Source organism: Harpia harpyja, chromosome 1 (genome assembly GCF_026419915.1).
Source record: "Harpia harpyja isolate bHarHar1 chromosome 1, bHarHar1 primary haplotype, whole genome shotgun sequence".
Lineage (NCBI taxonomy): Eukaryota > Metazoa > Chordata > Aves > Accipitriformes > Accipitridae > Harpia > Harpia harpyja.
Window position 1 is genome coordinate 68,468,708 of NC_068940.1, and position 230,827 is coordinate 68,699,534.

Sequence of the window (230,827 nt, forward strand, 5' to 3'; positions counted from 1 at the left end):
TATGAATTCATGCTTCTTGCACCTCCACCAGTGTATTCATCAAGTGCATTTTACTCAAAAAATGAACACACTCATGAATCTCAACAATTTCCTCTAAAAATTAAAGAACTCACACACAACCTATTTTTATGAGTAATAGATGCTTTCATGCAATGCCTCCTCTCTTTCACCTCCTGTCCAGTGAGCAGTCTAGCAGAGATCAGTTTGACTAATACCTTCATTTTGTGTTGAAATGCACATGCTTTAAAAAAAAAAAAAAAAGATGACAGTTATGACTTTTATGTTAGTTCATCATTTTATCATAGCAGCAAGCTGAGAAAAGTGCTGCTTAAAATGTTAAAGTTCTGGGGTAAGGAGAAAACCTAGAACACAGACACACACACAGAGCCACTTGTTTCCTTACTGAGTTGACATGACCTTCCACAGGAATAAGGACTGTGCACATGAGCAAAAGTGAGGAAGGACAGAGCAAGTATAGCTCTTTTAAAATAAAGAATAGGTTTCTACTATAGCTGATGTTCCCAATCTTCTTACAAGGATAAAAAATTATATTTCAATCCCATCTCTATTTAATTTTCCTCTCCATTTGGAGGACTAAATGTGATATTGTTTTTTATCCTTACTAATTATTCTCTTTTTTTTTTTCCTAGCTCCAAATCAATTGAAGCATCATAGCAGTTTTCAAATTAATTATTAGATTTTTTTCCCCTGACTCATTTCAGACACTTTTATTAGAAAAGTGATTGATATATTAACACCATTAATTACTTATTTGACCCATTAATTTTGCGTATCTGCACAGACCTAATTGAAACAGCCTACACTGAATCTAAGATCTCATTTTACCAATCGAAAATTAATTTTTGGATACTGTTGACTGCTGAGTCTGTGTGATGGTGAAGAACACTGTTCCCACCTCACACATCTGTTTAATATTCCCACTCCTCTTTCTCAGTCCCAAAAAGACCTTCAGACTCTGCCCCTGAAAGATTCCTATGAGCTTCGTTTTCTTCCCTCAATAAAAAAGACTATCTCAATAGGCCTCCATAAACGACAGTTCCCGTTCATTTGACATAATTTGCCTTTCCACCATCAAGCTAAATTTCTTCAATAGACTCTTAATTATTCTAAACCCATTATCTAATGCTATTATAAATGTTTAAATAATATTTGATATAATCCTGGTCCCACTGAAGTTAATGGGAATATTGCTGTTGCCTTAATTAAGATCAAGATAAAATTTATATTGTTTAATTTGTCACATATTACTGTTGGGTAAAAACAACCTAGTTAGTATTCAGAGGTACTAAACAGACCCAGCTCCCAGACTAGAACTGGCAGGGCTTCAACACTTCTCGGGAGAAGTCCAGGAGGCTGTGCTGCACAGTGGGTGGGTGGAGAAGGGAGCAGTCGCAGGTCCGTGCACTCTGCTGCATATCAGCAGCCCCAGAAGGCTTCCCGTGCTCTGGGATGCTCACAGCCTTTAAATGGAGTGCTCAAGTCAGGATTCATCAAAAGGACAGGAAAAACAGAGACGTGAGAAAAAAGGAGAAAAGCCTTCCCCAACGTGAGAACAACCTAGATAGGTTTTTCCAAATTATTTGATCAAAAATCTGGATAATTTTAAGCAAAAAGTTTTTAAAAATTTTGGCAAAAAAATTGTGTGAATTGATCAGATCTAGCTCAAAAATAAATACATATTTTAAAACAGAAATAAATAATATTAATATGAAGATTTTTGGCTGGTGACCATTTATCTTTCATTAAAATTTAGAAAATAAATTCCAAGCTTTTTCCAGACTACCAGCAAAAACCATCGTTATTCTTATACTGTGAATAAAGCCAATCATTAAAAAAAAGGGACAGATAAACTATAATTCAGATTTACTTACATTTTTTTTAATGTTTCCTACAGGTATAATATTATATTCTCTTCTCTCATACAATGCTAATTTTAGAAGACAAAACTAAGAAGCAGATGAATTTGTGACATCTTTGTTATGTTCATGGCCAACATGTGATCACACCTACATTATAAAATCTCACAGTGCGTTACTTCCAGACTTCTGTGAAGGTCTCTCACTGGCCGGCCTGCCTTACCAGAGCGACTCGTTCCATGGAGACATCCCAAATTCCTGCCAAGACCTTGGTTCTGTTTCCCCTCACTAAGGAAAGTCCCCCAGCCACTTCCCCATTTGCTCACAGCTGTACTCATCCTGGCAGGCTGCTGTCTTTTAGCACTATAATCAATAAAGGCTGCCCAGGGGGGCTGTTTCATGGGGAGAGAAAAGGAAAAGCAACACGTAATACACCACCGCTGCTTCAGAAGGCAGAGGGGCAGAATGGGCTATTGAAAGGAACCACAACTCCAACGGTTCCAAGTGCCGGGCATTTATTCCCAACTCCTCTCAGTTTCACCCTGTCCTCTTCTCACTGTTTGTAACCTATTTCTAACCCTGTCATTTCCTATGAGCCTGAAAGAAAGCTGAGCCCCAACTTCTTCCCAGGAGCCAAAAGGAGAAGGTATTGAGACACTGAACACAAGGTCCCTTATCACTGCAGCATGTCTGGATATGATGAGCACAGCAGCAAAGTCTGAAATGAAGGAAGAAAGGTCATAGGTGATTTCATTTTAAAATACATGTGCAAACAGAAAGGACCGAATTCCGTAGTGGGCTCATTTGCTGGGATTTCAACATGTATCTAGAGGTACCAGTTTGGAGCCCTGATAAAAAGTTTCTTGCTCTCAGAGCTGGGAATCCTAAAAATACAGTGCCTCAAATTGTTAAGCACTGTGTATTTTTTCTATTAAGGCTCTGATCCATCCAGCCCTTCAGCTCCTTATTAGTCTGCGCACATTGCCCTGCTCCCTCTTTCTAGATTGCTGGAAGTATCTCTCCAGTGAATTCCGAAGTAAGGTTGCTTTGTCACAGAGCTGAGACATAGGATGTCCTACCGATGGAGGCACTAAGGCTCCTTTCTGTCTCCTTTTCATTGATTCACAATATCCCATGATGCAAAGAAAGCATCTGGAAGCCTACCCTACGTTACTGAGGAAGATGCTTGGGAGCTCTCCAAGAGCTCCCAAACGATACTGCTGGCTTTTACTGCCCCTTGTTCAAGCCAAAGGTGAAATGTCTTCAAGCTGGTCCCTAGAAATAGATTTCAAGACCAATAACAGATTTCTGAATTATTGGTAGGATCTTCTAGTCTTAACTTCCTGCAGGCCCCCACTTTAAATCTGAGCTCCCATTTGTTTTTTACCTGGGAGGGTTCTGCCATACCATGTCACCCCATAGTATTCTATTCCACTGTAAACGTATACTCAGTAATTAACATTTGCCACCCAAATCAGTCTCCCTATTACAGTTGCTTACATTAGTCCTGAACATAAATGTAGCAAACAAATCAATGAGGAGTTTGTGTTCCTCTGCTAGACAACTGGGGGTTTTGACAGTAATTAATGACAATCCTACATTTTCATCATCTTCCCAATCTTGTGGTTATATAACTCTCCTTTAGCCTGGTATTTATTTCTGTTGGAAAAGAATAGCAAATACATACTACAAAGTGCCTACTACAAAGCAATACTTGTATATAAAAGCACTTTCAGGCATTTATAATATTTACTGTAGGTCATCAAATATATCCCCTGCTGTGAAAGAGCATCTTTGTTGTTCTTAGGCTCTTCTTCTACTTGTTTCATCTTCCACAAAGAGAAATACCCTTATCTGTGCTTACCCACTCTAAGACAAACTGTAATCTTCAGCTTTTATCTGTATTGTTCTTGGGGAAAAATACATCATTCCATATGAGCAGAGATAAATCTGAGTAAAATATGTTACAGATGCATTAAGCTACAGCAGTACAGCTCTTAAACATGTTTTGGACAGGTTTCAAATCTCTGCATTGTTTGTCAGAACCATAAACAGTGAGTGTATGGTACTGCAAAAATCTTGATATGGAATGGGGGTTTTATTTACTTCTTTAAAAAGAAGCACATAAATAGGTATGTTCTTAATGTTGTCAATTTTCTGCCATGGCACTTTAAAGAAAACTCTGAGTAAAGCAAGACCTGACTGAAAGAGAGCACTGCTTGGGTTCTCCGACTGCAAATGAGCATCCATAAAGCTCACATGCCTTGAAGCTACAAAAGATTATCCTTTACCCTTCATCTCTCTCTTTGGAAATGCTAACCTACTGTATATAAAAACTGTGCATATCTTGCCTGGTGGAAAGCATCACCAAACACCTCCAAACGGTTTTCCTCTGTGTTAATTTGCTTCTTGGCGGTCGCTATTTTTAAATGCTCTTGCATTACACTTCCACAGTTGAGCTCCTATGTAGGATCAGATTTTGCATTCAAATATTCAGCTCAAGAAAAAAAGAGATTAAAAAATGTGCCTGTTCTATGCATATTGATCTCAACTGCCACTTCACGACTCTTAACCTGAGAGCTAAACCAATCTCTCAATGACATTAACTCAGGTAGCTTTATGTTCAGCTGCTTGTCATCAGCCCACGTGGACAGCTGGGTGTCTTGGACAGAGGGATGTGCTGGCCATGAGCAGAGCTGCAGCAGTTCTCAGCACCAAGCAAGACTAGATCTGGTGGGATCCTTCAGTCTTGGCTTTGCTGGCCTACCACCATCAGACCACAGCCATGGACTGGGCTGCATGACAAATAAGTAAATAATATTTTATTTAATATTTTATTATTTAAAGGAATCAAGGATGCAAAGCCAAAAACAAGAGTATAGGAAGTTCTGCAACCTAAAGCTTCAACTGTCTTTATAGAGAAAAATGTACTTTTTAAAATTCTCAGGTTTTTGAAGGGTGTTCAAAGGACTGTTGAGCTCTTGTCAGAATTATTCAAATTGTGGATTGTGAATATTTTGCAAGTCTGGAAGTAAGGTCTTTATTTTAGGTGTCTATGATCTAGGAACACAGCTTAAAGTACCCACTTTTAAAAGTGTAGGTGTTTGAGAATGGGTGGGTTGGAGGGAGGAATGGAGGTTTCTTGACAGCTCTGTAGAAATGAGCTTTTCTTTGGGCATCTACCTGATTGTCAGTTCTCTGAACTTTCAAAAACTTTTCAAAACTTTTCAAAACTATTTTTGTCTTTTTTACTTGACCTTTAAAAAAAAAATCATACCAGATTATAAACAAACCAATAAGTTTGTACAGCGTTTGCATTATTAACAAAAGAAGCATCACCTCAGTGGCTGTTTGTCTAATCAAAACACAGGTACTATAAATAATGGAAAGAAGGACATCTCCTGACCTCAAACAAATAACACTTACTTTCTAGCTTGTGGAGACTACCGAAAGACAGGAAGATACATGCAGAGTTTACTCTCAAGAGTTTACTGTGGGTGATTAATCAATACCAGGGAAAGGGACTAATCTGAGAGGGGCTTCTTGTGCCATAGAAATCCATCACATCTTCCTTTCCTGAAAGGCCCAAAAAGATGGTGAAAGAGGAGGAAAGGGAGCCAGACCTGCCACTGGAAAAAGAGTCCAAAGTAGATAGGAGCTTACACAGCTGTAAAAGCAGGTCTGAGAAGAGACAACCTGGACCTACTTCACACATGCACTTTACCTGCACACATGCATGAAGTCTAACCCAGGATATCTCGTACACCACTGTGCAGGCATAGCTACCCCAGTGTATCCCAAACATGCCCCGCTCACTGCACACACAAAGACTGATCCACAAACTACTCAATGAGTCAGTTCAGCACATCTACCGTTCGTGATCTGTGTGAAGACTTAGCTAGTTTTCTGTCAGCCCACAACCTGAACCGAACCCCAGCAAAGTGAAGGGTCATCACCCAGGGCAGTAGGCAGTAGGTAACCACAGAAAGACAGGAGCTCTGCTGACAACACTGGTAGAGTTGATAGACCTGAATTCCTACCTGGATATTTGAAGCAGCACTATTTCAGCTATTACTGGAGTTATTACACTATGCGTTACTAAAACCAGAAACAACAAGGTGTGACTACGCGTAATCCTACAAGGTGCTGAGCCATCTAGTCTTAAATCAGATGTGACTTACACATTTAGTGGCCTATGAACAGGAATCTCTTTGTCTAAAAGGGTTAAACCCTTCCTTAACATCACAGCTAACTATGTTCAAAAAAGGCAAAGTTCACAGTAAGAGTTCTTTAATTAAAGAAGAGAGTATATTAGCAAATAAGGCAAGCTTTTCATTGCAATTTCACAAACATCTAATAATATAGAGTACTACATAGCAAAATAATAGTGCTGCCATGATACTATTAATCATTATGTTCATTTTTCTTGAAAAAGCACAGCATTCAGTCTCAGATTAGTTATCTTAGTATCCTAGTGATTGTAACCAATTCAAGTCATGTCCTTATTTTCATGGCTATGGAAGCACATCCGTTTTGCTAGAAAAGTGAAACATTAAGTTCTCCCAGTACTTTCTTTTTCTTTCTAAGTATACAATGGACTAAATTCTGACCTTGGTTACACCCGTATAACTTCAGAATTGTATGAATGAAACTAACAGCAAAATAGGGCCTACTTTGTGAGCCTATTTCTGCATGTGTTTAATTGAGCTAACCAAGCAGGACAAGGTTTTGTGTACAAAGGAATTTTGTGTTTGTTTTTTATTGTAAAAACACTTTTTTCCCATCTCTGCCTCACTCCTTTAAAAAAAAAAAAAAAAAGACGAAGCAAGCAGGAACAATGCTAATTACATTTTGTAAGCAGTTTAAGAATGGGCAGGAGGATGGGGAGGCATGGAAAACAGGCCCCTGCAGAAAATGTGTGGAGAGTGAAAACAAAGTTCTCCTGAGATGGATAGAAGTTTCTGTTTCACAGGCTTCCAAATGAATGGTTCAGATGTTGTGAACACAATGGATAGTAATGATGATTACTTTTGCCAATGCCTATGGTGATGTTATAAGCTAATTATATTAGTCATTTACGCAAAGGCAAGATGCCTTTGATAGCTACTATTTGGAGCAACAATTCAGCATGTTGAGTCACTGTTAAGTCACTCTTAGAGCCAGACTCCAATTCAACTTACACTGAAATGAGTCTTCAGCAACTTCATTGAACACAGCAGCTTTATTCTGCCTTTAAACCTCTATACAAAAATCCAGTTCTGGCTATTTTTTTCTATATACACTCCTTTTTATTTTTCACAGGTTGGTTTGAGTTAAATCACATAATCCACACTTTGTGGGATTACATTAGTGCACATGCTATATCTGAAGATACCTGATGTCCATAAAAGTGATTAGTCTCCATTTAGCTTTACCTATTTTGACATTTACTACTCTGATACTTTGGAGCCATTAATTTCTCAATAAATGATAGGGAATCCAGATGTATTACTCAGTGGGGAATATAAGCACCAAAACATCATTTGTATGAAAAAATTTCTGCTTTAAATCCCTCTTGAGAAATACAACTAAGCACCAATTTTTCATGAAAACCTAAAAGTACCGGTCTTATTAACAAACCAGGGTCATGCCCACAAACCTCGTCAAATTCCCACAGGGTACGAACAACATTTCAGGGAGAGGAAAAAGGAAAATTAAAGTTAATGCCTGATGATTTTAAAGGACTTGTCTCCAGGGTTTTCTAGACGTTCCTGTCCAGAACATCTCCTGTATCATTAGAGGAAGACAGATCTGGCAACCAGCAACCTATTTTAATATTCCAAGTTACATTCTCTTCTGTAGCTCAAGATGTGCTTGTTAAGAGTGAGACTGTGTGAACATTTGAGCCTCCGGCCTTTGGACCCATTGACCCCCAAATGGTCAAAACTGAGAGCAGCCAACTGGCTGTTTTATTGTGACTCCTTGCACAGATACTAATCAAGGCCTCTGCCAGAAAGCTCTGCTCTGCCATAGCATCCCAATAAACTGACCATGTCCCGCTATCCTAACACATCTCTGTTATCCCCAGTGCAATCTTTCTGTTGGGAAGTGGAGGGCAGCAAATGCAGGAGACATCCACCAGCTTTGTGCTAGCAATTAAATCTCCAGTACAGAAGTCAGTTCTTTTATGATGGTAGGGCATAAAAGGGCCCTTACTCAAGACAGGACCCTTTCTTCTAGGTCCATAAGTCCACAGGTCTACAGGTCCAGAAGTGTCACAAACATCTTCTGAATCTAACATAATTCATGGCTGCAATGGTAGTAAAGTGAGATTCCTGAGCCCTCCCAAGTTACTGCAGCTTAAAAGCCAATGAGATAAATTGCAATCTTTGTGCCCATTTCAAGAGCTGCACATACCATGCATTGCTCTGGTTTTGACTGATTGGTCTTCCTAAGGCTAAATGCTCCAGAGCCTGCCCAGCCAGGAGCTCAAAATTATCACTCCTTAACTTCTTAGCAAATAAAGCCTGATTTCTGCCCTCCAGGCCATCTGGGATTCTTTACATGTTCATGAATCTGTACAAGGATTTTCAGTTGCAGAGAAAATAAAATTGCATCCATGATGAATTGTCTTTGTTTTCAGTTTCTCTCCCCACCTTTGACATCTTAATCCATATTAATTCAAAGCTTTCAAACTTTGCATACATGACAACTATTGTGACTAGAATCCCATCAAGTTTTTATTAATAGCCACCAAATACTTAAATGTGATACTGTAGGGAAGATCACAGCTGTCATCATTGTTAATAGAAAGCAGGAAGCCTGTGGGATTTTCAGAGAATTGTGCCAGGACGTCCCCAGACTCAGGTCACTTGAGGCTTGCACTGCTGTGTATCAGGAAGGTCTCCAGTAAGAAGAAGTAGCAATTCACATCATAAGGATACAAGAAATAAAATTCAGAAATCATTCTTGGTCTCTGTTCACTTCTATGAGTCAGTAATTTTTACAAGTTAGCTTTATTGTATATTTCCACTTCATAAATCATTGAAATTGTTTTCAAGCACAAAATTGGAGGAGGCACTGTTATGGATACAATTTCTTCTAATTCTTGTATTAGTTAATTCCAAGCAACCTGCGAGTCTCATCAGCAAGAGAACACTTGTATTTATATATGCAATATGCACAATAAGTATATGAATTTTTATAATACAATTTATTTCTAACTTAGCAATTGTCAAGATCACTGGCCACACAATACCCTTTGCTTCACGTATCACTGTCCATTTTCCAGCATTCAGACCAGCCCTGGCACTGCTGTTACTTTTCTCCTCAAGGGGTCAGTTCATTGTTTGATTCCTTTGAACTCTGGCTGATGCCAGGTGTTTAGAGGTGGATGAACAGTGACAATAGCATAACACACATTTTGTGAAGAAATGACTTTTTGAAGGTCAGTTCCAGGAGCTTGAGTTTGAAATGCTTTCTGAGTGCATACGGATTATAGGAGAGGACTTGATTCTTGACCTATGGGCTTTTTGTGCTTGCTAATTTTGAAAGACACTTTAAAGCCTCTCCTGGAGGATCTTTCTTATTTGTAGTATCTTTTATCTAAAAAAGCATTTGATGTCACTTTTGCTTCAGAGAAATCACTTTTTGAGTTTGAAAGTGGGAAGAAGATTCCTCTGTTGGATTGCTTTGTTGCTGGGTCTTTGTGACTTCCTTAAATTTCAAACGCTGTTCATATTTATAAATCTTGTCTGCTAGACAAGAGTGTTAGGTATTTTTTGAGTAGCCATTATGCTGTGAAATCCTACCTGACACTTGCCCAGATAACACTGGCACCCAGCTGTGTAGCTGCAGTTTGAGATCCACCAACATTCAAAATTCAATCTTTTCAGTTTGTCAAGACTTTGGTTAGTTACAAACTGTTTCCTTCACAAATACTGTAGAGCCAGTGTAAAATTTACTCCTTGCAATATCTTGGTATTTCTGTTGTTTGGTTTTTGTCAAATCAGTAACGTAGAAATGGAAGAGAAAAAGTAAAACACAGAACAAAACGTAAAACCATATAAAATATTCCATTTTCATCCTCCCAGTTTGGCAGCAGGCAAAGGTAACATGCTAATTGGCACAAAGATGGAGTAATGAGAAATCACAAAGATTATCCATGTCATCCACTTCCTAATACAAATAGTTTATCATCTTAGGGCTTACTATTTTTGAGGTACATTATTCTGAAAGTAAAGTGTACAGAAACTCATGAGGGTCATGTTGTTCAGTCCTGCTCAAGGGGAGTTCAGGGTGCATAACTTTTTTGTTGTTGTTGTTAGGAAAGGGAGTCTACACGATTGTATTATCTTTCCTTCTCTCCTCCCAAGTAACTTCTAAACTCACTGTCCTATTTCAATCCAACCTGAAATGCCAAAGATAACTATGTTTCTAGATAACTCCTGAGAATCGGAAGTGGAAGGAGAGCAGGGATAAGGTTAGTGTCTCTACTAAGGGGAAGCGCAGTTCACTCTCTCACCCTCATGTTTTGCCGGCCAGGCAGCGTGCACCTTACCCTGCGGCTTCCCTGTACCTAGGGGATGATGTCACATGAGAAGGGAGAGAGATTAATTCAGTTTAGGGATTAAGAAACAAAAGCGTTAGATCTCATTAGCTCTGCTGCTCTTGGAACAACAAGTCCTCCTCCCCCCTGCCACCACTGTGCCAGTCAGCTTTTCTTTCAATATATAATAATATTAATCCTTTATAGTTCTCAGCTCTATCTGGCAAGTCCTAAATTCTCTGATATAGAGGACCAGTTTGTGATTTTTTTTTTCATTCTTGCTCTGATAAAGAGTCGCTCACTTAAGTAGTCTCATTAACCCCACTATTCATGTAAGCCACCTGCTGTTTGCTTGAGCAAAGAATGCATAAAAGTGAGCAAGAGCTTTGGGGAAAGTAAAATTTCTACTTATACAGTTCACACGCCCAGTGCTGCATATATTGTTAACAATGGCACTACAAACACTTCCCATAAAAGAACATTTGGGACCAGATCCGTAGCTTTTTAGCTCAATAAGAGTCTGATTTCAACAGAATTTTGGATCAGGGCCATAAAAAGCAAACTACTTACAGAATCCAGCCTTTTACAAAATGAACGATTGCTAGTAGGTGTATCACCAACCTTCAGTATTTTAACACCACACCCTGACATATGCGATTATTCATTATTCTGTGGGAAAAAGACCTTTATATGTAAATCCTGGGAATAGAGCAGATTAAAATCAGGTAGTGTACTTAAACACATTTGTAATAATTAATAAAAAATTACAAACAGGTGAGAGAGGATAACTGCCTCTGAAACATTTATTCTACTAGTAATTTTATTACCATTGAATTCTTGCCAGCCAGGAAACACCTAGAGGCTCATGTTTCACACCCAGTATTGCAGAGGTGAAAAGGTAGAACATTCTGCCTTAACAAGTATGTAAAGAGTAACTTCAAGCGGAAACAAGTTTAGCACCCAGCTCTTACTGGCTCAGCCACAGAGAAACTCTCCATAATAACTCGCTTGGTTGTGCAGCTTCTGCAAGGCTGTGAGCTTCTGCTTTGGACCTTGGCTGTGGGGAGGCATGCGGCATGCAAGCGTGTTCCCCAAATCCACTTGCCCTGTGAAGGTTTCCACTAACTGGCTAATTTTTCTGCCTGACTCCCTGTTATTAAAAAAAAAAAAAAGGCAAGCATATCACAAGTTTATATCTGAAGAGAGCTAGCTAAAGAGCTGCGTTATAATCATGCAGGGTACAAAGTACGTCTTTTCTAAACCAGCAACAAAATGCTGTAGTGGAATAATTATTCATCTCTTAAAGAATAAATCCTTCTGTTGTAATATACTATACAACCCAGAGGCATAGTGATCTCTCCAGATGACAGTAATTCTCACTATCCTTATCAAAAATGACAGTTGTTCCTTTGAAGCAGATTGCCATGGTAAGGCACTAGCTGAAAAGCCAGTTTTGTTCTGTCACGATAGGAACCTATCCCAACTTTGCGTACACTAACATCTTCCTTCTGTGAAAGCAAATAGAATAAATCTTTTCCATTTCTCCCTGAGACTTGTACTTCTGTTCATTGTGTGTGAAGTTGACTGGAAATCTAGATACACAGAATAGAGAAGACAAGGTTGATTTAAACAAAGGGAGCACTGAAATATTCACTCGGCTTCAGCCAGATCCCTCCTTCACCTGCAACTATAGGGTCTTAGACATGCCTTTATTTACTATCTAGAAGTATCCCCATTTAGCAGTTCCAAATAAGAACAGGTTAGGTATTTGTTCATTAATGTTGATACGTGCATTTCTTCAGTACATGTTCCGTAATGGCGATAGCAAAAAATGTGTACCAATAAACTCATTAAATGGCACTCAGAATATTTCTGTACTGTGCCTGACATCATCTCTGCCATGAGGAAGTACTGGGTTTTGGTTTTTGCTTTTTAAATACAGGGCCAAAGCATTGGCTTTAATGCAGATAAAAATATTGGCACCAGTATTGACATTACTGCAGCTAGTGCCACACAATCCTCCTGCCCAGAGTACTGGCACAGATGCAGGTAGATACACCTTGAAAGGAACTGGTTACAGACTGAAGTCTGTCCGATTTGGCCCAGGAAGAGCAAGGTTTAAAATAAGCGCTAGCAAAATGGCATTTTGAATGCCAGTCTGCATCATCTAGCTCTGCAAACTGCTCTTGTATTCTTTCCCTGGGCAAAATGAAAAAGTGGAAAATGAAAATGCTCTTGGGTATGATATATTCTCGTAATGATCACAGTCACAGCATAGGAACTCGACACAGTTAACAGGGAGAAGGAAAGCCTTCTATTAAACCTATGGTAGTATGGAAAAAACAGATGTTTTGGGCACACAAACCCCTCTTAAGATAGAAATAGAAGCTTTATATTTACATTATGCTTGCAATTGTTCAGGCAGAGACTGGGAGCAATACCGTGCTGCTGAGGTGATCAGTAACACCACAGTAAGCACAGCCCTGTTGTAATCCAAAGACTCACAGTCATTCTTCAGAAAGGTTGAATGAATCACACACAATTATGAATTAACATAAATAAATAAATAAATAAATCTATTCACAAATAATCCCTAGAACAGGGAAAAACAAACTAATAAAATTACTCTGTAAGCTATATACATGGGTGGGAGAGAGAGAATTCAGCTAGCTGCATGTGTATATACATTACGTCACTCAGATTTAATTTGTACCGGGAAGAAGGGAGGAGTCTTATCCCCTATCATCTTGCATATGATGAGATCATTTTCATCTGACCCCGAACATGGGGTCTTACTCCATCAGAATTCTGCATTCCCATTTAAGCATTTTACGTCTACCACACACTGGTCTAACTGACCAGACATATTATAACCTCAGGCATATTGTCAGCCTGCGTATGGAGCTAGCCATGATTAGCTAAAAGATATAGTTGAAATTATTTTTATAAATAGGAAATGCATAGCAGGGGTGTGGGGGGAGAATGGTGGCTTATGATAATAAAGGCAGTTTAGTATTATATATAGAGAGGGAGAATTTATACTTTGTTATAATTTGTTAGCACTCCGGACACATCATTTTTCATCATGTACTTTGAATGAGAGAAAGATACACTTTATAAGAATCCTCCATGCTTATATTATAGCATCATTCTCTCTTAATAGCCTTCTGGCTATCCACATGCTTCATAGTAGAAATTATCTGCCAAAATCACTTAATGTTGAAGATATCATGGGACTGCAGGAAAAAGTCCACATTATAGTTTGTCTTCATTTCTTCTTCAATTTCTTTATTTTTCCATCAATCACAATAGTTGATTCCTTAATAGTGCCCTTGAGAATCCCTACCAAGAAAGCAGAAAGTCCACAGACTCTCTCTCAGTCAGATGTTTCAAGTGTACTCTGAGGATCTTGTAAATCTTCTCTAATACAGAATGGATCATTCAGGTCTCAAAATGTTTAATATAATCTCTCCTCCAGTCAGCCTAAGGGACCACAATCCTCAGGGCTGCAGCCCTTCCCCTAATTTTCTGAGGTTTTGAAAATGTCAAGGCTAATCTTGGATTCATATAGGGTTTTTTAAATAAGTTGCTTGACCTTTGTGTTTCACGGCTATTCTGACTGATGCAAACCAATTACAAGGAAGGTTTGTCACCATTTTTTTTTTTCCTTGGGATATTCATGGTCTTTCCTGCTACTGTCATCCAGAAGCAGCTTTTAAGACTTGCGGAAATCTATAGCTATTGCTGATCTGACCTCAAACCATTCTGTAGCTACAGATTATCTGTAGCTACAGCAGCTACAAGTTCCCTCCTGGCTGCATGCTGGCAGAGGAAATTTCTTCTCTCATAACCTACAAGAATTGCCACAATAATAGGTCAGTAGTAAGAATAATACCCGACTTCTGTGAAATGTTTTTTATTAACTGCTTTCATGGAGTTTTACAAAGGTGAGGAAATATTACTGCCACTTTTAATGGGAAAACTCAAGCACTGGGCAATGCTATGTGTTCAAGGTCATCCAGTAGGTGAAGGGCAGAGCTAGAAATACAGACTTGGTTTTCTAAGGACACACATAGGATACTAATCTTATTAACACGAGTCAGTGTTGTTCAGTAGATTAACCAATCAATCACGTACTTTTTCCATTTTCCATTTTAATACTGGCTCTGACACCTAGTCCCTCTAATAGCCTTGGTTAAGCCACTGAGAGGAATCACTTTCAATAGGCTAATGTCAAGGGTTTTTTTATGCACACATGCAGTTTAGGCTTTCATAACTTGTTTCCTGATTCTTATACTTGCACAAGGATACACATATTTAATAATTGACTTTTTAAATTGTGTAACTTACACTGATTGATTGTGTAACTTACATTGATTGATGCAATCCATAGATTTGCACTCATAACAGGATTTAAGATGCAAAAACAAGTCTTCCACCTTTCCAGCTCTATATACGCATACACAGGAGAACAACCCTTCAGAAATATGACCCCAAATTATGCCAGATGATACATAATAGTTGCCCGTAAGTCTCTCAAACTTCATCTTATTTTAAATTGCCATTTAACTATCCTAAAATAGGAGCAAACATTCACAGACCACATTATGAATAATATAGTTCACCTAAACTTGCCAGGACATTGGAGGAATTATTTCATTGACCCACGATTCAAAACTGACACTCTATTTGCTGATTCTGCCTGAAAACCAGTCAGTTGCATCTACAAAGAATACAAATAAGTTTTTTAAGCATTTTGCAATATTAAGGCCTGAACAGGATCTTTCAACAGTTTTCAGTGTCACCTCAGTATTCTTCTCACACCATTGTGTTCTGTCAATGCGGATAGTTGTGCACATGGAGCACATGTGATGCAGCAAAGCATTTCCCTAGATTTCAGTGCAATCAGCCTTTGATGGAGATAGATATACCCTTGATTATGCATCCAGCAGCTGTGATACTGTCACACTACTGATCCTTAGGAAGCATGTCGGCAACATGTTATGAATTCCAGGAAGGGTCGCACAAGTAATTTTTTCCCTTTCCCGATACCTTGCTACAATAGGCAGAAGCAGAAAATAAGGGCTATTGGAAGACAATCTGTAACTTTGCCCAGCATTCACTCTACAAACCTTATCTGAAGGTGATGGGATAATCTAAAGACTCTCTCAATGAGAACAACTTTCCTACTCAAAGGTGTAAGAGCACCGCTAATATTTCCTGAAATTCTCATCAACTTTTCTCATTATTGTCCCTATTCTACTGTCATTATTGAGCTTGAAAGCTAAGAGACTGTCCTATCAACAGCTTTTCTAATGTGGCCATTACTGAGTATTTCTAGATATTAGGTAAGGTTTGGATCTTTCCTTACATTTCATGATTATATATGATGAAACTGATGGACTGACTGTAGGAAGCTTTGGAGATTTTGTCTTGATGAACATACCTTGGGACGCATTACTTTCAATGGATATATCTCCTTGATTTCCTGTTCTTAACATTCTCGGTGGAGTTACTTGAGAAGTAGCAGGTAGCCTCCCAAAATTTCAAATATAGTTTATCCCTTTTATAAGAAAGGTTGTAAATACAAATACAGAAATAAACACCTATGTGAAAAGCAGAGACTGTGAAAGGGGAAATATCTTTAGCAGGAGTAGATTTTGCAAGTGTTCCTAATTTTATTATATTACAGCCAAAGTTACTAAGCCATCATTCTGCAAAGGTGTAACACCTAGTGTGAGTGCCATGGAGAACTGTGAAGTTTCCTCATACAGTATAGCACCATTACAGAAACACCTGTGTTAAAAATAACTTCAAGCTTATCTACTCCGAAGTATTCCTTAACCTTTAAAATGTTTCCTTTCTTACCTGATGCTTTAATACTTGCATTATGTTCCAGACCACAGCTGTGACAGCAAAAGCATCATCTTTTTTTCCCTGTTCTTCTCTTTAGTGACAAATAATTGCATCTACAGCTGTAATAAACACACGCAGAAGTGTGGCAAGTTGGGATGAAAAAATCCACAGTGCAACATCTATTCATTTTGTGTCTGCCTCCCTGTCCTCATCGAAGGTGTGAATGCCATGACCCTCTCCCACAAGTGGCACCGTGTTGGTCTGTAGCAGTAAGGCTCCCCGGCTGGGGGGGCTCACCCTTCTCCATGGCACCCACTTCCACCCCAGTGTCCTACAAAACTGCTGGGGTGAACCAATTAGCCCAACCTAAGTCCCGGCATGCCCATGAATTGCCTCTAAAGAGGGGACTGAAGTGTTTCCCAAGAGGGGTGAGGAAGAGTGTGACAGAATTGAGCTGAATAAACTTAAAAATATCTGGCCATCAAACAGGTCCTCGGTGACGAGAATAGACTCGCTCTATCTGCTACAGCTCATGCAGGAGCACAAAAGAACAAGATTCTCCTTGCAATGGTCTTCATGAGAGTTTCCTCTTTTGGGAAGGAATTGTCAACCAGCAAAACTCTACATCTGACTTTTACATAGCCTTCTTCACCCAACTCGGTAAGGCAGACATTTGAGAGGTAAGAGCAGTGAAGAGTGTTGACAAAGAGTGGGGGCCTTCCACCTATTCGCAGCTGCAAAATGCAATGAGTTAGGGACAAGTAAGGCAGCAGGCTGAGGCAGCTTGACAACCACAAACCTTTTTGCTTTTCACCATTGTCCTAGGTGGTTGTTAACACAGAGTAGAGCCTGCCCTACAGAAGGTTTTCTTTGTGTATAATACAACATTTCTTTGTAGAATCGATAACATCTCAGACCAAAGAAAAACCACCAACAGTCTCCTTCCTAGGAATAGCACATTCTTGATTCTCATCCACATCATTCTCCAGCTGTTTTAACTGATTAGTCAAAGGCACACTCCTTGTTGACATCAAATGTGGCAAAAACAAGTGTATAAATGAATAATTATTTCCAACACTTGCAGTGAGATTAAGCGCTTATTGGATTAGGAAAATAACAGGATTTAATAGGGTCATTTATGCTGTAACTCTAGTATAAAAATGTACAGTGCATGCACACATATCAGATACCTATCTCTATGGTCCATCTAGCTATAACCATTTGAATATTTTATCTATCCAGCACTGATACATTTCTAGTCTCTTCCTTTTTAACACACTACAGGTGAGTGTCCTTGGGCATCTCGGTAGTGAACACGTGACACAGTCATTATTGCCGTTAGTGAACAAGCATTTTTCAATATGAGCTCATTTGGGTATCTTTCCTAGATCTGGGGAGCTTCTTTTTAAGCTTCAGGCACGTAGGACAAATGTATCTCTCACTGCTTCTCCCTCTGCATGTTGCTGGAGTCATTGCAAGCTCCACCACTCTTCATTGCAGTGTCCCTACAGCTTCCTGGAAAAAAGAAAGGAATAGGAAAGGATGATTTGGTGAACCCGCATATGCCCCATTGTACTGGTTGTGTTTGGCAAGGTTTTGGTGGCAGGAGGGCTGTAAGGGTGACCTCTGTGAGAAGAGGCTGGGGGCTGCCCCATTGTCATGGTTTAACCCCAGCCAGCAACTAAACACCACGCAGCCACTCACTCACTCCCCACCCCCCACAGTGGGATGGGGGAGAAAATCGGGAAAAGAAGCAAAACCCGTGGGTTGAGATAAGAACAGTTTAATAGAACAGAAAAGAAGAAACTAATAATGATAATGATAACACTAATAAAATGACAACAGTAATAATGAAAGGATTGGAATGTACAAATGATGCGCAGCACAATTGCTCACCACCTGCCGACCGACACCCAGCCAGTCCCCGACCGGCGATTCCCCTGCCCCCCCTTCCCAGTTCCTATACTAAATGGGACGTCACATGGTATGGAATACCCCGTTGGCCAGTTTGGGTCAGCTGCCCTGGCTGTGTCCTGTGCCAACTTCTTGTGCCCCTCCAGCTTTCTCACTGGCTGGGCATGAGAAGCTGAAAAAATCCTTGACTTTAGTCTAAACACTACTGAGCAACAAGTGAAAACATCAGTGTTATCAACATTCTTCTTATATTGAACTCAAAACATAGCACTGTACCAGCTACTAGGAAGACAGTTAACTCTATCCCAGCTGAAACCAGGACACCCATACTGGACACAGTCAGCTCCAGCAAGCTCCCCAATGGACACAGCAGAGGACACAGCTGAGCCCATCAGGGGAGTCTGTGGTGCCTCTGTGAAAACATACTTAGGAAAGGGTAGAAAACACTTGGACAGGCAGAAGAGCAGGGGGAAAAAAGAGTGAGAAACAACAGAGGAAACACCAAGGTCAGAGGAGGAGGAGGAAGAGGTTCTTCAGGCACCACAGCAGGTATTCCCCAGCAGCCTGATGAGAGGACCACGCCAGAGCAGATGGATCTTCTTGAAGGACTTGCAGCCCATGGACAGCCCACATTGGAGCAGGTTTTTTGCTGAAGGATTGCAGCCCATGGAGAGAGGAGTCAGGAATGAAGGAGTGAAGCTGAGCCTGGGAAAAGGGGAAGGAAAGGTGTTGTTTTAACGCTTGTATTCTTGTTTCTTACTACCCAAATCTATTTAAACTGGCAATAAATTAAATTAATTTTCCAAAGTCGAATCTGTTTTGCCAGTGATGGTAATTGGTAAGTGATCTCCCTGTCCTTACCTCGACCCACAAACTTTCTTATTCTTGGTTTTTTCTTGTTTTCTCCCCCTGTCCTGCTGAGGAGGGGGAGTACAGCTGGGTGGGCATTTGGCTGTTAGCCAAGATTAACCCATCACACCATTTGCAAATTCTAGGTTGATTTTTTCAGATGCTGTGAGCTACAGGTGGTTTCATGGTGTAGCGTGCATCTCTGTTCTCCAGGCTAATTTGAACAAGAATGATCCTGAGTAACTGTTCCTTGCTGAGATCAGTATGGACATCTGAATGGTGGAACAATAAGCTTCTTTTTTTCAGTCTAGGTTGCAGAGCAATGAACTTCGTGAAGGCAGCTTGATCTGGAGTTGATCAGGAGAGTCAAAAGCTAGACGGTGCTGGGAATTGTAGGAGGATCAGAATAAAAGGAGGTATCCACAAGAAAAGGTCTGCCTGAATCCAAAGAATACTCACAAACATAGAAGCAATCAAGACAGGGAATAGCGGTAGGTATTTCTCTATTTTGAATTACTATCTTTTGACTTGTCTAAACTGAAGGAAGCTTGGTTTACATGTCATCTGCACTCTGCCTTCTTGTATGCTTAATCTGCTATGTGTCCTTTAAAAAGATGTACCTGGCTGCTTCAATTCCTGGAAAACAAGCACTAGTATTGGCTGTAGAATTCTACTTATAAGTGACAGAAAAGTAGCCTTTTTTCCAGGAATACAGTTAAATTAAAGAGTCAGTAACTAAAGTTGTGTGATTGTTGATGCATCCATTCACAGGACATTCAGACAAAATTAAATATGTTGAGGAAATCTAAGTTTTTTTAACAACTTTTTTAACTGCATGAAATATTTAACTTAACCTGAAACAAATTTCATTGTGATTTTGAGAGTTTCTTTACTCTTTAAAAATACATTTCAAGGAAAATTGAACATGTATGGCATTTTCAAACCAGAAAATGATACTATTTAAAGTATTGCAGTAGGAAAAATAAAACTATGTTTTCCAATTTATTTTCAGGAGTTCAAGGAAAGTTATTTTTTATTTGGTTGGTTTCAACAAGTAACTTGATAAAATGAAATCAAATTCTCAGAGTTGTTTGGTACTGCTGAACCTGCCTTTTTCATGTATATGAAAAATACATACACTGTATCAGATGAAAAATATTGACAGACTCTACCTGGAGCCAGACGCACTCCACCTGGAGTGTTAAAGCTCTGGAGCCGCCATGAGAGAGAAGTCTGGGGAAGGTTGAGGGATGGATCAGTGCTTCTTATTGATCCCAGTCAAAGCTATAAAGCATATAACAAAACTAAATAAACAAAAGAACAAATATGCCCTTTGATGTCCTTTTATTTAGGTAAAGCTTCCAACAAACTCAAAAAGACTGTATCTTATCTCTTCGGAAAGTGAATGTATACTTTAATTAATATTTCTCATATTTTTTTAAGCTTTGTGAACAAAGCAAAAAGCCTGGCCAAGAGAGGCAGACAGCATAGCATGACAAACTGATCACCCCAAATCTGGATTCAACACGTATAGCCAATATTAAAGCGTAACCATATTTGCACCAAAACCATCTTCCCCTCTTATTGCTACAGATGACACACCACTCACATTTGAACTGTCACACAGCCTCAGGCTGTGTGAAGGCAACATGTAAAGACCGGACACTGCTCAGAAGCATATACTTAGCTTTAAGAAAGGGATGATCTTATAAAGTCTAGGAAATACTGTCATCCTGCAAGCTGAGCATGTATCTAAATACCTCACTGTGAGTTCCTAGCAAATTCCTGTCTCTCACATGTTTAATAAGTATCATGTCCACATGGTTAGACTGACCCAAGAGGTGGTCTACAAGAGGTACCCAACTCTCATCTGGCAGCCTGACTTTCTCACAGAGAGAATGGGAGCAGTTTTGGGGGTAGAAAGGCATGGCTCACTCGGATGCAGATGACTGCATTATTGCAAGGAAATGGGGGTGAAGGAGGAGGAAAGAAGGATGCACACCACTGTCCATACGCAACCCCTAAAACCTGCTGTCATATTTGAGGGAGGGAGGAAAACAGGCAGCAACACCTCTAACAGCTCACAGCCAGAATGGGTGGAGGAGGAAGGAGGTGGCAGAGATGGAGCTGCTTCCACGTTTTAGCAAAGAAGAAAGGGAGAGTAACCTTGCCACAGCCTGCTGTGTGGGGGACAGGGCAGGAAGGAAGCTGGGAAAGTGCGACACAGACCATCTGTTCTCCCAGCACGCAGAAATCCTGACCTTCAAGGTGGGAATCCTGCCCCTGAAGCGGGATCCTGCCCCTGAAGCTGCCAAGCTGAACTAGGACATGAGCTTCTTCAGGCTAGGCCTATGGGTCTACTTACTTCTCGTCATATCCCCTGCAGTGTGGGATTTGCTGGCACCGACTGCAGTCCGTGCTGAACCCCACACCTCATCTATGCTTGTGGTAACCATGACTGGATCAAGCCCAACTACTTCCGAAAGTTTTCTGTCTTTCCTTACCCAAATGCAAGAAGCTTCATTTTGTGAAAGCCCAGTATCTTTTTCCTTTGTGATTTTGCTGGTAAAACACTGTGTTTGTCACAAAACATCATGTAGCCAAAGTCAATAGGGATATTTCCCTCACTTTCATGCACTTCTCCTGTATAAAGCGATAAAAGGTATTCTGGCAATCAGTACATATTACAAAGCTGTATAAAGCCCACAATCAGTTTTCCTTAGGAAAGGAACACAGTTATGGAAACCAGTCTCCTACTGGTGGAAGCCAAAACTGCTGCCAAGGCAGGGCTCTCAGGACCAAGCAAAGCTACCAAGGTGTCAAGATCATGGAGCAGTGCAGGATATCCCGTGTCCGTGATGTGAAACACGTTCCCCCCTGCCCCAGACTCTCTCACTGTTAAACTCCCAACTCAGATTTGTGGACAAAGCCAGTCCTATGCTCTTTAGTGAGTTTTCCTGAGACCAAATAGATTCCATTGCTGCTGGGTTTTCTTAAGAACATTTTTTCTTTTTTTTTTTCCTACAAGAATGGTGTCTTGGAGTTTTTGTACTTGCTCAGGCACTCTGTATATGAAACAGATACAGATATGCGTATCTGCTCACTTATTCATCCCCCAAAATCTCACCACATCCACCTGGTCACTGACTGAATAAACTGACTGAATTTCCCCCATCTCAGGATCAAATCAGAAGGGGAATAGCTTATCTGATGCTCTGTTCCATGTCATCATATTGGACAGTACCCAGGTCCCACCCTCATAATTTTTTTTGAGGATAAAATCACTGTTGTCTAAAAGGAGGCAATGTGTTCTCAGTAGTGTGCAAACATTGGTTCAATTACTCTAGGTCTGTGATTTAGTCCAAATACATTCTTTAGATTGTATTGTCAAATCTTTTCCCTTTTCCTTTTTAAAATCAGGAATATAAAATGTTATGATAATGTGAATTGTTTTAACAAAGAAATTAGACTCATAGACAGAAGTTGGAAAATCCACAGTTGTGGTTTCTGCAACTAAACTACAGTGAGATATGTCATAAAAAACCCCTACATATCCAATGTTCAATATATAATGTTGTATGCTGTTTCAGTACATACATTCAAATAACAATTAAGCAAAATAACTTAAGGGATTTTTGTTCACTTTTAACCCTGTTCACATGTGCATTTGCTGTGCAAAGCTAGGTGACACAGCTTTCATGAAAACTTGTTGTAAATTCACTCAGTGCTATTCTACTTATGTACTCACCACACAAACGCACAAATGTGCACATACACTCACTCCTCTCTACATCACTGGCCAAAGCTGAAAATAAAACTCTTTTTCATGCTGTCTGTGCCTATATCACAGTGATGTTGCAAAGCTGGGACTTGAAACCACCTTCCCAGCTTGCACCTGTCTTATATATAGGGATTCCTGAGCTCAGCACAGAATTTCTACTTTTCAACTTTCTTTTTGTTCCAATAAATACATGAACACAAACAAACCATGCATGACTCAAAATAATTTGATCTAACTTTTACTTCTTCTGTAACTTTACTGTTTTCCTATTTGAAGACCTCTTGTCATATTTTCCTAGTTCTTTTCCCGCTATCCTCTTTACTGAGCTCCTCACATCTGTCCTCTCCCAAATGTTTCCTATGTTTTTAATCAGATCATCCATGCAGAAACATAGATGTGATCACATACTGCACTCCACATCAGAGGATTTTGAAGACATCACCATCACCCACACAACAGTGTCTCCATTTCCCAGAACATCTCCTCTCAGATCACTACAGATGGGCCCAGTCTCAGGCTTCCTTTGAACACCTCTCTCCTTGTACACAAGTCACACTTGTTTTCAAAAATGCTCTCTTTCCTCTGTGGGTAGGGGATGCATTTCCATTTACAGTAATCCATGTATATTTGGTGGCCAAAATTCACAAAGACCATTCAGGTATCCAGGCTTGAAACAGCTAATCTCAAGAAAGTTGACTTAGATCAGAGCAGCCTCTCTGCTGAAAAGACGTTATACTATCAGTTCATTTCCTCTGCTGGCTTCCTGTTGAAAACAAGGTCATATTCAAGATTTTAGCCTATATTTTCAAATCCACATATATGACTATTCTGAATGATGTGTGGGATTGCTTTGTCCTCTGTGATCATGACACTTTGCATTAGCTACTCTCCAGATGTGAAGAAAGTGTATCTCTCAGTGCAGAAACATGTTAGTGCAGGAGAGAGAACTTGGCCGGCAGCTGGTGCACATAGCTAGAAAGGAATTCACGTCTGGTATGCACAGGAGGACCACAGACTCATCACCTCAAACACACCATATATCCCACCACGTATCCCACAACATACATCCCACCGCATATCCCTAAAGCAACATTTCACAACAAAACAGTCTGAAACCAAAGCGAGCCAGAAGATGGATGGAGAAATAGATATCCTTACAAGTATAAGTGGCAGACTAAAAACATGAGTTGCTTTATTCATAAGGGATAAAGCTTTAACATATACACCCAATCATTAGATTGCTTAAACCAATGACCCAATATATTTGTCACGCATAAACTTTGTCATGCAGAGAGTGTCCACGCTACCCACACATGGGCACATACCTACAGGCCAACCAAAGATCAAACACATCAGTGTCACACTGAATGAATCCCCATCCTACTGTGCTCATTGAAAGTGCTTATTTATACATTGACTACTTCTGTGACTGAAAGCAGGTGGGATCTGGACATAGATTTGCACAGTTTGCTTAAAACCTCTTACACAGGTTTTAACTTGTGTCTTAATTCCTGGTTTCATATTCATTTTTCACTAGCTTGAACATAAGAGCAAAAAAATTATGAGTCAGTCAGTATGTTCCTTAACATAACTAGGAGCTCAGATTTCAGACACAGGACCTGCTTTGGCTTTTGTATAGCTTGAGCAAATTTACATTAAGTGACAAGTGATGTCATACAGCTGAAGGACATAAATGTCAGGATGTGATGTATGGTTGATATAGTCACAGACTCCAAAAAGAACTGTAGTAGGGAAAACGGAGTGATTATTTTTTCAATACCCCAAAGAATCTTCAGCCCCCATTTATCTCGGCAGGTGCTGCACATGCTCTGCACTTTCAGAATCAGGCCTCTATAGCCCTATTGCTGTAAGGACAGACACACAACCGGAACCATCTCCTTCTTCACATATGGGAGGATTTACTAGAAAAGTTTGTGAACAAACTGTCTTGTATATTTTCTGCCTTCAAGAAATGTACAAAGCAATCTGTAAGGATGTATAAATGACTCGCTTCTCATCAGCTGTGGGACTCTGTAGTATTCTTCATGGATTTAGAGGTTGGAAGCTGTTTGTGTTACCAGTTAAGCCCACCACAACCAAATCTGCACGGGGTCAGACCTGGAGGTTCAGTAACCATTGGGAAAATGAAGGTTTGCTGTTCATACTGGGCTGCGTTACCTTTATGGTATCATTTCCACCAATGTGTGTGAGGTGAGGTCTCCCTCAGCTCTTTGCAGCCTTTTCCACTCCAGCCCCCGGTTCCAGCCACACAGACAGTGGTTTGTGAGGCCCACAAGAGAGGAAATCAGTGTGATGATCGTGAGTCTTTCCACCTCCACGGGAAAGGGTGAACCTAAATGGAAAGTCTGTCTTTGCTGTCAATATGGTGTGTACAGTTTGTCCGTGAGATAAATTATGACTGAGGGCTCCCACTCACATAAGTGCCTCCAGCTTCAGCCTTCCACACTCACTGTTGCCCAGCAGGCTATTGCCCTTTGGGATCACCTCAGACAAAACATACCAACATAAAGCTGGTTTCTGCCCTGAATCGCATTACAACAGTTTCTCCAAACAATGATTTTGCCAAACTCCATCTAGAAAAAATGACCTTTCATTTTAAAGTGCATCCAGTGCCTTCCTTAATGTTGCATCCAGAGCAGGGGTTGTGTTACAGAGTGGGTAGCTGAAGACCATTTTCTGATTTCTCAGTTAAGTTAGCACTTTTAATACAAGCAGAGTAGCAATGTGGCAGTGGAAACCCTGTGTTTGTGCAGGGAAGGTAAGACTGTTATGAGAAAGTCCAAAAAATCCCCTAAATATCACCAGTATGCAAAATGGCATGAAACTATAATAAAAATATTTAAGGGAATAGGACATTAGTATGACTGGATGCATAAAGACAACTGATACACATGCATATCAATATGATGTTTAACCTCTTGGAAATCAGTTAAATCAACACAGTGGCTGAAACTATTAGTCTAAACCAAAGTGTTACCACTTCAAATGCACAAATAGGCAGATTCTGATAATGGAGCTGCTTCCCTGGTCCACAGTTTCCTGCCATACTCTATACTTCAGGGTTGCTTGAGCAAAGTGAACTGATACAGTGGGAATAGGAATGCTTAATCTCAAAGGCAGCTGTATTTTTAAATATATTTTTTAGCACTTCATGATGTATTTGCCTGTGTCAGGAGACTTAAATATTTAAACAGGGTGACAAAGTTCATTTCAACCTCAATGACAGTCAAACCCCCTGACATCCCCCTTTTGTAATGTGAGCAGAATTTTCTTCATAGAAATAGCCTACCTCAAAGGAGCAAGGGAAAAAAACAACTTCTGTTCCAACTTTTAAAGCCCTGAAAGTCTTCACAATGTCTCCCTCACCTTTACCTACATAGTCACCCCACCCATTTCCTACCCACCGCCATTTAATTTTTCAAACGGAGCCGCAAGCACACTCGCCGTGGAAAACCAGCCACCCGCTTCATCGCTTGACGTACAGGGGAGAGGAGGCGAGCAGCAGTTCGTGACCTCCCGGGGCACCGGCCGCTTTTCACCCTGATCTCAGGCCTCTCAACCTTCCCGGGGCAGCTGGGGCTGCCGCCTTCTCTCCCGAGCACAGCTTTCAGCTCTGCCGGAGGGGTGCGTCTGGCCTCCGGCAGACCCGGCGATGAGCAAGCGCCTTTAAAATGTGACAGAACAAGAAGCACGGATTTCTCTTCTCACCCGGCGCGGCCTGCGGGGTTGCAGCGGGTCACCCCGCGCGGAGCCATCTCGTGTCCGCTACCGGAACGGCAAGCGGCGGGGCCCGGCCGGCACCGCCGGCCTCCGGGCGCTCCCGCACTCCCCTGCTCGCCGCCCCCCCCACACCCCACCCCGCTCCTCTCCTTCGCGAGGAGACGGGCTAATCCGTGCCCATTTCGGCTTCCCTGCGCCCACACGCCTCCGCGTCCCCGCGCGGCGGTGCTCGCCGTTCTCCCGGCGTACGCCGCTCCCGGATGCCCACCGTGATTTTGGCCAGAGCCAGAGGCAACAGCGGGGTTGGCGCAAGTGAGTATTAGCTTTTCTAGCTGAAGCGCTGAGGGGAAGGCAGGGCAGCGTAGCAGAAAAAGCTTTTACTGGGGTGGGGAGAAGGTAACGGTTGTCCTCGGGTAAAGTGCTTGGCTCCTATTACGGCACTGGCACCACCAGCCTGAGAAGAGAGGCAGGACGGGGCTCTTCCAAGCCCCAGCCTTGCGCTGTCCCTTACTCTGAATTCCCTGTAGCACTCCCCAACGCCGCAGGGCTGAGCACCCGCGGCCCTCCCAGGTCCGCTGCGGGGGCACCACGCAGCTGCGGGCTGCACAAGCCAGGGGAAAGCCCCCCTCTGCCTTTCTGCCACTGTCGGGGATGGGGAGGGAAGGGAAGGATGAGCCTCGGCTTAGAAAAGACCATCCAGAGGAAAGGAAAAGGCATTTGCTAAGTGAAATAGGGTTTATGCTGAATAACACCAGGGTACGAAAAAGGTAGTGTATTTTGCACAGAGAGTTAGTAGCAACTATGCTGACAAATATTAACTGTAAGGGGAAATAACATCTCAAGAACGACTAGGTGAAAAAGTTTAATCTGCTGAAAGGGCTTGACTTTGGGGGTTTTTTGTTGTTTTTTTTTTTACCAGCAACAAGCAGTGGGTGTGTGGAGGAGCTGAGAGGAACGGGGCAGGAAGAGAAGCACCTCAAGCTCCCCTCTTGGTGTTTATCTCTCCTCAGAGTGGGGGCCAGCGTGCAAACCCCTGAGCAGTGTGCGGAAAAGAAACAGAAACCAACCCACTCCCAAGCACACCTGAGTGCTTGCAACCCCGTTCTTCACATAGTGAATCGAAAAGCATAAGGAAATGGGAAAATGGGAAAATCATGCCCCATGCTCTTCCAGAGCATGGCAGTCCAGTACCCTGCCAGACCTGTTTTTCCAGCACCAGGGTGTAAAAGGTGGCTTCCTACACACTGCAGGGCTAACACAGGAGTCCCCCAGACCCCATGTCTTCAAACAGGAGTATGACTGAAGCAGCTGATTACCCACGATTTTGACATTTATGTCCACCTTGGCCTCTTCTTCCTCCTTAGATCCTTCTTTCCGTAATCAGCCAAAATGGACATGGTCTTCCACCCAGTAGACAAGATTTTGGTTATGTCTAGCGGGAAATGAAACAGTCACTGCCTCCCTGCTGCACAGCCATGCCACTGGCCATGGGAATGAGGGGGGACCAGAAGCTGCCTACCGGGAACTTCAGCTTCCCGTGCAGGCAGCGAGAAGGTGAAGAAATTTTCTCCTTCGCCCTCCACTTCCAACTGCCCTATGCAACAGCCAGTGTGGCTAAACAAGAACAAAAGAATTTTGTTATTCCAACATATCACTCAGAAACAAAGCGTGTCTGACATGTTCCTACCTCTCCCATACTGCAGATGGTTTAAAGACCGTATCAGTCTCTGCCCCTCCACCGTTCTTGTGCAAGTGTTTGTGGAGCTGCTTAGCAAAGCAGCGACTGAAGCAGCCCAGCCTGAAGAAATGCTTCGAAAACAAAAAAAGAGTGACTGTCCACAAAACATTTGTACCCATTGCCTTGCCTCATGGAGCTGTTGGAATAAGCAGAAAGACAGCAGTCTTCAGCCAGCTTTCCCAAGATACTATGTCTGCTAGTCTCCACCATTGTTGAACTGTCAGAGTCATAGTAAATAGGAAAAATGTTCCTATCATTCCTGTGTGTGATACGGAGATGTGGGCTTCAAGTCCCTGCTTGGTGACTCTCAGGGAGTCCTGCAAGCCCCACAGAGCATCAGCCTACCACCTGCAAAAAGCAGCTTCCCTGCCTGAAACAGCAAGTCACGAAAAGACTGTGACACACTCTGATGTAGTCAAAATGGAGCCCATAAAAACACTGGAGCTAGAAATTCCTCTGCCACCCTCAGGCAAGGGGTTCTAGGGAGGATTTCTGTCTCTGAGGGATGGCGACCACCCAGGCTGGCACAGCAAGCTGGCACAGGGCAGCTACGTCAGTGTGGCACTGTGCCCAGTTCATCAGCCCTTCCAAGAGAGTTTCTGCACTGCCCTGGGTCATGTCTTTCTCACGAAGATTTTACAGGGATGTCATAACTATACATCCTCCCATATGCACGGTTAAGAATTAGAGCTTTCCTAACCCTGCATAATTATTGACATGAGAGCAATTAGATAGAAAGATCAAATAGCTTGTTATTAAAAGACCAATGAAGAGCATAAAAAACTACCAATTGGCATAAGAAATCTTGATTCCAGAATACTAAAACCCATAACCTGTGGAGTGTTTACTTTATATCATATGATTTATGTGCTATGGGATGTATTTTTCAAATTCCGCCTGTCCTGTGCTATGTGGGAACAGTATAATTCATCATGTAGGTCTCCAGGTAAAGAAGTAGTGACACTTAGTCTGACTGGCTTTTGCCTAATCCCACACTTTTATGATCAGACCTTAGAATATTATTTTAAGTTCAGCTAAAACATTAATTGGAGACTCTGATTTATAGCTGATTTTTTTTTTCGTCATTGAACTGATAAAGTAAGCTATAATGAGAACTTTCTGGATGATAGATGTCATTCTCCTGAGTGGTGCTATTAGCACTTGTCCAGTTTCAGGAATATATACTAAAGAAAAAAAAGACACACATATGGCTTGGTGTAATTATGTAGCCCTTCGGAGTAAAAGAACTATTTAAGAGAACACAGCTTCATAAAGCTATGTTTATCTCCTTTTAATTTACTTTTTCCAAGTCTGTCAGCTTTACATATAATTTTACATTTTGTCAAATGAAGTTGATAACACCAATTTCACAGAAATAAAGGCCAACATTCATAAACTACAATAACAAGCCAACACATGCCTGCGTGTGTGAATGGGAAGGGGGATAAGAAAAAGGCCTTGTTTTTGTAGGCAAACAAATTTCAGTTTACATTTCACAAGGGATTATCATTAGTCTTGAGCAAACTCGATGTCTGTGAACACCTTACATTATTCTTATGGTCCACAGGTTTTGCAGAGCCAGCTTGACTTTGCTGATATTTCTTTGATGTAATTTAGACCTTTTTTCTTTTTTTTTTTTTTTTTTGAGTAAGAATTAGGACTGTACCGTAACTTAGCAGGTAAGAAGAAACACTACCTAATGTGCCAGATATTTCTTTGGACCATGGGTAGAAGGTATTACTAGTATTCCTTTCAGATCCTCTGTCCGTATTATCTAATCCATTCTTCACACTGTTCATATTTGTTTTCCCATGCTGGTTCCTTCTCTTCTCCTTCCCTTATTTTATCATTAGATATTATTCTATATGATCGTCTTCTGAAAACAACAAGAAGCTAATAATATTTCATGATTAGAAATGGTCTTTGAATGGGCTTGTAAAGAGGCAAAATGAGTTCACCCATCTCTAGTTGTTTTGTATACAATATTCTCCTAATAGTGAGAAATACCTTGACAGAATCCCCTTAATTAAAATATTCAACAGAGAGCCTGTGGTAGCTGGCTTTATGCATATACACAGTACTGTACCTTAAAAGGTGGTTGGATCGAATTCTAGGGCAATTTGGTGTGATTTATGCTTTCTTTAGCCCAAAAGTATTTTACACTGTCTTGGCTCTCTTTTAGTGTACTTAAACACCTTCAGACTTACTTAATTACCCAGAATAATTTTGATTCACAATCATTGACTAATGTGTGAGTTACATTCTCATCCCTTTACACGAATCCTCTGCCCTTAGTCTATTTTACTATAAAAAGCTTTGACAACGTTATGGTGTGATTCATGGGATGTGCTGTTGATACACTAATGAACTCATAGTGAATAGTGCAAATATTAAAGAATGGTTACTCTGTGGTAGGAATCAATTACAATTTCTTTTCTTTGCAAGCAACGGTGGGTTTTGCAGCTCTTTTCATAACACTTTCTTTTAAAAGTGAAGACATACAAAAAACTACTGATAGAAAGTTACTTTCCCATTGAAAGTTACTACAGCTTGTCTGTGGGTAGAGAGATTTTCATTTGATAGAAAAAGTCTAAATGAAAAAGACATATTGTAAATAAACAAACCAAAACTACTATTTAATTGTAATATCTATGGCCCTTAACCATAGGTGATCTAAAATCAAGCCTGCCAAAACATATACCAGCCACTGTTTGTAAAAGTGAACAGAAAATTAGAAAAGAAAGAAAAAACACATCTTTGGTGTCAACCTTTCTGCAGACTTCTCTGTAGCTGTAACAGCTGGTGTCCCCATTTTCCAGAGAGGTGTGGTGGACAGCAAGGAATGGGAGAGTGCCTGGAATAAGCAAGCGCTGCATCTGTTTGAAGCTGCAGGCAGCAGCTGGGCAGGGTTCAAATGAGTTCGTTGATGGTAATTCTTGAAATGACTTATTCTTGGTGGTGTACTTTGATTAACTCTTTGAAAAAAAAGTTGCATTTAGATTTTATGAGGCAGGAACTGACAGTCATTCTGCAATAGCGTGGAAGTTTGTAGTTTACTCAGCAAAAGCTTGCATGCTGGTATATTTTACAAATGTTGGTCACCTCAGTACTTGAGAATCCATTCTTGCTGGATTCTCTTAGTTCTCCGGAACGGAAATTAATTGCATAGTTTCGGAGTTTGAATTTCATTTATTATTCGTCGTATTCGTAGAACCGTGATCTGAGCAAGGTCTCCACTGTGCAGTTAAGAACAGTTATGAACTCGCAACAGGCTGTCCCTGACCCAGCAAACTCACCTCGTTTACTGAGCGCTACCGATGTAAACCACGCACTGATAAATTCAAAGGGTAGGGTCTTTGTCTTGAGGAACTGACACAACTGATCCAAAACCCTCTGATGCCAAGGGAAGACCCCTACTGATCTTAGTAGACTGTGGATCAAGCTGTAGTTTCAGACATGCCAGAATAAAAGAGGGCAATGAAAAACAGGAATGGTCAGTAGTACTGTAACCTTAATATAGCATATTAAACTTTTATAAATGCATGGCATAAAATCATTAAAAACTCATTTTTACACATATGTGTTCAGGATCAAATTCCAGTTATAGTTGCTGAAGAACTATAACTACTAGAAAAGACACATGGCATAATCTTAGTCTGCAAGGAATCAAAAAGCTGCTTGCAACAGCATGCATCAAAGAGCTTGTTAGTTTTATGAGGAAGAGAAATTATGCACTCTCGGTAACAGCTCAGTCACGGTCTGGTCTTACCTTGGCCAGACTGCATCTCTACCTGTCTCCTGTATTACTTGGGCTGTACATGTTGGTGTTAAACTCACATTCCCAAGGGCCTGTTCTATGCATTGAGAAACTAAGGCTCCTTATGTGTCTTTCCCACTGTCTTTTGGGAATGTAGAAAGCGGTAATATTCTTCCCGTGATATGCCACATGTCCACATCCCTGTGTTGTCACTTGGTAGTAAATGCAGATCATTTAGTGCAATGTATTTCACCTGCCACAGGAGAACATGAATCTGGTTGAGTCACTTATATCACACTATGCTAGAAATGTGAGAGACAGTGTATCTATATACATCATATGTGTATACTGTAGCAATAGGAACCAGAACAGATCTAGCTAGTTTTGTTGCTACTGTGATAATGTTGCTAGCTGGTGAAAGTTATGGGAAAACTCTCTCTGAATAATTTTCATGGTGAATCACCACACTAGGTTTGGAAAATGATTAGGTGATGTAGACCAGCATCTCTCAGCATAGCAGTGGCCAGTAATAGCATTGCAACATTTAGTTATCAACATGCATTTCCACTTACATAAGGAAGGAATCAAACAAAATGGGGGTAATAGTAAAGAAATATTCACAGTTAAGTCTAATTGTTATTTGGTTTTAAGTGAAAAGTGTGGTAGTGGTACAACACAAGGAAGTCCTTGGTTTTTCCAAAAAAAATTTGTTAGGCTCTCCGTTGATTTAAAGAGGCTGGAAAAGTGTAGACTCAGAAACACTTGCAGAAAGTTAAGCAAATGCCTGAATGGTTGCATATTTGTGAGGAGCTACTTAGTTGTCAAAATTAACTGGTAGTTTGCCTTTTAAAAGTAATGAACTATGTGCATATTTACATGTTCTTTTCACGGAGAAACACAAAGATAGCATCATCTTCCTGTGAATCTCTGGTTGCTGCAAGAAGTTTCAAGTGTCATCAGCACTTAATAAAGTTTCTCCAATGTTTTGCAGCTTCATTTAAAGCCATCCTACAGGCTCTTTAAATGCCAGAAAGTTTGTTATTTCTTCTACAGGGAATAGATTTTGTGCTGTTCCTTTCTGAAAAGTTCTTTCTTCCCTGCGCTTCTCATAACCAGTGGTAGTAAAAGTACTTTACGTATCCGAAGTCATGTATGTAATTTAAAAGAAATAACCTACCAGGAAGAAAAGACAGTGTAACAGCCAGCTGTTTGTGCCCACTATGTGCAAAAAAATGGCATCCATAAGCCAGTATTTTCAGCTGTTTCACAGGTGGCTTGTTCTGTGATGCTCATCACCATTGCCCTACATTTTGTTGGTTAAGCCATTCTTATGAGTTTTACTGTAAAATTTCTCCTCCAAATGTCTGTGAAGGGCAAATAGTGATTAAATCAGTACCTTTGAGAGGTGGAAACCCTGAGGCCACATCAAAATTAGTCTTGGTGACCAATACCTCACAAGTCAGATTAAACTATGCTTTTCTGAGAACCACACTGCAAAGCAACACAAAAGCAAAGGCTTTTCCTTCCTCCTTGTTCTTATGGCTAAATGTTATAAAGAAAAAATGAGTTACAGTGTGATGAGCTGGCTACCTTGTGATTCATTCCCACTAACCAGGGAAAAACTTCATCTCACCTTGTGGATATGTGGGGAGAGCTGTGAAAAAGCACATATCACTTGTAGTAGAGACTGCATCCTGACTGCAAAAACGTTAATGGAAGTAGAGCCCAGGGTCTAACCTGCCCTCCCTGGTCAATCCAGCTGGTCATCTTATGAAAAGGGCCCCTTGTTTGGGGGTAGAAGGGATTTGGTTCAAAAATATTAGGGAGGGATGCAAGTTCTCATTAAATGATACAGAGGAGTTGCCAGCCAAGAAACTTTCTATTTCCTCCTTCCCACTCCCCACTTCACAGTTTGCCTCCCCCTGGTCATGCCGACACAACTCGATGTTGGGCTGTGAGATAAACCATATCCCTGAAATGATCCAAGTAAAAATAACCCTTCTGACTGTTTTACAACTGAAGTATTACTCTTGCAGAGCTCTTGGAGACCAATTTTAATGCTTATTTTATTTAAAATAAATAAGACAAAAATTATTAATTGTCTTATCAAAAAAACACTACTGTTAAGCATTATAAAGCGGTGCATCATGCCTTTTTCAATTCATAGATTTTTTACAGCCAGAATGGCTAAACATTATGAAGATGATTTCAAGTTCATGGAGAATAAATTAATCAGATTTTGAGTGAGAAGTAAAAATTGACACCCTAAACTTAAAACTATATTGGCAGGATAGCTAAAAATGCAAGACTGCTTATTTTAAATAGAGAAAGAGAGTGAGAGCTAACCTTAATAACAAGAAAACATGCAAGACCAAGTGTAACTTTCTGAAAGATGGATTTATCCCACTTACATATTACTGCTGCTTGCTAAAGCTGTCTCTACCTAGTTTAAAAAGATTGCTGAAAAAAACTGCTAAATAATAGAAATGAAAAAGTGTGCATTTCATAGAAGTGACGCGGGGAACAAGAGAATAAGCAGATTACCTAATAATCAATGTCTGTCTAAATGCTTGGCAGAGATAACTTTAAAAGCCAGTGCTCAATGTCACGCAGAAGAGAAGAGATGGAAGGTCATGGGACAGCTCCTTCAATAAAATGGCAGTGGCATTTTGGTTGCTAAATTATTTGTATAACATGCACTGTATTGTAAAACTCTGTTACTTTCAAAAATACATATTATGCTATTTATGCTAAAACACTTCCTTAAAGAGTTGTCTGTGAAAGACAGGGCGATGTTAGCAGAAAAAAATCATTAAAAGTCTGCCCTTACCAGTGCCCTGATAGAAAGTGCAGTCTCAGAGGGGGTTTTGGCCCTTAACCTGAATATTGCAACTTTCTGCTTTGAGTCTAGCATAGTTTCCTGGATTAGAGAGCACAATTACAAAACACTTATTCAAGGAAATTTCATTTTGATTCTTGCAGCTGAGGAAGCTTCAGCATCATTTTCTCATCTGCTTCTCCATTTCACTTACTTACTTGGACAACTTTCCTCTGCTCGAGTTGAAGCAACCTTTCACCGGCACCCTTCCAACCATCTCTTTCTTGCGGCTTCATCACTATCCGATGGTGTGGTGTAGTATTAGCCTGTTTACGTTTTAGAGCCTCTCCTCCCACACAGTAGGTAGCTGGGACTTCTTTGGCTACAGAAAATTAGTGGTGTGAGAAGGTCCACCATTTTCTAGAGAGATTTTAGAAAAAGAGTGAAAGATACTCTATATCCTTCAAGACAGAAAATAAGCCCTGATTTACTGAACCCTTCTAGAGTGCAGGAAATTTTATAAGCCTACTAGAGCTTAGAGTAAAAGAGTAGCAGACAAGAGCTTATCTACAATGCAATATAGTAACTAAGATGCTTCACTGTTTAAGATTATGATGGTTCATCCTTTTCTGGAACAGAAATATAACTTTTGAAAGTGTTAGTGCCATCTGAAAATCATTTATTGCTGAGCTCTAATAATAACTTTTTCTTTAGAGTGTCATTTCACTCTTTGGATATTCATTAGGGTCTTGTTCTCAGTCATAAACTTCTAAGACCTAATCTAACACGAACAAAATAATATTTAAATCAAGAAAAATTTTGAACTGAGATTAGAGCTCTTGTATCGTCTGCAAAATCTTTGCCTCGGTGCCAGGTAGTATATTTCTCCTTCTGACATGAATACGCACATGGTTTTACTAAGCTCTATGGGGCAGATACCTTGGCAGTATTTCTTTCCCAAATCCATACTTACAAAAAATCTTTACAAAATGCTAATACAGTCTGAAATGTTGGGAAGGAAACATCAAATAAATGGACAGTTTACAAAGGCTCAGTTTTCATTTCAGTTTACTGGTGGACTTTATTTTTTTTAAATCTTGAATTTTAACACCTGTTATTTTAATTTGGGTTCCAGGCCTTTTGTGGCCATTGTTACAGTTTGGAGAAAGACAAGAGGACAGTGAAAGACTGGATGAAAAAGAAGATTTACAACACCTTTTCCCTCGTTAGTTACATCCGTGTAATTATAGCGAAGTGCTGAGTGGGTACCGCTTTGCCATGCACCTGAAGCATTTTTTGCTTGACAGTGCACTGATAGTTTAGTAACACAGCCCCTACTGTGACTAACAGTTGGTTTTGGGCTAAATCACATAAAATTGAATAGGAGACAGTGGCTATTGGCTAGTTCAGACAAAGTCTATTTGGCAGAGTATATTAACCTCCATGAAGCTCTTCATTATTGCACAGCTCCATGCGATGCTGCTGTCTGCAGCACAGGTTTACCCTTAGCTTGGCTACTAAGAGTAGCCAAGGGCGGTGCTGTAGAAAAGCAGAGAATCACTGAAAAGGTATTCTTTAGCTGCAACAAAGATCACATGTGTGCCAAATACATCAATATGGCAGATGACCTGACAGAACAGGTAGTTAAAACAATTCAGTCTTCTTAGGAAAGTTGTTCCTAGGGTAAAAGCTCAAACCTCAGCTCACTCAAAAGAAAATTATTCTAGAGCATCGTTTCTATATTTAACACTTTGGGAAGGCAAAATGAGAAAACTAATACTGTTACTTCAACACTTTTAACTGTTTTATTTAGTATTTTCCAAGAGCCAGTTCAATGCCATCCGAATCTGGAAATTACTGAAATGGAAAGCATTTAAGTCTGTTGATTGGAGAAGAAGAGAATACCATATTTCTATTGAAGGAGCCAAATCTGAAGGTGATCCAAGAAATTGCATTAATGTAAGCTTCAGCCCAGAATCACAGATGAGGCTAGTCATCAATCACCAGGGAGAGATGAGAAAATAAAACAGGAGAGTGAGAAGAGATTGGATGGAAACATGGTATAAGTCCTGCCATCTGACCTCCGCCGGCAGAGCCCAGCGTTGGTGAGAGCTCCTGCGTGAGCTTTCCAAACCAATTTTGTGCTCTTCCCAAGGATGCTAGGACTGCAAGATAAGGGCTCCCAGCTGATCTGCTCAGACGCCGCGGAGAGAGGAGGTTGTCATACCACCTATATAGGCATGCTTTACTACAGGCATCTAGACCAGTTGCAATTCAAGGTAATTAAAAGTGGGAGCCCAGGATTCAATTACTTTGTTCAGAATTAAGCATCAAGTGCTTGGAATAATTTAGGGTAGCCAAGATACCAGCCCAAGGCTGACAAGTACAACACAGGCGCTACAGGAGATCTGTGCCCTTCTGCTGCAGCAGCTGCAGGCCAGGCAGGTGACACGAGCGTATCCCAAATGGTGCTAGACTCCTACGTTCAGGCAACCGATCTGAGAGCCTAATTTCTCTGTATAGCCCACAGGAAGATGTAGGCATCTGCCTCAGTTAGTTCAGGGCGCTGAAGTTAGACAACATGATTACAGCCCTCAGAAAGCATTTACAGAGGCAGGCAGCCTTTCCCGTTCACCCTCACAAATACACACCCTCTCCTCAATTATAGTGACCTGTCACCCCTGCCATCAGATGGGATTGAGTCTACTGCTGGGGAATGGTGCGGTCCTTTTCCCTCTGCTGTCACCTGTCCTTCCCCGGGAGGAACTTTACTGAAGTGAGGCAAGGACAAAACTTTGCCTAAAGCTGAAGCTTGCAGCTTCAGGCTGTCTTAATCCAGGCTGGTGTCTCTCACCTCTTCTGCTTGGCCTCTCTCTCTGACTGCCTAAACGATTCACACAGGGTGGAGGAGAGATTTGTGCAGAGAAGTGGGGAAAATCCCACCCTTGAAAAAAAGCTAGGATGGTGAAAAGGGGACATCTGTTGTACATGGCCTCTGGCAGGTTCAAATGTCCAATTTGAGTGAAGCAAAAGGAGGGCTTGCAGCATGGGTCTCCATCTTCCATGTGAGTATCCTAATAACCTCTAGGTTACTGGCTTCTCCAGAGTCACCTTAGAACACTTGTTTCATCCTGATACAAAGAGGGAAATTTCTGAATTTTTGGCAGGATAGTATAACCACCCAGCTACAGTCTCAAGGCATGCACTCTCTCTCCATGGGAGGTGAGCAATCATGCTCCACGCTGTTCCCTCAGGTACTGGCCCCACTCCATGGGCTGATAAGGAGGGATAATAGGTCTATGGCCCCACCTCCTTCCTCTGCCTTTTTGACATCCTGCTCCCCAAATCTGAGTGACAACAAAGGCTGGTGCCGTAGGTCTCAGGCTGCCTAGGACACCCACAAGGCAGCCTGTCGGGTCCTGCACGGATGCCAGGGCTCGGCTGGGAGCAGATCCTCCACAACACGAAGAGCTTTGGAGACTCAAAAGCACTCGCTTTCATTTCCAGCCACTGGCAGCATCATCCTGGGTTACCTGAATTACTCTGGGGTCTAAAGTTTCCTTCCTCCCCTGCCATCCCTCTCCTGTGTGACATATCCCCTACGGGCACCAGCCAAGCCTCACCTGTTGGAGGGGTAGGAAGGAGGGGGAAATTAAACAGACATCGAGAAGGCTCCCACAAAGCGGAAAGATAATGATTGCTCCAGCCAGTGCTGGCAATCGCTGCACAAACTTCCCCACACAGCGCTGCCAACGTAGCCTGCTCCTGACTGCGACACACCTGCTTGCTGAGAGCTGTGCTTCTCTGTGCCAGGGCTGCCCACCACACTGACTGCCTGCCACTGCGCTGCGCCACGCTCCGAAACAATACATGCGGCGGAGGGGAATCAGACAACCCTGTTCACTCCACTTTTACATGCAAAGAGCCGAATTTAGACCTAGAGCTGTCAGCCCTGGTGTAGTAACCCACCCTTTCACATCCTTACCGCGTGTATACGTGCTGTATACCAAACCAGGAAGTCACACTCTTCTGTCCATAGAATCCTCTATGTAATTTGCAGAACATCACTGAGCTCATTTTAGGAGAATTCATTGCTGGAAAATGATTTTCAGTGAATGTTTTATTAATCAACACATGCCAAATCATATCTGCAAGAAAAAAAAATAAAAATACTAAAAGAAATCCAAACAAAAATAATAGAACAATTATTGCTTGAAGATTCTGATTGCCTATAAATTAGAACTCTATTCAGCTCCATGACAATTTATGTTTTCATATATGAAAGCATTCTTGTTATTAACTTTCAATCTTGTTTACTGGGGGAAGTAGGAATACGCCAAGCAGACAAATCATTTTAAACCATGTCTTGAAATCCTAGGGTTATGGCACATGGGACACGTTTATTACCACGGTTTTAGAGCACATGATAAGTTTAAAATGGGGCCCTATTTCAAAAGGCAGGGGTTGGTTAGGACAAGGCAACTTACCATGACCGCAGTTCCTAATGTAAAAGTGTCAATGTGCTTGGTATATTCATAATGTGTTTATTCTCATTACAGTTTTCAATTTGTCAGTGTTTTACTGGCATGCAACCACAGAGCATAGACTGCTATTGCTGGTTAACCTTGTTATTGCAGACAAGTTACAAGTCCTGACAAGAGTTTGATAACTGTGCCTACTTATTTTAAGCCATGCATGAGGAAAGGGTAGGAGGTTCAAAGTAAGTAATGCTTTCCTGTGTGAGTCCCCATATGATCACTCAAAGTTACTGTAAATATAAAAGCAGAAGCGCCTGATTGCCATTTTGTCACTATGACACTAGACAAGAAGGTAATCAAAAAACAGAATCAAACTTGAGGCTGAGGTTACAAAACTGTAAAACCCTGAAGCCTCAACCCTCTAAAGAAAGTGTGTGGATTTAGTCACCTGTACAGGTGTTTGCAGGATGGAGGACTCATTCACTTGCAAATAATCTTTCCTGGAATCTATATCCCAGAAGAAACAGTGACCAAACAGGTAAAGAGTGGAAATTACTATTTCTTATGGAAAAAATATGCTTTTCTCCTCCTCCTCCTCCTCTTCCTCTTGACATGTTTACTGCCTATTCATCTGCCTCAGCCCCTTGTTGTATCCTGTTGTAGGCTTTGATTATAAACTTGCTGGGTCAGAATAATCCTTTTCTTATTAATTTAACAAAAACAAAACAGCTTGCAAGAAAACCATCATCCAGCCCTGATCCTTGACTGAGGCCGCCTATCACTGTTGGAATGTAAATATGATCTTACTATTTGACCAAATGCTCCACAGCAGTTGAATTATAAATATACAGTGGTGGAGAAAAAAAAGAAACTAAAAGTTTAGGCGGTTCCTGGATGGAATTTCACAGATCATGGTAAATCAGATAATTGCCTTACAGCTTCCCAAAAAGAGACACCCAAATAAAATCGTTTTGATATTCAGAGACGTTGGCCATGTGCTGTTCTTTAAAAGTGAGGATTGTGGACATGCAGCCCTACAATTAAAAGATTCATTTCCTATTTACATTTTTTCATCTAAATTAGAAAGCCACCAAAGACTGCCAAAAAAAAAAAAAATTCAAAGGAATAAAAACCATGAAAAAAGGTAAAAAAAAAATAAAGGAAAAGTCATCGATCTTTAACAAGCATCTGCCAGTGGCCATTTGCACATCAACTCTGATTGTTGTCCTGCTGCGGAGAGAAGTGGTGTTGCCTCGTGTATACCTTTGGTTTGAGCAGAACTTCCTTATCATTAAGGTCCATCAGGGTTCATTAGTGTCCTACAACACGAGCAGCCGACATATGGGGGGCAGAGCAGAGAGAGGCAGGATTCTGTTCCCAAACAGCATCTGATGCAGCTTGGAAATCCTGTTTCTTCAGTCTAGGAGCACGCTGCCTCTGAAAAGGCAGTATCTTACACATTGCTTTATATCAATGGAGGTCCATTTTACCAGAAAGTTAAAAAAAAAGCAAAAAAAAAAAAAAGCAGCTGAACTCAGAGAGCTGTGGAGCTGCTGTAAAATTAAGAAAATCCTTTTCTCATTCATCTTTTAATGTTCCCTCAAATTAGATGGAGAGGAAAGATAGTTACTGGCTTCACCCTCACCCTTCTCCACCCTATCATTTAACCACAGAAAAGACTGATTTACAACAACAGTAACTTCTGTACTATCAGACATCTACAAGTTTTTCAGTCTGCAATTTTACCTCACATGAATAGATACTGCAGACTTAACACGCTTCAAAAAGTTAGAACCATTTTAATGAACTACTTCTGACGTGACTACACTTCTGCGAACATGCAGTTCTTTCAAATGTGTTTCCAAGTGAAATAATGCTTCTGAGATTTATTATAACACATATATTTTTTCCTGAAAATACAGTAGAATTATGCTTTAATTAATCTTAAGTATTTGAAAGCTGGTTATTTTCTTCTTTGAAATCTGTTTTGACCCAGGTTTGGTTTAAAAAAAAATAGTTAAAGGTTAAATGCAAAACTGCCCATTTCTGCATTTGTTGTTTGCAGTCCTATGGATGTTCTGCATTAGGATACTCCACCTCAGAGCAGAAATTTCCTACATCTTTCCACAAAACTTCAGGATGGAACACCTATTCTTCTGATAAAATGTTTGTTTAGAAAAACCTCCTCTTTTAAGTACAAGGTCCCTGCTGCCAATTTTGCCACCTTGGTAAATATTTATAGATGAGTCACAAGCTTCTGAACAAAAGCCTTGGATTGGGAGTCTGACTGAAGCACTGATAGTAATAGGCATATTCATGTTTCACTTGCTGACCTCGTATCTGCTACTTTTATGGGAAAATCAAATGCTTTTCATTATTACATTCAATTTCTGTCCTATATTTCAAGCCACGTCTAAACTCTACTTCTTGAGGCTCATGCTGATGTGTAAACAGAACGTTTCTTTATGAATCATACAGAGATGTCAGCACCATGGGTCTTGGGTAAAGTTCACACACTTGATAAACTTAAACCTTAAGGGACTTTTTGCTGGGTCTGTGAGAGTGAAATGGCACATTTAGATCGATCCTGTTTATATCCAGTACACAAAAGAGACTTATTTTTATACTCTGATACACCTCGGTATCAGGAGGTGAAACATCAAGAGTAATAAGGAATAAAGGGGGTCACGGACATTCCACCAAAACAAATATACTTTATTGTGCACAAGATGCCATGCCAGGGTTAATCCCATTTTTAGCTCCGTGGCTGACAGTCCGTAGGGACTGTGGTGTCTCCACACAACTATGTTGCATAGGCGGCCTGTGTAACTGTCATTGGGCCAGTAGATTTACATGGCAACACACTGTTTTGGGAAAACATCAGAGTCTAATTAAGGTTGGTTTTTTGTTTTTTTTTTAATGAAGCGACAAGGAGAACTTAAGAACTGACGTGAATAGTGTGAGGCCCATCACCATGGGATTCCTGCCCACCTATTTCACTCCAGTCATTCCCCACTTTTTGAAAAAGCAGGCTGAGTTTTCTTAGCCTGTTTCATCTCAGGATCAAAACAGGACTCAGAGCAACAAGGTTCTCTGAAAGAAAAGAAAAAAATAAAATAATATAGTCTCAGTTGCAGTCCTCATATTGCTCTTCGGGAGGCCAAGATCATTGCATATACACCAGCCCCAGTCCCCTCAATGCAACTGGAGAGGCAGAGATGTCAGGCTGATTGCTTTGCACATCTCTGCAAATGAATGTTGGGGATGTGATTCCCAACAGAAGTCCAATTCACAAAATGAGACCCCCACAGAAATGAAGGGAAAATGCTGGAAGGAAAAGACCTTTCCTTCAGTCATGCAAGGTAAAACAGCAGGTATTATCTCACAGGTCTGTGCGCTACCCGGACTTCTCAGATGTCAGAATTATATACTTCCCTTACCTATGGCAGAACAAAAAGAAACAAGCTTTAAAACAAAGAAAAGCATTTATTTGATTTTTTTTTTCCAGGTTTTAGATTTGGAAAGATGTGGCAGAGAAACTCTAAAGTTAAGGGAAAACAAGACAACGGAAATCATTGCTAAATAATTAACGTTCTTACTGTTACTGTCACAACGGTTGATGGACTGACGGCAGGCTCCTCATAATAAGGTGAGGTATATAGGACACAACAGAGAAGAGTTTGAGTGGGCAGTAATACAAGTGTTACAGGGTAAAAAGGTGAGTTATATCCCCATCAGTGTGCGACCTGCTGACATGGTTTTAAACAGTACTACTCTGACTTAAAATCTGTTAAAACACAGTAATTAGCCTGGATTGTAGCATAGATCATTTTCCTAGTGTTAACAATCAGGATTGCAGGAAGAAAAACTATGAAAAACATAAACTAAGTGCAAGCCAGTATGGAAATACCTCCACGGTTTGTGGACAGACAGCCCCATTTATTGCAAAGGCATTAACTGTGACATCCTCTTGTGGTGTTTGAAAGGGTAACAAGATTACCCTCAGCAATATCACAGTTAAGAAAGTGTGCAAGAACAGGCTGATTATCAGAATCAGCACAAATATTTTATTTTCCTGACTGAAAACAGTTGAAAGCAATAGGAACAAGTATCTGGTGCCAAAAAAGTAGGAATAATATCACTCCAGCATGGGATTCATCAGCCAACTCTCAAATTTGAACCCAAACATTACTGACAATCCTTCAAAAAAAATTCAGTAACATGTTTTTAAAAAATTCAAACACTTCTGCAATTAATGTTTGCATCCAGATCACAAAGAAGAAGTATCAGAATGTGAAGGGAAGGGCCTGGCAGTCCTGCTGAGCAAGATGAAAACACAACAAGAGCTAGAAGACTCACAAAAACAAACAGCCCCTCCCAACCCTGGTTTTTAGTGGGTGATTTTTTTCTGCGTTTCCCCAAACAAGAAATTAGGAAGAGTGTTCATATATTGAGGAAATTATCCCTACAGGGTTTGAGAGATTCTTCTCAATACTGGTTATTAGGATATTATTTTTTCCTACTTGCCGAGGGGGTCCTCTCAAACTCACTGAAATCAAAGGCATGTTAAGGCAAAATTCCCCCCCCACCCCCACGACTGTTTTCTGGGGCAGCAGTGGAGAGCTGTAAGAGCCTGTGGTGGCAGGAGACAAGCCAGTCCCCAGTAGTGCCTACACCTATGGTATGGCTGCAGGGGCGAGCGAGGCTCCCCGGAGGTTGCACAGACATCTCCTCTGTCCTGGTACAGGGACCGCAGAGATCCACATCCTGACTGTGCGTGTTGCTGAGCCCTGGACTAGCTGGGGTGGAGACACAGCAGGTCATCACTGTTGTCCACAGAGAGGAGAGATGGAGGGAGATGCCTGAGCTGTTCCCAGGGAGAGATCTGAGAGAGGAGCAGGGGCTGGGGCTCTGGAGGCAGACAGAGGCACAGGTGTCCGCAGCCGGAGCGCCGGAGGGAGGGTCACCTCGCCAGCATGGGCCCAGATGGCACTGCACATGGCTTTCCCCTTGCCGGAGCCATGTCCATTGAGGCAGCACCTAAGGTCACGGCAAGGCTTGGCAGAGACCTTACAGAGCTCCCTCTCCCTCCCTCCCCCGCAGTTGCTTGGATTTGGAAGGCTGGTGGGTTTGCAAACGACAAGCTGCTCTCCCCCGATCCGGGGAGGGCTACCTGGTGACCTTCCAGGAGATGGTGCCCACCAGCCTTTGCCCTGGGATGGGTGACCTGCCTGCTCCAGGCAAAAAAAGAAAAAGCAAACAAAAACATAGTGGTGCTCCTCCACCTATCCCAAAATTACAGGCACAGGGTTGGTCGTTCCTTGCCTGGGAGGCCACTGCAGCATCGTTTGGCTTGTGATACGGACACAGAGCAGCCGAGAAACATCAGACCTGGGCTCAGCAGCGGCAGCTCTCACCAGCCAGGTGCTGCACACCAGGCACGGAGTTAACACCGGTGCCTGTCAAGGGGCCTTGGCAGGTAGATATGGTACCTCATCAGCCTGTTGTGATGTTCCCAACAGAACTAGCACTTTCTACCTCATGCTTGAACATTATGTTCCTCCTCCCTGCCTTCTCCAACCGCACGAGTGGCCGCATACTGCAACGTGTTAGCATATCGGTGGGACCCACGTGTGGGACCAAGTGTCAGAAGGGCTTTGCCAGGGATACCACAGCAACTGTGGAAGTGGGGACAAATCCAACAGCACGTCACACAGTATGCCCCAGGGATGAGATTGAGACACTCCAGGGATACTGTAAGGATACCTCTCTTGTGAAGATATGACAGGAGTCAGAGGAGATGGTCCTGTCTGGGTCACCCATAGTTAAGGAAACCTTGAGAGTGACATAAAGTGGCAGGATAGTCAAACTCCTGCCCAGGACCACAAATTCCAGGAGTCCTTTGACTTATACATAGTTTCTGTGGGTTTTTTTACAAGTTCCAAGAGTGTGAAAACATGACCTAAATATAATGAACACAGTTATAACTATACATCACTCAGCCTGAAGCAAGAGAGAGAGTGGACTGCACCGTGTATCTCAGTAAAGTATTAATATAATAGGAGGTGTACCAGCTCAGCTAATAAAACATTCCTCATTCTCACCCTTGAGTTTAATTTGTTGTTGAGGCACACACCAAAGGTTGAGCATTTCAGCTCATTTAAGGAGTTATGACCCAGCACCGTACCGGGGCTACCGTATTCCAAAAGACTGAACATCTCCGTTAATCACAGCTTCCCAGCAGATCCGGAGAGGGAATACCATAAAATTGCTCAGTAAACAGTCCATCTGCATTGAATAAAGACAAAAGCTCAATCTGAAATATTTGAAAGTAACTTTTAAATGAAAAGGCGTGAATTCTTATTACATGTTTCCACAAAAGCCTTTTCTGCTGCTATTATGGTGTACCTTCCTGGGATAAATGTGTGGTTTACAGCATCTACATTACAATGTATAACTTTTAGCTCTCACACTTTATGCTGTAACACATGCACAGACACTTTTTTTTTTTCTCCTCGATCTTCTTTTGGATATGATTTCTTAAGGCTTGTCTACATGGGGGAAGTTAAGCAGCATAGCAATTCTGGGATAACTACTCTGTGATAGCTCCCCGTGGACACTTCATTGCAATGAAAAAAAGACTTTATTTGGGAATAATTACTCTGCATTGTGAGTAGAATAATTATTCTAGAATAAAAATCAGCCTAATTCCAAGATAAAGTGCATACACCCATGGACTTTTTGTCTGTTTGTTTGGAGTTTGGTTTTTTTCCCCCAGACTATGATGAATACTGTACGAGAATAGCCAGAACATTTTTTTTTTCCCCTGGAATAGCTGTGTTTGTTAGGCCATTTTTCCTTACAGACAAAGTTATGGTATCGAGTTAAATAAAATGTCTGTCACCTGGATTCTTATTAGTCTGAAGTGCAGTTTTTCTCAGTCCAAAATATTTGTGTGGCCAGCCAGTAACAGGCTGATGGGCCTTTCCTTGACATGGCTTTTCCGTTCATTGGTAACAGGGGACTTGTCCTCCTCAGCGTATTCTTCAGATAGGAAATATGTAGCTGGAAGCCAAAGCGTTACGGATTTTATTTTGTGGGATTATGCGGGAAAGTATCTTCAGTTTTGTACATCTCTAACAAAAGAGGGCAATTGTCTCTGCCCCATAAATCCAGAAGAGTCAAATCGTGACTGGCAAACTCTTATCTAATAGTGTTTTGTCTCTCCTTTCTCCTTAAATGCAGCTGGCTATTTATTTTAAGCAGTTAGGTAATAGACAAAGATCAGAGGCGGCCATGATGGTTTGCCTGTTAAGCAAAGCTGAAATAGCTCTCCACCTGGCCAAGATGCAGGCCAACCACAGGCATCTCTCCTGGTCTTTTTTCAGTGATCTTTCTCCAAGTTCACTCAAGCATCCCTTACCTCCTGTATTTATGACCTCTCCTGCCTTTGTATTTTAACTGGCTCTGCTCTCAGGCTGTGGGTGGAGTGAAATGTGTAAAACCACCTGCCCATGATGCTGTTTCCATTCAGCTTCAGGAAAAAAGGTTTGTTCAGTAATTAAAAACTCTTTTTTGCCTTTAGATGTGTCTAAGTGTTTCTAGCAGAAACATAAGTCACGCAAACAAATCCATTCCTCATTCATCTTGCTGGCCCGCCTTTCCCTTTTAAAGACATGTAATTCTGTTTGAAGGTGATCCTTAGGGTCCTTAGTCCTTTCATAATATGGCCTTTCATTTCCCTCCTTACCCTTTAGCATTTTTAAGGAGATCTGGCAGCAAACGCTGTTTCAGATACAGAATGTGTTCATGATTATTAATAGTGTTTATTGCATAGTCCAGTGCAGATATTTAAAGCATCACATGAACCATAAGGAGTTAAATTCAACTGTCTTCAACATGAATCAGCTTTATGTGCAGATAAATTGCCAGGCAAAGAGCAAACTGCAAATGTTGCTCCTGATTCTGTGTACACCAGCATTTTTGGTAATTTTTAAACATTCTATATTATCTTTTAAACAACAGATGGTGTTAATAAAATTATAAACCACACCCCATAAAATGCCAAACAGCAATAGCATTTTCCATGGAAATAATACAAGGTATAATAATTCTGCATTTATGGAAAGCTGAGCATGAAAAACATTCACGTTGCAAAAGATAAGACCCAAAATACTCCTTTTCATTTCTTGTTAATGCAGCTTCAGCATTTTAATTAGTATCAATTACTGCGAATAGAGTTTTGGATGTGTTTTAACTTGTTCAAAAGTTTCAAAAAAGAAAGTTTTTATTTATTTTGTATTAGTCTTTCACTGCAAGTTCAGATGTGCAATGTGAAAAAAAAGGATCTACTTTAAGAAATGGAGTTTGCTTTGAATCAGTTAAAATGAAAGAGATGGATGACATGTTAATTTTTCTGTGAGCTCTGAGTATTAAATTACTTAATAAAGAAAAGTTATATTTGGCAATGCTAGGTAAGTAATCAGAAAATAATGAAAACACTTTTAAATAGGTGACAAGTCAACGCTCTATCAAGGGCCAATTCTTATTCCAGGAAAACTCACATTAACTTTGATCGAGGTGAGAACTTTTAGTACTTCCACAGATGGAAAAGAATACAGACTAGTTAACGTAGAGATCTTTACTCTACTGACATTTTTCAAAAGTTTATAAACTAGTTGGAAACAGACTGGCTTTCCCCTTCAGCCTAAACTTGCAGTCTGAATATCACTCCAGGAGAACACTACAGTAGTTTCTCAGCTACAGTATGGAGACATATGGACAAAACAAGTGTCTTCTATACACGCAGAAGAATGCCACCAAGCCTGTCATCACTTGGGTCATTCAGCACTTCCTCTGCCTATTTTGAGCCCAGCCTGCTGCCTTATCTCATTAAGCTGAAGGGAGAATCTGTTTCTTCTCTCCTCCATCTATCTTCTTGATATTCACAAGGCGGTCCTCTTCCCCCCGAGAAGCCCAATAATCATGGCAGCTCAGTTACTTCTCTTAAAGAAAGGAAAGCAAAGTGTGTTTGTTAGAGAGCTGGACAAGAAGTCTGGTATTGAGCATCTGAGCGTAGCTAGACTACAGCACAATGAAGCGTGAACCCAGTCAGACTCTGCTCTTAATTATGGAAAGTAGTGATTATGCAGCATGAAAGTCCCGTCTCAGCCAACTGCTGCCAGGTCTACCTGTCTTAAGGTGTTCCAGCAAGGTGTGTGGCTAAATCTTCATAGCTCCACCCTCCTTTCACAGTCTCCTGTGGCATGTGTGCATCTTCATTTTATAGTCTTCAGGGCTAGTCCTCTGAGTGCAGTTTGTATGAGTCAAGAGACTCAGGCTGGCGTTACCGAGATCAGAATCTAGCTATTTGTATGTCTGAGCACATATCCTCCTTGAAACAAGTTTGTGGTAGTATATTCAGGAATGTTTCGCGCTCGGGTTCAGATCTGGTTCCAGCTGGAGTTCCCTTGCAATGTTCCAAATCTCATTAAGTTAATGAGAGGGTTTTTTTCCAGTAATTTCAACGGGATTCCCTGTTTCTGTGCCCACATCCTCGCTCAGCCTTGCACCCGGGAAGCCAGGGCAAGTGTCAGGAAGAAGAGGTCACGCTCCATCCCAGCCACTCCCTTCGCATCGGGACACTGAACAGTAGGGGAGGTTGGGGCAGAGATGCTAGAGGTGACCAGTAACCACTCTCGCCTACCTCCCTCATACCTTGCCTTTCCCTGTTCCCCAGTTTTCTCTGTTTACTGGTATGGTCAGAGATTTGGATTTAGGAATTGGAGCGAGGAAAGTTGCACAAGTAAAGAAAGGAAAATTAAACAGGAATTGTGTGTGTTGCCAAGCTTGAGGAGTGGACACTGACATTAGAATGATGAGCAACGGTGTGACCCCCACCTACGGGTCAAGTTCAGTCATTTAACACATGTTCTTTTCCTTTCCAAGTATATTATCAAATTGACCTGTCACATCTGGCTGCCTTGTTGACCATCCCCAAAAAAGAGGTTGCAGACAGAAGAGCTTGTCCTCAGATGAACTGAGGCAAGGCTGCAAACCTTGCACAGCTGGTGACAAAGCTGACTTATTTTCATGGAAAGAAGACTGCAGCAATCAGGACAGTCAAACCAGTACCTTTAATGAGAACTAGACTCACCCACACAAACAAGTTGTATGGACTCAGAGATACATATCTTCTCATATCCAAATCATATACTTCCTATTAGCACTACAATTATTATACAGACTCACTAAGAGAAGACAAACTTCCTAAATATTTATTTAGTGTTGATAGAATTGCTTACAAAACCTCTCTCTCATTCTGAGAATCTTTTACAAGACTCCCTTGTTCCCAAGTTCATTATAGCTACTTATATTATTACTGTAAATCTTTCTAATGCCTCAAATGTTTGGCTCTGAAGAACATTTTTATAATGAGGGTGGGGCAATGCAAAACTTTTCCTCTCCTAATTCATTGCTAAATTGTATTTGCAAGTTCAAATGCCAGAGTGATGAAATCACAATATTATTCATTGGATTTTGTTTGATTATTTGGTAGTGTTGTAGGGAACGTATCTATAAAACAACATGAAAAGCAAAGCAACAGAGCTTTAGGGGTTTTCCGGAACTTCTCTTCCGCACACATCAATTTTACTGTATGACTGTCCTGAAAGATTTATGCTTTGTGTTTTGAGGGCCAGGTTTTAAATGGCTTCACAGAATAAAAATATTAAAATTTAAATGCAACTTTAAAAATGTGTGTTGGACCTTTGGGCCTTCTGAAGAGGTCAAGTTCAAGACACTTATAAAAAGACCATTCCCAGAGAGACTGCATGGGAAAGCCTATTAACATTACTGCTTTCCCTTTATTTCCCCTTTGATCATAAAATAAGGTTATGGGTGGCAAAAGCTGTGATGGTGGGAAGATCCCAAATAGGATAGTATGATTTAATCTACTGAATATAAAAAAAACCCAAATCACCAACAACAATATGGTGGGGTACCAAGCAAGACTATGACTACAAAATGCCTTGCTAAGAAGAAACAAAAACAAAAAAACCACACACAAAAAAAGCCCTGTACAAGTCCACAATGGGAATGAAGTTTTTAAAAAAGAAGAAAGAGCATTTTCATTCTACGTCCCCTTCTTTAATTAAATCTCATTTTGTCCATATGACAAAAACCATAACTATTATTTAAAGAGTTCCTAAATCCTGAGTAAAAATAAACAAGCTCTGCATCTGGTTTAAGAAATAAGAAAGGACAATTATCTATTTATGCTAGGGACATGACTCAAAATCTCCATATTCCATACGGAGAATATCAAAGCCCTCCTTTTCCTACTTCTGCAGGCCTCATAGTGACAGTGACTGATTTAGAGGAAGAAAGGGAGAATACACAAGTCTGCATGAGCACTTCTGGGCTCATTTTCATCCAAACAAACTGGCTTTTGACTTGTTATATATGTTTTATTCTAAAAGCTGGGGGCTTTTTCTCAATTTTACTGTATGAGGTAAAATTTAGAAAATATACTATATGAACTGTCTTCCATTCCTGCTAAGGCCATTTTTTGCTCTGTGCGTATCCAAAGGTCCCTAGCACAAAACAGACTCGAGCTCATTGATTTTAAATAGTCCCTTATAAATAAAAGCAAAATTTGGCTCTGAACACCTCTAGCAGAAAACTCTGTTATTGTCATGAATATCTTAAGTGTAATCGCTTTTCTTTTAATTAACATTCTAAAGAGAAGAGGAAGTTGGAAATCCAGATAAATCTGTTATGAGTCAATTAAGAAGCCAGGATTAGCATATGCAATCAAGATGGGTGCAGCAAGATTTCATGGAAGAGTTCATGAGGAAGCAACCAGGATGTATCATTTGCATGGGCAACCTCCTTGGTTTGTGTTCTTCTCAACCTCAGTATTGTTGACTTGACTCACTGCATGAATATTGCCAAGCAGTAGCAAACCACGATTTCATTTTCCTGCTTGCACGGATACAACTTAACCTCAACGTGCGGTTTTAAAAAAGACAAATCGTATGAACTATGACAAACAGTAGTGGTCCTCTTCTTCTTTCTGCAGATATCCTTTTTAATAAAATCTCTTTCTAAACCTCAGCTGTGTAAATATCATCAGTAGATACTGCAGACCGTCCTACTCTTCCTTGATCAGATAGATGATATTGACTACACCTCGGGGACTGAAGTGGGATACTTCACACATAGGTCACCTGAGCAATGGGAGCCTTTATCAGGGGGTGACTGATTAGTGGAAGATATAAAAGGAGTTGATGAACACACAACAGTTACTATCAGATGAGCGTTTATATTCTAAAGCCAATGTCAGATTTACAAAAGAAGGCAGCTGCTTTTTTTTTTTTTTTTAGTAAAACAAAAAAATACATGAGCTTTATGGGTACAAAGTCTGAAACCTTTAACATTTTTGAGCTGATTATTATTCTAGTCAGGTCATCATGGAGAATCTTACAAGTCCACTATCCATGGTGTATCTTTTCTACAAATAAACTGAAGGCGTGAGTCTCCTGGGATGAAAAGCTAATGTTTTCCTAACTTCACATTTCACAGAAAGAAGAATTCAAGGCTTTTAAAATATGATACTCAATGGAAATTAAAATAATTTAATATATATCTGTGATCTCGACTGTCCTGAAAAAAGCTGTCAATGGTGCTGCAGAACAATACAAATTTAGCACAGCTGCTGAAGGACAGTCACTACTGAACTCATTTCCAACATATGGCATGATTTTGCTTAGATCTACAGATTGAGGGAGTTTGATGAAAACTAAACAATCGTTCATAAATCTCAAGCCTGTTGCCATGGTTCATGAGAAGCCATACAACTAATGCCAGTTAAGACCATTTGTTTTGTAATGACTAGAGCAAGAGTATAGAACATGAAGAAATAAGAACTGAATTTAAGCCACCAAAGGTAAAGCTGTGTTAGAGGAAGCTCATGTCTGCTTTTGCTGAACTTCATATTCAGTAGTTACTATAGGCTTTGCACAACACCACTTTTCCTCATATTGACCAAGATTTATATTGATGTTAGTTTAACATAAGATGTGATCTCTTCAAATTCAGCAGAGAAAATGATACCACTTCACAGATGTACTTTCCTAATTTGAAGTTTCCTGAAACAAAATACAATACTGGTTTGGGGTTTTTTTAAAACATGCTGCACAACTGGAACTATTTCAGTGAACATGAAAGATGGTATGGCCCTGACATTGCAGCAAAGACTGACCACTATAATCATGGCAATGATAAACACTTATTTTAAGACAGAAACTTCAAAGTATCAAAACCCCCACATCTACTGGACCTTTTTTCCTCTTACTGAATCTTGCTCCATTGTATTTCTCTATAACATAGTCAATCTAAAAGGAAAAAAAGAGTAAGGAACCTGCACATCAGAAATGTTTGACATGGACTACATTTGTAGAGGCTGTAAATACATTAGAATATATCAATGTATATGAACAAATTAGGGTAGAAGGGTGTGTTTCACAGGCTTTTCAATGTGTGCACACTATTAAAATCTGTCTGAGTTCTGTTTGCAGAAAGCAACAATTATATTTCTTATTAAAGAATATGCAATTACAGCCCTCTTTACACTTCCTGCTTCCTTCAACAATGAAGACCTGTCTGCATTGAAGATTATAAAGTCCTGGACTGTTTCACTAGGTCACCAGACTAAACAGGCCAATCCACTTTCATGGCAATTTATTCCAGATTTTCTCTTTTGGGCCAACGTCTTTTATAATAAAAAACTGGGCCTAGCTGGAGATTTACAGCATTGTCACTGCAGAAAAGTTAGTCCCTGTAAAATTAAATAGAATGTTGTTTAAACTTAAACGCCAAAAACTTTTGTGAGGTCCCTAATGTATTATTCTCATGTCTATTATCTTTAAAATCTTTGTCAGACACTGAAAAATATGATCTTCAGCATTCCCAGTTTTCCACAGAAGTTACCTCAGCAATAGCTGGTGCAAAGGCTTTATGTACTAAACCATTATTTTAGTTCCTTTTTGTTTATGGTATTTGTCTGTCATCAGAAAAACCAGAAAGTCTACAGTTCAGATTTCTCAGGATCATAAATGGTTTGATTAAACTACAGATGTTAATTAAGACCCAAATCTGTATCTTCATGCATAGCCAGAATAACCAGCTTGTTAGCTAGGGAAAGCCCATGATATTTAGAATATTCCATATTGTAGGATGCAGATCACAGTGGAAGGGTTCCAGGGCAGCTTTGTAACCTCCTCTTCAGTTGTATCAAGCAGGTTTGGGGAAGGAAACATGCATGGGACAGACTGTCTGAACTGTGCCCATACATCCTATACGTGGCAAAAGCAGTTAGATATGCCATGGCAGGGGAAATCAGTGCACTGGACTGCCGTCATGTTGTTACCTTTTTTTGGAGGAATATATTATCCCCTGATTTTGGAAGTTTGCAAGTAGGTAAAATGAAATGACTTTTAGAGGAGGAATAAGCATCTTTGAATATCATTACCCTTTTCCTAAAAAAAGTCAAAATTTTAGTATGTATTTTCATTTTAGTTTAGTTAAATTCCATAAAAATATAATTCTAACCTTGTATCCCACAGGACTCAAACCAATATAAGTGTCTAGCCATGCTAGCCATTACAGCTTCTAATGGGAATCGCTTACAGTGAGAATTTTCATTACAAATAATATGCAATCCAACAGTTTCCTGTGCTGTCCTTTGTGACACAAAATAAAAATGGACCAGAAACCCTACTGAGAGAACAGTTACCAGCAGATACTAAGTACTGGTGTTAATATGAAAGTATCTTTTATGAATAAACAGATGCTGATTTATATGGTTTATGGCCTAATCCTGTAGAGGATTCTGGCACTCCAAAAACTTTGGTGCTCCAACATTGAATTTTTCGGCCCATGGTCCCCTATCAGGTATCCAGAAAGAGTGACTTTCCTGTAGTGCACATGGAGACACACCCGGGCGGCCTGGAAAGAAGCCAGCACAGCGTGCCTTGACCTCAACATAAGCTGACTGGAATTAACCAGGGAAAAAATGAGGTTTTTCCCCAAATCTAAAATCCTGCCTCCCTCTAAAGCCAGGGCTCTACCTGAGGGTTACCTCTAAAGACAGGGCTCTACCCAGGGCTGTCTGAGAGATGCCTCCATCCACTCAGTATCTACACCCTGATTCTTTTTATGAAAATAGGTTCCTGTGATCTTTCCTTCAAAACTTATGTTTTATTAAAACATAGCTGGAGGAGAAGCTGGCTTCCCATCTCCCTCTATGTAACAACTCTGTGATTAGAGCACTCACGCAATCATGGGATTCATCTCTCCTGCCCTGAAAGGCCCCAATTCACAACTCCTCTTACCCCAGGGAGGACTCTGACCATCAGGCTGATGGTTATTTTAAAAAAGGCAGTCTCGACCCTTCTGCTGAAACAGTGCCCTTGAGCACAAACAAATTCAAGATTCCTTAGATCATAATCTAATGTTTACGTTATTCCCAGGGCTGGGGCACATGCAGAGTTTTCTCGGGATTATTTCTGTCCTCGCTATATTAAATTGCTGTGGAATACACACAACACCCCCCTCCAAAAAAAAAAAAAAAATAGTCCTGGGAGTAAGTACCATCGTTACCACTGTGACTCTGCTGCATTTTGTCAAGAAGCCAGTTGTGTCAGGGAGTCTGGGGCATGCTCCAGGAGTGGCCAGGAGGTCAAGCCGACCAGGACACTTGGGTGGAGGAACATCGGTGGTCCTGGGGTCCAGAGGACTTGGGCATGAGCACTCCTGAAAGGCTGCTCGGGAGTCCCAGGTGGAAAAGGAACTAACTCACTCCAAGGCATGAATCATGAGAGGCAAATGCAGCGCTTTGAGGTTTAGGCAACTGCTTAGCAGACGTTTTCCGAATCACACCTGTTTGTTCACATGCTTAAATTCCACTGAGTCCCACATTTCACACCATCCAGACCCTCTTACTGACCGAAATACAAGTATTGACAGAGACATCTTTGTGCTCACCAAAATATTGTTTTATTTATGAAAAAAACAGCAGCAGTTGCCGAGGACAATTAACAGTGAAACCATTGAGTTGTTACCTTCACAGCATAATCCTTTTCATAGCTCAGCTGACAGATTGATTATTCAAAGTATCGTGCACCTATGGTTGGGGATCGTATTGCAAGGCTTAGGGCCTTACACTAAAACTGCCCCGTCTGTCAATAAACCCCCAAGGAAGAATTGTGCTAAATCCTATTTTCACTTCACAATATTCCTGAGGTGAAAATATAATTTTGCGGAAGTAAAATGTTTATTTTGACATTGTGACTAATGTCTTCCACTCCATGACAGAACCATTAGCGGAAGGCCTTACTAACTAGATGCGGTAAACTCCAGACAAAAAGACACATTGCTCTAGAACTTCTTTATTCTGGGCATGTTCTGTTTAGGCCTTTACAAAATCTCTACATTTCTAGTAACAAGATGTACTTGTGTCTCTAAACAGCTTAGTGGTGAGGTGTTTATATCATCACCTATAGCAGGAAAAGCCTTTCCACTGACTTACCAGGAATACAAGAAAAAAAGGTGATTTTCTCTTATTTCTTCTGTTTTCATAAGCCTATTTACTAAGATCTAGTGGCACACCTTGTAACTCCTAGCTAGGTATTCAGAATAGCAACATGACTATAAGTTAAATATAATTTGTGAAATATATGCCATATTTGATAAAAAATGCATGTAGTCAGAATCATATGATGATTTAATTTGCATAGATGTAAAACCTGAATTTATTATACACAACCTATATTTGTAAAAGTAGACAGTCACCTGGTTTCTCTTCACTGGTTTAATCTGGCAGTCCCTCACTAGAGGCAACAGAATTTTTAAAAGCTGCCAAGATGAACCAGACACCAAGGGGAAGAAGAAAAGAAGAACAGACAATGTGCAAGAAAAATGGTTCACACAAATATTAATAAATACAACTCCTTCAATCCTTTCAAAAATGGTAATTTTAGACTGACAGAAGATGGAAACGGCAGTCAGGCAAAAGAGAAGCGAGCTTGATGCCATTGATGCACCTGCAACAAGTTGATCTTCTCTTCCGTAAAGCAGAAGTTTTAAGAGGAAATCTACAGGATGCAGCTTACTTTTATAGGTAATCAAAAGATCTCCTGTAACAGAGATGTGGAACAGAAAGTAGTTATCACCTTGGAGAGAAGCTGAACAGATCGAGGTACCTGTAGCATCAGAGCCTGGAAACACGAACCTTCAGTGAATGATTGGAGGAAACTTAACCCAGTCTGGAGATGGACAGATTTATTTGTTATTATTGACGTGATGCCCATTTCAGTGAACAAATTTTCAAGAGAGGCATTCAGATAGTGAGGCAGCATAGGCCTAAGCCCAGAAGATTGGTGTGTAACCAACAAAGAGTAAAATAATCAAAAGACTGCAGAAATACACTGAAAGCAGCAGCCACATTCAGAAAAAGTCATCTGAGTGTCTTCCACTGAGCCACAAGCCAGATGAAACATCAGACAAGGTTATGGTACAGCTGACAATGCCCACTTGCATTTAAAATATGCACAGAAGGCCACTCCAGCATGGTTGTATTTGTTCACTGCCATTTTCATCTAGGACAGATAACGCTAATACCGGTTGGAACATAGTTACTCAAACCAAGTCTTCATATTTCATGAAGCTGCTGAGACAGCTATGTGTAGACCATGCTAGTAAGCAGGGTTTTTTGCTACGTTTCACAAGTACTAACATATAAGTAGATTACAAAACTTATGCTGCTGTTTTTGTATGTTAAGGGGGAAAAAAAGACTCAAATGTTATTTTCAGTTTCTGAAGTGCTTAGCTTAAAGCAAACCATGAAGAAAGCAAGCAATCATAAGAAGTGCTAGGTGGCATGTAGTGTTTTTGACTGCTGTAGCATTAGCCATATACTACAAACTGGAAATAAACCATACTTGATAAGGTACATATTACTTGGGAACAACCTAAGTATCTGAGCATTACTGAGAGTTCTGTTGATCATCTGTAATTTCAGGCAGAAGATGGCCTTCTCTATCAACTATGGGTCAATATAACTCTCAAGTATGCATACGTTCATGCAGCGCTTCTTGTTAATAATGGACATTTCATTTCAAGCCCTAGCTAACATCAGATACAGAAAAAAACCCTCACATGTATTTACTTGGTTCCTGGATCTATGTGGATGCTTTTAACCCCACTCCAAGCCTCACTCGGCTTCATTTCCTACACCGCTCAACTCATGTCTAAACATAAAGATATTTACATGTCTGAAAGGAACTGGAAAGCATCTGTGATAGTTCCCAGAAGATCCAATAGCTCTTCTCACACAAAAGCATATTTCCACATCATTATGTCACAGTAGCACTTCAATAAGGGGCACCTCAGGAAGGGTCTCTGACATGGTTTCAATTAGCAGATTCACCACTTTCACTACCTCACTTGAAAGATTTGAACAGAAATATTTTCAGTTAATGTTGTCCTTCACTTGAATTGGTTATGTCTGTAGTCCTTATAGGATGGGTCATCAATAAGATGGCCTTTGGATAAATGTACTTTTACACATTGTTCAAAGTCCCTAAAACTCATGGGACTTTGAAATCATGTGGATTTCTGGTGTTCCTTGGCAGGCTCTAAATCCACAAATTCATGAGTGGCTTATTGTGATTCATATGCCACTTTCATTTTTGGCAGGTAATGTAATGGTATTGGAGAATGATTATTTGAATGAGATCTGCACCCACTTCCCTCAGATCAGGACTCTAAAAAAGCTCAGAATAGAGCTGTCAGCATAAATACATAAAAATATATGTGAACACTTGTTCTGTATAGGTTTTGACTGTACAATTCCAGCCATTAGGGATGAGCAGGATGAGCAGGACTTTCTGTAGTTCCTGTAGAAGGCTGGGCAAGCAAACATCTGGGGGTGGACACTGAGGAAGAGGAAATATCTAAGTGTCAGTAATAGGAAAGTTACATTGTACACCTGCTTTTTAGGCATGCCATCTGCACTCAGTCATACCATAATACAGCTTTGATGACATGCCGCAGCTAAAGGGCAGGCAATATACATCTTGCTTCATTGACATGAGTGACACAACTTGGTAAAACTCACTGCTTAATGACATAAACCATAACTCTCAAACACAGTATATGGTTCTCCCGTATGCTTTTCAGTGTTTAGACCCATGCTAAGTATTTTGATACTGAAAGCACTGAAGGAGCATTATGGTGAAAACCGATGCACACTAGGTAAGCAATAGCACCTTATCTATACTAATGCCGGACTTCTCGTTATATTTTGTTGGCCCGTAACATGCAGCAAATACTGTTTACAGTAACCTAATAACGAGCAATTCTGTTCCCATTACTGCTCACAATCTCATATTAAATGTTTCTTGTTTCCAAAGTAAACAGCCCTATGTAGTTGAAAGGTATCACCACACTTTTTAAAAAGCCGGATAAATCTTACCTTTAGAATAAGAAATGTGATCTAAAAAAAAGTGTGTGTATTTTGACTAATATACAAAATTGATGAAAAATAACATTTACATTACATTTCTTTTTTAAAGAAGCGTTTTCCATAGCGCACTTGAGGATCTTTAAGAGGGAGCTTGGTCTAAATTCAGTTCCAGTCCTGGATCTACTCTTAAATCCATGTGTGGCCTCAAGCAAATATGTTAATTTTCCTGTTTCAGTTTCCCTGCCTTTTAAAGTGGGGGTAACACGACTAACCCAAATAGCTTAGCTGTAATTTATAAGAATGAGTAACTTGACTATTAGATTTCTAAGACATGAAATGTGATTATTATTAGGACTTACTGACCAGCCAGTCAGAAGAGTGTGATACAAATAAAGGAGACGGGTCGTCGACAATAGAAGGAAGGTTAAGTCAGTCAGTCAGTCAGTCTGAGTAGCTGTGCAAGCAGGCAGCTCTAGGGAGCGGATAGCTGGACCTACAAAGTGAGAATGTCCCCTTTGTACTGCCTTTCTATTTATTACCCTGTGGTACCTAAAGACCATAAAAAGCTAAGTCCTCTCTGAGAAATGAATAGGTCCGAAACACTACAACAGATCAGCTGCAGGCAAATAAATTTTTATCTGTATAAGAGAGCTCGATGTTATTTTCTAGTGGAAATGTCAGAATTGATTAAAGACTTAGCATTTCTCTTTAAAATGAGAGAGTAGTGGATGATACATTTTAAAGGGAGAAAAAGTGAGAGGCCTGATAACATGGAGATAATGGAGTAAAGTAATTTCTGGTGTTGCTGCAGTAATTTGGTACTCTACATGTTGGGTCCAAATTTATACCACTGTACGACATATAAATAGGAGTGCCTTTTAATAACTATGACGAAAATACTCTCCCCACTAGCAAGGTCAATATTATTAATTGTTATTCTTATTATTAACCTTTGGGCTTGTGCATCCTCTGTGGATTAATGATTATTCAATAACCGTGCTACAAGGTTGCACTATCTAATAGCAATTAATAGAAGGGCGTACGACTGGTTAACTAGGAAAAGCACTGACGTATCAACTTCATGGTCTTGGTCTTGTTTCTCAGACATGCAAAGGTGCCTACAGGAATTGTACCTGTCGATTCCCAGAGCTGAAAGAGGAAATCTGCCTCAAAGTCAAGACAAATAAAAAAACAGAGATGGGGCTGACATCCAGGGTCCCCTCTCTTCTCAGTCTCCTAGGGAATAAGAAAGAGCCTCAGCTTTCAGGGAAACCTGCACTCGTTGCCAGGTTCACTTTCCAGGAACTCCACTTCCAAATCCTGCATCAGCAAAGATGGGAAAGAAGGTCTTAAAAACAAAAGAAGAGAGAACAAGTCCCTCCCCAAGGAGAAGTTACACGAATAAAGGCAATTCTCAGACAGCGTTACTGAGGAGCACGTGGTGCCCGGTGAAACACCAGGCAAGGGAACCGGGGGTGATGCGCGGCGGGACCCGGCCCCGACGGGGCAGCGGGGCTGCCAGGCGGCGGCGGCGGGCGGGCGGGCAGCGACCCGCGGGGGATGCCTGTCCTCACCCCGGGCACCCCCGTCCCGCGGAGGCCGCCAGCGCGGTCGCGGAGCTTCTGCCTCAAAACGCTGGTGGCCGTGGGGCGCTGCTTACCCGAAAGGGGCCGCCGCTGGGGCCCGGGGAGCAGCGGGGGGGGGGGGGGGGGGGGGCCGCGACCACGGGGCGCGCGGGCAGGTGTGGAAATAAACGAGCGGGGGAAGGATGGAGGGGAGCGGGGAGGGGGCCGGGGGGCGCGGTGCCCGGGAATGCAATGCGGGGGCGGAAGAGGGTTCCGGCCCCTCTCGCAGGGCGGGGGGGGGGGCGGCAGGGATGGACACACGGAAACACACAACAACCCCCCCCCCCGCCCCAGGCACTTCCACCAAGTCAGGCCCACCGCCACGCGGGGCTAGGAGCGGGCGGAGAGGAGGAGACGCCGCGCACACACACACGCACACACACACACAGACACGCAGCCGCCGCGCTCCAGCCGCTGCTCGGTACCCCCCCCCCCCACCCCCGCAGCCCCCCGCCGCCGCGCAGGCAGGAGGCAGCAGGCGCGGAGCAGGCGGCGGCGCGGGGCGCGGAGCTTCCCCCCCCCCGCCCCGGGCCGCAGCCGCCTCCCGCCGCCGCGCTGCCCCGACGGCACCGCCGCCCCCTCCCCGGGGGCAGCGCGCACCTCCCCGCCCGAGGGGGCCGTACGAGGCAGCGGGCGGGGGGGGCGCAGACACAGACACACGCGCGCACACACACACACACGCACAGACACAGACAGAGGCAGGGCTGCCCCACGCCGGTACCTTGCTGCCCTGGTGTTTTCCGTCCGGGCTCCTCCTTGCTGAGGCAGCTCGGGAGGGGAGCGGAGCGGAGCCGGGCGGGCGGGCGGGCGTGTGTGTGTGTGTGTGCGCGTGCATGCGTGTGCGTGCGTGCGTGTGTGTGTGTGTGTGTGTGTGCGAGAGCGAGCGAGAGCGAGAGAGACTCTCCCCCCTCCCCCTCCCCCTCCTCCTCCTCGCTCTCCTTCCTTTAAACGCCCACTCCTGATGGGTGAAAAGACAACTTGAACTTCAGTGCAATTAACTTCGCCGGCGCCTCGGAAGCCGGAGGTGTCGCCGGCCTCGCCCGCCGCGCTCCCATGAGTGAGTCGGTCCCGCTCCTTCGGCGTCGCTCCTCGGGGACGGGAGGGACGGGGCCGTGCCGGGGGCGCCCGCCGTGCTGATTTACCGAGGCCGGCGGTGCCGACCCGGGAGGGCGGGCGGGCGGGGGGGGGGAGGCGCGGGGGGGGGCTGCGCTTGGCGCTGCCGCTGCCGGAGCCTCCCGGCCGGCACGGGCTCACACCTGCCGCCGCGCCGCTGGCGGCCGCCGGCCCCGCTCCGCTCCCCTGCCCGCCGCCGCCGCCTCACCCGCCGCCGACATGGGGGGAGCGGCGGGGGGTGGGGTGGGGGCAGAGGGAAAAAAACCAAAAAAAACCAAAAAAACCTAAAAGTTTGGCAAACTTCTTCCCCGGCCCCGCGCGCCTCCCGGCAGCGGCGGGCGCTGGGCGACGGGGCGGCGGCAGCCCCGACGGCGGGGGGCGAAGCTGCGGGTCGGAGCGGGCGTGGGGGGCGCGGGAAGGGGGGGGCGGGCTGGCGCTTCCGCGGGGCGCGGGGGTTGCGCGGGCGGGCGGGCGGGCAGCGGCGGATCGCCCCGCCGGGGGCGCGCCCGTGGCGGTGGGCGGCACGTCCCCCCCCGCCCGCCCGTGGCACGACCCGGCGGTGCCGCGGTCACGGGGAGCAGTGCCAGGAACTCGCCTCTGTGCTCCAGGATTTTATTTTTTATTTTTTCCGCTCCGTCTCCAAACCCGCCACCCGAGGTTTGCTCACACCGCCGTCCTTTTGTCGCCGTCTCCGCTGGCTGCCCGGGGGTGCGCTCCTGACAGGCACCTGCCCGGTCCGGAGTTTTCCCCCTGCCAGTCTCCGGTCTTCTCTGACTGCGAGAGAAACTTCGCTAAAATGCAAGTTTGGTGAAATACTTTGCACCAGCTCCTAAGCTGAAATGAGTTTATACTAACAAAAGCTCTCCGCTGGTTTTAGTCAGTCCCACTGAGCGCAGCGCTTCCGTGGAAATAATTCACAAATTCAGATGCAGAGACTCCGGGGCGTATGGTCTGGTAGTGCCCTTTCATTCTGGTCCATGCTACTGGGGTGGGAGTTAGCAGCAGTCCCTTGCTTCTACTTTATATTATTTTGGTACAGTGCATTCGTATATTTGTCTGCTGTAGTCTGCTGGCAAACATTAGCATTCAAGCTTACATTTTTGACAAATGTGCAGACAGGAATAGCACGAATAGGCATCTTAAATATTAACAACCTAAGCATCTGTTGTGAAACAAATTTAATATATTTACTCTGTTTTTCTCACATTGTTAGAAAAGGTTACAATAAGTGTAAAATTTCAGCTGTAAGTTAGCACAAGGAATGCTTGGATATTTCACTATCTCTTCAAGCATTTAACACAATCACCAGATAGAAATGTGTCAAGTCAGGCGCACTATTCAAAAACAACTTGAAACAGTAAGCGTGGAGTGTAAAGACATGAATGTAGGATGCTCTCTGCAATTGGTATCTCCTAATTACTCTGCAGCACTATTTGTAGAATTTGAGAGTGCTTTTTCAGCCCCATATTCCTATATGCTCTTTTAATACATTTATACATACACTCATTTTCTAATTCATTTTCTTTTTGAGGTTGTTACTGGTATCACCTTGCTTTTCAAGTCAAAGCAATGGTTTGCACAGAAATGTGTAGTAACGTAGAGTAGGTAACAAAACGAGCAGGCAGAAAATGCAACATGTTCACGTACAAGCATGCATCTAAACAGATAGCACACATAACGTAATAAGGCAATAGAAGAGACATTAAAATCACTGGCTAGTATGCTATGTATGCCCACTCTTGAATATAAACAGCGAGTAGAAAAGAAACAACTGACTCCAAGGAATTCCTCCGTCCCTGGAATAAAACTGTTCTGAGTAGAACAAGAGCACAGAAGAGTGAAGTCTCCAAAAAGACTGTAGAGTTATTTCAGGAATCAGTGCATTCCTTCCCTTTTTCCCACAAGTTCAAATATGTAATAAATAAGTCCTTTGTATGCAAAAGAGTTTACTGGAACAAAAAATATTTAAATGGAATGCTTTTTGTGTGTACACTTTGAAAAACTGTCCGTTTCCTTTTTATATACTTTGTTCTTAATACTTTTAATAGGAAAGTAACTCTCGCAGTTTCTCTTCTCCTGTTATTTTCGCGACGCAGGGACCCTAACCTGCTGCTGCGCGCTCCCGAGAAAGCACTGTGAAGCAGGCAGAGTCATTCTGTAACTCGCTAATGGGACATAGTGCTTTGGCAGAACGAGAGGCAGAGAGGGTCTGCCACGATAGCCCGAGCTTGTACGCGAGCAGGGCACCTTTTTGGTTTGCAGCGTAGGCCCAGCGGGTCAGCTGATGAGCACCTGCCCTCTGTTGCTGTGCTTCCCAAGGCAGGGCAGGCAGCGCCAGCCCTGCCCGCAGCCCTGCCAGCATCCCACGGGTACCGTCACGTTCAGTCCTGCCGGGAACGTGGGCACATCCACCCCTTCAGCACAAAAACCTCTTTAGAGTAGGAAAGTCCTGAATAAGTACTAACTCATCCTACATTTCAGGTTTGGGGTAGAGAGAGAGGGGTTTAAACGTCTGCGACTGCTCTTTAGAAGATGATCAGCTGAAGTCAGGTGTTCTTGGAAAAAAAAAAATCTTTTAATTGTGTCAACCACTCAATTTTTGGAAGTATTGTTACCTCTTTATTGTCTCCTATTTTTTATTCTAAGCATTGTCAGATGAATTTGAAGCCCTTTTTCAGGTTTCCAGCTGTATTTGAAAAAAAAATCAAGGAGATTATTAATAAAATAATTTGCAATATATAGAAAAATATATTAAAAGTAGATTTCTGAATTAAAACTGGAGGAAGTATGACTTCTGAAATGTTTTAGTTATATTTCTAGGAACTACGCTCTTTTAACATAGATACTACTGAAGCATTTTATTGCTTTCTTGTATATAACTGCCATTGCTCTCTCTAGAAATATTTAATATATATCCGATGAAGCCACAAACTTTCCTTCTACAACAGTTTAAACACATCTGGAACATTTTACTTTCTTATAATTTATGTTAATAGATGTAGAGTGTATATACAATCTTCTCAGAAATCATTGCTTTTTCCAAAGGGGAATTTTTTTACTTTCAGTCAGGGAATATATTTGTAAGAACAAAATAACTCAAAGTATGGGCAATTCTATATATCATTTTATTTTCTGTTATATTAGGTTGATTATATAAAGCTTTCATTTAGAGTGATGGGATGATGAAATTACAGAGGAGTGATTGGCTTTTGTTTTTTCAAATGGTTCAAGTTGAGGGCTGCAAAAATGAATGGTTTTGGTAAAGTTCTTTGAGTATGTAATATTTTTCATAGAATTCTGACAAATTAATTTAATAGAAAAGCCACAAGTCTCTTAGCACAGGAGGCTATATTTTCAGGTAAAATGGAAGTTCTGCTTTTGCCATTATAGGCATCAGGCTTCAGTAATCTGCTCCTCTTGTGGAATGAACACTTTCTACTTAAAGCTATCATGCACCTACTGTTTATTTACACTGCATTAAACTGACAGCATGGCAATCAGAGGAAAAATATGACTTACTTTCCTGAAGTAAACACCAGTTTATAGGTTACTGCATGTATTTATATTCCTGTCGCCACTAAATAATGGCTGTCTCCGTTTTAATATCTACCTGTGGTGTTATCCAGGGCAGCTGGCTCTTCCTTGTTTAAAACAAGGAAAAAAGGAAGGGGGGGAGCGGGGGGTGGTGGTAAGGAAGAAAAGAAAGTTTTGTTATCATTCCAATCCAAGAGGAACTTAATAGAAAAGTGAATCCGTATTCCTTTCTGTGGCATGCAGAAGCCAGTTTTAAAGACATAGTATTCAGTTTTACTTGATGTATTTGAATTGCATCTCAAACAGGGAAAACAGAATTCCTTAACAGTATTTGTCTATCCAAGTCACTGAAATTGTATATTCAGGCAATGGCAGATTAAGGGCAGAAGCATTTTATTAATAACTGAAAGCACATATGTGTGTGTGATGAAAAATGTTCTGCAAATCTGTCACTATGCAATCAAGTGCATTTTTTAAACTTTAGTTGTCACAAAGTTGCTACTGATTCTAAAAAAAAAAAAATAAGTAAAACAGTTTGACGGTTAAAGAGTAACTTATAGTTCTTATTGCTTGTTACACTGAAATCTTGCAACTTTATGCAGTCTATGTCAGAAAACCCTGTTGATGTTGCTTTTAATCTTGGACTAATGCGTCCGCGTAGCTGGCACTTGAACTGAAGATAACCGCAGTCAGAATAACCCACTGTTTGCAGGAAGCTTTCCTAAATTCTCCGTCAGAGGATTGCATTAATAACCTCTACCTGAGAGGTCCATTTTTTTCCTCAGATTCTGAAATTATTGTAGTTAACATTAAGTTAGCTTGTATGTCAGTTCCCATGTGAGCAGTATCATGAACTCTCTACAGCCCTCACCACAGCTTGTAACTATTACTTCAAAAAGGATATACTATAATGTTCCCTTCAAAAACGTAGGCGTTTTCGAACATTTGCCATCCTGTGGCCTGTAAGCTTACCACAGTTATCACCAACACTTCATTACTTAATTGATATCCGCTTTGTTCCTTTGCAAATGTTGACTTTCTAATGATTTCTGCATTGCATTGCTCTCCGTAGGTATAAATCTTGGACAGAGATTAATTTTAAAGAGACTTGCCAGTACCGATCTCGTTCATATGTTCTGATCTGGTCCTCGTGCCTTGTACCAGCTGTAAACTACTCTTAATCTGTGTAATCTGGTGCAGTGTAGTAGGAATGGCATAGTAATAGTAGAGTACAGTAGTAGAGCATAGTAACATACCTCAGGCACCGTCTGAATTGTAAATATCTTGTTTTAAACTTGCTGGGCCTGACTTTCCTCCCATGCCCACTGGTGGATCACTGCAGAGTTTGGTAGACCTTCATTTCTACAGTTCTTGTAGGGGATCAGCGTTAGGTGTTCAGACGGGCTGAGGGACACACTAACACTTAGTATTTATACCAAGGTCTCCTTTTAGCTATTTATTTAGAATACCAATACACAGCGCTCTCTTTGGAGATCAATTGTCCTGTGAGACTGGGTGCATTTGTGTATGCTGGGATTAGGATAAGAAGGCTTCCCTTCACTGGAGCGCATACTAGCTCCTCTCCCTGAGCTGTTGTAAAGCTTCGTTGGAAAGATATCTCCACAGCTGTAGGTTCACAAGAGTTAGCTCCTGCCACCTCATGCTTTTCTGTTGTGAACTGCAGGTTAGGTAGGCAGAACAGTCTGCTCCCCTGCAGATGGACCTCAGTCACCCCAGCTGCACCTGGGTGCAGAACATCAGGATGGGCCACATCTATCTATCAGCTGTGTTGGCCTTGCATAACTCCCAGCGACTATCTGCTCTATCTCTTTCCCTTGGCACATTATGACATGATATGACCTGAGGAGATGAGGGAGGTGCTTTAAACCTCGAGTGCATCTCATCTTCCCAGGATCCTGCTCTGACAGGATTTATTTGGCCAGCAGCAATCATTTGTGTGTCGTTCCACTTGCTGCTTGCTAGAAGAAATGGTGATGCACTCAGATCATATATACCTGGAGGATTGTCTCATGTCTTGTAATCTTTTCTGGTGTCTGGAGTCCTGGTTCTGGTTTCAGCCCTGACAAAAATGTGTGATCTTGAGTGAATAACTGACCATGCCATGTTTGCAATCCTTAATGCTGTAACCCTGATTTCGAAAATGCTCAGCACTTAAAACTTCGTATGAAAGAAAAGGAAGCTGCAGCACAAAATCCCTCTATAAATGTGGCCTTAATGTGCCCCTGGTTTATTTACCCAGCTATAAAATTAGTAATATATATGTTTCATAGAACACTGAAGGATTAATTAATTCTTTATATTTGTAAATCAGTCCTAGAGTGGAAAACATTGTATAGCACAAGTGCAAAGAATTGCTGCTCTGAACTCAAACCCACATGCAAAGGTATGACCAAGGTATTTCCTTTTCAGTAAGTGCACTTAGAATACATGTCTGTTTGTAACAGCCAGGTAATTAAAAACATTTTCAATGAACAGGAGAAAAATCCTAAATATCATACACGCCCTGTATTTCCAATTCTAATACACTAAGTAAAAGACAGAAAGAGAGGAGGGGAGAGAGAGTGTGAGAGAGTGTGCATGCATGCAAACTCACAGAAGGACCAAAGGCAAAAAATGAAGTGGAAAGAAATTGCAGAGTGAGTTTTAAAATGTTTATAATCGAAGATTAAATTAATATTTTTGTGGAGAGCTGAATTAGAAAGATTTTTAAATCATTAACGCTTTTCATCATAGGTGGGCTTCCTTGATAAATGTAAGAAGTCTCAAGAATAATTAAAGGCATCTTAAAACTTAAAAAAATGACAGTTTTAGCTTCTAAGGATTCATTGTCATATAATAATACTGTGTGCTTTTTAGTGTTACTTCTGCACTAGACATTTAATTACAGTCTTTGTGAGACATGTTATCTGTATAGTAACTAGTGCATAAAAAGAATGATATATACTTTTACATGCAAGCTCTTGCTTGCCAGCTTTCTTTTTAAGATTATAGATTAAGATCTCCAATCCAGAATGTTCATGTCTTCAATGAAAACAACTTAATTTTACACAATTTTCGGGAGGAATGGGGCATTTATTGTAATAGTATTTCTTCTGTAGTTACACTTCTTTTTGCAATAATACTCGAAATGTTGTTTAGCAGGTTTGGGGTTTTTTTTCTGTGCAAGGGCCCAAACTCAGCATTTCTTTGCTTGTTCAAAGGATAGATTTTAGAACACCAAATGAAAAAGCATGTTTAAGTTGTATATTGAGAAGTAAGATTAAAAAAAATCTCTAGGAGTAGTTTGGTAGGTTTTTCACATGTACAGCTTAACATTTAGAGGAAATTTGGAGCTTAGCTTTCCCATGTCAGATATTGAGTATTGTCTGAAACATGTTCTGGATAATGTAAATTTATGGGGTTCATAACTCGGTCCACACATTGCTGTGGAAAAGTCAGTACATTTGCAAGAAAGATCAGGTGCATAAAATTAGAGTTTTTCTTTTGATACATTTACAGATTCCTGTAATTTTGCAGCTTGCGAAAAGTGCTCCTCCGCACACTGAACTTCCCACAGTTCCCCGTGTTTCGCACTGCGGTCATTGCAGGACGAGGCACAATGGGAACCACATCCAACCATTTTAGAGCAGAGCTTTTCAATCGATCATATGTATGTCCTCTTTCGGGTTTTGTTTTTCACTTCTAAACTAGCAGTATTGTGCAGGAACAGTACGATATTGGTGTTGAGCCCCTGGTTTTGTTATGCTTTATAAGAAAATCTCACAGTAAAATCAATCAATCAAAATCAATCTCTGTCCCATTGACTGTATTTTATTGGCTTTCTTTTTCTTTTTTCTTCAGTTGACTCACTGAATACCATAATCGTTTTGGCCATTCCTGAAGAATTTTGTTATAATCTTTTTAAGATAAAGGATGTAATAATTTTATAATAACATTTTTACATTTGAAACTTGTGATTCCACTGCTTGCTTTATTTGGACTGCATGTCCTACGAGAAACTGACTTCTGCATTGCTACTTAAATTGACAGTTAGCGTACTCATAGGTGTAGTTGTTATTTTCTAAGCATTTCAGAATAATTTTATAGATAACATGCGAGAAAATTGAACTAGGAGAATTTTTTTATGTGTGGCATGATGACAGATATGCCTTAAGAAACATTAGATTGTCTGATAAATTGCATTTCCAAGCAGTATTTCATATAGGTTCTGTCTCTTTAAAAATGCAGTCTCCTCTATTTGCCCTATTAATTGTTGATATGTTGCCATCCACGAGACAAAAATTAGAGCTGTAATTAAATAATCATGTGATGCTCCTTAGTGCCAGTGAGAGCAAACTCATTTTTCCAGGCCCTGATGGTCACTGATTATTGTATTACTACTGGCTTGCTTTATTTTTTTTTAATGGCTCTATATTGCTGGGTTACCTAACCACTGCCCTTCTTTTCAAAATTAAAGAAATTGAAGAACATTAAGTCACTTAATTGGCCGGTGGTCTACAGGGACACAAAGTAGTCATACCTTCTCTGCTTTTTGGTCACTCAATTGGTTCTACTGGGAGAACTACATCAGTGGTGTGGTTGCATGCCATTTAATTTACACTGGTGTTTTGGCTGGGCTGGATGCATATAGGGAATGCCAGGAGAATTACAAAAGGAGCAGGGTATTAAAATTCAGAAATGATTAAAATTGAAATAAAAGGATGCTGCTGCTTTGCCAGTACTCTGGCAGTCATAATGACACATAGAGATTAGTTTCCACCTTCATCTTTTCCTTCTTTCTCATTTCCTCTTGTTTATTGTTGACACATTTTCCTTATGTCTCTGCTTCTCAGCGCTTTTTTTCACTGTTACATATTCCTACTTTTTCTCTTTCCTTAAGCATGGAGAAGCTTACTTAACCTTATTATAACAATAACAGAATAGGTTATTAATATTTAATATGCACATGATTAAAATTTCTCTCTTAAACATAGGTCAGTTCTATTATTAACTGACATGTTATTTTTCATTAAAAAATTTTTATTCTGCCCTTACGGTTTCTCAAACACCCTTTACTTTGGTGGTGATTTAACACATAATGTTTAGAAAACTGTGTTAGGCTAGTGAAAAAAAAGAACTTACCAGTCATGGATAATCAATTATGCATGAATTCAGATATAACAGATGGAAACTGGTGAGTTAAAGTTTCTCTTTAGCTTCGTGATTTTTTTGTTTTGTTTTTGTGACACCTGTCTCTTATGTATAGATAAACATCTAACATAGCATACTGCTTTTCATGCATCTTTGTGTTTTTTGCTTTTGGGGTTTGGGTTTTTTTGTTTCTTTCTGGTTTTGTTGGTGTGGCATAAACTCATTTTCCCCTGTTTATAACTTACTATTTTTAATTTGTTGGTCTGCTAGCATTTCTATACTGCCTTCCTTTTCTAGGGCTAAATTGTCCTGTGATGAAGCCAGCATTTAATCTTTTAATAAATTACACAATGTCATTTAACCTTAAAATTGTGTCAGGACAATATTTTAAATTGCATGAGTTCACTTCTGCCTTCAGCTGCTCATGGCCTATGGTGTTATGACATTAAAGCAACAGGGTAGACTGTGGCTGTGCATATGTATTCATATATGCATATATTCACATTCTTGTGATTGTGATACTTATATAGGTGTTCCCTCCAAAGGCATTAATTAAATTTCTTTCAATCATTTGACAATGAAGCAGATTGTTTTACTGCTTTTTATTAAAAAGTTCAGTATGGACTGGGCATAATATTCTTTTGGTCATGGAAAGATTTTCACAGACCTAAATCAAGCAAAAAAGATGATAACCCTTTGTGATATGCCCACAGCAACAACCAGTTTAAATGAAATAAAAGAAGAGCTAAATATGTTTTCTTTCTCTTTTTACACAAAAATATCTAAAAGAGCTTTAAGCACAGGCTTAGATGTGAGATGACAGGTTTTTTGTGTAGTTCATTCATAGCAGTGTATTGAGGGATTCTCGTGTTTGAAGGTGGCCCATGTTTCAGAAACATGGGGATAAGCTGATTTGGACATTACTTTTCTATGACTGCAATAATTTGGAGCACTTCTTCACCTGGCTTCCCCATCTTTGAAGCGGCATGTTTTCAGGTGCAGTGCAGGGAGATTTTCCATCTGTATACCTATAAAAGAAAAATTAGTTGAGAGAATGCACCGCATCTTTTTCATGAGCAGAATATTTCAAAATTTCTCATGAGCATCTTACCAACATTTGTGAAGAAAAAAATCTAATATGGGAAGGATTTTGTAGTATAACCTGACAGAAACAAATTACATGGAAAAGATCCTAAGGAAATGAACACGGATGCTGTGAAAATAATTAGTTTCAAATGTTATTTCTTCTATCACAGCTGAAGCTCTGCTAGGAAACTTCATGTGCATGCCTCAGTTTCTTCTTACTCACCTATTGTTATGTCAACATAAAATACAAACTTTCCCCCCAAATTTTTGTATTTAATGCAGGAACTAATTTTTACACACTTAATCAGGCATTTCCTTCTAGTCCTTGCATGAGTATAAATGAACTATCATAAATATTAACCTCATTTTGCCCTGAAAATATTGTATTCTAGTGGGTTCCCAACTGCTGCTCTCCATCTCAGTTTTTTTCCATTGTAGCCACTTAGCAGGAAATCCAGAAATGTAGTTGTTTTAGCAAATAAATAAATTAAATACTTGAATGCATTTTTGTTCATTTCTCCTTTTTTTTTTTTTTCTGTTTTTCTAAATCAAGAGAAGTATTTTGAACATTTACAGGGTACTTGGAGTAACATTGTGAAGTGACTTGCTTTTGCCTTATGTTACCTGCATTTAAACTAAGCATACTCTGACACATGTATAAATGACCTTTATCTTAGTGACGCTGCATATGCTAAACCTTTTTTATGTTAGCGCCTGAATATTAACAGGTACCTTGTTCCTTAAAAGAACAGTGAATATTAACAGCTAATTGTTCCTGAAAAGAACTGTGAAAAACTCATTCATTTAGTCTTTGTTATTGTAGAATCATCTGAGTTTGAGATTGGAACAAGCCCTAGAACAAAAAGTGAATTCGGCCAAAACCACCAACTTTCAATTTGTTTTACACCAAAACCACACATTTTGCATGTATTTTATGTACAATGAATATTGACTCCTGTCAAGTTTGGCCATAATTAGATCCACAGTTTTACTTAAAAGGTTTTGAACCTTAGAAAAAGTGTAGCAGAACCTGGGCAGAGTTCTGAGTTAACAGTGAAACTGGAAACAGGACATTTCATGTGGTTTTGGGTTTCATAATGAAAGTTTGACATAGTTCAAGTCATCAATCAGTTCTAACCATTTCCTTAGACTTAAACTCTTCCATGTTTTCAATTTTTATCAGTAGATTTTATTCATACTATCAGGTCAAAAAAAAGATGATAGTCCTGTTGATGAAATATTCCCATGTAACAAGTCGCTGCGGTTTGGGCTCGACAGCATGAGCATCTAAGCTCTAGCTAATAATGCTTGAATAATCCTCTGTAGTGCTAACCGCAATGGTTCAGGCTGTTTTCTACCGTAATGTACAGCTTTGCTTGGGCTGTGTGAAATTCATCCTCACCCAGAATCGTTGGATCAAACTTCTGTATTTCTAAAAGCATCCTTTTTTTTTGACTGGGAAAGAAATGCAGTGGTTGGAGGTGAAGGAAAAGTAGTCAGGAAAGGGAAGAGAAGGGAGTTAGTCAACAACATTGCAAACCACTTCAGAGAGAACTTGGTGTAACTTTGCTTTCAACAAGTAAAAATAACTGAAACTGTGGATTTATATGTCCCGTGATCATGGTTTACGTACTATTAAATTAATAGAGCTTCTATTCAGACACATCCCTAAAATAACTGCTTATCAACCAACTCTTCTTCTAGGTAACAATTATATGCCCATCTCATGCCTAGGAGTTATCTAGTGCTGCGATGATCAGGGCTTTAACAGGAACCACTCTTTTTTTATCTCCCATGTCCCACATTAAACATCTTCACGATAGGCCTAAAAATTATACCTCTGGGGAGAAAGCTGTGAAATTAGTGACCTGCTGAACATACACTTATGACATAGGTAACTTGGCTGATCCTACGATGCCAGCTTTCCTCCTTTCTTCCAGCTGCCTAATTGCATTAAATATTACTATATAAAGTTCTGTTGCATTTTTTTGTTTGTTTGTTCTTTTTTGTGGAAGTAGTTGGCTGTACCTGCCACATGGAAATTATGAGCATGACTCATCAAGGATCTAGTCTACTGTTATGGATGGAAGAGGATATGGTCCACAAAATGCTTTTTTTTAAGTTGAAGCTTTTTATTTGAAGTAGTTCTGAAATCCATAGTCATAAAAAATACTGGCTTATATTAAATAACATATAGATAGTGTTTGTGGAAGTTGCAATGCTGATACACTTAGGAAGTGAACTCAGCTTGTCCACATAGTGGGCAACTCTGCAACTACAGAGTAAGATTTATGTGATTAATCCATTAATATTCATTGCTGTGATCTTTTATGGGAGAGTGGACACCTGTCTATTACAATTTCAACCAGCTAGGATTTCTTGTGGCAACCAGAGGTGAAAGACTCTCTATTCTCATTAGCGGTCACGTTCACCCTTTACTTTATCATGCCAAACAGTTTCGTTGGGTTTTACTCCATAATTTTCTTCCTGCACTTCTCTTCTCTGTGACTCATTTGGCACCAAGGGGCGAACTGAAATGACTGTTGGGGCCACATCAGCAAATGAATGTATTTACTTCAGTTGTACAAGCATCTTAGTCCAAATAGACGTACAGCCATGAAAGGGGCTTACGCAAAATGGTGCAGTAGTTTGACTAAAAGTAACTTATTTTATCCAAAACCGCATTTTGCATATTCTTATTCAACTCTATTTTTAAAAAAAGATTCCGCGATTGAAATACACTGCAGAAAATGTTTGCAGGAGTAAACGAGCCTCGTCACAGAGGCAATCAATAGGGAGATGTCTGTTTGTATATGATTTTACATATCTGCAAGCTAGCTGAGACATCCAACTACAAACTGCTGCACCATGGGACACTGTGTAGATATCTGATACTTTCCAAGGGATTTGGGGTCCGTAAACTAATGAATGCACTACATGTAGCCATATATGTAGGTTTTTCACCTCTGACGAATATGGTAAGGATAATTTACTTCACTTAATAAGCAATTAAATGCAGTTCAATACAGCTGACTATCGTAAGTTAAATATTCATTTTACGTAACTGTTTCAGGACATTGTGTGTGAGAGAACGCAAACGAGCAGAAATTGCTCATGCAAAATGTGAGAGGGGACGACAGCTTGTGTGCGATGCCTTTCAGAGCTATGAATTTCATTTCATAGCACTTTTGCTTTTTGACAGGCATCCTATCCAGGCTGGGGCAGGTTGCAGTCAAAAAAAATCTAGGTTGGTATGTAACTTTTGAGTTCAGCGTGGGGGATGTCGCAGAATGCTGTGATTCACATCGGTGCGCATCGGATTCTTGGGTCGTATGTAAATTGTGATTGCAGCAGTCAGGTTGGTTAAAGTGTTTGAGCGGTGTCAAGCAACTGCTGTTCAGGGCAAAACAGAGGGGAAGTCAGTCTGAGGAGACCGAAAAACTACTTCAGTCAGAGGTGCAAAACTTGTAGGGCCGCAGGACTGTGTCCACACTGCAGCGGTGACTGTGCCGAGGCTTGCACAGATAGACGTGGGAAAGGACAGTGGGGTGCATCCTTCCCCTTAACCCACACTTCTGTCTAACCCATGCGGCAATCAGGCACAAGCCCAGTGTGGAGCCATCCACCTTTGGCCCTAGACGTTTACCTTCAGAAAGCCACGGATTGGTATTTTCATTGCCTTGCTGTCCAGCAGTTACTGTCAGTCATAGTTGTGCACGCGTCACCCCTTGCAGTGGGGAAAACGCATTCAGATCCCCACCGAAGTGAGTTTCCCGGCAGTCCCGCTGCTGCTGCACAGCTCTGCATCACCTCCAGCACTGGCTGGTGCTTACAAGTTACCCAAATGGCCGCAGAGTTGTCAGAAGTACGTATGTATAAAACCCAATCAGCCTGATCTCCCCAAAGAAATCTGATAAAAGAGAATACACAGCCATGCTGGTTTTGCTCTGCTGCCAGGTCATTTCTGTTTGCGTTGCACAAGAGCCAAGCCTCAAGATTTAGGCCCATATTTCCTAATTTATTTTGAACAAGAAAAGATTGGAATAGAGACCTTAGGAGGCACCGAGGCAGCATGCCACACTGGAGAATTTGTTTTGTTTTGCAGCTACTGAGACTGCTGTTTGAGAGTTAATTCACCATGGAGTTGAAAAAATGCAGTCCAACTTTTTACATATTTGTCTTATTTCAACACAACCTAGCGCAAAATGCATTTATATATCATAAACACAGTGCAACAACTTTATTAAGGATTAATAAGCTTTATTAAGCATATATTTGTCTGCTGTATGTTCAACTAGAAACTATGAAAAATGTGATGTTACTATTGCCGCATGTTTAAATGATTGCCTGCATATGTATCCATGACAATATCTATTCATCTTCTGTTCTTTATACATGTTTTCATTATAAATATCTTTATTCTAGTGGAACATTTTAATATCAAAGTTGACATAGTGAAGTGCAAATTGGAATAGGTCAAATGAAAATCAGATATCTGTATCTTGAATTTATTCCAAGTAGTTTGGTATTGATAAGAGATATCTGATTGTCGTCTATATGTCAAGATGTAGCAGCCTTCAGTAATTCGTGCTTTCTAGTCAAAGCAAGGGTTCCATGCTCAGCCTTCCAAGTCTGTAGTAAATACTTTACCGGGCATAAGTGACGTATGGGAATTAGATTAATCCATGTTGTAGGGAGTTTATAAGGTTTACTACATATATGCAGTTTCAAGAAGAGAGTTATTTTCCATAATCATTTACCTCAAGCATAGGAAGCATATGCATGATTATATAATTAACAGAATATTTGTTTGTCAGTTTTTGGTTAGTGTGCATAATAATATCATTATTAGGCCTTCTGTGCTCCTGTATTATCAGATTGTTATCTCCCTGCTCCTTTAATTCACTGTTTCTGCTTTTTGGAGTAATCACTTTGTTTCTATCTGAACATTTTAAGGTTTTTTTGACCATGAAGGGAACAGTTTGCGAACACCAAAGCAAAAGTTATTTTAGAACAGATTTTAATCTTTTGTTGTTGTTGTTGTTTTTGGGGGGTTGGTTTGGGGTTTTTTTTGTTATTGTCATATCTGGCAATCATTTTTATAAGGTGATGTTTTAGTCCCAAATCTTGTTCCAAATCATATTTCTAAATATCTGCTCTATTCTAATCAGCTCTGCATCTCTCAAATTATCTTCAGTGTCCTTTTCTTCCATCATACTGCAGGAAGCATACTGCCAGCTGAAACTCTCTCATCCTTCACAATTTTCTTCTTTAGTCAGTCTTGCTCACTGCTGAAGTTTACTGTAGCAGGCTTTCCTGAAAAGGATGAAAAATAATACAATGTTGATATTTTCCATCGTGCCCACAAAGTTTGAATTCAACTAGTTAACACCATTTTTCCTCCAAGTATTCAAACATATTGGGAAATAATAATTCTTTTTTTTTTTTTTTTTTTTCTCCAGAGGGACTGAAGAATAGTCAATCTATCTGTTGTTGGAAAAAGATTGGTTTCTAAATAAACAACCCGCTAGACAGTTATCCCTTGATCATATGTTATGGAAGATGTCACCTACATTTTCCCTTGTTTTTCTTTGTGAAACATGTTTCTTGGGTTTTGGTTGGGTTTTTTTCCTTTTCAGCGCTCTTGGTAACAATCTTAGTAACCTTTTTCAGGACACGCAACATAGGTACAACTTTTCATGTTTCCTCTGTACGCCACCTCCACTTGCTCCGTTTTGAATAACAGTATTATGTAACAGTGTATTCATTTTTGAGCCTTACATTTCTTTGCTTCTGAGATTATAATCTATTTTGTGCATTGCTGAATATGATAAATATTTCATGTATTTCACCCCATTACCACTTTCTTTTTCCTGCATGCCCTGTATGCTGTTTGTGCTTATTTCGGTAAACATCAGCTTGTTTCTTCACCTAGTCTCAATGCATTCCTCTTCTTTTATAGTAAGTAATATATGTGTAGTGATAATTTTGCTCTTCATGGATTTATTGATTCACCTCTTCTTTGTTGAGAGGCCATGCTACTTTGTGTATTACAGAACTGGTATTAGCCTCCTCACTTCCCTACTTTTGCTGCTGCTTCAAGTTTGTATATGCAGTGCAGTATGGAGTTTTTTGTTGGTTTGGGGTTTGTTTTGTTTTTTTTTTTAAAGTTACTACCCTAAACGTTTTGGCTATGTATCTGTCTGTGCCATAATTCACATTTTCTTTGGTTGATGATGCAACTTTCCTTTAGACATAGTATACCCGAACACCGTGCATTTTATCAATAAAGAGGTTTAATTTTTCTCTTATCTCGTAGCTTGTACAAACTTGTTGCTTTCAAGTTCGTCTAGTTGGGTTACTTTTTACCAAGTGCATGGTGGGAAAAAAAGTTATGTCTGTCTCGCAGTTATGTATTTTGTCGATACGTTACCACCTTCCAGTTTTCACCTTCTACGGGTGGCTTTCGGTCCCGGTCCGCAGACACGGTGGAGGGCCAGGTCCGTAAGGTCCCGCACCGCGGCGGGGCTGCGGCGTTCCGCCGTTAGAGGGGCGCGGAGCGACACGTTGCCCTTTCCCAGGGGCGGCCGTCGGGCGACTCGGCCAGCCACGGCGCCCACCGCCTCACCCTTGCGCAAGCTGGCGGTGGGCTCTCGTGCGGACGATGCCCTCCACTGAGGGGGGACACGGACACACCGTGGCACGCCACCTTTGCCGCCCTTTTACAACCTGCCCGGTGCTTTTCTTTCACCTCTGTTGATACCAATGCGGGGGGGGGGGGGGAACTTATTTCTCTCCATGTGGACTGCCGGCCCCCCCCGGGGGCCGCCCCCGCCGAGCGCGCCGGCCACCCCCTCTCCTCGCCGGCGCGGAAACTCCGCACCGCGGAGCGCTCCCGCCGCCTCCGCCGTGCACCTGCCCGCCGCGGCCCGGCCCGCGCAGCCTCCGCGCGGAGGGGCGGGGGCTGCGCGGGCGCGGCGCGCTCGGCAGGATATTGTTCGGCCTTCACCCCCGCCCCTTCTCTTCTTCCTCCTCCTCTCCTCTGCCCCCCGCCCTCCGCGTTCCCCCCACGCCACGCTCCCACCGGCTCGCCCCCTCCGCCGCAGGCCCCCATCTGCCATGTGCGTGCGTGCGTGCGCGCAAGGGGCGCGCGGCCGGCGCTGCCTGCGCGGGGCGGCGCGGCGGGCATTGTGCGCGGCGCAGGCAGGGCCGCCTCACCCGCACCCAGCTGGCTGCAAATTCGTGCGCGCCCGGAAGCCGCACGCCCTCTTCCCCCGGCCCCCCCCCCCCGCTCACCTACCGGCGGCCGTCCCCCCCCGAGCCCGGCCCGGCGCCCCCTCCTCTCCCCGCTCCTCACTGCGGCCCCCTTTTGCCACCTCTCTTCTCCCGACCGCCCCCCACCCCCCCCCGCTCCGGCCTCCCCTCCCCCACGCCTCTCTCCTTCACCACCACCACCTCCTCCTCCTCCTCCTCTGCCACTTTCTCTCTCTCTCTCTCCCAGGACGCGTCGGATGATCCGGGGCCGCCGGGGAAGGGCTCCGGGCAGCAGCAGGGAGGCTGCTTCCTCCTCCCGTCTCGGGATGTAAAAAAAAAAAAAAAAAAAAAAAAAAAAAAAAAAAGCCGGTGGCCTCGGTGTTATTTTGTATTAAAATGAGGAGGAGGAAGAAGAAGCAGCGGCAGCGGCGGCAGCGAGCGGTAGCGGAGAGGAGGAGAGGAGGCTCTGAGCAGGGGACGGCGGCGGCGGCAGCAGCAGGAGGAGGAGGAGTAGTGATGAGTCAACTAATAATTTAATGGGGACAGAAACAGAGAGAGGGAGAGAGGGGAGGGGGGGGGGGAGAGAGAGAGAGAGAGCGAGAGCGCGCAGAGCCAGGCAGCTCCGTCCGGGGACACACACACACACACACACATACACACATATATCCATGTAACATCCAGCAACAACCACCAAACCGGCCTAAATAACAACCATACTCGGCCAGCCAGGGGAAACGAGAATTAAAAAAAAAAAAAAAAAAAAAGACAAAAAAACAAAGCCTACCATTATTATTCTTTTTCAATTATTATTGGGGTTTTTTGCTGGCTTGGTTTTTGTTGTTGTTGGCTTTTTTGCAACCTTTCTATTTTATATTTTTTACCCCTTCTTGCGAGCAACTCTTCTCGGAGTTCCCAGATTTTCTTTTTCTTTTTTTTTTCCTTTGCAGAAACAGAACCAGGTTTTTGTCGGGTTTTTTTTCTTTTTTTTTTTAAATAGGGTTGGGGTTTTTTTTTTAATTATAATTTCTCCCGGTTTTGGACTCGGAGGGAGTGAAACCTCGTCACTTTTTGTAGTGGTGGTGGTTGTGCCTTGTTGTGTGTGTTTCCTTCCTCCCCTCTGTTCTTTTTCTCTCTCCCCTCCTCTCTCGCTCCCTCTCTCCCCCCTCACTCGCACAACAGCCCCCGGTAAATGAGAGGAGACAGGTCCTCTCTGCTTTTTTTTTTTTTTCTTTTTTTCTTTTTCCCTCCCCGGACCGCAAAGGCGAGATTGAAAGTGGCATTTTAGTGCCTTTTCCTGCAATTTTTCTCTACACTTTTTTTTTTTTTTAATCTCCAGTAGCGATCTCTGGGGCTGAGGTTTCCGCAGAAAGTTTGGGGGCTGTTACGGTGTGTATTTTTGCGGAGGGGGAGGGGAGCGGGCTCCTTCTGTGTGTGCTGCTCCTCTGGGTGCCTATTGGAGAATAATAGTGTGACAACCTAGAAGTAGACTTTCTGCTCTTCACACTAGATAGAAAAGCTGCCTTTTTTTCCCTTTGCTTTTTTTTTTTTTTTAATAACCCCCTTTCTCACTTGCTCTTGTACGCATTGGTTTTATTTTTGAAAGGATAGCTAGACTTAAGTCACCCTCCACCTCAATTTAAACCTGCTACTGAATTTTTTAATTATTATTATGAATTCCTCGTTTTGAGCGTTGCACTTGTCTGATCAATTTGATCTTCAGCTCCTTCCGTTGCTAAACCTCGAAAACTGGCGCTCTCAAAAGATATTTAATCTGTATTTTTTGTCCATTGCCATTTTTGCTCATGGCTACTCTGTTTCTCGCTATTTATTTTTGCCCCTCCCCGCCTAGAGGAAAATAGCAACAAGAAAAAAAAGAAAAAAATAAGAGAATATTAGGGGAAGTAGTCCTCAGGTCTGCTGCCCCCCCTCTGCCCCCCTCCAAAAAGGGGGGGACCTAGAAAACATCAGTCTTGAACTTCTTCCTCTTCAAGAGCTCGGGCTGCAAAGGAAACCTCCTTTGTTTTTGTTATTTATATGCTGTCAAGTTTTGAAGTGGTGAGTTTCGGGTCGGTTTTGCTAATTTCACTCAGAAAACTGCAGTGTTTCTGTTTCTAGATAAGTACTTTGCTTCTTTGTCTCTTTAAAAGGTCACAGGGAAAGCTTGGCCTGGATTGTGAGAGCCATATGGAACGGATAAGTGCGGAGCCTCTCTCAAATGTGATTATGGGTTTTTATGGGGGAGGGAGGGAAGAGGAGGGGAAAAGCATGGGGAGGGGGCTGATTCAGGAGGAGAGGAAGAAATAATATAATACCGGTGGCGTTCATCGCGACAAAAGGAGATACCGCACCAACTCTCATTCAGAAATTGCGCGGTGTGCCCGTACGTGTATGCTGTCTCTGGGAAACTGTGCCTTGAAATTGTGCTCTTCTCTCAATGCCTGTGATGAAAACTTGTAGTTGCGAAAGATGCCTAAATGCGAGACCCGGGGAAACTCTCGGCCTGGAACCGGCGGAGATCATAGTTCTTCCCTGCAACCCTCTCCCTGGGCAGGCCACGCTGGTTGTTGCTCATCACTATTCCAAACTGAGGTTTCAGTGAACTTTAGCCTTGGGCATGGAGTTTAAATGAGTAAATTAGGTGTTTTATGTGCATGTAATTTTGCTTTGTAACATAAAGCTTTTTACAAGATGACTAAGCGGTGAAAGGATGCCGATGGGTGGGTATTCTCAGGCCAAGTGAAAATGACCCATTTGGTGTTTTGGTTGTAGTCAGTGTATTAACTAAACTGCGATCTATCACTTTTATTCCCTGTACATGATGTAGTGCGATTCTGACTCATGATGACTAGATACTTTTTGTAGCAAAGATCCTCGGTGCCTTAGAGTACTTCTGAAGTTGCCAAAAGTGACAAGGATTTTCTTGTTCAAGGCTTTTTTTGTTTTGTTTTGTTTTACTCCCCCCCCTTTTTTTTTTTTCCTTTTTGTTAATCCTCTTATTCTTGAGAGAGACCAGTCTCAGAGAAGGAGCCCTATAGTATGTTAGCATCGTCAGAAACATCGGAAGATGTTAACGGTTTGGTCTGTATTTCTTTGCTTAGGCTGCAGTTAACACAGTAAAAAAAAAAGAAAAAAAAATCTTTTCAAAAAGTGGCTAAAATAGGTACATTTACTGTTAATGAGACACATGACCTAAAACAGATGGGATCAAGATGAATGGTAAACCTTAGCCTGTCACCTTACAGCATAAGGAAAAAAACCCCCGATTTTCTGAACTTCAGCTATTCAGTGTCATTCTTGAGGTTGCTTGTAAATGTTCGGATTAATATATTGCCTCATTCTTCACCATATCGGGAAAAGCAGCATGGTGTTCAAACAAGAAAAAAATAGTTTACAGAATTGTCATTGGCATATATACCAATGACATAGTAGTATATAAAAAAATGCCAAGATGTTTAGGCTTTAATAGCTTTGCTATGTAATGTGCAGAAAATGTATTAAATTACTACGCAACTGAAAGAAAGTAGCAATTATCAGATTCACACCAGTCTTTCTAAATACAACTTCCCCAGTGTTAGTATTTGTACTTGCTAATGTAAATACTGGTACATAAATTAACGTCTAGTCACCTGTACTTAGTGATTGTATTATATACATAACAAAATTGTCAGTGTAGTCACACCTTTCTCAGAGAAAGGTAGGGTAAAATACCTAACAATCACAACAGTATTGATGAATGAAATCATAACCAGAAAGATGTCTCTGTTCTCAGCAACTGATTTTTTTTTTTAAACATAGTTGGCAAAACAGATTACGATGAGTGACAAAAATCCTCAAAACTTACTCCGCTATGTTCTAGGCTTGGGAGATTTTTAGTGATTTAACTGGAATTGTTACTCATGGACGGAGGTTTTGAAAGTTTATAAAAAGGGAAATGTAAGCATGCTAACATATACCTTTGCTATTGAAATTACTTCTGGTTTTTGGTTTCAAATAGCTGTGCCAGCACATAACTTAGCATCACCCCGGGTTTGGGGTTTTTTTTTTTATATTTAAGGGCTTCAAAAGCACTGTAGAAATTGTGGGGTTTTTTTCCAGCATTATGTTTTGTGACATGCTACCTTCTCTTCTCAGTTATTTTTCTTAATTCAATAAACTACTCCATTTAACACTTAAAGCTTAACATCTGAAAAATTTCATATGCAAAATTTGAACTTTGCAAAAGTTGATAAACTCTTTGTATAATATTGCTTAGGAAACTCAAAAGCAACCATCTTCCACTACTGCTTTCCGAAGTTAAATGCTAAATTCTAACTTTTATTTTTAAGGGGGGGAGGAATTGTAAATGGACAATATTCTACATCTCTAACAAATCTGTTGCTACTTCAACTAAAGTTTTAACAATCTCTCTATTGTGCATCCATTTTTTTAATCAAGTAGGTTGAGAAATATTTCACTAGAATCTTTTTCTTTCTGTCTCTCTCTTAACACAATAAAAACACCCGGGATTAATAACAAACCTTTCTGTGAGATTTGTAACAATAGCTGTGTTGGAGCACATAACTTGACAATCATCATCTTTTATATGAGTCTTAGTCTCTCTCAGATTTAGTAGAGTATCTCTGAAGATTTTTTTTAAAGGGGTACTCTCATTGGCTTTTAAAAAATAATTCCATCAGATTATGATGCGATCTCTCTGTAAAGTGGGGTATGAGGTCATTGTTGGAGAATAAGTTTGTTTCTTTTAAAAAAGGCATCTTCTTTCCAGTTAAAATAGTTATTTATTCTTCTTTATGAGCTTATGATACATATATCTCTCAGTACATGTGCAGGCTGTGTACGTATACATATGCGCACACGTGTACAACATATATATTTTTTTTTTTTTTTTGAATCATGGCAGGTGATCTTTAGAGGCGGGACTGAGTATGGATCATTTGAACGAGGCAACTCAGGGGAAAGAACATTCAGAAATGTCTAACAATGTAAGCGATCCGAAGGGTCCACCAGCCAAAATTGCGCGCTTGGAACAGAATGGGAGCCCATTAGGAAGAGGAAGACTTGGAAGTACAGGAACTAAAATGCAAGGAGTGCCTTTAAAACACTCTGGACACCTGATGAAAACTAATATTAGAAAAGGTAACACTTTTGATAATTCTGCATTAGAGAAATATGATTTATAATATTTGGGGGGGAAAGCATACTTTTGCAGACTCTACTTCATTTATATTTCAGGATTAAATCTCCATTCTAAAATACTATATATTCCCAACTCTGATATAAATCACATTTGCGAAATGTAAGCTTCATGCTTGGGTGGAGCATCTTGCTTTACAGGGTGGAGTCTGATTTTTGTTAAGGTAAAGGCTAGCTGCCCTGATAAAAGCAAATTCCTACATTGAAATAGGAGTAATATAATGCATTATTTCTTTCAGTAAGTGTTGGGCTAAGAAACACAGAACTATGTAAGAGTAAATACCAAACCCCCAAACCAAATTCTCGCCTTTCCTCTTAATGATGGTCCAAGCTTGGAAGGGCAGCAGTATTTCTATAACAGTTGCAAGTTGGTTTAAAGGAGAGAGTGTAAATCTTTAGGTATCACATTGGAAAAGTCATTTATGATGTCAATCTTCGCAGTTTATTTTCTTAAGTACAATTCATTATTGAACAATGAACAACTTGGGTGTCATATTTTTCAGTGGCTGGTTTGCTGTAATTAGACATTTATACAAGGAAAAGGCACATTTAGAATCATTGATGTTTGTATATGGATGGCTTTTGTTTGCATTGAAAATACTTTTAATGGACAATAATCTATAAATTTTGCTTATCAAAATGTGTAAGTCTTTTTGACCATGTCCTGCAGGCTTGCTAATTTAAATCAAAATATGCTGCATGTAATTTGGCATTTGTTTTAAAACAGACTCTACTTTTCTTAGTATAATCAGTGTATGTTTATAATCCAGATTTGTCTTGCATTTGCTAAGCAAAGTGCAAAATGCAACCAAGACTATTAAACGCACAAAGTTAGAAGGCAGAGAAATTTCATTGTGTCTGATGCATAACATTTATCGTACAATCATTTATTTTTTCCTCGGTTTGGCGAAAACAAAGAATATATTGATCCTGAAATGAACAGACACAGCAGTCCGTATTGTTAGATCTTTATCTATTAAAAATGGAAAAACAGCACTTCAGCAAATTCTTTGGCCTCTGCTCATGATTACCCTATTTATTGATTGTTTGCCAAGAATGTATGCATCTTAAGAAAGCCAGGGTAAGAGCATTAAAAATATAATTTATTACGGCTTTTCAAGCAGAGTGCATTAATATTGTACAGTGAAGCAGTGGGGCTATATAAAAAGGACTTTCTGACGCCTGCAAACATATAAGTTCCATAAATTCCTAAATAGGAGATTTCAGCTGTCTCTGGTATTATGTGATATTTGCACAGCAAACTTTAATGCCAGGACAGTTTTAGACAAGGATTCTACAGACTTCACTGCTCCTTATGGCAGACGTGATGTTTACACAGACTCGTAAACCTTCAGCAAAAGCTCTAACACTGCCTTCAGGTTTAAATCATGCTGTATTTTTAGTAGTGAGCGCTGACCAATGCTCTCCCCTTTAATACTAGAAGGTTATGAAGTTGCTGCACTTGGAGGTCTTGCCAAGTACTAGCAGGAGTGATCAGCCAGCTGAGATTGTGCTCTCCTGTATAACATTTTTCACATTAACAGAAGGACACTAGTGACAGTTTGCTAAAAGATTTAGTGGCTTGATTTGTAGTCAGATGATACCTGTGTCGCACTGCCAGGATCCACCTCTGATAATCTACGCTGTACATCAAAATTTGGCCAGCAGGTTTTCCTGTGATGTTTAAAATACCACATTTTCCAGAACGCTGCAACTCAGGAGACCTTGTACCCAGCAAAAAGTGTGCTGATATGCAGCGAAGTACCTGTGCATTGCTAGTTTTGTGTCTCATCAGAGCTTAATTTGTAGGAACTGATAAGGGGAAAAACAAATACTCTTTAGCTGGTTTTGAGTGTATCTGCACTGTTTGTTAAAATGAAGCTTTGTTTACATTTTATCTTCAGGTATTAATGGTGAAACTACTTAAGAATTTTGAGCCCTTACTCTGAGTCAGACGGTAGTAGGTCAAACAATTGTGAGAGCCTGGAAGGGGAAAAAAAACAAACAAACAAACCAACCACCTTTTGCAGATGAAGAGTGTGTGTGTGTTTTAGAAAGCTCTCCACAGCTTAATTAAAACCAGCGAAGAAATCACCAATTTGCATGTACTGCTTTTGCTTTGGTCTTCATTCCCTTCCTGACCAGTCTCACTTAGATTTTAAAAAAACAAGACAAAAAAAAAAAAAAAAAAGCTCCTTCCTGCACTACATAAATATTGGCAAGCATTTAGTCTTGTCTTTCATGCTGAGCCTATTGGGCAAACTGGAGTGAGTTTGTGAGCTTTTCCAAGCGAGCCTGAAGGGGTTTGTTTGCCAGAGATTGACTCTCTGGTGAACAGATGTAGTTTAAACATACGTGCTTAAGAGGTATCTTTTTTATCATGATTTCTTGCTATATGTTAGAGCACAAATTGACAGACGTGGCCTTAAAGCATTTATCTATTGTCAAGAGTAAATCGTCTTTTTAGACTACAGCATGTCTGGTGCACCTTAGCACATTAGGAGGTTTCCGTAAGTCTAGAGGGCAGTGGTTATAGAGGCATTAACATTGTAGGACTAATTGGAGTTCCTGGGTGCCCTGTTAAAATAACCCTTGTCATCATTTATGCTAAAGATGATACCCCTCTGGCAGGCTGCCATAAGACAGTTCTGTACATCTGCTTTTAACCCTTTTGCTTTCTGTCATTAAGACATCCTAACCTGTGCTGCTGGGGACAGTGGGACAGGGGCCTAAAACCTCAGGTCCGAGGTCATCATGTCATCTGTGTTCGTCTGGGAGGCCGGGAGGGATTTTCACAAAGTCTAGGAATCTGATTCCTGGAGGAGACTTTGTCCCTAAAACAGCTTGGGTCATTTGTTACTTCTCTGTCTGTTGTCAAAAGGGAGGAAAAAAGTCTTTAAAAAAACAAAAAAGGAAAGGAAAAAGGTTATTTGCTTAATATTCTGTGCAGCGTAGGGAATGGTTTGTTGTATGATGCTACAAAACTGGAAATTAGTAATTACTTTCAGGCATACCAAAATAGCAACGAATACCAGAAATGTGGAACGTAAAGTGCAGGGGGCAACAACAACAAAAAAAAGCCCAAACTGCAGGTACACTTCTTAAAACGGCATTGAAATCATGATTTGTTTCTTAAAGATGTGAGTGAAAGTAGTGCTCAAGTGCACTCAGTGAACGAAGCATGAATTAGTGTTAACTTTTGCCTTGTTTCCTTGTGTACTCTTTTCAGAGCGAATGTATAACACGCAAGGTTATTTGTTGTTGATGTTGAAGGCAATTAAATATTTTTGGCAGGACTAAGAAAGTTTTAATGTTAACGAACAAAATTATGTAGCTGGTACTAAAATGGCTTACAGTGAAGACATCTGCAGTATGTATTTAGGTTCTCATGCTGCCTGCTCCTCACAACAAATCAGGCAGGACAGAGAGAATCAACTTCTCTTCAGTCAACCTTGTTGTTTCTATAGAAGGTAATTCTCTAATCTGTATCCGATCAAGCAAGATAAATTTGCATTTCTGCTTTTCAGAGAGGTGTATGTTTTGTAGAACTTTCTTTTTTGGGGAGGGTGAGAGGAAAGGACTGGGGGAATATGTTTATCAAATATTTGTGATGATTCTTGTTGCCTCTTCTGCCTGTTTGTACAGGTTTTATTTACATAATGCTGTATAGACCCACCTACTCTACTATAACTCAAGTTTAATATATTAAATTTAATTTTTTTTAATAGGAAGTATGCTTCCAGTTTTCTGTGTAGTGGAACATTATGAAAATGCCATTGAGTATGATTCTAAGGAGGAGCATGCAGAATTTGTGTTGGTGAGGAAGGATATGCTTTTCAACCAACTGATTGAAATGGCATTGCTATCACTCGGATATTCTCACAGCTCTGCTGCCCAAGCAAAAGGTAAATAAGATTACAAAATTGTATGATGAATTATGTTTGTTTGTGGGGTCTTGGGGGAGGGGCAGGATTTCTTTCAGGAATGCGAGGCAGGTTTTACTACTTCTTGCAGATTCTGTCTCTATTTTTTTTTCCTTAATGTATTTTTGTTTAGTTAGTGCACGTTTTGTTCGTGGGGAATGTGGAGGTAAATTTTTTTGTTGTTGTTTAAAGAAAAAAAAAGACTTCAACTGAATCATTAGTATGCTTATTGACCTTAATAATCTGCTCCACTGAGGATCCACAAGGAAGTGTAAAGCATATTTGAGCAGATGGACTGTTGAGAGTCAACTTGCATTTATGACTGAATATCCAGCTCTGTTTCTTTTATTTTGTTCCTGATGGTTTTATAGACTGCAAAGTATTTTTTTTTTTGTATTCAGTCCTTGCATTGCAAAATCCTTTCTAATTTATTAAGAGGAATGCTAACTATTATATCATGTCCTATTGAATTCATGGGAACTTAGGAAAATATACTTCTATACATATTGAAAAATCTCTACTGTAATGCATTTGTATAGTTTCAAAACGTAGATAAAGCATATCCTTGGTGGTGTGTGGGTGGGGTTTTTTTGGGGGGGTGTTCTTTTGTTTTGCCAGATTTAAGAGGCTAGAAACAAAGGTGGTGATCTTGTTAAAATCAGATATTTCTTTTGCCCCTAGGAATTAACAGATAAATTACTTTTTTTTTTCAATTTTTCCTGCCCTTCTTGCCCACTCCCCCTACCATCAAAAAATAAAAATCCCGCAGGGCTTATCCAGGTTGGGAAGTGGAATCCAGTTCCACTCTCCTATGTGACAGATGCCCCTGATGCTACAGTAGCAGACATGCTGCAAGACGTGTATCATGTGGTCACACTGAAAATCCAGTTACACAGGTAAGTTGCATACCAGTTCTGGGACGTGAACTGTTACTTGTCTGCTCTTACTGTTAATATTGCTTGTATTTAATTCCTACTGTGGTGTGTGGTCAAAGTACAAAAGCTTATCTAAATTAATTTTTAGTTACTCTAATTCTTCTTTAACTTACAGTATACTATTGCAGAAAACTTTTATAGCTCTGATACATAGATTTTCTTTTGATATCTCATTAAAACTATATTGCATTTTAGTCAATTAAATGACGCATTACAAGAAGGCATTTTACATAAAGTTTACTTAAGAGAAAAATATCTTTGCATATCATGAACAATACCATCTGTGTGCATTTTGTAAAAGAATGACTTGCTCACACTTATTGTTGCTGTCTAGGTTCTTAAATTTCACGGTAACAAAAAAGAAAAAAAACAGTTAATATATTAATGCTTTTCATGATCAGTCGTGAGAAAGCATTACACCTTAAATTGTTTTACCAAGCGCATCAGAGCAGGAAGGTAGAAGTAACATGAAAAAATAGTCGCCACATGCAGCTGATGTATAATTCATGCATCAATACAGCAGATGTGTTGTATAAAGTAATTAACTAATCGGAACAATCAGGAGACCGAGAGCAATCTCCAGATGCATCTGCTTGATGCGCGAAATGAAATCTGTCTGTCTTAAAGGAATGTTCTGCAGCAGGATGCAATCTTGTAATAATCCCTTTTCTAATCTGTGTTTCAAATAGTTGCCCTAAACTAGAAGACTTGCCTCCTGAACAATGGTCTCACACAACAGTAAGAAATGCTCTGAAGGACTTACTGAAGGATATGAACCAGAGTTCATTGGCCAAGGAATGTCCCCTTTCACAGGTACTTAGCATAACATGTAATAAATAATAAAGCACTATAGGCAACGCTGATGTGAGATTTGAGATTTCTACGGACTGTAGCAAGTAGTACCCATGGAGTGAATCTGCCAAAAATGCAAATTCATTTGACCACTTCATGATCTTTATAAATATGCCTGATTCATTTTGAATATAGTCTTACAACATTTCCCATGGGGAGTCGTGAAAGGTTGTTTACACCACACTAAAATTGTCTCACAGAAAACTGGATTTTAACTGGTTTTTGTCTTCAGTCTTTGAACTGCTTTGATGCAACTACTTTTTTCAAGCACATGTGTTCAAGATGTTAAAAGGCTCTTTACTTACTGCTGTCAAAAGTACTATTGAATCTGAATGCTTGTTAGATAACCCACAGTAGTTTTAAATGCTAATTCATAAAATGAGACAGTCTTTGGCATGCTATATGAGAAGGGAATAAAGAATAAAGCTCTTTGGATGATGTGTTGTTGTTGCAAACAACCAAAGGAAAATCAGTCATTTATTAGTTCTAATCAAAATATACCTAAACAAAAATGAAATCTCAATTTATGCTTTGCTAAATATTGAACTGATGCTTTCCTCAAGCCTTGGTGTATTGTTCTTTTTTGCCATTCTTTTATCAAATTACTGTGAAGGCGCAACTTATTTTTCTATGCAGTACCGTGTCCAATGATGCTGTGGTGGGAACATCATATTTATTTTTACCTTTTTAATTTTAAAAGGTATTTTGTTGTGGTGCAGTGCAGAAAAATTCAGTATACAAATAAATGATGCTAGTTGTGGTAGGGAGGGGGAAAAAGGAAGTTAAGGAAGCCAAGGTATTTTTACAGGGATTTTTTTCTCTTGCTCAGGATATTGGAATCTTTGTCTCTGAAAGACTTCAGTTGATCTATAGAGGACCACTTTCTTTCTCTGTCTTTCCAGGGGATATATTAGCAGGCTATTTTCCCATCACTTTTTTTCCCTTATGGTTAGATTGTTTTCAGTGATGTGGCTCCAATATAGGAAGTTTTGAAGTGGAAATAATAAAAATTATCTTCACTGGTTGCAAACCATTCCAGTAATACGTCTGCAAAGTTATCTTGTACGTACCTACTACAAAAGCATGTGAGCTTTTGCACTGCTGGCTCATGGAGGCTGCAGATAATTTGGGATTTTTCTCCATTTTAACCTAATAGTGCTAGTTTTTACTTGATACTGATGGAAAGCAAGTAAATTCTATTGAGATGGAATGTTTTGTTTCTATTTGGACATAGTGTTTCACATAGCAGTTTCTGTATATATGGAGATGACGCAATGATAAAGCAGAAAAAAGTTTTTAAAAGGAATACTTCACTAGAGACAGTATCATGGTACTGGAGACAATTCAATAATTACACTCTTTTAAAAAGTTGTTTTTAAACTATACTGAATTTTTATCTAAGAGTTTTAATGGACAAAAAGCTTCTTGACTAATAACAGCTCTTGAAGTTAGTGCGTGAGATGACCAAAACCCCAGAGTACAGAACTCTGATTTGGGGCTGTTTATCATTTTGCACTTCTTTATTTGTAAAAGAATATACTTAAAGCTGTGAGCTTCTTTCTGGTGTTAAAAGCATGCTTATTAGTTTTGTCATCTCTATCTTCACCAACGCTGTGGTAGTTGGGTTGCAAGAATTTAGATAGCTTCTGTTTTTTTCTTTAAAGACCTAATCGCATTAAACTTAAAATACATTTATTTATTCTGCACCTTTGGAAAAAACAAGCTGTTACAGTGGTTGATCAAGAGCCCATCAGTCAGTCTAAATCTTCACATTTTCCTCCGGGAGCTTGACGGAGAACACGTTGATCTGAGGGTGTCCTTTTCACATGACTAAATTGATCTGAATGCTTCCTGTATTTGCCTAACTAATAACTCGTATATTGCTCCTATGGAAGGGACACTGATTTAAGAGTGCCTGTGTTTTATTAAACGCATTAAAGTTTGTGAATTGCCCTGCAGTGGTGTGCTGCTGCAACAGAGGTGAGAGGTAAGAGCAAGGCAGAGGTCAGGAGGCAATGTTTCCTTAGAGGGTCCATCAAAATGCCAGCATGGGAGATTCTTCTGAGAGCAGAGAAGTGGCTCTCCTATTATGTACTTCCATGGGCATAGGTAATGCCATATGAAGTGCTTCATCACAAATGCAAACTAATGCAGTGACACTGTACCATAACTTATTAACACTGTTATGGATATAATTTATTAACCACAGAAAAATGACTCAAAGTGGAAACAGGAGTAGCTATCGTTTTCTGTCACTGTCATTAGCAGTACTCTATTTTGTGTAGGTACGGAAGGATTTGTTGTAAAGCATTTAAGTTTCTGTGCTCAATGCTTGGCATCTCTGAAGCCCCATCTAAGCATGGAAAACTGAGAATCATCATCCTTACTTAGAATTTACTGCATTTTCTTAATTAATCTTGCATTTTGTGTATTAAAAAATTGCTCATATTTTTTCAGAATACTGATATTCTATGCACTGCAAAAAACCCCAAGCAAACTATTTTTATAGTGCAGATATATATAATAGCTTGAAAAAATGTGAGCAAACAAACTTTGAGATCCAGCTTGTCTTAAGTATAGAGTCTTGAAAACTTAACAGCATCATCTACTTGAGTGGGTTTTCCTTTTTTTTGTCTTTTAATTTTTTTTGCCATTTGCTTTCTTGTCCAGCTAAAACCTTGGGGCATACAGGTATGAACTCTTCGTGCCTTCCTTGGTAAAATACCACTGTGACTCTTGCTCTCATTAGGAGAGTTGAATACACGATCTCTTTTGAAGCTACTGTAATTGTCTCACTCTGTGACTGCTGTGGCCACCCTCAAAGGCCAGGTTTATTGCTCAATGTACGAGCCCACATCATGGGGAATCCCTGTTGACGTGACTTGGAGTGCTTGGGACGGAACAGAGCAAATGCATGGCTCTGAATTGCCATGGAATTGCAAGCATCTGTCCAGAGGTTTAGTCTCAAATTTTTGGTAAAAGGACACTGCAAATTTTGCGTAGAAAAGCCAAGCCTGTTCTGAATTATGCGCTGCAGTGTGTATTTTCATGCTTTACCTCAGGTTTGCAGATTTTATTGCTAGAGATTAGCAGCATATGCAGATGCCAGGTGAAAGACTTTTCGCGTTTGATACACATGGCTTTCTTCACTTCTGCTTCCTCTCCAGACCTCTTTTGATGGGGAAGGCAACTTGGAATTTTATCTAGGGCTCAATTTGGGGCCATCTTGTGCATTCCATTAAATTGGTGCATCTTGCAAGTGGCCTAGATCTCATTTCCCTTCTGTTTTGGCTCTTCAGTCTCCAAAGGGTTGTAAAGAAATTGTTCTACCATCAATTCTTATTTCCAACCCCTTGCACAGGAGCTCTTCTCTACCTCAGTCTGTTGGGAGCTGCTTTAAAGTGATCAGGCAGGCAGGCCTGTTGCATTTATTTATTTAATGTTAGTCCTTCCATCTCTCTACTCAGCCTTAGTCCTAGCATTTTCATACTTCACTTTCACAGTTCTGCTCTGCTTTGGTTTTTAGTGGAGAAGTCTCTTATTACATCCACAGTTAAAATAACTGAAATACTACAGACCATATTTATACTGATATTATAAGGGTTGTGTTTGTTGGGTGTTTTTTTTTTTTTGTCCCTATTGAATTATTGTGTTTCTCACTCTCTCTCTCTCTCTGTGTATATATATAGTTAGATAAGCTTTTATGAGGGAGAGGAGAGGAACATGGGCTATTGGCCTGAGAAGAGCCTGGAAATTCTTTTGATAATTCTGGAACAAACTCACTGTGCGCTTTTGAACATTTAGATGTACCCCTTATCTTGAGTTCCTGTAACCTTTTCCATGAAAGAAAGATAACAAGTCACCTACCAAACAAAGAAATTGTAGCGATTAATTAGTATCTGGGCAATGCTTTGAAAATATGGCAGTGATCAAATGACATTGACTTTTCTACTGGTATTATCTCACCTGATTTTTTTTCTACAAGAAGATTTTCTAAATTATTGTTGTTAGTATTCACAAACAGGCACTTTGTCAAACCACTGCAAAAGCACTTCTGAAGCAAGGTATTCTTTCTCTTCCCCCATAGTATCCTGAAACGCGAAGGTGTTTGGTTTGGTTTTTTTTTTCTGTCCTTTGCTCATCCTTTGAAACTGCTTGTATCTAGCCTGACTCTCAGGACAACCAATAGTCAGTGCATTACAGATGAGAAATTCCAGGCCTGATATATAGTAGAATCTCAAATCTCATGGTTTATTATTTTTTAAAATATTTCGTTTGTAGGGGACATGCAATGTTTCCATGGAATATATCCAGTGGTGTGATACTTATGGACATAGTCATTTACAGACATTGCATTAGTATTTTAAATCTTTTTGAAGATATTTGTGTGTGCTGCCCCCCCCCCCCCCCCGCCCGCAATGTCTTTAACATAATTTTGCTCTTGATGATGAGGGAATGGCATTTTTTCAGTTAGAGGGATATACACTTGCATTCCGTGAAACATGCGCACATAGAACAAGTGCTGGGATGATACCGAAGTCTGAATAGTTTTGCACTTGTGATAAATATAGCTATCCTGACTACATTTTGATCAAACTTCCGTGCTGTAGTGAATGATTGTCTGCATCTGACATGGGCACAATATAGATCATATATTTTCCTTTTTGGTCAGATATCCTGCCCTGAATTTGCGTGCTGTTTTATGCAGGCATTGTGCAGGCTTTATATGATCTGGCAGAGATGCCAGACAGAAAGCTTGCTCGGAACATCAGTGTTTCTCAGTTCACCTGATCTGAAGGCACCTGGCCGTCATAGCAAATAAGCAGTGTAATAGAAATCCTCTCACATTTCCTCGCTGCTGTTCTGACACCCCCCCCCCCCCCAATCCCAACTAAAAAAAGATGCATTTGCTAAAATTAAAATTTCCAGACCTATAAATAACCAAGGAATGAGCTATTAAGAGTTGCCAAAATACATACTTTTTATGAGCAATTTTTAATTCCTGCTTTACAAAACTGAGGTTTTTTGTCCTCCCCTTTCAATTTTACCTGCCTAGACCTGAGATCAAGTCCTAGGATTTCTTTGTTGCTTGTGATTCTTTTCTCTCCTTCTCTCCTCCTCCTCCTCCCCTCCCCCAATAATTAATAACCTGAGTAAGGAATGCAGCTCCTTTTTCTACTTCAGAAGTTGCTGTACTTTAGATTTTAAAGATGTCATTAATTATTTCAGGGAATAAATCCTTGAGGGCCTGGGCTCAGGTTTTGGCAGGCAGGGCCTTTCAACCTACCCCTCAGTTGCTCAAGAGCATTCACTCTGATGTCTCTTCAAGCTGACGTACTATCTGGATTTTTAAAACGTTTTCAATTAACTATTAAAATCTGTGCCGGTGATTTTTAGTCATCCAGATAGAATGGGCAGTACAGAGCCTATTGCTGACGGGATGGGGAAGATGAAATATGCAGGTTGGTAGGGCTGTGTGAGGACAGTCGCAGGATACTCAACCTTTCAATTGCTTGATCTTTTGATCACTGATTTATGTTCCTTAGATGCATCTAAACACTCTCAGTGTTAAAGCTATGTCAGTCTATCTACAACAGTTTTATCTGGGCAGTGCCCTATTGAAGGAGAAAATATATAGCTATTTTTTTTCTGCCTCTTCATTAGGATTAACTATAATGAGGATGTCAAAGTCCCTTTCCAAAACAGTAATGGGGCCTGGACTTATTGTGGGGAGGAGGGAAACGTACCTCATTTCTCAAATAAATGCAGTTTCTGACTTCAGAGGAGTCTGTATGGTGTCAGCATGTCCCTTGGTATCTGTGCTGTCATGAGGTCTTGTGTTTCTGCTTTTGAAAAAGTGGAGGAGAGTCTAATAGAGGGATGGTGCGAGTGTTGATTTCTTTTTTTTTTTTTTTTTTAATACATTCCTGAAGTCAGCTGTATGGAGATATAAGCAGCTGTCTTCTGCCAGGCTCTCCTGCGAACAAAGTACAAAATTCATGCTTTTTAAGAGAATAACATTTTTGGGACTGTGCTCCCCACTTTGTGTGCTAACCATTTGGGATTGTATCTCAGCAATTTTGAGAACTGTGTCATGTGAATGATTATCTGCGTCATATGGACTTCAAGTTTTGGGGAAGTGACAGAATAAAAAAAGGAATACAGCACATTTTCTTTTGATACATTTTCCTTCTAAAATGTGCATGTGTTATAGAACCGAGCCCTACTCGACTTCTGTTTTCACTCAGTGGTCCTGGTATTTAGAATAACTCGCATTTTAAATATTTGCGGTGATGTTGTTCTTTTTGTATATATATATAACCATGCTTTTTTTTTTTTCTTTTTATATTTAGTGGGTTAAGAGGCAGTCAAGTAATGCACTGCTACAAAATTCTGTACTCATTCATTCATGTTTCTCGCATACTTCTTAATGCAGTCATGGCTGAGCATGAACCCTGAATTATTCTTTTTTTTTTTTTCCATAACTTTATTAGAGGGTTAACAAGCCACTCCTCCAGTATTCTTTAAAGCAAGATTGCAAATAAGTCTTTTTTTTTTTTTCTTCTTATTGGTAAATTGTTGGCTGTAGAGTACTGCACAAGTATAAACAACATGAGAGATCCTTTAACATAACATGAGAGAGCCTTTAGTCGCTTTGCTCCCTAGCTTTGGAACTCATTGCCAATTGAAGTAAGGAAAGCTCTGGCTGTTGGGACTTTTAAATCTAGACTTAAAAGTTATTTGTTCTGTTTAGCATTTTTAAAATGATTCTATTAGGAATTGTATGTGCTTCAGTTTTAATTTTAACTCATAATGATTGTAAAGCACCCTGGGATGATTGCATGAAGGGCGCTACAGAAACCCAAGATTGTATTGTACTGTGTTGTAATGTATTGTATTATTACATGGTGCTGGAGTTGGACCACGGACAATTCATATAGAAAGCATTTGAATACTTAGCTAAAGATAAGGAGTGCATGTGTGGGGGGGTACTGTCTCTTGCTTCTTTTCCCCCTTTTCTGTCAGTTATTTTATTAAACTAAATTAACATGGCAGTTATTCCCTAAGAAATGCCAGCATAATTTACTGCCGCAAAGGGGCTCAAAATGTAAACCAGATGATAAACTAAAAATAAAAAAGTCCACATTAAGATTTAATTGCACTTCCCTTTCTATATTACGTTCTTATGTAAAATACATTACAAAACAGTACTTTCTTTATCACTTCCTTCATTTTTAACTGAATTTCATTACCAATAAAGAAATATATTGTCTCTGTTTCAGTAATGTCACTTGACGGTTAATCCCTTAACTTGATGTACATGTCTTTAAGTTTGTTTTTTTTTTTTTTTTTTATAAAGAACATGATAGCACTGACTGGAGCCAAGTATTGCACAATCATGTGATTTGCAAGTTTCCCAGCTCGCAGCTTTGCCAGTGCAGGTCAATTCACACCTGCCACACTTATGCCATTCTGGTCCTCATGTTGCTTTTGCTTGGTGATTGTCAGAGGTAGAGCGAGTTGTGCGTGCGGCTCCTTCCTTCCCCCCTCCCTCCCTGCTCCAAATGTGTGGTAAACCGTGTGCCTTGGAAGTGTCTGCTCAGGAATTAAATGGAGTTTAATTTCTGTCCATTAGGAAGCTGCTATCCACATCGCCAATTAAGCCCTCTATTTAAAGGGCGAGGAGATATGTATGTCTACATCTTAATCACTGCTGCGACTGGTTTGCAGAGACCTTCCCTGACTGGTTCAGTTATTACTAGCGGTGGTGGGAGGCATAGAGAGCAGTGTGGTTATAAAACCTACCCAAAAGCTGAGCAAATTCTGTAGGTGCTGTAGCGTCACTGTCAGCAGATTTAAAGCTGAGATACGTCTGTGTTAGGGGACGCAGGGGTGTAGGCATAAAGATGCATCGGGAGAAAATTGAATTTTTTACCTGACAGGAATAAAAGCAAAGTAGAACCCTCTTACTGAGAGGCAATGCTAAGAGAGGAGCAACTCTTGCCTTGTCAGACCAGACTCATTGCATGTTTTCGCTCTAATCGTAACTTAGAAGAAAAGAGATGCGTTTCTCAGACTCTGAGCAAAACTCTCAAAGCTTGCTCCCCCCCCCCCCTTTTTTTTTTCTTTTTAAATTAATAATAGGTTCTTCCTTTTTATTTCCAAGAAACATGGTAGGAAAATAAGGCAAGGGTGAGCTTTGTCTCTCTTTCCTTGGACACTTCTTTAAGAACAGCACAAATAGTATTAGATTCCCCTGGTGCCTTGCAGCAGTGATCAGAGGGCAGGTTTTTCAGGACAGCAGCAACCTCAGACCTGCCTCACTCCAAGCCATGGAATAAACTACTCAAAAGGGAAAAGTTCTGTTCCCCAGGGGTGGGAACAGATGAAAGGTTCTCCTCATATACACCTGTCTCTTAATTATTTTTATTTTATTTTTTGAGTACTCAGATTTCCTACACTGAGAGTTGCAGTTCTTTCATAAATTCGCCCTGGAAGAGGGGGGGAAACTGCGCTAAAGCGTAACCTGTGCCTGGCTGTGCCACCTTTCCAAAGGATTTGATAGTTTTTAGTAAACTGTCATGGAGCAGGATGAGTTTCGTGATGATGAAAAACCTGAGGCACAGGCAAAGGACATCACTGTCAATGGCCTTTCTAGAGTTGGAGGGGAGGTTTCAGCTCCCTAAGTTTACCTGTTGTGTTTGTATTTGAATCAGTATACCTAGACTCTGTCAGAATTGTGGGGGGTTGTGTGTGTGTATGTATATATATACACAGATATATATATGTATCACAATAAAATCCCACCAAAATATACTTACTTGCCAGCTAGTATGTCCCCAAGCTCTTAAAGCTGTGTTCATTATTCTGCACTTTCTGCAAGGAGGACCTTTGTGTGCTAAACCTAATCTATCTAATTTTTTTTTAATTTATATATTTTAATATAAGGGGTAACTAAGAAAAATTTTGGAATAAATAGACCCTCAAAGTGCATGTGCATATTCCACATGGAAAGCAAGCTTGAACATTTCTCTTTCGAGATACCTTCATTGAATCTTGCATCTTTTTATGAATTCTTCAGAGCATCTATACTTTTCACAAACTCTTGTCAGTGAAAGGCAACAACACAGAGGCAAAACTAGTTTCTTGGCTAACATAGCTGCTTAAAATGTCACCTTCATATGATTTTACTTAACAGAAGTTAAGAATCCACAGTGCATTTCATACTAGAACTCATTTTTCTCCTGACAAATTTTTACATTTTTCTTAGGACGGAAAGTAGTTTGTTCATGTGCTTTTAGCAGCATAACTATCCTCGCAGAATTTGGGTCTATATGATTAAGAATCATCAGATGTACAGGTGGCTCATAAAGAGGCACATGGCCTGAAACAATAAATCTGACACTTAACCATTTAAACAAAGGATAGGCAAGGGATGTTACGTCTGGCACTAGAGGGGTATTTAAGCAAGCAATCAGAGGCATGAGAGATGCACTGACTAGGAGCAGAAATCAATGAAGTTCAAAATAAAAGCTAGCCAGACGTTTAAAAAAAAAAAAAAAAGTACATATCTAGTGAGGGAGATTACCATGGGACGTGGTGAAAGATCCAGCGCAAGAAGTCTTCAGATCAATATCAGATGCTTGCTCTAGCCCAGCCACAGGTAACTTGGCTGAATTCAGAAATTGCTAGATGAACTTCTCGGGTCTCTTTTTATGTTGAGTCCAAATAGATGCTCAAAATGGTCTCTTTTGGCTTTAAAAATCTGCAAAAACTTGTGTAGAAAAAGGAAAAGAGATCAAAGAAAAGGCTTATCCTAAACACCAGAAGAAATTCAGCAAGACAACTGTTAGTGCTACTGAGTCTGATGACTTCTTGTCTGGACATTGTGCCTTAGGGCTCAACTTCATGCCAGACATCTGATGCTTTGCCTAGCAGAACAGTGGAATCCGAGAAGAGACTTGCTGAAAATCATGTCCTGTTTCCCAGCAAGGAAATATTCCTTAACGTGGTAGATAATGCTAAGCAATTTTGAAGAGCCTTTTACAAAAACTGTAGTGAAAACAACCATTGCAGCTGGTTGAAGATAGAACAATTATCAACATCTCTATCAGAAGAATGTATATACTTCATTTTTGTGGAAAAGTTTTATGTGCCCAAAGCTGAATTTAATGCATTAATAGATCTAAAATGTTCCCTATAACACAAAGCATTTGCATTAGGGTAGCATTTGGAAGCATGTGCATTTAGGATTAGCATTTCTAGATAGGAAACAAGTCAGAAGCACTCTGACCTGGCTGGAATGGAGTGGTTGGAAATAAAAGCAATCTATCTGAGAGAAAAGCTGAAGGTGTCTCTTACTCCGGATTTTCACCAGATCAGTCTGTGAGATATCCAAGGCCCCACCTACCTCAACCTTTATTCCTGTACAAGAAATGCTGGTTTGCCCTGTCCACGTCCATCGTGTATGATCTGGATTGTCCTCCTGGGCTCCAGCTTCCTCTAGTCTCGTTCCTCGTGTCCCGAGGAGAAGAGGTGAGCATAGGCGCGCTGGCTGCGCGTAGTGCATTGCCTAGTGTAGGAACAGCAGCAGCCTGGAGAGGGGCTGAGGACCCTGTCTCCACGTTAGAGGACTGGGAAGGAAGGATGGAATTTACCCTGGAGTAGCTTAGCTCTGGTTCTGTGGACTTGAAGTCCAGCCACAGTTGGAGCATGGCTTCTGGGTTTGGCTTCATCTAGCAGAAATTCTGCCTGTACACCCCGAGATAGCTTTGTGATGGGCATCGAAGTAGGAGTAATGGGGAGAGCCCTTGAAAATATGCATTCCCAATTCAAGGTAAAAGAGCAGTTTAAAGCAATCTAGTTACTTCATAACAGCTTTTTCAAGCAGATTGCTGGCTAAAAGGGGTAGTGCTTTCCTTACCCGTGGAGCTTTCAGGTTTCAGAGCTCTTCTGGCAAAGGCACTTGCAGACTAAATACCTTAGGATGTAATAATTCACCCCTCAAAATACAGGACCATTTTCATTCCATGAAGTAAACCAAGAATTAACTTACTGAATACTGATTATTTTGCATTTTATATTTTATCCACGTTGATTTTAGGAAGGGTTTACCCAGGACTTTTACTACTACGTACCTGCCATTTACAAATGGTGTGCAATAAAAAACGGGATTCTTAAAAAGATTCATGTTGGACATCTGACAATGAAGGCAAAAATGTGTTATGTCGTCTTATCTTTTATAGGTTGAGGTTGTGACTTCTTTTTCTTTCTTTTTTTTTAAAGTCTAAGCACTTGCCATAAAGCTCATAAAGCAGTTATGAAGTTCTTCAAATCTGAATTAACGTTTCCCACCTACCTATCTTTCTCTCTAAGCTTTTAACCTTTGTAGATATAAGACTAGTATCTTGGGAAGCAGCTTTTTATTTGAGCTTTATTTATATCTGTCAGTGGGAGATGCTCGGAAAACATTGGGAGAATGCTGGTCTGTCATGCAGCAACTGGGAATTTACATTACAAAATGGTAAAAATAATGCAAGGATCAGTTCCTTCAGATGCTGAATCCTCATTTCTGATTTTCACAATCTTCTCGTGTGTGGGTATATTTCTATACATATATAAATATATATGTATATGTATGTATATACAATTGGGATTCTTTTTGTTTTATGTCTTCCCTCATTACATTCAGTGTAGCCTCATGTTTACGTTAATATGTACATTTATAATACATAAGGACAACATAAGGCAGAAAAGGAGGAGGAGGAGATAATTTAGGCTTTACAAGGATAGGAGAAAGGAGGAAAGACATGCTTATGTATTGGAAGAAAAGCTTGTGCCATCATTTTAAATCTGCCTTTAGGCAGTTTTAACTTATATGACCAGCATTTGCCATGCAGATCCTTACTTCTCCTGACCCTGGCAACAGTATGGAGGTCAGATAGCCATCCAAGTGCAATGCCAAAGGCACAAACAAAAGTTTTTTCTTCTCTGTCCATCTGTGGGTTTTTCCCTTATCCTACATGTTTATAGGGCATATGACAAGAAATTCCATTGCATTACTTGCTATAGTTCAAGGTAACGGACCAAGGAATTCAACATAATTCTTCATATGCAATTAAACTGTCCATTTCATTATTCCTTGTTCAAAAAACAGCTAGTGGCTGGATATATTTGATCTGCTTTTATTTGGAGTGGCAGATGATAATTCTCTGCCATACCAGAACACTAAGAACAATATTTTGCCCTGGTTGGGTTTTTGCAGTACGTGGGCTGGCGTAGGCGGAGGCAGGCTAAAATCTTTTGATTTGGGGATAATCTTGTGTTATCCGGTTGGGGCTTGAATGTCCCCTTCTCATTTGAAAAATGTTAACGTAGAGCCTCCTGAGAAATAAGCACTCCTAAGAGTACGGCTTGTATTAAAACTGGTGCTTGCGATTTCCACGCAAACAAAAGCCACTGATAGTGGCTAGGATCAGGGAAACAAAGTTCCTCTGTCCTTTATGAAAAGATCCTCCTCCTCCCCCCCTCAATCTTTAAGTTCTGTTCTGTGCTGCAACTTTATCACTATTCAAACTAGGTCTAGGGACAAAGGCTCATAGCTTTTCTCTTTTTCTTTTTTTTCTTTTTCTATTTTTTTTTTTTTTTAAAGGCATGTTAGGGTTGCAGCATTGGAACATGCTACCCTGCTGGTGTCTAGGGATGTAAAGTGGAGGATTTATGGAAGAGAAAATAGAATAGAGCCTTAAAAGTTTGGCTTTAAAAAATGGAGCCAGTAGTTTGACAGATTGTTCAGTAAATGTTCATTTTATTGAGAATTATAAAAAAGGTGCTTAACGCCTCTGTGCCATTAATATAATACATTAAAAGGTTACTGTCAAGATTAGTGTTTCAGCTCTGAAAATTGACTGTAGGGTTTATGGGCAGCACTGTTCATATTCTGCTTGGAAGATGTGGTGTCTTCTACTTACCACTTGACAAAACTATTATGTTGTTACAAGGCTTTATACTGAAAAACTTGATAAATGGTAAAACATAAATAAAATCTCATTTGAAAAGCGGGAGAATAGTTGCTGTCTGTCTCATAGCCAGATTTAGCAGATGCGGGTTTGAATGTAAAACAGTTGTGAAAATAGCCAGTGTCAAACTAGTGCAAAATTAAACTTGTGGGGTGTTCTGTTTTCAGTGCCTGTTATTGTTGAAGTACTCCATTTCAAAAGCATGCATTCCTTCCTACAGAAAAAAAATCAGATTCCTTAGTTGAAATTAATTAGCATTCAGAAACCAGATAGCATGTTTTTGGGTATTCATGAGATCTCTGTTTGAAAAAATGTTTTTAACTTGTAGAAATGTGTTGCAACACACAGATGGGAAGAAAAAGAAAAAAAAATCTCTTTAGCAAGCACTGTGTGTAAAAGGAATATTACATTTTGCACGCTCCTGATTACCCTGTGTAAACAGTTTTTGACATCTGTCTTTATAGTTTTCGAGGAGAGGAAGACTTTGTTAAAAGAACCATTTTTATACAGCAGTCACCATTTCAGTCTTGCTTTACCTGTATTATGAAAGCAGATGGTCTGCATGTCTTTTGAATATTTATAACTATCAAAAACAATCTCTTGCTATTCACCCTTAGGCTTATGAGATGTCAGGACTGTTCTGGTTGAAAAAAAATCATCTTGGGTGTTTACAGAAAGAGGATTACATTAAGCTGAAATGACTATACATTTTCCAGTTTAATATTTGTCCATCAGCTGTTTAATCGTATTTAGATAATTGTGTAAATAAGTTGTTGCAGCCCTTGCCCCTTCCACTGAGCAGGCTTGAAGCTTTAAACACCGATGAATGAGTTGCAAAAAAGCTCGTTTGTTTTTTTTTTTTTTTCCTAGTTAAACAACCTGGAAGGCCTAAATAAGTTTTAGTTACAATGCTCCTTTTGAGGGAAATGTTTCATTTTCAAAGGAATCCCCGATACCTAATTCAGCCGAGTTGTTTTAGGAAGCTGCTGTGTCTGTTACTCTCTGCTAAGTCTGTTAGCATGTATTTGTTCTGTGTAAATACTGCAGCCCAACTACCCCTTCATGAGGCATGAAAACAACCTCATTCTGCCCATATAAAAATAATTTTAAGGTTATTTAGGGGAAGTTTTGGGACTGTGGGGGTTAAAAGCTTTTTTTGACTGGAAGCTGAGCAATCACTGATAACAGATTTTGCTGTGGTTGGTTGATTTGGCAGAAAAGCATGAACAGTTTTGGTTTAGATGATTGAATTAACCTGATTAACATTGTTTTTGTTGTTTTGCAAAAAGGACAACAGTATACTTTTAGCGATGTTCGAACAATACTTCACCTGGTTGGAGAGCACTGTTGGAGGCAATGACTCAGAAGTGCCTCCCTTGTAGTACCTGCAGCGGTGGCTACAGCGACCAGCCGGCATGAAAGGCTCGGGTCCTTCCCGTGTCTTGCAGGATGCACCTTGCGTTAGACTCTGGCACAATACAAAAGGTGTCTGATGCTACTGTTTTATCGGGTTTTATTTGATGGGCGTATGAAAAGAGTTCTGGTTGAGATTTAAGATATTCCCCAGGGAGTTTCCCAACTTCTTTGAGAAATGATGGTGTCTGGTTTTCAAACCTCTGGTATTTAATCTTCGTGAGAGAATGGGATTTGGTTCAAACTACACCGGGTGAACCTCAGCTGAACTTCAGAACAAATTCCACCCCTACCTCCACACAGTTGTTGGATGCCTAATTATAATTAACTTATTTGGCTAAAAAAAGAGCACTTGGGCTGCAGCAGATGGTATCATTCCAGAATAGTGGGATTTCTGTGAAGGTGGCATCATTTCAGATGAGATCTCCTGATTCTCAAAACAGGACTGCAAGTGATGTGGTTGGGGAGGGGGTGTGGAGAGAGGGCAAAGAGGGAAATTTGGGATCTTGAAGTCTCGCAACTTACTTTCAAGGATAAACTTCTAGGAAAAACCTTAAGACTGTGGCTCTGTGACCAGTTTTTGCGTTCTTTCAATTTTCTTTGTGACGTGCGAAAAAGAAATCAGATTGAGAGATGAATGTGATGCATGTGAATATTTGTATGGTATATTTATATTCGTCATCCTTGTATATGGAAGGCATCTGCCTCTGTGCCTTACAGATAACGAATGTCTATGTACAGTAGTACCTGAATATGATGTGCTTCAAATACAATAATTTTCATTTTGATTATTGATAAGTATAAGCCAAGACATGGGGAGCTCCTCACATGTAATGACCCAGGAAATAAGAAAAACTTCAATATGCCTCCAGTCTAGATTGTGGATCTCTGAAGACCACTAACTCATAGGGTTAATCTTCAGTTTTAGGCCCTAAGTATAGTGGGCATTTGTATATGTAGATTGCCATTAAAACATATAGGAATTCTACAGCAATAGGAATTATATAGGGATTTCTATAGTAAAGAGCGTCTCTCTGCACTGACGTGACTGCAGGTTTGATGACAATAAATAAAGCATAGAAACAATGAAATTCAATGTTGTCAAGTTATTTTCTGAGTTAACAAGGTAGTAATATTTTATCTGGCTTGTAAAATTTTGCCTTCAGTGAATTAGTAAATAAATCATTGATTCCTCCTGATGAGGATTCTTAGCGTAGGTAATATCACTTGAATGCTTGCATGAAGTGTTCTCAAAGAAAAAGCAGGATAATTTTCATTTTAAAATGTGTTGATAATGTCTGTAGGGTTTTTTTTTTTTATCTACTTTGAAGAGCTGGAGTAAAATCCCAGTATTAGCCATCAGAGCCTGAAATTCATATTGTGTCAAAGAAGCTAAAATTCCTAGCAGTGTTATTTAAACAGACCAGTCCCCTATTTGGTTGTAAAATAAAGTAACTGAATTAAATTTATTTCTGAAGAAGCAGTTACAAACTGTCATGTCATTGGCATATCTTCTTTGTAAAATGACATGGAAGGGAGGACTAGGAAATTCTAGACAAACATCTTCATCAATAATAGGTAGTTTATTAAAATTATTATTAATATACATGTTTTCATACTTACTAAAGTTGTTTGGGCAGGAGAAGACATCTGAAAGGTACAAAGTAAAATGCGAGAAAACCACTCTGAAGTCTAAATGACATCCACAAAATATGCAGAAGCTAATATGGGATGGTGGCCCATTACATGTGCAGTTTCTATTTTGCACATGCAGTTATGCAGGTTTTGTATGTATAGTAAGTGTGCATTCATATAATTTACCAGTTCAGATCCAAAGGACTTTTAAAATCATGCCTTATGTATCATGTGCCTATGTTTAAAATGGTTTAATCTGTAAAAGAGCTTAAACAATAATTTTGTAAGTATTAGACATTAATGATACCGCTATTATATTGGAAATTGAAATTGGGTTCAGCTGAGCTTGGTTCAGGTCATTCAGGCTAGAGTCGCAGTAGTCTATTAAGATTTCATTCTCCTTTTATACCACTGACAAAAGGCTTCTAGCTAATTTCAGAAATGCCAGGTTAATATCAAGGAATGGTAAGAATTTTGGTGATTCAGAGAAACATTAAAATAGCTGCCTGGTGAGTAGAGGGTATCCACATTTGGCCTCACTCTAGCAGTTCTGAGCCTCCACAAATAGCTTGTTACTGAGTAATACATTAGAAAATGGTTATAATGAACTTCACTAAGATCAGTAATCAAGGTACTTTTACTCAGAAGTGAACTAGTCTTATAAAAGAATACTTACATTAGTATTTATTGCATTTTTACTCCAAATTCTTCCTTCCAGTGGTTACTGCAGTTTGTGTAACAGAGGGTTAATGCTGTACATCAATTTTATGACAGTACAAATATAGCTAAATGTTACATGCTGAATAGTGAAGAAACATAATAATCAGGGCTTCATCTTCTTGACTGTCATTGTCTTCTCAATACGCTGGACAATTCCTGTAGTTAAGCTAAAAGGAACTACTTTCCACATAGACATCTAAAGGGTGGCAAAGTTCAGTCTATTGAAATTACATTTGCTAATTTTGTTGTTCATACATCATATACTGAGTATAATTTTCAAGTTGGAGCATTATCTCATTTTGCAAGGCTTAGTCTTAATTGATTTTGTAAAAGAATGTAGTGGAACTGAAAGTTTTATGCATTGTAATTTCTACTATTTTAAAATTGGTCAAAACTGAGCAGAAGGTAAATTTCTCACTATAGCTATCTGATATCTCGAGAACCTTTGAGAAAAAATTGTCTCTATCATCCTTTGGTCTATTTTACAGCTAATATTCAGTTACAGAATTAGACATGACAATAAGAGCTTTTCATAAGCCTGTTCTGCAAATCACTTAAAATACCCTGTTTAGGAAAAGCAAGTCTGTGTTTGTTTTGGGTTGTTACATACGTATTTTATTCTACCCTTTTATTTTATCCTACTAATAGGTCATTCAGATAAACTTTCATTGTACTATTTTCTGGTGTCTGCCCTGTGATAAGTGGCACAAAGGGAATGGGCATGGGTAACTTGGGGCATTGCTTGCGTTTTTAGCGTCAGTGTAGGATTTGTATGCCTGTAAACTTGTGTGGGTACGTGAAGGGTCAATCAAACTTAAAAGCAGAAATAGTACGAACAAAATGCACTTCGAAGATTAACATCTTCCATCCAGAGCACATCCCATTGCCTGATGTTTCTTGGTCGATAACTTTGTTCTTCCCTTAGTACATCTGCTTTTTTTGCTCCCATTTACAATACACCTTGGTTTGTTTTTATGCTCAATTAATGAGTTTTTTAAAAGGCTTTGGATGATAGGATTAAAAATGCAATATGGTTCTCAAACTCTAAAAATATAATGGTTTCAACAATTGAGGTAATTTGTGCTTTGACTTGTACTGCTCTGTATTACAGATTTTTTTTTTCTTCTCCCCTTTTCACACAGAGTATGATTTCTTCCATTGTGAACAGCACTTACTATGCAAATGTCTCAGCAGCAAAATGTCAGGAATTTGGAAGGTGGTATAAACATTTCAAGAAGGCAAAAGATATGATGGGTAAGCAAAAAAAAAAAAAAAAAATTGCTGTGATGGTGGATACATACCATTATGTGTCACGTTGAGGTCTGTCACAGTCATAAGGAAGCCAGGTCCCTTCATGATAAGTTTAGGATGCTTTTGATGAGTAGATGTAGAAAGTACATATACAGTGAAAGAATTCATTTAAATAAATATTTGCTATTGAAACAGCCAAACTGACTTGGGTTGCCAGAGATGTAAAGCTGTCATTCTGTAAATCTAGAGATCTTCTACCACCCAGAATAATTGTTTAAAAAACCTGTTCCTGGAACTGTGATGGACTGATTTTTTGAATGTATGGGGGGTTTTTTTGTTGGTGGTTTTTTTTTTTTTCCTCTGGCTAATGTATATTTAAAGAAACAGGCTTCTATAACTATCACTGCCTTCCAAAAACACTGCTATAATTTTATAAATTCATATCTTTCTCTAACTTTGGGACCCTGATTTCAATTCATTTTAACAAATAGTTGTTGTGACAATTGTTTGCTTTTTGTAGTAAGCACAAGTAAAATACTGGAGAAAAAAAATCCATCAGTGGGACATACTAATTCTGTAATACCTTATATCTTTCTGTATTGTCCCTTTTTAAAACTATTTCTTAAACCTGTTAACATAATTTTAAACACTTTATGTCAGAAAATTTCTATGTAGTTTTCAACAGAATGAAGAAATGGGACCTCAGTTTGGATTGAATTTTGAGCTTGACTTAGCTTTCAGTATTTGAAGCAAAATCATTCATCTACCAAAACAGGTTCCTTGCCTTTTATAGCTTAAGGCTGTAATGAAGACAATGCATCACTTTTGTGATAATTGCTTGAATTACTATTCCAAGTGAATGGCCCACTTGGGTTGATCTCTACTTTCCGCTAGTGAAAAAAGGCAGCTTCTTTCCTTTATCTACTTTATACCTTCTGTGCAACACCAAGCCCTTCTTCTGAGACCACTGCAGTCGGTGGTAAGACTTCACTTGGTTTCAGGTGGTCCGTGCGCAAGGCAGCAGAGTGCCTGCATGGGACGGTGACCTCTCTGCAGCAGCCTCTCCCACCTCCATTGCAGCAGCGCTGCTGCATGGGGCAACCCCTGCCAAATTTTCCTTACGTGACCTGCCAAGACAGGTTCGCCATCCGTTCATCCATCCATTCATTCAGGGACAATGAAGCCAGTGCATAGGAAACATGGGGGGGGAGTGTGGTGTGTATTCCTGTGTTACCTAGTGCTGTGGGGAGAGGCAGCACTGCCCCCAAAGCCACACAGGTGAGGAGCAGCTGGTGCTCTGCTAGGGGACTGATCCAGGCTCTGCACACCACACTTCTCTGCAGAACCATTGGCTTGCTTTTTATTTTTTAAATTTCTGCCCGTGATAGGACAGAGGGGGAAGGCAGGGCTGCGTGTGGGAATCCAGGTGCCGATTTCTTCTTCCAGCTCTCACCCCTGTGGAGGGAAAGGTGGTCTTGCACTGAGTGACTGTTAGTGAAGATCATAATTACTATGAAAAGCTCAGACACTGCCTTTTTATTTGTTTAATATGCTTTACTAGTATAAGAAAAAAATTGCTACCACACTTTTGTGAAGCTACTGGAGTTTTGGTTTTCAAATAAAGCATATTTTCTTAAGGCTATTTCCAGACCAGCATTGCTAAAGCTCTAGAACTGAGATTGTTTAAAATGAAAAAGTGACATACACTGATAAAAAGGAGTCTCCTTTACTTCAGCCTAGAGTTATTTTATATTGTCTTATCTTGCACAAGAGGGGAGCTGGAAGAACTCTTGTAGTTTAAAAAACTATGTTGTTAATTAAAAAGGAGGGTGTGTCAAGGCAGATGAGTTAATATAAGAAAAAAAATTCAACCATGTTGCAAGTCACTGAAAAAAACATGCATACATGGTTGCAAGATAAAGCAGCCCATCTGTGTAATTTACATAAATTATACTAGTTCCTAGCAGTCCCATACAATTGATGCAGCATCTAGAAATTAGCAGAGCATGGGGAGGTCCACACCCCACCCTGCTTGTTACAGATTTCTAGTGGCTGGGAACTGCAGATGTCATGGCGGGGACGTGGCGGGAGGAGCAAAACCAGTCACTGGGGTCTTCTTTCTCTCTGGTCCTCTCTGGTCGGGGTGTGCTTTCCCATGACAGACCCCCTTTACCCTTTGCGCAGATGCACTTACCATTTCACCTGCATCTTCTCCAGCGCACAGAGTGGTTTCCTGTCTCTCATCTTTGCCCCCTCTCTAGTTGCTTACTGCCTTGTCTGACGTCCCCTGCATCCATTGCTGCGGGATGTGCTCTGCAGCCGCACGCTCGTGGTTTGGTTGCATTGCGCCTTTGCCAAATTCTCAGGAGGTTACTCCTTTGCCATACGTGGTTTCCAGCATGTGGTTTTGCCTCTGATGTTCTGCTGGTACCTCCAAGGGCCTGGTGACGATGATGGGCAGTTTGTTGGATTATTTTTTTTTTTTTAAATATTCACTACACCATTATTTGTAGGAAAATTTTGAAGGCAAACAGCCACAACAGTGATGTTATAGGCCCTCTGATCTAGGCTGGAGAGTACAGTAAGCTTGAACCTGAATGCGCCATTTTACATTTGTTTATTTTTATTAGCATGTCTTGCGAGGAGCATGAAGTTTGTGATTTCCAGTCTTATGTTGGCTTTTTCAATGTTTCTTTTCCACCATAGTTGAGATGGATAGCCTTTCTGAACTATCCCAGCAAAGTGCCAACCATGTCAACTTCGGTCAGCAGCCGGTCCCAGGGAACACAGCCGAACAGCCTCCATCCCCTGTTCAGCTTTCTCATGGTAGTCAACCATCAGTTCGGACCCCGCTTCCAAACCTGCACCCTGGACTTGTATCTACTCCCATTAGCCCTCAGCTGGTAAATCAGCAGCTGGTAATGGCCCAGTTGCTGAACCAGCAGTATGCAGTGAACAGACTTCTAGCCCAGCAGTCCTTAAACCAACAGTACTTGAACCACCCTCCTCCTGTCAGTAGATCCATGAACAAGCCGTTGGAGCAGCAGGTCTCAACAAACACAGAGGTGTCTTCCGAAATCTACCAGTGGGTCCGTGATGAACTGAAACGAGCAGGAATCTCACAGGCAGTATTTGCACGTGTGGCTTTTAACCGAACTCAGGTCAGTCATCTTTTTTCTTATTTTTTTTAAATCTAAGAGTCCCTTCTTTCTCTCTCTATTTAGTAATTATCACCTTTTAAGTCTCTCTCCTCATTTCTGCCTTGCCACTTAGCTCCTGTGCAGGAACCATGCTTCCTTGCAGGACCAGTGTCCATGTTGATAAAATACAGAAATCTTCAGTAATTGGTTTGTGGAAATACCCATGGTTCTTACAGACACCTTGGTTCCTCTCCAGTTGTGATGGTTTATGAATAACTGAATATTCCCTGGGAAGGAAATGAACAGCTCTCTGCAGAACCATTCACAAAGTCACCCAACAGATTGCCTTTTGTGTTGCAAAGGTATACCCATCCTGACCACATGCATGCACTGAACAACTTGTCTTCTTTCACAGGTGTACTGGAGATCATCTTCTATTCTTGTTCACATTTGTTTTTACTATTTTGTAGTGAAAGTCTTAATAATATCTTTTCAGGCTTCTGAAAAGATTAAAAAAAAAAAAAGCTTTATTTTTAGATCATCTACTCTTTTGTCGCAAAAACAGTAGTTGCTGAGATTGCCGATGTCCACATCAGAACGTATACTTCAGCTCTTCAATGCAGAAAAAGCTAGCCCTAGCAAAGCTGATAAGTAACACTAAAATGTGTTATTTTTTACACCTGTTTTAGAAGCTAACCCTGTTATAATTTATGCTGCTCTATGAATTTAACTTAATGCCATGTTGCATGGAATTTAATCAAGCAGAAATTATGGAAGAAATGTCAGTATATCCAATGGAAATAATAAGATCTCAGAATTTTAGAAGTCTGTTTTAACAGAAAATAAAATAGGATTTTTTTTTTAATAGGAAATATTTCAAAAAGACATAGGTAAATTTACCTTGGAGTCCACATTTTTAAACTTAGGGAACAAGTATTTGTCCACTGTAGAATACAGTAAAAAAAATCATAATTTGGGCTTCTCTTGAAATGTTGATGTTTCTCCCTGCATAGCTTAGAGAATAAAAATTCTGTTTCAAATGCACTGGTACCAGGTTTGAATCAGCATGTCATTTGTAATTGTTCTGAATTATTATTGCCTTAAAAATTTTTACATCTTCCTTTAGCTAAAAGAAAGTAGAGTCATGGTGTGAATTCTCTGTAGAGCTCTGTGTGTGTGTGTGTCTTTCGTCTTAACAGCAGAGGAGTCTTTCAAGATCTGGGTCTTTCATACCAAATTCCATGGGATACATTAACTCATGCAAGGATTACTTACGTAAGTTGAGTCCAGGCAGTGTCAGTTGTTATATTTACAAATAAATGACATAGAGTTTTGTTTAATAAAATGTTTAATATTTTAGATCATGAAATCATAAAGTATTGAAGTAATAATAGTAGCTTCAAGTTACAATGGTTTGCAGTTGCTATCTTACCTGGACAAACAGCCAAGCAAATAATTCAGAAAATAATTAGTTTATTATATATTTATTTCTTTCTCAGACTTGCCTAAAAGCAGCATGTTTTCTCTCAACTTTCTTCCCCCTGCAAAGTCATTTATTCAGTTTTTGTCAGCTAGTTTTGCCTACAGCTTTTGGTCTATCGTCTGTGCATGGACAGTATTTGTTACCTAAAATATAAACGTGATTGGTTCTGACTGGACATTGAATTTATATGACACAGTATGCGAAGATGCTCTTGAGATGTGGTGAATGCAACTGTAGAACCAGATTTCTAGGGCAAATACTGATTCCTGATTACTATATATTTTTCTTACTACAAATGTTTTTAAATATTTGTTTAAAGTTCAATTCTTCCACAGACGTTGTGGTTAACCATCTTGGTAAAATGTGTTCAAAGTGACCCAAAACTGGGAGGAAACCCCAAAATGAACGTTGAAAACAAATTCCATGAAGAGATACGAAATATATATTTAATATACTTTGGCAATTTTCAGCCAAATCAACTTGAAATAACACAGGGTAGTATCCCTATATCCTACAAACTGTGTTAGCTAATCAAATTAGTATTTGCAGTTAGCTACATAAGATTTTGCAGTATTTGTTATGTAATGTGGCAAACATAGGGAACAGAAGGGAAAAATACTAGGAGCATAGACAATGTTAGCCTCAGTGTTGCCAAGAAATAGCATACTTTTCATGCGAAGCAAAGCCCTACTGAAATCCAGAAGAGTTTCTTGTAGGCACATTTCACCTTTGCAAAACTGAAAATTGTCAGTTTTACCCATGGTAACAGCTAATGTCCAAGTATAAACATAGGTAGAGATACCTGGGATTCTTATATGAAAACACTTAAATTTGTTCTGCTTGTCGTACTTCAGAATTTATCACAGCTTATTCAAGGATACACCACATTTAACTAGAATTAGAGCAGCACTTTAATAACTGATGCTATTTAGAAGTTCTTTTCTAATATTGATGTAATATCTTTTGTCTTTTGTTTTTTGGGTTGGTTTTTTTTTTTTTGGCTAGAGCAAGTAAAAATGCTTGTTTAAATTCATCTACTGTTTTCTGAGATAAAAAGCTAACTCAGGCTTATCACTGACATTTTTGAAACTGTCACAGGCATATTTGAGCTGTGTCCAGGGACCATATCATGCCATCAGTTTCTAAAGGCAGAAGATGTCACTGAAATCGCTTAGGAGTTCTGTGCAAAAAACCCCTGATGTCGAGATACAGTCTCAGATGAGGGGAGAGATTTGCTTTCTGCATAAAAGTTAAGGAAGGAAGTGAACTATAAACTAAGAGTAATTTGCTTAATGTTTTGGCAATAAAAGTGGACTTTGGTGGAATTGGCTGAAGATGTTGGCACCTCTTTTTTTACAGACTTGTGCTCTACAATGTGAATATAGAATTTGGTGGTGGGTTTGGGTGGGAAGGGTGGGTTCTACTGGCTTAGTGTGGTAATTCAACACTTGGCCCTAATTTTCAAAAATTTTTTGTTTGGGGGCAAAAATGTTGACTAGAAATATTTCTACCTCTTCCCAGCTCAAAGGAAAGGATTTGGTAAAATTACTTCTGAAAACCAGGGTGTCCTTTTTTTTAATTATCATCTATTTATAAGGTGGACACCCCCCCCCGCCACACCTCAGAAAGTTGAAACGGTGTCCTTAATATCTTCTTGGATAACTCCCCCCCTACCCTTGACTTCAAAATGGTAGTTTCAAAAATGTGTAGTTCTCAGGAATGTGCCTTGCAAAGTTTAATCAAAGAGGAGTCCAGAAAGCTGTAACTTGAATGAAAATTAACATCTATACAGGCACAATAGAACAATTGTTGTAGGGAGCAGAAGTAGTTTCGGAGGGTGGAGCGCCTCTCCCCATGAGAAATTTCACAGCAGTCCTTCTAGGAAGGCTTCAGAGCACAGTGGGGTCTGAAGTGTTATTTGTCCTTCAGCAGTTGCGATTCCAGCTCACTGGCTGCAAAGAAACAGATTGAATCCTGTTAGCACCTCTTTGTAGTGCACCATCGAAAAGTTTGTTGAGTCAGGATTTGTGCTGGTGCATCTGAGTTTCACCTCAAGCATGGCTACCAAGCGTGTCTACCAGTGTCTCTGTTTGCTGGGGTAATTTTGGTAAATCGAGCCGCTTATGTTTTGGTTGCCATTTGGCAGAATTAATAAACATGGTATTTTTTCCGGCTGACGTCAGTGCACTAAGCAGACACCTCCGCTCTCTTGAAAGAACGAGTTCAGTCTTTTCTTGCACTTTGCTGGTGAGAAAATGTCATTTGGGATCAGCTCGCTGGCCTGGGTGGCACGGAGCAGCCATGGGGCAATGGCGCCGATGCATCAGGACAGCCCCGCAGAGCGCAGTGCCCACACCGGCCTCTGCCAGAGCCTCCCGTCAGCAGAGGGGCTCAGCCTGCCCCTGCAAATTCGCAGTTGAACTGGGAGGCTCTCTGCTCTGTTTTGTGCTTCTCGAGAGAGCTGGAGCGGAGCATCAGCGTTTGTTCAGCTGAACCACCTTCGGCGGCCTGAACAAATAAACAAACTCCTGTACCCTTTCTGTCGTCTGTTTGTAAATGTAAACATGAGTCAGGAAACGGAAAGCTTGGGTTCCCACAAGCAAGTCTGACATTTGACTTGAAGGCGTAGCTTAACCCGGTGCATGGCAGGGTGACATGTACGTACCGCACGAGCAAGGAATTGTGTTAGTCATGGTTGTGGTTGGAACTGTAACTCGGGGCTGCCCGTCTCTGTTTGTGTACACTTTCAACCGTAACATTTGCCGCATGAACTCGGGTGCTGCTGTACAGAGGTGACCTCTTGGCTCCATCTTCACGAAAGGAGGGGGAGTGCTTTTTGCTGCTTTTGCCATGTCTGACTATTGTAATTATTTTTCTTCCCACCAGCGACGGTTTTTCATCTTGAGGGTTTTAAGTACTTCTCAGCGTTTCTGCCAGATACCTTTTCTTTCCCCCTCCTTTCTACTTCACCCCCATGCTTGTTTAAAATATTAGCTGCCAGGATACACTGCCTTTCATTCATGTATAATGCCTTTTCTCATATGTGAAAACTTTTGTGTATTTAGGACTGTGCTCGTGCTAATTCTGGGCAATTGCTATTTCAAGGGAGAACACTTGGATGCAGTAAATGGCTCCGTGTAATTTTAAACCAAAATCTAAGTTTACACAAACCACCTTCTCAGGCACTTTTTTTTTTCCTCCACTTTGTCTTTGGCACACTTTATTTTCCAGTAAAATGAAAAATGAAGATGGATTATTCAAAATTGATAACAGTAATGGACCATCATGTAATGTTTTATTGAATTTGAGTTCTGTAAATTATGTGGTAGAGAGAAATTTGCCTGCTTAACTATAACAGAAATTGCCACTGTATTCATATAATTCTTCGTAGTGTAATTTAAGAAAAAGCACACTACCCATATCACTATTGAATAAAAGGTAAAAAGGTGCTATTACACTATCATGACAGCTCTCCTCTTGCTACTAAGCGACACAGATAAATGTGTCTGCTTATAACTAACTTGGCAGGGATCCAGGCTTGTGGGTGGAGCTTGCGAATAATCTTCCACCTGGACATGGGATGGGAGCACCCTGCAACAGAGAGGGATAGCGTTCAGGGATGTTCTGCCTGTTTTGGGGGAGGTTTGGGCAAATGGCATTTTTCTTCTGGGAGCTTTGAAGTTCTATCAGGCTGATAAAATCTATTTGAATCAGTGATTACGTTCAAAGAGGAGACAAACTGGGGGCCAGACAGTGTTTTTGTTCATATTGGCAGACACTTTCGTTTATCTCCATTTTTAAAGAATTCATAATTAGCTTTTGAAAGCCCTGATAATATTTATTGAACATTTTTGTGCAATTAGTAATGAATTATACTTGTGATGACATGTAAACTTTCTTTTTTTCAATGGGACCTGGTAACATTTTAAGAAAATACATTTCCAGTGCAAAAAGAATACAAGGGAGGAACAGTGAGGAGGACTCTGAGCCTAACAGTGTTTATAATCTCTATGCAAAACAGCATTTAGCTTTCATACAACCTGAAGTACAATATCAGGAGATCACACCAAGACTTGTACCTTGGCAAACCAGTTCAGGCCTGGTAAAATGAACAGTAAATCTCTGCATATCGGCATGGGGCAGGATATGAGAGCTGATGTTTTCTTTCTAGGATTTTCCCATTTTACATCTTGTCTAACAATCTCTAGCCGAAGTTTTGTGCTCAGAAAATTGAATAGTAGAAATGAAGTAATATATGAAGCAGGCAAACTGTACTGTAAGACTTTGCCTGCACCTGGTACTATACCTTATTTCTCATGTTATTTTCTCGCATATTCTGACCTTTAGGTTCAAAGCTCCTAGAAGAAAACACCTCTTCCTTGCTTTCTCCCCACTCTCTCATCTCCTCTGCTCTCTCTGCATCTGTGTCCTCTGCTCTGCTCCCAGCTCATGCAAAGATTCATGGCAGTGATGGGGGAAGGAGAGGGCAATGAATACTTAATGGCATATCTAATCACCAAGAGGTGTCCTGCAGCAATGGTTGTACTGACAAACTCAAGAAAACTACAAAACCCAATTTTCTTTATTTATTTCACTGCGGGGGGAAAAGTTATACAAGAAAAACAGCCTTTTCTGCTTTTTTTAGCTGCCCACTATGTGGCAAAGGCTTACATGAGCAAATATTTTCTATTATGGGCTAAAGTATTTTTCAAGGACATTTCCTTTGGCTGACAATAGGCTGTCTGTTAGTAAGGAGCCTCCTCTCCTGCCAATGATCAGTCCACTCGAGTTCAGTTTTTCTTTCTTCTTTTTAATCCTGGTGCAGTGGTTTTCAGCACAGTAGCAGTCAGAAATCACATGTGTTTACACCTCCGTCGTACATCCTGTGCTCTGCAGACAGCTTTGCCTTGTCTCCAGTGGCACAAAGTCATTTTTTGCCTCCCTTGGAGGATGGGTCATGTAACCCTACCACTGACAAACAATAGTAACTGTGCATTTGACTACTTAGAAGTAGAAAAAAATGGAAGACAATTTAATTTCCATATTTGCTAATAAGTAAATTTATTATTAGATTAGTCATTAAGAAAAATTTTAAAACTTATACTCCACCCAAATGCCACTTTTGACTGTTAATGCATTTATTTACCTTCTGCGTAGTTTCTGCCTGGATACCAGAAAAGAGGAGGGATGAAGAACAGTGGTAAGAAAGTATCCCCCAGGATTATTATTTTTTTAATCCTCCTCCAAATTATTTTTCATGCTTGGTGCTAAAAAGACTGTTTGTGTTTTCCATCCCATTTCCCTCTTACGTGTGCAGGCACAGGCAGGGCCATGAGGACCACACTGGCCCCAGTGTACTGGTTAGCACCTCCGTCCTCATCGCCCCTGAGAGATGGAGGGGCAACGGGGGAAATGCAGAGCTCAAAGCTGCACTGGGTGGGCTCTGACCCTGCCTAAGCACAGCTGCCTGAGAGCGGTGGCTTTGCAGCAGCACCTTCGTAAGGGGCTTTTGCCCCTAAGGATAGGACCTTTGAGAGAGGTGACAACTGCCATAGGTGCTCTGAGCATCAGACTTCCATACAGAGGAGGCTGATGCTTAGGCTGTAGCGTTCTGTTGCACTCCCTTAGGAATGGATGTCTTCATTCAGGATTGCCTCTCTTAGTTAGTTTTAGCTTTTTTTAATTGCTTGCCTCCCTCCATCCATTCACTCCTCCATTATCCCCGATAACAACAGTTCTTCAGGAGAAGAAACATTGGGTTGTGTTATTTCTTTAGAACCACATCTGTGTTCCCTTGTTACACTAGGAATAAAAGCCTCTCATACCAACCCTCTCCTTGTCCCAGCATGGCAACAGCATTTATTGTAAAAAGTTCGCATCTGCTTTTGCAAAAGTTAGTTTTCTTATCATCACCTTGTTACCTCAAGACAGTAGAGCATTTTGTATGCCTGACATATTTAAAAGGAGAATTTGGCAGGGGGGAGGTTTCAAGAACTTGTTGACATTAAAGTTGTAGTTGCACTCACAGGTTCATAAATATTTCATCTTTCAGAGTAATTAGGTGTCCCAGACCGCCAGGCCTACTCCATTGCTGAGAACCGAGATGAAATGATTACATAGGAAACCTGGTGTGGTCTGTACTGTACGCCGGCAGCATGCTATCATCTGCAGTCTGCCCTTCTCTGGCTCACTGCTGTGGATGCCCTGTATGCTGTTTTCCTCTTATTCCCCAGCGCTCGCTTTTACCTATGATTGCTGGACTCTGAAAGTGGTCAAAGGACAACAGTGGTAAATGGACTTGGGAAATGGGACCTGTACAGCAGGTGCTCAAATAAATAGCCCAGGCCATGGACTGGGTGAGGATTGGGGTTGTCCTGGTGAGGAGAGGGGGACGGTGGGAGGAGAAGGTGAAGGAGGGGGAGCATCCAATGGTGAGTTTCCTCACTCGTTGTTAAACTCCAATATACAACTCTCAAAACAATATATTGACTTATAAAAAATGTGGACCTGAGTGAGTTAAGCAGTACATTAGGAACGTTGTGAGTTTATCGTATCAGATTAGTTGTGAAATATCATTTCTTTTCAAAGAGCTGTTTAAGTTGCTAGAAATGTGGAAAGCCATGTTTTTTAGGCTGGCTATGCTTTTTGTCTGGGAAGCCTGAGAACACCCTACTGTCTCTATTTCACTTATTCTTAACATCTTGTGATTGTTTGTTGACTGTGAAAGGTTTCATGGCAAGTTAAGCCGGTAAAAGGAAGGAGACCTATTAGGCAGATTCAGTTTATGTTGTATGTAAACCAGATGCTTAATAAAATTAAGGGTATAACTGAGGCTCTCTTCTCTGCTACCTAAAATGCCATTAATACATTCCTCTGTGGAGTGAATAGTGCCTTTGCTGCTCTCATTCTCAGCCCAGGGGAAAGAAGAAAGAGGACTGATAAGCAGTGGCTTTGCAGAGCCCAGTTTTACAGACGCTCACCTAGGCTAACTCTGCAGCGTGTTTTTTTCTTCCCTCCTTACAGGGCTTGCTCTCAGAAATCCTCCGAAAGGAAGAGGATCCCAAGACTGCCTCGCAGTCCTTACTGGTAAACCTTCGGGCTATGCAGAACTTCTTGCAGCTGCCAGAAGCCGAACGAGATCGAATTTACCAGGACGAAAGGGAAAGGAGCTTGAACGCAGCCTCTGCAATGGGCCCCGCACCTCTCATAAGCACACCGCCTAGCCGGCCTCCACAAGTAAACCACTTTCTCTCTTTGAGATTTGCTCATTGTGTTTTCTCACTGTCCTGCTGGGTGATACCTTTCTTAAAAAGAAGAAAGCTTTTACTGCTGCATTTTTTAAATGCTTGTAGAATCATTATTTGCAGTGCATATCACAAATTAAATTTAAGAAATATAATGGATGATAGTAGCAGTTTATTACTACCTATTTTCTAGTTTTAAGATAAATTCTATCCATTATGGCCCCTACAGAGTATTTTTGCTCATTTTACTGAGATACGAGCTTTACTGGGCCGGGAAAATGCTGGCTTTTAGCTGTCTCTTTTTTCCTGTAATTCTCAGGTGTTGTTTTTAATGTTAGAGGTTCAAATAGGGATTTTGAAGGATTTGGACCACTAAACCGAGTGGGAATGAAAGCAGAAGTATGAGTACATCTTATCGCCTTAAAAATTATCTTCCAGAAAATGAACAGGTAAAACTAAAGTGATGGGGGGAAGAAGACTCCATCCCAAAATGCTGGGCACACTTTCACCAGGTCGAGCTACTGACAACTGGATAACATAACAGAGTTGCTATATCCATCACTGAAAGATTGGATATGTTCATTAAAGCTTCATTTAGTATTTGTTCAAAAGAAACTCCTGTTGATTTCTGTAAAATCTAGTGGGACTATTGGTTTAATTTTCCCAAAATTATAAAGTTTGGTAGAGTGGTATCGAGAAATTCAAGGTAGTCCTTGCTAGTTTTAGGGTACATGAGAAATACCGGTGTGAGCCATAGGAATGCATAGGATTTCCACAAAGAAGAAACGCGGTTGTGAATGAAACACTCCAAAACACTGTATCTTTTCTGAAATACTCTGCGTTGCTGTGGCTCAAGGTTGTACCTGTGCAGGGACAAAACAAACCGATCTGCAGACATGTGGGAATCATGCTGTATACACAGGCCAGATTTGCTGTATAAAGGAAGGCTCTGGGATTGTGGGAATTCTGTGATGGTTGACTATATAAACGCAGAGCAGTTTTTTTGCTAACAGGGTTTAGGCTTGTGGCTATGACTATATTCCATACCCATTCTGAATGCTATAAATTCCTTGAGATCATTTTTCTAATTTTCCTGCAGCTAATGGATACTAAGGACCACACTAAATTAATGAATAACAAAATTGTAGGAAAAGGGAGGAGAGAAGATCACTTTGACCTGCTGCAGTACTTTTCACAAGAAGAGAAAAAAATTTTAGCAGAAAGAACGGACTGTGCTAGTGCTCTAGTTTTGTTATCATTAACTGAGTTTAGTCTGTGAAATCCACTATAGATACTCTTCAAGATAAAGGATGAGAATCTATTTACATAGCAATGTTTTAGTGGGAAAGAGTTAAATATAGATAACGGTGTTTAAAATAACATTTGAGTTTGTTTTAATATCTGTACCTGCTCCCACAGCCCAGGTAATTCAGAGCAAAGGCTAAGCCTCCTTCTTAACTTATCCCTTTCTGCCAAGGTAATGTCTCACTCTGTCTCAAGTGGTCTTGGGCAATTTCACAGCTAAAGAACAGAGTTAATTACAGGACCTTCCAGAAGGATGTCAAGTCAGAGGTAGTCCTTGTGTTGGTTTTAATTCACACTTTAAACTATAAATCCCTTGCAGCCAGAAAGAAAGTGAGACTTAGGGGTTTTCTTAACTGACAAAACATGCTGTAAGTCCAAATTTAGGGGTTGGAGGTGGGGGGGAATCTATCTGTCTCTACTGTGCTCTTGTTCATAATTACATTTCATTTTTTTAGTGGGAGTCAGGAGTATAGTTAACCTAATTGCAACAGTTCAAAGTGGAAACAGCACACAGTTCTGTTTTGATCCTTTTCAAAAGGAAAACAGGTTAACAAGGAAACCTAACAGACTAATACTTGAGCTCTACAGAATACAAGTTATTTTTCTAGTTGTTATATTGTTCTCTGTCATTCAGCAAAACATATGCGCTTTATCTAGTGGATGGACCGAGAATGTGGAAACCTCTGAGCTGGGATTCTGTGCGACCTTTTTACATGTTGCCAGAATTACCCACCTATAAACACATGTAGCACTTGCCACCTGCTACTAAGTGTTCAGAGCCCTAAATTTGAAAATTGAAATATTTGTGTTGGTAACATAAGTACCATACTTAATGCTAGAAATAATAATGAAATTGTTCCAGTTGTTGCACTGGCAAGTATAATGTTACAAATCGTAGCAGAAATAAATTATAATCAGGATACTGCAAAATTATTAATGCAAACTACTACTCTGATACCCCCCCAAATGTCCACAGTTTATTGAATATTTGATACTAAGGAAATAAAACTACTAACGTCCTTACTACTAAATTTATTATAAGCAATTATTTAAAGTCCACTATACAGGGATAGAGCATAATATTTTTCTAGCTTAGCTGTGAGCTTCTTGGATAACTATTGAAAGACAAAACAGACCGTTTATCCTGACAACAGAATTTACGCAAGAGCCAACATACTTAATATTAAATCTTTAGACCAGTGTAACATTTGAAACAATTAAAACTATGAAACCATGAAAAATGGGAGCTAATGTGCCACACATGAAGGTTTATTTTGCAATTGCAAGTTATCAGTTTCAGAAGGATGTGAAAATAAACATCCTGAAAAGGATCTATTTTGCATTTTTGTGTTGCCAACTGGTGGCCAGACAGTAGAGCAGACTTAACCATTTAGCAGCTGAGCTTGTTCTGTGTGAATTTTGCATACTGTTGCATGCAAAAACAGAAAGCGTAACCTTGGAGGTCTGATAGGATAGTAGGAACTCACCAAGCATAAACCCTGGTGCCTGAGTTAGAAGGAACTGTGTTGAATTTATCTCATTTTTACAGCATTCTTACATTAGCTCAAGTAGCAACTAGTATCTGGATTGTTTCCAATTCTTTTTTGAAATCCTTTAAGAAGCTCTTTGTCCCCCTTACTTCTCCCTTTCTCTCTGACTTAAACAAAGAAGCAAAATCTTACTTTTTTTTTTTTTTTTTTAAATTGAAATCATTAGCCTCTAATGCATGAGCTTTTGGGATATGCGTATAGCCCTCTAAGCTGGTCAAGTTGTAAAAGTCTGCTATCTTCCACACTGGCACACTGAGTGCGAGGAGACAGTGTATACAAGAATTTTTCCCTTGGACATTGTTCATCTTGCCACCTCCTGGGGCAGAAGCCTGCCTGTCAGGCTCTTTCCTGGGGCAGTGGAGTTTATAAATATTAGCATCTCCATCAGGTAGGTACTGCATGGAGACATAGTTTAACCTCACTAGCCTAAGAGGAGGAAAAAAAGGTCCTTTCTTGTTCTATTTCTTTTATTAATTTTTTTTTCCCCTCTTCAACACCTTCATCTTACAGACCACACCACAGAGGTCCTTTCCGGGTATCCCTAAGTCAAGTTCAGAGGATGAGTCTATTACACGTTGTGTGGGAATGAGAGGATGTGGGGATACTTCAGAGGATGCTGAGTGTGGAGCTATGTTCAGGGTGGATGGAGCTCCCCAGGGAGGTGCTAGCGATGGCCTCTCCCTCTCATCGAGGCAGTTCAGGGTATGGAGGGAAGAGGACTCCCTCTTCCTTAGTGCAACTTGGGGGAAGGATGGAGACAGGTGACCAAGTCACAGGTTTTCTTTTTCAAAATAATCTGATTAAAGCTTGTTAGCCATCCTGCAGTTATGAACACTTCCTTCTCAGGACAAGCAATTCCCATTTCAGAAGAGAGATCCCAGAGAAATCCTTCTCACCACCCATATTCCCCAAAGAAAATTTTTCCTGACTCTTGGGGCCCATCATCATCCTGTGTAAAAACAGAGTATGTGTAATGTCAAGAGCAGAATATAATTTTAACAAAGCAGTGTTTTAAGAAGTATCACAAATCTTGCATGAGTTACGGTTCTGGGTATTTCATTGACAAAACCCTTCATTTTCATAAATATAATCCTGGCCTCCCTCTGACTACAGATAAATTACAGTTCCTTCATGCTAAAGCAATTTCAGCTTGGGTCCCAGAGATAGGACGTCACTCTTGAAAGAGTAGTTTTGAGGAGGACACTGCTTTGCTGGTGTTTGAGGACCAGTGAACTTCCATTGCAAGGAACTCTGGATAACAGCAGCTCCTGTGAAACTTGATGGTGGCGCCCTGGAGTTCAAACACACGCACATGCCATACGTCACCGCCAGCAAAATTTTTATTTTTACATCTGCAAAATTTGAGATTTAGGTTGATAGTCTTTGTGCCAAGTTGCATTTTAATGAAAGTAAAAATGAACAAAATAATAAATGCAAGCCTCCCCATCCCCCCACCCCCACGAAAACCACCATGGAGGAGAGTTAATGGAAACCCTCACACTTAACTATAACTGCACTTCCAGGCGCCACTGTAATAATGGAGTAGTAAACCTTGTCCTGATAAAAGCTGTTCTGAAAGCAACAGCATTTATTGTACCTCCTGTGCTATTTGCAGAGCAGAACTGAAAAGTAGTTTGTTTTGCCTGGAATGAACTACTTTATGAATTTTAATGTACGATGTAATATTAAAAGCTAAACCAGGATTAAAGAAGATTTTTATTCCCAAGCTAAAACAGTACTTATGAGAATGTGTTATAAAAGATTTTTTTGTTTCAGTTTCGATGAGGAAGAAATGAGCTTCCATGTTTATGAAAACCTCTTCAGATTGGTTATTCCTTCTATAGCAAGCTGTCCTTTCATTAGGAAAATTGAATTAATCCAGAACTTCTTGCTACTGTAATCAGTCTTATTTGATGAGAAGATATATCTGGGCAGGCCAGGAGGGGATGGATGTGTTATTTTTTTTTCAAGTACTTTTAAAAGACTAAATTGATTGGTTATAGGAAGATGGCCAAACAAATTTCTGATTCTCAGTGTGTTACATTTGTAAAATAATGCTCCCCTGTTCAGTTAGTGTTTGCAAAATTTGGTTACTGTCAAAAAAATTTAGCTGATCTCTGGTTTCTTTCCTAAACAGAAAATGTGGCTATAAGTGTGGGTGGGGTGGGAGGTTGTGCTTAAGTGTGGATGGGATGAGAGATTATGTTTTGTTTTGTTTTTCTCTTCAAAATTAATACTTTTTCCACCTCCTCTCCCAAGTCCTGAAGTTGCACCATTGGGGTCTTTTTTGTTTTCTGTTGGGTTTTTTGAGGAGGAGGGTGTTTTTTCAACCCAGCTTCAAACAGCCTCTGTCTTGAACTCAGTTCTAAATTCAACACAACAGCCTAGATGCTTGCTATGTATAAATTATGAAACAGTTTTATGTATGGATATTCTCCAAGAGGTTAATTAGCATTATTGCATGGAATTCATCAGACCAGAGCAGACCAATGGTCCATCTAGTCCAGCCACAGTCTATACCTGATCTTTGAAGAGAAGTTATTAAGAAGCAGGGGAAGAATTTTTATATCTAGCCAATGATGTGAATTGGAGAGGGAGAGGGTATGGCTGTGACCAACAACTCTTGATAATCCCCAAACCCATCATTTTATAACTTTAAGACTTTTATTCTCCTGAAGCTCTTTGGGCTAATATGGCTTTTTGATGCAGATATTAGTGTTTTCTGTTGTTCACTTCCTAATTCAATATCAACAGAAGGCAGTAGGACTTCTTTTGTTTGTTTGCTTTAACTTCAGTGACATATTAGATGCTGTTGAGTTTGTTGTACCTGTATAAAGATAGATGTGATTTGCCAACCAGAATAAGGATTTTCAGTAATTCCCCTGGATTAAATGCATATCCCTATTAAATTGAGCATTGAAAAGTGTGGACCAAGATGCACAGTTTAAATTATGTCTCCAATGTGGTGTGTGAGTCTTGGTTTTTTGATGATCTGAGTGTTCATAGCTCAGTTAAGTGGTCTATGAAGTACTGCTACAATGTGAAGCTGTCTTTTGAAGCTGAGTAGCAATCAAAAAGGCAGTGTGCTTACAGAAGAGAGACATTTCGATCAGAATCACAAGAGCAAAGTGTTACCTTCCCAAAAGATACCGTGGACTTGTGCATGCTAGCTGAATACCTTCGTCTTCTCATCTTTCACTCAGGACCCTCAAAGATTAGTTAGTTACAAGTTAGAAATATTTCTTTGGGAAGGACTGAAATAAATTTGCCAAAATTTAAACCCAAGGTCCAAGAAGGTGTGTTGACAAAGCCATCACTTTTTCATTTTCTAATTTAGCTTAGCCTGATTTTTACATGCAAGCAGAGAAGGCTGTCTCCAGTTGTATACTTAACTGACAACCAATGGGGATGTTATCTTTCAGCGAGTCCTTTTCATTTAAAGGTTATAAAATTGCCACTGATTTTGTAATTTTCAGATGATTTCACTGTATGGTGTTCAGGAGATGCACCTGCTCTTGCAGCCCCGTGCTGATTTGCCCAGTGTGAGGCATGTGTTTTCCTGCTCTGCGGTGGTAAGAAGAGAGGTTCATGGTGCTGCTCCTCATGCTGCCCGCTGCCAAGTGCCTCAAATGTTTCTGAGCAGCTGTTGGCCCAGGCTTGGCCATCCTCTGCTGCAATGTCACCTGTAAAATGGCACACTGCAGAAAAGGAAACGCTTCACTCTCCATGTCATGGCTGCAAAGTACCAGTTGTTTTCAGACAAAAGCAAATCATGTGATAAACTGTATGCTGCTTTCTGAGATTTTTCTTCATTTCCCTTTTCATTTAGGACTCCTGCTTTCAGACACCAGAAAGTGCTAATGCCTGCCAGAAGGAGGCAGGGGAAAGTATGTGTGGACGCCACCTTCTTGCTGGGGTTTCGCCCCTTGCTGCTAACGGGCATGTGTTAGCACAGCTTCTGAAAAGCCTGATAGACAAATGAGGCTCAGCAAAAGTGGCATGCACTCCCAGTTTCTGGGCTAGATTATTTTATCTTAGAAACACTGTGGAGGATATTGAACACAAATTGAGCATGACGTTTCTAGGAAAAAATGGGCTGATGATTTGCCTAAGTACGTCTCTCACCTAAACCCTTTGACTCTTGTATCGTGAGACCTCTGACATATGAAAGCTCATAGAGAGTGAGATTAGAAGATGAATTATCATGTCAGATTTCCCTTTGAACCTCAAGGGACTTTAGAGCACTGGAAGATGCTGACTTGCACTGGATTAAACTGATAGTGAAAGTTTGGGTTTAGACACATACTTAAGAGTAGGGTGAGTCACCCTCTGGAAGTGCCAAGCTCTGTCCATTAGGTTTAGAGGTAGCCTGAATGACTAACTTAGACTAGACGTGTAACTTCTGAATGGCTAAATTAAATCAGCTCTCAACAACCTCAGTATGAACCAGTAGGTTTGAATCAAAATCTAAAAGTTTGATTTTTGCATCATCACCCTGTGGGTTCTTGGCAGAAATCCAGTCTTTCCTTTCCTCTGGTCTGCTTTAGGAGTAGTGCTCCATTAGGTCCACTAATCTTGGGCAAGCATCACAAGAGTAGCTGGTAAAGAAAGACATTATCCTTAACTATTGAGAATATTGTAGGATAAGCTGAGTACCTGCTGATTTTTTGTACCTCTCAACTGATATTGCAGAAACTGCTCTCTAACCTTGGTGGGATGATTCTTGGTGTTGAAACATCACTTCCATCATTTCCAGAGGATGAAGGAAAGGATAGTCTTCTGCACATCATGTCACTACTGACGTATTTTTGTTGTTTTCCTTAATGCTGCAGATGCAGCATAGAGGTGGTAGTGTAATCATTCTGTCTTGTTTTCATGTGTGGTTTTTTTCTAATGTGGACTGCGAGAAGAATAAATATTTCACGAATGTAAGTGAAATACAACTAGAATTAATAGTTTTAAGAAAACCATATCCTGATTTCATGAGTGGTTAAAATATGCATTATTCTAAATTATTGCTTTCTTAAAACAGTTTAAGAATTAAACTGATATTTTAGAAAGTTAAAGCCACAACTTTTCTATGTCATCATGCATTTGAGTGTACTGGACATAAAACATGAATCAAGATATATCTGTCAGTTTTTTATTTCATTAGAGATTCTTTTATGCCACAGTTACAATTTTGACTTAATTTGTGTGGGACAAAGAAATCATGTAAGGATTCACAAGTCTCTACAAGACTGTTTGACAGGTTTCCACCTAATTTGTTTTATGACATTGAAATTCACAGTGGTCAGTTAATGGTAACTCATATTTCAGATGCACTCACCTGTTACAATATGCTGAATTTTCTTGTTTCCCAGTTGCCTGAACCATGGATAACTTATAATGTTAAGTCTGAAAAGCTGAAAGACTATCAGGGGAAGATTGAATAAAAGGAATAAAATGGAAAGGGGAACTACTTGGGGAGGGAAAAAGAGGAAAATAACTTTTTCATAGTGAAAAATTACTCATAAAATATATTTTCTAGGTCAAAACTGCTACTATTGCTACAGAGAGGAATGGAAAAACAGAAAATAATTCCATGAACATTAATGCTTCCATTTACGATGAGATTCAGCAGGAAATGAAGAGAGCTAAGGTGTCTCAAGCACTGTTTGCAAAGGTTGCGGCAACCAAAAGCCAGGTAAAGTTCCCAGGGCGCGATGGCCTCTCTGTCCTGTGTGATTATTTCCCCTCCCCCCGGTTTTGATCTATTTCTGTGTGAGTTACAATGAGCAGCTGGGTTAGCACACCAGCCCAATACCACAGCTCGGAGCTCCTTGCTGAGTCGAAAGGTAACCTCTTGTTACCCTTGACCAGGCAGAGTTGAGAAGCGGCTTCCTGAGACGCATCCCTCCCTCTTCCCCACCAGCAAGATGCCTTTGCTGTGCGCCCGTGGGTCTTGTGCAGCTCAGAAGGCATCAGGTTCATCAGTTCTTAGCTGGCGTGGACGTGGCAAAAGTTGTGGGCAAGCTCTGTGTGTTGCTGCCGAATTCATCTCGAGGCTTTGGTGTTTTGCAATTACATATGCTTTTAACAAGGAACGCTGGTGTTCTATATTTTGCAAAAATACTTAGTCAGACCCACTGTGCACAGGAGGTGGGGCAGCACTGTCCACATCAAAAACAAAGAAAAAACCCAACAAATTACAGTTATACAAGTTACATCTGAGAAAACATGTATGATCTTTGTGGAATACAATGGCTGCTTGGTTACCTTCGTGTGTGCATGCATATATATTGCATATTCAGTTTTAAGCCTTTGTTGTGTGGTTTCCTATTCTGTTTTCTTCAACTGAAGAACTTCTGTCAAGTTTAGTGGCAAGAGAGGGAAATCAGCAAGCACTTGTGGGGTGTGATTATCATAAGTGACGTATCTTCTGAGAAAGATCACCAGCGTATGCAAAAGCATTGATTTCAGTGAGAATGTACTAAAGAAGCAAGTAAAGGAAAAACATAGAAAAATGGGAGAGACTAGAACCACGGTTATACTGACGCTTGAAGGAAGTGGTAAAGGCACCAATGCTTGCAATGCTGAATTTGCACATTAGATGAAATGTTAAGTCCACTTAGTTACTATTCCTTTACTTTTCTAAAATTGCTTCATAGAAAGATACAGCATCTTGCAGGGAAAGCTGATAATGATCAGTTAGACCAACGTTTCTTGGACCGTCAGCATTTTAGTGCTGGTTTTCTTTTTAACAGCCTTTAACTTTTGACTTCTGTGTTGTTCACATATTGGAGTTTACTCCATTTCATTGTACAGAAAGGATGTTGTCTTTTAAGTTATATGCTGTAAGGAGCATTTTAAGGGATATTTTGGACATGTTATATCAAAATGATTAAACTCAAGCTGTGGACTGTAAAAATTATAGCTTTATAGGCCACATGCCTGCCTACCCTTCAATCACTGTCAAAGTGATAATTTCTACAATAATATGTTTCTTTTATTGTGGGATTCTAAACACCAAGTGCTGTTTAAACATTAAACTGAATTGTTTATGTTAGTGCTGTACTCAGTGTGTCATACATCAGGCCACTATAATCTCCCATGGAATGTAAAAATTCTGTCATGAATCATGGCTTGTATATCGGAAATTACTGTAATTTTGATTGGAAATTACAGGGCTCTTGAAATGTTTCTAATTATGATAGAATGTTACAGCCCCTTCCAACCTGTGTGCTCCTCAGATGTCTTTATTTACATGTCAAGACTCAGGGTTAGAGAACTGTCCGTTTTCTACACCTTCCACTTCCCATTGCAGTTCTCCGTAAACCTAAGGTATGAAGCCAATCTGTCGGTCCACGTAATTTTGATCTGATCTGATTTCTGTGATAGTATAGTTATTTAAGTGAGTAGCCTTAAAATTTCTAGAAGGGACAGCTCTTCCAATGCTGACTTTAAAAGGGACAGGTAATCAAAATGAAGCACAAAAGCTTCTGGCAGATGCAGTGCAGTTCTTTTGGAGTATTGGTATAAAATTTAGATTCTTGTACAAACTTTGCTACCAAGTATAGAAAAGAAACAACACCAAACACGTAGTTCTTTTCCCTTTTATTGCGGAGATTATGCCTGTATTCTCAGAGGTTATTTTTCTCCCCAGTTTAAGCAATGCAGTGTTAATTTATGTGTTAAACAAGCTTTCAGGTCTGTAGTTAGCCAAAGTACCACTTGTAGTAGAAAGCTGCTTCACAGAAGTAACCTCTTAGGTAAACTGGATGTGTTTGGTCTTCTCTAACCAGTTGACTACTAGTCAGCCAATTAACAAGCTTTAAATATGTAGCAAAGCCATGTATGTTAAAGGAGATATCTGTATTGTAAAAAATTCGGCATTGGAGCTTGTCAACGGTAAAGAGAAATATTTCTTGGGGCAAAGAAGTCTCCCTTGCACAAAAAAGGGGCTTGTTCAAACATATTCTTTAAGAGAACCTCTCCTGAGAGAGGTCCATTGTTGTTTTTTTTTAATTTGGGGATATTGGTTTCCTGCTCAGAACTGGAAATGCTGGGATAACCACTTCCAGTTATAGTGAAAAGCCTGGAGGACACGTATTAGAAGATGATGCGATAGTTAACAGTTTTGTTTTTAAAATCACTAAAATTGAACATTGCTGCTCTTATCTTATTTTGGATATAAAAACTTGATTAACTCCTGAGCGTAGTCTGGAGTTAGAGTATAAAACGGTACGTGACCTAAAACAGCTCTGCCAGTGGACAAAGATAGTTGTTTGCTGGAGGGCCTTTTTATTTTTATTTTTTTTTTAAGGAACTGATTTGGGTCAACGTTAGACAGGGTGTCTAAGCAGCCAGCATCTGCAAGGTGGCCGGACTTGCCTGAGCCAGGAGACTGCAGATAATGTTCTGCTGACTAGAGCACTTTGTACAGAAGAGCTATTAAATGATGCGCTACAAAAGTTTCTATTTAGGTAGCGCCAAGATAAAAAACCAAGCATCTTCCCTTGTGCTGTGTTAGTGCCTTTGGCAAGAGTTACCTGACTGACGGAGGACCGCATGTGGACTTGATGCTCAGCAAACCAGCTGGCTACAGGGGCTCGGTACGGCAGAGGTCATATAGTGCAGGGCAAGGAAGGGCTGATGGGAGCAGGAAGAGATTGCAGTGATATTAGTGAGATCGTGCTCTGGCTTAGGTGAGTGATGTTTTGTGTACTTGTAGTTTCATGGTGCACTTTGCTGGCGGCTTGTTGGCTTTCCCAAAGAAAAGGGACTATCTGGCACATAGGTTTGAATGAGTTTGGGGATTTATCTAGAAGATTCTTTCAAATGTTGAGTTCCTTTCCTGTATAGGAATGTATGCATTCTGTATATTTTTAAAGTTCCTATGTTTTTAAGAATCGATATATTATCTGCAGAATAAATTCAAATTCTGTTAAATTCAAAATACATACTTTAAAAGTTACTATGGTTATACTGAGGAGCTAAGGAAGATACTATAATTCAGATTGCTTGAACACATCATATCTGTGGGGAGTTTTAGAACTGTAATTGGCAAACACCTAATGTCGGTATTTAAAATCTTACGGTTTTATTGCAAGTTGTCTGCCTAATAGGCCTACGTATTTTTTTGTTAGATTATGTTGAAAAGAGAGCTTTAGAAAAATGCATGCAAAAGGAAGACAGAAAGGTTTACCAAGTGCTTTGCGTCTGCTCCCAGGTTGTTGTTTTTAGTGGCAGAATGGCAATACTAACAATATTGTTTACTAACATTTAATCAGCACACCTGAATAAGTCAAAATGAAAAGAATCCATGCATATATAAATTTGCGTGGTATACATTACTTTTACAATTTAATCTTATTGGGTTTCTATTAAATTTATAATCTGACAGTCTGATTCAAGTAATTATGAAAGCACATTCCTAATTTCGTTATTTCAAACAAAAAAAAAGTTGATTTGTGTAATGATCATTAAGGCATCATGGTTCAGTAACTGTGCATTGGTTACAATGTTTTCATGTGGGAGCCAGGGATGAGTTTTTTTCCTGATGGTGACAGATGCTGAAATCTAATTTTATTCCATAAAAACAGACAAACAAACAAACAAAAAAACCCCAAACGTAAGAGCCCCAAGAGATAAGGCAAGTAGAGACTTGTAGTGTTTCTGTATGTTTGCTGTGTTTTGAGAAGTTACATTTATGTTAATGGCATATCGGCATATCCTGGAAAGCTGTGGTCTGCACGTGCTAGTATGAAGCAGGGAAGAAAACAAAACTTTGCTGAAAATCAGCTTATATTGCTAAATCTTTCTTAAATTTAGGAAATTACAGGTTGCAAAAACTGAAGTAATATCAACTGCTGTACTCTGAGAGTCCCATACACTACCGTGTAAGGCTGTTAGCCCCTGTTATTATACCTAAATAATAGTAGTATAAATAGGTAAAATTGATACTTTTCTGCAGCGTCAATCCTGCTGATTGCTGTGTATGGCCAGGTAGGTGCTGAATGCCCTCCCTTCTCACCAAATAAAAATGCCCGTATGTTGAAGGCAAGATGCTTGGCTCTCACAGAACCATGCTCCAATTTTAATTTTAGAATAAAACTAATGGAGTACTACCCATAACTCCAGAAACCTCATCTAATTACAGAGGGTTTCGACCCGTTGCTTCTGAGCTGTTGCATTGCGTTGCCCAATTTCCTGTCCTTCTGTCCCCGTCTTTCACTTTGGTTAGGCAGTTAGCCCCTTGGAAATGAGTAGTTTCACATGCAAGGCATGGAGGTAAAATCAGTGGTTCAGACCATGCTAGAGACTCCATCTTAAGCCATCAGGGAAGTATTTTGTGCAGTTGTATTTTATTAGAAGTGTTCGACTTTTTGCCTTAGTACGCACCTGGAGCGTCCTCCTCCGAAAGGCTGTGTGGGGAGGTGCACCCGGTAGGCATGAGGCAGAGCATCTGACACTCGTGAGTAGATGGTAAGGAGTTAAATGGGAAGGGAATGCTAAACATTGGCACTAAAATTGCTTTTGGCATGCAAATACCATGCTTTTCCTGACATAAATATTTTCAGAATAGGCCATTAGAGTTCAGGTATATAAAACCCTGCTTTTACTGGAAATTTTAATGTTGTAGTAAACCCGGAGATTTATAGTGAAAAATTGATGTCTGTTATCTCACTTTTATCTTTTTAACCAGCAGTTTTATAAATGCTATATCTTTGATCTGGCTTTTTCCATCTAGAGACTGAGCTATATACTCTAATAGGAAAGTCATTTTTAAACAGCTTCCCACACTGAACAAGCACAGTATTGTGGATCTGGCACAAAGATATAACATGCCATTACTGCAGATATAGAACAATCTATTCAACTATTTTCCAGCGAGGGGGAAAGAAACCTTTTTATCACCAAGAGTAACCCTCTGGTAACAAAGTGGCTTGAAGGCGGGGGCTTGAAATTTATTCCCAAAGCTGTTACCTCAGGCTGCCCCAGTGGAGTCCAGCCTGGGGGGCAGGAGGGGGCTCGCTTCTTTGCCTGTCACCCCATGTCTCTGTCAAGTCCTCTCCTGCTTTTGTCTCCCTCAGAGCAGCTGAGTCACTTCCTGGGTTTAAATCTTGGCTTAAAAACCTTCTTTCCCCCTGCCTCCCTCGGCGTACAATGGATTCTCTGTGGAGCGGGGAGGGATACTGCACGGGGAGATGCGAGGTGGAAACAAAACGTGCTCTGAGGTCTGCCATTGTTTCACAGGTCCACCTGGAAATAAACCCCTCGCCCTTGTGGGAAGGCGAGATACAGTAGTTAGAAAACATTAGCTGCAGAAGTACACCACACAACAGCATCTATTTTTTTAATTTTACTTTTTTAATTTATTTTCCTCCCCCCTCTGCTACCCAGGGGTGATTGCTCTGGCAGTTGAAGAGGTGCCATGAGCAGCAAGAGTCAGGACAGGATTGGGTGTCAGCAGGGATGGGAGAGGAAGAGTGTGAACTGAGAAAGCAAGTTGGGCTTCTGTGTGCAATCAAGAATTGCCCCATAAAGCGGCATGTCGTTCAGTGAAGCTGTGAAACTTGGCAGATAGAGCTGATTTGTTTCTTTCACAAAACATCATGTTGCAGAGTCATAGTGTGTTCTGTCTCGCCCGGGTCGGAGAGAAGGAGCTTTTCGGGTTTCTATTGCGGGAACAAAATGTGTGCTTAGAGTGCTCCAGGTCCTTCCTCTGCCCCATGTCTTAATTTCTTTTATGACATCTCTTTGCAGAAATAAAGGTTAAAGCCTCAGGAAGTTTCCTTATGAATGTTTTTTTAAATTCTTTCTCAGAAAGGGGGTAGAAAAATTGAGTTCAGTTAACTCGCTTATTGCTTGATCTGGGTAGACATGGGGAAGGACCAGCACTGATCTTGGCTGTATCCCACATTATGGGTATGACCTTGGTGGATTGGGTTGACTTCAGTGAGTCTTGGGTTCCTGCTTGTAAAAAGTAGACAGCAACTTCTTGAATCAACAAAGATGCACTGAAGAGAAACTGCCTTAAAATCTCCAAGGTGGTTCATATCAGTGTGCAGTTGCCCACGGAAATCTGCATAGAGGGAAAAAAAAGCATTAAACCCTCAAATAGTTCAAGCCAAAGAAAAAGGTGCAGAATGGAAAATACTTAGCTGGTAAGGGGATTGTATTGGCCTCTTCAAGCAGCAATTTGGGGCCAGGCAGAGCTTTCAACACAAAAAAGCCGCATTTGTTGACACACCGATGAAAAAGTGTGCTTCCTGAGCATGCTTTACACATGGGGTCAAGTCAGCTCCGGCTAGAGGTTCCCAGCCAGGCGGGTGGCAGCGTGAGCTGTGCAAACGCTGCTTACAATCCGCATAGAGGCCGTTTAAAGAACTGGTAGCAGCTTCAGGAAACGCTGTATATTTGAGCCCTAAGGAGAGCTTCCCTGGAGGGATGCGGTGCGCACCTGCCCTGGTCGGGAGTGAATGCTGAATGCTCTCACGGCCTCAGCCTGCAGCGCATCCCTGGGGCTGGGACTGCTGAGCGCCTGGCAGTATGCAGCCCTGCAGGTGGCCAGAAACGGCAAAGGGGGGGTCTTGGTTGGGTGATTTTTGTCCGGTGGAAGAGATGTGTGGGAGAAGCTAGGAGAAGTACAAGTTTAAGTCATTAAATATACAAATGAAAGAAGAGAGCCAAGCAGAGAAAGCCCTTTACAAAATATAAAATTCTGTTAAAACAGCAAGACGGCACAACATAAGGAATGTTTGGTACATGTTATTGAAACTGAAAAATCAGAGTATGGAATGAATTATAATTTAGCATAATCCATAATTTTACAGTTTTCGTTTTGAATTATTTATCTTATATTATTTGATTAAAGATAAAACTGGCTGACAAGATCTTGAAGATCTCTGCATGTCTTAATCACAAATGAAAAAAGTCCTCATTATAACTTCACCATTTAAAAATTTTTATTTGTATTGTTTCTATATAGCTCCCTTTTATTTTGAAAGCGTATTTCAGATCCGCATTGTGTACGCGCGATTCCATAACCCATCAGGCTTCAGTGTTGCCTCAGTACCTCTGATTCAGTAAATCAGATCATAGGCAGCATGCTGTCATATAATAAGGTGTCTGATCCTTATTACCAGTTTGTTGATGCACAGACTCCTTCAAATTGACCATTGCAACACATGGTTTCCCCTGAAACTAGCTGTGATAATTAGCGTGGCTCTAATGAGACAGAATGTCACTGATCTTGTGCTGAACTGTCGAGTATCGACGCTACGGATGGGAACTGTCAAAGCTTGCCATCTGTGACAGAGCTTGGCATATTCCATTTGCAAGGTAGAGCATGCTCAATAGACTGTTTTTAAACAAATGGTCCATTTCTTGATTAGGGCTCTGTGTTCTGTTTCTGTGGAAGACTTTATATCATAGTTAAACTTTTTTCTTTTTTTTCCCTTTTTTTTTTTTTTTCTGGGGTAAGCTCGTTAGGAAATGAAAATGTTACTAATTCTCAAACCAGTGCCTTCAATCTTCTGACAGCTTTTTGGGGAGAAGTGGAGGATTGCTGAGCACATATTTATTCTTCTTCTTTCCCTCAGTTATCTTAATGCAATTCTTCTAAGGCTAGGGCTTCCACAAGGCTTTTATCTGTTTGGGTTTTTTTAAGCAGCAAGGGATAGAGATGGCGTAGTTTTGAAGGATAGAGAAACAAAAATTAAAAAGTCTTAGATGACACGCAGTGGGAGCACGTGCGCCTGGGATGAAAGATTGAATCGGTCAGGAGAGTTGGGTGCCCAGGCTCCCGAGACCAGCTCTGCAAAATGCTGTGCAAAAAGTCCAGTGCTGCTTATCATTCCAAAATATGCTTTGTTGCTTTTTATTTCCTCCTTCTCTGGCAGACCACACAGGGCTTGTTCTGAAGAACATTTTCACTAATCTGATCAGGCAGCCAAATACGCCGGGAAAACTGCTTTAATGATCCCACTAATTACCTCAAGTCAATATGAACTGTATTATTAGACTGAGGGAAAATATTCCATTAGGTCTCCCCCTTGGGAGTTTCTCCGCTTTGTGATGTCACCGAAGCCTTCGCCCTCTCGCTTGTAATTAATTTTATTTACACACGCAGGCACGCACAAGGTCACACCTGCACAACCGGAGCTGGCCAGGGAGCTAGTGGCACTCAGGCTTAATCAGATCTGTCATAATTACCATTCTGCATGTTTCTGACACACGCTGTGAAATATTTCAATTTAACTGCCGCTACCAGCACAACCAGATGTAGTGTGAGTGTGGCTGCATTGGAAATATTATTCCTCAGGATAAACTCTCTCCTCCTCCTTTTTCCTCCCACCCCCTCTCCCTTTTACAGCTAATGTGGCACAGAAGCTGATGTATCCTGTAAATCTTGAATGCAGCGCTAGATTGATAACAGCAGATTAGACAGTTTAACCACAAACAGCTTGTTCATTTTTCACAAATGAAAACCACATGTGGTGTAACTAAAATTTCAGGCTTCCCCCCCCCCCCCCCCCTTTGGTTGTTGTTTCCTTTTGTGTGTGCATGTGTGTGTGTGCGCGTGTTAAGGTCTGCCTTTCACTGTAAAGGAGTGAAAGAAAAGAGTAAACATATAGGGGGAAGGAGACAGTGCCGTCTTTGGAGATTATTTCTCCATGACCTTTATTAAAAACCTTCCTTGCTTTGGCAAAGGAATGAGATATTGCACAGGGGTTTTGTGTCTCACTCTGAGATTTTCTAATCTCTGGGTTTTATGCCCACTTATTAAAGAAGTCATCCTACTGTGCTGTTCTTCAAAATAACATGCCAGCAAACACCTCGCTTTAAGAAGAGCTTCTAACCAAAACTGTAGTCTTCACTGCTACCTAAATTTAGCAGAAATAAAATTTGCTGCCAAAGTTTTTCACCACGAATTTTGTCTCACTGCAAACTCTTCCCTCTACCTCTTCCTTTGGGGAAAAGTGTCTTTCTAAAAAAGAATCCTCAAAGTGTTTAGAATTTTGGCAAATAGAAAATTGATTATTATTTTTTTTTAAATTAAAACACTCCAGTATTTCTTATGAAAACAGGTTATGGTTAGTTTTTTGGAAACTAAATGTTGTCTGTAAATTGTTTTGCTTTTTTTATAAATCCATTTTTTTAGTTGAATTTTTCAGTTTGCCATAATTAAACAGCCTTCAATACTTAGTAAGGTTTTTTTTTTTTGAAACTATCTACTCTTTAGTAGATCACTGTTGGCTACTTTTCCTACACAGAGAAGAAATTAATGCAATTCTGATAGAAAGTTTTCATTATAAGGTTCTAAAACAATTCTTACAGCAAGGAAAAAAAATGTGTGCAGAATGCAACTGAGCAGATTCCCCAAAAGCTGTTGCAGGTATTGTCAGGCAAGAGGAGTGGTGCAGCGCATCTGATAGAAATTCATCAAATCTGATCTGTAATAAGGCTTCCAGGGGAGGTTTAAAAAAAAGTAGCTTTAGAAAGACATTGTTTTATCCGTTGCCAGTGATTTGTGATGCAGTGGCAATATTGAAAGTGCTGGAGACGGGGAGGTAAGACTCAGTGGTCAAAGTCAGTCAGAAGAAGGTGAGCAGAATAGTTTTTGAAAGCCACTGAAGGCACAGTTTGTAGCAGAAAATTTGGCTTCATAGATAGCCCCCCAGACTGCTGCAGAGAGGGTTAAAAACCCACACTCTTACCACCTGGCCAGCAGGTACTGACTGCATTACAAGTGCCCCAGAGCTGAGCTGGGGTAGGTCACTGTAGGTGTGCCATCAGTGTCCCTTGCTGCATGGCAGTGCCGCCTCTCTTACGGACTCCCCCAGTGTCCGTGCAGACCCCGAACGAAGGGGAAATCTCATCCTGGAGGTGCAGCCGAAGCCCTGGAGGTGCTGTGGCTGCAGATGTCTCAAAAATGAGTCTGGAGGAGGGCAGGAAGGGCTTGTGTTGGAAGAGAGAACGCTGAAATGAACAGTCAGGATTCTTGCAAGGGTCCGGAAATGCAGCTCTTGTTTCTTCACAGAACTATTTGAAAAATGTTGTGCAGTCGGGAAGCACCGGATTGCCAAAGGAAAAAAAGCGTGGCACCCTCTCCCACCTCCTTTGAGTCTTTTATTTTTAGTTTTTCTTTCTTAGGTAGAGGTGTTTCGGTTCCTACACTCCAGATGCATGAATCAGCTCTTCCCTAGGCAGCACCTGCTGTCTGCCTGACAAGAGGTGCTGTTTCTGGCAGGATGGATTTTCTTAATCTCTCTTCCTGCTTTCTGTATCCTCACCTTCTGTTTTGTTTTCCTTTCGCCACCTTCACTAATTTCTCTTGTTACAGCTCTCCTCTTAGCCCTCCTTTGACTTTTTCCCACCCCATTCCTCTCCTGTACACACCCTCACCATCCACTCTCGCTCCATCTGCCTTTCTCCTGTCCTACCACTGTCCCCTGCGTGCCGGAGTCCCACCCCAGGTACCTCCCCCCCACATGCAGTCACTTGCACAGGTATCCCCTTGTGCGTGGAGCGCAGCATGGGCACCCCATGCCCTTGGGGGTGGTGGGGAGCCATGGGCTGGACACCAGTGCTGCCGGCTTCGTGGGTGAAACATCATTCCTTTCCCCTCATGGCGACACGGATTTAGCTGGGAAAAGAGCCATGTTCTTGATTTCTCAGGTTGCTCGTGCCTGCTGTGGGCAGATCACTGATTCGAGAGGCTTTTGAAGATTCAGTATATCGGTGTTTTAACATGAAACTAAAGCCCTATTAAAAAAAAAAGGGGGCGAAAAGTCTGAGCAAGCTGTACGAGACTTAATGACGTACGGAAATGAAAACAAAGCTGTAGTGCCAAAGCCGAGGAGGAGGCTGAGTAGTAAGAGAGCAGCCCGTGGTTCCTGGCAGTGGGGGAAGCGGGGTACCAAGTAAACAGCGCAGAAAACAAAAGCGAGCTCAACCTGTAACTAAACAGGAAATGACAGGGTAAAATTCCTCCTGAAAAAACGAGAGCTGCTAAACACGTTACGGGAAAGAATAAAGGCATCTTATGCAAACACAAATATACAGTAATGGTCCGAGAAGCGGTTTGTTAAAGGAGTGACCAGTTACAATTCAGGTGAAGGGTTGTTGGGCAAAGGAAGGATTAAGAAATAATAGACGTGCGTTTTCTCCCTTAATGTTAAACTGGATAATTCAAAACACACTACACCTGAAAGAATGTTACAGGATTTCTAGGTGCAGGGTGAGAAAGGAGACTATGTTTTGTTCCAGATAATTTTTAATTTCACTGTTCCTAATAATTTCTCATTGTGTCCATTTTTTTATTTTCTTCAGATGTAACCTCTAAGTCAAGCTTCAGATTTTTGGTTACAAATTACCCCAAAGTGTTGGCATATAATGAATAGACTAGGGCAAGCATGCAGCTAGCTAAGTGGGGAAAAATTCCAATTTGCAAATATTTATCTGATTCCAAATCTGTCAAATTTTATCTGAAAACACATTGTTATTCAGTGGTCATCTCATTTTTATTCCTGTGAAATACCATGTTCCCTTACTTCAGGACAGCATTTGAGAAGCATATGAAAATAGTTTTCAGGATCTTTGTAAAGCAAAGGTGTCTGGACTGAGTGGTCCTCAGCAGAATTCCCTGAAGTTTTGGACCCCAACTGAGCAGGATTTGCACACGTGTCAGTTACATCTGCGGGTTTCCTTAGGTGACTAGGTATTTTGCTGAGCCTGGTGCTTAGCATCTCTAGTAAACGTAACATGCAAGAGGAAACTCTACAGATAGAGGAACTTTCCGCTGTTTATATAAAATCAGTTATTTTTAAAAAAAGCTATGAAGGGCTTAAATGAGATTCTTTTTATTTTTGCTTTGGGACAGCCAGTTTGCTTCACCTTTGAGAACTCATTTGCTACTCTTATTTGATATGAGGAGAGAGTCTAACGAAAGGGATTGATCCTTTTCACCTGGGGAATGGGACGAAGGGATCAGGGCAGGAAGAAGCGTGCCTGCTCCATGCAGTGCCTGATTTAAGGGCAGAAGCTGCTGCTGAAGCTGTTTCCTGGAAATATGGCTGGGGCTCAGCTTGGCTGGCACTTTGCTTGGCCGGTGAGGAAAAGTCTAACACTAAGTACTGCTCTCTCAAGGAGCTTTCCCTTGTCGCTGTTGTTGTCCCCATTCTGATGGCAAACTACCTGAAAACACTCTTGTGTTGGTTCCCACCTAGGAGGGAGAAACTGGATCTCTCCAGCTTCCCTTTTGATCCAGCTTTCCTATTCTTTTAAGTCTATGCCCAAGCAACCATGCTACAAGTAAGGGTATTTTAGCTTTCTAAGGGCCTCATTGCCTTTATTTTTCCATGGGTGAGATACCCACTTCAGGCTGCTCCCTTCTCATTTGCTGGGAGGCATCTGTCTTTCACAGGGGTGGATTTTAAAGATTTTTTTTAAACTGCATTGAGGTAATGGGCATTATTAATTTTCTGACTGTTTCTGTGGTTAACAAAATCTGGAGGAAAGTTAGGGAAATGTTTCTTTTCAACCCTTAAGACTCCCCTCACCCTTGGCATTATCAGAGCATTAAGCGTTCTTCACTGTGAAACTGAGAGCCACAGAAGCCAGCTGAACTGCAAGAGGCAAGTTAAAAGAAATGTTCTTAGAATATTTAAACGTCTAATTCAAACCTATATGAAAACCTTTAGTTAGGCCATAAAAATGTGAAGGGGTGTCTGAGAACGGATTTGAGCTGTGTATGTTTTGGAATGATGTCGCTTGTTGGAACATCTTGTCAGCTGAACTGAATTTACAAGGAAGTCCAAATATCTGTGAGCCTGTGATTCCTCAGTGTGTGGTATATTGTCCCCGGATCCAAAATGAATTCTGGAAAGAAAAAACAAGAACCCACGGATTTAAATTACTCCTTCTGGGAAATTATAATCTTTAAAAAAAAAATACATCTAACAACATGATATACACACGTATAAGTAATTACAGAAGTGACACTTTGGCCCTATGGCCTTTTTACTGGAGGTCTTTCCCCAAAGCAAATGTTAAATCTCTGTAAGCAACTTAATAATAAACATTTGCTGTTCACTTGTAAATTGATAGTAGTAAAAAAGATTTTTAAAATTGCCAGGTTCTTTCTATTAAAGACTAACTAAACTGCAGATACAGCTGCCATACAAAAATTGATTGCATGTTTCAGAATAAATAAATATGGGCTATTAAGGGTCATGGTTGGATTTAGGGTTGTGTTTACTTTCAAGGGAAGCATCGGAATTGCAGTGAAATCAGTACTTGTCTCTACTTAGAAGATAAAGGACCATATATTACCAGTCATCCTCTGTGAAACCCACTGACCCATTTTATATGTCTGTACTATAAAAAGTAACGTACCAGACCAAGACTGACTTATTTAATAATTAACAGTTGTTTTTTCTTGTTTAGATTATTTTTTTTTATTGTTAAGTCCATTTTTGTCACGCGTACTCATGGTTACAATGCCAGTTGAATCGTGTGTGTGAAAGAGGAAGAATCTGGAGTAGAGGAAGGCAGAATAAAGCTTCACCCGCTGTTTTTTTGCATCTATTACTTTTTTTCCTTCTTTTTACATATGAATGTAGTTGCATTTTATGTAAGATTTTCAAAGGCATGCATATTATGTTTTTGATTAGGGCTTGTGCCTATCTATCATTGCTAGGCAATTGAAGGCAATACTGTAAAAAAGATACATTTGAACAAGGCAAAGGAAAGGTGGAGGAGGCTGAGAGCAGAGAAACCAAGCTTGGGAGAAGCCCTTCATTTAGATTGTTCAATTCGCTCTGTACTCAACTAAAAAGTAATGATATTTATGTTTTCAGTCACAGTTATGGGTTAGGTTTTTTCTTTCCATGAGCTGGTGGTACGTCTCAAGTGTTCATAAACAGGGAACACACCCACCAGTTTTGATAGAGCCTTAGACCTTAATCCGACAAGTTTTTTGGTGGCACTGGCTCTTAGCCACTCACCGTGGCTCCGGGTAGAAGGAGAGGTCTAATAATACAGATGAGACTGTGGGAGCAGGGCCACAGCTCTCCACGTCATTTTGTTTCTGTACTTGTTGCTGATTGTCATTGAATTTTAGAGGTTGCTGTAGCAAGTTTCCTTTTCCTATTTATTTGTTTGGATGTTTACAAGAATAGAAGTAGTTAATTTTTAAGTGCTACAGCGAGAGAGGAAAAAAGGCAGACAGAAGAAGAGACATCACGAATCCTTTTCCCCTAAAATATCACAAAAAAATTGCAGTGAAATACTATCAGTACCACTGCTAGCTGTTTGGTCATTTGTTTTTCACAACCCAAAGCAGAGGTGGAGGTAACATCCAGGCAGATGGTGTCGCTGAATAATACGTTGGATAAGAAATTTAAGGAAATGACATAATCTCTTTCAGTATTCTTCAAAGGAAGTTCTTCCTGCTAGTGAGGTTTACCTTTCTTCTGAAAAGCCCTATGAGGTTGTGGGGTTTTCAGTTTGTTTGTTTTGCTAAATCTCATCTATTATGATGGCAGATACAGATTTGCTTAAAATTCACATCTGGCTTCCCCTTTCAATGTTCTAGTAATGAAAGCCAATAAAATAGATAAACCAGAAAATCTGGAGATAAAGGACAGCTTCAGGTTTCAAACTTTCCCTGATTTAGGGGAATGCTCAAAGGCAAAGCCCGAAACTTAAGGCTGATTAGTGTAAATAAAATACTAAGGCAACCGTCTTTCTGGGGACATCTATTATCGCTTCAGGCCACGTCTCGAGAAGAGGCACTCGTATTTTGGTATCTCTACTCATCTTCTGGAACAGGCTGAAAACCAGCTTTTGGTTCTTGAATTAAAGATACATGGGTTTTTGGGAAAAATGAGGAAATCTCAAAGTACTGAACATTCACAGCAGTTTTTAAAATTACTCAGAAGTATGTGCCTCACAGAAGTCAGTGCTTAAAATTACTTGAAAATATAAGCTCAACTGAAAAGATTTTCACTAACAAATGTGTTGGTCAGTTTCAAAAACTACTGAGTCTGGTAGATTATTAGTTTTCCTAAAATTTTATAAAAATATCCAGTGGCCTTTCTTTTAATAGACTTCAGTTCTTCTGTGAAGCATTTAGGTCTACTCAGCTTTGCATAGGAGATAACCAGGACAACTTATGTATTTTAGGAAAGATAAACCTGCAGTCAGAATAAATTTTCCTGCAGTCAGGAAATTCCAGAAGAACATTTAAAGCTAAAAAGGACTGCTTGTGTCATCTAGGCTTGTTCCCATGTCTGAACCCACAGGTATTTCACCCAGAAAGAAGTCAGATTTAAGTAATCTCAGCCTGAAAACAAATTTTGAGTTAAATGCTCTGTTTTTACCTTGCGGTGGGTGTTCCCTGCTGTATTTTTCCAGCTAATAGAAATGTAATGCAAAATGCATTTCCCAGATAAATTAAAGCAGCGTCCATTGTTACTTAAACTTGTCTTATTTGTTTGTGCTGAAGTGACGTTTGTTTATTTTGCTTCTCAATGCATGAGCTTACTGATTCAGAACTCTCTGAATTTTTGATCCTGTTGAACACTGTGAGAAGTCTCAGTTGAAGGGTTTAATGCGTTTTCCAATCAATGTGTAGGGGAAATTTGGCCTTATCAATTTAAATGCTGGAGATCCTTTCATTGCATTATGGAAGAATCTTCTCTAAGCAGAGATTATTCTTAAGAACTTCATAACATTTAAAGGTTAATATGTTAGGTAAAGAACAATATCTTAAGACAAACATTTTTATTACAGGACATGAAAGGATAGTTCTGATTAAATTACATTATTATTTGAATGGGAAAGAAGACAAAGTGCATCATTTCTTGCCCTCAACTTTAATGCCTTTAATCAAATAATGACCTTCTGGAAATAGTTAATTTTAAGCATTTGGAAAGATCAATACCACTTTGCCACCAAAAAATGGGCCAGATGATGAAATTTGATGTATTTAAAGTACCATTTCACCCTTTTAACCTAGTAAATAATTTAAAATGCTTTCAGTACTCCTTTGCTACCATTATGTATCTTGTTCAAAGTATTATGACTTTTCCAAAAGCAACCTTTCTGTACAATGAGCAGCTTACAAGTTTAATACTAAAGACTAAAACTATATGCATATACTGTAGTGGTGATGTCAGCCTTTTTTCTTCTCTTTTATACATGGATTTTGTTTTGAAAAGAAATGGAAATATCTGTGATGAACGCAGCCGTTTGGAACAAAAGTGAGATTTGTAAAGCAAGTTGGATGGCTTTTGAAGGGGAGAAAGTCAATATTTAAAGTTTAGTTCATGAGTTCTTTCCTTTGTTTTGTCTATAAGATTTTGTGTTAAAGGTGAAGGATTTGGGTTGCTCAGACAATTAAGAGCCCATTTTACCAAGTGTAATTTCATATCTCTGTTCTATAAACTGGAGTGCCTTCAGCATTGTAAATAAAAAAAAATTGCCCTCTATTAGCATGTTTGTGGGCAGATTAAAAACAGTCTTCATTAGCATAAGTAACACTTACAGATTCTTTTAAAAGTAGGAAATTATTTGCTGAATGATAAATTGCTAGCTTTAGAGTTAGTTGCTGAAAATGTGCTCATTCAAAATGCCTACTTTGGTTTAGTCTACAATACTCATTTTTTTGAGTTAGAAGTACTGTTTAATGGATTATGTGCTTAGTCTTTGTTCACAATAGATGCTGAAATGCAATTCACACTTTCTGCTAAAATGTTTGTATCAAATATCTCCCTATTTAGACTGATTTCTTTTAACACCATGTATTTTTATTATACTATATGCCCCAGAGAATGATACAAAATAATCTTAGATATACTGTACCAAAGAAAAACTGTTCATATCTTAGCATTGATACTCTAAAATGTTTTGCCTTCTTAGATTCAAATTACAGGTCTGCTAAAAAATGTTGGTGTCTTTGTTAGTTATTCTGTAAGAAATATTCATTATTTGGCAAATTTTTATCACTGTAACACATTCACCAAACAAAAGAGTTCAGTTGCTCCACCTTGAAGCCCTTTCTTCCCAGACTAGATGTGTTTGTTGCTGATTTGGAAAACTTTGCCCAGAGAACATCTTTTCATGACTGTAATGCTGCCCTCTTTGATCTAGTTAGGGTTGGTATTTACACCTTAAGTGCAGATTTCAATTATCTTTTTTTTTCTTTTAATAAGAAAGATACCAGGATGCAAAAATGGTTTGTTAGAGACTCTACGTGAAAGAGCAGATTATTTTATTTAAACACAGCACAGGTCAGACTGAATAAAATAGCATTGGGATACATAGATAAAATGCATAGATGCTTTCTTTAAAATAAGCGTGCTCATGGGTCTTGCAGAGTCTAATGTTTGGCAGTTATCCTCTTTGCGCTTTTTCTGCAATAGTTTGGCAGTTCGGCTTTCACAGGTTTTTTTCCTCTAATGTCTTATGTCTCTTTACTAAATCCCTATCAGAAAACCAGACAGAAGACTCTTATTTATTTTAAATATCTTAGGTTTAGCATCTTTTTTTTTTTTTCACCATTTTCTTGCTTACTGTAGCAAGACCTTTGCAGATGGTACTTGGTTACTTGAAAGTGCATAACAGTATTTTCTTTGTAGCAGATGGATTTAAGACTTTTAGTTCCCAATAAATGTAGGTTTACAATACATAACTTTACAGGATTTGTGTTGTATATAACAGGTTTGAACATATTATCTCAGAATTCATCTGCATGGCATTTTCAGCTTATCCAGGGCCCATGCCAGTATTTTAAGTAATAGGGAGAGCATAGTGATTGATAGCAGCTAAAGGCGTGATTTTGAATAGAAACAAAGGTTTTAGAACAGAAGGTGTCAAATTAAACTTTGTCAGTTTGAAAAGTAGTAACATCCTGAAAGTTCTCCAAACATATTTACATGTGGCTAATGTTTATATTTTGCTTTGTACTCTCTTTATATTCAGTGTAATGTTGCCTGGCAAATTTACTCTGTTTTAAAATCAAGGTTGTTCCCAATGTCATTACAGAGTTTTGGGGGGTTTGCCTTGCTGCATAGATATATCAGCTTAATTATTTTAAGGCTGTTTTTTTTAACTATGTACTATATATGCTGTATAAACCAGTTGTGATCTAATCTGAGTTATAAATATTTCCTTATTATTTTGTGGTCCTTTCCACTTCCCGTAAGACTATAAAGACAAACACCACCCCACCCCCAAAACAGTGGCCCAAGCCCTCCTTCAGAATAAATTGTTTGAACTAGGCAGAAATTGCTCTAGATCTAAATGAGTGTAAGAGGAGAAAAATCAGCCTTGTTATGTTCACTTATAAATTCAACTGCATTAACTGCAGCAGTTCCTACTTCTTTAGATCAAACGGAAACAAAACTTACAAGTTTTACAGAACTTAAAATTCACCATTAGAAAAGTCTGTATGATCACTTTTCCTGAAATTTACAAAAACATTTCATACATCCTCATTTAGCTGACTTTTATGAATGAGCTTTGTGTCATATGCAGAATTCTGAACCTGAAACTAAATGAAATACTTATGGCTTGGTTGGTTTGTTTTGAACTAAAAGAAGGCATATTGGTATAAAGTTTTTAGTCTTTTAACTAAGTTAACCCCTACAGTCTCTGTTACTGCCTATTCACGATCTCTTCTGAGAATATTTGGAGATCAACTTTTGTAAATATTTTCAGAAATATACCATGAAGACCAAAACATTGTTCCTATCCTTGTAATTTTAGAATAATTCAGTTGGTTGTTTCCATGTTGCCCATCATATGTTTCACCAGAGTATGTCTACTTCTTTAAAAACTTGACGAACCCAGTGAAAGGAGACATTTTAGTAGAATAGCAGTCTATTCTGTGTACCGTGTCAGAAGCATCTGATTTGGGGATCTCAAAATCGCCGCTTCCCTGAAAGGCTAGCAGAGACATGCTTCAGGTTACAACTAATCAAATCATTTTTAGATAAGGAATTAGAAGTATTATTTCAGTGCAAAAGTTGATAGAAAAATACTGGAAATATGTTAGCCATCAGTAATTAATAAAAATAAGGTCTGATCTAGTAAAGACAGAAACAGAAAAGACAATAAGGGGAAAAGGAATTTCTTAGTTAAGAAAAACTGTGTGAAATAAGTTTAATCATTATAAAATGTGATTGTTAGGAACTATTTTTACTACTGGACATTTTAAAAGAGTTTCTACTGTCTTTTTTCCAAAAAGATCTGTGATTCTTGTGGTCACTGGACAAAATATGTGCAGCTTCTAAATGCATGATGCAATTTCTTTTCCAGTCTATCTGTATACCTTAGAGAGGTGCCATAGGAGAGGACAGGTTGTCTTGTCTTTTATTTTTTTTGACGTTCACTGAACTGCCGTGATAGTTAGCTCTGCTCTCTGTTTCACCACCGTTAGAACGAGGTCCAACAGTTTCAGTGTGAAGCAGTGCAGACTCCAGACAGCCAAAGGACAATTTTTACGCTTCGGGGCAGGCTGGGGTTTTGTTTGTGGGTTTGGGGTTTTTTTTTAATCAAAAATTTTAGAACTGCATTTCAATTAAAAGATCTAGATTTGTTTCTCTTCATCTTCTTCTCTCCTTCATCCCCAACAAACTACCTATGCCTTCTGATTGCACCTCTTTTAACTCACTGCAGAAAACTAATACTGCTGTTGAGCGTAATCCAGCACGTATCCCTGTGGAAGCAAGGTGGGCAGAGAACCATGAGCAACATGTTGATTTTGTTAGGGGCAAGGAGATTAACCTGCTAAGACATCCCAGGGTGCCTTACGATGGGGAGGGAGAATCCACAGACCCTTGCTACTGTTTTAAAAATATGCCATACAATTCCGGCTGGGACAGACTGTAAGTTATGTGCTCTGTATGAAGGCATTTGGCCACATTTCCCAGTCAGCTTGCTAAACCCTGAGGCACCCACCCTCAATGTGTGGTCAAGGAATGGGCTGTGCTCCATCCCCAGGGTGCAGGGGGCCCCTTCTGCTGCCACTGCTCTCCTCCCTCTCCCCACCCTTCCTAGCACACCTAGTGAGCACCCAGCGGATTTTGGCCCCGTTTAAATTTTTGCTTTCTCAGCTCTGCTACCACCATCTCTCTAACATTTGTCATTTTGATTGGTTCTGTTTCTTGGGGGCATTTTCTCCTGTGTCATTTGTTCAGTTTTCCACTTATATCCAGGAGAACATACTTCAAATTTTTATACACACCTCACTAAATATTTTCGTATACAATACGAATGCATTAAGATAATTTGTTTACTTTCACCTCTTCCTATCGTGGCAATATTTTTAAACTGCATTTATTAACTGTTAGCTAAAGATATGAATGTCTTCAAGAAAATACATACCTATATTGTATCTATGTATCTATTGTATCTAGTAGTAAACTAGTCCGGCTAAACCATTTTTCAACTACCAGTACATATAAAAAGGATCTAAAAGCTTCTGTATATTTATATTATTTGTTGATTCAATAAAATGTCAAATTATCTTTCCTACAGCATTAAGAAATAAAATTGCATGGACCTAGTTTTGAAAACAGATCCTTGAAGCTAAAAGAAAGGAAGTATCCATGTTTTACACATGTAATATTTTGTTTCTAAATTATTTTAATATACAAAAAAATCACTGCTGATGCACACAGTGCTAGCTAGAGTGTTTGTACTCTTCTTTTAAAACCACCAGTGCACAATTAAGAAAAAAATCCTCAATTAAATTTTAAGAAGATGTAAGAAAACAGTTGTTAAATTTTCAAGATTAACTTGTATGTCTTGTCTAGAAGCAAATTACCAACCGCTGCAGTTCTTGCAGGGGATTCTGTAGGTGACTTGATAGTATGTATCCCAAAACCATGTCTGAATTAGAGTAGGTAAGCTCTTGGGCAACTTGCTGTCCTGTGATGTGGAAATGGTATAAAGGGTGTATCAGAATCTTGGACGTATCTTGCTCCCCGCCACGCCATAATAGTGCACGTAAAACTGAGAGACTGTTTTTTTCTGGGTCCATGAGAAAAATCCTGAAACAGGTAATCATCTATCACTTGAAGTAAGTTCACCTGCAGAGACACTTCTACTTGTAGCAGATAGGAAGAAGGTATTACTTGACTGCATCTAATCAAAGGATTCCTGTCTTTAAAAGGACATTAGGGAGCTCCTCTACTGCTATGATGGACATTAGGCAGCCCTACAGTCAAGGCAGATAATTGAAGTACTTTCTCGTTTTGAGTAGTAGTACCAGGACTTTAAAAATTGCTCGGCACACAATCTACCGGCTCCTGAAACACGGTGTTGAAGCCCTCAGATGGGTGTAGCCTTGCATAAAAGAAAATAGGCAGCACAGAGAATATACTGGCGTCAGTGAAACCCCTGTCCTGCAGAGGGGAGCATGTAAGGGATTCTGCCTTCATCAACCAGTTTGCTTCTAAGCAAACAAACAACAGCGCTGTGTTGCAGGACCAAGGGGAAGGTGCGTTCCAAAATGCTGGCGGTTGGTGAGGGTCTGTGAAGTAACGCAGCAGCCTCTCAGTGTATCGGTGTTTGCTTTAAGCCCAGCCTGTACAGTGAAAGCCCTTTCCTACTGGGGAACAGTGTGAGAGAATGCAGCGCCTCTAAAATACACGTTTCGCCCTCGTTTTGCCCCTCGTGAAGTGAGGAAAAAAACTAATGTTTTGCTGGTGTTATCTTCAAGGGGTGGCTCTGTGAGCTGTTACGTTGGAAAGAAGATCCCTCACCAGAGAACAGGACCCTCTGGGAGAATCTCTCCATGATCCGAAGGTTCCTCAGTCTTCCTCAGCCTGAACGCGATGCCATTTATGAACAAGAAAGCAATGCAGTTCATCACCATGGTGACAGGCCTTCCCACATTATCCATGTGCCAGCAGAACAGATTCAGGTTAGTTTACCTTGGCCAATCCCGCAGAGCACTAAGTAAATAAAGCTTTAAACGGAGCAAAGGAAATTAGTGTTTCTTTCCTCCCGGCCAGGCTAAATGCAGGTCTCCCGGTACGAGATAAGAGCACACTGCCGTCCGCCACCAGAGTTCAAAGGAGAGCGTGCAACCACCCATGGTTTTTGTTTGGGTTCGGTGGTTTTTCGCAAACGTGCGTGAACGCGGTGGCGCAGAGGCAGCTGCGGGCCGGGCAGGGCAGGCCTCCGTGCTGGCTGTCCCTGGCCAGACAGGCGTCAAGACCGAAAGGCAGAGGTGTTTGGCACTGGTTGTCAAACACCTTACCAGCAAAGTGGGAGGACCTTGTTGTGCTGCTGTTCAAAAGCTAAGCTTGAACCCTCAACAGTGGCGGCTCACCCGGGTAGGAGTGAAGGGAAGGGGATTCCTCATCCCACTTTAACCCCAGTCGAGGCTGGGGTGAGTCAATGTTTGTTTGTTTTTCCTTCAGAGCCCCTCTCCCACCACCCTTGGGAAAGGAGAGCATAGAGGCGCTTTCTTACCAGGCCTGCTGACCGCTGGACCTTGGCTGGGTGCTGCTCCGCAGGTGAGCTGGCACAAGGGCACCGTGTCAGGGAGAGAGAGGAGGGGATGCAGGATCCACGCCACGGGGCTTGGAAATGGCCGCCCTGCGCTCTGGGGCAGTCCCAGCAGTGCCCCCCCTCCTCTGGGGGCTGCACCCACCCTTTGCTCACACGGGCATCGTGAACTGGGAGCGTGGCTGGCTGTTTTGCTAAATATTGTAGCCCAGGTCGGCAGTGCGGACTTTTGTCTCTCTGAGCTGGGGACTCTTTAATCCCCTTTCACAGAAGACCTGAGGTCAGCCTTTTAACTGCTCCCTCTTAAAGGGCAGATATTACCCTGTCCTTTCCCAACCTCAGCTGAGACCCAGTGTATCATTTGTATTACCTATACAGAAAAATATTTACAAAGCTAGGAAGGATAGAGTTATCTTGCAGCCAGAAACAACACGAGTGTATATTAAAGATAAAGCAAACTGAATAAGACAATCCCTTAGGATATCAAGTACAAAAATAATTGTGAGAGCCTGGAAACTTGCTGTTTGATTTAGCAAAAAGAGAGAAAAAGATCTATATTAAGTAATAAAACAGCACTTGTCTGAAAATGTACATTGTTTTTAATAAAATTGCTTCTTAAGGGGATAAAAGGAGAAGGTTATGCACAGTATAAACATTCAACCACTATGCCACTTACTTAGATTTTCTTGCCTTGTTGATAAAAGTTGTGTGTTTGATCTTGCAAATATTATTCACATAAGCAGTTGCATTGTAATCTCTTAATATGACTTGTAGAGAGTAAGGATTGGAAGATTCAGCCTGAGTTTTTTCTCTACTCTTCTACATGGTAATTGTTGTAGATGCATAAACATGTAGCTAAGACACAAGTTTTCAAACTGTATGTACAAAGCCTCCAGTCTTGTAAGAATTTGATGTGCTGCGAGTAGTCTTGAATCTCTTTGGGATTGAAGCCTTGAATGGGACTGCTCACAGACCATAAAACATGAAAGGATGTGAATAGGGATGAGGCAAGAGCCCTAATTCCACTAGCATTTGTGTCAGACCTTACAATAAGAAGATCACTTAAAGCAGTGGCTCTAAACCGGGTGTTGAGACCTATGTGAAGTCTCCACAACTATGAGTGGTACTGCAAAGTGGACAGAATTATAATTCCTCCAATATTTATACTATTTGTACAGTATTTTGTGCTTCTTAGGGTCTGCAAGTGAGCTGCTACTGGAAGCTTGGAAACCACTACCGACACACAAAAAAAATTGTCGAGGGGAGACTTGCAAAGGGAAATGAAATGTAGTGATAGCAACTGCTTGTTTTGCTGCTGTTGTTTTTTAATAATAACTGGTGGTTTGTACCATATGACAAGAAATTTGCTGATCCAAAATATCTTACTAACCAGTGCTTCCTGTGCTATGAAGCAAAAGAATTGTCAACAAAAACAGTAGCTGATAAATTTACTTTTGATTTTAAACATGATCTTATAGTCTACTGTACTCCGGTGGTAGATGAGAAAAACATTTCTGTCCCTAGGGCTCAGTGCCTCACCTTTTAAGAACATTTTTGAATCCATGCTTGCAAAACTTCATTTTAAGCTCTTGTTAATTATTTACATCGTGATTTGCTTTATCGTATTCTTCTGATGTGCATACTGGCTCATTTTTATTGCCCGAGTTTTTGGAATGCAGCATGTTCCCTTCTAATAATAATAGTGCAACTTATTTAGAGCTTTGCATCTTAGCGCTTTATAAATATTAACTAAATAATCCCCAGCACAAACACAGAAGCAGGTAAATATGTTTGTTCCCTATTTATACGTTGGGATACTTGAACACAGGCAAGACAGACCCTCTCTGAGACCACAGGCAAGAGAGGTCAGAGCCAGAAGGGGAAATACATATTTCCTACCTCCAGATCTCTTTGTCCTTGCCGAGGCCGGGTTTGACAGTGTGACGTTAGGTGCTTCCAGCTAACGCATTCTGTCGTATCGTTTGCAAGTTTGACAAGACTTCAGTGCATGCTAAGGTCAGATCAGCAGTGGGATATTTCCACACTTAGCTAAAATGCTCTCCTTCTCCCTGATAGCCCCAGTCCCTTAGCCTGTCTGTTGCTAGAGATTTGCAGCCCTTGTTTTTGGGCAGCAGCTGCTGCTGCTGGCAGAGCTCCTGTGCATTTGCCCTCATCTGGCACTTTTCTCACTTTGCCCTTGCTACAGTTCTGGCTAAGCTGGTCAAGTTAATCCTATACTATGTCACCTACTTAGCATTTTGTCTTGTCTGCACTTGACTCATGGAGCATGTTCATTAAAATTTGTCAGCTAAACCGCACCAATGTCACGTCATCGGCGCTTTCAGTCAGACAAAGCCAGAGTGTTCCTTCCACCTCTCTGTCCGTATCCCACAGTCCCTTTATCCCCTGTCTCTGCTCACACACATATAGACACATACGAGGTATGCAGAGAGTTCTAACTCATATTTTAATTCTGGTTCACCAATAATGGGCCTTTTTTTCTCCCCCCCCCCTTTTGTTCTTTAAACTTACTAAGCCTTTGTTTATAGCTTTGCAATTCCTCCCCACTCCCCCCGCCCCAGATTTTTTTGTAACACAAAATCTGAGCAAGAATACATGTACAAAAAAAATGCTGTGCTTTGTCTTGCAGCAGCAGCAGCAGCAACAGCAGCAACAGCAACAGCAACCAGGTCCCAGACTACCCCCAAGGCAACCGACAGTAGCATCACCAGCTGAATCTGAGGATGAAAATCGTCAGAAACCCCGACCGCGAACAAAGATTTCTGTTGAAGCCCTAGGGATTCTACAGAGTTTCATACAAGATGTAGGCCTGTATCCAGATGAAGAAGCAATCCAGACTCTCTCCGCTCAGCTTGACCTGCCCAAGTACACCATTATCAAGTTCTTTCAGAACCAGCGATACTATCTCAAGCACCATGGGAAGCTGAAGGACAATTCTGGTTTGGAGGTGGATGTTGCAGAGTACAAGGAAGAAGAGTTGCTCAAGGATTTAGAAGACAGCATCCAAGACAAAAATGCAAACACGCTTTTTTCAGTTAAACTAGAAGAAGAGTTATCGGTAGAAGGGAACACAGAAATTAATGCTGAATTGAAAGACTGATCTAAAAGTATTATTTTCTTTCAACAGTGCCACTGGTATTTACTAATGAAATGAAAATTCCATCTTGCGTTCTGTCAAAAACCTTTATTATTCATTGTTTGGCCAATGAATCTTCCAAAACTTGCACAAAAGTTGAAAAAAAGGATAATGCAGACTGCACTAGATGTTTTACTCTGTTTTACAAACTGCTTCGCAGCAACAGATGAAGCGTTGAGGATTGTTTGATATTAATTTGTGTTCACTGGATACACTGTGAGTGTACCCAATAAGCATGATACCAGTGATTTTGATTCTGGAGCCTTCAGACAAGCATTACAACTTTTGTGATTTACTGTTTTTTGTTTCTGTTTTGTTCTCGTTTTTTAATTATTACTGTAGCACTCCACACTTGATCTTTGGAAACTCACATTTATTTAAAAAAATAAAATAAAAAGAGTTTGTTACTCTTGTTCTATTGTATGTTACAAAAGAACTATAGACTGTGGAATGCAGTTTAAAGATAACATATGCCAACAAATGCCTTGTATTATATGGCACTGCCGTAATTCAGATTTGTTTTCTTTTGGAAATAAAGGTCACTGTATTTTTTTTTTTTTCCATTCTCATTGTTACATGGTTTTAAAGAAAATGAAAAAGAAAATGTGAAACACAATTTAGTCCTCATTATTTATTTGTAGATCCTGCAGCATCATGTTGTAATTAATTTTTTTGGAAGTTTCCGTTAAATGTAATATTGCTTCTCTTGTTATCATACTGATTTTTTTTTCTATTTATAAATGTATTTTGATGGGCAGTAAAACAAAGTGTCTTAAAAGTTTTAAATAGAGAAAATGTGCTTTACACAGTTGCCTATAAAAAGTGCTCTATGTTATCCAAGCAATTCATACTATAAGCTTCACTCTTATTGTTGTATGCAATTTTTACTATCATGCAAATAAGCTTAGGTAAATAAAACTAATAGATCACCTTAGAAACTTATGCAATTAATGTGAAAATAATTGATGTTTGCAATGTGTCTTCCTTTGGTTTACAATCAATTTTAAAGCTACAGCTGTATAAATTTTCTGTATAAAGGTGTATTTCTTTTTTATGAGTTTATTGCTATGAAAACACCAGTTATTTTGTTACAGCTGGCTGTTTTTATAAGTGTATCACAATTTTCTTTATGCAGAAATGTTCTGACTAGGAGTGGTTATTGACTGTAACTACACAATTAAAATTGTTTGTATGGTATGATATGGCAGGGTTTGTCTGCGTATGTGTATATCTGGGAGGAATAACTTGTTCTTAGCGCACATTGTACCTTCTTGCCACCACTTTGAAGATGACATTTCAATTGTTCTCCTTTAAAATCACAGAGATTTTTTTAATGACCTTCTTAAAATTTGAATTTAGATAACATACTTCAAAAAGAAACACAGTTTGGTTATGAAAATCATAACCTGTCTTTTCTTGGTTTAAAAACTTGCCTGCCCAACAGAGATAGCAGGATATTATTGAGTCAAAAGGCTATCAGGCATAAACATATTTACAGTTCCTGGCAGTAATGCACTTATAATGGATACAGCTGGTTTTATTTTACACTAGAATTATGCTAACACTATTCCTTGCACTAATGTATAAACATTAAAAAAAACCATTAATAGTCACAAAGTAAATAGGAAAGATGGGCTTTGCACACAGCAGTCCCCTTCTAAGCAAGATTATTTTTAATGATCACTAATAAGGTTCTTGATAAAGCTATAACAGTTGGTGAGCTCTGAATTTATACAAGGCTCATGTTGAGGCCAGAGTGAAATCTGCAGCTGAAAGTTGTGAAGTACACACCATTGTTCTCTTTTCCTAGGAGAGAAACAATTTACACCCAGTGCAATTCAGGATTAGAATTGAGTGCAGCTCTTCTAAAATGACTAAAAGTTTGCAAAACTCAGGATGAGTTTCAAAGGCACAAATGACTTCTTAGGTTGCAGCAAATTCCTCCTTTTAGTTCCATTAAGTTCTTTAAGAAGATACATATTAGGCAGCAAAGCAGGTTTTCATTCCACATGTTTAAAACTGCTGCAGGTGCCGCAGTGCCCTTGGGGTTTCACGAGCAGCTCCTGGCTGTGGCACCTCTTGGCTCCTCCTGGGAATGTGTTGGGGCTGCACCATGATTTGGGTTTGGGATCCAATCCAGTTAAAAGAAAAGAGCCTTAGTAGCACTCTGGGAGGGAAACAAGCCTTAGGAGGGACACAGATGTGTAACTTGGCATTGCATTCCAAGGGAAGGACAGTCAAACTATGCCCTCGCTTAAGTAACTTGCAGTAGCTATAAAGCTATTGATAGCCTAAAGCTATGCTGGTTGCAAAAGGGCAAAACCTAAGCCTGGTCCGGGGAAGCCGCTGTGGTCACTGTTGGATTTCTTCACTGATTTCAAATGGGATCATTGCTTTGTACAGCCACACAGCTGCTCAGAACAAGGACAGACCCCTGTTCACAGCCATGGGACAGGATGAAATGTAGCCCAGGCAGTGCAAGCTGGTTTATGTGCAGGACAATACTACTGGCACCCTTGGGCTGGTCGAAGAGCCGAGTGACCATTTCAATAGGGCTGCTTAAGAAAAAAAAAAAAAATACACTTTTAAATGTACACTTTTAATGCGCGGGCATATGCAGGCTAGAACAGAAAGTGAAGGAAAGACTTTCCTGGAGTATACCTCTCTTCATGCTAAAAGCTAATACATGCAGCACTCCTAATACCAGAAACAGGGCAACATCTCCAACACCCTATAAAAGGATAAGAAGAAATGTTTATAAAATTGTCTTTGCTATTTTGAAAGCAATTTCCTTTTCTTTTATCCTTTTAAGTTTCATGGGTGCTGAAGTAGAGGCCATGTGCGCTTACAGATAGTTATTATAGCTGTTTCTTTTCCATTATCTTCGCTTTTCTTTCTCCTAGCATAGCTGAGGTTATCTTCCAAGTAGTTCAGCCTCTGTAGTCACATATTACCTGCACAGAAGCAGTTTGAAGCAGTGCATTTTTGTGTCCCAGTGGGTGGGCTGCGAGTACAATCTTTTAACTTGGCCTAAGTGACCAAAAGCATTTTTGTTAAATCCTTCGCAGCATTTTCAAAGGTGATATGGGTATTAAGGATCCCAACTTTAAGTGGATGCGAGAGATTTATGCTGTTAGGAGTTAAGCTACTACAAGCATATGCCACCTTGACTTACGGACCGGTTAGACTACCTAGAAAATTACCTTATGTCCTTTTCTGTTCCTTTTTCTCACCATCTGGTGTAATCCTACAAAAAATTCCCTTTCCATTTCTGCAAAGATTAAGAAATCAGACGACTTCTGTAACGAAGAACACAAACTGAGACATCAAAACACTATTAGTTGGGAAGTTGTTAGTAAAACTCACTGAGTAGGACTTCACTGAGAGCGTATGAAATCAGTATTTCGTATATAGTTAGGGAAGTATGGGGAAAGAATATTGCTTACTAGGAATAATACTTAAGCTGCAAAGCCAAATGCCTAAAAAAGAAGGAACCGAGTGCTGGGTGGGGATGGCAGGACTTAGTTTTTGCTATAAAACTGAAGTTAAGTATTTACCATGTTTTATGGTGTTTACCATAAAAAGTGAAGTATTTTTACTCCCTGCTGATTCCTGTTAATCTGTATTTAACTGACAAGATTTATGTGTATATATTAGAGTCCCCAGTGTGTGTTTTTCAAGCCTGAAAGAAAACCAAAGAGGCCCCAGATTCCAACAAGTCCATGGCTTGGGGACAGTCTCAAGCCCCAGTCACACATAAAAAGGTTGCTTATTGTTACTTACCAAGACTCCCTATCCTACAATGCAGGATTTTAGATTAGTGTTTTGTACAGCTACTTTAAATTGGTCAGATGACGCAGAAAAAAATGTCAAGGTGTTAAATTATTCCACTTAATTTTTTCTTTAAGTTGGGAACGTGCAGCAAATGGAGAAAGGAGGGAAGGTTCCCCTAAAGCAGTGATTTTGCTTCAGTGATTTACTGAGTCAGTACAATGGTTGTGTGCTGGGAAAGCACGAAACATTGCTAAGTTCATTTGCCAAAGCAAATGCCCCATATGTTAAGAGCAGTATAAATTAGATACTACAGAAGATCTACTTGAGCATCAAGTATTAGCAATTCTGCTTAACTTACTGAACTTGCGCTTTGATGTCCGGTACATTGCAGAGACCAAAGGTATTTTGATTTTTACATGATTTATATTGTGCTTTGAATAACAGTTCCATAGCAAAGCAGGCATACAAATATACTCCCGGGCCTTTTTTTGCACACAGACGTAATTTTAGTTTGGTGTCCTCACAGCGCCTTGTGTCCATACAGTGTTTTACTACAACAAATGAGCTAATAATTCAAACTGCAATAAGTGATCCTCCTTGGAGCAGGAGTAGCGCTACTTGGCAGTGAGTTTGTTTGCTTTCAGGTTCATACAGGAGCCTTCCCGCCCGGTCTGCTGCTGGCAGTCCTCCCGCTATCCCACGCCAATTGTTTCGTGTTGGCCTGGCCTGGGCACCCTTCCCGCTCTGGGTCATCTTGCCCAAATGTCATCTCTCCTGGTTACATGCCAGCACTTTGGTATATGTGCAACAGTTTAATATGAGGCAGCAAGGCCTGTATGTATCTGATGTCACCTATCCTTTATCATCACCATTCATGCTGTGAGCCCTGCAGAGTTGCTAGAACAGGCCACTTGCATTGGAAAGAGTGACAACTGGAGCAAACCCAGCAGCAGGCAAGCAGTTTCTGAGCTGATGGAGTAGAGGGGGCAAGGGGACATACATCCCAGAGGGGAGCAGGAAAAGGAGAGAGGAAGGTGCCAGAGAAAGATGGGAGCATCAGTGAAGTCACAATAGCTACCCTTGCATGGAGGAATGGGCTCTTTTTGCAAGCCATGCTACAGCGATACTCAGAAATACTTCAAGGTACTGCCAAGACTCCATGGAAAATGTTCCTGACCTGAAATGTACAATGGTCTCCAATCATGGGATTTGCCTTGGCAGGCAATATCTAGGGTAGCACAAAAGCCTCCTCAGCTGTCCGTGGCAAAAGAGGTCCCCTAACAGTTTGTCCTCTTGTACAGTCCCTGTGTGTAGGACATGCAGGATTCTTTCCGTCTTTTCAACTGACAGCTACCATGACAGATGCAGTTAGGACTCTCTTTCCAGGTTATTTGCTTACCCACACAATGTGCTAAAACAACATCCAGGCTGTAAATCCTCTAATTTTCTTCCAGGATCACATCCAACCACAAGCAGTATGTTTGCAGCCTCAAACCTACTTTTCTGAGCTGTCTCCTACAGCCCTGCTCCTGCTCAGATCAGATGTGCCCCAGGAGTTTAAAAAAAAAAAAAAATCGAATGTGTTGTATGGCCCAGATGTTTATCATAGTGCAAGAGAACAGAAAAAACATGACTTCTGTGGGCACACAGAGTTATATAAGCACGCACAGTTCTAAAGTTTTGGAGCAAGTAAGTTGCCCCAAGAGGCTTCAGAGAGAGATTTCGTATTGCTATAGCCATCTTAAAGTATCAGTTGCAATGATTTGAAACTGTTGGGGCCAGAAAAATTCATGCAGTCCTACTAACTTTGCAGGGGACTTTCTTCCAGAACAGATTTTAAAGCAAAGAGCAGTCTGTTTTGTTATTCACATTACAAAATAAGCCATCTTTGCACGACCAACCTTACAATTGTTGTTGCTCTTCCACATCCGTACTAAAGCAGGACACCGTCCTGCTAACTAGCAGCAGTGCCTGCAACTGTGTGTCCCTTCTTGCCCCATCTTGAGGGGGCTTCCCCTGCATGTAACATGCCCCAAAATGGCTTAACTCTTCCTTACTCTCCCATCATCAACCTAAACATGGCCTTTCATCTTGCAGTCACTGTTTTTACCTGGGGAAAGCAATTTAGAAAACAACTTACCTTAGAGCAAACCACAGCAGGGAAACGAGTGTAGGAAAAGTATAGGAAGTGTAGGAAAAGTGATTCTTTATCATTATCAGCATGACAGCTTGGACTGGGAAATAAATACAGGTGGTGGTGTTGGCTTGCCTTAGTAGGCAAAATGCTGTATCCCCAGCCTAATAAGGATTTAATGTCAGCTGAGAGACTGAAGGAGACAGAGAAGGAGGAAAGGTGAGAAGAAATATCTAGATAAAAACTTACTGGGGGCAGTCATGCCTAGAGATGACTGGAGGATTGCAAGACTAGTTTAAATTGAAGGAGATCTGAGTTAGGCACCAGGAAAAACTAAGTGAGGAGCACTTTGTGGTTCACATACTGGTCGTCCTGCAAAAATGCAAGAAGAGTGGACACATTAACAGAGTTGTTTCAGAGGAAAGATTAAATAGAGAAGGCTTGCAAAAAGGTAGTGGCAGCTTGCTTCTTTAGCAAATACCTGCAGAATCATAAGTGGTGCATGGAAGGTGAATACAGAAAGAAAATTCAAAATTTCTTGTAACAAAACTAGAGGCAATGTTTGAAATTATCAACTAGCAGGATTACAAAACAGGAAAAGGGAGCAGTTTTCTGCACATTTACCTGCTGAACTCACTACTATACACACCCCTTCATGCCAAAAGCACAAATGGCTTAAAAAAAAGTTCAAAGAATTTGTGAAAGAGGCCAAGGACTGCTTTCCACTCCGCATTGCTGGACAACATGTGAAGATTACGCTGTACTGTTTTTTTCTGTGACCCAGAGATGGTATCCATGTGGACAGTGTCCAGCATCCAGCCAGGGGCATGGTTGCCTTAGCCCTCCATAGTCAGAAGTGAGATGAATTTGAATGGGCTGAAATTTGCACTGTCGTCTTGGTCAGGTATGCTAAATGCAGTTTCTGTACTTTATTCCCTATCTTGTTTATAACCAGATTTTAAAACAACTGATCTGAGTAATTTCATTGAGGAGTAGGTCACCCCATATTTACAAAACATTCCCTCCCACACACACCAGCATAAAAATTTATACCCAAATAATTTTGGCCATTGCCATGGTACCAGTGCAATCACTATTCACAGCTATGCTCTAACTGCAGCAAGAACAAAGTAAGGCTCCTTTGACCCCATTTGCCTACAAAACTGGGCCATTTTTTATCATGTGGTACCACCCTTCTTTCAGCCTCCCCTGTGCACATCCCGCTTTCATTCAGGTTTAGCTGACCTGTTCCTTTCTCTTTTTCAAAAGCCCACTGGAAAGGTTCAAACCAGGGAAAGATTACTGAGGGCTTCCAGGATGACTGGAAACAAAGTAGATGTGTATATTTGCAACATCCCCTCATGAGACATTGCTTCCAAGCTTTTTAGGGTGCGTTACAGGATGGCTGGGAGAAGAATCATGGGAATGTACTGGTTTGACCCCAGGTCTTCTCCAGTCATCACCAGGCTTTCTGCAACACACTCTGGGGAGCCATGAGCAGATGGATGGTCACTGCAGCCAGGGGTACCTCCCCGGGGTGCCACGTAGCACACGAGCACGACACTGCTTGCAAGTACATTGTTGGACAAAAAAAGCACCGTGGGAAAGCAGATCAAAGCAGTGTGATTGCATTTCACGTTTGCTACAGCTCATTCCTGAAGCCAGGGTGAATAGCTTAATCCAATGTATCATTCCTGTGCAGGCAGACCCTCGGGCTGGCATCGTGTCCCATGGAGCACTGCTCCAGCGTGCAGCATCTGCCACCGTCTGCCCTAGGGCTTGGCTTCAGATTGCCCTCCTCCTTTCCACCTCCTTTTGGGAGATGCTTTGCACAAACTTTGAAGGCCGAAACTCTGGCTGTTTCAGGCCCTTCGGGGCATTTATTCCCCTGCTGCTTCCTGCACTACTTGATCTTTGATCCACACTCCTGACCTTTAAAGATTCAAAGGGGCAGATTTCCAGTGATTTAGCTTCAATTTTGCTTGCTCTTATTTTTGCAAGTCTATCTGCTTACCCATTGTCTCCCCTGTTTAATCAATACGTCAGCTGTTGATCACAACCGCTGCCAGACAGCTAGTGGGACAATTATTCTCACAAGGACTTTTAAGTCCAGACTTTTAAACCACCAGGTCCAGCATGGAGCAGCTGCAAGAGCTCTGAGTAGCAGCTGCCCCTTTTCTACTGCAGCTGCTGAGCTGCTCTCCTGATGGTCTCTGGCTACTTTGCTAGGGCAAGGGGAAAAACTACTTTTTTTTTCCTAGACATCATAGTATAAAAGCTTAACTCACTGCTACTGTAAGAAAGGAGGCAAAACACCACAGCCAGCTCCCACCCAGTGTGGTCATGATAGAGAGTAGCCTGGGGCAGCTCTACCTTGCACCCAGACAGCAGATGAGTAAGAAAGAGGCACAAGACATGACAGGAAAGCTCTTTCTGCCTGTCAGTTTTCACACCTCAGCTTGTTGTTAAAGAGGCATTGGGGTGGATATTCCTACAACCTAAAGATACCTGGAGCAGTCTCAGACTCTTGATCCTACAGCTCCTGGCTTCCAACTTATCTGCTGAGCAAGGGTCTATGGCAGGCTCTTTCAAACCTGTCTCCTGAACTTCACTGGCTGCCTTGGGGCATGGCTTCACCAAACCCATTGGAATAACATCAAGAAGAAAAACACAGGAGCAAATGTGCCACATGTCATAAATAGTTATTCTACTGAGGACAATCAAGCAATTTGATACCAACCTTCACCCTTTCCCAGAAATACTCATGGGCACTGGGCTGTACCTCTTCACCCCACTTCTCAAGGATAAGATTTTGTTTGGGCAAAAAAAAGTGTGTGGCCAACACATTGGCTCAGCTACCTGAGCCCTCAGTTCTGCTATGGCCCCACTGAGGTCACAAGCCACCAAACAAAACTTGAACCAGTTGTTGTCTTGCTCTGACTTATGGTAGTGTCGTGGTTTAACCCCAGCCAGCAGCCAAGGACCATACAGCTGCTCACTCACTTCCCCCCCACACCCAGTGGAATGGGGGAGAAAATCGGGAAAAGAAGTAAAACTCGTGGGTTGAGACAAGAACGGTTTAATAGACCAGAAAAGAAGAAATTAATAATGATGATGATAACACTAATAAAATGACAACAGTAAGAATAAAAGGATCGGAATATATAAATGATGCACAGTGCAATTGCTCACCACCAGTCGATCGACAGCCAATCAATCCCGGAGCAGCGATCCCCCGCCCCCACCCCCAGTTCCTATACTAGATGTGACATCACATGGTATGGAATACCCCGTTGGCCAGTTTGGGTCAGCTGCCCTGGCTGTGTCCCCTCCCAACTTCTTGTGCCCTCCAGCTTTCTCGCTGGCTGGGCATGAGAAGCTGAAAAATCCTTGACTTTAGTCTAAACACTACTGAGCAACAACTGAAAACATCAGTGTTATCAACATTATTCTCATACTGAACTCAAACCATAGCACTGTACCAGCTACTAGGAAGACAATTAACTCTACCCCAGCTGAAACCAGGACAGGTAGGAATTGGCCTTATATTCGCCCAACACTGAGACTGGGGCTAAAAAAATTTGATTTAAGGCCATACTACTCCACACCTCCTTGGTTTTGCTGCAAGTGCTGCTAATCAGTATCAAACCATCTGTACCCCCATAGTTTAGGGCTATGAAGTTATATCTGCAAAGTGTTACCACTGCTAGTAAGAAGTTGTATGCAACCCACAAGACGAGCAGCTGTAACTGCAGTTTTTTGCCTTGCCACATGGTCTTTTATCCACTTCTTCAGCACTGGGGTCTGGCAGGTAAGCTGGAGGGCATTCCCAACATCAAGGAAATTCCCTGCTTCTGCTGACTTCTCCTTCCTGGGCTCTGCCAGAGCCCAGCTTGTGTGATTCATTAAGGGAAAGCAAGACACAAAGTGAATTCATATCCTCAGCCCCAGTACCCGAATGTGAGCTATAGGGCTGCCTATAGGGGCAGGAAATTGTTTCAGGGGATTTGTGCTGACTTCTCTCAAATGTTCACATCCAGCTGTGTAATCAACAGTTAATATCAAGGCACCTTGCTGCCCTGTGGAGGGATCCCTTCCAGCAGGCAGATGAGAGGGTCCTTCAGCACAGCGTAGTGATCCAATCCACTGGGGCTGTGTAACAGCATGTTAATGGCCCACCACTGAAAGTGCTCTAGGAGACCAACATCAGAGACAAGTGAGGAACAGCGCAGGGGAGGAAACATGAATGGGAAGGATTGCCTTGATACTGAAAAAACGGAAGAAACAATAAAGAGAGGAGGGGAAAAAGGAAATAAAAGACAAATAGATGACTGAAATATACACTAATGGCAGTAAAATGTCCCACCCCTCATCTGTACTCATTTTATTCCCTTATTTCCTCCCATGTCTCACAAAGATTTGCCAGTTCTTCAGTCAGCTGGTAGAAACCAAAGGGAAGCTATTTCCTCCCCAGTGAAGGGAGTGTTTTAAACTTTGATGGACCTGGATTCTTCTAAGTTCTTTTTTATTATTGTCCTGGTTTCAGCTGGGATAGAGTCAACTGTCTTCCTAGTAGCTGGTACAGTGCTATGTTTTGAGTTCAGTATGCGAAGAATGTTGATAACACTGATGTTTTCAGTTGTTGCTCAGTAGTGTTTAGACTAAAGTCAAGGATTTTTCAGCTTCTCATGCCCAGCCAGCGAGAAAGCTGGAGGGGCACAAGAAGTTGGGAGGGGACACAGCCAGGGCAGCTGACCCAAACTGGCCAACGGTGTATTCCATACCATGTGACGTCCCATCTAGTATAGGAACGGGGAAATGGGGGCGGGGAATCGCCGCTCGGGGACTGGCTGGGTGTCGGTCGGCTGGTGGTGAGCAATTGCACTGCGCATCATTTGTACATTCCAATCCTTTCATTATTACTGTTGTCATTTTATTAGTGTTATCATTATCATTATTAGTTTCTTCTTTTCTGGTCTATTAAACCGTTCTTATCTCAACCCACGGGTTTTGCTTCTTTTTCCTGATTTTCTCCCCCATCCCACTGGGTGGGGGGGGAGTGAGTGAGTGGCTGCATGGTGTTTAGTTGCTGGCTGGGGTTAAACCACGACAATTATTATTCTTCCTTTTGGACTCATAGGCATGATGTTTATCCCATCCATGCATGGGAAGAGGGGGAGGAATGGGTAGGCTTGACTTGTGCTAACTGTTGACAACAGTTGTTTAATTTTTTGCAACATGCACCCAAGTATCATGAGACTGAGTAAAATATAAATAAATATGCTCTTTGGAAACCCCTACATCTTTATGGCCTACAATACCTTAAAATCATGGAAAAACACATGTTTGTTTGGTTGGTTTTTTTAAAAAATATTTTGGTGGCAATTCTACCTCCCATTGCTGTAAACAAGGTCAGGAGGCCAAAATTAGTCTGTCCTGTTTTGCACAAAATAGTCAACAACTTAAGATGTTTTTGCAATAATCAGAAAATTATTGACCGGTGTCAACACCCCCTTTCTGATAAACTGTTGAAATGTTAATATTCTTGGCAAAATTGTTTTTGCTCTAATTACTGTATCCATCTGCTCTATAAGATTGATTATACTGTGAGAATGTTTGTTCTCTTGTCTCCTGCAATGATGGGCCTCTCCTTGGCGCAGAAATAGTCCTGCCTCATCTTTACACAGAGACGAATGTGCAACAGAAATCAAACCAACATTCAGCCCCAATGAAGCCGAATAAAAATTCCTTGAAGGATTTAATACAATAGATATTAACTGGCTCTTGGATGGACCATCCCTTGGAAAACTATTGCCCTGGCCTGGATGAAAATAGCTGGCCTTCGTCCAGCATAGGATGTCAGTGACCAGGGAGGCCACCAAAAACCTGGAAGCCCACAATGCTGGCATATCAGCAGTGTTACTGATTCAGCTGAGGAGAAGTTTGGCTAGTTGGCCAGACCCCCTTCTGCACCAGCTCCTTGGCAATGAGCAGCCGAGTTGTCCAAGGAGCAGAGCTTTCCCTGTCCTACCTTCCATCAGCACCTGCAAAGGCTAATGTTACCTGGATTGGTTTGGTTATTTTTGGAGCCAACATATAATATACATGCTACCTGTGGCATGTGCCAATAAAGACTTGGTATAAAGTGATTTCTGGTATTAATCATTATTAAAGCTGATTAAAACAAAACAAAACACAACAAAAACCCCATACACTATCTTATGCAAAAAAAATTCAGTGCAAAAATAATTGTTTTGTTAGAAAAATGTTGTTTTCCTATGGCAAGTCTGGAAGAAATTCAAAATTGCATTTCATTTTGAACTGGGATTTCAAAATACATGCACAAAAAAGTCATGCAAACTCAAAAGAAAAAAATTTTTTCTTTAAGCATTCTTGCACAGCAGCTGAACTTTTTCATTGGAAAATGATGCTTTTCTCACACACACAAAATCAAATTCAGGAAAAGCATTTATTTCAGAGATACAATTTTTAGTTAAAAAAAAAAAAAGCAGCTCTTCTTCTCCAGATACTGAACTGTGTAGTCATGTCTAAAGCATTCAAAAGCCACTGAGACTCAGGCTGAGATTGCTTTCAGGTTTTTCATTTTAAAAAAGATTTAAGGTCTTTGTAAAAATCTTCCAAGTTCTTGACTCCATAGGGTGCACTCAGTGCATATGCTTATCCTTGCAGAAAGAAGCTTAAAGGCTAGAAACTTCCAAAAAGGAAGAAGGACTTTCTAGATGTTGAAGGGATGGCTTTTTCACAGTTTTAAATTTGTAACATATGAGTACATACAACTTTTCCTGAACTGTAATGCAGCCTAAAAAGCATCTGCTGGATATTCATTTGCACTTTCGTGTCAACCCTTCATTTGTGCCAGCAGGGAGTATGAAGTTGTACTTAGCTAACACAGGCTGCTTCCAGTGCCTCAGCTAATGTACCATGCAGGAACACTTTCAGAAGAGTTTAGGAAAGAAGGGGGGGAAGACTAACAAAAATATTGTTACTACTTATTAGAGTGGAAGAATGAGGCTTTTAAGAGAAATTCTTCCTCAGAAAAAGATTATGTATGCCTGCTTGCTTAGTGTGCTATTACACTACTTAGCAATTACTTTTTTTTTTACACCTGAGAAAAGTTTCAGTGGGGAGAGGATGACTGCAGTCCAGCCTCAACATAACACCTCTCTCTTGTCTCTCTTCTGAGCTTACCTTCTCATCCCATTTCTTGCAGGAGTTCCCAAACTTAAGAAGAGCCAGCAGAAAGCCATGTCGCTGGTACCATTGCCTAGAGCGAGAGAAATGCCAGAGGACTTTCTATAGGAGAAATGTAGTAGAAGTTTCTGCAGACTTCTTGCTTCGGGTAGTTTCTCAGGCCTGGGCATCAGGCACCTGACATCCATTCTGCCAGCACTCTCACAAGGCCCTTGTGTCCTTGTGCCTGGTGAGCACCATTGAAAGGACTTTCCACCTGGAAAAGACAGGGTTTGGCTATTGCCAAAACCAGGGAGTGACAAGATCCCTTTCAAAATGAGCAAAGTTGTAGTTAGATACCTGGGATATGTAAGCCTGGGGTAATTTCTGCTGAAATCAGTAGGGATGTCCAATCAGATTTTGAGCTGACAACTTCTTTTAAATTATTTTTCAAAATTTTTTTCAAGCTGTTTTTCATCATACCTTTGTTTAGTCATACCAGGCCTAAAAGGCCAGATAGGTTTCTAGCAAACATCACAGGAAATATATCATGGAAAGAAAGTGTCAGCATAAAGATCTCTAAGTCTCAGAAAGGAGAAGGGTTGAAAGTTACAGTCTTTACCTACGACAAATACAAATACCTCAGAAAAGGACACTGACAACAGTGAAGACCCCACACTCCACAAAGAGCCCCTGGGAAATCCAGAATTCCAAAGAGAAATTACGGTTTTTCTAAACATTAACTACTATGGTTACTCTTTGTGCAGGGACCTGAGCACTTTCTCATTGTCCCCTGCACAAAATACATGGAGGACTGCAGCAAGGGAATTAGGCTTGATAATTTCCTGTCTGCCAGCAGACTCAGACTGACATCCTGATGCTGTCCTACACTGGAGGACTATTTTAAAAGCTGCCTTTACAGGCACACTGGATGTAATGCAGTTTTATTTTTAAATGAAATCTTTGATTATGGAGAACAATCCCATGGCTAGGGATGCATGCTACAGAACCACAGAGTCTGTGGGGGACCATGCTTATCACAGCAAAATCGCCTTCTCAACTGTTCAGCATTGCTGCCGTGTCATGTTACAGTAATAACTGCAGATGAAGAGCTTTTAATTCATTGATAAAAGCAGAAGGCTGGAGTAGCTGGCTAGCTGTAATGAAGCTTATTATTCTGCAGCTAATTTGCCGATTATATTAGAGTTTTATTTCTGAGCACTTGTACCAGAAGACAGCATTATCATGACAACATCTAAACATAGAAGGTTCTGGGAAGAATGTTAATGAGTTATCACCTACCTCTGCAAAGGTCCCCATTATTAATAGTGAGTATCCTAAGAATAGATCAAAAACTCTCCCTGAAGAGTGTGCAACCTGTGTAAAATATGATTACTCATTTGGAACATAACCAGAAAGTAATGGCTAAGTCACATCTCATTTAAAAGATTGTGGTTTCTTTAATGATGGTAAGTGGACAAGGGCTCAGATGAAGCACCCTGGTCAGGCAGCAGGATTCCCACACAGCCCCAGCAGCCCCAGCCATGGGCTGGAGCCTGATTCTGGGAGAAAAGCTGCGCATTAAGGAGCACTCTGTTGCTCCCTGTCTTCTGCCTTCTTTAACTCTCCTGCTTCCTTTTGTCACTGGCTGGAGGCCAGGAGCCCCTGAAGACTACTGAAACACAGGATCTGCTCCTTCTTCCTACCCCTACCACTCAGATCCCCCAAAAGCCTGAAGTAGGATACTGGCACATCTCTTTCTGTGCCAGGGAATAAAAGCAATGTCATGATAGATGCATGGGTAAAGAGCAATCAAGGATATGACGTCTGGGGACCCACCCATCCCTAAGATCCAAGCAGACCTTCAGTCAATCACATACCCTGGCAACTTCCTGGAAATACTGAGACTGGTTTTTGTCTTCCTAAAATTCCTTCAAAATTTCATTGGGAAAAAGAATCCTTGATGTCCTCTTGCTTTGCTCTTGGCCAGTCTCCTGCCATCCCCAGACATAGGTCCAGCTCCTTCTGGGTGCTGGTGAGAACATAACATCATGCTAAACCAGTAACTCCTTGGACCCCCTTTTGCAGGAAAATGCAGCACCACTGAGCTTCCTTGTACCTTAGGAGTAGGAAGAGCAAGCATTGCTTTAGTGGTTTGGAAATTTTGTAAATATGTCTGCTTATTGCTAAGCTTATGAGAAAGTCATATATCAAGTTAGTCTTTGGCAGGTTCAAGCTAGACGAAAGCACAGCAGAGATTGCTGTAGGATATACTTTGGTTTTGTATGTAGCAACACCGCAGTTCAGAGAGGTTATTTATCCTAATTCACAGAAGCCCATAATTGTTTTGCAAACTCACTGCCTGTTCAAGGGAATTACAAGCCTGAGAGTTTGTCTCCCATGTTGTGTCCAGCCAGAAAAATTGATCTTCTACTACCAAGAAAAAAAAAAAAAGAAAATGCAACAAAACTCTCGTTTTCTTTAAAACACAATACAAAGTACTCAGCAGCAGGTACAGTCTTTTTCTCTTTCCTATTCATTAAAATATAGCTGTTGAAAAACTTGCTTTCATTTCCTAGTGGCAGTGTGCTCTGGTTGTTAAAATCAGTTTAAAACTGCAGTTCATGACTGATTTGTAAAAGCACTAATTGCTGGAGATATTAATGTCAAACTGATATAGCTGACATCAGATAAATGTCTGCTGTGGCAGGCCGAGGGGTGAACATGCTTTATCCCGTGGGCTTGCCAGCCCACTGGCTAGCCCAGAGGAGCTGTGGACAGGGGTGACGTGGCCATGGGGGCTGGCTGCCAGGGGTGTCCAAAGCCGGTCTTGCCCTTCTCTTTGGGCAGTCTCCCAGCTGGCCTTTGCCATGCTAGGGGCCATCTGGAGCCAGGAGCAAGACTAAAGAGAGCTTCCAGCCTAGCCACCTCAGTCATGAGATTTACTTTAATCTGACCCTTGCTTTTTTTCCAAAAAGGGACATTTGGGGGTCAGTTCCACTCTAAACTGTGCTGTCTGTGCTCCAGCACACGCTGATTAGCCACAAAACACTGGGCTGCCAAGCACAGCAGGCACACTGCATGCCAAGCAGCTTTCTGGGGCGATGCCTGAGCCACATCAGCCCCAATCCCACACTGGCGTGCAGAGTTCCCACATCCCAGGACAGGACAGTGCCCACATGCCCGCAGAGGGGAGAGGCTTACCTCTGCGGGTGGTGGGGGGCTAACACGCAGGATCCACAGCCTTTGCAGAAGGGACAGAAATGGCCTGCAAAACAGCTGAGGAGATGGACAGTGATGGCAAATTCCCCTCCCTGAGCAAATGTCAATGCACCAGCACGATCTCCTCTGCATATAGTATATTTTGTCTATTAGAGACCAATCCACGTAGCCACAGGCAATCTAGACTCCTTAGGGAAACAGAAGGTTGCCTACTTAGACTTATTAGGATGGTAAATGGCTGAGCAGCTGGATGAACAGGCAACAATAAACTACCTGATATTCTTCCAAGTGCTATACAGAAACCATCCCCATTTCTCTTCAGTCCTCTTTTAGCTTTGCAAGGCCAAAGGGATTTAGATGCTTAACATTCAGGACTTAGAAATCCAAATCATGAAAATGTAAACAGGCAGCTTTGAAAATCTGTGTCTTAGAAGTCACAGTCCCACTGACTTTCCATTAGACTTTCAAAAACAGAGGTGCTAGGGTCCGGCAAGGTCAAGTGGAATTGCCAAGACATTTTGAAGAAGGTCACATTCACAATGACCTGGCATGTAAACAGCAATGGAGAATATAGGACTCACCCCCAAAACCTGGTAAGACCCAGGCAGATCAGAAAACCCTTCCTAACAAGATCTAATTCAATAAGGAAAAAGACTCCGCTGCTCAAATCACAGAAATCTGGACAGGACAGGGGGTGAGATATCAAGGCATAGCTAACAGAATAATCACCATTGTGTCATGTGCCATTCACCCAACTGTGACAAAATTTTAAGGACTTATCCATATACAATAGGACCAACTCACATTACTGTATAGTTAATTTTTCTGTGGTTTTTTTCATCAAAACAATGTTTCAACAAACTGCTTTTTCTGGTATTGGTGGCTTTGTGTAGAGCTTTTCTCTAGAGCAGTTACAAATGTTTTAGAACAGAACATTATGTATGAATAGTTGAAATAGTTTATTCTTATAATTGTGCATTACCTTGAACTCATGTCCCACAAATTCCTTCTATACTGTGGAATCAGTCACTATTGATTTCCTTTTCTATCATTTCAATGCTTCTTTTTTTTTTTCTTGAAAGAAAGAAATTCTACCCAGCAGTATACACTGTAGTTTACCGTGCATCTTTATACTGGTAGGAGGCTGACAAAGACCCTATTTGATTGTCAGACCCTCTCTGAAGTCTCTCATTCTGTGGTCCTTGAGCATGGAGGCCAACATTTTCCAACAGACTGTGTAATGTTAGGCATTTGAATCCATATCTATACACGTAAATAAAGTTACCCCTGCTTTTCAGAGGACTCTCAGATCCCATCAGTGGGAGTTTTTATGGACAGAAGACTGAATAAGCATTGCAGGATTTAATTAGTACTATTACCCAAAGGAGTGCTTTAAAGATCACTATATCAGAGGACGCTGATACAGTTCAGCAGATACTGTTCTTTTTTCTGTGTATAAGCTTCAGTGATGCTTAAGAGAGGAGAATATTCTTGCTTCAAAATTAAGTTCTGCTATGCACTGCTTGAAGTAGTATTTATTTGATTAACATGTCATGCGTTAAGGATGTCAATATTCAAAAAAAAGAACCATGGAAAACTAGAGCCAGAGTAAGAAAATTGTGTCTCTTCAGAGCTATGCTTAACTGCAGACTTAGTAGAAGAACAATAAAGGACAGTTAAAAACACCTTTAGGAGTTATATGTAGCACAAGCTCACACAGGAGGAGTGAGCAGGGGCTCATGTAGGGGCTTAAGTTCCTTTAGTGAAGCCTTTGCTTTAGCCTGCTTGTGTACCTGCTGGAGAACCGGATGCAGATTCAACAGCTAATGTCATCAATACTCTTGTCTCTAAAGCGATAATGAAATGTAGTGAATGTGACTGTGACTACCTCAAAAGGAATGGCATAGTGCACTTGTCCATGGTCTACATGAGACATCTCATGACACATATCCTTGAAAAAGGAGGAAGTCTGAAGTTAAAAACCACCACAGAATTTACGACCATCTTCAGCTGGTGTCTCAGCTGGTGTAAATCAGAGTAGCTCTGCTTGTTTGGATGGAGTGAGACTGATTTACACAGGCTGTATTGGACTGCTGTGCAAATGTGCTTCTTACATACCTAAAGAAAAAAAAATGTGAAAAAATAAGGAGAGGGGAAGGTTTCTAGATCTATAGTAGAAAACGAGTCAGGAAATCTGTACCTATGTTTCCTATAGGAACACATAGGTACTTTACTGCTTAACAGCCCCAGAATAAAAGACCAAAATTTCAATTTAGAGGTGCCATAATGACATTTTAAAATATTTGAGTAACAATTAAATTGCATGCATATATATTCTTGTCATGGTCTGGGGTATCTGTCTTCATACAACTAATGAGTTCAGCTGGACATTATGAACTCTTCTTACACTGTTGATCTTGCTACATTCTTAGTTTTTACTGTATTATATATCTACTTGTAGTGAGGCTAGGAAGCCTGATACCTGGATGTCTGTCTGTGAACGGCTTAGGTATTACATTGCTCATACACTGAATAAAATAAATAATCTGAACTGATCAGCCCTAACAAATAGTAGGGTGGCTCCAGCCCAGCTTTATGTAGAATAAGGTTTGGTGCAGTGGGTTTTCTTCTCTCAGAAAAAAAGACAAAGACAAGAGATGTAGAACAGTCATTTAAAAAGAATTCATGTAAGGATAAATAACAAAAAAGGAACAGAATATGTGCAATTTCATGTTCAAGAAAAGAAATCCAATCTTATAAATGTTAAGAAGAAGTTGCAAAAAGGAATCTTTTAGGGTCCCAAAAGGGTATCACTCAAAGTCCAAAGACCTGTCAGGAGAAATGCAAGAAATACTGAAAAACAGCTGAATTAATTTTGCATTGAATTCAGTATTCCTTGTACCATAGTACAAGAGAGCTGTACTTGGGAAACTTTCTGCAAAGTGTACAGCTTGCTTATTTAGGTGAATATTTCTTCATGAAAGGTTACACCAGAAAAACCAGGGCAGCAGAAGTCTTTGGAGGAGGCACTTGGTCTTTGCAGTGAGCCCACTGGAGGATGGGCTCTTGCAGGGGGCAGTGGCAGAGGAGGGCAGTGAGCGTCCCTGCCAGAATGATGTGGGAACAGAGGACGGGGAAGGCAGAGGACTGCTCATCACAGGAGCTGCTTGCCCTATGGTGCAGGGCATGTGTTGAGGACCAAAATCTGCATAGTGACCTGCAAAGACCACGTATGGTCTGAGGGACCCCCAGAGCTGCTTCTCTATGAGACCTCCAGCCACATTCAGAGAGGGCTTGAGCTGGTTTAAAGGCATCATTCTGTAATTACGCTAAATCTCACACCTTGCTGATAGCTCAGCCCATGGGATCATTTCTCAGTTCCTACAGATTAGTCATTTACTCATACTCACTTCACTCACATCTCACGTTACGGCCTTGCTTGTTCATCAGGTCTGGATTTGTCTGGATGTACAAAGCAGTCTTCATGCACTGAGTTCATAATAGAAAAATACAGCAAGAAAAACAGACAACAGAAGAATACACAGAGGTTTACGCTGAAAAAGTTTATGAGTCCTACTTACTTACATTTTCAAATTTTTCTAAGTTTTGGGGAGTTGGACTAGACTGAAGTGCCTCGCACGTGATGAAGTGTGGATGGCAATAAGAGTCTGGTTAAGAATGAGGAAACCAATCTGAGTAGAAAGCGACTGAATGGGGGGTCATTTGAAAAGATCTTTCTGACTCGGGCATAAACACAGTGGTGGGGAACACTCCTGTAAAAATGAAGCCAGTAAGTATTGCAGCCATAACTAGTGACTGCAGCATGTGTGCATGTGTGCAAGAGACAGATGAAAGATTTAGTAGGTAGATGGCAAAACAGGTGACACAACTTCTGATTCTGACTTATGGAAATTGATACCTCTGCTGAAGTACAACCTGTTCTCCAAATCCTGACATTAAGACGAATAGCAGCCAAATGGCAACCTCTAGCATTTGATATTTGTGAGAGCTCAAATATTGATTGCAGTACTTATTAATGAGTTTCATTCATAATAAATACATGGTATGTTTGCACAAAGGAGGTGTTTTCTAGGGGAGGCATTACATGATGTATTAAACAATGAATAATTTCTTAATCTTAAATGTGAGTAAACAGCAGGATAGTAAGTGTCATGGTTATAGGCAATTTCAGGAAGGTGCAAGTGTAGCAAGTGCTCCAGCACACCTGATGAGGCATCTCTCACTCCAGATAGAGATTTTCTTGGTAGCAATCGCTGTGAGGTGTTATGAGCTAGAAATTACTGTCATAATTTGTAACAGGTAAAGGGGTTGCCTTTTTAAGTACTAAATTACATGTTGTTTCATTGAAACTTTGTGACTGTATTTATTATGGTAACTTTCTGTGTTGCCCTTTTAGAGCTCCTCCTACTTGAAGTATAGTTACCTCTACAATGCCTGGTCTTGGCTAAAACCCCATTTTTTTATTCTCCATTTAGATCTATTTCAAAGAAAGTGTTTCCTTCATAAGACAGCTGACACATTTGAAATTCAGAGAAAATAATGTATCATAAAAACTGCATGGAATGGACTTTTTAAAAATGGATGTTTAACATTGCATTTCATAATGGCTGTGTTGCCCAAATTGCTGGTCAAGTTGCCATTTACTGTAATGAAACAGAAGATGAGGTCCTGTATTTAGGAACTGAAACTTCAGAGCCCTCAGCACTCACACTTTTTTCCCCACAGTTGCTAGGTGCTTAATTTCTATGATCAGCTTTTGATATAAGAGGCAAAAAAGGTGAGTGTGGATAAGCAGAACATCCAACCAACAATAAAAATGGTCACTGTTTTATATAAAATATGCAGTTTTTCTTGCACAAATGTTCTCTCAGAATACAGATCATTGCAACTAGGCTACTTGAAAAAATTAATGTAAAACTACTGCGGAATATTTTCTTTCCTTCACAGCTAATACCCACAAGCCTTTGTTTGCATAGGTGTCCAGGTGTCCATTCCAAGATTCACTGAAAGAAAAGAGAACTCAGCCAACATGAACATATCTACACTGTCCTGCCAGCTCAATGCTCCAGCTCAGACTCTCCACCTGCCCAACATGTCTAACTCCTTGGCTGAGACAAGCCACCCTTGTGCCTGGGGAAGCCTCACCCCTGGAGAGGCCAAAAAATTGGGCTGAGCTGAAACATCAGCCATGACCATGCAGTGGGGCAGGTACAACTGTTTCAAACTACATGGAGGAGCAAGTCCTGCCTGCAGACAGGCACAGCTAAAAGTACAGAGCTCAACAGAGCCGATCCACTCCCTGCTGCTGCAGGAGGAAGACTTACATCCTGAATATTCGTGCACAATGGAATAAACAGATGAAACTCTTCCAGGGTTTGATTGGTGATATGATTCACAGAACAAACAGTGGACTGTTAAAGTATTTGCAGAATGCCTGTAATAATGTTGTAACATTTTACCATTACCGTAGGCACCCTATTTCCCTACAAAATTTCCCATCAAATACTAGCAAACAAGATTGTTCTGAAGAGGAACAGAGAGCAGCTCTCACATTTGTGACTGGAGCACTACTGTCTAGGTCTTGGGCACACAAACATTAGGCTGTATCTGTAAAGTGGCAGCTTCAAAGTTACATCGTTGGCGCCAGTGCAGATCCACTGAGACCTCAAACTCTTTTATTAGCTTCTTGACAGTGGTGGCAGACTCTTGGATAGGAGCAGCACCACTTATTTTTGAGAAACAACATATGGTACTTAGAATCCAGTGGTTGCCAGCTTTTGATGTAATTAGCCATGATCCCTGAACATCTGCACTCATCAGTTAGCCTTTAAGTTGGTGATCTATTGTTCTATGTCGGAATTAAGATTACTCTTTCTTTGGGCATGCTTCCTTCAAGAATGCTTAATATCTTTAGTTAAAGTTATTAGCTTCAAAACCCTGTGAGTACTCTGTAAGCAGAAATCCTATTACAGATTATCACCTCGTCACACTTGAAAAGTTCTCCCGAGACTGGAAGAAGGCAACTGCTTAAAAGGCACTGTAGGACAGTGAAGGACCACAATACATGATGGTACTATCAAGACAGAAATACCCTCCTCAGAATAACCATGTTTATTAAATCATATTTGTAGCCTGATATTGTCAGACTTACTGCCATGCATACACATTAGATAAGTCCAGTAGGTTTATAATAAGGAAAATGGAGTTTAAAAATACTAGTCAGAAGAGCCAAGAAGATGAAAATATTTCAAAATTTTGCTAGAGCTTTTCATTAGAATTTTGAATTGTCAAAGAGTGATAGTCTTACAAGGTGAAAAAAGAAGAACCATTTATTCAGTGATATTTTTTTTCCTTTTTGAATTGCAAAAACAAATTAACAAAGTATTTGTGACCAATTATAACCTTGGATTACCAGATGGATTGAAAGAGACAGTAAGGCAAGAGAGAGAAACCATTAGTTAAACAAGTAATCTCATGGAAGCCATATGGGCTCTTTAGGCAATTAGGATTATTCATAGAAGAAGGGACTTAAAGACTCTTTCAGAAAGTCCTTTATCTTTGATAGCAAGGTTACACTGGGCAATGTGAACTATCTGGAAGAGAAATGATGCTGGACGAAAAATTGAAAAGAAAGAAAAAATCCCAGGAATAACAATTACATCTCAACTAGCAAAATCAAACAATAAATGAACTGCTAAAGAGTTTCTCTGGCCATAGAGGCCTAGAAAATAGTATGAATTAATCCTGTGGCAGCAGAAAGAGGAAGGAAAAAGTTAGTGTCATGAATACTGGGCATTCAGCAAGGAATCACTCATTTTTGCTAGCTCTATATTTCTAGTAGTCATGTACATAACTATAGGACATCTAACCGGGGTCAAGGAGACTGTTAATACTTGAGATTGTCAAGCTTAGTGGAACTAATAGTCCAGCTCCTCACTAAATAAAAGGCGGCTACCATGTAGTCTATGTCATATTTTCTTAATGCAAGTTGAAGACTTCCTGTCACGCTGCACTCCCTGGCAGTGTTTCTCTGCAGCTCCTGCAAGGTAACCAACATACACTGAATTTTGCAATGAAGCTTTATTCTGAGGCTAAACGTGCCACTTAAGTGTCACCTGGAAGTTACAGACAGGATAATGTATCTGGAAGATAAAAATATGCACTCAGAACAGCCCAAAGACTCGTACAGACTGAGCCTGCTGAACTACCAGCACAGTCAGTTCTACTGGCTTGCCCAACAGTTGTTAGGTCTTTTTAGGGAACTCCAAGCAGGATTATCTTTCACTAACACATTACACCACACCTAACAAGTTTAAAGTCCCATCCTGATTCACGGAAGAAGCTCATTATGAAGCATGAATCCTGCACGCCATCTAGTATCAATATTAAAATCCTTTCATATGTGAGGGATGAAAACTTATTCCTCTCTGAGAAGTTTTTCAGGAGGAGGCAAGTTCCTTCAGGTGAAGAAATAGTTGGGCTGTGTAATGAGGCTCTGCAAAGTGGCACTCAGCTAGAATCAGGTTAAGATAACCTCAAATGACAAGCAAGAAGAGAATGTTTATTTTCCCTGATTTGCAGTGGCTTTGCTATACTTGGCTGCGACACAAAGAATTGAGCTCTGATGAGCATTGCAAGAAGAGAAGATGATTGTTTTACCAGCTTGAAAGAGAGGGGAATCTGGGGAATTCATTCTTATTTATATTATTACGAAGATCTTTTGTTTTTTTGGCCTGAGAGTAAAAAGACCAAAGGATATTTAAAGCCTGCACTTTTTCCTGCAGCATTTTCATCAGTTGACACAAAGCTGGCCAATTTATTGCTCTGACTGACAGCAGCTGATCAAGTGTTCCCACAGCCACTATCACAGTGTGAAACATTGGGTTCAAAATGGTGATGGGTTCATTTGCTGTAATTCTAAATGGGACAGAGCCCAAAACCAGGATCCCAGCTCCCTTGAACTCGAGCTGTTCAAAATTCAGATCCATATCAAAATCTTACTGCTCAGGCCCATCACTACTTAATTTACCAAGGCTGTTACTGGCACAGCACTTCATTCTGGCTGTCTTCACTAGCCCTCACGTGGCAGCCACAATAAATTATGCAGCTGGGAATGCAACAGCATCTGAAGCGATTGACCCGTGCAAGGATAGTGATATTGCTCATATCACTGTGACGCAGCCCCATGCCGGGCAGAGCAGCGCTGCCCTCCGCCAAGGGGACTGGAGGTTGGTTGCCTACTCTACATGTGAGTAAATCTGGCCTATTTGGCAAATGCTGCCTCCCTCCTGTTAGGTAGCAATAGCACTGGATACCACTGACTATGTCCAGATAAGATTTCCCTTAAGCACGTCTGCTTCCACATTTCTTAAGAAACCCTGTTAGTGAGCAGTGCTACAGCCCATAGGAGGACTTCTCATGTAGGGGCTTAAGTTCCTTTAGTGAAGCCTTTGCTTTAGCCTGCTTGTGTACCTGCTGGAGAACTGGATGCAGATTCAACAGCTAATGTCATCAATACTCTTGTCTCTAAAGCGATAATGAAATGTAGTGAATGTGACTGTGACTACCTGAACCTAAAGCCTAAAGGATGGCTCATTGGCTGAGACTCAGGAAATCCATGACAAATATGGCAAAAGTGGGTTAGAAACGGGAGCCAAAGGAGTCAGCAAAGTGTGCATCATGGCTGTTAGACATGCAGCAGTAAAGGCACGTCCCTAAGCACTGAGCAGCCCCAAACCATTTTCTCATCCTGGCTTTTATGGAGCGGACCCCACTGCAATGATCCAGGTGTCATGCTGTGCTGCATGCTCTGCAGCCTAAGCTTCTCAGGAGCTGAAGCCAGCGTGGGACCTCCCTGCCCAGGGACTAACCTGAGCTAGCTTCCATGGAGGCACTGTGCAGCTTCAGCAACTGCAATCACGCACAGTTACCAGTGGTGTTTCCAGCCAACAAAGCCCTCCACAGCTGGGGACTCCTCTGCCCTCCTCATCATGGCCCTGCAGTTAAGTGCTCTCAAGCCACTGTTCCTACTTCCTCAAGCATAAATACTTTCCAAAGGAGCAGAGAGGGACAAACTACAAGTTCCTGGCTTAGCTCCAGAGCCTACACAGAGCTGCTGGCTTACAGATAGGAAAATGACCTTCTCCCTGCAAAGGGAGTGTCAGAGCAGCTGTGTTACCTATGAGATTGGGAGCTTTCCCTCCTTCAGACAAAAGTACTTCACACCCTGTCCTCAGAGCAGGTTACCTCTGTGCAGTTTCCCAAGGGACTGACAGTGAACAGCGTGGCCTATGCTAATGCTCATAACTAGTTTGCACCTCGCTTTCTGTCTGAAGCATCAAGTATTCACCATGAGTGCTGAGCTACATATGGTGCAAGGTATACATTATTCCACTGGCAGCCGTTATATGACACTGTAAGTAAAATAAAGTAACAGGTAGATATATTTTTCTTGTTAATCACAAACCTAATTTTCTATTAAAATGTATGAGATGACAAAATCTCAACAAACTCTTTAAAGCTATTACTAGAGGATAAAGTATTCCACCAAAGTATTAATATTAACATCATTAAAAGAGTTTTATCAAGTATGCCTTTATCTCCAGATTGCAAACAATAGCAGCCTGAAGGAGAGATATGCCCTTGAGTATTGTGGTATGAAAACCAACAGCAGTTTTAGAGCCACATAAAGTCTTCTTGTGGCTTCAAAATTAGGGAAAAAAATTCTTGGAGCCACAATTATAAGAAGTAATAGAGTAAATGAATCTATTTTTCATCACCTTAGGCTCTGAAAAGAAAACATTTGAGAATTATATTGATAAGAGAAAGAGCTGAGATATTCAAATGCATTTAATGTTGTTTTAATTGATTAAACTAGATCAGGAACATTTGAAAATGCATAAAGGAGCTGTTTCTGCATAAATTTTCAAAATATATCTGGTTCAGAAGATAGGTGCTGCTTTGTACATGTAAGAGATACAAGATATCTTATCTTCCATGAATCCAATAATGTCTTAGAGTCCAGAAGATTAAGAGTCTTAAATTTTTAGGGTGCATTTTTTGACCAGTCATTTGTTAATGTTGCAGAACTGTCTCTCCCTCCTTTGGAAAGGGAGTGCTTCTGGCAGTACAGCACTCCAGAAAAGGGATCTGAAAGAAGCGAAGACAAGGAAAGATTTTGGTTCTACTGTGGCAACCCATGTGTCACGGTCCACTCAGTGGACTCGTGATGGTTCGTTTGCTACGATCTCGAAAGTGCAAAATTAAGATGACCAACACCAAAGGGGATAGCAATAATCACACAGTAAAACTTTATTGTATTGCCTGTCAAGAGGCACGCGATAGTTAGAGATGGGTGAAAGAAAGGAGAAAAGAGTAAAGTTAAGTTTAGAGAGAGGAGAAAGAGAAGTTTAGCTACCACCGCTGATCTCAAGATGTCCTAACGGTCCCGGGTCCAGCTAATGCTGCGTCGTCGATCGTCGTGGTCCTTGGTGGGGAAGCTTCAAATTTCCATTGTTCAGAAGTCATCTTTTATGCTTAGTAACACACCTTGCTCCACCTCTGCCTCAGGAGTCTCCACCCTTCTCGAGCGAGGCTATTACACAGGCACAGGGTCAGTGTCCGAGGCGTGGTAAGTCTTGGAGGTGTGTTTTGGTATTATAATGAAGCAACGTTCGTCTAAAGTTCATGATTTCTTCATCGATGTTATGGTAACAATTGCAATCCATCCTTTTTGGACAGTAGCTGTGCGGTTATCTTTAACAGAGCCTTGTACCGCGCGTTCTGTTCTTGGGATCGGCCACTGCACTCCCAAACAGGCTGTTGTCAGATAACGTACTGTTCCTGATGACGATGTTGAGACAATGCTGATTTTCTGTCCATAGTGTTCATGTTCCTGATGACGATGTTGAGACAATGCTGATTTTCTGACCGACTCCTACACCATGGCAGTTTGTCCAAAAATCTGGTGGTGTCAGTGAGTCACAGATCAAAGCATGTGAAAGCCTGGACAAATCACCCAGCCTCTATTTGGGAAAAATATATCTTCTTCCTAGCACCTGATTTTCGGGAGGGATCAACACCATTTCAACTCTGAGGATAAGGGCTCAGTTCTCGAAATGCTAAGACATGGACTCATTGGTGTCAAGAGCACACCATCTGGTATCCCTAGTCCTCAGATCCCACAACACGTGTGTAGAATAGCCTGCGATGCCCACTGCACCTTCCCAGGTCCTGGCGGTCATGTGCTAACTGCCCAGAAGCAATCCTTCTCCCTTTTGCTGCAATCAGGTTTTTTATAAATCCCGACAGTGGGTTATTTCAACAGATTTACAGAAGGGGTCTTGTGGGGAGGAGGGGATGGTCTAGGGGAGAAGACAGAGGTAACCAAAAGCCAGTCCATTGGAGGGCCTGTACCAATATCAGAATTCCCAATCTTGACAAGGTCCCTTTAAAATGTTTCTTTGTTTCATGATCATAAACTCAAAATAGTCCCCTTTGCCACATCACTGTAACACTGCTCTGAGATGAGGAAAATACAAGAATATTGTACTGTAGATGTCTGTCTCCCAGCTGCATTGAGTGATGAGGCTCTCTCTTCCCTGTATGTTCATAAGAGGTAATTTCTCCTAGAGTCTCTCCATAAAAAACTCCTTACAGGGAGCCCACCATTAATCTTGAGCACAGTAAGTATTAGCCAACATGGTAAAAAGAACATTAAAAAAAATCTTGTCCCTAAGCTGCGGAAGCCTAAATAATGACAGTAATAGCATAATCTCACTCTCACACACAAAGTTGTTGACTGACAAAAATAGAGTTCATGTAAACCAGAGTCCACAATCAGAGCAGAAAAGCACAACTTTCCTCACTAATTCCCAAATAAATAACACCAAATATATTGCTTTTAAGTGCTTCATTTATTTTAAAGAAATACTTCTAAAAGAAGTGTTCCAATGACAGACCATGAAGAGCACTTTATAAAAGGAGATTAATTATATCCTGAAAGTTACAAGTGTCATTGAGTAAGAGGACTGCTGTATAAAATACCAATATACCATCCTACTCAGCCACCCATTCGGGCTAGGCCTGATCCTGAATTTCCAGCTGAGAACTGGAATTATTTAGCAATTATTTAGCTGAGCATAAATATTTAGAGACAGTTTCTGCTAACAAATCTTGCCTCTAGGAGCCAGGCCCATAACAATATTCTTGGCACTAGTTTTCCACATATAAATCAACCCCCTAACTTCACACCTTCCTTATTTCATTTTTACAATTTTGTAGAATACCCAGTCTGGTTTATTTATGTGGTGCTGCATCTAGGATTCTCTATACGATTGCTGTTATTAGAGCTAATTCTGGCTACATTGCCACCATTAAAAGCAGCCCTAGAGTATTAAAACAAGAGACGGGGGAAATAGGACTCCTAGTAGCAGTGGTAAAAAAGAAAAAAAAGAAAATGTTTTTCTAGCTGAGGAAAGCACAGACAAACAAAATATCCTCCTTCCCCCCGAGTTCTGCCACAAATCTCTGCATCACTTCCCTCTGTCCTATATATAGATAGAAACCAGCCAGTCAACCGATTCTCCTCTGGGGACTGGCAAAGTGTAGAGGGGACTAAATCTGGTAATTTGGGTGCTTATCAAGCAAATGGACGGGGAAGGCCTGACTCCGGCTGGAGCAAGCAGAAAGCAGATGGGGCCCGGTAGCTACCCCTGCCCTCTGAGATCTGCCTTTTTGAAAAGAAAGCCCAGTGAAAACAGCTCAACATTTGCAGTTCCGTATGAATCATGTTGTAAGGAAACTAGTAGCCAAAGAAGTCTCTTAAGCCAGGACAAAGATTTACTACATGAAGTGGCCCAGGGGCATCTGCTGGAGGTGAGGGTGGAGGGTCAGCATGGTCTGCAACAGACCTGCAACCACCCTCCCTCTCTCCGTCTGCTGCTGAGATGGGTTTACTGGGGCAAAATTACAGCAATCCAGCTGAGATGGGACACGAAAATATTCCCCACTACTAAAGCTCACTTTAAATGCATCATTGATGGCATGACTCTTTTTGTATTAAGCTATACAGAACAAAAGTTCAGGTTATCCTGCAAGTTATTCCTTGCATCTGCTGCAACCTGCACATTTTCTTCCTTGGTGGAAAAGCACCTTTTTTGACAGCAAGCGCACAGTGCTCCAAAGAAAATCAGGTATTTGTCTTGCTTTGTTTGGTTTGCACTTTTTAGACACAAATGGAGCACGTCACAAGTTCACTACTGCAGTTTTCTAGAGGGGAGGGCATGAAGCCTACAAGAGGAAATGACCTTTGAGGATGAGTTGTTTAACTCCAAGTGGGGAGTGTTGAACAGGCAGGGAGAAGAGTGACCCCAAGCAACAGCCCTTGAATAAAGATGATCTGCCTGTTCCTGATCTGGGAACAGCACTACCTTCCTTACCACAAAAGCAAGTCATGTTTAAAAGCATGACTCTTCAGGCCTTGCCAAGGTTACACAATGTATTAGGGAGACAAAGAAGCAAAAAAGACCCCAAACCAGCCTCTTCTGCATGTGCTTTATTGAAACAACTGTTTTACACTGCTATAGCTTGAACCTTGCAGTTCCAGCAGTCTTTAATTTGATGGAAACGTGCCCCAGAAAAGAACTTACCAGTTTTCAACTCTAAATGCAGAGGGAAAAGTAGCAATAGCAGCAACACCACAGCTGAGTTCTCTATAGATGGTAAATAAATCATGGGAAAAACAATCCCCAATTTCACATTAATTGTTTGGAAATCTCTACAACATCAAACATTTTGTTAAAAATCTAGAAAAAAATCAGCATGGCTCTTTTGTTGTTTTTGTTGTTGTTTTGCTTTAAAATGATTTGTTCTAAATACAGCTTAACATGCAGATGACTGGTTTGAGACTAGTGTATTTCTTCAAGACAGAAAAAACCCCACAGTAATGGTTTGTGTGGGGATGTCAGCAGAGAGGCTAGTTAATAACAGAGGTACCTGGAAGAACACTTGATACTTGCATGTGAATGGGAAGACTCAGGCCTTGGGGTAGTCCAACAAATTTGCCTCTATTGGACTCAATTTGGGCAAGAGCATTTTTCAAATCAGAGTGGAATAGTCCCTCACTGATTGTAAGGCATCGGAGGATAAAAGGTAAAACAAATCTGAAGTTCCTCACAAAAGACTCAAAGAAGTTAATGGCTTGCTAGGATTTTTTTCCTTTTGCTAGTGTGACATTCAGAAAGGAAGAGTCAACCCAAACACAGTTTCTTAAGAACCACTGTCTCTGCTAATGTTGCACTTTGACATACACAGCCTGATATTGCGCTTGTCCTCCTTTTTTTTTTTTTTTTTGGCTGATTTATTTGCAATTCAAACCCATATCTAATTACTGCCCAGTAACAACATTTCCTTTTTTTACAGAGCAATTGCTTTTCATATTTTTGCTTTCCATTGAATTTCAATGTTCTGGATCACTTGCCTCTATTGTTCTATCTGAGCTACTGTTTTTCTCCACACTGAATCCCTTTATGCTGTTTTTGCCGATGCTTCTAGCCTCTCTCTAGCCTATTGTAATTTTTCTATCTTCACTCAGATTTGCAACTTCTTTTGACTTTGTATCATCTGACCATGAATTACATTAGCATACTATTTCTTTCCTCTTCCAAATTTGATGCCTAACACCAGCTCCTTTGTGTTGAAAACAAAGAAGTAGTTAAAATATAACTCTTCAACACGTTGATAAAAGCTATCACAGGATTTCCCTAATTTATTCCTAGCGACTACCTGGCCCATATTAATAGGTTCACCTAAAAGGTAGGCTTTTATAGTCCAATCCTTCACCAATGCTTTGCAAAAGAAAACCCCCCGCAAAAAAGTGAACAAAAAAAAATCATTGATTTTCGTTACAGTTCTGACTTTTGCCCTGACTCTTGCCATGTTCCTCATTTTAACCTTTCTGGCTAAATTCTTAATGGTGAAGTGGAAATAAAATAAACAAATTGCACTGTAGTCTGTAGTGCTGAGTCACTGCTCTCCTCCCACTCCTTTCAGCTATGCCTGTTCCAGATAGATGGCTTCAAAATCAGCCTCTGGGAGTTGGTAATTATGGGAGATGTGGCAACAGGACTTGGGGACAGAAGTGGTAGTAAAGGCTTTTTGGGGGGGGGTAGGGGAGGTTTTCTGTAGTTATTAAGGATTCTAAAATAAACTGAATATTCCTTTCAAGAGAAGAATTCTGGCCAAATTTTCTTGCAATATGTAGCATTTTAGGTATCTAGTAAGATGAGAAGGGATTGTGGGTTACTTAAATCCCAGAAGAAAAATGCTGAGAACAAAGTTACTACATCTGGGAAATACTTTTTCAGAGAAATTGAGCATAAAACAAATGATTTACTAGTGATCCTTAGCTTAAGTTGCTTTCAGTGCAAGCAGCCATATTGTATTAAGGGAGCTTTTGATATGGCTGTAAGATGTGAGTTTATATCTGTGCTGAAATTGAACTGCATTTTAAATCTTTATGAGATAGTATTAAAGATTCACTGATATCAGAATATCTACCATCTGGGCTATTCTCTAGTAGTTGGGAAATGGCTATTTCTTGGAGCCTCCAGTTCTATTTTAACCTGCCATCGGCTGTAACACCTGTTCCCCAGACCATTTTGTGGGCACTAATGTCCTTTCCTTCTCTCATGGTGTCGCACAGGCAGAAATGAATGAAATTCAGATGTCATGTTCTCCTGGAGGTTTAACATGCTCCTCAAAGCTCCTTGCTTCTACTGTAGCAGCAAATCCTAAAGTTAATGCAGCCAACTTTGCAATACCAACACTCGCTTCAGATGATATTCCCGTAAGTAACAAAGGTGTTTAGAAAAAATACCTCTGAAAAAATTTTTCCTTCACTACCAGTCTGCCTGCAAACCAGTTGGTGACATGAGCCAACTGTGTCTTGGCTGCCCGTTGCATCTAGTAATGTATGGCCCCAGTGTGGGTAGGGGACTGTAATTCACTTGCGGGACTCTGCCGATGTCAGACAGCGCCTGAGCAGTTTATGAACAGCAGCAGAGCCTTGAGAGTGAATTACGGCCCTGCATTCACTCCTAGGACATCTGTTGTTGTTCAATATAGAGTATACTTTCTGTAAATTAAAAAAAAATAAACAACCACACTACTTCTTCACCCAGTCTTCAGTTTCCAAAAAATCTTTTTCCTTTTTTTCCCCTTTATTTGAAACCAAGCGCATTGACAAGAAACCTGAGGTTTGTCATGGTATTTTCTTGCCAAAGTCACCATTACTATTTTAATCTTCTTATTCAGGGCCATTTTTTCAAGATTGTATTGTAGCCTTGTAACAGAGGTGAAAGGATGGTTTCTCTTCCATGCTTATGTATGCATAACCATTGACTCTACAAAGCCAAATTCTGACTAAATCAGTTTTAAAGCCATTGTTGCTTGAGAATTATCACTTCCGATCAATTTTCTTGATTTTGCCTGAATGTAAAAGCCTCTTGTGATGTTGATTTAATTCTATTTCCATAGTAGGTACAGTTGCGCTGGGGCAAATCTGAAGTAATCTGGTGCATTTTTTTTTTCCTTGCCAATACAAGTGACTCAAATCCTTGGAGTTATTCCAGTTTTTCAGAATTTGGCCCAGAGAAGCTAGTTACAGCATGTGACATCAAAGAGGCGTTTGTGAAAAACTTTGTTAAATGTTCTATTTACGAACATTTCTGGCCATGTGTCATGTTTTCTGTAGGTTTCCCCCCTCCTCCTATTTTATTACTAGGGACATTTGCCTGAAAACAGACTATTTGTTACTTAGCAAGTTCATTTGCTCCTGCTGCTTATTCCTCACTTGAAGTCACTCCTGTGATTGTGGCATCATAATTAGTTGCTCTGGAGATGATTATGATGTCACAGAGGACTGTGTGTTATATGGCTGCAAGTGATGAATAAGCAGCAGGAGCAGATGATCTCTCAAGCAATAAAGACCACGTCTTTATGAAAATATCCCTGGAAACAGAAAGGCTGAAATTCTATATTAAAGCAATGGAATAGTTTCTAGTATGTCAACACTTTCCACAAAATAGCAGTATTTCTTTTGGGGCAGTTTTTTGGAGGGGAGGGTTTACACCCTTTTTATAAGCTAGGTGCATCACTTTAAAACTACTTTAGAAATATTTGGCCTTCACTTGTCCTTAGTGAATTACAGAGAGACTAAGCAAGTTGTGTCTATCAATAAAGGGATGATGTATCATACATAAAATAGCACATTCACTTCTGATGGTCAGTGATCCCCTTTTCCACCTCTCAGTCATCACAGGAAATAGTAAAATAAGCGGGCACTGACACACAACCTAAATCCCACTGCTGTCCTGCTCCAGTAAGGAGGGTCTTTGCCAAAGGACTTTCCTGCAGGCCAGGTGTCCTGGTTTCAGCTGGGATAGAGTTAACTGTCTTCCTAGTAGCTGGTACAGTGCTATGTTTTGAGTTCAATATAAGAAGAATGTTGATAACACTGATGTTTTCAGCTGTTGCTAAGTCAAGGATTTTTCAGCTTCTCATGCCCAGCCAGCGAGAAAGCTGGAGGGGCACAAGAAGTTGGGAGGGGACACAGCCAGGGCAGCTGACCCAAAGTGGCCAACGGTGTATTCCATACCATGTGACGTCCCATCTAGTATAGGAATGGGGAAATGGGGGCGGGGAATCGCCGCTCGGGGACTAGCTGGGTGTCGATCGGTGGGTGGTGAGCAATTGTGCTGCACATCATTTGTACATTCCAATCCTTTTATTATTGCTGTTGTCATTTTATTAGTGTTATCATTATCATTATTAGTTTCTTCTTTTCTGGTCTATTAAACTGTTCTTATCTCAACCCACGGGTTTTGCTTCTTTTTCCTGATTTTCTCCCCCATCTCACTGGGTGGGGGGGAGTGAGTGAGTGGCTGCGTGGTGTTTAGTTGCTGGCTGGGGTTAAACCACGACACCAGGGGAGGCAGGATCCACATACACATTGCCCTGTGCCTACAGCAGATGCTACCCCCCCTCCTCGTGCAAAAAACTGTTTCCCTACGAGGCACTTCTTGGCATGTCAGTATTCTCCTGAAATTTCCCTGCTGGCACCGTGCCCTCACCTTTGGAGCTCTTCTCGGGTCTGTTCTGGGTTGAGGAAATAGTTCATCTCTCTCCCTTTTTAGCCTGTTTTATTCTCACCTCTACCTTCTTCCCAGCAGCCCACAATGGACAGGAGGCAAAACCAAGGAAGACTGAGTGCAGGTCACTTACATAACAATAACTTACACGAGGCCTAAAAAAGAGACATTTCTAAGGGACATAGTTGAAAGTAGCATGCCACCTTGCTTTCTTTCTATTCACTTGGTTTTGACACACCTGCATGCTACAGTTACCCTCTCTAATCCTCTAAAACCCATAGGTATAATTGCCAGATAAGACCTTATCTCCATCCCACCTCCACAACATTTCAGTCTTTCCAAATATCAAAGCTAATGAATTAAGCATTCCTAAAAAAGAAGGCTTTAGTTTATTGTTTAATACATTCAGTGTTGCTCTTTTTATCTGATTGGTTAATCTAACTTAATCTAGTGGGACAAAAAAAATCTGCTTGGCGCCACAAAATACAAGAGAATGCTTTTCCTACTCTGACTACAAAGCTTGCTGTTTAATTGTACAAATATTTGTGGGTTTGGCTAAGGTGAGCACTAATTTGTTATTTTAGCAAAAAGCTTCAAATAATTTAGAATGTGCTAAGAAAATATTCACTGCCTTTTTGCAGACAGCGATGTGCTAAATGTTTAAGAGAAACTACCATGCTACTGAAAGGACTTTGCAAGTAGATGCTTGCAAAAAAAAAAAAAAAGTGAATTTTTCAGTGGTTATTTTCTGGAATGTTAAAAAATACAGCTTGCAAGAACCTGCCTTGTGGGCAAACATTCTCACTATGTCCCTAGTTATTTATTTTAATTAGTGTTTTGGGCTTTTTTAACCTCTTGATGAGGGTTTTTGTTTTGGAGGGCTTTGCCCTCCTAGTCTTCAAGAAGAAAAGAGTCTGCTCCTGTGAAAATAAAAAGGCGGTGATTGAAGATCTGCACAGTCCTGTTGTCAGGCAAATGGGGACCCACTGAATTCAGATAAATACCCCTGGCCCTTGAGGAGGGGAACTTCAATAAATCTCAGCTTCATCCTGATTACAGACCACACTGTAAGTGATCATTTACGGCAATGCTTGGTGAGATCAATAGCTGCATGCAAGGAGAGTATCTCTGGGAGCATTCCCCTTGCTGGGCAGGGTGGGTCCAACAGCACAGCTGCTGCTGAAGAGCAGTGTAAGTGCAGGGAGGTGTCAGGGCCGTGACACACTGAGCAGGCATGTCCTCCCACTTGCTTGCATCAAGTCATGGAGTTGCAAACCCACCTGCCAGAATGCTTTTTGGCAGCCACAAGGGGCCTCTAGGGAATTCTCCCTGAAAGGTTTAAATCCTGGCATAAACTCCAAACCCAGAAATCTGAGAAAACCCATGGCTTGGGTGCACATGGAGCACTCTTTTTTCCCCCCTTCACATGCCATGAGTTAAGCACATTGATTTAAATGACAGAACATCTATTGAAAAAGGGAGAGGGGAACAAAAAATAGAAGGAAAATAAGACCATATTAATAATCTCCTATGGCTAACTACCAGCCTCCAGAGCATGCTGGCCATAGTCCAAGCCTTCCCTCGGCACGGCTGAGTGACAGCACGGGTGACAAGTCACTGCTTTCCTCCTCCGGCCCACTGACCCTCATGGAGGTGCAACATTTCCACAGCTATTGCAGCTCTGGGTGTCAGGCTTCACTGCCTCAGCCAAGAAACCACTGGTCATGATCCCATTGCTCACCCCCACTATGGCTACTTGCCTTATTTGCTACCTGTTGCTTTCACCACAAGGTCTGCCACACAGCTCCCTGGGAGCCCTGTGCTGCTAGCACATCATCCACCAGGCATTCGTCCTGGCAAATGTGATTCTCCACTTTACTGCTTTAACTCACATGAGCTCGGTTTCAGGGCTGCGTTTGCCTCCCCACACCTCAAGGCTGCACACGTGTGGCATCAGGCTGTGGTGGCATCTCCTCTTGGGGACAATGGGGGAATGAAGTTGGCCAAGCTTTTTGCAGAGCCACCCCTACCTTTACTGTCTTGTGAGCTTTAATAGAAATAACCTACCTGGAGATTAAATCCATTGTCCTTTCCTTTTCAAGTCTCCAAAAAATGCTGAAAGAGCACTCCCACCCCTGGGGCCTCTGGGCTTTTTCTGAAGCTCTTTGCCAGAAGCTGCTGTGCTCCTGCAGGCCTTGGGCCCCACCTTTCCACGGTGGCTGTTTTGTCTGTTTGTTTGCTTGCTTTTGCCAAAAGCAGATAAAATACAAATCAATTTCTTTCTTTAGGGGGAAAAAAAAAAAGCCGAGATAATCAGAAACTGTCACGGCTCCAGCGCCACATTCATCGTGGTCTGTGTCAGCCATATTCAGAAGGAAACTTGAGGTTAAGCCTTTAGCTGGCTGGGGGAAGCTGCTGAAAACGTGGGCATGAAGGAGACATTTCTAATGTTTCTTTGTGGTGCTGGAGGGAAAAGCAGAGTCCATGCATTACTTTCTGGGCTTACAACTGGCTTTCTGCGCAGCTCAGCAGCAAGATTTTAAGCTAAACAATGGCTGGTTACCGTATGGTGAAACTTATAAACTTCACCCAACTAAAAAGGACATGGAGAGAAAAAGCTGGCAGATAAAGCAGCAAGAGAGCAGTTGAGAATGACAAAATTCCTTACAGGGGTGACAATCACAGGTCAAACCATCCCAGGCTTTCAAACATCCTCTTGACGGATCCCATTCAGCAAATGCCTGTAAAATGGATTATCTGTCACCCAGAGCTGAAAGAACAGGACCATCAGCTTCGTGTCTAGAACCATAACCTATGTGCCTTGTGACTTGCTGTACCCTACAGATGTGTGGTTGTGCCTGCAAACTCTTCAAAATCACTACCGACCCGGGATTGCAGCAGGGACGACTGCTGCCCTCCATGCAGTAACCTGTACAGATGTCCAGATGGCTTTGAAATCTGTCTGTTCATTAGCTAGTATTTGTCTCAGGGCATGGCAAAATGTACAACCTTAAACAAATGCCCTATCTTCAAGAAAAGTTTGGGGGTTTTTTTTGTTGCACCAAGGAAAACGGCACAAAACAAGGAGAATGTAGGTCCCCTTGATCCCCACAACTGATACTTTACCTTCCAGAGGACATTGTAAATGCTGAGACTGCAGGAGTATTATCTTGCTTTCAGAGAGCTCTCTGATGAGGAATTCAGTACTGTAGCTGTGGCACGGCACGAGACACGTGGTTGGGATGTAAAAAAGTGAAAAATAGGGCCCGAAGAGCTAGAATGTCTGTGATGAAGCTCCTCCTTCAGCAAAATGGGAAGTGTTAAAGCTCTGAATATCAATCAGCACTTCCCACAGGCAGTGGGATTCACTGGCAGGATCTGCCAGTGTCTCTGAGACATCAAATCCTTTCCTTAAAGTAAAATTGTGACCAACTAGAGGCACAGCAAATTACTAAGGTAATCAAAAATGAGTGACGTTGCTCTTTTAAAACAAATCTACAAAGTGAAAATCACTGCAGGATGCATGAAAACTCCATCAGTTCTGTGATATATGTAAATGATCCCCCCAAACACTTGCAAATCACAGAAAATTGTAAAAATGCATCACAGAGTTCAAGTTTACAATTCAATAATAGTAGTGTACAGTATAATAATAATAATGTAATAGCAATAATAATAAACATCCATTGCTTTATTACAAGTACAGATTGTCTCTGACTGAAAGTCATTAAAAACGTATGTAAAAATCTGGAGGAAAGCAAAAAGTAGTTTTTGCTGTAGCTGTTTATGTACAGTACGCTTGCTTCTCTGAAGCAAATCAGTGGAGAGAGGGGAGGAACAACAGGAAAAACCCAAAATAATAAACAAACCATTTTTAAGACATGTTATAAAACTCCTGAGATTCAATTGTAAGGGCACTTTCTCCTAGAAAGATGACAGCAATTAACTTCCTGCAAAGAACGAGAGAAAAACAGGGATGCTCTCCTGCAGTTCAAAATACTAGTTGTAATTTTCAGTCTTCCCTTTTCTCTGCCCTCAAGAAGATCAGATTAAGCAAGTGGCGCGCACTGCCAGGTACCACCAGAGGAAAAGGTACACAAATAATCCAGTCTTGGTCAATACTAGTGGCACAGTCCAAAGGCCCATGGTCATTAAAAGGACATTTCAAATAATGTTTTTGTCTGTGCTTCATCTGGATACCCTTGTTCACACTCTGGGGCAGATTGGAGCCTGCAAGCTCCTGAGCACCTTTAAGGGATGATTGCAGATGCTGTGGAAAGCCCTCAGAGATGTTCAGATAGACAGTGGATTGCAAAGTTTACTGGTAGGCTGGCCTCTGGAGTTGGTGTTCAGCAAAAGGAGGCACTGAAGCACTTACCCAAGCTACCATGGTATTGCTCCTCTAAGTCCTCACTCCCTGTAGCTAATGCAATTGGAAGAGTTTCTGCTTATGTCCATGCTACTGGCTGAGCAAGATGATAGATGGCATGCCAGAACACAACCTCTTTCACAGCCAAATGAGTAGTGGCTTCATTTTGGCTGGTCTTCTTATGCTTAAAGTGGGGGTACTCATTCCTTTCCTCCTCCTGTTCCTCCTCTTGAATTTTTCTTATCATTTTCAGATAATCCCCAAGGTTTCAGTTAGGAGAGACTTGTTCCTGCATCCTGTCCATCTTCCTTCCATGGAAAGGTTGCTCCTTGTGATGTAGTTCCCAGCAGAGCTTGCATTTTCCCTAAGCAACAGGTTAGACACTATGTGGGGAAAAGAGCTGAGCAATTGTCATTGAAACCGTAACAATAGTAGAAGGGATGCATGGAAAAGCAAATGATTCAGGATTTCAAGCACATGAAAAGCTCTTTAACCTCAATCCTGTGATCTCCTATTTCTGATATAAACAAGGCACAAGTGAAAATGAGAGGACACCAACAGATGTGGATCATCTGGAACTTAAAATGAGAAGCATGTTTTGAAAGCAAAGACATTTATAAGATATATTTCCCAATTTATAGTCCATCACTTTTTTACGTAAGCAAAACAATGAACATTTCTCTTGGGCAACTATTCTACAGCTCAGTACAGACAGAAAGAATTTTTTTCAAATGTTCAGCCTCGGTTTTCCATTTCCTATAATTATCCCAGGATTTTTAGCTATACCCTAATTATACCCTAGGTATATAATTAATACCCTAGGTACTAGCCTAAAATAATCCTCTCCATCCTTGCTGTCTGAACCCATCTAATTCTCCTGGGAAGAAAATATGTTAATAAAATATATGAAATGTTGTCATTTTTTTTCCCAAAGCTTTAATAGAAAAAGAAAGGACAGCTGAAGGGCAAATAGAGATTCTTACTAATTCTAGCATTTTTTTACACAACTCGTAGCTTTTTCTCCAGGCTTTTGTAAGCTGTAGGTCATCTTCTCCCAGTTCTCATTGCCCTCAATATGAGTGTTATTGAACTTACTCTGGTGTTTATACTACAGCTTTCCAAAAAGCATTGTGAAAAATAACATTTACGCTGTGGACAACACTCTTAAGGAGATGCTACTTAGTAGCTGGAGAGACACCATAAGAACCATTCATTTCTGCCCTCTGGATCTCAAGGGGGTGTGAGTGGATAACGTCTTTTTCATCCTGAATGTGCTACAGTCCAATATGCAGAGTAACTTTTCTTCAGGAGAAAGCCTTTTGTCCCTCTCTTGTCAGCCAGGAATCATCTGCAGCTGTAAATAGGGAGGAGTGCGGGGTGCAGGCTGAAATGGTGCCCTAGGAAAGCAGATGGATGAAAACCTCTCTTGTTCTTTTTTTTCTCTTGATCAATCAACTCTGCAAGATATGACATTAACACATTGATCAGTTCCCAGAACAGCTTGTGAAACAATCATTTACTTTTGACCAGTCTCAATTATATCTTATCTACACTAGGTCACACACTCTATCAAACTTGTAACTTAAAATAATGGTAATGGTAATTTGGAACTGGCAAATGCAATGATACAAAAAGTTAAATTTAAATTTCCCTGGGGTCAAAGGTATTTAAGGATAATCTAGGCACTGGCTTGAAATACAGCGTAGTTAGCTACCAGATGAAAATGATTTTTCTTGCAGCAATTACCATGGCAGTCCCAGAAGGGGTTTGTTATGTTAAAACGGCACTGAGACTCCAGAACTGTTCACAGGCAGGTTTTTTAGGCTGCTTTGGAGGGCCTGCTGTTTGCTTTTGTTGGCAAGCATGACCTGTATGTTTATTTTATTCCTTCCTTACTTCACATGGTGAATTTTGTTCTCTGCATGTACGAGAGGATTACAAGCAAGAGATGTTAAAGTTTCTGTTTACCTACAAGGCATGTACAAACAGAGGGCCAGATCCAAACCCCGTTATCATCGGTGGAAAGTTGAGTCATCATCTCTGAAAGACTAGCCACATTTTTCAAGGTGCCCAAGTACACATAAGTGTTCATGAAACACCATGTTTGAAAATTTGAAAAATATTCTTTATGAGAAAAAAGAGGAAACAGTCTGTCTTTTCTTTAATTTGCCTCTAGATGGTGTTTTTTTTTTTTTAAGGGCAACTTTCTGTTTGACTGAATTTGAGTTTTAAAGTTATATGTTACCAAAGGTTATGCCACAGCTCTGGCTGGAGTCCAGTTTTCCCTGGAAGGATTTATGAAGCCATTCTTTCAGTGTTTCCTAACAGTGTGTAAGACAATTCTCTGCCCCACTCATCCTGCGATGGTGCATACTGCTCATAATTTGTTTATTTTGGTGAACATAAAGAATGCAAAACCATGTCAGTATCTCATTTGCCAAGAAAAGAATAGAGAGAAGACCATAGAACAAAGGGGTCAGCCCAACAGCAAGGGTGGATAAAGAAGCACACTATATCACACATGCTATACAGCATGGAAATAAGTCTTCACATGGTGCATAGGAGACCTCATCACAATCCTCTCCAGGGAGTCAGCAGGACGTAAACAGCGAAACAGCCTCTGTGTAACATAGGAGCACATCCTGTAAAGAGCATATATAGATGGTGAATCTCTCTAAAAACTGATACTTAGCATGCTAAGCAAACAAACAAGCAGCTGAATACATGTAAATTAGATGAATGACTTGGGTATAGGAGACAGGAACCTCATAAGTCAAATGATTCCCAGCTTCCAGAAGGATTTGCATAGAGCGTAAGGAGGGACCTTCTGCAGATGCAGGTTTGCTAGCAGGCTGTGTGCCTGGGGAGCTGCATCTTTGTGGGACTGACTGATTGGAAGAACAAATTAATAGACCGGGAAAAAAAAAAAAAAAATCCACTTTCAGAACTTCAAAATGCAAGTGCCTGGATGCAATGTTTTCATTTTCTTGCCCTGTCTGTTAGTAGGTTGGGCTTTTCCAAACGAAACACCTCTTTTTCTAGCTCAGATACTGGGAGTCAGCAATCAGCCAATACTTCGTACATGGGGGAGCTATGAGAAAGGACGATTCCCATGGTTTGGACACTGGAGCAGGATGCAGTCCCTCAATCATTGCTTGCCTCTGTTGCTCATTTATAAAACAAGCAAAACAATCCCAAGTTGTCTGCAAGGTCTTCAGAGTAAGAATTGCCCCTAATGTTTGTCAGTGCAGTGCCTAGCACACTAGACAGTATGCCTTGCCTGCTATGTGACTCTGTTCTTCACACAAAAATAATAACCTTCAGGAGGAGAGCTCTTTCACTGTACTTGTCTTTTCAGCATACTGAGTTGTACTCTGTTGATGCTGAGTCAAAAACATGCACTTTTCTTCCATATTCATTACTGTGCTATTTGGAAAACTCAAGGACGTGAAGCGAACTTTAAGCTGAGAAGATGTTAACAGAATGTATACATGGAAATCAGTGTTTCTGGCTCCATCTGTTTCTTTGGTCTCAAAAAACACAAGTGCCTCTATAGCACAGTCAGTACCGTGACAACTTCTGGGACCAGTGGGCAGACATTTTTCACATCCTTTTTTCAGTGAGACTGCCAATACTAAAACCTTGTCGCTGCCATTTGTAATGCACTTTTATTTTATCACATCAAGATAAAATTGTTTCAGCCCACTGCCCAGCACTTGCCACCATGACTACTGATCTGAAGCAAAGCTCTCAAGCATACATAAAACTGAGGAGAGAGCCTGCAAACTGAAACAAAACCAGAGCAGATTAAATTAGAGTTCTAACACAACTTACCGAGCTAGACACTATGATCCCAGTCATTCGTTTTTTCACACACTCATTTGATAATCAGGACAGGTAATACAGCTCCAGCGTGGATGGAAAAGGAAGAAGGGAAGATTGAGAAGGTGAATGTCCAAATATTAGGGTACCACTGTGTCATGTCAGTCACCTAGTAACCTCAAATCTCCCTTCTCCTATAAATCAGTGCCTGTTACAAAGAAAAGTCCACATCTGAAAACTAACTTACTACTGTCCAGCTTTTCTACAGGATGTTCTTTGGAGGCCTGGAAACAATCCTCCTAAACCGAGCAACTCCCTCCTTACTCCTCTGTCCGAGCTGGTTTGCATTGCTGAGGAGGTCCTTCAGATACCTGAGTACACAGTCTCACCATGAAGCTGATATGTTGTCCATTTGGGCTATCTCCCACTGGCACTGTGCCATCCCCACCATGCAGAAGACCTGATGAGAGTGGGAAATATTGGGTTTGGTTTAGAGCAGGCTTATTTTTTTTTTGCCAGATTTGTCATCATCACAATTTAGGTCAGCCTCAAACTTGCTCTAAGTTGTCATAAAAACCATCTGGGATTGAAGCTGTGGAGTCATTTGCAATGATATCATTGCTGTTCACCTCTATTCTGTTGAGGTACCACTCACAGGGTGAACAGAGGAGCCAGAGTGGACATGAAGTTTATTATCAGACAAGGTATGTGAAGAACAGTTTATAACTTATCAAGTGGCTTCTGCACAATCCTTTGATCTGTGTTACCCACTCTATTGTTAACACCTGTGCAATGCTCAATAAAACACTCCCACAAGCCCTTTTTGGTATCTCCAACGTGCAGTCTGTTATATTTCCTGTCGATGATGCAGTACATAACTCATTTAGAGGGGCATGTGAAGTGTTCATGAATGACAAATTAAGATTTAGTTCAAACATCCCTGATGGGGTCTTGGTGCATTTACCAGGTTTATAGATCTGTTTCCTGGGAATGTACCTTATAAAGTTGCATTTGTGGGTTGTTTATTCAATGAACAAAGTGATCCATTATGTTTTTGTCACTGTTTTAGACATGAATGGAGGGTAGGGAAATAATTGCAGTAAATAGCTCTTCTTTCTGATTTTCACAAGAGTGAAAGTTGAAGTACAGCAAATGGAATAATCTGTTCAGGATTGCAAGCTGAACCAAAAAAACATACTCAAGTGCATTTAATTCTCTCCTACTTTTTCTGTCTTGGGAATTTGGAGAAAAAAAATAATTCTAAAAATCTGTGGTTGATAAAATGTAGTATGGGAAAATGGGACACAAAATTTTAAATGTAGAAAATTTAGTTTTAGTTTTAGTTATTCCGGGGGTTGTGAATGGCAATGGGGAGGAAAGATTAAAAGCATGCTTTCCCCCACCCCCATTCTTTCTTCCAGAAAGTCTCTGGACTTTCTGTTGCTGTCCAGTGCACAAAGTGGTATGACTGGTTTAGTGTTTCCAGCCCAGAGGGCAAAAAGAACTCCTGCCAGTCTCATAAAATCATCCTGTTCTTGAAATATTTCTATTACTATTTTGAAGATCAAGTAGGTTTTGGTAATGTGCCTCTGGCTTCTGTAAGCATCAAAAATCTTCTGATTTTTCTCTATTACTAGCAAGATTTTTGCTAGTACTGAACACCAGAGTTACTGAAGAGTTAAGGTGGGAAACTAAATGATTTCATTTGCTCTGTCACTATGAGTGGGGATTTTTACCAGAATTCCAATGTTATGCACCTCTGCTAGAGGCCACAGACCAAAGCTATTATGTTTTCAGTCACAGGCTAGCTATCAAGCAATTCTTTAAACTAGAACAAATAAAAGATTTATTCAAAGTTCTCAGTCCTTAGCCCCAGAGAGGCCAATGGACACAAGCAGGATGAAAAATGAATGTGTCTTTAATTCTGTGTGGACAAGTAAGACACAAAAAGACGAGCTTTTGCAAAAGTCCAGAAGAAGCTGAGGACAGATCAGAGCTGAAAATGTTCTTTCACCATCACCATGTACCACATTCCTACAGGAAATTTCTGTATGTGGATCAATTTTCCACAGATGGCCTCAAGGATTTGAAAATCCTTTACAAAGTCATTTCCTTGGGAAAAATAGATGAAGAAAAAACTTTCCAGGCCTATTCCTGCCCCACTGAAGGGTAAGCACTTAGTCTGAGTGCTGTGGGAATAAACATGCCCATGTATGCGGATAGCAATACAAGGCTGCAATAGCACTGGGATCGCTCTGAAGGCTGTGTATTTCACATACTCCCTTCACTTCAGGCTTGGCAAAACCCAATCATTTTCCCTACTTCCCTTCCCAGTACAGATACAAGATATTCAGTTATGTGGGTAAAGACTTATGTCAGGAGGCAATGTGTTCATTCCCTCTGCCACAGGGAGTTGTTCCACAAAGTTGTTAGTCTCTGGTAGCTTAGCTTATTCATTTCCCTGTGTGTTGCAGGAGCATCCAGAAAAGCTTACAAGATACTTAGGGTAAAACCCTTTCCATTTGGAGAATAATCATGTCTGGCTCAGGCAAATTCAGTGGATTTAATGTGGTAAAAAAGAAACTTCCTTTTTCTGAGCTCTCGCTCTCTCTCAAAACAGATTGATCAATAGAGCAACACAGCAAGAGCGAAGACCTGTTTTCAAAGAGGAAAATATCTTGTGAATAAGCCACTGGCCTGAAACTCAAGAAAATGTCTTTGCTTATCACATGTTTGCTGACAGAGAATCCTTGCAAAATGCTGGATTTCCAAGAACAGATTGCTGAACTCCTACTTTCATCTCGGGAAAACTGCAGCCAATAAATCATAAAACCAGAATCACAGAGACTTTGTCTTGGGGTAAAATCAAAACTAGAATTAAACATTCCACTTTCAGGAGATAAACCTCTAATCCTGGACTATTGGGCCAGTGAGCCATAGACAATAAATAAATTTCACCACTGAAAGTGAAGGGCAAATTATTTGGCCCCACTGAGCTGCCAGATTTTCTCCCTTTTGTGCACTGTTCCCATAGGACCCCAGATCCGGAGGGGGCTGTGGTCAGATTGTTCTTATATTCTATTTATTCTCCTCTGAGCGCCTGACAGTTTAGACCGTAGTCAGGATGAATGCTTAAGAGCAAAACTTTACCCTTTGCTACTGATGAAATTCAAGGGTCTAGGAGCACAAGTCTCATTCCAGACAATACTGAAATGAAGCATGTTGAAATACTGTGCGCCTCAAACCCTTTCTGCTTCTTGTTGTAAAGAAAGGTGAAGGAAATAACTTTAAGAAGGCAAGGGACACACAAGGCTGTATTTACATAATTTACTATTTACATAATTTAGAATTTGAATTTGATCTGCGGTCAGGAAGGATTTTTTTTTCTCTATGTAAGATTGTTAGAGAATTGGGAGGAATTTTTCTTTCTCTGATAGTAAGATATAGCTTCCTCCAGAGGTATTTTCTTTTAAGAAATGCACTTACAATGGGCTAGTGCACTCGTGATGTCCCTGTCCTCTCCTGATCTCCCCTTGTGGCACATTCCAATTTTGTGGATGTTGCCTTTAAATAAGTATAGAGGATATAGGGAAAGACTTTGCAGCTTGTGAAACAAAATGGGTGTTCTGTGACCACCCTCCAAACAAAATGTCTCCCACAGGTTCCTGTGACTACGGGGAAATTATGTCCAACATTTCTATGCAGCCTTTAAAAAGAAATTTTGAAATTTAAATATTACTTTGTTTTCCATAATTGCAGCAAACAGCTGTGATCAACATTCAAGTAGACCAAAGAAAAAGATCTTCCAGTCTTAATGTTTTTCCTAACAAGTTAAATATCCATGACAAATTTCAGATATGTGCTACTCCAGTCCGCTGTATTAGAATTCATTCCATGCTGTGGATTTTAAACTTACACTGTCAAATTTAGGCATATTGTATTTTACAAGAGATTTGGTGCTTGTTTGCTTCATTCTTCTAACTCAGACTCATTCATTTCTGGAGACAGCCTCTTCCATCACAGAAGGAAAGGAGTGTGAACTTTTTGTAGTAGGGGTCTCTTAGGCATCACTTTGAAGACAGATGCAGAAAGAAATTTAAAATTACTTAGGGAAAAAAAAAACCTTTGATGGTTCTTCTTAATAAATAAAAATGCCCTGATCCCAAGTCTGCAAGAACTCAAGTTTTGAAAGGTCTGCATTTTGAGCTTTCTGTGTTCCAATCCCTCTCACAAACATGGAGCCCAGAGTGATGATCCACTGCAAAATACTCATTTCTGGGGAGATTAAGGATAGATGCCTCTGATGAGAGTTGTATGAAACCCAAAAACCTTTCCTGCTGTGGAGAGATTGCTTAATATCCTACTAAATTATACTCCTGTCTCTGAGTACAACTGTTAGAGGTGATTCTTAAAGATATTTGGAGACTATGGTTTACGTGTAAGGCAAACAGATTGCATTTGTAACATTTAACACACAATAACAATAATAAAACACGCTGACGTGGGTTTTCTCTGTAAACAGTCTCTTCTGAAGATAGAGCCAGTGAAATGTTTTGAGAACTTTGACATTTATAGCTGTATTTATAATCTCTTTTGGATCACTTCCTCATGGAATCACATGTTTGTGTATTTTAAATTCTCTGGAGAAATAAAAATGTTTAAACAAAATAATGATGTGATAGGCATTTTATGAGGGCTTGTTCAACAGGCGCACATGTACAAGCAAGGCTGGATTTGTTCTGAAGTAAGTGAGTGGGAGTTTTGGAAGTGGGTATCAAGGAGAGAACCTCTTTACTGAAATTATTAAAAAGAGAAGAAAAAAGCAAGTATACCCAGGTGTGTACAGAAGATGGGCCTCTTGGTGTCTGAGAAGTAACATGGCAGTTGTTACGCTTACTGTACCAATGTATGAAAGAGAGGTAAAGAGAGAGGAAGAGGAGATATACACTTATGTTCATAGGCATACATATACCTTGATGTGTAAATGAATTCACACAGACACACATCACATAGACACTTGTATTAGTGAGTAATTCACAGTAGATAATTTATTTGCCAGTCTTTCTACTAATGGCATATACATGAGCAGACTGCTTTTTCCTAAATGTGATTCTCATTCCACAGAATCTGAGTAGGTTTTTACTGTATAGTGAGAGCACAGATAGTTTAGTGTGAATGTTTGACACTGGATATGCAAATTCTGGTTGTGCCCCTTCACTGTTACTGATCACACAGATCACACGGTGTTTTTCCTGTTTCTAGATCACTAATGCTATCATAGTAAAAAATTATAAGGTTTGTTTCATAAGATGGAAAAAAATGGGAGATCTGTTTCCAAAGGGAAAGTATGGATGAATAGGATTAGACTTGCATTAGAAGTGTACATTTTCCCTGGGCACCCTGACCTTACTTAAGACATCATTTGGCTACAAGGAAAGGTTGTCATCGGTGTCCCTCAGTCCACATGAAAGAAATCAGTCATTACAGTGGGACATAGGGAAACTGTCTACCCAAACTCAGGAAGAAGAAACCCCAGGAGGCCTGTGCCAGCATTGCCTTCAGCATGGCTATTTCTTCACAACCCAGACCCGTATCGCCTGCAGAGTCTGGGGTGGGGATTGAACTCCACGTTCCAAGAGCAATCACATATCTCAGTTCTTCCAAAGTGCTAAAAAATTGTATAAGCACAGAGAAACAAGTCCATTTTTAAACTCAGGCAAACGCTTGCCCAGAATGTTTTACAATGCTCAGTTTAGCTTTCTCTTCTATTTTTTTCTTATTCAAACAGTATCACAAGCGTGTCAGGAGTGTTTCTAAAAAGAAAAGAAGATACAAAGAGCTTGTGAGCCCTGGAAAATTCTTTCTATGTCAGCTTCAAAATTCTCACCAGAGCTGTGTACGAAGCTTGCTAGAACAGCACCAGATGCTCAAGTGTCTTCACTAGTTGGAAAATGATAGCAATTCAGGAGCTGCACAGAGCTCCCATTGAAGTCAGTAGAAATATCCCCAATGATATAAAGAGTCACTGGATGAAACCCCAACTTTGTTAAATAAGTTTCCCCATCTACCACCTAGAGAGAAAAAAGCAGGTATGATTGAAAGTGGAGGCTGTTCCAGAAGGAGTAGTGAGTTTTTCAACTTTAATAGGTGCTCTCACAATGAAGACCTTTTCTTCTGGGGATTTCACAATACTTGGAAAGCCAGAGCTATTTGCAACTCTTCCCTGTAAAATATGGAACTCAATTGTACTTTCTCCCAAATGCTGGTTTTGCTCTGGTTCCTAGCAGCAAATGTATAGTTTGTTCTGTGGTGTATAGTGAAACCTAGGAAAACCTCAGATAGCAGAGGAAAAGCACACAAATTATGGGACAAAACCTGCCATTATTTAGCGTATTACTGCCTGAATATGTGTCTTAAAAGACAAGACTTGCTTTAGCCCCAGCTGTGGATGAAGAAAAATTGTCACTAAGAAGTAGTTCAAGGGATGGAATGATTTAAGCAGAGATCTCTGGGGAAGGAAAGAAAAAGAAAAGGGGAGAAGTCTAGCATATAAAGCTCATGTAAATAAAGCACTGACCTTTACTTCTGACACTGTTTCAAGTCCAGCTTTCTCTCTTAAGTGGAACTAGACAAAGGTTGGTGGAGGGGTTTATTCTCCTGGGACCTCTGTTAGGCCCATCAGACATCCCAAGGGAAACAATTTGAAAGGTCACAACATAGCTTCTGGCTATCTTTTAGCTGTGGAAGGGCCCCCAAACTTCACTTGTTTATAGAGTCCTTCTGATGATTGAAAACTATCATTTGTTGTTTTTTTGACCTCTTAACACGTTCTCATCTTGGTTCCAGAGCATTCAAAGACCAGGGAATTCCACACTGAGCCAGAGTGAACAAGAAGACAACTTTTGGCAATTGCTTGTCAGCTATATCCTGCTAAGTACTTTTTGCAGTCTGTAAGCTGAAACCATATTCCTCCCCTAAACTACGCTGCTGTCCTGCTACAGGTATTTAGTTACTGAAGTTCCCAGCTACTCTTTAGAAAATAGACCCAGTCCACCAGAGTTTCGTAACAGATTAGAAAATCCCGCTGTAGTTCTCAGATAACTGTAGGTAGTGGTGGAAACCATGTCTAGGTAAGAAAAATAATTCATGTGACTAATGGAGACAGTGAGATATTTAATATTTTTAGAGGGCACATCACAAACTTTAAAGAAGGTTTCACACACCACTATCAGCTAAAAAAGTATTTTCTAAAGCCTTACTCTTTCCCTTTCCTTCTCACCATGCATCACATTTCTTTTTTCCCTTGCCTATTTTCTCCCTTACCATTCTTTCTTCCATTGTGTCCATGTTCCTATATCCTTCTTTTCCTTCTCCTTATCTGTTCATCCATAACCAAGGATCTGTCACAATGAATTACATATTTTGGGCAGAGAACATGCAGTTAGCTAAAAGAAGATGTGTTCCTTTGGTTTTCTCCTAGCTAGATCTATGTGTGCTGAGTGACATGGAGATCAAAGGCCAAAAATACTTCCTATAAGCCACAAAACTGTATGCAGGTTTTATTAGTGATGTAAAATGTCTCAGGATTGCAAACTTGATTCTCCAACCCCATCACTGACCAGAAGAAAATATCCCAGCCTTTTTTAACTAGAATATATCTACTCAAGTGTATCATAAATGACTGAACTAAGTGAATCAATAAGCAAGGGGGGGGTTCATTTATGGATAGAAAGAACTAATCGGTAGTAATATGATTGTTCTCTGTAGAAAATGGGTAAGGTATAGAGTGCTGCCATTGAGATGTAGGCAGCATTAGTCACTGTCAATATTCTTAGAGAGTTCTACTCATTGTGATGAAGCTTTATAAATCTTTGTCATGTCTTCAGTGCAATAGACACCCAAATCTACTTACATTTCAGGTAACATATTAACATAAATAGCCAAGTACCAAATAGGATATCTGACAATTTCCTTTAAAAAATGGAGGTTAGATTATTAGGTGATACCGTGCTGTATTATCTTCCATTTTTTTCTTCAATGATCAGTGCATGCAGGGAAGACAAGCAGATTTAAGAGATGGTACTCGTGGATGGCATTAAAAGCAGATTGAATAGTCAGAAAAACATGCATCTCTCTTAAATAGGGAGTTCATGTCTCTTGTATATTAGAGGCGCTTCTCACCTGAATTCTTGCTGAATGTTATTCAAATAACATGTTTCTTCTTAAAGATATTTATTGTATCCCAGCTGATCATACTCTTATGAGTCTATTCTGGGTCTGATCCTCTTCAGTTGTCAACTGACACAAACCTATTGACATTAAATAAATTCATACTAACCGATGTTTTGGTCCTTTTGCATCCAAGGCTCGGGCACAGTTGTCTCTCACTTTCTGTACTGATCATGGCAATGTCTAGAAACTGATGCCCAAGAAGTACAGGAAAATAACTCCTCATGTCTGGTCTAAGCTATTTTGAGCCATGTTGCAGAACGTTCAGATTTGGTCCCAATTAGTAACAGTCACAAGTGTTGTAAAAATCCACCTACAGTGTCAGTTCAGGATTGAGACCGGCCTTTGTTGTACATTGGCATGTTGATTCTCTACTATTATCTCTTTCTCTCCCCTCCCTCCAGCTCTATCTTTCCAGGCAATGCTACCCACATCTTAAACATCATGAAATGTCATCAATGGAGTACTCACTATGAAAAGAATATGAGCTAGTGAGTCAATATATTCTTTTCAGACTATAGTGAGTGTCTGGCCCCATCTGTCAAGGACACACAGTGTATATCTCTGAGTCCATTTTAGCTTTAAAATATGATTTTAACAGACGTTCCCAGAGGCAAAAGGATTTGACCCATTGCTCCAACAGGCGTGGGATAAAGGCATACGCCGATGACGAATCATGGACTAAGAAACGTAAATCGAGGTAGGCGTGATTGCTTTCTGGAAACAAACAAACAAACAAACAAACAAAACCCAAACCAAACATTTTCTTTATTATGACCTTTTAATATATGAGGCCAATATACCAGGAAGCAACTATTTGATTCAGGACTTAAATAAGATGCAATGATAAATACCCAGAGTAACTGTGTGCAGGGAACACATCTAACCCTGTGCATGCAGAAGAGAGGCAGAGAGATAAAAAATGTGTTTGTACAATTATACTTATGCTCAAAAGTAATTACTGTGTGGCCTGCACTCTGGGCTAGAGGACAAAAATAATCGAGTATTTTTCTATAAAAATAATAAGGTAATTACTATGTAAACACTATGTAGCTACATGGTAATTATTGCAGGCCAGGTTTTGCTCCCCCTATTCATATTGACTACTGCTACCAGGTGAACTGGCCCCCACCTCCCTGATACCAAAGTGACTATTTGGAAGCCATGTACCGAGTATGAGTAAAGGTGACAGCCTTGTGTAATTAAATGGTCAATGAGCAATTACTATGTAAGTACAGCATAATGGAACTGTGCAAAAGAATCTCTAAGCAGAGGAGCAAACACATTTAAATATTGTGTTATTAGAGTCAACCTGTCCTGCTTCCATTGTCAGTAAAAAGATTTCCTTGCACATGTTTTTTTTGTTCCCTTTCTGTGCCCCTTTTAAACAATTCTTGGGTTAAAGAGCAGAATCATAACAAAACCACAGAAGCAAAAGATGTGTGAGAAGGGGTACGTTCCTCTCTTCACCACTCTGTTGACCAGGTATGAGTATGCTGGTGGAGCTGTCTCTGAGCAGAAGCCAGCCCTGCGCCAGGAGCAGGAAGGACGCTAGCCAACAGAGGTGAGTGGCATTCAAAATCTTGAGTTCCAGTCTGATTTCTGAGAGACTCCCTCTGAAAGCTGTTCCAACTGCTCTCTGCCTCAGTTCCCCAGCCACGAGATCAGAATAGGTTTATTTTCTTTTTGTCAGGGATGCTATGAGAGTGAAATCCATTGCTTAAATGTCAAGCACTGAGGAGCTGCAGGGACAAGGATCTCATCCATAGGAAGATTCTTCCTTCACTTCAGTGAGCCTCGAATGCATTCATTTGAGCTTTTTGATGCTTGTGATAAATATAGTGTCTCTCTTCTTACCTGATTGCATTTGAGGATCTCAAAGTGCTGTAAGAGCTTTAATGATCTTGGTGATACTGTTCCTGCTCTTATTAAAATCAATAGCAACACACCCTTTGATGTTAGTGGTAGCACAGTCATGCCACAGGCTTTATAATATGTCAAGGAGGAAGGTATATATCTCATGTTTTTTCCAGTCAAGAAATAACATGATTTTCCTCAGGAGCTACAGGAGTGAACCCCAAGTCCCAGCTCTAACATCAGGTTCCAGTTGGTCTAAGAAGGCAAAACTTCGCTAAGAAGCTTCTTGGAGATTGGTGATGTTGTTACCAAAGCAAGAGGAATTGTACCCACTGATGTCAGTGGTATGCCTGAACCACTACCCTCTACTCCCTGCGCTGGAGTATGCAACAATGTTAGTTGTCAGAGCAGATAAAATGAAGATGAGCAATCAAGAGGCCAAAAACCTCTTAGCATAGAGCAGAGACATTATAGTGTCTAATTACCAAACTGTCCTAAAAGGTGTTTGTGTTTTCTGAAGCATTCTGTCACAGGACCATCGTCAGGCTCATTATAAATGTAACTCACCAGCATCTAATTGGTATTCCAATATCTTTGAGCTATGACCTAGAAAGAGCAGGGAGAAGAAAGTAGTAAAAAAAATATCTCGTCATGGTGCTAGAGTGGTAGGACAAATGCCTGTTCCTATACTGTACATGCATAAACAGCTCTTTCTCAGCTGCGATTTAATGTTGCTATACCTTCGATTGCAATTACATTGAATCACATTGCAACAAATCTTTGTAATGCCAATCCCATCTTTCCACCTCATTGACAGCTCTGGAGATGCATCTGAAATTCATAGTAGCCTCATAGCCTATGGCAAGAGAAATCCATGCTGCTAAAATTTTATTTTAGAATTCAAGCTGGTTTCTCTCAGTCTAGGATGCTCTGGTTTTAATCTTTTGCTGCCTAGCACAGTGTATCAAAATAACCAGCCAATATTGTTAAACTGTCAGGGGTCTTCACTGCCGCTGAATTGTACCAGTATAAATAAATACTGTAACTTAAGGAAAAAAGAATCCCTCTGGACAGAATTTTTAACATTAATAGAATTAAGAGGTGAGGGAAAATGTGTATAAACTTTGACTTGACAACAGCTTTTTCCTTTCCTATTTTTCTTTTTTTGGTACAGAAAGAAAAGGCTTGAGTGGAATATTCAGGCTGATTTACTGCTCAGACTGATAGGGACTCCAGGCTGGATCCCAAAATTTGAACAACGTTCAAAGGGAGAGATATTTAAAAATCCCAGAAAAAGAGATATTTCCAAATTAATGGCATTGCCCAAATGCCTTGGCTCCTTGCACCCCACCAGGAAGGTTTATTATTTTCTGGTAAAATGTTGCTTGAATGGGGAGTGGTAGTCAGTGATGCGTCAGTGCTGCTCTTTGAAGACATTAAAAAGCTGAATGCACAACAAAGAACAGATGTTCCAGCATGCTTTATTTATGCACCCATCAGCAATCTTCCAATGACCACAAAACACAAGCTTTTTTTTTTTCTTTTTACTCCTCACAATATTATTTTCTGATCAACTCACACTCTATTTTTCCTCCAGCTGAAGTCTTCCGTGAATTGGTATGTGTGTCTGTGCGTGCACACATTTGTGTGCAAGTGTGTGCCTGTGTGCGCGTGTGTGCCTGTGTATAAGCGTGTGTGTGTACTTGAAAGTCTGCTTCCATCAAAAGCAGGCTTCTATTGAACTGTCGAACAGGTGTGGATTCTGCAATTAGATCACATTTCAGAGAGAGAGAGACAGTGAGGGTAATAATGGCGGTGAATTCTTCATAGTCAGATGCAGCACCATAGCGACCAGTAACAATGAAGAATAATAGGTATTAGTATTAGGGTGATTATTTTTAGTTTATAGAATCATTTGATTGAATACTGCCATAAGGCACCGTTAACGTGTGCACAGCGCTTGCCAGCTGTAGAGCAAACTTGTTTTACTGGCACTTATCTGAAATTCTCATCTCTCCCACACCCTCTCTGCTCACAATTGGAATGAAAGTAGCGATTAGGAAGTGAGATGTAATGCAGATTAAATGTTATGATGGACTAAGATCCTGATAGGTTATTAAAACTCACTTGCATTTGGTGTTTTAAAGGCATAGTGTTTGCATATTTTTCCACCGGTCTACATCTTTTGAAGATAAAACAAAGGGAACATTTTAAAAATCCATTCATAACGAGGAGGCTTTTTAATAGAGAACTTCCAAATTTATGACCTTCCTGTGTGTGTTTTACACCTGTGTGTTGTAAATACATATTAAGCATGGAGTAACTCTGTTACCAGTAACTGTGGATCTGATTTAAACAGAGCTAAGGCCTCTGCACCGCAGTGGGCCAGATCCTCAGCTGATGTAAACTGGCATCTCTCCACCGAACTCAGAGGTGCTACATAAAGTTGTACCAACAGAGGATCTGCAGCGAGGGGAGAATGACAGCCTTAATTTGGAATTTCCCTGCATCTGTTGGTATAAATCAGAGGCCTAACATTATTGTCACATAATATTCTGGTGTAGCAGAGGTGCTGTGAATTTTTAAGCATAGACAGAACTGTTGATCTATTGTTCCTCTCCCACACTCCTCCCTCCCTGCTTTCGGCTGGCATTGTAAGAAAGAAAGAGTATTGCAGCATTGGACAACATGGAAAATTCCGATCTTTATTCTTAATAGGTCTTGATATAGATGTCCTGTTTTCTTCTTAGGCACAGAACTTAGTTCTTTAGAGACTCTCATAAGAAAAAAACCTCTTCCTCTGATGTCACCTGGTATCATAAATATGCCATTATTTCTTCTGCAATAATAATTGCTATTAACAACAGTAGTAGAAGTAGCAGTATTTGATAGCAGCAGTATTTGATAGTGTCCAAAAAGCATGCTAATGGCTTCATCAGAGAGGTGAATGTTGTAATCTATTTCTTGTAGACTAAGTAAATAAAGACTAAGCCTCACTCAAAGACTTAGCATGCACTATGTAAATACTGCATTCCAATTTCATCTCCCTTTGTGTTCTTAATTATAATTATTTTTCAAAAACCATTAAAAATATTTTTCAAAATGCCTTCCATGTTAGATCATGGTTGTTTTATTTGCATTTGATCCAATGAAACAAGAACGGCATTATTACTTTTTTCCTTGAAGTTATGACAGTGCCTATGCAGATGTTGCAATACCAACTTTTCCGTATGATTCTGAATTGCAATCATACTGTGCATTGACATACTGTTCCATTTATTCATCTGATTGAATACTGCCACAAGGCACAGCTAACGTATGTTAACAGTGCACAGTATGCATAGCCTAGTGTTCTTACTTCACAAAAATGCTGGCAAATGCAACAGTGAGTGCAAACTAAAGATCACGTGCTGAATTTTGGCAAAGGTTGGCATAAAAACACCTCCAAAAGTTACATCCTGTGATGTAAATCTCAGTATGCTTTATACAAGTCACAAAAACAGCAACGGGAATCTGTAGCATATGCATGCACACATAGTGTGCACTGACACTGTAATAAAACCACTATTGAAAATAGTATTTCACATGTGTCTTAGCTTCTTTCTATATACAAACCATTCAGGTTTTTTCTGCTATTATTTTCTTAGTTTTTTGTTTCAGTGTTGGGGTTGATGGTTTGAAAGGCACAGTGCTAAATCCACTACATTTTTTTCTTTACACTCTTCAAAAATATGCCATAGTAATTTAATATGCTTTAAAATTTCAATACTGATGAGGAGTTGCATGCCATTTTTTAGCCCACTGAACAAAAGGCTTACTGAGTCACACATAGCCTATTCAAATAGGAAACGCAGATGCCTGCTAATTTATCTTCTCACATAAAGTCCGTTTACCAATCCATACAAGATTTGCCCCCATGTCTTTGTAGTACTGCAACCAGAACGGATGCTGTCACTCAGGGGGGACATGTGACCATTAGTGCCACCTCCTTGGGGAGCTCTTTAGCATACTGTCCTCCACTGCTGTAATTAAAACTAACAAGAGCAGTCTACAAAGGAAAATAAGAAAATGCAAGGAGAGAAAGCTGCATATTACAGCTTGCAGCAAGCCAGAGAAAGGAAGTTGAGGAAACATTCCTATACATTCCTGATATGCAGAAGAAAGCCAGATTTCTATGGAGGTTATTGGTGAGGAGAAAAATGAATACATAGACAAGACAGACCACTCATTACATAGGAAGGTTATTCCCAAACCATTAGTTTACAAACACACTGGTTAGAGAAAAATACTTATTTCTTAAAGGAAAAGGAGAGGAATGCTAGATATGCCCTGTTGCACTGATAGGAAAAAATAGAATAAAAATCCCAATATTTCTCTACTTCTGTCAAAAGGTGATGCTAAAGAAGAAATTAGATATTATAACTAGGGTGGGGCATTTTACCCCTGAGTATAGTTTAGCCATCAAATATGCAGTTTGAGGTTGACCGCAACTACCCAGCTATTTAGTTTAAATTCAATGAATAGTTTCTGCTACAAAAAGATTCAAAAATAGATGAGGAAGTTAAAGCTCTTAAGATACACTGTTTTAGAAAACAATATTATGGCAATTTGTTTTGGAACATTTTGTTTTGAAATGTAGCAAATGAGATTTTTAATGGATCAAAAATACACAAAATAAAGAGAAGTTTTATCTTGGATGAAAATGAGGCAATTTTTTATTTTCCAATTCATACTGAAAAAAGGGGGGGGAAATCTGCTTCTGGTCAACTGGAAATATATCTTTACTCCTGGTTTTGCAACTCAGCCACTGAATCAAAACTTGATTATTTATTTCTGATGTGGCTTAAAGGTACATTCTTGATGCAGCACACAGCCTTTCAGAAATGCCCAACTCCTGGATCACTGAACAAGTGATAATATCTTCACCTGAGAAAGCAAAGGATGGATGCAAGAACTGATGAGCATGAGAAGACAAGTTGCTGTTTCTGTTTGCTCAGTTTAAGAAAAACCCCGATTCCACTGCTATGGTGGTAAAGTTCTGCAGCATCTAACTCAAGGCCAGAAAGCAGCAATGGAACAACAAGCTTCTGAAAGTTGCAGTTCTGCTTAGCTAAATCTTCAGTTTCCACCTTATTCTGCCAAACTCCCTTTCAGATTTGGCAGGTGCCCAGTGGTTATGGGATTAGTAGGGAGTACCCTTGTGAAATGCTGTTTTATGTAGCACAGGAGATATTTATCCTCTAGGGACAGGACACCTAACCCAGGTATCTTCTTGTAGACCTAGTTCTTACAGTGGTTTTTCACCACAGTCCTACATATAAACCCAGATGGATAAGTTTGTAAAGACTTCACATAGAGGAAATGGGAGCACTTGAAGGATGACTGACTTATGACAGGCACTTAAGATCTTGTCTGATTTAAAGAAACTTGTCATAAGCTAGATCCCTGAGAACTGCTGGGCTGCTATCACCATCATAGTGGTCAGCAGATTGCTGGGTTTTCAGCACTCTCCAGATCCTATGTGCATATGTCTGGACAGCGAGATATATTTATAACACAGGGTACAAGGAAGGCAGCTGAACACCAGCATCACTTCAGTATCAATGCCTCATACCAACGTCCGAAGCTTAGTAACAGCATGAAAATGCAGTGTTGGATGGAAAGGGACAAGAGGAGGAAGACACGGAAGGAGGTGGCTAATGAAAGATTAGCAGATCTCATGAGACTGTGTGCAATGCTTGTTGTTTTCAGCATTGCAGCTGTCCTCAACACCAGTTTAGGGTAGCTAGACAGTAATATGGAACCAGACCTCGCTGCAGATGATCCCTGAGGGATATGGGGAGAAATGAGAGGTGTATTGGGAGCGCCCTATGACCAAAAGCCAGGATGTCTGTGGCCTCAATGGAGTTAGAGTTTCACTAGAATTTCACTTCTTCAGCTTTCTCTTTGGTATTGTAAAATAATCCCTGCAAAGAAATAAGCCAAAAGGGTGTCATGATTCCACAAGCAAATGTATTTGTTTACTGTTCCACTTTTCTTTTTTTTTTTAAATGGAAATGTATGAAAGTAGAAAACAGAGGCTGCCATGATGTTTTTTCTTGATGGAAAATAGCATTGTTTGATAAGCCTCATTGCTTTACTGGTGCCTAGAAAATTAATTCCTTCTAACTCACAGATAAGTTGACCTTTGGCTGAACTAGTCTGCTGTCATTTTGGGACTCCATTTTTCATTTATTTCAGGACAGATTCTACCATCTTTACTTCTGCTACAGAGTGCTTTATATATCATGGTGTCCCATCAAAAATATACTACTTAATGTGAATAATTGGACTTCCTAGTTGTTATTTTGAGGAAGCACTGCTTTAGTTGCTAAGCAGTTACTTTCTCATTCTAAAACAGATCTGGGTACTGGTGTCTATAGACATACTTGCACTTTATCTACTACCTCCCAAAATAACCTTGATGCCTCTAAGAACACTGCAAAAATGTGCTCTATGCCCCAAAGGACTTACTTATATTTTGAATTGAATATTGAATAGTAGAGGTGAATTGGAAGGAACAGGCAGAGAAAGGACTGGGTCACAGCAGTGTGGCCACGTGGATACTTTATTGCTACATGCAACATTACTCTGCTCCTAGTCAGGCAAAACCTGTGCCTGCAGGAGGCACTGAAGGGAGCAGAAACATGGGAGAGTAAGAATGGAAGTAAGAAAATACGGTGAAAACAATGTCAAGAGAAAATGATGATGACATCCACCACTGTGAGAAGAATATGCTGTGAAGTTAGATAAAAGAGTTTGCCTGTTTGAAGTCAGAGGTGTTGAGTAAATATACTTAAGATGAGCATGAGATGGAGGAGCAGTAAAATACCTGATAAACAGGCAATACAAGCCACCTGGCACTTTAAAAATCTATTATAATTATATTTATTTCACACTAATAATCATATATGTAGAAATTATCTATATTATTTAGGCTTGTGATGTATCATTTGTGAAAACATGTAATACCCAAAAAGCTCTGGCATCACCATGTCATTTGAGAAGTAGCTTTCAGCATCGCCACACATTGTTTTCACAGCTCATGTTATTAATGTGATCTCCCTCTAACAGCTGTCTCATGAATCACCACAACCTGACTCCCTGGCAATAAAAGTGGTAATCCCGACCCGTCACCATTTCACCATCACCACCACCAACTTGGATATCATATGCCTGGCTGTTGTGCTGTGCAGTCTGGCATGGTGTGCATGTACATCTTGTCTGTGATGATAGAGAAAGTTTGAATCAATAAATCCATTATGAGAAGACAACAAGAAGGGGATTGCCATGAACATATGTGTACTGACATTTAATGTTCCCCATCACACTTATTTCCTGTACGTGACCACAAAAGTCGAATACATACAAATGTAGTAGAAAAAGGAGGCCTGTGGGCTCTGTGCAATAGATCCAGTCTGACACAAAAGCACATGCTCTTTTTACTAGCAAGAGCTAAACCTAACACTTACTGAGGATGCAGAAATCTAGCTCTGGTTGCTATTTCCAGACTACCATTGACGGACTCTACAGAAATCTGGATTTCACAATTTCTTTTTTTTTCAGGGAAATGATGAGATACTGAGATTCCAGTGGAAAAAAAGTGGAAATGGAGAAACACAACAGTTTCTTAGAGTCACTGGAGAGACCCAAGGCAATAATATTTTTTTTTAATCTGGATCAAGAACACATGTAAACTTTCTTCTCCCACTGAGAGACAGTATGAGTTCTGGAAAGCCAAAAAAAGCCAGTCCAAGAATACTCACAAATTTTGAAGATGCTTGGGATAAAGATTTTGCTATCTGTCCTGAGGATGGAGCATCCTTTATGTCAGCTGATGTTGGTTTATTCCATCCTCAGGCTCAGTCCTCTGTCACTTACAGGATGAAATAGTAGGTCATCCATATCAAGTTCCAAATTTTATTTATTCAGGAGCAGTTAGGTTTTATGATTTAAGGCTCTTAATGGGTGCTGGAAATTTTTGCAGAAGAAAAATGATTGATGAGCAGTAAGGAAATATATTGCTTTATAGGCAATTTAGATTTTTTGTGGAAAAGGTTCCAAATTATTAATATAATCCCCTACATGTAAAAATGGGGTTCGAAGTCAAGATATATGATACCCAGAGGTGTACAAACCTGCATACACTGACAGCTTTGTTCTCTAAAAAACAAATACAAGGTGTTTTTACTCTATGAGCAGTACCCCAAAAGTACCCAGTCCTAAAGAGCTATTTTTGGAAAACATACTGTGGTATTTGTTCAACTCTGTTGCAAAAAGAAAGGAAACAAAAGCAGAACAATGAAAGGAAAATGAGAAGATGGTGGGCTTTCCCTGTCTAATAGTACATAATCTCTCTTCCTTCCCTCCTCCCCCCAGCCAGCTAAAGCAACTGGCAGGTGCAGTATTACTCTGCAGATGGACCAGGAGTGGCACACATACAGTTATATATGCCTGGCACACTCATATTTCCTGCTTTATATCACATGCCAGCTAACCAGGCAGTAGCCAGATTTGAGAGGACGTCCCCAACAGTTGTTGTGCATGGAGAGGAACCAGTCTACTGGCAGTACACTATTAACCCTTCTCCAAAAATAGACTGTGCACCTAAGCCAGGGCAATAATTCTCATTTTCTCCCATCCTTTCCCTGTCACTCTTTGTTTCTCTTCCCTTCCTTGTCATAAAAGAGTGGAGATTGTTTTGGATGGGACAAGTGGGCACAGGTGATTGTGCAGCACTGACTTGCTCCAAACTTTGCATGGATTTCCTACTGTTCTTCCAGGTGTACCAATCCTAAACCAGCTCCTTTTAGGTTGGGGGTGGGGGAGAATAAAGCAGGTGGAAGGGGAGGAAAGGTGACCGAGACTCCTGTTACTGTTCAAAATGATCATTATATTTTATATGAACACTACCTAGCCACAATAATGAATCTATGCTTTCATGGGAAAGACCCAGATTTGCTCATAAACTAACTCACAGATCACATTTATAGAAGGTCTTTTGGCATCTAAAGATGCAAGTAATTATTTGGTAGGATTTACAAAACCATCTAAATGTAGATTGAGACTTAAGAGTCAAAGTTTTTGTGAATCAAACAGATTTACAAAGGCATCTGTCCCTAGGAACCTAAGTATTTTGTTAAATCTGGTCTGGTATCATTGCAAAAGTGCCTATTTTGCTTAAAATCTTCTCCAACACTCTTCATAATTTCTGTCATTTCAGGGGAGGGAAAAGTGTTGCTGTGTGCATCTGTGAAAGTAGTGTCAAAATAGTGGGCTAGGTTCTTCTAACAAAGGCACTGGAAAGCCAATGTCACCAGGTCTCTGCTAAGTTCTCCCTCCAGTGGAAGCCCTGGGTGGTGGAGAATCAGCAGACTGACTCTCAGGGCCCCTCCACTCCCCACTGAAAGCTGTAACCAAGAAGAAAGTAGGTGGATCCACCAGGGACGCTCACAGGCATCTCAAAGCAAACTCAAGTGCCCTTTATGTGACACACAATCTTTGGAAAGACGAGCTCTCTAGAAGGAGAATATTTAAGGAAACATCACACCAATGCAGGCTTCAGCCAGTCTCAAAGCAGGAGAGATTCTGCTCAAAAAAAATAACCACCACAATCAAAAAACAAAAAAAAAGAAAAAAAAAGACACAAAAAGTTTGAACATAGCAATAAAAAAAGAAGAAAACAACAACAAAATTGGGTTCCTTTAAATCCTGACATTTATCACACCATGGGATTTACTTTTACTGCAGTATTTAAAGGATTTCCTACTCTTAGACTTGGGAATACCGCAAATAGCACAGTAAATTTAACTACTATGAGCAGTAAATGTCAAGATTTTAATGGTACCTACTGTATGCCAGTTGGTTATACAGTCACCCATATGTGTTAACATGTAAGACCTGATTATGCTCTCAGTTATGTCTGTGTAAACCAGGAGTAAGTGCACTTAATTCAACTGAGTTACCATCACATTAAACCTATGTGAAACCAGAACCCAGGTCTGTATCCAAAACCAAGTTTGGAAGAAAAACATCGGTCTAAATCCTGATTGCTTTCATCAGTTCTTTCCAGAAAAAAATCCTCATTCAAATCAAAGGGCTGGGATGGGTCATCAGGATCCCATTATTCAGTTCCCATTGCAGGGGTGCTAATCGTGTGGGCAGATATTGGCCATCACTTGTTTTGCATTTATCTGTCTTGTAGATAAGAAATGTATGAGGGCAGAGCTGATGCTCCTTCTGTCAGAATAAGAGCCCACCTCAATACACCGTCAATTAGGGTATCACACAAAAATAAATTAACTTCTGTACCCAGAGGACTTCTTTTTCCTCTTCAAGCTTGAGGCATATAATACCCCAAACAGCATTCTTGTGCTTTAGAGAAGTTCCTTTACTCCACCTTGCTGTTTCTTTCCATAAAGCAGCATAAAGCCATGGAGGATACTGCAATCATGTGCACCCAGGTGTCACTGGCTGAGGCTGCAGTTGTGCAAAAAAGTGTGCTTAAGTCTGCTTAACAGACCAAAAACGTATTGAAAGACAGCTCTGTGAAGGCAAAGAATCTTCTTTTATATCAAAAGAGCTTTTATCAAAAACATCCTCTGAGGCTAATACCAAAGACAAGCTTCTTACAGTTAACCCTTGCAGAGATGCCACGCAAAGCCACCAGCCTCTACCTGCAGTCCTGCTGCCTCTCAAGCCAGCAGCCAGCAGCACGCAATCCCTGTGAGGCTTCCTTGAGACAATTCACTACAATAAATGTCCAGCCACACTATAGGTAACAAACTGGAAAATCATTCTGAAGTATCTTAAACTCTTGAAACATGCTGTGGGTTTCTCAGAAGTACATTTTTGTCTGACATTAAAAAACAGATGTTAGATGCAATCTTGAGGTTTGATTTGGAGTAAAGGATTCCAAAGTTTTGGTATGGCTAACCGCATTTTCTTAGACATACCCCAGTTCTATTACCCAACAGAGGTTATTTCAGATCCTTCTATTTTCAGCCTGCCACACACTAAGTACTCATCATTTTATGACACATAGTTACACAGACTAAGATAATGGTAATTATATCTCATACTTCAAAGCAATTACCCGGTGAGGTGAGGAAGGGCTCCTTCTTCCATATTCCACAATAGAGTATTTGCAGCATGGAGTTATTCACCTTTCTGAGATGCATTAGCTATTGGTCAGAGTCAGAAGCAAGATACCAGATTTAATGGATTAAAGGTCTGATCCATTATCACACATCTTATAATTATCCAGAAGCATAAGTCTTTACAGTAATTAATCAGTGAGAGATTAGTGAATATTCCCAGTGGGAAGATACTAAGTCTGAGAAATAAGTGTAGTTTGGTGATGTCCTTAATTAGATATTGACTCATTATCCAGAACGCTTGTGGTTTTGGACACGATGGTCACATACCAAAAAAAAAATTGTATTTGCTTGTAGTCCTTAAACAATATAGGGTAATTATTCCAGGCATTTACATATGAAATCTATAGACTCTGTGCTAGGGGATTCTGTTTTCAGCTTCTCGGTAGGTATGGATGTACATTTGTGGCTGCTCTGGATGCAGTCAAAAAATGGAGGAGGTGGTTGTGAGCAAGGCAGAAGTTCTTACACTCTGACCCCCAGAGGAGCTCCAAATCAGAGAAAACGGGGTCCCCAACCCTGTCACAGGGCCTGGACAATCTGCCAGCGCATGGGTGGCTGGGGACCCTCAGTGCCCTTCTAAGGAAATCTGAAGGACCAGGGAAGAGTTGATGAACACATGCGAACAAGGAAAAATAATTCCCTCAATTTCAGCTTCTGGCTGTTAATAGCTCGCAATGCCACATGAAGATGCTGTTGGGTTTGTGCTCCTAATTGTCTTAACATCCAGCAGCTGGCCTCTGTGAAGCAACCCAGTCCTCAGGTTTTGAGCCCAAGAGGCCTGCAAACAGCAGAAATGGGAGCCTATTGAATGGAGGCGGGATTTCCTCCTTTCTAGCTTCCTGTGTCCTATCCTAATGCAAGGACTACTGCAGTGGGTTAACTCAGCTTTGGTTTTCCCACTGTCATGGGCTGAGCAGAGAGTCATCCCTGTCTATAAGCAAATTCACAGAATCCTGTTTTTCACCCGAGCAGATAGTGCCTATGAGATATCATTACTATTAGGTCTAGCCACATAGTACATGTCTTTTCCACAAAAATAGAGGTGTTCAATCTTTTCTACCAATATCCCCCTTAATATTACTTTTATTTGGGATTTTTACACAGGGAAACTCAAAAGGAAACAGGTTTTCATAAGATTTCACAGACCCTAAGGAGACAGAGAGCTAGAAGTGTGTCTCGAGCCTCCTCCACGCCTCGTCTCACTCGCAAAGGAACGGGCCAACACTGTGATGAGGTCTGTTAAAGGCTCCCTCAGCTCTTTAGTCGCCTCCTCTCATTCCTGACATTGTGTCCCCTTCTGTGCGTGGCACCATCGCACATTTCCTATACTCCAAATAACTTCTCACTCCTCCCTCAACTCCCTCCTTTGAGGAACCTTCCTTCCTTTTTCTCCTCACCAGTCATCTCATCTCTCTCCCTGCCACCGAGCTGTGAGCTTACTGGAACAGGGAATATGCTGTATTCTCAAAGTACTCTATAAACATGTTTAATAACAATATTTTTCAACTCTTGATCTTTCCTGGATGAATCCCACTTAATCCTCACTGAGATTTTTATGAATGGTTTTTCCTTTACCCTTCAAGGCAACATCTTTCTGCTAATATTTTTATGTCAGCAACTAAGTGGGAGATAGACTGTGGTTGCTAAAAATAAAGAATAAAAGACAAAACCCCACTAATTACTCAGATCAAAACAAAATCTGGAGAAGTGAGTCATAACTCAAAAGAAAGGGAAGAATGTCTTGCTTTTCACTGGGAAAGGAAAAAACTACAGAAAATTAAATTCTGCTCCTCTTACACTTAGGGGATTACTGTCATCTTTAAGTTAACCAAACTAGATCTTACTTCAGCTCACACTTCTAGACTGCAAGTAAGAAATGAAAATGTCACTAAAACACATACAACTTGCAAGGCAAGAAAGCCAAACAGCTTGAGCTTTACAAATGAAAGAGATGAAATTGCCACAGTACTAAATAAAAGAATTTGATCAGAGAACACAAACTACTCCTGACTACGCAAAGCCAGTAAGATAGTACAACTGCTAGAAGGCTGTCTGCTTCTACATTGTGCCAGTTACTGAACTAGCATGCACCAAAATAATTTGTAAATAGATATCTCTTGCTTTGGGTTCTTATTTTAAGGAAAATTTCAGTAGCATGCAAACTATAAATACTTCCGGATTCATTCCTGATGCAACTACACTGCAGTATTTGGAACTAAGTCTTTTATGCAGCATTTCATGTTTCAACTGTGGAAAAATACTCTTGTAATATAGTAGCTTAGATATCTGAGATAATACTTATGGATCAAGTTCACAGATGATGTGAAGAATGATGCAAGATATATACGAGACTTGCCATATCTTACTCCTTCTATAGTTTTTCTTAGTACAAATCAACCCTTTCTAATTTACTGTTCATTGAATTAATAGCCCTTTAAATGTGTCTGCATGCATGTGGGCATTTTTTTGCTATTGTCAAAGGCTTCATGTAAGTCTTGTGTCCAAAACTGGTAACAGATAGTATTGGATGACTTACTTAGAAGTTGAAAAATTATTGAAAACTGTTCATTAAAATGTCACTCAAAGCAATCTTCAAATAATCAAAAATCACTTCTATCTATTATTTATTTAGAGGTTTATGGAAAATGACAATTTCACAGAGGTGGGCAGTTCTCTGAGCTTAGCCCCTCAAGAAAAATAGGCCCACAGCTCATAGATTGCTGGAGAGGAGGCTGACCACAGGCTAAATAAACTCACTTAGCACACAACAGCTATACCCATCAGACCATAACATGGACTACATACTGTTTGTGGGCTATTTATACACGCCATTACTAGAGAGATATGTCTTTCACTTGCTGAATCTTTGTCTGCTATGCACTCAGTGCTTTAACTGCTATCATTACAAATGTTTACTCCCTCTCTAATGTATTATCAAATTGCACCAATTTTCATAATAAAACCTTTGCCCATGATATAAATAGTTTATTCTTGCAAATAACAAAAAAATAGGAAGAATGAAATGGTTTTTTTAAGAGATTATATACACTAGGAAAGATCGAGGGCATGATCAGTTTTAAAAAGAATATGTTCCTGCAACCCAGTTTACATTTTCTGAGACCAGAGTTTGTTGATTTCATTCTGCAAGCATGCAATCTGTCTTTAAAACTAACTTGGGGAGTTCTTCCAAATTGGTAGCTTAAATATCAGCAACAAAAGACTGTCTCATTGTTGAAAAAGAAGACCTCAGTCCTCATGCCCTGTCCCTTAAGCTCTGTTAAGGAAGAGAGCTCTGTAGTGAAGAACCTCTAATGCTACTTGAAGGCAGGATGGTCAAAGCCAACTTTTGGAACTACAGTCAAGCTAATCCAAAGACAAGGGGTGTAAAGACATAGTTTTCAGATGAAAAGGCCAGCCTTACAGGAAAGTACTATTAATGATGTTTTGAAAGAGTGGAAAGGATGAGAATGAACACTGACTGGTCAGATACATGGAAAGCAGCTGTATAAGATATACTCTCCTATGCCTCAGTGAAACAACCGAACAGTTGTTTTATTAAACAATACTATGAACTCTCTGATAATAATAGCAGCTGCTATTTGTATCACAGTAGATTAATATGCTCTGTTTTCCCTATTAAGGCATGTTTGGGACAGTTTGGGGGCAGGGGGGAGGGAGAAATTGCAATGAGACGATGTGCCAGGATTCCACATTTCAAACAATATGCTACCAAATACTTTAAAATGAAAATTCTTCATTATTTTGTAGGTATGTTCCATATTACAAGCAACTCATACAAGATGGAGTAGCTTCCTGTCTATATTATGCAATAGGTTTGCTCAGTAAAGGCTTACTTTTAAAAAAAAAAGTGGGTGGGAGATGTACCCATAAGTAAGTATCCACAGTTGGGTGCCTAGCTTGCTTATTTATACACTCAGGAGTACGCCAGAGACTAGAGGTACTTCCAAGAAAGTACAGATTTGGGGGAAAGAAAGAACTAGCCTGGTAAGAAAAGGAGGCCACAGCTGCCATTTGCACCTGCCAAGTCATATTCACATCTCATCATTTGGTAGAGAAATAGTCACATTGCAACACAGTTTTTCCACCCAAATCTCAGTTCTATTAGGTCCCTTATGTTTCACTAGCCATTCACATATGCCTATATTTGTACAGTTATGTGTCTAGCTGCAGTAGACGTGGATTCTGGATAATTATTAGTTTTGAAAGGGTTTTTAATTTTAGAAGATGCAGTAGCAAATATATTGTCAGATTCATATTCCAATCTAAGTATTAGAATGATGTTTCATTGTCTTTCAGTATAAAAAAATTAGAAGAGATTATGATTTTTTTAAAATGATGCTACTTTGATATGATATTGCAAAGAGAATAAGGCACTTTCCTTTAAACTGATTTTCAAAGCTATATCTGAGATCTATATCTGCTGTTTATGGATCACAACTAACTTTATAGTCATGTATAAACTGTACTTCTGAGTGCTGTAAGAGGTATCCCCTGTCTCACAATAAAAATATTATGGAACATTATATTTCCATATAGTAATGGCACTCTTATTTTACTAGTAGGAAAGGTATTGTACTAATTTAATTGACTAACATAAAAGTCTCACAAGCAAGATCAATATTTTATTTTCTCAACTGTTTTTGTCAATGAAGATTTAATTTCCCATGCAGAGAAGGTGTCTGTATAGCTTACGGATATAAAAGTGGGGTGTGGTCCTTTCTGTGGACCCCAGAGGCTTCGACTTTCCCCCCTGCCCCAGTCCCATGAGAGCTTTAACACCAAAATACAAGCCAAATTGTCAGTAAGTAGGGGGTTTTTTTGCGACCCTATAATAAACTTATGCCTTTACCCAAAATCATATAAATTCTGTATGTTTTAGTTTATGCCTGAACTAAAGTCTTCTGACAGTTTAGCTGTGTTGGTTGGGATGTGAAGAAAACATAAGCAAAATGGAAAAAACTATAACTTAGCTTATTTCACAGGTTTGACATCAGAAGACAGAGGCTTCTGTACAAGGGCAAATATTGCCGTAATCTCTGTTGTAAATCTAGAAGGGGTTTTTTGATCTTTTTTTACACCGAACACAGAAACACACACAAGTTAGCCTAAATACAGCAATGTTCAGAGACAATAAAATTAGAATGCTGCAAATCTGCAATTACGATTCAGAACCTCAGCACAATGGACAGATATGTGAACTTTCCCTGAACCTAAAACCAAGTGCTATTTGAGAGAAATTTTCAGCTGATCTGGGTCAACCACTCATCTTATGTGGAAGCCACTGGCAGTTCAGTGGCCAGAGTCAAGTTTCACACTGGACGTCTGCATTTGCTCAAAACCAAAACTCCATGAAAATTCAGATGTTGTAAATTAGAGCCAGAACTTCACAAACCTCTAATTAGACTATAATCTGTCCACAGAACAGATTTATTTACTGTTCTGTTAATCCCTAGAGGTTCCTCATCTAAAGGAAAGAAAAATATCCTTCCCACCTGTACTCACAGCCTGCTCCAGCAGTGACACCAGGCAGCACTAGCCACATTTTTTTCCAGCTACTGCTATCACAGGCAAGGAGAAATACTGAAACTCATCAAAGCATTTTAAAAATAAAGTCAAAGATGTAAACATAACCTCATTTTAAAGCATGAATGGAGAAAATAGTAAGGTCTGAAGCAAGTGAGGTCTGATGGAGTTAGATGGGAAACCTACAGCCCCTTTGGCCATTTCAGGGGGTTGGCTCCTGAGGAGAAGACAGTCCCACCTGGCAAATGATGTTAATAATACAAATTATTATAATTATATACATAATTACTTCACACTTATGACTAATAACCAATGCCAATAAAGCCGAAGGCTGAAAATAATATTAAAATCATGTTGCCATTTGCACCTCAACAGCTTATTTGTTTAGCATTCTTTTAATTTTAGAACATACTTTGTGACTCTGAAGGTGCAGATGCGAGACGAGAGACTGAAGTAGCTGAAGAGCGTCTCCCTTTTCTGCTTTGTGGTACGTAAAAGGAGCTGAAGAAGTCATAAACCTGGCTGCAAATATATCTGAGGGGAACATTTTGGAAAGCTGGTTCCTAGAGGGAAAACGAAGGAGTGTGGCGAGAACTGACAAAGACCCTTCAACTGCCCGCAGTGTGTCAGGGCCTGGGGGGGACCCGCAGACCTCGCTGGCCCTGACCAGCCCCACACACCCGGGGGCCCCTATTTCAGCACAGCCCAGGGTCTGCCAGGCCACAGACCCCGCCGAGCCTGACCCCCTCCGCGGGCTGCTGGCCTGGCCTGCCCTGGGCCTGGCCCTGGCCCCTCGGCCTGCCAGCCCTTGCAGCACCCTGGCACTGCTGTGTAACTTCCACTTTTGCATGTCGCTGGCAAGCAATAGGGGAACAGACTTGTTCCTTCCAGTCCTTATTTTCTTCCCCTCAGAGCACAAACCTTTAGAGCTGGGTGCCTGGCAGCATGTTCAGGGCAAATTCTACTGGATGGAGCTGGAGAATGTGATTTAAGCAGCTACTAAGACATTCAGTGGCTTGCAACATGAAGACTATTTAAGTACAGTTAACTAACACCTCTACCTGAAAACTCTGTTTTGCCTTTTTTATTCTTCATTTTACATCCTGACACATCACCCTCATGTTTGTTCAGGCCAGAGAGAGACATCTTTAAACTACCTGTGAGTTCAATATCAACACGGATTCTCAACCTGGCTCTTAAAAACTCTTTATACATATCCTCAAAGTTGTATTTTTGTATCCCTGGACTTGATAAATAGCATGTGTGGTGAGGTGGGAAAGGTGTTCATAATTTCTAGCTGAAGTATTGCCTGGTGAAGTGTCAGCTTGGGTTACATAACTCATATATAAACAGACTTTTTGTGGCTGGTAGGAGAATAATTGGTTCACCTCGTCTATTCCCCTATCTCACACAGCTGCATTGGCCTCTTATTTCATTATTCAGTAAAGCCTGCAATGACCAGCACATTCTTTACAAAATAGCATTTCCAACATTAAGAAAAACCTCAAAGATTAAGAAGATATGGTCAGCATTTAAACCCTAAAATCTCCTCAGGAAGATGCAAAGTGTTTATTGGACTATTACGTTACCCTGAGGTCGGTCAAATCTGAGCCTTCAAGGCCACTATCATGGGAGAAAGGTAGTGTGGATCTCAGCCATTGGTGTGGGACTCAGAGAGACATTTAGCAGCTGCAAAGCTCCAGAGATCCCTCAGCCAGATGCCTCGAGTGCAGTGGGATGACTTTGTGCATTAAGCATAAGATAGCCTTCTCCAGTTTCAGAGCTGGGTAGACTAGCTTACAGGGAGAACCAGTACAGCATAGCCAGTCAGCTGAAAATCGATGCCTTCCCTTACTACACACTAGCCTTTCCAGGCTAGTAAACAAAAACCTAAGGCATGTTAGGTACTAGTGTAATAATAAATCATTACGACCTCCCAGGGAATGAAGTCAAAAGGAGTGAGTTAAGCCATTGCTTTCACCAGCTGGAGTGCTCTAACAGTAGGGATTCAAGGAAAGGTAGCAAGGTTCCGCTGTGAGCTTCTCATGGCATGAACCTCTGCAATACCATTAGTTGCTCATTAAGTGTTTCCTTCTTCCTGTCAGTATGGGAGATGGCAATGTTATCATGTAGAGAGACAGCATTGTCAGATGCAATGTACACTAATGTGGTGTAGCGGCTCAACCTGCAGGTACTTCACCATCACTTCAGGTAATTTTCTTAATCTTTCTGGGACAGGATGTAGAACAAGAGAGAAACAACTAACCATATCACTGTGATCCCAAGCCTTTGATGAGCCACTAGTGACTACATGTGGTTCTTCTTCCCAGCAGAAGGAACAGATACCTGTAGAAAGAAAATATTGAAGGTAATATGCTGCCTGACAGATACAGTTGAGAATTACTGCCATAAGCAATCACATGCTGATACTGTGAAGTGTGTATATGCTTCACAAACAGAACATCTTACCATGAATTCTTCTGCTCCAACATGTTCAACTCTTCTAAAATCTCCACATACTTATGCGTCAGGCTCCTCTATACACTCTCATTCTCCATTCCCTTCTTTTCCACGTCTTCACTTCTTCCTGTCCTCCTTTTCCACAGTGCGAAGGAAGGGACCCTTCCCATGTTTGTCAGAGCTAGACTTGCTTCTGGACTCTTCCCCATTCACTCCTGGATGGTCCTCCATCCATCCGCCATTTATTAGAGTCTTTTCAGGCTACCTATATCATACCATTAAATTAGATTTTTAAAAATTACTCTTGAATGATAAAGTAATAAATATACTATTCTTTTCTTCCTACTTCTCACCTGGACTTTTATAAGTGTATGACTTACAGATTTTTTCATTTTTCCAGATTGTAAAATGAAGACAATATTTAAATTCCCTCTCCTCTTACTGGAGGAACATGTTCTGGAGAGGAGCAACATTAAAAACCTGGCTGATACTTGTCTAGAAGCAAAAGCTATATCAGTAGCAGTACTGATTACATGAGAAGGAACATACCTATGTAAAATGCACACATCTGTGAAAACCACTCTGTCTTTGTTCACTTCAAATGCGGAGCCTTTCCAGAAGAGCAAAGGAGAATTTTTACATCATTGAACCATCCTTCTGTTCCCTATCATTGTATAAGACTTGTACTAGAATACACTGGCAAATCACTAGGAGATATCCTCCTCAAGGTCTTTGTAAATACTACTACTTATGTTACCTGAATTTAAATCATAGTCAATTTTCTTACAACCATATTTAAAAAAAAGTGGATAGAAAGTATCTCCTTCTGTTAACCTTCAGCCTAAGGCTTAATTCTCCCAAACATTTCAGAGAGCAATATGAAGTTGTACAAATGTCCATGGAATACGAGATGTCTCTGAGGCCAAGCAAATGTGTTTAAAACCCCAAAGTTTCCTGCATAATTTTCTTGTATTGAATTGCACGTATAGTTTGTAATAACAAATTATTTCTTCTTTCAGGTGTCCAATCAAAAGTTACGTGAAGTCCCCCTATCCCAATTCCCCAACTGCATCATAGAGAGCAATATAATAAGGCCCCATTGACAAAAATATTCCTTGATTGCAAGGATCGTCGATATCCTGAAAATGAGCTTTCACAACACTAGAGGTGCACTTCAGCTCACTTTGCCAGGTGTTTGCATTGCAGTGATAATTTCCAGCACTGTGCTGGCTGCTGAATATGGCCCAAAATTGGAATCACCCCCATAGGAGTACTCAGATTGCATAGAAAAACCTGGGCAAATAATAAAACAGACTATCATAACAAGGAAAAGAGCAGAGTACCCTGAATGCAAGCTGCATCAGAGCAAGCATGCAGGAGTCATGCTCACAGCTTTATATAAGCAGAAGTTTCTACATTGATACGCAGGAAACCCAGGGAGAATCTCAGAATCAAGTCTCCTCTCTAGTTCAAATCTGTATTTTGGGGGGGCTTTGGGGTAAACTTATATGCATGTGTTTGCACACATAGTGCCTCTTTCCTCTTTACTGGGGTATTTCCACAAATGCTTCCCTCAATCTGAATCCATCTCTGTGCATGAGTTTGGTAGTGACTTTCCATCATCCTAAGCAGCTGGTGAGTCCTGGTCTGCAGTTTGCTGATGAAGGAAGATTTCCTCCATTCCTCACCAGAAGCACAGCCTAAAGCACTTTAGTGTTGGTGTCTTTCAAAGCCTTTCTTTACTTTTCCTGTGTATGCAAAAGGACAGATAGAGAAACAGGTAAGAGAGAGAGGCTTAGCTCACCACAGTATAAAGGATGACAGTATTTGACCCCTTGCAAAACTTAGACCTCCACATAGGCATGTGTGGCACCCCGGATGCTACGCATGAAGCCCTGCAAAGATGACTGTTCACACGTGCACTGAGTGCAGGCCGCCCATCCGCAATGCCAGAAGGCATCACAGATGTAAAAATAGCTGCCACACACAGAGCTCCTTCCACTTCCCTTATTCTCCTCATCTTCTTAGGTAATCATTGCCTCAGCTGCCCACAGTTTTAAAGGATTAATGAGAGAAGGCATTGTCCTGAAGCTAAAGTGAAGAAGGGAAAAACCTGCCCCTGAATGTGTTATGCTGTGAGCACACCAACCAAACTGCTCCTACTTGCAGTCATTTCAGTATGCAGACTGTGCCTCAAGTCAGAGTACCAGAAAAAAAAGTACTGCCTAAATGGAGACTTGCTGTTGATATCAGTTTATTGACAGAAAGTTGAATTCCTCCTTTCTGCTGCTAATTCTCTCTTACATAATTAAAAAAAATTCCTCTTGATATGATCTTAACTGTTTTGAGCAGTGGTCCCTTCTCCAAAGCCAAGATGTTTAAAAGCAACCAGTGATTTCAGACACTTCCTTCCGGTTACCAGTGATTCCAGACACTCTTCCTTCTGGTTGAATGATAGGAAGCTTGATTTTCAGTAGCTACTCTTAAAAAAGTTTCCAGAAAGTAGCAGCTTCCAAGTTGGGCAGACAACAGTTGATTCTAAAAGTACTAGTCACATTTGAAAATGTTTGCCCTTGTATTACATGCAAATAATGACCAATGAGTTACAAATTACAAGTCTGAGGTTCCTGGGTTTTTTAAAAGTACTCACGCTCCTAAAAATGACTTTATAATTGATCATTACATATTTTAAGGGAGTTGGGTTTTTTTCACTGATTTAATGTGATTACTCCAGTTTTGACAAAGACTTATTTCCTAGCAAAGGTGAGGAGGCTTGGGCTTATTTGTGCAGGCTGCACAAATCCAGACCCTGTCTCCCAGTCCCTAAGACACAGCTACACTGCTGGTATGGCTCCCCACACCAGCTGCAGGAGCACTAATCCTCAAATTGTCAATGGAGCACAGACACCCTAGAGCCATCCATCCCAAGAGCTCTGCATGGAGAAGTTTGAGCTGACAGGGTCTGCCAGTTGCTCGCTCTGGGAGCCGTAGCCCATTGCATAATGAAGCAGCACCATATGTTTATGTATCTTCATAACCTGAAAAAGTGACCATTGCCCTTAATCACTGGTATTTATGATTCACAAAGAAATGGAAGAAATGTGAATAAGGAATATGTGATATGAACAAAAGATGTCTGTGCCAACTGACATTGTCACTAGAATCAAACTCTTCTCCTGCAGTCACTGCACTGCATTGGGACTGAAGGCCTGGCTTAATGCAGCTTGATTGCAGCTGTGTCTGCTTTGGTTTCCTGAAAGAACTTGCAAGTCTAGCATGGTAACATGTCATCTGCAAGCCGGGAGTTTTATTCACAGTTTGCTAGAAGCCACATTAAATAGCAACATCAGTCTGGAGATCAGCTTCTGCAGCAATGTTCTTATCCTTAAGCCTGTGCAGATGGGTGATTCCCTGTGCTTGCTTTAATGGCTGTGCTACTGAAGACACTAATATTCTAAGACATATCTCTCCAGGGGGCTCTTGATATGAGAGTAAAGTGAAATTTGTGTCCAGTTTGCCTGGGCCTTACCAGTGCCCTAACAGCAGGATGCTGTATTAGAAAGACACCCTTCACAGGTGCACCTTTCACAGAAAGACTGTCAGAAAAACCTGAAACATACACATTATTTAACCAAGCTCATAAATAGCAACTTCTCCAAACAATTAGAAATATTTATGCTTCCTATTTTCTTGGAGTTCAGGAATCTGTGGCTTTGTTACCAGTGCCGCCTGTGAGGTTATTGAGAAATTAATTCTACTGTCAATGTGTATAGACAGAGCTTTGCTATAAACACGCACCCAAATAATACGTATTTTGTCTTCCTTTCCTTCCTCCAAGCACTGTGCTAACAATATGACTCTTTACTATCAGTACAACTTGCGATTATGTAGCGATAAGCAATCCACACTCAATATGCCATCCTATTAGGCAGTGTTAAGTTATTACAGGTCGTATTGCTAAGCCTAAATAAGACCTGACAGAACAGCTCATTAAATCTGAAAAAAACTCAAATAAAAAAAATCCCCTTTTCCTTTTCTTTCCCCTAACTAGATTGAGGTATTTAGCTTAAAGCTCCCAATCACCTTTGTGAGAGCAGCCTCCTGTGGCGCAGGAGTCCCTCACAGAAGGGCATTCCCAGCATTGGATTAACACGGGTTGCATTGGTCCCTTCCCTTAGTTGACCCTGCAGAGAGCGGGAGCTAATGTAGTAATTCCTCTTCCAGACCCTTTGGCTTTTCTGGTCTCATGAGCAGGCCTCACAGTCCCTGGAGCACAGATGACACAGAGAATGTCTTCTTATTCTTGCTAAATATAGCACCTTCACACTATTTTTTTTTTTTTTTCAGCAGACAAACACAACCTGTAGTGGCTGCCCTTCTTGCCACACATGTCCTACAGCCCATAGACCAAATGACAGACTAGTTAGTACAGTGATGAAGAAGTTGAAATGCCAGCTTATGCCACTCCTTGATTCACAGTTTGCCCTAGAGACAGGACTTCATCCTTCAGCAAGCATACCCAGCTATCATGCTAAATGACAGTATTAAAACCTCCTGTCTTCTGTCCTGGATATCCACTCCTTCAGTTACCTCCTTACAGCATTGGCCTAACTTATATGTTCAATTATGCACTGTTAGAAGGAAAAAAAAACCAAAACCAAAACTACAGCTCATTCACATTGGCAATACACAAACATCTCAACCACAGCGATTTAAATATAAAATTAAACATCAGGGCTGGTGAAGTGATTGCCTGATTTCTTTTCATTCCGTAGAACTTCCATTCATTTTAATTCAGTGTAGCTATGGGCCACAAAGGCTGCTGAAACCATGCTGTCCTTTGTGCAGCATTTTGTTCTTCACTACAGAGTGCGAGGAGCCCTAGCGGTATGTCCAGT

The 230,827-nt window shown here is 40.5% G+C and overlaps 1 protein-coding gene and 2 long non-coding RNA genes across 9 annotated transcripts; 1 reads left to right on the forward strand and 2 right to left on the reverse strand.

Moving 5' to 3' along the window:
- Nucleotides 1-55,372: 55,372 nt before the first annotated feature.
- On the reverse strand, nt 55,373-61,345 carry LOC128146813 (uncharacterized). 2 transcript variants are annotated; one of them, XR_008236845.1, is made up of 3 exons: nt 61,211-61,345; nt 59,998-60,184; nt 55,373-59,357 (listed from the first exon to the last, which is right to left on the reverse strand). It is a non-coding gene; the product is annotated as an uncharacterized LOC128146813 (long non-coding RNA). The 2 variants fall into 2 exon arrangements; XR_008236846.1 differs by having other exon boundaries at nt 55,373-58,334; nt 59,908-60,184.
- On the forward strand, nt 61,298-155,159 carry SATB1 (SATB homeobox 1). 6 transcript variants are annotated; one of them, XM_052798595.1, is made up of 13 exons: nt 78,833-80,682; nt 80,775-80,844; nt 83,528-83,763; nt 87,549-87,725; nt 88,513-88,639; nt 89,368-89,491; nt 107,460-107,571; nt 110,275-110,729; nt 119,215-119,427; nt 127,821-127,976; nt 150,009-150,212; nt 150,715-150,831; nt 153,459-155,159. In XM_052798595.1, exons 3-13 carry the CDS (start codon nt 83,553-83,555, stop codon nt 153,921-153,923), a joined length of 2,361 nt encoding a protein of 786 aa, XP_052654555.1. In that variant the 5' UTR covers nt 78,833-80,682; nt 80,775-80,844; nt 83,528-83,552; the 3' UTR covers nt 153,924-155,159. The 6 variants fall into 6 exon arrangements, with proteins under 6 accessions (XP_052654544.1, XP_052654555.1, XP_052654535.1 ...); XM_052798584.1 differs by lacking the exons at nt 78,833-80,682; nt 80,775-80,844 and adding an exon at nt 61,298-61,546; XM_052798575.1 differs by lacking the exon at nt 80,775-80,844.
- On the reverse strand, nt 75,613-78,118 carry LOC128146818 (uncharacterized). The gene is made up of 2 exons (XR_008236851.1): nt 76,947-78,118; nt 75,613-76,689 (listed from the first exon to the last, which is right to left on the reverse strand). It is a non-coding gene; the product is annotated as an uncharacterized LOC128146818 (long non-coding RNA).
- Nucleotides 155,160-230,827: the final 75,668 nt, after the last annotated feature.

Excerpts from the sequence above, each read along its gene's own strand:
- SATB1 (XM_052798584.1), top strand. The coding sequence starts at position 83,553 with ATGGATCATTTGAACGAGGCAACTCAGGGGAAAGAACATTCAGAAATG. Across the intron at positions 89,492-107,459 it reads AGGAATGTCCCCTTTCACAG|AGTATGATTTCTTCCATTGT; the intron begins GTACTTAGCATA and ends CTTTTCACACAG. Across the intron at positions 127,977-150,008 it reads TTGCGGCAACCAAAAGCCAG|GGGTGGCTCTGTGAGCTGTT; the intron begins GTAAAGTTCCCA and ends GTTATCTTCAAG.